This window comes from Dermacentor albipictus, chromosome 8, assembly GCF_038994185.2.
Source record: "Dermacentor albipictus isolate Rhodes 1998 colony chromosome 8, USDA_Dalb.pri_finalv2, whole genome shotgun sequence".
NCBI classification, from domain to species: Eukaryota; Metazoa; Arthropoda; class Arachnida; order Ixodida; family Ixodidae; genus Dermacentor; species Dermacentor albipictus.
Genome location: NC_091828.1, coordinates 96,031,679 through 96,276,240, shown reverse-complemented (window position 1 = coordinate 96,276,240; position 244,562 = coordinate 96,031,679). Strand labels below are relative to the sequence as shown.

General features: G+C 46.6%; 12 protein-coding genes, 1 non-coding gene and 1 pseudogene across 20 annotated transcripts; 4 read left to right on the top strand and 10 right to left on the bottom strand.

Moving 5' to 3' along the window:
• Positions 1-10,156: 10,156 nt before the first annotated feature.
• Positions 10,157-19,035, top strand: LOC135912900 (uncharacterized). 2 transcript variants are annotated; one of them, XM_065445495.1, is made up of 3 exons: positions 10,157-10,484; positions 13,167-13,497; positions 17,286-19,035. In XM_065445495.1, the coding sequence occupies exons 1-3, from the start codon at positions 10,271-10,273 to the stop codon at positions 18,268-18,270; spliced, it is 1,530 nt and encodes a 509-aa protein (XP_065301567.1). In that variant the 5' UTR covers positions 10,157-10,270; the 3' UTR covers positions 18,271-19,035. The 2 variants fall into 2 exon arrangements, with proteins under 2 accessions (XP_065301567.1, XP_065301568.1); XM_065445496.1 differs by having other exon boundaries at positions 10,159-10,484; positions 13,182-13,497.
• An 8,246-nt stretch (positions 19,036-27,281) lies between these two features.
• On the bottom strand, positions 27,282-29,978 carry LOC135912899 (uncharacterized). Its single transcript, XM_065445494.1, has one exon. The coding sequence runs from the start codon at positions 29,515-29,517 to the stop codon at positions 28,057-28,059; it is 1,461 nt and encodes a 486-aa protein (XP_065301566.1). The 5' UTR covers positions 29,518-29,978; the 3' UTR covers positions 27,282-28,056.
• Positions 29,979-30,037: 59 nt separating this feature from the next.
• LOC135912959 (U6 spliceosomal RNA) lies at positions 30,038-30,140 on the bottom strand. Its single transcript, XR_010567837.1, has one exon. It is a non-coding gene; the product is annotated as a U6 spliceosomal RNA (small nuclear RNA).
• A 3,451-nt stretch (positions 30,141-33,591) lies between these two features.
• On the top strand, positions 33,592-68,921 carry Rpp21 (ribonuclease P protein subunit Rpp21). Of its 2 annotated transcripts, XM_065445488.2 has the most exons (6): positions 33,592-33,759; positions 33,872-33,972; positions 34,501-34,583; positions 36,349-36,560; positions 65,992-66,194; positions 67,099-68,921. In XM_065445488.2, exons 5-6 carry the CDS (start codon positions 66,056-66,058, stop codon positions 67,821-67,823), a joined length of 864 nt encoding a protein of 287 aa, XP_065301560.2. In that variant the 5' UTR covers positions 33,592-33,759; positions 33,872-33,972; positions 34,501-34,583; positions 36,349-36,560; positions 65,992-66,055; the 3' UTR covers positions 67,824-68,921. The 2 variants fall into 2 exon arrangements, with proteins under 2 accessions (XP_065301560.2, XP_065301561.1); XM_065445489.1 differs by lacking the exons at positions 65,992-66,194; positions 67,099-68,921 and adding an exon at positions 48,591-48,798 and having other exon boundaries at positions 33,601-33,759.
• Positions 40,521-58,794, bottom strand: LOC135912898 (methionine-R-sulfoxide reductase B1-A-like; annotated as a pseudogene).
• Positions 68,922-69,482: 561 nt separating the features above from the next.
• On the bottom strand, positions 69,483-93,451 carry LOC135912897 (methionine-R-sulfoxide reductase B1-like). 2 transcript variants are annotated; one of them, XM_065445491.1, is made up of 4 exons: positions 93,260-93,451; positions 83,695-83,843; positions 77,400-77,460; positions 69,483-74,194 (listed from the first exon to the last, which is right to left on the bottom strand). In XM_065445491.1, exons 1-4 carry the CDS (start codon positions 93,312-93,314, stop codon positions 74,094-74,096), a joined length of 366 nt encoding a protein of 121 aa, XP_065301563.1. In that variant the 5' UTR covers positions 93,315-93,451; the 3' UTR covers positions 69,483-74,093. The 2 variants fall into 2 exon arrangements, with proteins under 2 accessions (XP_065301563.1, XP_065301562.1); XM_065445490.1 differs by having other exon boundaries at positions 77,343-77,460; positions 93,260-93,448.
• A 153-nt stretch (positions 93,452-93,604) lies between these two features.
• Positions 93,605-114,747, top strand: LOC135912895 (ubiquitin domain-containing protein UBFD1-like). Of its 3 annotated transcripts, none has more exons than XM_065445484.1 (10): positions 93,605-93,671; positions 98,601-98,759; positions 100,436-100,627; positions 103,869-103,904; positions 105,302-105,448; positions 106,662-106,690; positions 108,178-108,243; positions 112,023-112,128; positions 112,838-112,920; positions 114,346-114,747. In XM_065445484.1, exons 1-10 carry the CDS (start codon positions 93,638-93,640, stop codon positions 114,442-114,444), a joined length of 951 nt encoding a protein of 316 aa, XP_065301556.1. In that variant the 5' UTR covers positions 93,605-93,637; the 3' UTR covers positions 114,445-114,747. The 3 variants fall into 3 exon arrangements, with proteins under 3 accessions (XP_065301556.1, XP_065301555.1, XP_065301557.1); XM_065445483.1 differs by having other exon boundaries at positions 100,430-100,627; XM_065445485.1 differs by having other exon boundaries at positions 93,627-93,766; positions 100,430-100,627.
• Positions 114,748-122,345: 7,598 nt separating this feature from the next.
• Positions 122,346-201,228, top strand: LOC135912892 (high mobility group nucleosome-binding domain-containing protein 5-like). 3 transcript variants are annotated; one of them, XM_065445479.1, is made up of 12 exons: positions 122,346-122,456; positions 124,460-124,632; positions 127,004-127,141; positions 128,842-129,072; positions 131,847-132,491; positions 133,735-133,770; positions 137,277-137,423; positions 141,910-141,938; positions 142,467-142,532; positions 144,593-144,698; positions 146,402-146,484; positions 201,046-201,228. In XM_065445479.1, the coding sequence occupies exons 2-12, from the start codon at positions 124,470-124,472 to the stop codon at positions 201,211-201,213; spliced, it is 1,812 nt and encodes a 603-aa protein (XP_065301551.1). In that variant the 5' UTR covers positions 122,346-122,456; positions 124,460-124,469; the 3' UTR covers positions 201,214-201,228. The 3 variants fall into 3 exon arrangements, with proteins under 3 accessions (XP_065301551.1, XP_065301550.1, XP_065301552.1); XM_065445478.2 differs by lacking the exon at positions 201,046-201,228 and adding an exon at positions 169,275-169,641; XM_065445480.1 differs by lacking the exon at positions 201,046-201,228 and adding an exon at positions 147,883-149,177.
• On the bottom strand, positions 150,195-153,986 carry LOC135912871 (uncharacterized). The gene is made up of 3 exons (XM_065445444.1): positions 153,721-153,986; positions 151,733-151,977; positions 150,195-150,425 (listed from the first exon to the last, which is right to left on the bottom strand). Exons 1-3 carry the CDS (start codon positions 153,730-153,732, stop codon positions 150,308-150,310), a joined length of 375 nt encoding a protein of 124 aa, XP_065301516.1. The 5' UTR covers positions 153,733-153,986; the 3' UTR covers positions 150,195-150,307.
• LOC135912894 (uncharacterized) lies at positions 158,868-161,315 on the bottom strand. Its single transcript, XM_065445481.1, has 3 exons — positions 161,244-161,315; positions 160,135-160,511; positions 158,868-159,079 (listed from the first exon to the last, which is right to left on the bottom strand). The coding sequence occupies exons 1-3, from the start codon at positions 161,253-161,255 to the stop codon at positions 158,962-158,964; spliced, it is 507 nt and encodes a 168-aa protein (XP_065301553.1). The 5' UTR covers positions 161,256-161,315; the 3' UTR covers positions 158,868-158,961.
• LOC135912870 (uncharacterized) lies at positions 185,831-189,429 on the bottom strand. Its single transcript, XM_065445443.1, has 3 exons — positions 189,372-189,429; positions 187,206-187,450; positions 185,831-186,087 (listed from the first exon to the last, which is right to left on the bottom strand). Exons 1-3 carry the CDS (start codon positions 189,381-189,383, stop codon positions 185,970-185,972), a joined length of 375 nt encoding a protein of 124 aa, XP_065301515.1. The 5' UTR covers positions 189,384-189,429; the 3' UTR covers positions 185,831-185,969.
• Positions 201,229-216,805: 15,577 nt separating the features above from the next.
• Positions 216,806-219,127, bottom strand: LOC139049289 (uncharacterized). Its single transcript, XM_070524667.1, has 3 exons — positions 219,075-219,127; positions 218,275-218,531; positions 216,806-216,923 (listed from the first exon to the last, which is right to left on the bottom strand). Exons 1-3 carry the CDS (start codon positions 219,084-219,086, stop codon positions 216,806-216,808), a joined length of 387 nt encoding a protein of 128 aa, XP_070380768.1. The 5' UTR covers positions 219,087-219,127.
• A 2,404-nt stretch (positions 219,128-221,531) lies between these two features.
• On the bottom strand, positions 221,532-227,430 carry LOC135912869 (uncharacterized). Its single transcript, XM_065445442.1, has 3 exons — positions 227,301-227,430; positions 224,119-224,378; positions 221,532-221,829 (listed from the first exon to the last, which is right to left on the bottom strand). The coding sequence occupies exons 1-3, from the start codon at positions 227,310-227,312 to the stop codon at positions 221,712-221,714; spliced, it is 390 nt and encodes a 129-aa protein (XP_065301514.1). The 5' UTR covers positions 227,313-227,430; the 3' UTR covers positions 221,532-221,711.
• A 7,708-nt stretch (positions 227,431-235,138) lies between these two features.
• LOC135912868 (uncharacterized) lies at positions 235,139-240,920 on the bottom strand. The gene is made up of 3 exons (XM_065445441.1): positions 240,507-240,920; positions 238,619-239,055; positions 235,139-236,324 (listed from the first exon to the last, which is right to left on the bottom strand). Exons 1-3 carry the CDS (start codon positions 240,660-240,662, stop codon positions 236,207-236,209), a joined length of 711 nt encoding a protein of 236 aa, XP_065301513.1. The 5' UTR covers positions 240,663-240,920; the 3' UTR covers positions 235,139-236,206.
• Between the last annotated feature and the right edge of the window lie 3,642 nt (positions 240,921-244,562).

Genomic DNA, 244,562 nt, shown 5'->3' with positions numbered 1-244,562 from the left:
TCGTTTGCGAAAATGCATTCAAGGTGATTATTTCCTAGATGACAATATATTTCTCGAAGTGCCACTCGAGGGAGCTCAGACCAGCTCATTATGGGTTTTTCACGGGCGGATCTACACTTTCCAGTCGTATCTCACGTGAATAATAACAGCAGAGACGCAAAAACACAGCACATAAGAAACTAGTTGAGAGAATTCCATGCCCACTATAGTGCATTATGCGTGTCACAAATAACCGCCGACTATGTGACTTCTACATCTATTTTAACCCGCTAACATGTTTCCTCACGTCGAATACTTCGTGGTATAATATCGAATTTTTCTTTTTCTTCACAGAAACCCTCGCACTTACCTACCACTGCAGTTTAGATTCGGCCAGCACCACTTGCGTTTTTAAGTGCTTCTCAAAACTAGGCCGTTGTTCACAGGTTAAATTTAAGTGGCGGTAACTTGAAGCAAAGCTGATTGAGGTTTACAGCTGTTTGCAGCACACAGAAAGAAATGTACCTATATTTATTCCCTTTCCGTGCTACGCGTTCAACTCGAGCAATTTACGGGTGCTTCTTGCTTAAGAAACAGACATGATGAATATTTTTGGAGAGCTAAAACAGGCTAGCTGCTGCGGTCAAATATTTGAGTGCAATATGCCTTTTGGACCGGTTCACTGCAGCCAGCAAGAAGCCTAAGGCCCATTCATTAGTAGTGTTGCACATATTGAAGATATCATTGTTCCCCAGTGGAGGTCAAGTGTTCATGTGAGACTTAAGTCTCACGTGGCACAATTGTGTCTTTAAGAGGCGGGTACGCGAGGTTTTCATTTATGCCTTGAAGCAAATAGTTTTCGGTCTGTGTAATTAACGCAGGATCGAGACATGTTGAGGCAGGATGTGTTCGCATTTTCCATTTCAACGCAGCCTAAGTTGTGGCGTAGTGCCTCGAGTATGCTATAGGCATTGTAATTAGAGCTGTAGAGAGCTACTTCAGGGTTTCAATTCGAAGTTGTAGTGAAGTGCTGGGTTTCGCGAACGAAGCGCGAACGAAGACCACCCCAGGTGGTCAAAATTTCCGGAGTCCCCCACTACGGCGTGCCTCATAATAAGAAAGTGGTTTTGGCACGTAAAACCCCATAATTTAATTTTTTTTATATATATATATACTGTAATCTCATTTTCGGCCACCGCGCACAGCCGCGATTAAAAAGATAAAGAACGAGCGAGAGAAGGAGGTTCTTGATGATGGGAAGGAAAGGTTGGGGTAAAGTGCAGCGCAGTAACCGTCTCTCAGCAGAGGACACCTCAACCGCGCTGCACACCGGGAACAGCAGCACGCCGCGGAAATGGGATGGAGCTAAAGGCGGTCGGCGAGCGAACATTTATCAGCGTAGTTTCGTGGGAAAGGGCGAGACGGACCGCACGCCCTCGATCGTTCTCTCCCGCGCTTTCAAGTGGACGCGGAGTGGGCTCGTGCGGCACGGCGTTGTCGGGCGCTGCGCCTGTGCAGCACCATGCAAGTTCATCGCGCTTCATTTTCAGTCACCGCACACGGCGAAGATAAAAAAAAGTGACAACCATTCCACTTTGTGAAGATGGAATGGCATCGAACGCTGACGGCAGCCAAAGCTCTGAAGCGAAAAGCAAAGTGTTTTCGCTGCCATTCCATCTTCACAGAGTGGAATGGTTGTCATGTTTTTTTTTTTGCGTTGCGAGTCTGGCGTCGTTGCTCGTTCGGAGGTGCCCGGGCTCGCGATTGTCGTTTTCGTTCAGCATTGCGGGAACGTTCTTCGTCGGTGGTCGTTTAATTCGCGCCGGCGCCGTTTACATTCTCGATCGTTGCTGTTCCCTCCGGCGCTCCTCGTACGCATGTTCTTTGGGTGTACGAAGTATACGTGTCCGCCCCCATGATAACGCAGCTGTTTGTGAGCGCCTGCACCTCTCCTACATACATAATGCGATAGCCTTGACGTCACGCTATTGTTCACGGCGAGCGTTCTAACATCTGTTCCGCGTTCGACATCTGCGCCGCCGCACTGCACCCGCACAGGTTTGTTTGCCGTTTCTGTTACCGGACGCCGAAAGAAATTACGGAGAGTTAGCCAAATAGAGCTTTCGCTGTAAAAATAGAACGAGCGAGCGACCGTTTCCCTGCGCAGTTGTTTCGTGGAGGAAGGGCGGCAGACCGCACGCCCTCGAGACCTCTCTCTCTCTCTCTCGTTTGCAAGCGCGATGTCAGGTGCTGCGCCTGCGCAGGAGGCGTGCACACTCGCCAACATGCACCGTCTAGCTATCGCGAAACCGCCGCGCACAGCGAAGATAAAAGGAGAGAGAGAGAGAAAGTGAGAACGAGCGAGCGAACGGTTTCTCATGCATTGGCCCTGAGCCGTGCTCTCGCAAGGGTTGCAGAAAATAGTCCTTTCCTCCTTTCCTCCGCAAAAACTGCTACTCTCTCTCATGAGTAACTGTTTCATGGCGGGAAGGCGGCGACAGAAGAGGAGGGCCAACTTTGCGTCCCCTCCATCCACGCGCCACCGCCGCTTTCTGGTCGGCGGAAACGTGTATGGAGGGGCCGAGCGCGAACTAATATGTGCTCGAACTTCACTGACGCCACCATGGCGCCACGGTTACGCCACAAAGTTCGTGCGCGACAGCAGCCAGTTTCCCCTCCTCCGACCACGCAAACGCCACCACTACAGTGTACTAGAAATAGTTCACTGTACCACCACCGCTTTTGCTGGTCGGCGGAAACGTGTATGGAGGCGGCGCTTTTTGGGTTGCTAGGGGCAATTTAGCCAGGAGGCCTTATCCATGCGTACGCCTAGCTCTGTCCCTCGGCGAGTTCTCGGCGCCTTTGCATTGCAAGTCCGACCTCAAACCACCGACCGCCGCCACGGGCGAAAGAGGCAAAGGAAGCAATTAAAAATTTGGTCACGCATAACTCGAAACTTCTCGTGGGGAAGGGAGGCGGTAGGGAAAGTACACACAAGTGTATCACTTCTACCCAATGGGCATTCAAACTCCTCTGGACGTCTACTGGACTACCTCTTCTGGATATCTTGGTCATCCATAGGACGTCCGCAGATCGCCTAAGGGCGTACGGCGGACATCCACAGGACTAGCAGGCGCATACTAATTGGCAGTCCGAGGGGTGTCCCGTGGATGTCTAGAACGGATATACGGATGTTCCTCGGACGCAAGAATTTGTTTAGGTTTTCATTGCTAAACGTCCGTCAGACATCCGTACGACGAACTATGGACCATTAAGGGATGTCTGCAGGATGTTCATTTTTATTTAAATGGGCTGAATAGCACAGTTAGCGTAAACATTGGCTTTGTGTAGAATCTGTGCTGCAAAGATGATGCAGTATACTGACATGCACCAATGAAAATACAACTTGCACCCATGGAACAAAGATTCCAAAGCAAGCTAAGTTTACATAAAATGGACAATCACTTTCACAGAAATTTTTATTCATTTCCATTACAAAAACTCGATTTAATACATGGAGAGCCGGTATAGTGATGCAAGTGTTACAGGTACTCAAACACAGAACTGGTCACGAGACAACTGATGTACTGCAAACCTGTAACATTCAGAGAAAGAATATGTGACAGTCCTGCATTATAATAAAAGCCAACAACTTATTAGCACAAACTAAGACAAAGTCTGCAGGTGACAGCTTTTACAGCAGTACATTAAAATTTCCAGCCCCCAAGGGCTACAAGAGTGAGATGTGATCACATAATATAAGAGTGTTTACTAAGCACCACTATCGGTAGTATATCTTTAGAAACATCAAGGTGGGCAGGGCCAGGTGTAGCACTCAGGGTACTTGAAAAGCATGGTACACTTCTTTCACTATAGTACGATTATTCTTCACCTTGACATCAGGGAGCATGAGAAAAAAGCTCAGAATGCCACATGGTATACGAGACAGCAACAGAGCGCAGGCATTCACTGTTTCATTAGTGTGAATGAGTCTTGAGGTGAGGCTCCTATCCCCGAAAAAAAAGTTGGCGATCAGTACGCTATCGCGTTTCACTACATTCAGTAATGAGTATACAAGGAACATAAAGGTACTAGCAATCCTCACACCTAAAATATCACACAGCTGAGACATAAATTATCTGGACTGCGCCTTTTTTTTTCATATTCTAGCAATACCTTGGAAACGGCAAATGATCCCTCCTTGGTTTACTCATGCATATGAACAAAACTATGCAAACAGTAGCTGAAATGTGACAAACTTGCAATGCACTACAAATAAAATACTGTTTCTTCTCGAAAAAGTAAGTCACAGTAAAACAAAATGCAAATAAGAACTGAAACAGTGATTCCCGCTATGTACTAGATAAAAACTCTGGGCTGACAGCAAGAAAACAAATACAACGCTACGCATAAAAGTAAAACGACTAGAAGAGAGCAGACTTTTTGCCGCCAGCAAAGACCAGCATAAATGATAAATACTTCACAGTGAAATAACTATCAAGGAAATTATTGTTTGTAACAAATAAACATAAATCTGGAAGTGACACAGAATGGTTAAATGTGAAATATGTGTAGCATTGACTTGCTACATGCTAGTAGCCCTGCCACCTCTTCCTGAGGAAAAGAAGCAAATAGCAATGAACGGAACGGTTGATATCAGTGGCGTAGCCAGAAATTTTGTTCGGGGGGGGGGGGCTACGCCACTGGCCCAATATATATATATATATATATATATATATATATATATATATATATATATATATATATATATATATATATATATATGAGGAGGTTTGTTGCATTTAAAAGAAGAAGTTTAATTCTAGTGACTACTGGTTTCGAATTTTTCATTTAGGTGGTCAATTGTTTATTAAAAATTGGCCAAAATAAAATTTTCAGAAAACGAGACTATCAAGTTTAAAACTCCGTGACTCAACAATGAAAAATGATATCACAATTCTGTGAATTGCATCTAATAGTACATATACAGCGGACAAAATAGATATGCTACACATGAATCTCAAAAAAAATTAGTATTGTGGAAATACGGCTTTTGCATAACCCTTGTACACAACGTAACCAATTCACGTAAGATACAAATTGACACAGCAAACTTGTCCGCTTTGACTGTTATAATAAATGCCGTTTACAGAACCACAATATCTGTTGTTCATGCATAGTTGTAAACGTCGTGCTTCTATTTTTTCAAACTTTCGAATTTTTCAAAATATTTTATGCAAAATTCAGGCCCTAAATCAAAGTTCTGTTTCCAACAGACACTATGATTTAACTTTCTCCAATGCAACCAATTTCAATAAAAGCGATTAGCAGGATTATCTCAGAAAAGCGTTTCTGCGTTTTACAAGTATTTGAATAGGCCGCGTCGGATTCGGCCCGAGCTAAAGCTTCCTCTTAAACAATTTATCGAGGGATAAAATACATGAATAAAAACTGCATTGTCATTGCCAAAGATGCTGCAAACTAATTCTTGAAAGCTACGCACTGCAAATACAAGTAAAATATGTATTTTTTCATAAAATATTATACTCGTATGTGCCAAAAATTGTTCCCAACATAACTGACGGCAATGCTTCCATGTTTTTTGTCTATTTATTAAGTAAAGAAAATATCACACGGACTTTAGAACTATATCAGTTTGAAACCAGGAAAGCAGTGCATGCCGCTGATATGAAAAATTAAAAGGCAATGAACTGAACAAGTTGAGGACAAATATGTTAATGAAACTTTGTCATTCAAGAACCGTGCTTACATTCTTGTATATGGTTTTGGCCCGGTCTTGGAATGTCTTTGCAACGTCCTTTGAACCGTTTGCTCCAATGCTTCACAGTGGTCAATGAAATGAAGTGTTCAACGTACACGGCAGTCATATGGTGATTAATTTCTGTTTCGGAAACACCTTCAGCTGTCAAAAACTTCGCGACACCGAGCTGTTCAACTTTAGAAGTGTCCATTATGTGACGCAACCATATTCAACCCAGTGTATGAGAGCATTAAAGAACATTTATCTTCACACCTGCGTGTCACTTTTGTAAATGAGACATGCCGTTCTCCTACGCGCATGCCTCGCAGATAATGAACCGAGCCATTATTGCGCGGTTAGGGTAGGCTCACTTTCATTTGACTCGCCCTCGTACTTTAGAAATGCAAAGATACAATGGGATATACAAATGCGAAAATACGGCTTGATAAAGGACAAGAAAGTGTCACTGGAAACAAAGTTCACTGCATGTATACACAAAACCTCGCAACAAGATATTTAAGTATACGTATAAGTCTCCAATGAGTCTATGTATGTAAGAAGAAGTAACTGTATATAATGCGTCAAACAAGGCAAATAAACATGTTGCACAATCATAGATTCACAGAATCCTAGATTCCGCCCCCATTCCATCCACTCCCCCCGATGTATTGCGCGCGACGGAAGGCGGCGCGCTTGCTCCCCGCTTTTCTCCTTTGCGCACACAAAACTGAGCCACCATCGTCGGCTCACCCTTTCCACCTCCCCTCCTACACTTTCACTCGCACATACAGCATGCAGTGCGTGGTGACGATGTTATCACCCTTGGACTTTATACGAAACATGAGGGCGACGGCAGGAATGCTCCAGGAGTGTCCATATAATTGCTTTCGCAATAATATAATAAACGTATCCGGCAACTGAAGCGTCCCGTCGCCCATTACTTTCCGCAAAAGAAGTATCAAAATCGAACTTTCACCATGCGACAATTCGCTGCACCGCAACAATGTATTTTTTTTCTGTGAGGCGGAGGCACCGAAATGAAAAAAAAAACGCATAGGAAAGTATGTTGGCCAGAATCGAATGCCTACTTCGGGCACCTAATGGGGCTACGGAAGGAATACCGAAGAAAACGTGAGACACTTGGTCCACTGAGAACCATACGCATACTGCTCAGTATCCTACAGCGGCGAAACAAGACTTTCCGGAAAGGTTCCGCTCAAGGAATGCGGTGCAATCCTTCGAGTCCCCACAGTGATGGCGGCGAGCGACCATTGTTTTTTTTTTCTCGTCTGCTAGCCAGAAAGCGTCCAAAACTCTGTCAGGTGAAAATCCACTCGGCCAGAGCAAACCGAACGCGCACCGAAGTGCACCTCATGGTGGTCGGGGCCATACGAAAAAAAACGTACGCGCTCTGGCTGGCTCTGGCAGCCCGCAGGTAGGGTAGCGAGAACAAAAAAAAAATGGAAGAGGCTCAGTGTGTTTTCGCGAATAAAAGCCAAAGTAGAAAAAATAAATAAGAACGTAGTTACTTTGGCTGGCTTTAGTGTCTAGACATGGATGTTCTGGCGAAGGTTAAAAAAAATGTTGATATTTTTTTGTGACATGACGGCACAAATGAACCATCCCAACGCTTCGTCTCATTGGACCTCGCTGCCTGCTTTGTCAACTCGTCTGCTAGTGTGTTGATTTGGCTTGTCTCGTTGTATGTCCCGATGTAAGACTTTAGAAAAGTCAATAGACCTTTGGCGTCAAATGTTTATAACAACATTAAACCCACAAAGTTCCTCAATTGAAAATCTAAAGCACAACTTTGGAAATGTCAATGCACCTTTCACATCAAGAGCTTATGAGATTTACACCCATAAAGTTTCGCAAATTATGTCCATGTGCTCCATAGATTCCGCGGCCTCAGTGAGATGCCGCGGCGAGCCCGCTCACCGTCAAAGCGCCCTTGAAACTTTGTGCTCGGATGGGACTGCTTGGCGTTATGGGACTCCTGGTGTATGGGCGTTGCCACGAAATCACGCCCAAGTTTGCAATCTTCGCGGTTAAATGTCTTTTCGAGCGTCAAAAAGACATTCTAGACAAAATCCAGAGTGATTTCCGGCGCCGGGGGTCGCTTTGGTCAGCGGTGCATGGACAGCACGAAAAAATTTCGGGGGGGGCTGAAGCCCCATAAGCCCCCCCCCCCCCTGGCTACGCCCCTGGTTGATATATACTGAAACTGGAGTCCTCATGCAGTACTGCTCAATATAGTGCAGCCTTTCCGACTCACGGCCACATCGTAACACAAAAGAGGCATAATAAAATGTAATCAAACTGTTTCGTAGCCTCACCTTGCAACACACTAGAACTTAGCCATCACTTGAATTGAGATAGTAGTAAGCTTACTTTAGCATGGTTCCTACAATACCGCGTAACATGACAATGGACAACAGGAAGTACACACAAGTGGTACTGTGCATTTATGCATGTTGTGCTGTATGCAAAACTGTGAACATTTACCAGCTAGTTCAGCTTTCTTTAGTGGTAACACAAACTGCAACGGAAGTAGCCGCATAAGACTGACAAAAATACTGCAATGGAATCGATTACAAAATAATAGAAATATAGTGAGAGGACTACAAGAAAGGAGACATGTCAACAGCAAATCTATTAATTAGTACATGGGCGCGTTCATCAGTCCGCGCCGCGGGAATGCAAGCTAAACACAGAGCATCATGTTGCACTCGAACCGGGCGTCTTCGCGCAACGTATTTCGCACAAAGTATTTTGTACGAAACTATATATGTACAGCTAGGTCGCAGTTAGAACCAAATAATTAAGCGCTGACGTAATACCGCGGTGTCACACGGTCCTCTTTCGATCGCGATCGAAAGTGGCGCGTGTGACAACGGTATACTATTTATTGCAAGCAGCGCGCTGGCAGGGGAGCACGGTTTTTCATTTTTCTTTTGCACAGCCTCGCCGGGACATTAACGGCCGGGTTTCCTGTTTGTGCAAATAATAATTATTATTGCTATTACGCGCGATCGACTGTTTCACTGCAGGCGTAGGACGGTCTATCTCGCGAAACCCCTCGTATAAACACTTTTCATTAATTTTTTTTTTATAACTCTTCGCGCATTTTTACCTAGCTAGAAGTCGCACTTAGCTCTCGAACATCCAATGCGCTAAATAAAGAACGGATTGCGAAGTAACTGTTTTCGAGCATGTGCGAAGTGCCACGTAAGCAAACAAACGCTAACAGCGATGACGACAATGATGAAGGTTTGTGATTGCTTCCCTCATGGAGGAAGGAAAAATTAGGAGAGGGCATTACGTCACGGAGCTACTTTTGGCAAGCGAACGCTCCGTGATGCCAGTCATATTGCTCAGTACCGGCACAACACGTGACCTCTTCCGTCGATATGACTGAGCAAGAATCGAGAACGCTGAGGCGTCTGGTTCCCAGTTTTTATCCGGTGCGCGCTTGTTCGGCTGCCCTGCCGTGGCTCCACGGAGGAAGGAAAAAGATAGGAGGGAACACATCGCAACGCGATTGAAGCCAAACCTGTCGGCCCAAAACCTGAGCGCACGTCCACGTAGCGCGGTTGGTTTTATTGATCCCGCCCTGCAGGCAGAGTCACGGCAGGGCAGCCAAACACAAGCACGCATCGAATAAAAACTACTGGCGTAGCTACTGGCACTACTGGGAACCAAACGTCTCAGTGGCAAATCTCGATTCTTGTGCTCCGTGATCTCGACGCAAGAGGTCACGTGTTGGGCCACCACTGTGGCTTCACGGAGCGTTCGCTTGCTTGCCACATTTTTGTAGGAAACTGTATGGCTTGCCAAGGTTGGTTGCGTGACGTAATCCCTCCTTAATTTTTCTTCCTCCATGCATACGTGACTTTGCCTGCAAAGCGGGCACACTAAAACCAACCGCACACGTTGGGGTGTGATCACCGGTTGGGCCGACAGTTTGGCTTCAGTCGCGTTACGCGATGCTCCCTCCTAACTTTTTACTGCCTCCATGATTTCTTTTAAAACGGAGCATAGAGTTTCCTACTCTATGAAACGGAGAGAGGTGTTGTGTGAGACAGGCGTCTATTTTTTTTTGAAAACTTTATTGTTCCACCGAGCTGGGGTGCCCGCCTCCTAATAGGTAGGAGAGGATAACCCAAATCCGACGTCTATGACGTGTTTCCGGCTTTCAAATCGATTCCGTCGCGTGCAACTAGCAAACGCACAGCCTTCGAGATCTGCACTTGTTAATTAGAGGGCGTCGCCACTGAGACGCGTATTTGGAACAGCCGAACCTGAAAAAAAGAACAAAAATAATCTTTGTAGGAAACACCGAATTCAACGATAAGATTTGCGGCGCCCGTTGACGATCTCGGAGGCGGAACTTGGTGATTGAGATTGAGGGCGCTCGTCGTGCCGAATTTCGTGTAGGCTGGCGCACCGGCGCTAGCCACCGCACCCTCGCACCGGCGTGTTGCCAAAACGTTGACCAAAACGACCAAGTTGTACGGGTTGTATCGTTGTATGCTCGGTCTGCGTCTAAGTCACGCTGGTCAAAACTTTTCAAGCTTGTTGACGTCACAGAGTTGCGTTCAAATTCAGATACGTTTGTACGTCTGTGTGCTTTCGTCTAGTGCGCGCTTTTCGTGTGCGGGTTGTGCAGGTGCTCTTTTAGTGCGTTTTGCCATGGATACCATGGAGGAAGGAAATGCGTCCTCAAGGCCACACCGGAAATGCGGTAAGACGCTTGAACGTGTTATAAGTGGTTCGCAAGCCTTTAAGGCGATGCGAGGAGCGCTTCTAAAGGCACGTTCGGTAACAATGACGGCGGCACTTGAATTCTTGGAAGCGGAATGCTTTCGAGACGGTGGGACGCAGGAGGTCGCCATGTTTGGAAGGCCTTTGCTGGCCACTGCGGTTTAATATTTGACGGACTGTGGGCCTTCTGCTACGATCGATATGATTTGACTGGTCTCGCCAGCCGATTGTTGTGTCAGACGGGGTGTGCGAAGGCAGACTGCACGTTTCGGTGGCTTTAGTCGACGATTTTCACACGACGCTTTTCACTTTGCAATGGAAAGCTGCCGTGACGTAATGGGGGTGAACGCTTGCCACGAACGCGGAAGAACGCGGGATTGTGGTAACGCCGCCGACTTTGCTGCATTTGGGCTCCGCGTGCGACACGTACGAGTCCATATTTTCTACTTGACCAGTTGTGAGGATAACAATGTTTGACTGGGTTGGGTGGAGCGGCGCACGGGAAAAAAAAGAAAAAAAAAAACGACGGACGCTGTATTTGCAGAGTGGGCACCGGCACCGTTTTGCAGTTCGTTGAAAACATTTAGAAGTGTGGACGCGACAAAATGTGGACACAGGTGAAGTACAGACGGGACGAGCGTTGACTTATATAAACGAAATGTATTACACACAGGGCTAGGAAAATGAAAACAGTAATGAACAGCACGCATGCGCGGACGGTGGGATTCATGGGAGCACGACACCGGATTTTTTTTCTTCAGATTAGCCTCGCACTTGGGCAAAGTTGGCGACGGTTGGCCAACGCATGTGTCGCCATTTCTCGTCTGCATGTAATAAATTCCAGAAGTCAGCACTTGTTCTGTCTTCACCATTTTCTACGTCTTTTTTGCGCTGTGCAGCTACAGCATGACGTCGTTTGATAGATATTTATAAATAAAAAAAAATGTGTTTGGGGATTGCCTGTGAAGAGTGGCAGAAACGCTCAAAGTTCTTGACTCCACATATGTGATCAGTACATGGCTTCGTAAATTCAACAAAACATTGCAGAACAATGAATACAATTTTCTCAGATTTGCACTGACAAATAATATTTGTAGTGGATTCCAAAGGCACATTTTGAAAACACCTTGGTCTCCTAAGCCAGTAAATAAAAGGGAACTCGCTGTGAAATATTGCCTTCATCATATTGATGGAGTTAACTATGCACTTACTGACTTGCATTGCATAAAAAAAGTTGCATATGTAGTGACAATGTGTGTTTGAAAAGGTGGCAGCACAAAAAAGACACGGAGGGAGACAAGATGACGCTTATCTTCCAACAACATTATTGTGAATGGTTCACGAATATATACATGCTGTCCGAACCAGGGTTTATCATCTGCGCATGCATAAATATGCCAGCTCTGTGTGAAAACGTGATGGAGGCCATCCTGACACGTCCCTCCCCAAGTCTAGAGCGTGAACTTTTACTCGCTGGCTTTGTTTGGTCATGGTCTTAGTTATGAGGTGATGTCGATTCAGAAAATTGCATACCCTGTGAAATTTTTGCATATTGTAATTGGTGCATCTTTTTTTTTCTATAAAGGCTTCTTAATTCATTGGCATATATTTCCTAACAGTATGCCTGCAAGAATGCATCTGCATCTAGGTTTATTTCATCATATCTGAGTAAAACAAAATTTTGGATGTGGACAGTTATAAAAGCATGCCACAGCATGTGTTCAACCTGGTGCACTTTCCATAATATGTAAAATTCTGTTTTGTAGACTTTGCCTGTAGACTGTGAATATTATCTTTGTCCTTATCTTTGTCACAAGATGTCACTATCAGTGTTGTTGCTGCCATGCACCTGTCTGGTAACCCAGTACAATGCAAACAGTACAGCTAAAAGCTTTCATTCTATATGTGCTCTAATATCAAATGCACTTTGAATTTCTTCATAGACACATTATATATGTTATCCGCCGTGGTTGCTCAGTGGCTATGGTGTTGGGCTGCTGAGCACGACGTCGCGGGAACGAATCCCGGCCATGGCGGCTGCATTTTGATGGGGGCGAAATGCGAAAACACCCGTGTACTTAGATTTAGGTGCACGTTAAAGAACCGCAGGTGGTCGAAATTTCCGGAGTCCTCCACTACGGCGTGCCTCATAATCAGAAAGTGGTTTTGGCACATAAAACCCCATAATTTTAATTTTTGTTACATTATATATGTTATTGTATGGTGTTATGTACTCGCTATAAAGCTTTGTTATTCTCTGTATCAGATGCAACTAGATTGTTGACGAGCAGGATGTGCGATCATACACGTTTCAGTGTCAATGAGACTAGTGCAGCAAACATTAATTGAAAAAAAAAAAAAGGCGAGTGAGCTTTATGCAAAAAGTTATTCACCGTAAAAAGGCAGTGAAGGTTCATCTAAAAAAATTTATTAAACAAGAAAAATTATATTAATTTTGGGTGGAAATAAAAACAGAAAAGCATGCCGAATTCCATAGCTATGAGAACAAATGATACTGAGCCCTGCTCATATGACATGAAATTATGAGCTTGTTCAGGTGTGCTGTTGCATGCTTCATGCTTTATTAAGCATAGGCTGTGGTGTATCAGTCCTTGAACATATGTACAATTAAGGCAGTACTTTGTGATCACAGTTTATGAAGCCGATCTTGTTTCAGTGCGGCGGCTTTCCCAAGAGGCCATCAGTGGCATGTTGGATGACCTTTCCGACAGCATGGATGACCCTGATGACCCTGACTTCATGTTGGAGCCTGAGAATCACCACAAGCCACAGATTAAGACACCGACTAAAAGATTACGTCGGCCTTCTTCAGGCAGCTCAAGCACATCTAATGATTCCGACTTATCAGCCAAACCACCAAAGAAGGCTGCTGTCCCACTCAAACAAGTTGGAAAACCATGTTCGGGGACCATAATCACGGTGGTGAAGCCGGGCTTCAGTTTGATGGAAGATGCAAACATCACACAGCACACGTAAGTGAAGACTTGAATTAATCTAAATTGACCTGGTGAGTTTATCATGTGCATAGATAAGCTCTCAATAAAGTATTGAAATCTTTTAGGACGAGGCTACTGCAGAAACCGTGGCCACTGAGTGTCATGGGAGCACTCAAAGTGGAGTGATAAGTGTGTTGGCAAGTGTATGGCATTGAAATGTGTATTACGTAGGAAGAAGAGCACATTTCGAGAGCATGTACCAGAAGGCAGGAAAATAGTTTGTGCCTAAGAGATGTGACACATCGTTACCGCCCATAGTGCCACTGTGGGGTGGCACAGCACCTAAGTCTTCAGACACTAGAAATCTCTCACACGACAGCGAATGCTTCTGAAACAAACCTGTTTGAGTACGAGAACTGCCGAAAGAACCGCAGGAAGCTGTTTGCTTTGCAACAGTAGAACCATCGAAAGGAGTGTCGTTTATTTAAGGAATGATGTACTTGAAGGTGTGTAGTATTCGTTGCAATTAGGATGTTTACATAGCATTTGTTGTTTTGTTGCATAATTTTGTAAAATATATAGCCGGCAAGTAGCACAACTGCTGCAGTAGTATATTTGGTTACACGTATACACACGCTTAATGCAGGTGCTGTCCTCTGTTGAGCCATGTTGGGTGATGAAATGCAGGTTATCTCTTTGCCTTCCACCATAAGTCTGGGTCTGCAATATTTTGTCTTTTGGAATGAAACAATTCAGAATGCACTTGCAGAAGTCCAGCACTCTTGCAGCTTCCATTGGCTTTCAGTCGTGAGAAAATTCTTCAAAATCTGCAGACAGAGCTGCCATCAGCATGGAAGACAAATGTTATTCCCCTGAATGCAGTTGGGAGCACACTATCTTTCATAAAAGATCCTTTCTCTCCCACAAGAAAGCCATATATGACAGCTTGATGCTATATCTGTCGAGGAGCGAGACACTCAAGACATCCCACCGGACGCACTGAAGATATGGCTATTTAAGATGTGGCTGTTTAATTTTTTTAAATAAATGTTTTCTCCCTTTCTCCTGGTGCTACCAAGGTTTCCCTGTCATGCCCAGTCCATGATGTCACATTGACCTGCACCAGCTATTGTTCATGGTCATGAGTTGCTCATGGGCAGGCACATTCCTCTAGTCTTCTAGCTGTTTGCTCTGTCACCACTCCTTCATTGCTCTCTGACATCTTTATCAAGTACAACCTTGAAGGTTTGTCATAAGTGCCTTGTGAAAAGAAACAAAACTAATAAAGGAGCAAATAGGCACGGCACTATCATGGGCCGCAGGTTGGAGAAACATTATCGGGAGGAATTGGCAATCTCAACATTGCATTCCTTATATGTCCATCCTTAGTAGGTTCCTTTTCAGAAATTTCTGTGAGGGTATATTCACTGAAAGGCGTTGCAGGGCCCATTGAATGTTTATGTAATCCTGTGAATAATCAAGGGTGTTGTTCAATGCAGGACATTCTCTAGTGCACTAAAGGTCTTACTAGAATACAGTATACGCAGATGCAGTGTACCTGAAAGAAAATTTAGTTACATATCGTCTTATTCCACTTTCTTTGCTAAACTTTGTCACCCTTGATATCAGTCATGATGCGATGGGAGCCGTGTAAAGCAAAATTACTTTACCTGATAATTTTTCATTCACCGCCGAGGTGGTTTATCGGCCACGAAACTCAGATGTGGTGCCATTGCAGGCATTAAGCGAAACTATTTCGGAAGCTTCAGATCAAGTTATGCTACTCGCTGGTGACTTCAATTTACCAGACCTTCACTGGAGTGATAATATTTGTGTAGAGAAAACATGTAGTGACGCTAACATGAAAATGAAGAACATTGGTCCTTATGGTCTAGAACAGTACATCAACGAGCCCACCCGTGAAAGTACCGTATAGTGTGGAATATAGGTCGAGGATTTTTCCAAAAATACCACTAAAAGGTCACCCCTTGACTTATATACCGGCCCTTGGCACAACCTGAATAGTCGTTTGGCAACATGTGGAAGCACAGACCTTTCCGCATCCGCATCGTTATTGCCTCCATGGTGACTGACGCGGCCCAACGTTGACGTGGCCTATGCAGTTGGGCCGACGCCATCTTCCCTTTTTGTGCAGCAATCATTCCTGGTATTGCTAACTTCCCAACAAGCTACAAAATGAGTTCTAGTACTCGACGTCAATTCACTGCGGCGTTTAAAAAGAAGGTGATCGAATGTGCTGAAATGCATGGGAACATGTCTGCCCAGTGTCCCTTACGTGTCTCGGAAAAGAAGCGTCCGGTAGTGGTGAACGCAGAAGGTCAAGCTGTCTGCCTCCAACACATGGAAGACGTCCTTTTGCGGGTGCCGCGCGGTGCACCTGGAGCTCGAAAACAAGGTGGCGGATTTCGTCCGCGAGCATCGTGCCAGATCCTTGCCAGTGACAGTGGAACTCATCCGCATCAAGGCTATTGAGATCGCCTGAGAATACAGACTGTCCAAGGAACAATTCAAGGGTTCCATTTACTGGATTTGTCGCTTCATGTGACACAAGGAATTCGCACTTCGACGGCGCACATCAATCTGCCAGAAGCTGCCAGAGGCATACGCGGACAAGCTGATCGAATTCCAGCACTATGTTATCCGTCTTTTTTTTCTTCCCACATGTTTGCCAATAAAAAAAGAGAAATTTCTTTTCCAATATGGTACAGTAAAACCTTCTAAATACGTACCGCTTAATAAGTAATTCCAGTTTAAATATAGTCGCGATGAATCCCCCGCCCTGTCACCATTGAACCTAATGTGTTGGCTGACTGCTTAAACCGTAGTCGCTTGATGCATGCTAAGCATTTAGTGCACAGTATTTATTTCATTTTTCAGCGTGTACAAGCATGGAATTGGCAAAACATCTTGCACACAGATCATTGAAAGTGAAAGTGAGGTGTGTGGACCTTTCCTCTACTGCAGTTGCCACCGATAGGCACGTCAGAACATGGTAGCCATGACGTGGAAGCGCTAGGTGCTATGGGATGATAGCCCTTCCGTTTCCAATGCAGCTAGTCTGTTGACTGTCATGAGGGTGTTCGCATAGAAGTGGGGCCTGATGGAGAAATTGGCTTGCGGCCTTGCTGAGTTTGAAGATGCCATCGTCTTTGTAAGGCCGCCATGGCGCATGTAAAAATCACAGATTTTGTTGTTGTATGCTCGCAAATAAATCTTGTCTCTGTGTGTGTGTTTGAGTAAGAATTATTATGTTTTTTTTTGGCCGGTAAGTCTATAGCTGCTCATCTGCCCTTGTTGCTTAAACAATACATCGCTTAGTGTGTACGATGTGCATTCCCCAAGAACCGCGTATTAATGAAGTTTAACTGTACAATGTCTGCTGTGATTGCAGGATGACATGCTGTTTTAATCCTGGCCTGCAATTTTCCAGTTCCCCTCTTGTCCTTGCTTCATATCTCACTCAGCATCATTGCTATGTATGAGCTCAGCCCAACAGTTTGTTTCACCAACAATGTAACTTGTTTCACTGAATGTTTTCTTTTACATTGTGAGCGAGTGACTTTGAAGACTTTGCTTCTGCCATTCTCATGTGCCTACAATATAATGTGTACGAGATGTATAAAGGTGCCTTTGCTGCACCTTTTATTAACATTTGGCATGCTTCGTGACATTTATTATTTTGTGAGCATGTTCGAGGCACTTCGCTCTTACTACAAGGTCCTTCAGTCTCTCAAAGACTAGCCTGTTAGCCGCTGTGCTCCTGTGTTGCACTTGCAATATCTGCCTGTCATACTGTTCTGCAGGCCCACCACTCACGGGTCCAGGTACATCTGCTGTGTACGGAACTGTGCGTCGCGGGGCCTGAGCAACCTGGACGGCCTGTGGTTGTTTCCACTTCCCCAGGACGACGAAACTCGTCGGCTGTGGACCGAGGAGGTCCCCATTGACCTCGAAGGAAACCGTCCTGCCAGCCCTCGTGTGTGTTTTCGGCACTTTGACAGCTCAAAGTTTGTGCGACGTCAACAGCGCTTGCTGGGTCTCCAGAAGGGTGCGGTACCGTCTGCTACAGCTGGTGCCGCGCTTCCAAGTGCGTCTAGCAACAGCAATAAATATGCCAGAAAGACCATGCCGGGGGATGCCTCAAAAACCCCGCAATCTGTTACACCCACAAGTGTTGCTGTGAAACAGTCTTCGGCTTTGAAGCCATTGAGCACGATATTACCCAAAGTGACAACTGAGATTAACACTAAAGGTCCACCGATTCCAGTGTCCCCACCAATTGTGGGAAGCACTGCGGCAAGTTCAGCTTCATCAATCGCTCAACCTAGCAAGGTAAAAAGTGAAATATTCATTGATCTCACATCGGACGACATGACGACTGACGTGGAGGCTGACGTCGGGAAGTCCCAATTAGCTGCGATGTTGCGTGGAACTCTGAAAGAGGAAGATACCAACCTCTCTCGTGCTGGGCAGTCATCACTGTTGACAAACGGGACAGGACCTACGGGAAGCGTGGATGAAGAGTGCTATGAGCTCACGCTCGAGGACATTGAAGAAGAACTGCCATGGGTAGTGCCCGACATGCACTGGGATTCTGACCTGAAGGACGGCAGGCTACACCTGGTCTGGTGCAATTCCCCTGACCAGGAAAGCAGCAAGAAAGTCATTCTCGACAAGGACCTCCGAGTGAGTGTGTACATCGGCAAAAGACAAGTGGTGTTGGGTGTGCAAAAGATCACAAGCATCGCAAGTCTCAAGCAGCTTTTTATAGAACTTGGCAAGATGTAGCTGGTCGGCTGTCTCGAGTGTCAGTTTGAGTGAAAGCTTTCCTTGTACGTGCTTTTTTTTCTTTTCTTACCCTCCCTGTTAGAAAATATTTCTCGATGGGGCACAGCTTCAGAAAGTTTATGCTGGTGAGAGACTTCCCGAAACTTTTCATGTGGCAGTGTCTGTTCTTGCTGCTGGCATTTCGCCTTCATGTTGTATATTCTTGTAAGTGTTCATATTCCTTAGGGGGCATGAACCAAGGAATTGGAGGCACGAGCATGTGCTTGGGAAAGTTCTTGAGACGACATGATGTGCTCCTTCATTCCATGTTAATAGCATAACGGTTGCTTTGTACATTTCTTGTTGTTGCCTTTCAGATGCAATAGTTATTGAGGGGGTGCTTGAATCTATTAAAACTTCGATAGAACAATTACTGCAAAGTTAAATCGACAAACTTGCTTTGTGCAAGTATAGATGATTAATCCTCAGTTCAGTACAGATGAGTATGTATTGCCAAAGCTGGCTCAGTTCATGTTGCGTTATTTTTTAACCACAAGTGTGTTTTCTCTTAAATATTGCGTCTGTATGCTTTGTGATGTGCCATTTCTGTTAACTTTATTGAGGACCAGGTGTCTTAGTCACCACCTTCCAGTTTAACTGTACATATCTCATCATGTTGTTGCCATCAAGGCCTTTGTATTTATTGATATTCAAGACTTTTCATTTCACATATATGTGATTTGCAAGCAGCAGTTCATGAAGCCAATAAAAAGGTTTCTTACATTCCTCCATGTATATGCATGTATTTTGCGTGTGCATAAGCTGTCTATTGCAACGGGAAATTGGGTACAGGCCAAGATTAAGGCTTGTGTTGGGTTGTGTGGCAAGAAATTGGCACAGCTTGTCTTCACATCTTGACGAACATCGAGTTGTTTTGCTCCATTCTGAATAATTATGAAAACTAAGATGAGAGCTGAAACTTAGTGAGCACACGTGCTATTGCAAGTGCCTACAGCGTAAGCAGACAAAGACACAGGGCGGAGCACTGACTAACAACTTTAACAACTGATGTTCTTCATCACTTGTTAGGGCTTATTGACAGAAGTTGTATTACCGGCTGTGGCTGGTGACCAAGGAGCAGCTCACGGCGATTGATGTTCTCATCAGCAAGCACGACCTGGGCCGCGATTTTATAGCGATGCCTTTTTCGGATGCCGATACCATTCGGTGCTTTTCGCATTTGCAAGTGGCTGCGTTCGACATTCCTCCCGAGGCAGAGTGTCTCTTGACCACTCACGAAAGCGAAAAGCGCCGAAAGGCATGAGCATCGGGAAAAGGCATTCCTACGAAATTGCGGCCCTACCCGTCGTCACACTGAAATTTGTTGTGATTGATGCCACTCACGTCTGCTCGTACTGCAATCGCCACATACAATAATTGTCAGTGTGTGCAATCAGGGGCACAGGAATGAATCTGTTCACTCAGAAGCTTTTCTACTGCTGTTGTGGGATTGAAAAAGAGTGTTGAGGGACTTACCCAAAGCAGTCTCCTTTTGACCATTTGCGACCAACTTGGTCACGCAACCTGTGCGTTTTGTCAGTGGGAATGAGCTCCGAGTGAGTACTCCATCCTGTCTCATTCCATCCTGTATCTTTGTCTGCTTGCACTGTACATACAGCGCGTTTGGAACAAATTTGACACAAAGACGGAAAGAGGCTGCAGCTTCAGAGAGAGCGTAAACTTTTATTTCAAATCAACTAGATTTGAGTCCGGCGTCGTTTTAGTGGGTCTGGGCACCCGCCGCGGACGCGGTTCCGAGACCTTGTCTCGAAGTGGCTTCCTCGGCTCGCTGGACGGCCCAGAGTTGTGCTGTCAGGTCAGAGCTGAGCAGTGCGGTCATCCAGCGTGACCGGAGGCTGGCGGTGGAAGAGACGGAGGGGTCGGCACTGCCCGACTTGTTTGTTAGGTCCCGACACTCCCATAACATGTGATTTAGTGTGGCAACCTCGCCACACGACGTGCATCTGTTTGTAGTGTACATGTCTGGATACATGGCGTGCATGAGTCTGGGGTTTCTGTAAGAGTCTGTTTGTAATTGTCTGAAGTGTACTGCTTGCGTCCTGTCTAACCTAGCGTGAGGGAATGGGTATACGCGTCTTTGTAATTGGTAGTGTGCTGTGATGTCGTGAAAACTGGTCATACGATCCTCCCATGCCCAGACGTTTGCAGTACCCCGCGGGGACTCTTCCTCCGATGCTGCTCGGTGAGTCGGGCCTCGAGCAACGCCGTGAGCCACTTCGTTGGGGGTGCTCATTCCACTGTGTGCCGGGATCCATAGCAAATGCCTTCGGTTATCAACGTCGGTTTCTCCCTGGTGTATGGGATGTCGCTGGAGTATCTGATACGCATCTTGCGAGATGCGCCCATTTGCAAAATTGCGAATTGCCGTTTGCGAGTCGCAGATCACGTATGTCGCTTTGGTTTGTGTGAGGGCCAGTGCTATGGCCGCTTCCTCTGCCGCTTCGGCATGTGCCGTGTTCACGGTGACGCTCGTGAGGTGGTTGCCTCGGTGGCTAGTGACTGCTGCCACGAAGCTCTTCCTGTAGCGATAGCAGGCTGCGTCGGTGAAGACCGCCTCCTTGTCGTTAGAGTAACTTTTGGTCATGTGTTTTGCCCTGGCTTTACGCCTCCCTGTGTGGTGTTGGGGGTGCATGTTGCGAGGCAATGGGGGTACGTATAGTTGCTCGCGTATGGGTCTTGGAATGTCTACTTTGACGCCGTGTTGCTAGTGGTACGTGATGCCAAGATTTTCAAGTACGTGTCTGCCCGGGCAGGTCTTGGATAGGCGTTCAAGTTGGGACACTTGTTGCGCCTCCACCAATTCTTCGAGCGTATTGTGTAGGCCTAGTTCCAAGAGCTTGGTGGTGCTAACTCCAGGCGCAAGTCCCAACGCACATTTGTACGCCTTGCATACGAGCGCGTTGAGCTTGTTTTTTCCCGCAACCGTCCAGTTGTGAAACGTTGCTGTGTACCTTATCTGAGAAATGACGAAGGCTTGTATGAGTCGGATGACGCTGCCTTCGCGCATGCCCGCGTGTTTGTTGGTGATGCATCGAATGAGCTGCATCGTGCTGGTGGCCTTTGCCGTTATCTTGGGAAGTGCTTCGCCATTGCCACCCTTATGCTCTATCATCATTCCTAGTACCCGGATTTTCTCTACTATCGGGATGGGTAGGCCGTTTGATGCCATTAATTGGATCTTTTGCTTTTCCAAGGGGGGTGTAGCATTTAGATGGGCGCCCCTTTCTGACTGGTCTATATAGGAGCAGTTCAGATTTTTCGGCCGAGCAGGCGAGTCCCGTGCCCACGAAATAGCTTCAGAAGAACGAAATTTATTGGACACATGAAAAAGGGACATAAAGCTGAAAAGATGGCAAAGTGAAATCAGTCAAACAAGTCGCCCTTACCATCCACAACTGCCTTGAGATAACTCCCCAATCTGCCACACGCAACCTTCACGGTGGCCTGATGGAAAGCTGCGAAAGCCACCCGAATCTTGTCAATCAGCTGGGTCTTGGTGTTAGCGGCATTGCGGTTGGTTACCTACTCAACCACGCTCCACACATTAATAATTCATAGGACTGCTATCGGGGTAGTTAAGGGGCCAGACATTGGGACCGGTGAAATTGTCGAAATTCTCAGACAACCACTTCCAAGTTTTTCCAGCCGTGTGGCAGAGAGCTGAGCCTTGTTTCCACATGTAGGGTTGTCTGGTGGCCACCCTCTCTACCCACGGTTTTACAACAGTGTACAACAGCACCACATACCCATTCCAATTGAGCCTAAGTCCCTGTGGAAAGACTTGTGGGGGTATCTCGCCACCCTCACCATACAAACGCCAGCACATGTTGGGTAAATTTTGTGTTCATGACATATACTCAACATCAAACACATCATCAGCCACGGCTTCATAGTCTACTGCACCTCTGCATTTCATGTTGTATTGCTTTTACTGTGTTCAAGGTGCGTTGAGCAGATGTCTTGATTGCAGATCCTGGCTGCCTGGCACGAATAATCGCGATACAGGAAAAATTTAATAATTTTTTGTTGGCTTCCTCACGTACATTGCAGTTCTGTTTGGTGGATTTATTGAAATGAAAAAATTAAGATTATATGTAAATTAAAGCAGTATAGCTGAGAATACATATTTCTAAGTATAGCAACTGTAAAATTTACCCCAAACACCCGGTACTTGCGCTGTTGCACCAACAAACCTAGAGAAACGTGCCAACGAACATGCGAGAGATACAGAAAGTAGAACGCATCACGAGTTTTATCTAGCAGTGGCAAAACTCCCTCGCATGATCATGAGGACCCAACGTATCAGTGCAAGGAAAATTGTTGCCTGCCTCGCTGTGCAGCAACAAAGCACATCACATGTTAATAGCTTCGTTCCTTTGTAGTATTTCAGATGTGGTAGACGTGTGCACGCCCACAGAGCAAGGAGCAGTAGAGAAGTTGTTCTTGGCACAAGAAAGGACCGACAACTTGGTGTAACGTTGAATTAAGAAGGTGCCGTGTATTGCAAGCTTCCTCGGCTGTGGTCGCTACACGGTAGTCGGCCACCAGATGATGCGTGTGTGCAGTGGGCGCTGGATGGACCAAGGCATTCATCACATGACCTAGCCTTAATATTTACTGGAGGCTATTCTCCGGAATCCTTGCCCGACCCCTTTCTCGATAGGTACTTTTCTGCGTTTCTTGTGGAGAATCAAGGTAGCTGTGGAATCTTCGCAGATATTTCCCCAAGATATTCACATCAGTGATTAACTCCTGGTGGTGAGGTAGCACAGCATTTAATTTCTTCTGTCTGCTGTGCTAATGAACTGATATGAAAAAAAGAAGTATGCAGAAATTCCACTGGAGTTGTCTAAGTATGCATAAGCATACCTTCAAATTTCAGTTGGCCCACTCCTAAATTTCAAGCTTTCTGGACTGATGAGTTGTCAGGCCAGGCTCCCAAGTCTTTTGCTTCTCTGAAAGGCTGATCGACTGGGGAGCCTGGCATAGTTTGTCTAAGCGTGAGCCGTAACTCGGGATAGACTCAATGGTCTCTTCCCATATACACTTTGCACACATGGTTGAGTCATCCACTCCAATGGCTGTATGTGTTAGTGAAGGCTACTCCGACCCACAGTTGACACAGCAGTGTTGCATTTGGCATTGTAGGCAGCTAGCACTCCGATACAGCTAAGGAAAATCTTTCTCTGCCGTGTCCCTTTGATTCATTCAGGTGCTAATTCTGTCTAATGAACCGAGTTTCACCAGATTCCTTGCATAGTTAGCATCACGGAAAGCATACAGCTGCGTAATGAATCAAGAATTTTGAATTCTTCAATGAGTTTCGTCAAGCATACAGAATGCTATAACTCCATGCTAGAACTCTACAGGCATGTAAGATATGAGAATGTCAACTATTTTTTGTATAGCATACTTGGAAAGTAGCCACTTGTTAATCAGATGCAAATAATTGTGAAAAAACAGTGAAGGAAGTGAACCCGCTTGTATGTGACAACACCCTGGCACTGAGAGCAAACATCCAGCCGTCTACCTTCCAACTTGTTTTACTAAAACACTTTACGCATATTTTCCCAACTAGCAGCGCTGGTCCAATCGGAAGTGTTTCAAGATGCACGTGATGCATTTTAATTATCCCTTTCATTGCTGCTTTTGCTTTTGATGCGCTATCTTGGGGCGCACGATTGCACACGCAGTGCCTGAAAGAGTTAGAAGGACATGAAAAATATTCACTTTACACTGGTGAAGCATTCTTTCAAGATTCTATTTTCATTGCAGTGGCAGAAAGATGTTTACTGTTACCTGAGGAAATTGAGGCTTTGTTTTCAAACTTTGTGCCAGAACCTCGGTGCATATGAAATCTTGGATTTTAAGGTACCTTCTCCCGACTGGGACATTTCTAGCGCAGAAAAAGTTATCAAAACTTCCTAGCTTGAGCCTTTGGTTTATTTAGAGTGCAATGAATCTATTTTCTTGTCAATAAACTGTTAAATGCACAAAAGCGCTTGTACAAAGTTAAAAGATTGTGCAAGGTTAAAGTTGCGGCTTGTGTAGTGCATAAACATTCTATGAGTTTATACATTGCTTAAAATGACAATAAGGACAAGTATAACATCCAATTTTTTTCAAAAGCTGGAATGAAAAAAAAAATTAAATTATGGGGTTTTACGTGCCAAAACCACTTTCTGATTATGAGGCACGCCATAGTGGAGGACTCCGGAAATTTCGACCACCTGGGGTTCTTTAATGTGCACCTAAATCTAAGTACACGGGTGTTTTCGCATTTCGCCCCCATCGAAATGCGGCCGCCGTGGCCGGGATTAGATCCCGCGACCTCGTGCTCAGCAGCCGAACACCATAGCCACTGAGCAACCACGGCGGGTAAGCTGGAATGAAGGTGGAGGCATCACTGCACACAGGCTGGTTTCAGTGGACGTTTTGGCATTTATTTTTTACATGTTTCAGCACAACGTGCTGCGCCACAAATTCGCTCTTACTCAAGGAAGCCCAGCTGTCTCAATTACCATGTTTTCTTTTCTTTTCAACACTACCAGAAGCGTTCACTTGTCGCACGGAGGATGCCCTTATGAAATAGACAGTTGGCGACATAATAAGAAAGAAAGAAAGACCTTGTTCATTATACTCCAGTCTTCAACAGGCACCATACATTATCTCCTCTTGTTTACAACAACCATAGAGCACAAAGCGAGCTCAAGTTGTCTTGAGTGCTGCATGAGAAGTAAACCAGTGCTGGATAGTTGAGATCACCACTCGTCTTTTTTGCAAATGTGCATAACGAGCTCAGCTCATCTTCTGACTGGAAAGTGTTAATAAACAATGCTTCACAATGTGCAATGTAATGATAGAAACTTGCTAACTTTATGACTACTAGGATGTGAACATCGTTTTATACCAATTGTGAAAATGGCTGCACATTATTCAAAAACTATCTTAAGAGTATTCAATTCAATTCACTTCCTTCTGGTGCTATTCAATTTGGTCTCAAAGGTTATTACTCGCATACCCCTACACTAATTACTTTTGCACACATGTTGCAATATATCAACTGAAGACGGTGATTTCACAATGCACAGCCATCTCAGAATCAATTTTGAAACTATAGCACCTGTTTAGAGAGAAGCACTGTCAAATTTGCAGTAAAAATGCACTGTTGTTCCATTTACTTCTTTAACAAAATGTGTTTTTATGCATCAAAGGCAAGAAAGTATTAGAACATGAATGCATTTTGTAACTATCTCGAAACTGGTGTCGTGCGCAGAATTCGTTCCAAGTAGTAGATACAACTTTTGAGGTCACCCGCTGCAACTCGTAAATCGCAATATGTGCTGTAGCGTAATTAGTCTTAAAGTTAGAAACAGGTCTTTGTTAATTAGCTGACTGTTGATATGCATTTCTCGTGCAAATTTTGTCTGCCTCTGAGAGTAATCCAGCTGAAGTTGTAGAAATGTGCTACAATGCCACAGGCAATATTTAAAAATTCTGTTAATGGTCTGAAAAAAAAAAAAGGACGCCCCATATAATGTAAACTTGGGCCTCACTCAAGCTTCAGCTAGGTTTGCTTGGGGCCAAACATCCCAGAAATCAGAGACTCGGGTACACGCATGCCCTCAGGCTTGCGAAACAGCCAACTTATTTAGGCTCACAGCATCATAGGCTCAACCCTGCTGGTGCATACAAAAAATTTCACTTGGCCGATGTTATGTGGCCTTGCATGAAGTCTCGCGACTCAAAAACAATAAGTTACTTGCACAAGCTCTCACTAACTGGGTCTCACTGTGACTCGATCAGACTCACACCCACCTTACGCTCGCTTTAGACCCACTTTGACTCACTGGGTCTATTTCAGGCTCAGTCGTATGGGTGGCTCTGAATCAGTGAGTTGACCCATGAGTGAGTTCGCTGATGTATGGGCTCAGTGAAATGGCAGCAGACTGCTCTCGCTACCCTTCGGAAGGCTGTCTACAGAGTGCAAGAATGTAAACATGCATAGGATAACCAATAGTTGCTATGGCAGTTCTGGTGCCTTACTAAAATGTGCCGATATTGTCTGGTAGGGAGGCCATGAAAATGATATAATATTTTGTATAATGACAGACGCATGCCCATCAACACTTGTTAATGCCCGACATGACCAGCCAAGCTTCGTCCATAGGAATGCATGTTCTGAGGAGCGCGTGTACTCCTACATTCTAACACACCAGTTCCCAGTCAGATAAGACGCTGGACATGAGTCTCAAGATGAGTAACGGAATTGCTGATGCAAAATTGCACTATGTCCTGCTAAAAGCTGTTTCCTCTGCCTGCTATACACATGCAAAGCTTCACTGCTAGTTGTGCATAGAATTAGCACTTTTTCTTAGTTACTTTCAGTTCTGCGTGATGCAACATCCAGCATGGTACATTGCTTCAGTGAAGGGTGTTCTGCTAACATCACAGTACTGATGGTATTAATTTGCAAGAGCCAACACACTGTAAAAAATAATGATGCATGCTTGCCCAAACATTTCTTTCATCACAAACACATACCATCAGTCATCTGGTAAACATTGTTGACTTTTGTTATCTGACCCACATACAGAATTGGTTTGAACCATACAATGGCTGCTTTTTAAAACTTTTGAATACTCACATGAAAAGATAAGTTGAGTTAGTTCATGTCAAATGAATGAAAGTCTGTGTTATATTGTTCTTTGAACTTCTCGTGCGTGGTAACTTGTACTTGTGCTGCCTTCTGCTAGTTCTTATTTAACCCTCTTGGTAGAACAACTGTTCCCATCAAGTAGTGAACCCAGGTTTGATTCCTGGCCCAATCAAATTTTCCTTTAACTTTAATGTTTGCATTTTTGAGGGTCTTGTGTAGGTTCCTTCTGCAGCATTCTGGTGCAGTCAGATGGACAGCAAATCACTTCACAAGAACAAAAAAAAAGACAATGTTTGCAACGGAAACATGTTTATTACAAGTAAAATGAGTAAAAGCCAGTCATTTGATTAACATGCCTTTGTTTGGCAAAGGAATTGGCTTTGCAGCATGGTTATCATTTAACTGCTACGTTTATATAATGACCAACCTTAACCTAACTGTTCAAGCAATGGCGAGGAACTTCTTGTCATGCTCTTGTCGGAAGCATTGAACAGACACAGTGCCTTGGCATAGGAACTGAAACACAGAGCTAATGCAATTTAGAATTCACCATTACAAGGAAAAACTACAAGAAACATTATTGCACACTTTATCAAATAGAGCTGTAACAAAACAGTTCTCGAAGATAGCCTATCACTTCATCTTGTTGGCACGCAGATACAACTTCAGTTCATCATTCTTGAGCCCCGCTTCAGCTTTAATACCCACTTCTTTTGATTGTAAGTATTGCAAAGAAAATATAAAAACTTTGAGGCACAGTGATGATGGACAATTATGTAATCACACTTGTGACATATCACATTTAGCCATTTCTTGCTTCGCGCACAGTATGACAAACATTTATTGCTTGAAATGATGTGCTTAATTGTGACCCTGCATTATAAAGCCCAAGCACATGTTAGGAAATCTAACTGCTAGTGATGTGCCCAAATGTGTAACCATAAACAACAGTACTCAACAGCTCTCCATGCCAACCCAAACACTGCAATACATTCAGCAGTGGACGTAGTAGTATGTCCACTGTACCACCGTATGAAATTGCTGGGAAGTTGATGATCAAGCAGTGTCTATCCCCACGGGTCAAACACTGGTGCCTTCAATTGCAGGCTGTGTGCTCTGCGAGGTTTGTTCCTACGTGGACTCAACCCAACAATGTTTTTTGATGCTCCTGCATAGTCAGTGGAACGCCTGCCGGGCTTGCTTTGGCTTTCATTATCGTTGCTGCTACGCCTGAATAGAAGAGATTCCACGAGAGACGGTCGTCTCTTGACCTTCACTTTTGCATTCTTCGACACAGACTGCTGCGATGCGTTCGCCTCGTTTTCCTTGCCACCGCTGAGTAATCGCTCAAAGGCACGTTTGAGCGACGACCTTCGCCGCAGCCTCTTCGGCGACGTCTGTGTGCCTTGTGACACCACTGACGGCGAAAGTGGCATGATCAATCCAAGCTGTTGATGGCAGGGTGTCACAGTTGGGGTAATTACCCCGCCTTGCCCATTATGACAAAGTGCCGGAGATAGAGCCCATGTCGCGTGTGGGGCTGTAGGGGTTCCCGCACTAGGTGTAGCCGAGGTGCCAGGAAAGCTTACGCAATGGCCCGGTGCGGGCGACGCCGTAGACGCGTGTGGAGTTATCGCTCTTCGAGTAACGTACTGCTGCGGCTGCGAAGATAAGACGCTTCGCGGCGTCGACGAAGACGTCGCCGGAGTTATCGCGGGCGGCGTCGGTATCGGGAACGGCTTTCCGTGTTGCACTCTGCATGGCCGCTTCGACAGCACCGGTCGCGCGTTCGTGGCTGCTGCTACCTCCGCGGTCGTATCTAGCGCGTCCATCTTCAGCCGCTTGTGGGGCGCCTGCGCCTCTTGCTGCTCCTCGGACGGCGCATCGCCAGCGATCGCCTCGCGGTAGGACCAGCTGCGGCGCAGCCTTTTCTTGATCGCCGCCGCGCTGACGACAGCGAAGTTTCTCGGCGATCCCAACTTGCGAGGAGACCACGTGGCGCCGCATCGCGTCGCGTTGAGGGGACTCGAGTTCGCGGCCGCCAGCTGAGGTCGTGCCGCAGGCTGAGCTGGCTTCTCGGCTGACGCTGGCGATCGCCGCGGTGCTCGGACGCGGCACTCAAGTCGACTTCTCGCTTGCGTCGCGTCGGCACGATTAGAAGCGTCGCAGTAGCCCCATCGCCTGAAGCTCCTCGGAGTGGGCTGCGGGGGTTTGGGCGCCGCCGAAAGCGCCAAGTCGCCGGGCTGCTGCTGTAGCGCCGTCTGGCACTTCGACTCGCGGGCGAGGTTCGTCTCGAGCACCCGCCGTCGCAAGTCGTAGCGCGGCGTCAGCGCGTTCCTCGCGCGCCCACTGACGCACTGGCGAAGGAGCAAGGCCTTGCGGGCGGCTTCTAACCTGAGCCGTTCTCCGCGGGCGTCGTGAGCAGCGATCGACGACGCGGTCGGCTGGCGATCCGGTGGCGTGCGACCGTTCGAAAGACGACGGCCGGTGGACGCGGACGGAGACGCGATGTTTTCTCTCCTTTGCATATCGTGGTTCGCACAGGAAGGTTCAGGCCGTGGTTCCGACGGGCCAACTGCCAATGCGCGCGGGTCACGGCCGTTTCGAAGTTTGCGAACTTCGCGCTGTGCAAGGCGATCGACCAATGGCGCAGCACCATTCAGCCGCGCAACAAATGAATCTCAAAGAAAAATGAGAAGAGGCTCTGGTATGCGCGTTCCGCCCCTGACCGGTTTTCTAGTGCGGCGCGCTGTCCTCGGCGTCTGCATATGCGTTCTCTCTCTCGTTTGGCACTAGCAAGTGCCCGAGGATGCCCTAGGCGTAGTCACAAAACATAATTTATGAATGCCGAATTCAAGTACAAAAATTAAAAAAAACAAATAAAAATAAATAAATAACGTAAGTCTATGGCAAGTAAACGACGCCCAAGATCGTTTGCTGCTTCGTAAGTTTACGTTTTCTGGAAGGTTTACACGGCTAACAGGGCAAACCCAGACATCATAGAAAAAAAATTAATTCATTAGAAAAAATAATACCGAACAGAAAAAAAAAAATGTGGAACGCTTCACGATTTTGCGTGTCATCCTTGCGCAGGGGCCATGCTAATCTTCTCTGTATCGTTCCAATTTTAGTATATGTACTTTGAAAGTACAGCACCAACCTCTTCGACTCACAATATATAGCCACAACTTCTATTCTTGTAAATGGTGCCGGTTTAAAGCTGCTTAACAATTGCATTTATGAAAACATATTGCAGGTTGGAACGTTTTCATGCAGTTGAAGAACTTTTAACGCTTCATTCGCATAGTTCCTTTAGTTTAAGGTTGAACTACAATATGAATTACTTTTCGTGAGCGAAGAAACTGAAAAGAAATTTTGTTAGTAATCACTTTATGATTGTGCTGACCAGCGCACGCCATCGTAAATCTGTTCTTAAAGTTTTTTTCATACAGCCGCTACGTTGCAGCACCATATTAATGGCTGCATTCAACGATTGTTTTGTCTTCGGAGGCTCTTTATTTTTAACAATTACAGGCCTTCCATAAAAAGCGTTATATAACCACATTATAGAACGTTATGAAATAAAGAAAAGTTGCATTTGGTCTGCTTGCCAAGCAGGTCGAGCCCTCCCACTTTCATTCGTCAACACGACACGTGCTGCCGCCCATTGTTGGAACAATGTTACCTGTAAAATTTATCATCTTTGTTGCCTGACTATGTACTTTCATTTATTAGCCTATACCTATTTATTAGCCTATACTTTCATTTATTCCATGGCCTGGGAGCGCGTGACTATTCCGTCAGATGGCGCTTTCCTTGTCAATATGCGACGTTGTTGTAAAAGAACATCGCCGATTCCATATTTTTTTAGCTGAGATAAGAAAGATTTTGCATAACAGGTACATGTGAAATAGCGATTATTAAATAACGTGTTGCGTAGAACTAAATAATAATTTTCATGTTTCTTATATGCTTGAGAAAACTGACGAACGTCACCGGCCCGAATGGGTGGAAGGCTTTCGCGACTATAAATAAGTTATGCCAGTTGGCAAGGGTATGTTTCGTGGTGTCCAATGAAGATTACAGCTGGAATTACCGTATGATCAGCATGATTATAATTTGTTTGCTGAGGATGCCGAGACATTTTATGTGGAATGGTCTTAGCATTTTACGTACTCTGCCACTCTACTCCTATTTACCATGGCGTTGTGTGCAACGAAGAAAGTAAAGCTGGAGAGCATTCTTACTTTTAAATTGACATACATATGCGCTGCCGCCATGAAATGAACGTTCACTGATTCGTCCACTTTTATATTCTGATCCAAATTTGCGTTCACTGATCATCTAGACACCACGCATTAAGAGATAAAGCAAGCGAGACCACACACACCAGTGTCTTTTTATTCCTTCGTCTTGTGGCGCTGTTTCATGGCTAGCCTAACGAGCTAATTATTGCTAACACATCGCCAAAACCGGAACGTCCGTGTGCAGTCCATCACGCAACGTAGCGAGCCACTTTCAAGAAATGACCGATTCTTCGTTTTGCCAGCTAAATGAACGGTAACAATGGCAGCACCTCAGAAACCGAAGGAAGGCCAAAACCGAAACCAACTCGTCTACTGAATCCGCTTATAGCCTAGCCGATCCAATGTTTGTAATCTCTCGTGGTAGGTAATCCGGTAGGTAGTGACTAAAGATCTGTACTACAGTGACGGGGCCCGGTACTTTAACATAATCGTGCACTACAGTGACGGGGCCCGGCACTTTAACATCTGTACTACAGTGACGGGGCCCGGCACTTTAACATACACACTACAGTGACGGGGCCCGTCTCCTTAACCACAGACGGGACCGGCACTTTACGTCAACACTGTAGCGACGTCAATGGCCGCACTTCTTTCAAACATTCTATGCAAACAACTTCGAGCACTTCACGGCAGGCAGTGAACTTTATTAAGGTCCTGAGGAGCGACTCCGAAACCCCCTTATGAGGGAGGGGGCCGCCGCGAGCCGTTCCGACGTTGGGACGGGTAGGCCGTGCCTGACCGCCTCCTCCCACTCTTCTTCCGTGGTGAGATGACCGTGGTCCCGTAACGAGGGACACCGCCAGAGCATGTGTTCTAAAGTGCAGAATGGATCTCCGCAATCCGGACACGTGCCCCGCACGGACGCGGCATTAGGTTGCCCCTGTGATCCACCACGGCCGCCGCGAACCGGTCGGACGAGCCGTATTGGGCGACGTCGACGAACGCGACCGATCGTGGTTCGTCGGTGACGGATCCGAGAAGTGCGGCCCGGGCCCGGCGTGTGCCTACATTGCGTTGCGGGTGCACGTTGCGCGGGAACGGCGAGACCGTGACGGCCTCCCGCGACCACGCGTCGAGCACGCACCGCCTTGCCCTGACGGGTTAAAGTCCAGCGGACTAACTTCTGTGACCCAACTTCATCGAAAGTGTTGTGGACCCCCAGCTGCATGAGCTTCTCGGTGCTGGCGCCTATGGGGATGCCAAGCACTTTACGGACCGCGGTATTTTATTCCAGTACTGTCCACAACACCACGTGAATTTCACGATGTCAGCAACTTCCGTGCAGTAATCGAATACATTGATTGCACACATACGGATCGAACGACCGCAATGGGTACTTGTCCACGAATGTACAATCTTTTGCGTATGCACTGTAACACGTATGATGATTATAATAAAGAAAGTTCACTCTAATGGAAGGGGAACGGTAAAAACACATTTAAAAAGTCACGGCCCATGTTCCTGCTTGTGAGCACCTGACAATCAATATTCTAGTGAATTAAGAAAAAGAAGCAGCGGGTAATTGCTCGCTTAGAAGACCGATAAACATGCAGTTCGATGAAATTTGAGAAATAATTATATTGAAGCTTCGAAGACTTTAGAAGAAAAGAAAAAGAAAATTAAGACTGAATCATCGCGACGGAACATCACAAGTCGCTGTAGGCGTCGAAGACCCTAGCTATAACGAAATTATTTTTGAACAGCTCCGATAGTGTCCGTGCAACAATGGTAGCTTGCGTACTGTCAAATGCTCATATGCTGCGGCATAAAGCTCACGGCACGGTGCGAAAACGTGCTCGGAGCGAAAGCGAAACATTGCGCGAGGACATACATGCAGACGCGAAGTCTGTCACCGCGAACCCGTGCGATCGCTGCATTGCAGCTTCATTCTGTTATGCTACATTTATTTACACAGACAGCCATCCCACTATAAGAACATATTTCACATAGTTTTCTCAGCGATTGCTTACGTTTCACGCAAACCGGTTCGGTGGAATCGATTGCGGCGACCGCTCGCAGTCCCAGCTTACTGTACGTAGTAGGCAAAGAGATAGCGTTTGTAAACCATTATGTGCTTTCTGTTTGTCCAACATGATTATTTTAAAGGTAAAATACTGCCATTTCGAGAGTACTTGCAAAATTGTTCAGGAGGGCTGCCGCGTAGTATGTTTATTTAACCTTTATTTAACGCCGACGCATATGAGGCGCTTCCGACAGATGGCGACTCCGTAAGTCGACCTCGCCCCCAATACCGACATAGTGACGGCCCCGTCGGTGTAGTATTGTTGTTAAAGCGACGGGCCCCGTCACCGTAGTGTGGATGTTAAAGTACCGGGCCCCGTCACTGTAGTGCAGATGTTAAAGTGCCGGGCCCCGTCACTGTAGTCACTACCAATCCGGTAATCTGTGATGTCGCTGGTGAAAGGCGGGGACGCGTTCCAGCGCATGAACTTTCTGTATCAGGTGCTGTGTTTGTCTTCATCTTCGAGCCGCTAAAACGTGAAGCGACCTACTCCTCGCCGCTTCTAGATATTCTCACGCCCCTTACTTGGCTTTGATTGTAATTTACTCGCAGGTTGCGAGCAAAGTTTTGGAGCAGGATCCGTCGGCCGGCAAGCTTGCGTCGTTCTACGGTCATGTGCTGCACATGATATCTCGACGCGTTCAGGCCAAACTGTGAGTACTCGGAGTCGTTTTACACGAGTGCTAACGATGGTGCTGTGCTTGGTCTCGAAGTCGTTTCCTCTCCTTGCCCGCTGTTCGCCGTTAGTGTTCAAGGCGTAGCGAGTTCCAGCTAGTTGGTGACAGACAAGTTGACGAGCGTGTTTTGTTTAAAGTGCAGTTGTATGGAAAGGTCTTCCGAAGAACAAACTAGAGACTTGAGGTGCTGCTTTTCAGTCGTCATGGAGAATGTCTGTGGAGTGAAATTATGAGGTTAAAAAGAAAAGCCCATTTCGATTTTTCTAAGGAATGTCGGCCGGTGGAGAAACAAAACTTGATTTGTGAGCGAAATTATATGGTTCAGATAAAACGCATTCCCTTTTTTTTCTATACTTTCCCTTAAGAAACAAGAACACACGCACTCTCTTTCACTTTACAGAGGCTAACTAGAAGCGCCCCAGTTTTATAACATGATGTTCATTATGCGAACTGGACACTTGCAAATTTTGTTTAAATTGTTGAGAAATTTGCATCATTCTGCAGTGACCCCAGCATAAAACGCAGTCTGTGCAAGAAATGTAGCGTCCTCCTCTGTCCTGGAGTCACCTGCACAGAACGCCTGAGAGGTGAGTGGTTGTAGACGTTGCAGTTTAAACATCAAGAAATCAAGCATTTCTTCACAAAACACATTACAGGGAAAAGCTGCTTTGGCCAGTCGTTGCTGTAGATGTGGGGAATGAACTTAGGTCAGAGACACCCATAACCAGGTGACGTTTCTTCAAAAAAAAAATGAAACCTTATTTTGCAGACGAATGTATAACTTCTGTCTGACTTGGTAGTCCTGATTTCTTGAGTTTGTAAACAATGCGTTGGGTTATTTCATGGAAATGAAAAGCACAAATAAATGGAACTACAAGTCATTCACTTCCGAGCTGTTTTCTTCAGCTTTCTTTGTTTACTCACCAGGCGCATTGGTGTTTCTTTAACTTTTTATTAAACTTCAGAGAAAAAAATAGTTCGAGCTTTATTAATATATTACCCTTCTACAATACTGAACAAACTGCTCTTAATGTGAAGGGAGGCTTGGTAAGTTGGAAAAGACTGGAAAATAAAAGGCTGGTGGTGACGTTGCTGTGAGCTTTCCACACAAGCTTGTCGTGACGTTACGGATTTTGACGGCGTCTCTTTGGGCCTAGTTAATCTTTTATGGGCTAAGATGAACTGCGTTGCATTTTAAGAGAGCTAGGAGCTGTGCTTGTCAAGTTTCAAATACTTTTGCTGAGTCGCAACGGGCCAAATATGAGAATGTAAGCTGAATTTCATTACATTGCACTGATGTAACAGGACGTCGACGCTGAATTAAAAAAATGAAAAGTTGACTTTCATTTTGTCTTCTAATAATCATAATCTCACAGCCCAAGGGGTGAAACAATATTTTAAGCTGATTTAGTATATCTCTTTAGTGGTCCCTTTAAAGGTTAGAAGATCTTATCGAGGTTCAACCCTTTGGCCATAATTTGTTGCAGCACATGTCTTGTCATTGCAATGTATTTCTAGTATTTCCATCCCGCACCCTGTGCTCGCTATCCCTCGTACCGAACTGCACTGGCTCCCTGAGGCAGTTATTATGCTAGGCAGTGCTAGAAGCACCCTAACGCTAGATAACCAGTTTCTAGCTAAACAGTGAAGCTAGAAAGTGATAGAACTGTGCTAGGCACTCGTCTTGCTAGAGAGGCACCTGTTACGGTAGCCCAGCGACTATAGTTCTGCACTGCCGAGCTTGAATTTGTAGACTCAATTCTGGCCGCAGCGGCTGCATTTCAATGGAGGCAAAACAGAGAGAGAGAGAAAAAACATTTATTTGGACCATCGAGGTGGTTGCTCTTGAGGTCGAGTGGGTGGTGTCCTCATTCCAGGACACCACTGGCCATGGCTGCTCGACGTACTTGCTGGACGAGAACTTCTTGTCCCGCCAGGGTATCGCCGGTCAGCTGTACCTCCCACCGCTCCAATGACATGCTAGGTGTCTTTAAGTGTTGAGGTTTGCCCCCGCACCCCCACGAGATGTGGAAGAGTGTAGGGCGTGTGTCGCCGCACCAGGGGCAGATGCCGTGATATGTGTGTGGGAACATTTTACTATATCTGTGTAGGTTTGGAAAAGGCAAAAACCCTCGTGGTACTTGGGTTTATGTGCACACATACAATGAACCATAATAAGAAGTTACGTTGTTTATTAATGAACCCCAGGTGGTCCAAATAAATTGCCCCATAAAATAAAGTACAGATTGCCCCACTGCAATCAGATCGTGGTTTTGGTGCATTAGACATGAGAATTTAATTTAACTGTTTTGCTGTAGAGGCCTGTTGCTGAATGCAGATTTGCTGTTGCAGCCTCAGCTCAACGAGGTCAGCGCCTCGTTGTCACCTGCCTTCGGTGCGGCACCATCAAGCGGTTTCCTACCAAGCGGGGCTACCAGTTGTGGTACGACAAGGCGGAAGCCCTCGGCAACCAAGCCATTGCTGCCGCTAAAGATAGTGCTGCTTCGACTGCCAACACCGGTTCAACGGACAGGGCAACACCGACAGCCAGTGCAACAAACTAGGTAAGTCTGCTGTCTGCTGCTTGCGAACATGCTGAATGTATTTGCAGTGATGTTAACTGAAAGCCTGCCTCATTCTTTTTGTTACATCTGCTTCTGCCGGTCTTGACTGACCTGCATGCACCAGAAACTGTATAGCTGAAAACAGGAGTTCCCTATTGAAATTGCTCCACGGAGAACTGGAACTGCAGGTCGTTCAATCACTGTGGGAATAATTAGTAATGCATGGTCCTGTATATGGCTTGTGGTGGTGCCTTGTTGAGATAGCAGATTGTAGCTTCTCGTGTTGTTCATTGTGGTTCAGCTGTTTGCAAGATCTGGATAGTTTTTGGGCACTAGCACTCGCAGTGTGGGGGACTGTATCAGATATTTTGTTTCAGGACTGTTTGAGTTGTCTTTATTTGTCATGTTCCAAAAACAGTACGATATTAGAAATTGGAGTGTAGATGAGAGCAAATCATTGCCATACAGCAAACATGTGAGGACAATATTAGGTGGAAACAAGCAAACAGATGGTTATCTGGAGCCAAAAGCACTGAGTTCAGACAAGCCCATGTTCTACCAATCATTCCCATGTTGAGTGGATTGCTGCTTTGGCGGTGCATGTAGACATTAGTGCCACAGTTCCCTATGCTATGCTAGCTATGCTCAAATTTTGCATTAGTTAGTATCGTAATCGTCAGAAATTTTTTTTAGAGGCGGCTGTTCCTGCAGCGAGCGTCGGTGTAGCTGAGCTAACAAGCACAACAGCGAAGAATGAAAGAGCAATGCAGAGCACTGTGGGGAATGAAAGGTGGCGATAGAGAAAAGAGCGTGAGGAGGAAAGTGTGAGAAGAAAAGTGTAGTACTGTGCAGGATGTGTTCTGCGACAATCATTACGAGATGGCACCAGGGTACCGTGCTTCATCTTTTGACTTTATCTTTCTTTGGTCACTGCTTTTCACTGGCTAACAAATGTTAAACATTATCCCTTGACGCACGTGCATGTATTAGACGTTCCTGGAATGCCATTGATAGTTCTGTCTATTGGCTGTTGTCATCAAAGCTTTTTGTAATCTGATTATATGCGTGACGCGAATCGTGTAGTACCTTCTGGAAGCCACGTGGGCACCAGCAACTGGAACCTTTAACGAGTCATGTACAAAAGCCAACGCGTTTGACCCGCAGATCAGAATTTTGACGATCGCTGATTCTGCTCACCGCTGTCGTTGTGCTTGAGTGTTACTTGTTTTGGTAGACAGAATTTCGCTCAATAAAAAGTTAAATTTGTAACTCACAATTTGTACACAGCGCCATTCTTCACTGTCACTGCCATGTTGCAATATAAATCATAATACAAAGCCAGTTCTTACTGAAAAATGAGCGACGCAACCGGTGTTAGTACTTTGTCAGCCACAGTGGCTCAGCGCCGCCGCCAAAAGGACCCTGTCTTTCAGAATCAAATTCTTAGCCACAATATATCGCAAATACAAAACACCTAATCAACTGTGCTCAAAATTCGCATTAGGGAGTATGGTTATCGTACTATGAAACTCTATGGCTGAAGAGAGATACGGAAGAAAGGGAGGGAGGTAAACCGGAAAGGAAAATCCACTTTGATGCCCTGTGCTGGGGCACAGGGTAGGGGGGAGGTAGAAAGATAGGAAAGAAGAGAGCATGCACGCAACCTCAGCCGGTCACGATCACTGCAGTATGCAATTACCACACGGGATCATGTGCAGCGCAGTGAACACAACTGAAGGCAAAAGTTGTTCGAGTAGGTTTGTTGTCTGGAAAAATTGAACCAATGCCTTTGACACCCTCAGCTGCGATGGCTTATGTGGTCAACGTTCAAAAATGGTCTATTCTGATAACGGTCTGTGGTCACTGCGAGTGATCGTCTCCGGACATTGTAATGAAGACAGTGACACAGAGCCCGTTCAAGGTTGTATGGCTGAAGTCGATCAAATAAGAACCGGGCAAAGAATGAAGGAAATCCTTTGGTAGGCCAACTATGATGACGACAATGCTGCAACCATAATATTGATGTGTTTCTATATAGTTGTGCTACACACTTTATTTGCATTTCTTTTGTCTGCTGTGCCCAGCAGTGTTTGTGTAAATGAGAACACGGTTCCTGTTTGTGCCGATTCATTGTGTAAATGTGGAATGCCATTTGGAAGTACTGGTGGTGTGCAAAAAAACGGTGGTGACAATGTTGCCGCTCCTTTAAACTGCTCACATTACGGCAAAAGAATGGCTCCCGAAATTGGTTTCCATTACTCTGAAGTAGGCCTCCGAGTCCTCCTTGGAGGCGTAGAGTTTCCTAAAGAAAAAGTTACTAGCAGCAACTTTAGCACTGTGATTACTTATATATCATGGGAAGGAGGGGTAGTACAAACATTTGTCTGATCTTTCTGCTTGTGGCTTCAGATGTTCTTGTTGCATTGTTTGTCACTGTATATATTTCTAAATTTCCAAGCCATGACAATAGTTTTCCAAACACAGCAAGACAATGTCTCTGTAAATGCATAATTATTGCAAATTGTTGCACACATAACACAGTGTTTTGTTTCATACTTGTCAGTTTGCAAAGTGACAAAGCCGTTTCAAGCCAGAAGGATGAAGTTTGTGCGAACCTGTGTATCGCCCATCGTAGCTGTACTGCCATACTTGTAGCCCCCATAAGCACTAGTGCCGTTATTTCTCTCGTAATTTTTGTAGGAAACTATGGCTGGAGCCATGTAGATCCCATTTATTGATGGCTTACAGTGATTGACAGCAGGATGTCTTGGCTATTGCTTAGCAATGTAAAGTAGTACGCTAGTTGGTTATCCATGACTTGAAGACCACAGTGCACAAGCAGATGAGGATGGAGAAGGTTGAAAGAGACAAGTGATTTTGTCTGTTTAAGCCGACTTTGGCTGTGTGTGGTTGTGCACTGTAGTCTTCAGTATTGCCATTGCGACGTGGTTGATGCGATTTCAGTCGTTTCCATTCCCTACCTGGAGGATGCTGCAGCTTGTGTGATGTCTTCTTTTGGAAAGACTATAGTCTCACCTTTGTCAGGGCCCTGGCATGTATTTTTGAAGAATTGGTTTCTGGTAACACTTTGGTAACACTTGGTGTACAGGTTGTTTCCTTGCTGAGTCTCAAGAAAAATTCTGCACATCTTGGCCTTATTACGCAGCAGTATGTTGCTATCGATCGCCTCATGCAAGTGCTACTATATTCGTGTAGACAAAAAAAAAAAAAAGAATCTGTGGACATCTGAAAAGCAGTGGTTGGTGCTCCTATTAGCTAATTAGCTAGTCACGTGACTGTAACGTACTTCTTTACAAAATGCTATTTCTACATTAAAGCTTGGTGCAAGTTGTGTGAAACATGTTGCATGTCAGAGAAAACTCGTTAGTTCCTTGTCTTTGCTTCCTGTGATATAGATGCTCTTGACAACATTTGACAAGGCATTTTTTTAAAGACGGCATGCAGCAAGTGCACCATTAGACATGTTCATTACAGGGTCATGCCATAAACTTTCAAATTAATTTTTTTTATTGAGTGTGAATAAATTTAAGAAGAGAGTTGGTGTAAACACTTTACTGCAAAGTTTAAATGTGCATTCTGCACTTCTAAGGTGCATTTTATAAAAATTTTATTCGCAGTTTGTGCTAATACAGTAAACCGTTGTAACGAAGTAACCTGAACAGTAAATTGACTTTCTTATAAGCAGTATTTCTTTAAAAGCAAATGAGCTAAGATCGTCATAGTAACGTAAGGACATGAAAAAACTTCAAATAAAGCGATATTTTGAATTAAGTAATTTCAGTATAATGAGGGTTTACCATGCATTTGAAAACATTCAAAATAATTTTGTACTAAATCATCACTTACAATCAACATCACACTTAGAGGTTTGATATGTGTTAAATGACATCGAATAGGCCTCGGATAACCTCAATATACGCATAGAATATACAGCACACATAGCAGCAGTTTGAATACTTTATAAGCAGAACCGTGGCTTCCCACTCTTCCACCTGTTCGTGACCAGGTCAGGCTTTTTCAAACAGGCTTCATGCGCTGAGAAGTGAACGGGCCATCGGAGCGGCTCAACCCCTGATCGGAGAGTAGTAGCAAATTCCGTCTGTCCACCTATTTGCCTCATGTTGCTGATTTGGACCTGCTAGGCAGCTTTGGCTTCTGACCTGATGGCCCTGAAATTGGCTCTGTTGATGCCATTTCGGCCTTTCCTTGGTCCTTGGTCTTCACTGAGCCGTCGAATTGCTTGGTTATGGATCAGGGCTTGGCCTGTGCAGCATCGTCGGATTGCTTAGCTTTGGATAAAGGCTTGGCCTGTGCAGCAGCGTTGTCGGATTGCTTTTTTGTGGCTTCTGGTGAGGCTTCAGGCTTGGCCTTGCCGCTCGCCTTAGTTTTGGACTTTAAAGAGGACTGTTCGCCGGGTCATTCCGTAGAAGACGTGGAATCCCTCTTGTCAGCTGCCTTCAGATCAGGCTTGGTACCTCCTGTCGTGCCAGTCTGACCGGATTTTACCTCTGAAATGCAAGAAGGAAATGGCTTTTGAGAAGTGACCCATTGACCATGTTTGTACCTGCCAATACTAATGTGTTTTAGGCGCTTCTTTAGAAATACAGATGGGACTTTCCTTTTCTGTCACAATGTCTCCGTATGGAACTGCGACTTACTTTTGAATGTTCTGGCTAGGAATGACAAGGAAACACTTTGAACGTAGCTCTGGGGGTAAAGAAGATGCGCTGCTAAATCCAGACAATAGAGTGCTTTTCCTTGTCCACTCTTCACAGAAATACTGGGTTATGATAAATTACGGGTGGCAGTTAATACCGTTAGCAGCATCTTGGCACAACATACGGAAAGCTTTTGTGTTACATATGTGTTCTGATCAAAGCAGAAAACAAGAAACTTTATGGGGTTGATTGGATTGCTGCCAATATTTTACACCTTCAGCTGAGTAGAATATGGTCAGTTAGTGCAGTAATAACTCTAGTGTTCTCTCTAGTCAAAATAATTGCCACTAGATGGTGCCACCAGTCTAGCTTGTCACACGTATGCCCTCTGTAAATCTTCATTCCATTAACGGTAATTTCCTGTGCAGAGAAGCTAAAACTCCTCAATGTCATAAGTCACTTTAGTACAGAGAGTAATGCAAAACAGTCATACTTTAAGGAGGCACGCTACCAGGTTTGATGAGAAATTTGGCTTGTTGCTGTGTATCATTGCTCTTAGTAAGTGTTTTTTTTTTTGTCAGAAGGACCTTTACTAAATAATTGGTGCAACGATACTTTAACCATAGGTTGACAAAATAAACGCAGCTCTCTGACTCACTCACAAAATATATTTCTTGCTTAGGGATCACTCAGACTCCGCCTCGCCAATATTCTACTTGGCTGGATTCACTTAAACTTGGACTCGCCAAGATCAGACTAAGCCAGGCTGACTCGGACTCAGACTCGCCCATATTCTGCTCAGCTGGGCTCACTCGGACTCAGACTTGAGTGTCAGACTGAGTCTGAGTGAGTTTGTTGCCCTATAATTGTAGCAAATATTTCAGTTCCTTTCATGATATAATGCATCATGTATGAGAGGTAAATTTCAGTAATCAATTAAATTTTGTAATTATGACGACTACCTTGATTTGACTTAAATGTGCGTGCTACAGACCCTAAATTTTTGCTGCAATGTTTGCACCATGTCTTCAGAAAAATACGTAAATTTGGAGGCCTTCGGAACACTCGGTCATAACGCGTGACTGAAAGGGCCAGAAACCTGTTGTAGAAACTCATGTTAGTTCAAACTCAAGGGACCACAGATATTTGTTTTAGGTATTATGAAGTTAAATATTTAACTCCAAGTTCTTTCTGGGGGAAGTGTACTAAATTTCAAAATTTTTTTGTTACTTAGCCAATCTTTAGCATGTAATGTTCTCATTACATTGCAGCTCTCGTGCTCAACAGAGGGCCCGTGATGCCACACCATATGCATACCCCTCCCTCCTTTCGATGCCTAGGCGCGCCTCCTGCCCTCTTTCCTCCTTTGCACACGTGAGATTGTGCCGCCGTTGTCGGCTCACTCTTGCCCGCTTTCACTCACACATACAGATACGGCGTGGGGTAACAATGTTATCACCATTGGACTTTATACGTAACATCACGGCGGCAATGACGGCAGAAATGCACCTGAAGTGTCCATACAATTGCTGTCGCAATAAAAGCAGATTGGAATAGTTTTAAGTTATACCGGAAAGTTAAGCAGCATTAGGTGCTTTGTAATTGTCCTGGTCAATTGTGTAGAAGTGGCTTTCAATATAAAGCACAGTAGTTTGCAACTCTGGCTTCTCCATACAATCTGTTGATGAAACGCATTTCCAGGCATTTCATCCACACTGTTAAGACATTAAATAAATATGTATTTGTAAAACACGTCTTGGGCTACTTGTCGAAATTTCGGACTCTCTATTGCAGAATGCATGTTCTTTTTTTTTGTGGTTGCTACCAATAATTAAAAATCTGCGGGACTATTACCAAAATTTGCAAGCACTAGACGGTTCCAGTATCGGGGTAATTTGCTTCCAAATTCAATGCAAGACGTTGCTTAAGACAGATGCAGTACAGCGCTCGTGTATACCCCATAATACATTATTCCACCAAATTTGAGATTAGGTGGGTTCAAACTACTTGAAAATTAAATTTTATCTGCTCCAAACTGCTCCAAAATGAAATTTAGACTCCTCTAAGCTGTTCAACCTCCCCCCCCCAGCGCGTGCTTGGTCATGTTACCACGCGTTCATCCGCTCTCCATCCGCCTTGCATAGATGTAATCGTCAGCTTTCGGTGTTTTTTTTAGTGCTCCGCAGCCTCTGCAAATTAACGCTCCAAATGGCGCAGTGGTGTTTCCTCCCTGCTGCACCCTGACGCATGCACTTTGACTGCGTTTTTGCCTCTCCAACGTTTCATGCAGAAGGGCACTTGAAATAATTTGTGGCTTAGCTGGCATTTTTATAGTGTTCTGGTAGACTTACTGTTCGTATAGGCACCAGCCATAGTTACTAGTGGCTATGGTGGTAGGCTGCTAAGCATGAGGCCGCAGGATCGAATCCCGATCGCGGCAGGCACATTTCAATGGGGTGAAACGCAAAAACACCTGTGTACTTAGATTTAGGTGCATGTTAAGGAACCCCAGGTGGTCCAGATTTCAGGAGTCCCCCACTACGGCATGCCTCATAATCAGATTGTGGTTTTTGCACGTAAAACTCCATAATTTTTTTGCTATTCATACAGGCTCTGAAGCACATGCTTGAAATGGCCGAAAAATTAATGAAATCAACACCGTGTCATGAAATTACTTCGTTAAATCGCAAAAATAAATACATGGTTTTTCATGCGGCTACGATCGAGAAATTAAAATAGTTTGTTACATTGCGAATTTCGTTAAATCGAGGTTCGTTATATCGAGGTTTGACTGTATTTGTAGTGAACAGGTCAATATTTCAAGTTGACTATGCAAGGCGTTGACTAACAAGGTATGTTGTTCACAGTAAGGAATTTCAGCACAACTTTGGATGACATGGGAGAATGCTTAAAATAGAAGCTGTCTGTGCTGCTTGTTTATCTAAGTACCACTATTGCCAACTGTGCTCTATGCCTTCTCAAGCTGTCAAGTAATGCTTTTTCTTGGCTGTTCCTTTTCTCCTTTTTTTTTGCTATTCGCAGTTTACCGAATTTGCTGCCAGGGCATCTCACTATGGAATCTGGCGATACGGCAATGCAATCGTCCAAGCAGCTGAATGAGCTAGCCGCAACAATGTTCGAGAAAACAGGGCAGTACGTTCAGAGTGAACTGTCAGCCACACTGGACGAGTATAGGTTAACTGAGGAGATGAACAAGGTCACAGTAGCGAAGTACAGCGACATGGAACAAATTGCTGGCAGCGTCGCCAAAGCCCTGAAAGACCTTAATGGCAAGTATGAGTGCCTTAAACCATACCTGGACCAGATTGACCAAGTAGAGGACAGCGTTGCCAAGCTGGAGCAAGTAGCATACAAGCTGGACGCTTACTCTAAGCGTCTCGAGATGAAGTTTAAAGCTCTCGAGAAACGTTGAAAGCCGTGACCTTGCCATTGTAAAACAGGCGTGGCTTCATTCTGAGAATCGTTCTTTGCTAATGGTGTTGAAGTGGGCCACCAAACTCAAGTGCATTGTGGTGGCCTCATGTATAAATAAATTGTGACTGTATGAAAAAAAATTATCTATTTGTTCCCTGCCCTGTGTCATCCAGGTTGTGCTGAAAATTCTCTACGATGGTTTTAATTAAGACACCCTTTTGTCAGTTATAATCTAGGGAGACTGAAAAATGTAAAAGAACACCTGCCACAATGGCTCTGTAAATATGGCACACTCCTGCTGCATTGTTCTACTGCCAGCAGCGGCTGCATTCTGATGGGGTCAGAATGGAAAAAAACATTGGTGTACTTTGGTTTATGTCCACATTAAAGGGCCCCACATAGTAAAAAGTTATGCCAGAGCCCTTTGCCATGATGTATCTCACAGCCAAAATGTCATAGCTGGCAGTCTCAAAGACTACCGCATTTGATCACATAATACTCACACTCCCCCCTCCCCTCCTTTGGCCATCAAAAGCATTTTTTTTCTCAAGTAATCATTGCTCCTATGAAAATTGCTACAGCTACTGTCGTCTGCTTGTTCTGGCTGGTAATGACAACAGTGAATGGCAGATGAGTACTATCTGTGAAGCTTCATACTGTGATGGCTGAGGTCGGGCATGAAATATATGGTAGCTGGCCCATGCCGTCGTCCAACTCATCCACACTGAGGACGTTGTTGAAGGGAAAGACTTGTTCTCATCGAGAACGAGACATGGGATTTATTTACAGAATCTACATGAGAATGTTGTAGTTCATCAGTATAACATGACTGAAAGAAAAATGCACACTCAGCAGCCACGGTGCGGCTGCTTATAAACATTCTGTCCTCCCTAGATCCCTAGGCGAGGGAAAACGGCCATTCACCGTCGACCAATTCGGAGCGTCCAAAGTCATCGTAGCCTTTGTGGGGGGAGGGTTTACACACTCACTTCCGCACAGGTTTCACTGACCACACCAAGGTGAGAGGGTTTTCGTGGACGCGATTCTTGTCCTGAGCAGGCGCCTCTTGTTCCCAGAGTTGAACCCGCAGACAGTGGCCGCCACGTCATCCATTGACTGACGACTTCTAAGAACTGTGAGACGGCGCCAAAAAACTTCTTATTCCAGGAGTTCCCCTGCTTCAATCAAACCATGAAGGCAGCGGTGACTCCACAAACAATACTTGGTGTGCCGACTGCGTCCAGATCTACCGGTGCCGCCCGCCTGGAGATGCGGCGTATTGTACTTACAATGCGAATCGCTGCAGTAGCCATCCCGGCGCCAACAGCCTATTGACTCGGCGCATTGTTGTTTTCAAAGCGAGTCGCCACAGCAGACATGGTGGCGCCATTTGGTTGGGGACTGTCTCTTCCCTTAAGATCACCAGCCTCCGCAGGTAAAACGTAACAATACATACTATTGGCAAGGTTTCCATCATTTCGTGAAGCTAGTGGATTGCAGGTGGGTAGCCAACATCGGCATTGCTTTACTTCATGTCATGTCACCGCTTTTCTCTTTAGCATCAAGAACATTCTCGGAAAATTTTCACTGCGCAATTATCGCACCCCCGAACTTCACATCAGTTTTACACAAAGAAAGTAAGAGCATTTCGTGAAGCAATGAAAGTTCAGCTAGTCTGTATGGATTCATTAAAGAAAAACAGTGCAAAGAAACCTGTACACAGTGAAAACTAAAGTTTATTGGCATGTGCACACATATATAGGCAAAATAGCACCATTATCAAACATACATATATATGTATATATATATATATATGTATGTATGTATATGTATGTATAAGCAAGTGAGAAACAAAAGGAGGCCTCTACCATGCCGTCACCAAAGGAAATGGCTTTGTTAGATACATTCTCACTTGCTTTTATATGTATATAGAATGTATCTAACAAAGCCATTTCCTTTGGTGACGGCATGGTAGAGTCCTCGCTTTGTGCCCACATCGCCCACTTGGATAATATTGTAAGCCTCAGTAATCAACCTAATAAGAGCATGCTTATTCATAACCAACTCTGCGATTTCCTGTGCAACTTTGGATAGCACTGGCACAAGCAACAGTGCATAACTAGATGGGCTAAATCACTTTCTTTATTGCTGACGCATGCTTCACCAAACGGTTGTTCAGGCACCTGCCAATCTGGCCCGTAATATTGCTTCCCTCGTGACAAATGTGTGCGATAGACAAGGCTTGTTGCACACCTGACAAAGGGTCTCGCAGGCCTTGTTGCAATGCTGTCATCGAAGGAAGTGGCTTTGTAGGATACAACACGATTGCCTATTTTTGAGCGCAGCTCTTAGGCACCTGTTCTTGCGGATAGCATTGGCATTGACCCTCGTAACCGAGCAAATGAGCACAGTGAAAGATGAATGCGAACGCAGAGAGCGGTAGGGGATGAAACGCGAGGAGGAAAGTGGAGGAGGAGGTATGGCGAGAGGGTGAGAGGAAGAGTGTAGTGCGGCGACGATGGCTACAAGATGGCGCCAGAGTAGCGCGCGTCGTCTGGGAGGTATATCGGCATGGCTGCTGTGAATCGCGCTTATGCATCACCCACGTGCTGACTCTTGCGATCTCGATTAGTCAGGCAGTGATGCCACACTTCGCTCTGTTTGCAACGTGCCACACATGGCGATTCGTCTGCGCTAGCCAATACTTAGTGAATGCAAACAGATATAGAGCTACGCTCAAATTTTGCATGAGGGAGTATCGTAATCGTTGGTGAACTTTTTTGCTCGTTGTTATCCCTGTTTTTGTCTGATAATGGTGCCATTCCCCCTGTCTGTGCACAAGCCAATAAACTTTAGTCTAAAGTCAGCCCCTCGTCTTGTTTCCCCCCCCCCCGTGTATGGTGTTTCCTCACGCTGTCTAGCAGTATGTGATCAGATATGGTATTGCTGTGCTGCTTGCAGCCAGTTAGAGGGCAGAGCAGTCGGTGAACGGGAAGCAGTGCCAATGCAGTGGCGACAAAGGAGTGTGTCAGGATCAATGCACTTACTCCGTGGGACGAAGTTCATGCTTTCAGAGAATATTCAGAAGCGGGATTTGCCACCTGGCCCATCGCCCAGAAACTCGTGGCCCAGGCCATTGTTGCACTTACTGCAGTAGACCTGCAGGACAATAGAGATAAAGACCCCAATCTTTTTTTTTTCGTTTTTCTTTTTTCTGCAAGAAGTGCTTGTGTATTCAAGGTTTGAAAGCAACTTGGTCAATACAGCATTTTATGAATAGTAGGCAATGCTCATTTGTCGCATTCGCAACGAAAAATTTGTGTTTCACTTGGGAATACATAGAGGTATGTGGCATGTAATTTGATGTAACATAAGCCATACTTTTATTTTGCAAAAGATGACGCAATTATTACATGTAAGGCATCATAGATCTAAACCTATTACCATTGAACAAGTGATGTGACATGTTCTTGCAATCACGAGCTTGTGCTCCTGACCAAAACATAGCATGTCACTTACTAGAAGCACAAGTGTGCAGAAATATGCACTTGATGCAATTATGCAATTTGATGTAACGTTACATCCAGAAGTCGCAGTTATAATGCATGAAGTAGTCATTTCGTAAAAAAAAAAAGCGTCGCAAATCCGTAAGTAAGACTTCTATATGAGGTTTCTGTAAGACGCATAGCTTTCGCAGGTCGTAGAAATGTACGAGCCAAAGCTTTTATTTTTTTTTGCTAGTTCAAATATTTCATTAAAGCACACGTCTTGCTGGCAACCATGTTATACTGGCTTCAACTTTATAACTAGGGGGAAAAAGAATCCCGGGCCATGTGTTTTGTATGTGGCATCGCGAAGTAAGGTCGCGTGAGCCAACAAACAAGGCGGCCGTCCGATTCACTGCCGTTTGCTGCAGATGTACGTACGCACCTTGAGCGCCCCGGGCGTCTGTCTGACCTTTCGCACGCTGTCGGGCCGCACTGTTCGACTGAACGAGGGCCATGGCGACTGGTGGGCAAACTTGGAGCCGCTTTCGAACAGCTCGTTGCCGCACACCGCACAGACGTACACGCCTGCGTAGGGATGGGATGCACTAATAAACGAATGTCTTGCAATTTTCCTCAGATGGAAAGGTATTGATTGTTTGAAACCTGTATTGTGATGAGTACGGCTCGTCGGCGTTCCGAGTGCTTGCGTATCTCGTTTCCTTTTCTCCCGCGGTGGCGTACCGCACGCCAGGAACGCGAGGCGGAAAGAAATTAATGCGCACCGTCCACGTGGCCCCGATCCCGTTAACCTGAAACGTTTCACCGGAGCAAGGCCACGTTTCAGAGGGAGTTTGTGGGGAACCCATTTTGCGTGGCCTGTGTTGTGTGTGGCAGAACGCACGATCGCCTTGGTCACGGTGAGGTGCGTATCTGTTCTACGTGCCGGGACTCGTTAGTAAAAAGTGTCGTGCCGCGTTTTGCATCAATACATGGGTATGTATACATCATCATCATGATGCTTCATTACGGCCCTATCATCTTCTGATGCTCAGCATCGTGGAGGAGCGACTAGTCGCGCATCGCCTTCCGTTTATGTGCATAACTATGGACACATAAACGGAAGGTTATGGGCGTTTGACGCACGGCAACGGACAGTTCGCCATTAAGGGGCCCACGTATCCAGCTTCGCTGGTCATCCATTTTCGCATAGTGGAATTGCACTGAGTTTTTTAATGAAAGAACGAAGCAAAATTGCACAATAAACCGCCCTGCGACTTCCAGAGAATCTTCCAAGTGAGCGCCTGCCGACAAGACCGCTTGTCAAGCTCGTTTAGTCTTCCAACGGGTTCCGAACTGTGGCACATCTCTCTGCGCAAACATAGTACGGGAAAGGCAGCGCTTCTTCAATGGGGCATACGCACGTGACCTGATCACGGGATCTCCACGCTTGTACGTCTTGAGCAGTTAGGGCACATTCACACCGGCGACTTGAGGAGGTCGCGCGACCAAGTTGGTCGCAAAGCGACCAGTCGCAAATGGTCGCAGATGGTCGCCTTTTGCCTGTTTCACATGATGCGATTTTCGTCGCACCGGAAGTGCGATTTCCGTCGTTTGCGATGAAAATCGCAGTCGCAGTGCCGACCCCCCGATTTTCGGCTGCGACCAACCGGTTGGTCGCACAGTCGCACCGTCGCACCGATCGCTGCGATTTTCCGTCGAAATTGCGCGGAGAGCTGCCAAAGGAGCTATTTCGCTGGTTTGTTTTGGAAAATGGCGTCTCGATCGACAAGTGCAATACGCGGAGACGTGGATCGTCGAATTCGGTACGTACGCGAAGGGAGAATAAAAAACTTGTACCGCAGATTGCATTCTCCGATTTCTATGCGTTTGTTGACACTCTGCACAGCAAATGAAGTGCATTTTCACGTTTGCTTCGTACGCCTTTGCGAGTTGTCAGTGCTAGGAGGTGTTCGATCCCCAGCAGACGACGAGGTCGCTACAATGTTTTGAGTAGCATGCAAAAATCGCGCTTACGGAGCAGCTTGAATTATTTCAACCTCGTCAAGGGCAAATGACAAGACAGCAAAGTACCCGAAGTTTCAACGTTGCGCTGAACGCGGTACCGTTCAGTTGCATTTTCTTGTCGGTTTTCAAGCACGAATTTCCCGATGCATCTTGAAAGCTTATCTTGCCTCTTATTAAATCTGACAGAGCAAAAGTGTAGGCTATCGTAATGAATTTGCTACGATAGCATTAAATCCGTGGCTTGAATAAAATATTACATGCACGTTTGGTTGCACCTCTTCGCTGGAGAATTTTTTTTTCTTGCACAGAAACCAATAAACATTGACTATGTTGCGGACTTTGTATCCTTACTGCATCTGTATGAACACTTGCTCTGCAAGGTAACTAACTGCACAGCTAGTAGATTAAGTAAATACAGTGACAACGTACCCTCCTGCACAATTATGTAGAACTCGTGCAACAATGCGAAAAGCAGGCAAACGCCCTGTTCTTGTGTGGATAAAACAGTATAAAACGACACGCTGAAGAAAAGTAAATCTAAACTGTGCAGTGAAGTCAGCCAGTACAAGCAGTTCTTGCACGTTCACAGCTGATCAAGTGTGCAGAAACATTCATGCCTTACATGTTTCTAGTAAGTTTCTAATAAGTTTGTGATCACATATATTAGTGTGTAAACCCATATAACGATATCCGCTGCGATTACTATCTTTGTAAGTAATGAAATACCATGCTACTTGCAAGAACATATATCACCTGAGGATTTTAGAACAAATTTCTGCATTTCAACTATACACAATATGTGGTTTATTCAATAAAAGAACACAAACTGGGCTTTTTTGCAATGACAAACTTATTCCAAACTTTACTTACATACAGGCAAGAAAAAAAATTATAGACAGAAATATTGTTCTTCAATTTGTTCACCTGCCACTGTGGCTATAGCATTCTGCTGCTAACACAAGGCGAGGGATTGATTTGCCAGCCATGGAAGTCGCATTTCGATGGGAATCATAGGTGCGAAAAAAAGCTCTTGCACTTAGATTTAGTTCATCACCTTTTATTGAACCCTTACACTTCAAAATGCTATTGCACGGGGGGCATGCTTATGCAAAATCTAACACCAATAGAAAGCAAAGCGCAGAATTGTAAAACAACCATCTTTCGTGATAATTCAAGTGTGTAAATATTCATTGCATCAATATGTATTGTTCAACAGCACTGCACAAGTAAGCATGATCAGGTATAGCAAGTACTCTGTCAAGAAGCTGGTTATACAGATGTATAAATGTCAAGGCATGAATGCTCATACTACGTCGCACACATAGCACAAAGAAAACCTTTTTCAAGAGTTGTCCCTTCTGGCAGATATGAGTGGGCCATAAGCAGCAGAAACTTTATTGCAGGACATTGTGTAATACCGCTTATGAAAAAATGAACAGAGTGAAGAGGCTTTTAACCCTTTATTGACGAGTGTTGCCTACAGGCAACACACCAAAAAAGAATTTTTTTCTTGTCGAGTTTAAGTATCGAGTACGAAGTTTCTAGCTAAATGTCTTCGGCCAACACTGAATGACAAGCAGCAAGCGTTGTTGGTTGTCAATTTGTTGGTTTAGAGCAGGAACACTGGACGAGGAAGAAGAAGTTTGGCACGTGACTCACTGTCTTGTGCAAGCAAGTTCAGAGGAGACAGGCCAATGCAACATATGCAGCTGCATTGGTGTCGCACATCTGATGTAAAGCAAATGAAATGGGCACCTCTGGTTCACATATGATAAGAGCTGTCTATACAAATGGAAAATAAAGCTAGGTGGCTTCAATGGGGTGAAGCCCACTTCCAGTTTCCTGCCTGGGGTTTTCCCTCTATTGCTGAAAAATTTCTGCAAAATATTTTTTCTTTTTGTTGATTATGCTTACTCTTGACGTGTTTTGCATATTTAGATAGAACAATAAACATGTTTTCTCGGTATTTATATGTCTCGTCATTAAAGGGTTAACAGCAGTACCTCATGCTGCTCTAATAAGAGGAACGATGTGCAAAAACATTTCTGGTAGAACACTTAAACTAACTTTCTGAAAGACAGAAAATTCCAGGTGAGAGTTGGAGGTACGTTTAGCCCACACACACCAACAACACGGGCATACTACAAGAAACACTACAGCCTATGGTGTATTACAGTCTGTGGGAAAGCTATCTTATACAGAAATCAAAAATGATGCAACAAGCCCTCGACAACACTGCAGACTTTCTTGGCTAGTCTGGCCTCTCGCTTTCTGATAAGTCAGCTCATATCGACGTCAGAAAAAAAGAAAGACTAGAATCAAGAACTACCCCAGATTGCACATAGTGATCCACATAGCTGGACAAATATGCCCGCAAGTCAACATCCACAAATCCTCAGCTAGTGTAAGCCCATGACGGCAGAGCCAGCATGTGGGTGAAACAATTATGCAATGCCTGGACGCAACTTCCACACCTGGTGAAAAGAATAATCTCGAAATAACGGGGGTGGGCGAGCGGATACTATAGAAAATCGCAGATGCTGTGCTTGTGTCCAAGGTATGGTACGGTATGAATTACCAACAGCACACAAAAAAGACAACTCATCGAATACAGGCATCGGGTAGTAATAACAGGTCTTTCCAACTGTACCATGCTTGAAGACCTCTATGAGAAAGAGCTAACGAACAAGCACCTAGACAGAGTAGAGTTGCAGCCTGCAGCACAAATTCTTTGTCTCAAGAGCTCAGAACCTCGTCCCAAGATACTATGCCAGTTAGCATATGAGATGCAAACACCCCTCCCTTCAGAAAGGCAACCTCGGGAGTACGTGAAGTTGAAACACAACAGGCCCATACCGTGAAATATGGGGACAAACAATTAGGCCAGGAGATTATATGCAGCTGCCAAACAAACACAGGAGGTTGCTAATCACGAAGATGCAAGCAAACATAAGGCACATATAGTACACTGATCTGGCAATAGCAGTGTAACAGTAGTATGACACTACATAAAACTAAACCCCATATAAGTGAGTACCATTTTAGGTCATCCTACACCTAGAAAAGCTGAACGGAAAGCAATCAAAGCAGCACTTGTAATGCAGATTACACCCTGCACAACACCCTGCATGGATTCACCAGAAACTGTCTGGGCCTGCACATCACACAAGATTGTCAGGAAAATCAAGAGATTAACACGCGACTTGCCAGCACATGGCCAGAAATTAAATTACAGGATACATAGCCATGCAGTTATTCCAGGACACAAGCGGGCTTATAAGCCTGACATAATAACTGAAAACTAGATGAGTTTGTGTGTATTCATTATTAACTAAAGTGCAACAGATAGACAACACACAAGAACGAAGCGCTCTGTGTGTTCACTTCGTTCCTGTCCATTGCATTTCTGTTGCAGTATAGTTAATGAATTCATAAGGCTGCACAGGAGAAGAATGATACCTCTGCCCAAGGGCCCGATCTCGCATCCAAATCCACACGTGTGCACACGTACACACACAAATGTTGCAAGAGTGCATAGCATGGAGCAGTATCAACAGGATGACACTAGATATGGATGAGGACTAACTTTCAACTGAGGTTCATTTGTAAAAATGTGGCGAGTTGTAAAAGGGCGATGAGCAAAACGAGAACAAGGTGAAAGCAGGAGCCAACGTTTCGACAAGTGGACTTGTCTTCTTCAAAGTCCACGTGTGGAAACGTTGGCTCCTACTTTCAGCTTGTTATCATGTTGCTCATCGTCTTGAATTTCCATCTCCTGCCTTCCCCGAATTTTCCCCAGAAAAAGAAAGACATCATTGAAGGATAGATAAAAATTGGTGCTTGATGCAGCCAAACATAAATAAATATGCTACAGAAAGAAAATAGAGAAAAATTCCAAGTGCAGGAAAAAATAATTACAATTGCCAATCCTGCATGCCAGCACCTTTCAAGAAACACTGTTGTTATTCCAATAGACAGACTGACAGTTTGCTTATGCAATGCAAGCACATTCTTCCAGTTCCATGCCATTGGGGAAAAAATGAGTTTCCTGGAAGGTAGCCACTTGCACACTTGGTCATCACTGTTTTTTTTTCCCTGGACTTGTATATCTATACGTATTTTCCCCCTTTCCTGCTTTTATGTTTGGTTTCATCAAGCACTAGTCTTTATCAGGTTTTATTGCTGCACTACTTTGTGGTAACCTTTATAGATCACTGCACTTTCACAATAAACCTTTTAATTAGAAGTTAGCATACCCTGTTCTTACTGCTTCACACTGTAAATTCTTGCTACATTGGCCAAATAAAAGATTTTATAAGGTATCATGAGAGCTATTAAAGTGACTTGCTGCAGTCTAAAAAAAAAAACGAATAGCCTGGCTGCAAATGGCACCAAAGAACACATAGGACAAACAAGAATAGCGTGATGATCTAACAATCAAAAGTTTAATGTACACACCGAGTAAATGCTCGCTGACAAGCAATAGACTGAACATACACAAAAAGGAGAAGCAAAAATTCATGTGCATTTCCTGACGGGAAATGCATCCATTTTTAGCGGGGGCCGTGATGTCAAGATTAACCCAGCATTTTTAGATCTACAGCTTCCGTAATTTCTCTAGGCAGCCGATCTGCACAGAATGCTAGCTTCTTCCTCTACGATGCACGCTCAGATGTGGAGAGTGCATTGTAGAGGAAGAAGCTAGCATTCTGTGGAGATCGGCTGCCTAGAGAAATTATGGATGCTGTAGATGCAAATACACTGGGAGAATCTTGTGTCAGCATGGCCGCTGTTACACTTTCAGAGATGGATGCGTTTCCATTTGGGATCTGTATGGACACGCATCAGATCTTGCTTCTGCTTTTTGTGTAAATTCGATTTATTGCTTGTCGACCAGCATTTACTCGGCATGGTCAATAAACTTTCATTTGTTAGAACACCTCATGAGATTATCTTGGTATCTAGCAGAAAGGTGTTCATTCTTTTTAGAGTGAAGCTGTATATGCCTAGGCGAAACACTCATGGTCCGGTCACAAGAACCCTAGCGTAGGGGTATGAGCCATTGTTTCGGGGGTTGTGAGCCATTGTTCGTCTTACATGAGGGACGGAGACATTTCTTGTTGGGTAGACATAGAAATTGCTTATGCATTTAACACATAAACATTTATCTACGCATTATTCCAAGGAAGGGACACAGAGTGGGACGGGGTTAAGACAAGATCATGATGTCATAATTATCTTGCAGCAAAGGTGTGGCGGGCCAATGGCTACACCGATAGTGACGTCATTTCTCTCTAGCAGCAGAGCGCGCGTGCAGAAGTCTCTCTCAGACTTCCCTATAGGTTCAAAAATGTGTCCCTGTATTTAATTAAATGAAATGTGCAGCCCCGGTGGGTCACTTGGTAACTACAGTGCATAACTGAGTCATAAACATTATGATTAACGCATTACAAAACACAAATGCGTAACATAATTCAGAAAGACTTCGACGGACCACCTGGATTAACACAATGAACCGCTGCTCATTGCACTTTCGAAGATGGTGATCTTGCAAAGTGCAATGTGCGGCATTCCAAATAAACAATGTGATAAACCCAAGCCAAACATGTGCATAACCTCATTAAGAAACACAGACATAACCAATAACATAGAAAGACTTTAATAAGCCATTGGAATTAACCCAGTGATAAAAACCGGGGCTGCACATTTCAGCTTCGCTGGTTTACCGTCTGTACAGGGTGCATGGGCAGTAACTTTTTCTGTTATTGTTTGTTAAGTATTGTATAATATGCCAGTAAAACACGTTGGGCTAGTTGGTGCAATGTAGTGGTACTGCTTTTTTTTGCTGTTTTTTTTTCTTAATGTTGTGCCCTTCTTCCTTTTGTAACAACTTTTTTATTCCCCCTTGCATAATACTCCAACCTTGCAGCCTGCGAGGTATATAAATAAATAAGTACATAAGCACGTCATTCATTCATCTGCATACACCTCGCACCATTCCTTGCTCAACAAATGTCACTGTGTTGATGTCTCGCAGCGTGCATCTACATTAACTGCCGTTTGCGTTTCGGTATGGTTTGTGAACAGTGTAATGCATAAAGATTACATGGCATTAAGGTTGTGACCTATGCGGTGCATAAGCAAACCTTGCAAAAGATGACAAGTTGGATTGTTGAAAATAAGACAAATGGTATATATCGCAGTTACTTTAACAGCATTTAATTGACCACTTGACAAAAACTTCACTTCGCATAGATTCCAACACGTACACTGAATCTGCAGTTTTCTTTTTTGCTTATTAATGCAGTCGTTACTGCATGGCCACATTGTAGATTTGAAAACAAAGTGAAATAAATTTGTTTCTTGCAATATAACAATATGTGTAGATCACTGCGATTGTAACCCCAGAACTTAATACAAACATACACACTATAGGACGCAGACAAATGTTCAGGACAAATTTCAGAATGTTTGCATTCTGATACATATGAAAGTGAACGGTTTCATTCCATGGCTGTCAATGAGAGGGAGAGAGAAAACTCAATAGTGTTCGTGGAACAAAAACGCACTGATAAGCTTAGACATATAGTCATTGCTTAACACTTTCGAAATGAATAATTATAGCTTGCTATCGACATTGAAGCAGCCATTCGACAGCAAGAAAAGGAATCAGTTTTTCCAGCTCTGAACATTGAATTGCAGGAAATGCAAGCAGGCATAAAATTCTGACAATATAATGTATAGGAATACCAAATTGGAATAAACATTGAGGCTTGCATTTGTACTTTCTCTGGCTGAGCAATCTAGTTTGAAATGACTCCCATAAGCATGTCGTAACAATGTTGATCTAATATAGGTTAAATGCATGACTAGCTTAAGAAATCTGGACGATTGCTATAAATTACAGTGAAGAAACTATAATATCTAATAACATTAATAATATAATAATATTTGTTTCCACAAAACAGGCTAACCGTGAGAGGCGTGCGAGGCTGAGGAGAAAGCTGAAAAATTCTACGGCAAGTGCGCCTGCCGTGGGCCTACGATCCTGCATTATGAATAGCGCGTATTGATATGGTCTTCTTGTTAGAAGTTCCGAGTATACTACCAGCGCGAGACACGGGACAACAAAGTGGACGAGAAGCGTGTCTTTTAGAATGCTATGTTACAACGTACAGGTTTCTACAAAAGTGACGGTAACTGCTCGAAACATTTGATGCGTCGTCTTTTGCGCCTTTAGAAATATTGAGAGGGGGCTCCCATATATATATTCGCAGCGCAAGCACGGCGATGGACGAACCAGGCTAGCGCTAAGGTTGAATTTCACAACACAATTTTCATTCCACGTCGTAATCACACAGATCGTTTGAGGCTTCGTTCAGGGGCACACGCGGGCGTTCGGGTTGGTGCTTCTTGTTGCGTTTGGCGTAAGAATATGGCTAGGAGCAGGCACCACATATGCGCAATGACAGGCAATATACACGCATCATTTCTCTAGACGCTGACGCCGAGCACGGGTAGCGCGAGGATCTTGTTGGGCTGACACGACAACTTCGTGGCAGCCGAATTCCGAATACTGCATATACGGTGAGGGTAGCTACATGAACTTGTCGATAGGTCATCTTGCAGATTGTTGTAGCACAGGCAGAACAAAACGGTCATAGAAGGTAGATAAGGCAACACACACCGCTGAACCACCTACGAACAGCTGTTTACGTGCGCGATGTCGCACTGAACTACAGAAACCGACGTCGCGCACCCCAAGACAAATCTTAACTAACGTTTTTAAATGAGTAAACGTACATATTATTTGCTTATAATCAAAAGAAGTCAATAATATTATAGTGTAAATGTTTTATTCACTACAATAAATGAATTATGCAGCGTGTGCCACGAAACCTGGCACTAAGCAACCCTGGGCGTCGCACCAGTCGCATTGTTAGAATCGCAATCATGTGAAATGAGCCCTCTAAAAATCGCATTGCGACGCGTGCGACAGCACCGATTTTCGTCGTTGCAGTCGCATCATGTGAAACAGGCTTTTCTCGAAAAGCGACCATTTTGGGCGAGTCGCTCTCTGCGCGATTTTTCAGTCGCGCGACCGTGGTCGCAAAACTGATAAACCAATCAGCGGCGCACCGGAAGTGATCTTTCGTGTGTCTACATCCGGCCTCCTCCGGCGTCGCGTTCAAATTCCGCGTAGATTCTGAGAGTTCTCGCTGAGAACGATAATCTCCGGGATTGCGACTTGCGGGTCGCGCTCAGCCGGGCTTGCCACTGTGAACATCAGTCGCCTTCGGTCGCTTTTTGATTGCGAGTCGCAAATGGTCGCGCGACCTCCTCAAGTCGCCGGTGTGAATGAGCCCTTAGGTGTTACATGCGCGAATGGCGACAGCGCGCGATATATCCTGAACTGCATGTCGCAATCGCGGCGCGAGCTGGAAGTATGCGGGCCTTCGTGCTCTCACCGGCCTTGAAGTGGTCCCGATACTCCTCCGAGGCCGTCCATCCGGAAAACATGGCTCCGCCGCCTTCGACGCGGCCTCAGCCGCGGCCGGCGAGTTTCAGTTGGTTGGCTGGTTTTCCTCAGCGAGTGACCCGTACCCACTGTCATAAGCCAACAAAGACATCGAGGACAGCGCAGGGGAAATTACTTGTACATATTAATCGAATTAAAGGAATGCTGAATTAATGGAAATTAAAGTGGATGAAAAAAACTGGCCGCATATGTGGGGCACGAACCTACGTCTTCGTGGGTTTGATTGCGGCTCCCCTGGATCTCAGTTCCTCGGGACTCGAATCAATTTCTTGTCACGCCACGTCCCCGGTTTCCTTCCTACCCACTATGGAGGATTGGCCAAGAATTGGGTGAGTTAGCAACACCTTTTAATCGAGTCTAAAAGGAAACACTAATGAGAAATGTTGAATATACGTAGAAAGAAAGGATGAGGACAGATAAAGATTATAGAATTTAGCAAGCAAATCGTCCTGATTCAATTATAGACTGCACAAGAGCTGCGCCAAGATCCCCATGGTAGCTAGATTCACTCCAACGTCTTGAAACTGTCCTAGCTTCCAAAGTAGAATGAAAAACGGCACCATGACAAGGGCTGTATCGCCTCATCCTCGCCACAATATAAGCACAAGGAGCCAAACCATAATCGATGCAGATGAAAGTTTAATGTAGGTATTCGACATCGGAATTTGGTAAACAGGACAAACAGGACTTCAACTTTTCTAGTACCAGCAGAAGTCTCTTTATACTCCAGGGAAATGAGAGCTGTCGGTAATCAGTTGAATTTGTTGATGATAGGTTTTAAGGGTCTTGCGTGACTGCCCGTCTCCTTAACTTAGCAGCAGTTATGAAAGCTTATACAGGAAGGATCGAGAATTGGACCACTAAAGGCCGCTCTCGCCAAACTGTCTGCTAATTCATTACCTAATCCTTTGTGACGAGGCGCCCATACCAATATGATTAGCGTTAAGTGAGAGGGTATACACTGAAATGTGTGAAATTTGTTAGCCACTATATTTGCAGTAAGAGCTGAACATAAAAGAATTCGTTACTATGGTCGGATAAACTTAAAGTGACACTAAAGAGAAAAATTATTTCTTCTGAATAAGTAAATTACCGTTCTATGACTCCAAAAACACCACTCTTACCACGACAAGACTCTTGGTAAACCAGAAAAAGCGCAAGAACGAAAGACGGGTGGCGACGCCTCCTTGAAGTTCCCGCACCTGGTCACTGTGACGTCATGGATTTTGATGGCATCTTCTAGGCCCTACTTAATTATATATAGCTGTACAGATTGACTACATTGTTTTCTAAAGGAACCAAATATTCAACATGGCAAGTTTCGGGAACCTTTACTCAGCCAACGCGGCCCAAATGCGAAAACATACTTTGGAATCCCTGACGTCACACTGACGTACCGGCGTCGGGGTTTCGGCGCGAAATTCAAATGCTGATACTTGAACCTTCATTTTCTCATTTAATAATAAAAATATTATTTTGAAATGACTGCCTGCAGGGTTCTCAAACAATGCTTTATGACTCTCAACTGATTTATTGTTTCGCTTTAGCGTCCCTTTAAGTATGCAGTGAAGCCCCGCCCACGCCCTCACTTTGCCAGCCACTGTTCCTCCACGAGGCTGCAAATAGTCCGTTCTTCAAGCTTTCCCTTTTGCCTAAAGAAGGCGGTATACACAGTAATAAAATTATTAGCGCGTAATTTTATTCGTTTTCACTCGTATATTATAGTGGAACGGTGAAAGCCTAATTCTTTATTGAACTGGAAGAAAACGCTTGCTTCGCTGCAACTATTTATTGCCAAGTTTCACTACAGTTGGCTGTGAAGTTTTCATGAGTAAAACGGGCTTAGCAATGAAATGGACTGTGACGCGGACTTTTGAAATGCTCAGACTCCATACACTTAATTTGTGCCGGTCTGTTGCACACTTCATATCGCTTCCGCCGATGAAAAAACTTTTCAAGAACAGCAGACGCTCTGGAGGTATCAGTACGACGCCATTTTGAAAATTTCGCATGGCGACGATTTTGTTTGCTTCTGTGATTGGCTGGCGGACTAACACAACCACGTGCGGTTTGCGTGCCTTGGTTGCCAACTGCTGTTTTTTAAAGCTGCATGCTACCACTATAACAACTTTCAAGATTGATGCGTTCACTTCTCGTAGGGCCAATATAACTGCCAGAAACTCTTAAAAATGCTGGCATGTAGTCGAGAAGTGTAACTCCGGCGCTTATTTAACCATATATATTCTCATTTTCAAATGACATTGCTATTCCTGCCACCGGTAGGATGGTTCAGTTTGTTTAGAAATTCAATAATGTTGAATAACCACTAAACGAGGTATCGAAACGGGTAACTGCTTCATGTGACGTCTGTCATGAGTAGATTACGTCAGAGGCTGCATCCGTGTTGTAAACACGCAGTACGCATGCTAACGCAAAAAAAAAAATTAATGCAGCAACTAACGCTCACTCCAGGTGGTTAAAATTAACCTGTAGTCCCTTACTACGACGTGCCTCAGATTGTTGATTTGTCACGTAAACCCACAAAATTTATATCGATTGAGTCTTTTACTATCCCCAACTTAAAGGGCCCCTCACCAGACGCCATCGTCAATTTTGGTTATCCACTGAAAGTTGTAAAGCGTCGTCTAGGGAGCGTTTTACCGCAGGAATTTTTCAAATAGGTTCATTGTTATATAGAGAAATCGGAACGTCGCGTTGCCTTCCTGCCAGGAGGCGAGCTTTACTGCCAGCATAGAGGCTCCATTTTTTTATTATTGCGATAGCAATTATATGGACACTCCAAGCGCATTTCTGCCGTCGCCGCGCGCCGTATGCTGTATGTGCGAGTTGAGGGTGAGCCCTCTATAGACGAGGCAACCTAAAGTTTGCCCGCGCGGCACCAGCGCCGAATGCTCCCCTAGCGGACCGATGGAAGTTTGGAGGGTCGTCGCTGCGCTAGCGCGCGCCTGTGTTCTGTACGGCGGGAGCGCTCGTGCGCGTGGTTTTTGCGACGCCGAGTGCGACCTCATCAGCCAGGAAAGGTGGCACGCAATACTGATGTGTTGTTGATTGCCACATCAGCCTCGAAAACACGAAAGGTCCTACGCCGCCCGTGAAGTTCTACAGATTTCCTGGGAAGTGGTACGAGAAGGACAGACGACAAGCATAGATAACTGCAGTGCGCCGAGTCAAGTAAGTCTCATACTTTCGCATTCGCGTGTAATATCTTGAAAGCGGAATAGTCATATGCCTGTTTTTAGTGCACGGCCGTTTGTTTAGTCGTATCGCGTTGTTGAATTGTGGTGGCATCCGCCGTTTGTTAGCGGTAAATGCAGGCGTGTTGCGCCGCTAAGCTCTACGACGCGTGCTCGATTCCCAGCCACGGCGGCCGCATTTCGATAGGGGCAAAATGCAAGAACACCCTTGTTACCGTGTGCTTTGATTTTTGTGCACGTTAAAGAACCCCCAGAGCTTAAAATTATTCCTGAGACTCCCCATTACAGCGGGCTTCATATTGATTTCGTGGTTTTGGCACTTGGAACCTCCGAATTTATTTGATTGCACTGTGCCTTCCCTCGCGATTGGCATGGACGAGCTTAAGAGAATTATTTCCTTTTTCCAAACGCTGCAACTTAAATTACTAGTTGTGCAGGTAACGAAAGGGGCCGCGCGCTACTTGTGTGTGGTATCAGACCGTATTTAATGCAAGCCGCGGTCGTCGCGTGCGTCGGGAAGCGGCAGAACGGAAAGCAGCCGCTCGAGACGTGCGCGTTATGTTTGTTGTTTTCCCATGCTTTCTAAGTATCTAAGTGTGCAAGTATCGTAACTTGTAGTGGTAGCACTCTTGTAGAATAATATATGCACACAATCACAGGAACGTTACGTTTGCAAACATATTATTGGGAGTAATTTAATCCCCACAACAAATAGGCACACATACTGTTTCATTCATATGCGATGCAGATGGAAGCGGCGCCAAACAGACCAATGGCAATCACAACAGTCTTCTCAGCAGTCAGCACCACCGGGACATGTGCTTTCCTACTGCAGCGACGCAGCTCTTGAGCAGCGGCAAGACACGTGTGAAACAGACTCCAGAACAAACCTTTGTGAAGTGACGGAACCGTCAAGAAGCAGCCCAATGGATCTGCAGTCATTGAGTAGTATGACAACAGAAGTTCCTGCTGCCAGTGTGACTTATGTTGTAATTGAAATAAATGTGGCTAAATTTCTGAACACCTCTAACTCCTACCTCTAACTCGACGTCGTCTACGATTTTGTCGGACACCTGTGACACGCACTTGGCTTTCACTATCACATCACCGTCCACAATTAGTTCAACACCGTACACGTTCGGAAGCAGACGCTCCCCTATCGTGAGGTTGCCGCCACGAAAAAAAGCTGTCGGCGTCGGCAGCCTTCTTGAAACCGCACGGCAATCTCTGCATGGCTGTTGCGCAAGCAGGCGATCTGCCGCCGTCGAAAACGGAGCGCCGTGAGCACGAGCAGCGAAGAAAAGCGCGGACAACACAATGTAAACAAAGCGGAGACTGCGCCACGGCGCGACCGCCCGGCTTGACGCTTCCACATTGGGGGCGCTGTCAAGAGGCGCAGTAGCGCCGCCTGGCCATGGTTTTCTTGTCTATGGTGAGCCGGCGAACGCGGCTCAATCCTGCTCAATCTCGCGTGTGCGAGAGAGCAAGGCGTAAAGTAGCGACACTCTCCTCCTCCGCCTTCATTCCTCCTCGTTTCTCCTCTCTTTCACGCCCCCTCCTCGACCGTGGCGCCGCCTACACCGCTCGAGCGCGGCATACGAAACAACACAGAATACCAACGGCGCCAACATGCGCCCCTCGCCACTCCGTAGACGCTTCTCAAGCGAAAATGGCGCTGAAGCACGACTGTCAACAAACCATGAAACAAACAAAGCCGGCGCGAAGGTCCACGTGATGCTATTAGGCCAATAGCGACGTGGCGCTAGGAGGAGGAGGCTGCATTCTTCGAAGCGTGGCGCTACTTTACGAAGTTTAAAGGGCCGGAAGCGCGCCCTTTCCTGTCGCGCGTGAGCCACGCGGGTGAGGTGAGGGAGGGGCTGGGGGTGGGGGTCTTTTCCGGCTGCTGCTGCTATAGGACGTAAAAAAAAAAAGACACAGAGACAGCACTGTCTCTGTGTGCCTGTTTCTTTCTACCGACTCGTTCAGTCGTGCTTACACATTACACCACTGTTAATTAAGTTAGTAAGCGAATGTTTACAAGTTTATATGGCCGATAAAACTACTAGTGTTACATCATATAACTATCTACTAGTTTGCTATCGCACTTGGTGCTTTGTCTTTCGGGCGAAACTGCGACTTTTTTCAACTAAGCGTCCACAAGCGAAATTCCTGTGCCTTCTTGCGAAAGGCGAAGTGCCATGGTGATGGCATAGTGGATAATTACACGGGAGTGTATAAATTGCAGTAAACATTTGCTCACAAGGATGCATGGCGTCACCCACGCTCAAGCATGAACAGGTCTCTTTTGATGACCCCGAGCACTTGCTGTCGCAAAGCCAGTGTAATGGGCAGTGTTGGCAGCGGGGAGTGAATGCTGTTTGCTTTCCTAAAGTTGTATTACGCTACCTCCAACACTAGGCGCGCGGGAAGATATATGAAGGCACCAGGCATTTTGGCATGCCCTTAGTGCTGGCACTCGCTGCAGTTTCCAAGACAAGGCTCATGGGCCTGCAGGCCATGTATGCGCTCAGCGCAGCCATGGTAGGGCTGGAAGATGATGCGCACTCTCCTTTCCTAGTGCATGCTCAGTCACGTGAACTCTAATATTTGGTGCGAGGCAAAGCTGCTGGAATAGCAAGACAGTGCGTGAAGCCACCATCCTTTTCGGCTACTCCTCGCACACTTGCCCTCCTGCCCGCAGCATAGAGCACATGGGTGGCTCATTCTTATTGGACAATGACTTTATTACGGAACATCATGGTGACGGAGAAAAATAGACGATTGCCCATATAATTAACGTAATAAAATGAAATGTGAGAACGAATTTGCCCTCTGCTACAGCACCCTCAAATTATCTTCTAATTTCTGTGTTGCTGCATCCACAAATTTTCTTCTGACCCTAATTTCTCACTGTTCCAGCTTGCTCAAATTCCCTTATCACAGTTTCCATGAATTCTATTAAATACTCTAATTATCCTCTGTCAGCATCCTCAAATTCCCTTCTCACCCTAATTCCTTTTTGCCACGGCGTCCACCAATTTCATCCTTACCCTATTTCGACTTTGTTATACAACACCCTCAAATTGTCGTCTTGTCGGGATTACCTTCTGCTGCAGTGTCCTCAAAATTTATTCTAACCCTAATTCCGCTCTGTTATAACACCCTCAAATTTCATTCTTATGTTAATTTATATCTGCTGCAGTGCCCTCGGAATCCCTCCTTACCCTGGTCCCTCTGTTACACCATCCACAAATTTCTTTCTTTACCTTAATTCCTCTCTGTTAAAGCACCCTCAAATTTACCTCTAACCATAATTTTCCTCTCACAGTGTCAAAAATTTCCCCCTCGCGATTACCCTAATTCTCTCCTACAGCACCCTGAAATTCCCTTCTGGCCCAAATTTCCCTTTCACAGTGACCACAAATTCATTTAATTACCTTAAATCGCCTCTCTTACAGCACACTCAAATACCTTTCTGAACCCATTTTCTTTCTCTGACACCAACCACAAATCCTCCTTACCCTAATTCACCTCTGTTACAATGCCCCGAAATTCTCTTACCCTTATCCCCTCTACCAGTGTCCTCAAATTGCATTGTAACCCTAATTGCCACCTACCAGAAAGCCCCAATATCCTGTTTGCCCCAATTCCCATTAGTTACAGTGCCCTCAAGTTTTCTTCTAACCCTAATTTGCCTCTGTTGCAGCACTCTTGAATTTTCTTACTCTAGTTCCACTCTGTTTAACAGCACCCGCGAATTTCCTTCTGACCACTATTCCCCTGTTACATCATCCTCAGATTCCCTTCTCACCCCAATTTCCCTCTTAATTACAGCGGCCACAAATTCCCGTCTTACCTTAATTCCTCTGCTACAGCATCCTCAAGTTTTCTTCTAACCCTAATTCATCTCTGTTGCAGCACCTTGGAATTCCCTTCTGACCTTATTCCCCTCTTTAGAGTGCCCTAAAATTTTTCTCTTCAGTCATTCCTTCGCTTCCCATTTGCCGCCTACCCCCTCACACGCCCTTCTGCACTTTGCATTGTCTGCAGGTTGTAGCGCATGCGGCAGTATTCAGTGCGGGGCGGCATATAGTACCAGCTGACGGTGTCGGCCATGAAGTACTGCGTGGTTCCCGGCTGCTGCTCCCGGGAGGGCACCACCAGGGGTGTGGTGTTCCACGAGTTTCCCTCCAACATGGAGCGCCGAGAGTCGTGGACACTGGCTGTGCGTGCACTCAAACCACCCATTCAAGGCGAGTGACCTGAGTCCAAGCAGCCACATCAGTCAGTTGCTGTGCATCATTGTTTTTAATGCGTTAGCATTGGAAGTGTCAAATTGGAGAAAAGTGTATGTGTGTGAAGTGTGGGAAGCCGGTCACGGGGTGTGTGTATGTATATAGGGCAGCTGACAGTGGTCTGCTCTGGACCACCGTAAACAGACAGGACATGCCAAGTGAGCTCCTGAATAATACTTTGCAGTGTAGTGAACATGGTGCAAATCATGGATCCGGGAACTCGGAGGTGATGCTCACGCATTTCTCTTACACTTACCACTTAATCGCCACTGAATTTTGTACCTCTTGATGGTGTTCTGACTGTATTATGGCTGTTATCAAGTTGTCACTCAGTGCAAAAGACATCTACAGTATCCAATTTAAAAAAGAAATGTTGCCAATTATATAGCAAATGAGGCATATGTGATCGATTGTCCATATGCTGTGAATAATGTTGTATGTATATATACATTCTCGAGTGCACGCAAGCACCAGCGATTACTCTAGTTGTACATTTGACCTGGAAAACGGCGTCGCGGTAGCTCAATTGGCGAGAGTAACGCACATGTAATGCGAAGACATGGGATCGTTCCCCACCTGCGGCAAGTTGTTTTTTTCATCCGTTTTCATTTCCATTAATGTGTAATTTCTTTAATTCAATTAATAAGTACAAGTAACTTCCCCCATGTTGTCCTCGGTGTTTTTGTTTGTTGGCTCCTTATGATACAGTATATATGCTTGCAATGGACATTTTAAAGTATAGCCCGAGCAGATATCAATCGAACGTTGGAACGTGTTCACCTACCTCACGACTCGTGCATAGCCGCCTAGCTGTGCTCTCGGTGTGGGGCCTTAATTGGCAGTAACATTGTCCATATCGCAGATTCCGATGATCCGTGGGTGCCGTCTGAGTACGCGAAGATATGCAGCAAGCACTTCAAGCCAGATGACTACATACAGGGCCCCAAGAAGCGCTACCTGGCACCCCACGCCACGCCTTCCCAGTTCCAGCAGACGTGTGATGTTCAAACACGCGGTCGCCGAGGCCGGCCCAGGAAGCCACGGCTGGCCGATGACGGCTCTTTGGCCGCCATTGTGAGCGAGCCCCTAAGCATGGGCGAGTCCAGCAAAAGGCCTCAAGCTGGCATCACAACGACGCCCGTGGTCATACGTCATCTGTCGGGGTACAGTTCTCGTTTGAGGTGCGACCACCAGGGCACGGTCGGCACCGTCTTGACGCAGATTACAAGTGCAGTGCCAAGTGAAAGAGCCGACGCTAGGCTTAACGCCGGAACTATGGAGACGAGCGAGAATGCTGACCCCGGCGTTACACATAGCGCTAGAACTTTGACGGGAAGCTGTAGCCAACAAACACCCGTCATCGTTGTCCCGCTGCGAGGCAGCCACTCCACGGTGCTATCTGTCGGTTGCCAGACACAGGTGACGGGTCTGACGATAGCGGCGTACGAGGAGCAGATACAGTCGCTGAGGGATGAGTGCAAGCGACTGCGGGACGATCTGTATGAGCTGCGTCGTGTTGGGGTGGACACAATCTGCAATGGCGGCGTGACTAGTGAGCTCTCGGCAAACTCGAATGCTTATATTTAAAAGCTTCAAATGCTTCTTCTCCACTTAAAAACTGCACTTCGACTTCCGAAAGTATCAGCAAGTGTAGAGTGGTGACACCTGTTGACTAAAGTATGGTCGCTGCAGTTTGTTATTGCACTTCAGTGAACCTTTAGGGTTTCCTTGAGAAATAACTGTCCTTCCTACAAGGGGCCAGTAAATAGGTTTAATTTAGGAATCAAGTTAGAAGTGCTAATGAACTGCAGCAGTCGGGTTTGGTGGGCGGTGCTGCCATGTAGTCGAGGTGCAGTGCCAGATTGGAGGAACGTTTAGGGAGTGGCTGCAAGCATGTCATTGCTTGAGTGCGAATGTGCGGGAGTGGCAGATGCGTGCATACCCTGTTGCAGCAGCAGGAAGCTGACATACTAAGAAAGAGCTATAGTCCCAGAAAAATAGATTAACAACTTGCCACTGTGCCCCCCCACTCCACCCCAAAGAAAAAGAAAATCATCCACATTTCACTGGGGGCAGAGTGCAAGGAATTGATACCTAGCCTGCCCTCGACTACAGTTGTTTTCATAATATTACGACTATGTGGCACTGACCGATAATCTGGGTTGATGGGCGCCCATTAACTTCATAACATGCCCATAATGACATGGCCAGACGCCCGCAAAGCGTAATAGTACTTCTGTGCCCGTGATAGCACACTCTTATGCCAGTGATCACTAGGGAAGCCAGCAACTGCTACTTGCTGTCCCTCAGTTGCACATATCTAAGATTGAGTTGCGAGCCTCGGATTTTCTTCCCTGTCCTTCTTTGTGGCGCATACAAAACATTTTAAACACATCACAGTTTCCCAGTGGCTCTAGCCTTGTGCTACCGAGTGCAAGGTTTCTGCTTCAATCCTAGCTATGGCGGCTGCATCCCGATGGGGGTGGAGTGCAGAAACGCCCTTGTACAGTGTCTTGGATGCACATTAAAAAACCTCAGGTGGCCAAAATTTTGAAACCTCCACTACAGCGTCCCTCATAAACCACTGTGCAATTTTGGGACATTAAGCCATTACAATGTATGTTTCCTTTACTTGAAGGCAACCTCGACCAAGGTAGTTGCACAATAAATTATTTTTATTTCGTACTCATGTTTGTTTATAGCACTAGTTCTTTGCCTTTCTATTTGAAAAGGCACTGCCATGTGCATCAGCAACTCATTTGCATAGTAAGAGTAGTGACAACCAAACCTCTAAGACCAGTTTTCCCCTTTTCAGAAAAAGAACTTTTGAATACCACATTTATTCTGAAGATGCCAGAAAAAAAAGATTTTTCTTAAATTGGTAAGGTGATTTTTACCATGAAGGGTTGGATCACAGAGGTGCCTAAATGTTCAGGAACTGTTGGCACTACAGACTGCACAGAATTATACAAAGACCAATACAAATGAGGGTTACATTACTCAGAACCATGTGCTGCCTCAACCCTTGCTCTTGTCCCCTTGTGCTTTCTGTGCAGTTAGACCTAGTCAAACATGTTCCAGTTGCTGAGGTGCATCTACCATTAGAAAGAAGCCTTGCTTGGATTGAGGCTTGTTGGACAATATGTTTCCTCTTTTCATAAGCCTTCGCCTCTAGTTATGCTATTTGTCATTCCAGAAGGAATTCACTCATGCAAGTTTCTTACGTCAAATGAAGCAAAAAAAAAGTATAAATGCAATCTGTTCAAACAGCAACTTTATTTGTTTCGCCAACACCAAAAGGCGAGGTTGGCTGACATAGTGCACTACATAACGAAAGCATATCCAAAACTTGCACATGCCAGCATTCACAAAGATTTCTTGCACTGGACATCCAACAGCTCCCGAGTAAAAGGCGTCAGCGGCCCCGCGCCCGTCATTTTGAAGGCTTTACCGGTGCCACGTCATTTGTGCTGTAGTTGGTACACAACGCAAGAATCTAGCGAAAGTGGCGATCGTGTAACACAGAAGCACTGGGAAAGACAAAACGGGAACATACATGTGTAAATACAAGGCTTTTAAGGGGGGACGTGGCAATAAAAAAAAAGTTTTTTATTTATGGCAATAAATTGACGAAATTTGGCATGTAGGTATGATTTGTTATGCTGATATCATAACTGAAATCAGTTTTGAGCTATCTACTATAGTTCCTGAGTTAGAACACTTGACATCCTCTAATGGTCATGCCCCAAATTAATTAATTAATTACACATAAGTTTGTCAAGATTTTCATACCAGCATGTTCAAAAAAGCCCATTATGTGCAGTAAAGCTATTGGTTTATTTTTTAAATGCCGAAATAAGCACGAAATCTTCTTTTGAACTTTTCTCTGCATGTTGTCTTACTAATGACCATTGCAAAAAACTTATTATAAATTTTTTAATGAGGTGCAGATGAAATTAGACAGCTTTATTGCACTCGTCAATGTTTCACGATCTAAGTGCAAAAAACAAAATGATTCTGTCTTTATTCGTTGTGAAATTGCACTGGGATTACTGAAAGCAACTGCACAAAAAGTGAAATCTGAGAAAACGGGGCCCAAAGTTTTATTTGCTGAAAACATAAAAATATTTACTTTGGGCACCTAAAACCCGCCTGGAATGTAGTCCTTTGACAGTGAGGACACATTTCCTTTACATTTTGAGATAATTTTTCGCTTCTTTACAGCAGTTTCATGTGCCTTCGTTGCCTTTTTGATACGTCGTGCATCCTTTTTAGCAGCCCGCCGCAAATGATGACTCGGGAACCACGTTGTCGGCACACTCTCATTCTTTCAAAAGCTGAAATTTCCTCTTTGTTGCAGAGGTAGATGACAGCGCATTCAAAACATCCGCTCTTGTCACCGCTCGTTTCGCAATCTCTTCATTCGTGAGAACTGGAGCTGAAATCCGCAGCTGAATATTTGACCCGACGTCTGCTCTCGCCGATGTCACATTGCCGTCACGACCACGCGGGGGTGCGCGTTCACCATCGCACGCGGGCGCGTCGTCACCACAGCCCACGGTCGCGTTATCGCCACCGCACCCGCTCGCGTCGTCAACACAGCCCACGGTCACGGCACGCGGTCGCGTCGTCAGCACTGCACGCAGACGCGCTTTCCCGATCACCCGCGTGCGCCGGTCGCACCTAGTCGACGCGGGCAGCGGCATCCGCTTCTGCGGGTAGTTTTCGCCTTCTGTTCCACGCCTTTCGTCGTTTTCCGTACGCGTGGGCCGTTCGGAACTTCGCTCCTTTGGGGCTCATCACGGAACACGCACGTTAGGGTAGTTTGGCTGCCACGATGGGCAAACACAATGAACGGAACGCGCAAGGCGCTACTGCGCCAATGCGCGCGAGTGTGTTTCGCGGGCAATTCAAATGAACAACAGCCAATAGGAGCGCTCCATGTTCCCCACGTGACTACTGCGCCCAATCACGATGCCGCTTTTACCTCTTTTTCGCTCGCGTTTGCTGGCGTTATTTTTCAGGGGAGAAATACGGCGCTGCGGCTATCTTGAGCTCCGATCTCTCCTCTTTACGATGATGCCAAGATGGCGGCGCTGCGTCATCAGATAGCCGAGCTATCCGCGGTGCGACGGCACCTTCCGAGGCCCGATTTTTTCGCAATTTTCGATGACGGCGCTCTAGGAAAATGCGGTTTTCTCGATTTCTACCGCGTATATTGTTATAATATTTCACCACGACGTAAAAGAAGGTCCGAGGATTGCGAAAAAAAATAAATCGGAAAATCGAAAATTTTGACAATTTTGACCACTTCAATTGCCGCGTCCCCCCTTAAATATACACTCGTCCAAAACGAAGGGATTTCCTAAAGCATCTTTGAGGAGATCATCTTGTTCAACTCTCAAGCAAGAACGATTAATGGTAATTGGCCTACAGCTACGTCCAGCATTTTTCTTTAATGAAAAACAAGCAGGCGTTAGTTACTTGAATGCTACTGCAACTTCCACCAAGACCTGGAAAACAGTCTACAGGCACATTTAGTTTCTCTGACTTCTTTTTTTTTCAGGCAGGCTCCACGTCACTTTACATCACGTTTCACAATATACACTTGCGAGGTTGCAGTTGAAACTACATAATTACAAATTTCACAGTCTTCAAAATCGAGAAATCTCAAAAAGTTGCACTCCACTGCTCTTGTAAACTGAATTTTGAATTTCTCAGTAGGCCACTAGAGGTAAACTTTAGGTCGAGCTAAAGTTATCAATTCAGCGTTCCAAAATGCGATGTCCAAATGTTAAATGGCTAATTTGATCAACAAAGCGTTCTAAGGTGTCAGGGCATCAAGTCAAGCCAAAGTGATCAATCAATAAGTGTTCCAAGGTGTTCAGGGTGTCAGCTTAACCAGAACAAAGCCTTTGTCAGCAAGAAACATGCGACAGAATTTGTGTCAGTGTAAAGAGACTGTTTGTTGCGGGCTATTTGAATTGTAGAAAGATTGTGGCGGCCCCTTCAGTTGCACTATTGTCTGCAACAATATAGCAAGCACCGTGAGGTTTTTAAATGGGTAATGCAACACTCTAGATTGACCCAATGTTTGCTTTCAACATCCCTTTGTATGGTTCCTTGTTTGAAACAGACAGGTTTCTTTTCCTCTGAAACTGACATCACTCTGTTCTAGTAAGCACCAAATAGCTCCGGCACAGTTCTTCTTGCAAAGCCAAAGATTGTTTCAGATAGGGTTGGGAATGGGTTGAAGGTTGGGCATATGTGCACACTGCGTGGTGGCACCAGGAGGCGTATTCATCACAGTGCAGACATCCAATGCCTTCCGGATCACACAAGGCCGGTGCACTTAGATCTGTGACATCATGCTACCTTGTTGGACTGCCATAGAATCTAATGGGGATGCTCCCAAGTAGGCCGCGGTGGTTTTGATGTCACCGCTTTTGTCATGCTGGGCTTGGCAATGGAAATTTCAGTCTAAGTAGCATGACGTCATAAAACAGAATGCACAGGCCCGCTATCTAGGGGCATTGGGACATGTGTACGGGGGCAGAGTGGAATGGATGGCATCTTATAGGCCAAGAACAGACAGGTAATGTTAGCAGAAAAAAACATGCATACGCTCCTCTCAATCCCCCAAGTTGTGAGGCCATATTCTGACTCCCATCCCTATGCAGGCAATCACTGACTAGTAGTGTATTATCGGCCCATGTAGCAGAGGCCGACGAGCCAAATCAGTAGCAGATATGTCAAAGCACTGGCTATCAGGGACACTGTGGTCTGCAAGATCACTGGCAAACCTCTGACAAGTATTGCATGATTCGCTGAAGCAGCAGAAGCCAATGAGACAAAGCATGGCAAAATTCCAAAGCACTGGCCATCAGTGGTTGCAACACGTTCTACAACATCAAACAACAGACTGCAGTCTCCGAAGCCACACTTCTGCCAAAACTCCTGCAACATCAGTGTCACAACTCGCTGTAGTTACAATGCTGCCCATAGCACTGACCCTTTAATTATTCTGCTTGAATTATTCAGCTCATATGAAAGTAATATATGCATTCTGAAAACTATTTCTACTCTGTTGTTTTGTTATTAACATTGTTTTCCGGGTGATGGGGCCAGTGAAGCTGTTAAATGCAGCTTTTTTCCCATCGCACCTAACCACGTCCATGTGCATGTTTATGTACCTGCCATGTGGTTGAATGAATTCAAACTCAAGCTCAAAAAGTTACAAAGTGTGCGAGATAGCCACAAATGTGCTAATATGAAATGACCACTTAGGCAGATTTCAGCAGAAGGAAATTTACACAGACAGACAGCAACGGTAAGCACTGAAAATGCCAGAACCATTTGTGTGCTTGTATTTCTTCAGTAATGTAAACAGGTCCCACTGCTTCTGCTGCATCAACTAATCACAGTACGAGGATGGAAATAATGATACAACCCTTTCTCCCTCCCCTGCTTGCAGTGTTGCGGCTATGCATCACATACTGAAAAGCCTGGCTAAACACCCTGATTCTGCCTTCTTCTTTCATTTTTTCTGCAAATAAAAGACGTAAGTTCAGCAAGCAGGCCAGTAAAATGTAAGGATTCCTTTTTGATTCCAATCCTTTTCCGTCAACCACCATTTGCGGCCAGCTGATCCTGGTGGTAACATTGTCAGAGTGCCACCGAAACCATCGGCGAAAAGGAATAACATTGGCATAGAATTGGTATATTATCCCAGCTCAAAACAGCCCTCCCCCCCACAGCACGCCAGGCCCATTGTGGATTACTTTCACGGACAGCCGACCGCCAGCCGAACTGCAGGCGGCGATCACGAGTTGCTAGACACGCTGGCTCGGGTAACGTTTAGGACAGGTTGCAGCGATACAGATGGCCCAGTCGCTTCGGCGTCTGGTCCAGGTTGCTGTCCGGGGTGCCCCCGGCATTCATCGCGCTGGAACCTGGCACTGAAGCGAAAGCAATGGCTCGACGAACGTCCACACGTAGCAGCAAAAGGGAAGGGAGACATAGCACACGCTGACAAGCAGCGTAGAGCTGAAAATGGTTAGTACTTAGCTCGATGGAAAGCACAACAGCCCGTATAGGTTTCCCAGCTATTGTTACTGGGCCATCTAAAGAGAGGCACTACAATCTGGTTCATACTTTGCAGGCGATGCTACGAGAGCTAGGCAAGTAAAATGGTCATACAAATCTCACTCCATGCATTTCAAAGTGCAGCTGCATTTGATCTGCGACGCTTTCTATGGAATAACTACTTCATGCTTTACAACTTGTGGATGCAAGGTTATGCGTCAAATCTTGTGCATTAATTTGTGCACCTTTGTGCTTCCAGTATGTGATTTACTATGTTTTGGTCACGAGCGCAAGTGACACGCTGTGACCGCTGGTCACCGAAACATGTCACTCCGCTCGTTCGACAGTAAACACGTTCAGGTCTCCAACACCTTCCATGTAATCACTACATCACATTTTGCATTGCAACATTGCATCGAATCACGCGATGCATACCTATGCGTTTCTTTCATATTAGAAGTGCTATTTTTTGGTTGCAAATGAGAGCAATGAGATAAGTCTCTCTGGTCTTCATAGCAGTGCCAGCTATGCATGAAATGAAGTATACTGTCTGTCTCACTTCGTGCAGTGCACTGAAGGCTAGGGCTAGCATCAGCCAATCAGCAACAAGAACTGGCTGCATGCTTCAGAGAAAGGAGCGCAGGTCACCCATTGTGTGCAATTTATCTTAACGTGAAGCTTCCATTCAGCTGGGGTTGCACAAAGGGCGATAAAAGGCACACAGTGAAGGAGACCTCTCTTGTATTTTTTGAAAATTCTGATTGGCTCATAGCTTTCACTGCACTATACGGAGTGTAAGTTGCCTTGCATGCAAAAGTCAATTGGCAGCTGTTACCGAAAAAGGTGCGATAAATCATTGAGAATGTGTCAGGACAGAATGCAAACTAAACAAATAATATTGCTAAGCAAGCATCTCTTCCCCCTTTATAGATAAGAACATTGAAATAGTCAACTGTTTATAGAAATGAGCTAAAGGCAAACAAGCTTCACCTTAGGTGCCCTCGTTTTTATCACAGATGTTGAACACGCTGAAATCACCACCTAAAAAGACAAGTGACTGTACTTGTGAAACCACAATGAGACCTCTGAACTTTTCAGTTTGCAAATATGTAGCATACTCTTGAGTACCTTGGCTTCAAAATGAAACAAATTTATGCAGTTTACCTAAGAAGGGCAAGAAAATGCACTGTGTTCATATACAGCCACTGATATCCACCTAGAACACTTGTCAGCAGTGCTCTGAGAACCACGTACGTTCTGCAGCAGGACAATCTTGTCCAGAAATTGTGTCCTACAGAAAGGCAATCTTGCCTTTCTGTAGCCTTGAATTGCATGCACTAGATCAACAGTAAACATAGTACACAATAGTATTATTCCATGTGCAGAGAGCTGTGCCAACGCCTAATAAGAAACACCACCACTTCTCGGAGCACATTATTTAGGTAAATGACTATGTGAAAAAGCAAATCTCTTATCACACTTTAAAAATAAAAAATAAATATATAAATATACTCTCCCATCACTTTCTACACGTAGTAGAAGACGCAAAGTTAAAATAAGTACAGGATTTGGCAACAAGTGCATTTCGGAGATTGTCTTCAAATATTGCACCCTAGATCAAATATAGACAATCAGCAGTATAGACTGGCAAGTTGCGATCCGCAAATATCAAATGCTTGGCAGAAATTGCTTTACCACTGAGCCAATTTCAAAGAAACTTGTTTCATTTAAAAGACGAAGTCAACTTCTACTCACTGTTCAGAGCAGATACCCGATTCATGCTTTCAAAATGTTGCTGAACAAATTGCTGAAAATTGACACGTTTCACGAAACCTGAGCTTTAAACTTGCAACCCTGTAACTTCTCTTGAAAACAGACATCAGACTTTTGTAAACTCTTAACCAGGCAGCATGCAGTTTTCAACAATATTTACTATATAGAGGGAATGCTGGCACTGCTATCACTCGGAGACCACAAGAATGACCGGTTGTACGACCTGGATTTGTCTAATTTTTGAGCTTGTCACTTCAGATGTTCTTGTGGTGTTATTCATTACGCTTGATAAATTTCCAAGAAATTACAATTTTTCTAAACGCATGAAGGCAATTTCCGCGCGCGAGCATCACAACTGCCAACTGTTCTAATTTGCAATGTGATAGGTAGTGTCCACATTGAACACATAGTGGCAGCTGCCTTGAGTAACACAATGCAAATCTCAAAAGCCATGCTTTTATGTACTAAGGGAGCACCGGTAGCTTTCTCAAGAGCTGAAAGCATCTCAAAGGCCATGCTTTTGTGCATCGAAAGCTTTCTCAAGAGCTGAAAACACGACAAATGCAATATTTCAAACATCACCCATATTTTGATGAAAATTATCAATTCACGATGTTGCAAGGCTGTTTGAAACCAGAAGGATGTCGTTTAGGCAAATCCAGGTGCCCATCATTCCCATGTTATCTGAACTGCCATACTAACAGCCTCACCAGCACCAGAGTTCTGAATAATTTTTGTACGAAACGATTCCCTTTAGGAGTTATAGCTAAAACATTCTTTAGGAGTCATACCAACAGTTCCTATAAAAGGAATAATTTCACGCGCATTAGGAGCTGCAAGAGCACATCTCGAGAGCTGTTTCTAAATCTAATAAGCCGATCTCACGTGAGCTTGACTATGCTACTGCAAAAGTTGTGGGAAGTTCTTAGCAGGCTACATGGTAACCATGGTTAAAAGCACTTTGTTTTCCATGCAACAAGTACAACAGCACCTTGTCCTTTGCAGGTTTGCTGGCGAAATCAGATCTATTCTTTGTGTGCTTGTGCCTGTGTCGCACAACTCATTCTCGGGAACGGGGACAGACGGCTTGGGAACACAGAAGCCATCTCTCCGATGACAAGTTCACGGCAGATCTGAAGACTAGAAAACTGCTCCTACGGCAGTGGTGGAAAAAGTTTGAAAGGCAAAGGCACATGCTTGATCGAACACCACCTGGGGCCCCTTAGGCCGCCCCATTGCTGCAGTCACCTTGGTCGCCGGGGACAAGCCGCAGCGACTCCGAGAAGATTCAGAAGCGCGACTTGCCGTTGGGCCCATCTCCTAGGAATTCGTGCCCGAGGCCTTGCTTGCATTTTCCACAGTACACCTGCAAAGCGTACAAAGCAGGAACAGACATTTGCCAAAGTGCAAATGAGAAGGAACGACAAAAATGGGTGTGTAGTACTTTATCAAAGGGACTTTATCAAAAATGTAAACAACCATAGCAATGAGAGGGACGGAGATTGGTAATGTATTACAGCAGTAGCTGTTAAGGGGGCTGAACACAATTTTTGTGGCATCTGTTGTTTATCATCGTATTGTTTATTGCTTCTGTTCCTAGGTGGAAGCGCTCATCTGACAACTTAATTTGTTCCCACCTCCAGAATTTGATATTGGGCTCACGACATGCGAGTTTGCCAGTTGTCATCAGTACTTTAGCTGCTGTTGTTGTTGCTGACATCATGAGCAACACCATTGTTGCTGTGCCATCATTGTTTTCATGTAGAAGAAGAATGACATTGTTTCGGTTTACAGGCTATAAACCAAGGAAGGGAGGCACCACCCGACTAAGGTGGCCGTAAAGGTCGTCATTGTTATCATAATTGTCCTCAGTTGTCAGACCAGCTATCGTCATTTTTACCAGTACATAAGGAGACCTCTCCGAGCGACCTACTACAATTCTTCAAGGGATAGAGATAGGTTACCCTAAGGGTACATTCACACCGGCGACTTGAGGAGGTCGCGCGACCAAGTTGGTCGCTTTGCGACCAGTCGCAAATGGTCGCAAACGGTCGCCTTTCTCAAAAAGCGACCATTTTGGGCGAGTCGCTCTCTGCGCGATTTTTCAGTCGCGCGACCCTGGTCGCAAAACTGATAAACCAATCAGCGGCGCACCGGAAGTGATCTTTCGTGTGTCTACATCCGGCCTCCTCCGGCGTCGCATTCAAATTCCGCGTAGATTCCGAGAGTTCTCGCTGAGAACGATAATCTCCGGGATTGCGACTTGCGGGTCGCGCTCAGCCGGGTTTTCCGGTGTGAACATCAGTCGCCTTCGGTCGCTTTTTGATTGCGAGTCGCAAATGGTCGCGCGACCTCCTCAAGTCGCCGGTGTGAATGTGCCCTAAGGCAAACTCCTCTAGCCTGCTACTCCGCTGTGCTACTCTTGGTGATGCAGGACAGAGACCTAAACTATGGCTTGAATAAACACAGGCACATACGGGCAGCTGTGTATCACAGCTGGGAAGGCTTGGGAATTCCGGGACAACTTGGGAATGCTGCTCGGGAATTCTGGTCACTCGTAGATCATCTTGCAACTTGATCTAGAGTATGGCCAGGGTGCCAGTGGGATGTCCCTACTTGGGAAGCTACCACGGACCCAGTGCACCTGCCAACTTTCTATACGAAAATTTGTTCATTCCAGTCAATAACTGCAGAAGCCAAATACAAACAGAAGTTCAAGGAAGGTATCACGCTTGGATTGAAATGCCTCACTTGTATTGAAAAGCAATTTTCGGATTCTGGAAAGCTTTAGGACTTTGGCTTGCTGGTAATACATTAAGGACATATATATGTTCGACACGTACGGTGGCGGATTAAGGGAATAGCTTAACACATCACCCATAAAATGGATATGCCTTGTGAACTCGTTAGCTACAGTTCATAGATCAAAATATGTGCCATAAATTAATTAATTTATTTGTTAATCACCATAATTATGTTAACTATTCGTTTAAGCATTTTGATTTCCTATAGACTTAATGGCTGCCTCATTTAGTAATTTAGATTATGGGTTAGAATTGCGCTGTCTGAAACAGGCAACTTTTTTTAAACATTTGGTGCAGCTAAAAAAATAACACTCTATATATTGACCAAATTCGCAAATTGCCAGGTCTGCTATTAAGAACATGCACAGTAAGGCCCTCTGGTTTGTTTTGTTTTTGCTACTTACCTTGAGCAGGGAAAAGAGTACACATCCTTCAAGGCCAGCTGTCAAATGCCAATGAGCCTTTACGTTTTTGCGATAGGCTGTATGTATGCAAGTGGCATGCAGCATTGCAAGGGCAATGTTGGGGAAAATGTTGCCAGCGGGTAATACCATCAACAGGAAAAGCAGAAATGTACTGGACTTGAGGATGTGCAGAAATTAGTTCAACGTATCTAGTGATTCAGTATGTTCAAATGTTCTACTTTCTTTATACTTTGCACCTTTTTATTCGGTTGCTTGCAGAGGTTAATTCAAACAAAGATGCTAAATAAGCTACAGAAAGAGAGTTGGTCACACTATTCCAAGGGTGTGCAAACATTGAAAGAATAGATGTGACACATGAACTTCAAAGTCCGAGTTAGACTACACCACATTTCTAAATGTGAGAGGCAGTGTAAATACATACAGGGTGTTTCAGCTAACACTTGAAAATTTTTTATAGATTGCCTGTGGCAGAATTCTAGTCCTCGAGCTGGTCTACTCAAAGAGGTGGACATTACTTGCAAGAAAAATTTAAATGCATAATCAACGAATTAACAAACATTCACTAATTGTGTTTTTAACTACTCACCATATGGCACATTATGCAATTTACAAATTCTAGCAGGTGAGACTGCAAGGCATATCCACTTGAAAGGCATTCTTTGGAAGACACCATTTACGAGATGTGCACTGTCAAACATGCTGTAATATGCACTGTCATTCCACTTACTCTCCCAACGAAACGTTGTTGCAAGCAATGAAGCTCAAAAGTAACTGGAACGCCATTGCATTTCTCCGCAAAGTTCGGGAATTAATGTCTCGAAACTGATGTCATCCTGAGAATTCGTTCCAAGTCGATCAGGCTAGAATTTGCAAATTGCAGTACGTGCCATAAGTTAATCAGTTAAAAACTTAATTAGTTAATTTATGTTCATTAGTCAATTATGCATTTCAATTTTTTGTGTAAGTAACATCTGCCTCTTCGAGTAGACCAACTCATGGACTGGAATTGTGCTATTTGTCACAGGGAACTTTAGAAAATTTGTGAAAGAATTTGCTGAAACACCCGCTGTACAAATTAAGTAAACATCTTAAGGAAAGCTAATTCATCTGTTGTCGGGATTTTCGTTTCCATGAGAGCTGGGCTAATCCCATGCCTTTACACAGAAGTGAAAAAAAAAAGCAATTTATTGTTTTTTTTTTTTGTAGCTAGGAGACAAATTTTATAACCATGTCATTACAATCGTCCTTTAGAAGCGAGTCGACGAATGTGCGAAGCCTTGCCCGGTTGGGAAGAACCATGTTGAAAAGACAAAATGCTGGCCACAAGTAAAATGCGCTTTGAGAACAATGAACATCTTAGTCCTCATATGGTAGCTTGCACAGTGCCCCACATGGCTCGTCTGAGGAGACCTATATGTCAAGCATTATGAACTATCTATCTATCGTTACTATCTCTTTTACTTTTATCCGTTGTTGCTCACTCCTTTATTTCATTATTTAGAAATTTCGCGACATAATCATAAATAAGGGTATGCATTGTGCATAAGCTGTACTGCACAACGTAGCAATAATTCTCGGGTTGCCATGACAACGCATCGTTCTGTGTGATACGCAAACGTGTGCAAAACTTTGACCTCTTGCCCAACTGCCGGTTGCCTTGGACAGTGATAAGAACATAACCAGCTCTATCTGGTTCCCACCAATGACACTTCACGAACGAGAGCTGATAACATGCTGCACTCTGAGTGTGGCTGACACAGATCGTCACATATCTGCCACCCCATCTCCCAATACGTACCAATGCCAAGATGCACTTGTCAACAAGTTTGTTTACCACTTGATGCTGTGGCGCTTCATTGCTGGGCTGCTTCGCTCTATTTTGGAGCACACGTGTTGTTTCTAAACTTGTGGTGAATATTCGTAAACAGCCATTTCGTGGCAGCTGTGTTAAGAGAAGATGCTCCTCGAAAAACCTTTTCTTTTTTAGATATTTGTACGAGTGAATTGAAAATGCAGCCAATTATAGATTTTTTCAATCATATTTCAAATATCTTATTAGTTTCTCTCTAGCTGAAATAGTTCTTGAGTTACATCCCACACAATGGCAAAATATAGTGAGCTTTGCGGGCACGTCTTCTTGCACTAAATTTTCGCAAAAAGCATAGTGTTCTAGTTTTTTAGCTTTTTGTAGATCACGAAGTGCCAATATTTAGCAAAACAGCAAGTCTAATTACTAGAACTATGAAAAGAATATTAGGACCACTTCAACTAACCTTTCTCACAATCCCACGAAGCATAACCTTGTAATTTATAATTTTTCAACACCTACAGTAACGAAATTTGGCATACACACTCTTGAAGATATGTAAAATGCTGATATCTACTTGAAATGAAAATATCTCGCAGCAGCAGTTGTGAGAGTACAAGGTTATATTTTAGGAAATTTTGGGAAAAAATTAGTTGAAGTGTCCTAACTTTTTTAGCATAGTTCCAGTAATTTGTACCTTGTTTGGCTAGATATTGGCACTTCGCAGTCTACAAAGAGCTAAATAAGCTACAGCACGATGCTTTTTGTGAAAACTCGGAACTTGAAAAAGAAGTGCCCACACAGATGACTATCTTTTGCCATTGTGTACGAGGTAAATCGGGAAATACGGAAGCTACACAAAAAGCCAATGGCAAATTTGAAATCTGCATAAAATAACTCTATAATTGGATGAATTTCAAAACTTCTTGTACAAATAACAATTATGAGACGTTGTTTCGAGAAGTGTCCCCTCTTAAAACGAATTGCACCTAATGTGGGTTTTCTTCTCTGGGCCCTGAGGGCAGTCTCTGAAACATGAAATGATGATGTCACCATGCACTCGTGCGCCTGTATGGAAGGTCAGCAATGCTTTCTCAGGCATGCTTTCATTGAATGACACTCTTTTAATGGCTGCTCATTTTGAAATGGAGTATTATACCTACTGCTACAGCTTAGCGACTAAGGTGTTACGCTGCTCAGCTTGAAGTCACGGGTACAATCCCAGCCAGAGCGGCGGCATTTTGGTGGAGGTGAAATGCAAAAATACTCAAAAGGTTTTGGGTGCACGGTAGAGAAGCCTAGTGTGTCGAAATGAATCCGGAGCCCGCCCCCATTATGGCGTGCCTCATAATCAGATCGTGGTTTTGGCATGTAAAACCCAGAATATGTTTTTTTTTTATTGTTAACAAATGGCCATTCGGTGCAGTTGTAATGACTTGTATCTCACGCCATCTTCTTTTTTCGGCCTCTGAAATATGAAATGATGATGCCGCTATGTACTTGTGCCAAGGTCAGCAATGCCATCTCACGCATGCTTTCGATGGATGACATTCTTCTGATAGCAGTGGGTTCATAGAGTACTGAAACATATTTTCGGACGTTACTTTCCATGGATGACATTTTTCTGATAGCAGTTCTTTCATAGATTACTGAAACGTATTTTCGGACGTTCTGTTATGGCACTTCTTGCAGATAAAAGAATTAAAACTTGGCAAGTACAAAGGTTGAGAAATGCTTATCAGATAATTTTTAATTGAAATCTCGAACTTGGCATTACCGACATTAACGCGATGTAACGACGCAGATTAAAATGTGTTGATATGTAGAAATCAGGCGACGTACAATTATGTTGCTCATGAAAAAAGAAAATTACGACTGTGTACATGTGTGACAGCTGTAGCAATCGCGCAATGGAGTGAGCTGGCATGTTATCATGTCCACTTCCTGAGTACTTAAACTGAAATTGGCTCCCAAAAACTAGTGACAGTGAATTATTTAGGGCGCTCTGATGGTTGCTGGAATTTCAATTCAATTGCAGTGCATTGAACTTCATTCAATGCACTGCATTGGCAAGTAGAAGGTGTCACGTCAGTACAAGAACTAATGACTTTGCAGGAATAGCCTGGCATTTAGCAAAGTAAATGTTTGCCTAGTACTGCAGAGTACTACACTTGGCTCCATTTAGTGTTCATTCTAGCCGAAGATAAATTTTGCGGTTGTGCAACTTGCAAAGAGGACAAAGACAGGACAAGCACAACAGAATTTGCCCAGGCAGAGGAATGTTTCTTTATGGTTCATGCTACTGTGAATGGCCTGCATGAATATTTTGAAGAAGCCAGGCACTGACGTGAATGAAGGCAGGCATTTTTCAGATGCGGCAGTACACATGTTCCTGTTCAATAGGTTTAATATTTAGTTGGATACAGGGCACCGTTCACTGTAATAAGCTTTTGGCTCTAAATAAATATATATTTGACAGAATGTAAAAAATAGTTAGTGAATACGTTGAAACTTTTTTAGTCTGTGAAAATAAATTTATAGCTATACGGCTTGAATGTGCCAACCTTGAGTGCAGTAGGTCGGCCAATCTCGGGTCGCTTGGTGACGCTGTCCTCGTGTATCGTCTCAGTGAATGCGGGCCACGGGGAGTTGTGGGAGAACTTGGTTCGGCTCGAGAACAGTTCATAGCCACACTGGGAGCAGACATAAGTGCCTGCAAATAGCACAAGTTGTTGTGATATGCAGAGTGCCTGTCTCAAATGTTTATGATAAGACAGGCGTCAATTGGCATCGTTGGCTTTCAAGCTCAATCCATTCAGGGTGCGCTGAATCAGACAGCCCGCTTAGTGGATGCCTTCCATGTAATGATTGCATCATATTTCGGGGCACAAATGTACGAGTCTGAAGTTACTTGGAATTACATGATGCATACTTATGTATTACCTTCGCATGTGCTGCATTCATATTTTGGTTGCCAATGAAAACAGTGAGAAAAGTCTCCTTAGTCTGCGAAGCCTTGCCTTCTATGCATGAAATGGAGTCACAGGTGTCTTGGTCGAAGTGTACAACGTACTTAAACAATTCAATTGAATTTGGCACATGGATAGAAATATGCGAAACAAGACTTGAAACGCAGGAAAATAAGAAAAGAAGTACAAGGGTCTTTGCCATGCCTGTGGTTTAAATGAACATGAGATTTCAGAAAGGGTGATCTTGGGCATTGCATCACATCTACAGATGCACCTCAACACTGCGAACTTAGGCTTCAACGAGTACGATAGTTTAAGAGACACAACAGAGAAGAACTAGTTAAGGTGTTTTAGTTAAGCTGCCGTGGAGTTTCTGAATCAGCTTGCCATAACATTACGGATTTTGGTGACATCTAGCTAATTGCTTTTTGATTAAAATGGACTCCATTGTATTCTAAAAGAGCAAGAAACGAGCTTGACAAGATTTTGATGACAGTTACTGTGTTTTAAATATAAGAAAATGCTTTGAAATCTGCAACGTCACATTTTAGTGCCGGTGCTAAGGTTCTGGATGGCAAATTTCAAAAGTTTGACCTCCGTTTTTCTCCTTTAGTAAGCAACCTCTTTCCATAAAATTATTGAGAATTGAGTTTTGTAAGAATACCTTCTCTGTCTTAATCTGATTTAGCGTCCCTTTTAAGGGAGATGAAAGACAAAAAATTCCTTTACTTGGTACGAACTAAACGTGATGAGCAGCAGTGCGAGAACAAAGGGAGACAAACACGAGCACCGCTTCTCGGACCCAATTTCCTCACAGTACTGCGCATTATTTATTTATTGATATACTACAATCCCCACAGGGTATTTTAGCTGGTGGGTTACCAAACAAACCAATTACAAAATTTGCAAGAATGAAACAGACACAAATAGCACCACATAAAAACAGACACTTCCGACAGGGCAGACGAAAACCTTCACAGCAACAGTTTCAAAACAAAAGATTTAACACTTGGCTGAAAAACTTGATTATTAGCTAGATTACTCCACACAACAACTCGTTGAAAGGAGTGCTTGAAACAATTAACTTGTGTGGGAAAGGCAGTTGCCATTGAATCATAGTCTTTGTTCTGGTGGCATATTCAGACGAGAAAGGAATCTTATTTGTTATATCAGTCTTGTAGTGCCCTTTGATTAGCTGATGGAAAAATGTCAGACGGAAGCAGTGATTCCTTTGGGACAAGGTAGGTAAACTGGCCTACCTTGCCATCGATATGTGTCCAAAGCTGCCATATATAAAGCGAACAACCTTCTTTCGGTACTTTCACAATTTGATCAATATCACTTTTAGTGAAATGGTCTCGTATAATTATAGAAATGCAGAGTATCATAACGGTAAGATTACAGATTTGTAGACCAGCGACCAAAAAGCAGGGGTTGACAATTTTAAATTTCTTTGGAGAAAGAACAGTTTCTGGTTCGCATCAGCTGTAATGCTTTCAATGTGCTTTGACCAATGACGGAACACACGGTATGACGGTTCGTATGTCGAGCGCGATACATTTTGCATATGCCGTGGCCAAGCGAATGCCCTGGGAAAGCGCCAATCACAAAGCATATGCCTCAGTTAAATTTCTTATTTTCTGCACTTTTCAAAATGGGTGTTGAATGGCGGCATAGTGGATGCTTCCACAGCTGGGTCCCCTCGCAAGCAGCAGATGTCTCCCGCTGGGACCCTTTAACAAATTCGTTGGGTCCCAAAAGTGTGTACTTTGCGATTGTATACGTTAATTATGTTAAATAAACTGTCAAATAGCTGGCGACTATTGTGACGTGGCCGTCCCACGATGGCTGGCTTCATGTACAGTCAACTGCAAAAGTTTACGGGACGCAGGATCTGCCAAGAGGCTGAATTCTCGCAAAGCATGGCCACACAGCCTCGAATTAAATGTTCCAGCATGTAGTAGCCTTCGCCACCCACACAGTGATTTATTAAGTACGAAGTGTCATGCCTTAACAGTACAGGAATTCACATCTGAAGGGGTAACCACATCCCGTAAACTTTTGCTGTTGACTGTACATACATCAGCTGCTGTGGCAGCATGTTTAAAAGTGTTTGCTTATGCTCACATTTGCTTCTGCTCTATGTTGCACTAACAAAGGAGAACGCTGTATGTATGATCTGATCAAGGGGAATTATCGTCATATTTTCAGAAACCTACAAGTTATAGACCTTTACACAATAGACCACCATTCATTTCACCATCATGTGAAAGTGAAAAATCCAGACAAGAGTTCAAGGAAAGTGGTATCAAACAAAGCATGTCTGAACAGTGGACTGCAAGGGAAATTAATATTGCTACGGGGTATGCTCCCACTGACGAAGAGCTGAGCAGGAAGAAGACGAAGACGACGATTTAGAAGCTAGCGCGGGCTGTTGCCTCTTGGCCAAGCGCAGCGTATTTTCCTTGTAAATATATTTGTACATAGCTTGTCGTCTGCGTCTTTCTACGTAACATATTTGGTGGAGGTGGACGTTCCCTGTACCTCGTCACGGAGCTTCGCAGTGGCCGGTACGTCGAGCCTACCTTCATGGCTCCCGGCGACGCCAACCCGACTCCACCGGCTCCGACACCTGCTGCCACTTCGACGACCTACATCACCCTCTCCGCTCCCCGTGATCCTGGCGTATTCTCGGAAAAAGATGGGGAAGACGTCGAGGACTGGCTCAGCCTTTACGAACACGTCAGCCGCAATAACCGGTGGGACCCCACTATCATGCTCGCCAACGTAGTCTTTTACCTCGGTGGCACACCTCGAGTTTGGTTTCGGACGCACGAAGAGGAGCTCACCAGTTGGGATTCGTTCAAGCAAAAGCTCCGAGACTTGTTCGGCAACCCCTACGGTCACAAACTTGCCGCGCAGAAGGCGCTTTCCGGCCGTGTGCAGACGTCAACAGAGCCCTATGTCATGTACATTCAGGACGTCCTGGCTCTGTGCCGCAAAGTTGATGCACACATGCCTGAGTCGGACAAGGTATCCCACATCCTCAAAGGCATTGCCGATGACGCCTTCAACTTGCTCGTATTCAACAACGTCGCGACGGTGGATGCTGTTCTCAAAGAGTGCCGCCGCCTGGAACTCGCTAAAAGCAGACGTATCGATCAGCAGTTTGCCCGTCTGCCCAACACCCCAGCGACTTCTTCCTGTGCCGACGCTCCTCGTCCCAACACCACCGGCGATATTACCAAGATCGTTCGGTGTGAGATTGAGGCAGCCTATCCGGCTGCCTTCGACTCCAGCCCCACCAACGCACCGGCAGTCACGGTTTCCCTGATCCAGGCAGTTGTCCGCCAGGAGTTCGAAAACATGGGCCTTCACACCATCTGCTCGGCCCATCACCCTGATACCCATCCGGCTTCTTCGATTCCGCCCCGTCCCGCATCGTCTTACCCACCACGTTTCCGCAACCCAGCTGAATGGCGCACTGCTGACGACAAGCCCATTTGTTTTCACTGCCGTCGCATCGGGCACATTTCTCGGCACTGTCAAGTCGCTGGACTTCCCCGACCCGGTCTGCTTATACTGCCTATTCCCGCACCTCGGGTGGCCCTTCTCGTCCTTATTCCGCACGCTCCGATAATGCCGCCACTGACTCTCCTGCGCCGAACCGCCCCTATTCTCGTTCACCTTCGCCCCAAGGACGACAATCTCGCTCTCCCCAGCCCCGTCGCTCCTTTTCGCCGACTCCCTTCAGACGCCGCTCCCAGCCGGAAAACTGAATGATGCAGCGCCTCGAGGTGACGCTGCATTGCTCCCTACGCCGCCAAATCCTCCACTGACGTTGCCCACTCATCTGAACCTTCTTGACGTGCAAGTCGACGGTGTTCCTGTATCTGCTCTTATAGACACTGGGGCGCATTTGTCGGTAATGAGCGCGGACTTTCGTACCCGCCTGAAAAAAATAATCACGCCCGCCACGACGCTTGTTGTCCGTGTCGCCGATGGCGGAACAGCCCCCGTAATTGGTATGTGTGCCGCCCGCATCTCCTTCGCCGATCGCTCAACAGTCGTGCTATTCACAGTCATCGCCCACTGTCCCCACGACATCATCCTCGGCTTAGACTTCCTCTCCGCACATTCTGCTCTCATTGATTGTTCCGCCAGTACTCTCCGCCTTGACCTGCCTGTTCTGGATCCCGCTGAACCACACCCCAGTCGCCTCAGTTCCGTCGACTTTGTTCGCTTGCCACCTACGGCACTGACTTACGTTGACCTAGTGTCATCCCCACCAGTGCCCGACGGTCACTATATCGCGGCTCCTCTACAAGACGTCCTCCTTACACACGGGATCACGGTACCTCATACCGTTTTATCTATTACGGCTAATTGCGTCTGCCTGCCAGTGGTCAATTTTGGCTTGACGACACAAGTGCTGCCACGCGGGATGTCTCTGGCCCAACTTTGCTCATTCGAAGATCACTCAATAGCATCTATTGAGGTAGACAGCAATTCAGCCGATCCTCCTCTACCATCTCAGTCGACAACTTGCACCATCGCCGACTTACAGAAAATGATTGCGCCCGACATGCCGTCCGAGCACGCTCGTGAGCTCTACCGCGTTCTGCTTTCCTACAACGATATTTTTGACTTTAACGATCGTCCTTTGGCCCAAACTACAACTGTTAAACATCGCATTAATACCGGCGATGCCCCTCCTATTCATCGCCGCCCGTATCGAGTGTCACCGGTTAAGCGTCAAGTTATTCACGCTGAAGTTCGCAAAATGCTTGCCAATAACATCATAGAACCGTCATGTAGTCCATGGGCGTCACCGGTTGTACTGGTAAAAAAGAAGGATGGTTCATGGCGCTTTTGCGTGGATTATCGGCACCTTAACAGGGTTACCAAAAAGGACGTGTATCCCCTACCTCGGATCGATGGCGCCCTTGACTGCCTCCATGGTGCTCGCTACTTCTCTTCTATTGACCTCCGCTCCGGCTACTGGCAGATTGCTGTGGACGATCTCGACCGCGAGAAGACTGCTTTTGTAACTCCGGACGGTCTTTATCAATTCAAAGTAATGCCGTTTGGTCTATGTAACGCTCCTGCCACTTTTGAACGCATGATGGACTCCCTTCTTCACGGTTTCAAATGGTCCACATGCCTGTGCTACTTGGACGACATCATAGTATTCTCCCCAACGTTCGCTACGCACCTCGAGCGCCTCTCGGCAGTCCTGGACGTTTTTCGTCGCGCCGGTCTGCAACTGAACGCATCGAAGTGCCAATTCGGCCGTCGCCAGATTACCGTCCTTGGGCATCTCGTTGACGCGAACGGAGTGCAACCGGACCCAGGCAAGATCCATGCTGTTACGCACTTTCCTGTTCCGAAGTGTGTCAAGGATGTGCGCAGCTTCATCGGCCTTTGTTCCTACTTCCGCCGTTTCGTGAAAAATTTCGCGGCCATAGCACGACCACTAACCGAGCTTTTGAAAAAAGACGCCCCTTTCCAGTGGGGCGTTAATGAGGCCTCTGCATTCTCGCATCTAATCGACGTTCTCACAACGCCTCCCGTTCTGGCCCATTTCGATCCGTCTGCGCCTACCGAAGTTCGTACTGATGCCAGCGGTCACGGAATTGGCGCAGTACTGGCACAACGCCAGCGCGGCAACGACCGTGTTATCGCTTACGCCAGCAGGCTCCTCTCACCCGCGGAGCGCAACTATTCCATCACTGAGCGTGAGTGTCTGGCCCTAGTTTGGGCGGTTGCGAAGTTCCGCCCATACTTATATGGCCGACCCTTTTCCGTTATCACAGACCATCACGCGCTTTGTTGGTTATGCTCATTGAAAGACCCTTCAGGAAGACTTGGTCGCTGGGCCCTACGCCTCCAAGAATATTCGTTCTCTGTCACCTACAAATCTGGCCGACTACACAAGGACGCTGACTGCCTGTCTCGCTACCCGGTAGACGAGCCTGACGACGCCGACAGTAGTACTGCCGCCGGCATTTTCTCTGTGTCTGCCTTCGTTAACATCGCCGATGAGCAGTGCCGAGACCTATCGCTGCGAGTACTCATCGAGCGTCTGCGCTCTACACCTACCGACGCATCCGTTCGCCGATATGTCCTCCAGGGCGGCATTCTGTACCGAAGGAACTTCCTCCCTGACGGATCTGATCTTCTTCTTGTCATGCCAAAACATCTACGACAGACTGTGCTCTTTGAGATGCATGACGCACCTACTGCAGGACATCTTGGCGTAACCCGCACGTACGACCGCGTCCGCCGCCGCTTCTATTGGCCTGGTCTCGCTCGCTCTGTCCGACACTATGTTGCTGCCTGTGATACCTGCCAGCGTCGGAAAACACCTCAGGTGCTACCTGCCGGTCATCTCCAGCCGATCACTGTCCCTGTGGAACCGTTCTTTCGTGTTGGATTAGACCTCCTCGGTCCCTTTCCCACGTCATCCTCTGGGAACAAATGGGTAGCCGTCGCAACTGACTACGCCACCCGATACGCTATCACGCGGGCTCTCCCTACCAGTTGCGCCACTGACGTCGCGGACTTTCTCTTGCGGTACATTATCTTACTTCATGGCGCCCCGCGACAGCTGCTCACTGACCGTGGTCGAAACTTCCTCTCGAAAGTTATCGCCGACATTGTACGTTCCTGCTTCACTCAACATAAGCTGACTACCTCATACCATCCTCAAACCAATGGCCTGACAGAGCGGTTAAACCGTACTCTTACCGATATGCTGTCAAAGTATGTTTCCAAGGACCACCGCGACTGGGACATTGCGCTTCCTTACGTCACATTCGCTTATAATTCTTCCCGGCACGACACCGCCGGATTTTCTCCCTTTTATCTGCTCTACGGTCGCGAACCGACCTTGCCCCTTGACACGGCACTTCCTCCTGCTTCGATCTCAACAAGCGAGTATGCGCGCGACGCCATCGCTCTCGCCGACCATGCACGCCAGCTTGCCCGTGCTCGACTGACGGACTCGCAAACCACTCAGCAGCGTCAGTACAACGCCCGCCACCGTGACGTGCAGTTTTCGCCTGGTGCGCTCGTGCTCTTGTGGTCGCCCTCTCGTCACGTCGGACTTTCACAAAAGCTCCTTTCGCGATACACAGGACCCTACCGCGTGCTGCGCCAGGTGACGCCTGTGACTTATGAAATTGCTCCTGTGAGCTCAACCTCGTCATCTACTCTGGCGTCTAGTGATGTCGTGCACGTCAGTAGGCTCAAGAGCTACTACACTGCTTCAGAGTCCAGCCTTTAGTCGCTCCGGGACGGCGCTTTTGCCGCCGGGGGTAGTGCTACGGGGTATGCTCCCACTGACGAAGAGCTGAGCAGGAAGAAGACGAAGACGACGATTTAGAAGCTAGCGCGGGCTGTTGCCTCTTGGCCAAGCGCAGCGTATTTTCCTTGTAAATATATTTGTACATAGCTTGTCGTCTGCGTCTTTCTACGTAACAATATGATCCAGCGAACGCAGTTCTTCAATGGCGGCTCTGGGGCAGAATGGCACTCAATGTGTGTATGGTGACGGGATATGCCAATAAGAGCTTGTTTGAATGAGTATGGTATGAAGAACTTTATTTAGGTCCTGAGGGATCAGTCTGGGACTGATGCGGGCTGCTCCGAGAGAGGCCGAGTACCGACCATATATGTATATGCTACACTGATGTCTTCACTCATATGCCTAATTTGCTTAGGCAACACTTAAACAGATGGGTTGTCATGCTGCATGGTTAGTAAATGAGAGAGCACAGAATCGACATTTGTGCGCTTTTTCTTTCTATGAGTGAGCAGCGCCTCACAAGGATGCAGACGTGGAAAGCAGATGGTAACAGCCATGAAAGCGGAAAGTGTTCTGTAGATTAAGAGCGCAGGAATACTTTTGCGCAATACTAGACCTTCAAAAGCAGCTGGTCTACCTGTACAGTCTGCGACAATATGAAAGAGAACACTCAACATATGCCTGGGGATGATAGTTGATGAGATACGCCCATGTGTTACATTGAAGCTGAACAACCAAGCAAGACATTACGAGTAATTTAGTAGGAGTCGGCGGATGCTGTTTGAATCAGCATGTACTTACGCTTCAATCGACCGAAATGGGGTTTAAGTGTTTACGCTTTAATTCTTGTTGACCTAGAAGTAAGCCGACAGGATCACCCGCTTAATTCGCGCTTCGTTCGGACCTTGCTTTTCCAGCAGTGGATGACGTCGGGAGGCCTGTCCGGATCACTCAGGCGTGCACGCCAGCCTTAATGGACAGCTCGCGTCTGAGTTGTTCTACCGCGCGATTCCGCCGCGATATTTCTCGGGAGTTTTCGCGCGAAAGAGGCACTCTGCGGCTCGACGTTTGAGAACTTGCATCAGACCTGCCGACTATCGCTAGTTATCCCGCTGTATAGAGACTTGGATAGAGCTAGGTGTATGCCGGCCGCCACATTTGTGCGCAATTATTTTTTATATTGGCGAAGTATTTAATGAAATAAGTTTTAATCCTGATGATGGAACGGTGCATCCTGATTTCCCAGCTGTAGAGAGACTTGGATACAGCTAGATATATGTCGACCACATTTGTGCGCAATTATTTTTTATATCGGCTAAGTATTCAATGAAATAAGTTTTAATCTCTAGAAACAAACACTGTGTTATATGGCTGCTAATGCGTCGTTTTAGATCATTTTTATTTTTGTCGATCTATTCGGTTTTTTTTTTTCAGAGGCGCTGAAATCGCTATGCGCGGAGAGTTCATACACGCACGCGCGCTCGGCGAGAACGTCAACAAGAAGAACGGCGATCAGTAGAGGAAATCCGCGCCCGCGGCTTTTCCGCCTAGATTTGTCACGCGATTGGCCGCAAGAACTGCAGGAAACGACATCGCTTTTGCGCACTTCGTTCCGCGTGCAAAACCCCGCGGTATGCCAAGAAGTTACCGGTACGGCAGCACGCCGACTCGACCCACCCGACCTTTCGTAATTTCTTCATGTCGCCAACTCGTCAGTCTGACGGGGGCCAGGCGGGCCACGTTTGACCTCAGGGCGGAAAATCTGGCAGCGTCGCGATGGCAACGGCCGCGGTTCCAAGGCTGCGGCGCCGCTCGTGGAGAGGAGCTTTTGAAAAAACCGAAATCGCTTACCTGACACGAACGTGTTTCGGTACTTTTCGGCGCCGTTCCACATGCAGTAGGCCATCGCGAACGGTTGATGCCGCACGAACCTACGGATGATTCCGACCTACGCGAGCAGCTAACTGAAACTGCCGCGCAGCGCAGGTACACGTCCGGACAGGCAAAGCGAGCGTTGCGCAAACATCAGCTGCCTGCCAGCCTTCGAAGCGGTGAGCAGACAATCTACACAGGACCGCAGAAAATATTAAACAAAAAAAGGTTATCGTATTTAAAAGAAGTAATATTAAATAATGAACAAATAATTATTAGAATTTACACTGTATGTTATCACGCTTTCTTTATGGTAAAATTTTGCGTCACACGACAGTCTCGCAGTTGTGCTCAAATATGGCTTCCGAAAACAACACATCTGACGGCGAAAGTGAGTTGCTGGGGCTATTTCGACGATTGCTGGTGCTCTGGTAGCCAAGACCTTAGCGGAGACGAGCTTTGAGAAGCCTCGCGGTTCGCCGAGTCGTAAGTTCTGCGCCAGCTGTCGGCCACGAAGCGGGGAATGGGCGCCGTCCAGGCGTCAGCTTGCGTGAACCGAGTCGTACCGCTCAGCTGTTTTGGGATCCCAATGTGTCGACTCGTGCGATATGCTATGCCGTGCAGTACAACTTCGCGCCTTTCTCATAACGCCGTCCTCACCCCGCCGTCCGCGTTGGTTCGCTTTGATAATTATCTACTCGACGGAGAAAGCGTTTGCGGAGTTTTTTTTTTTACCCGTTTTAGCTGACCACGCTATGCTTTTGTTTGGGAGAGGCGCGAAAAAAAAAAAAATCGCGTAGTCATAGGGCGCCTTGTGTTTACACATCGCTAAACGCGGCGTTTCCTTTGCTCGTTTTTCGCCTCGGATTATTAGCCGCATTCCAGCGATTGAGGCAACTTGAGCAGACGATCTGAACGCGTCGGTGTTTTCGACTAAGTTGCTAGGTTAAAAAAAAAAAAAATGCGCAAGTCATTTTGCGAGTCCTTGGCGTTTCTCTCATTGCGCAAAGGCTCCTTTCGGTGAGCACACAGTATGTTGACAGAATCAGCGGCATTAGAAGAAAAAAAAAAAGAGCCCCCTTTCCACGTCTAAAAGCGTTGTACTGCGTGTAAATATCAGGCGCGGCGACAAAAGCAGGGTCGTTTATTGTCAGCGTTTGTGAAATGTCATTTTGCGCGGTGTGCACGGTACTTTCCCTACGCGGCGTTTTCTCCGAGGTCAAATTAGCCATTGTAGTTGTCGATTTAGCGTTGCTGGCGCGATTATTATTGCTATAATAATAGTAACAATAATAATAATATCGTTTTTTTCTGGAACTTGTCTGGGTTTCGTACGGGCCGCTCTCTCATCGGGCCTGGGTGAATGGTCGGGACTCCTTTCATTTCAGTCGTCGGTGTTCGAAATGAACAAACTTAGCATGCTGTTTATGATCCGTAGAGATTCGTTTTTTTTTGGGGTGGGGGGTGGGGACTATCCGGGGCCGATCACGTAGCCACGAGTCGGTGTCCATTTCGCTACTAACCCAACAGTTGCGTGCAGTCGCCGCTGTCGCATCGGTTGTTCTGCCCCAGGCGCACCAACAGGTTTGCGTGAATGCTTATGGTTTGATCGGTGTTGACGTGCACTGTACGGTACTAGGTGACGTAGGTCTAAAGGGCGACAAGAAGAAAAAAAAAGAAAAGCACGTGGACGACACGTGTTCGAGTGTCGTGCACGTGCTTGTCTTTGTCACATGTCGCGTCTCCTAAGCAACGCGCGTCTGTTACATCCCGGTGACAGGCTCACGCGATATTTTTTTTCTTTTCCATAGCTAACCAATGCTTATTTTGGATGCGCTTTACCGAGGTTAACGAAAACGCACGTGGGTGGAATAACGATTCGAGAAGGACAAAGTGGTGGATTGTAGGGCAATTGGTGACTCCTGGTAACGGATTATAACAGCATTACCAATAGACAAGTACAAAAAAGAAAAGAACGACAGGACGATTGTTCATTTCCGACAAATTTTTTTAAATTTCTGGGATGATATTTTATTTATTTACTGAGTACCTGCATCACCTTAGAAGGCATTACAACAGGGGCGTACATACATATCTACATCAATTGACACTCATTTCAACTCATATGTATAGTTAAGAAAGAAAGCACAACAATCCAGGTACAGGAATTGCAGGTAAACATACAAGCAGAACTAGAAAAGAAACAAGATCTGTTGTTTTATTTTTCCTTGCCTTCTTTCTCACACTGTTAATCTGTTACCAGTATTGAGGTTTGTTTAAGACATCGACATTACTTGACCAATGAGTCACGTTATTTAATGTGGCAGTGAGCTAATTTTCAGCTATGAATGCCCAAAATAATTCCATAGTAGGGCATGCAATTATGCTTGGGACATGTTATGCAGTAGAATTTCGGCTAACGAAAAATAGTTAATGGGACAACAGCCTCTATGTTGGTTGACTTTGTATTTCGATAATGCAAAAGAACTGTCACGAATTGAAAGAAACAATTTCTGAACTCTCAGTGAACGGAACAACAGAAGCAAACTTCAAAGTACTTTCTTTTTTCAGAAAAAGCTAAAATCTCCGATTTTTATTTTGCTGCACCTGATGTCTACGCAGAGAGCCATCCTTTAAAAGCAGTGGCAAAGATTCAAGCAGGCAAAAATTTGATACATAATTAATTCACAGAATGTGAAGTCCAGGCACCTTGGCAGCATCGTGCACCACGTGCCCTATAGACAGCCTGAATAAGACTGACCAAAATTTCGGACACCTTACAGCACGCTGTTTGTTAATTTGGACTCCACCAGCACGTGCTCGTGCTAAATCAGCCACCGAGTTGAGCAGTAACGGTGACATTACTATATTGATACGTTGTTGGTGCCTCCTTTATATCAAAACTGGCAAAGCCTAGTCAATCCAGAAGTTGCACACCATGTGAAAAGCTACCTGCTACATTCACTTGTTTGCTTTTAACCCTTTTAGGCGCCAATTATTTATTTAGAATTAAATCTTACTTTCACTGCATTTCTTGCATCGTCACAATCATTAAAAGCATACAGCAGCAGTATAGACTAAGGATTTTCAATTCCTTAGTGATTTTATCAAGCTTACGAAATGTGGACTCAATGCAAAGTCTCGCTGCAGTAACACGGATATGAGTTTGTCGACTATTTCATGTCTAGCTGACTTCAAGCGCACCTATCTAGTCACTTGAAAATTATGCCTAATGTAACACATGGTCGAAAACAATGAAAGAAGTAAACCCCTTGCATATGACTCATATCAAACAAAAGCACCCAGCCTTCCCACCCTACCTGCCCACTCATTTTACTAAAACATCTTATGCACATTATTCAAACTTGGAGCACAGTTCCAAACAGAAGTGTTTCGAGAGGTATGTGACAATTTTAAACATTGTTACTTTCATCAATGCTTTTGCTCTTGATGCACTAACCTTGTCGTACACAGTTATGTACTCAGCACCTTAAAGGATTAACATGTCTAACACCTCTCCACATCTCTCTAACTAAATGGACCTCCTGTTAATCTCAACATATTTCTCTGGTGCCTTGAGGTTCTGACTGTAGTAGCCAAATGCAAACTCTAAGCAGTTACTTCAAGCACCGAGACAAGTGCCAGTTTCGAGATGTCTGTCCTTAGAATATGGCATGAAATTCATTGGTGTTCCATGTAGCTTTTTTTTTCCCCTATGCTACACGAATAAGGCTTGTCAGGGCAATAATGCCAGGAATGCTATCAGCTTGAATATCTTAAGTTATTTGCAAACACCCTATGTAAGGCTTGCTTGAAGAATAGTACTCTGGTTATGCACATCTATAAGAAAGTGTAGTTCGTCAATGCATTTAGGTGCGTGTAAACTGAAGGCATGGTTGATTGCACTGCATATTGCAAGCCGAATTGTTAGGCAGGGCACCTCGCATGACAGAAGAGATTAATATTGCAGAGCAGGTAACACTCGTGTAGTAATGTGGCAGGTGCTGTATTAGTGGTTCGTCCTCCGTGCACAGCTTTCATGCCTTTAGGGCTCGTTCACACCAGTGACTTGAGGAGGTCGCACGACTGGTGACCACAAGGTGACTGGTGTTCACACTGGCATGTGTGACTGGCCCTTCACCACACCGAAATGTCTCGCGATTGATACAGATGTATACAAACATCCTGTTCCTGCACACCTGAGTGGTTCAGGTGCGTGACGACTGTGGTTGTGTGACTGAAAAATCAAGCAGTGAGCCACTGACCCAACACAATGACTGTTTCGAGAAAAGCGACCATTTGCAACTGGGCGCTTCGTGACCAACTTGGCCTCAAGTTGAGTTGGCGACCTCCTCAAGTGATTGGTGTGAGTGATCCCTTAGAATGGCCTGCACTGTGGTGTGAACTCTTCACCCAGTCAAATTGTGTTTTAGTGAGTCAACATTTTTGTAATTGGTCTGTCAGATCCGTGACCTGTCTGCATATGCATTTAACCTTGACCTTGCCAATCAGTTTTTTTAACTAAGCAGCCCTGCAGCTTTCCGTTTGAGTGATCAAAGCCAACAAACTCCCAGAGGTCAGGCTCAGTTGTCGCGCTAGCCCTCATTGTTTGGGGTTCTGCATCATTTCTGGTGAGCGGTAATAGTGGCGTCAATTGTTTAATTTTATTCTTTTGAATTGGAAGTCTCTGTTTCTGAGATCTTTTCGCAACACATACATTTCCATTCCAAACATAAAGTTTTGTGCAAAGGCTGCACTCTGTCTATGCGATTTGGAACTGGGCTTTTTGTATGTGGTCCAAACTTTCACTGCAGTTAGCGTTTAAAGAATGCTTTTCTGTTTCTCCTATCATGAAATTGATGAACTGAATTGACATTCTTGCTGATAAAGGAACAGTTGGGTTTAACGTAATAAAAAGTAAAATGAGTTAAATTCTGGGTTTTTTCGGACCAGATCCATGATATGATCGACTAGGTGTGCCATAGTGGTATGTTCCGGTTCAATTTTGACCACCTGCAGTTCCTTAATGCACACCCAAATCTAAGCACACAAGCTGCATTCTTCTATTTCGCCTCTGAAATGGGGTAAATGGAAGAATGAAATGGAGACGAATGGCATTTCGGCATAGTGGTTGATTAAGGTGCCATAGTGGAAGGCCCCAAATTAATTTTGACCACATGGGTTTCTGGGTGCACAAGCAAAGCATCTTTGTATTTTGCCTTCATCACAATGAGGCCACCGCTCTTCGGAGTTGAACCCGCGACCTTATTGCCACTGAGGTGGGTGAATGTTTAGTAGAACTGTGTGCTTGCTCACGCAGCTGCCATGGCTGGTCAGCGCAACAACAGCAGCAGCAATGGAAGCACTAACCAGCAGCAGCAGCAACAGACAGTCGACAGGGAAAGCGGGGAGACTGAAGCGAAAATTCCTAAGACAAGCTGCGAGGAGAACAGTCAGAATGGTGCACCCACACCCCAGGGTGAGTGAGCATTCTCTATAGTCTAAGGGGAAAAATAAATTGTCCATTCAAGAGTAGAAGCAGCCATAGTTAGTAGTAGTAGTAGTAGTAGTAGTAGTAGTAGTAGTAGTAGTAGTAGTAGTAGTAGTAGCAGTACCATCATCAGCTTATGCCTGTCCACTGCAGGACCAAGGCGTCTCCCAGCCATGTCCAAATACCCCTGTTCTTGAGCTAGCTGATTCGAAGCTATGCTTGTAAATTTTCAGATTTCATCATACCACCTAATTCTCTGCTGTCCTCCCCCCCTATGCTTGCCTTTCTTTGGCAGCCGTTCTGTAACCCTAATAGACCACCAGTTATCTGCCCTACGCATTGCATTGCCTGCCCAGTTCCTTTCTTCCTCTTCATGTCAACTTGAACATCAGCTTCTCTCATTTGCTCTCTAATCCACATCACTGTCTCATAAACAACGTTCTGGTGCAATGGTGGAAAAGCTACGAATGCCGAGCTTCCGCCCACATGTTACGGTGGCAAGTATGATTCTGCAAAGTTTGACAGCGCTTTACGCCCTGTTTTCTAGGAGCAGGTACTGAATTGGCACAGCTTTGCTACCTGTGACAAGTCTCGCATTTGGCAAAGTTCGGAAGAGCAAAGTGAAAGAAATCAAAATTATATAGCCCATTAGTGACACTTTGAGCAAGTACACTTGGCGTTGATGAGTGTCGCTTTGGCGGCGAGGTGCTAGATGACGAAATGAAGAGTCATTCAGGAAACGGTTTCTCAATTATTTTGGAAAAAAAAATGCTTTTTTACATGAACCTTCGCAATAAAAAAATTGAAATAGTAAAATAGTATGATCTTGTTAACATGTCAATTCATTTTGAGCAAGTACGATGAAGAAACACATCCAAAATCCTGGCAGTCAAATGGCCGAATCTATGGATGGTTTCACGGATGCCAGAAACGAATGTTTCAAGCCTGCTTTGGCTTGCGTTACGAAAATGCTCGTAACATTTTAAGCCGCACACGCAAAAAAAGTGGCCTTAGAATTAGTGATGACTCCGCATTGAGTAGTCGTTGACTTATCCTTGAATCTCTCCAATCCTGGCTACACACTTCTGTGCAGCGAAGTGAGTTCATCTAACACACTCGCTGGCAAGTACACTCCACACCAAGTGTCACTAAACCTTTCTGTGCGACAGGCCTGCGAATTGCACTAAATTTGCCCATCTGGCTGGAGTAGTATTAGATTTAACACTTAGTCGGTGCATTTTGTCTATGTGAATGTAAGTCGGCACGACTGTTTCTCAAGAGCACTGTCAAGTGTGCACTTTGCCTTCCTAGCTTCCCCTTTGTTTCCTCTGAAAATTGTTCACAAGAATTCCAGGAATGTGTGTCGCCCGTAAGTGTGGTGCGCAAAACTTGGATGCCTCTGATGCTTTTAAATCTTAATAAGTCTTTAATGAACAGTGAACATACTGATAGCCAAATAAATTTTTGTTATTTGTTGACCAATTTTAGTAGTATCTTCTGGCTTCTGTTGTCGAGCATGTAGAATTCTAGGGTTGGCAGGTCTGCTATCGTTATGGCAATCATTTTAAAACGATGCAAAGTTTAGCTGCATTTGGCCCTTGAATGTGGCACTCGTTGCATGCTGGGTAGGTTTGCTAAGAGAGAGTGTGTTGTTGCAGTTGCAGAGGATGGTGACGCCGAGAGCTTGGTGGCCAGCAAGCAGCAGTCGTTACAAGAGGAAGATGGCAAGGAGGAGGGCGGGGAGGAGGAGAGTGCCGTGCCGCTGGTCGTGATGTACAACAAGCGGCGGTACGACGTCAAGGTGGCGCTCTCGGCCAAGATGGCCAAGCTCAAGGAGGAAATACAAAAGCTCACCGGTGAGATCGTGCTGCCTGCCTTGAAGGGTGGCGATAACAAGAGGGTGCACAGGTCTTTGTGTTGTTGGTACAAATGAAGAATGATGACAACGTTGGGATTGTGTGACGAGCTGTGAGAAGTATGTGACGGCTGTGTGACAGTGCATGAATGGCGCCAAACTTTTTTTTTCCACAATTTTTACGAGGTGCAGCCCTTACGCAGGACTGAACCTTTTGGTTGAAATGGTGCTGGTGCAGCCGGTGAATTGTGCATACCCGGAGAGCCGGGTTGTGTACAGCAACCAAGACACATGTCTGATGTTTCTTTCTTCTCCTCTGTCATTCCTTGCCTGGTTATGTTGAGCCAGTGTGAGGCCCATTTTCATCAACGGTTGAAACCCACGATAACGAAACTCCATGACAGTGAAATGGTTTTCTATATCTGGCGAATGCCCATAAGATTCAATGCATTTTCTACTTCTCGGTAACGAAATGTCGCTGTACTACAATCCTGCATCATCAACGAAATTTCCTGGAACCTAACCCCTCACGTTACCTACTTATGCAAGGCTAGCAGGCGCCAAAATATGCTCAAATGCTTTAGCTTTACACTAAAATTGCATAAAATACCACATTACACATGCGCGGGTGCCGCCGTTTTTGTTTACAAGAACACCCAAGCGCTGAAAGCGATCGCGTGTGCTGGAAACACGTCATGGCCACCACCTTATTTGTTCACCGCCCGTTTGAAGCAGCATGCATGTTGCTACCGACATGTGGCGATGGTTCTTGCACATGTAGTGCAGTGTGTAATGCGAACCTCGGTGAGAAAAATGTTGCAAAAACAAGGAAATCCACGTCCCACTGATGTGGAATTGTCTAAGGCGCTTCAGGTGTCGGTTGTACCATGGAGTGTCACACATCGGGCTGTGATTTAGCTATCGTCCTGAAGTACGCATCCCTTGCTTCAAGAATGCTGGTTTTATAGCCACTTGACAGGCATTGCTTGTGGATTCGGCGCCAAACGTAGATTTGCGCCAAGGGGCCATAATATTGTTCGATTGCCTTCGGGTATATGAGATACAATTTTGTACTCGGCATCGGACGTGTCGGCGCCTATGGGCGACAGCGTGCACTGGAGAAATGCTGTTGTGTGCGTGGAGCGCTGTTGCTCTGCGTCCGGTTCCGAGTTACGCATAATCTCGCAAAAGTGATCGCGTCTCCGAAAGCAATTGACCGAGAGTACAGCTCCACGGCAGTGCTGCCACTGCTGATCGACGCATGCGGCGCACTTTGTACTGTTGGCAATGGGGTTATATATCCTTGAGCAAAACTTGCCAAAGTAAGCTAACGGAACTTTGACAGTAAAGTATCCTTTTGCGACTCATTACCTATTTGTGCTGTCTAATTTCGCAACAACGAAATTCTTGCAAAAGCAAATTTTTTCACGTTCCCCACTGATTTCATTATTGCGAAGTTCAACTGTATTGTCACGTGGTGGTGACGTTGAATAACACAGTAGCAATACTGTGAACAAGAAAACTAACTTTTATTGGGCGAACCTGTGCCCACAAAACAGGCTACACTTATAGCACAACGATAGCGGCGAACACGCTCGGCGATCGTCGAAAATCTGATTAGTGGGTCAAGCGCGTCGGCTTTTATACAGTAGTCATCGAATTTTCCAGACTAATCGTCGGGACCCGCATGCCTTCTACAAAGTTCTACACCATTCGCGTCAGGCGAATAAATCGGTTAACACAAGGTTCGGCGACAACAGACTGCGGATAGAAGCCTCGATAACTTTCCAGAAACTTCGGATACATGCAAGCGCGTCCCGTGCTGTGCGATAAGATTTGTTAGGCGGCGAAACGTGGTCGCCCAATAAATATAAGTACACGTGTCAGTATTTATTTGTGTCGTCATAAGTCTTTCAGTTGCGAGTAGTGATGTTGTCTGTCGCCTTCTCGTGTGTGTTTTGTTTAGCATTCATTACACTACGATAGCCTATCACTCACACCACATTCATTGCTAGTCATTACCCGAAAAATTTAACTTGAATTCTGCATTTCACAATTGCCTGTTTTGTTGCATTTCATATTCACTAGGTCACTTTTGTACCTGCTTTCATTGTAATAAAAGCAGAGAGCTTGCCAAGTGCTATCAATTTTAGGTGAGGGGATGCTTTAGTTTCACAGAAGTTCACATAAAATTTACAATTAGCTTGTAGCCATGTTTTTCTCTTGGGGGTTGCATTTGCACACTGCCGTTCACGAGCGACTTCTGTAGTTACCATATTTACGGGACTAGAGCTTACACTACCTTACAAAGAAATAAAAAGGATGCCTGAAATTGACATGAGTGTGGTACCATGGTTTCACTAGCCACACCCTGTTTCTTTTTAGTATAGTGGTGCATTGTACCATGCATGCCGCATTGTGGTGCCATCGCTGCTATTTCTGGCTTATAAACAGGGCACAGACATAATTGGGAGCTGGCGCCGTATGTTTACAACAGTGACACCAATCCTGCCCCATGTTTACATTATTATGCTTTCTTGTGGGCTTGACTAGCTTTGGAATGATGGACGCAACATGTAGGAGTGTAAACAAATGCAAAGGAAGTGTTTATTGGTCTTGTGGCTCAGTAAAGCCAGCTAGGTGACTTAAAAAGCCTAGTTCCTCAATACTGTGCAAGTATTCGAGGAAGTTTGTCAAATCACTGTTGTCCAAGCGACTGTGTTTGTCCTTGCCATGTCACGCCTAGGTGCCGGGAAGCTTTCAGCAAGATAGTCCTGAAGAGAGCACATGGTCAGTCTGTGTGTCGACATTAGCCAAGGAGGAGGAAGCAACATGCTCTTGCCTCTAGTATGCAAGTGCTTGTGCGTGCCACCTCTTGTATCTATGCAACTACAAAGTGGCTTCACCACCAGAGCTTGTGTGCCATGGGGGAAAGGTGAATGTCAGGGTATGTGAGGAGAGAGTCCCCATTGTGGCTCTAGCATAGGAAGACTCCTGCCTTCTCTTGTTATAGCTGTGCTCCTACGACCCTGACTACTGCCTTTGCGTGCTTGTTGTGTGGGGAAGATGAACATTAGGGCAAAACTTGCAAAAGTTTGTTCTCTATAAAATTGGCATTTTAGACTTTCTGGAGCACCAATCTATCACTCCGGGATGTGTTCACACTTGCATTTAGTGTGCCTGTGAGAGCACAGTTTGGTCAGTCATATTTGTACAATTAATTTGTTTCTTTTGTCTTGCAGGAGTTCCGCCTGCGATGCAAAAGCTGATCTACAAAGGTGGGTGCTGCTATCTAATGCTCGGCTGTCATTTGTCCCATTGGGTCTCGCAAGATTTCGAGACAGCCTTGCCATTTAGGGTGCTGTCAAATTGTTTAAGAAGTCCTAGCTTACCGACATCCTGGTAAAGAAAAGCGTTTAAACTGATACATTATGCAAGTAGTTGAAGCTGTGGCCGAAATTGAGATAAAGTCTACTAACTTAAAAGCAGATAGTGGAGCGATAATGAACTATATTATGTAAGTACATGATATTCTAGGTGAGATAAATTTCTAAAGCCAATTACTGGCGGATTGTTAAAGGTTGCAGGATGGTGCAAAGGGTAGAGAAATAATGCCGAAATTGTGAAAAGGTTAGATAGAGTAATAAGGTTAGAATGCTTACAGAAGTAGGGTACAATAGGCTTGTCTCCTAGTGTGATAACTGGTCATTACTACCTAAAGTGATCTTTGTCCTGCAGTCGGCTTAGGCATTCTAATTATGAGGAACTAGGATGATAACTCTACACACAGTAAAACTTCACACTTAGTAAACATAAGTTGCAGTTTCACCTTATTTTCTTTTTCTGAATTAATGAAAAGTTGCCTCTTATGTTACAATATACAGTGTGTGAAATTTCACTAGTCCACTTCTTCAGGCATCGTCTTAGAAGAAGCCCACTTGCGACCAGGATGGTAGATCAGGTCAGAATTGTAAAGGAGACATCGGGGCACGAGCTGGTGCCACCTATTGTTCCTTGCACTGTTGAAGCTTTTGGAAAATACCTTTTGCTTGGCCGTCATTGTTGCTGCTAGCAGGAGCTTCTCCTTGATTGGAACACACTTGATGTGCACGAAAGCTTGCTTACAATGTTTTACATATAATCTATTGTTAATTAAGGGAAAATGAGACATCGACCCGTTCGTAGCAATTGCTAGAAAGGAAACCCATACGGGTTCCTTGAAAGAAAAAGCCTCGCAGTTGAAGAAAAATTCGTCCTGGTCTGGGACCCAAACCTGGGACCACCGCCTTTCCGGGGTTGCCACTCTACCATCCGAGACTTCCACCCATCCGATTGTTGTAATTGACAATGGTCTTCATGTATCTATACCACTTTGCTTCTGGTATATATGTATTTATTAGCACAGCATACTAGCTGTTGTTGTGTACAGAGATAATCCCGAAGCAGCGAATTTAATGCAGTTTTATTGTGAAACATGCGGAATCATTGTATACACGAGCATACAGTATAAAGTCATTGCACAAGGACGAGTACCTTAGTTACCGGAAGTTCGAATTAACGTGATTCCACTGTACTCGCCACACACTGGATGCTAAGTCGTGCATGCACTCTACGTTTTTTCACTCTTGAGTTGTGGTGTTCAAGCATGTTGCCTTCCGTGTGTGTGCATCTGCAGGGGCTCCCAAACCAGACGACAACAAGAGTCTGGTGGAGTTGAATCTGTCTGCCAACGCCAAGCTCATGCTGGTCGGCTCCACCCTCGACGATGTGCTCAACCTAGAAGTCCCCACGCCCGAGCAGCTCAAGGACGACACGCCACAGGGTGCGTTTTCGGCACGAGTGTCGTGCATGCAAGCACTAGCGTTCCAGCTTTGCAGATATGTGTGAATACCATACTGTGGTGCATGCAGTGGTAGTCTGAGCAAGCAGTAAATTTGAAGCTGCGAACGCCGACGGCTTTCCGTCGAATGGCAACTCGTGCACCACCCATGCCCATTGCCTCCCTGATGGTTGCTGGGGCGGTGTTACTACTGTGCAGCTGTAGTTACTTTGGGCGCTTTGTCGTGCCAGCGTGTCACCGTGTGTATTGTTGGAACAGTGGGCAACAAACTCGGGTGTAATGTTCAGTATCGCTATCAATGTCATTGCTTTGTTCTAGTGAAACTTCCCAATTTAAGATTTGTTTTGTATGTGAATGCGTGTTTGTTTTAACAGGTTGCCGCTGAAGTAATGCATTTGGTGATTGATTGCAACTAGTCGTATCTTTGTTGGTATCAGCAGTTCTCAAAGCAGCGCATTTGGCCAATCTTGTGACCATGTCTGTTTCTTTCCTGACCATTTGTTGTTTCGCTCTGTTTCTGCTCAAAACTGGGAATAGTTGGACGTCGATGTAGTTCGATGACACAAAATGTTTGTACCTGTGAAATAATCTCATTGTGATAAAGCATGGAGGTTAACTTGGGTTGGAGGTTATGTGGCAAAATTATTTAACGCGACAGCGTTAAGGAGCTCGTGTCGCATAAAAGCCGGTGTCGTCGTCGGCGGCGGCGTTGGCCGTGAGCGATAAATCCCAGCAGGCACTTCATGAATAAAAAACAACTTGCAAGATGGGCTGGGTGGGAATCGAACCAGGGTCTCCGGAGTGTGAGACGGAGACGCTACCACTGAGCCATGAGTTCGATGCTTCAAAGCGGTACAAAAGCGCCTCTAGTGAATGCGGTGTTGCCTTAGAAACGAGCTGTTTCTAAGGCTCAGGCGTGCGTCGCTTGCTCAGGCGCACATTTCGCTGCCGCACCGAACGCTGCGTTGCTCGACGCTCACCGCGTCCAATGCGGGGCGCGTAGTCGCTGCGCCGTAGCCCATTGTCTTACACCCCTTGGCGGGTCGATGGGAACGCTCTCGCATTCCACTCTTAAAGGCGAAGCTTAAGCGTCCTCCAATTTTTTTCTGTTCATGTTTCTTTTTAACACATAAGCACCAACTTGTCAAGCTTCTGCTGTTTGCTAACTTTTTATGTATTTACGTTTTTCTTTCAGCCGCTAAAGAGCCAATCAGTAAACAAAAAGTGAGTATCTCCCGTTCCTGAAGCCATTGCTTCTTACCCGTTTAACTTCTTGGAGTAAGGATGTTTAACAAGGGCACTGTATATCCGTTCACTCGACGATTGTTATGCTTTTAAGTTGCTTCAGTTATTCAGTTGTTTTTCGTAAGCACCGCTGCCTCTCAGGCAGTAACAAGAAATACCGTTTTTAAAGAGACAGTACAGAGGAATATTCGGTTAAGGTAAATCAGTAAATTATGGTTCTGCAGTAGCAAGATCAGAACGAAAAATGAGGCAAGTGAGAAGAGATGAGAAAACAGACAGGTGCTAAAGGCCACCCTGAAATTACCACGACGACGCTCCGTGACATCATGAGTTTTGAAAACACTTACTAGGGTTTCGTTAATTGTGTATCACTAGAGAAGGACTATGCGACTTTCTAAAGGAACAAAAGACTCTGCCTAGGAAGTCTTAATAACGTTATATTTTTTTGTGCCAGTGCAGCTTGAAGATAACAATATATTTTATTATCTGGACTATAGTATTTGGACTGTCTAAAAGTTCAAACTTTGAGGGGTGCAAACTATACGTGATATTATTTTTTAACATTGGAAACACGTTTGAAGGAAACAAAGCCAGTCTGCGCTTGCAAATGTTTTGCTGCACTAAATCGCATAGCGAAGTGAGCTCTGCAATGCTCGTCACTGTGCGATGGTTTCACAAAAGCTGGACTAAAACTGCTTCGACAGAGATGCTGAATTCTGAAAACATTGAAGACATTGAGGAGCCATTCGTTGAATCCAACTTGCCCGACTCGTTTTGTTCTGAAAGCCTTACTAGAGTGATTTTGTTGGGTTTTAGAATTGACTCCTATATGCAAGCCTAATAAGAAGCTAGGTTTTTTTTTTTTGCCTGCCCAATTTATGCTGGTTGCAGAAAAGCTAAAGAAACTTATTTTTAGTTGCAGTTCAACATTGCTGACTGTACGGTGGGTGCAAACTACCTAAAAAAAATGTTTGTTTGAAGACCAAACTGGCCCCTGCAGAAATTACACTGGGTGCAGACTATAGTCTGGAAACTGCACTACTTTGAAGTATATGACATCACACTTGCCTAGTAGCACTGAGGTTTCTGCATGAAGTCCAGAAAGTCTGGCATTTATTTTCCGCACTTGTGGTTGACCCTATTACACATAATTAGTGAGGCACAGTTGTGAAACAATACTTTACCGTTCTAAACTGAATTAATGTTTGCAATCAATATCCCTTGAAATATCTGCATTGTTGCTGTGGGCCGGTTTAATGTAATGATCCTGTTCCATTGCTATTCCTTTTTGTGTTTCGTTGGTGGTCTGATTGGTGGTGTGTTCATGTTATCACTGATGTTATCCATGCACGAATGGGGAATGATAAAAGAAGAGAAAGCATTGAATGAAGGGAATCCTGGCCTCTTTCTGTTTTTTCTTTTTTTGTTAAACAACTGTCTGTTTTTGTTACATTCTTCCCTTGCAGTTGCACCAGAAAGTAGTTGATAAAGGGGTTCCAGAAGACGCCATCCCAGGAATCCGCAATGTCAAAGTGAGCCTAGTGAAGTCATTTTTTTGCCCGTGGCATGCTAAAGTCGCGTGTTTGAGATCACTTCAACACCACGCTGTCTCGACTTGCCGTAAGTCTAGGCCTGCAGTGGATGAAAAGCAGTGCTGTCATAATTTCTGAAGCATCTTGCTAAAGTGAGATGAACAAGTCACTAAACTTTTGATAAACCTTTCAGCAATGTCGCTAAAATTGTTGCTAAAGTGTATGAGTAAGTTTTAGGCCACATAGGCATTTTGGAGTGCTGTAAAGTACGCTAACATGGCGTAAATAATTTTCTGAAACACCACCTTTGTCTATGACCCATGTAAGAGGAATAAACAGTGAATTTACTAGCAGTTTGTGTGGGGAGCTTTTACTTTACTATTTTACTAGCATGACAGGCGAAATTCGGTGCTTACCCTCGTATTGTGAAGTTCCAAACACTCACTATTGGAAAGAACACAGGCAACCTAATTTTTCAGCACGCAGAAGTGCGCAGTCAACATCATTCCTTAAAGTTTCAAGTTCGCCGCACTCTTGAAAGGACAACAAAGCTCTGCAAGACTCACAAAGTTACATATGTTAACACAGTCATGACCATTCCGTGACCTTTATGCAGGTCAGATACTCTGCTTCAGCCCCTTTTCTATCTGAGGGCTCTCTGTAGTACTGGGGTGCTTTGTGGATATTGTAAAATTGTGCCGTGTTGTCGAATTCTTGTGATTATGGCATTTTGAGCCAATCAGAGCTGACATGATGTAAAATTTGACATGGCGGAGTTTGTCATTGTCCACGATAGCACCCCCGATTTCTATATGACGGGGAAGCAGTGTGTTCAGGCTCGCGGAAACAACATACACCTTTCTACATTCAGTCTATATTATTATTCACCTGCTGCATTATGAATTTCGCTATAAAGTTTGCATATTTCCACGACTCGAACATATTTAGCACCAGTGGTAACCTGAACCTTTGAGACCCATTCAAACCAGCTTCATAGGAAAAAAAAAAAGAGAGAGAGAGAAGAAAACACATATTTTGCGAACATACTGTGAACCCTGTGAAGGCAACCATTGCTTCATGGTTGTCACTGAACTTATGCATCATACAGCCAATTTTGGCCACTCACATATAGCTTTTCAATTATGAAGTGTATTCTAGAAGTCTATTTCTGAATAAACTTTCCTACCTTCGAAGTCACTAAAAGGTCGGCAAAATTGGTCCGTCACATCGATAAAAAAGTTGACCGTTGCTAAATGGAAAAGCTTAATGCTATACAGACAAGAAAGCCACTAAATCTAGTGTCAAAATTGCTACAATGGCAACACTGATGAAACGAATTGTCCACAGGCAAGACCGGAGCTTGTAACATGCATTTCCCCATTTTCGTTTTATTGGTGGGGTTACATTTGAGAAGAATTGTCACTGCACTGATCACATGTAATGACAAACGTGGTGATCCATTTTACAAATATACAGCTGTGCTTATCTTGAACCTTTGAGACTGGGCTATATGCCACAAACTGAGCATGTGGAAGTGAATGGAACGTCAAGCTCTGGAATGTACATTTGTGTAGGCACCATGGCTATGTGAAATCACTACAATTTATTGTTAATTATTAGTCTTATAATTTTTTGCTTGTAAGTGGCTGTCGCTAGGAGGACTTGTTCTAGTTTGATAGTCACTTCATGCGAAGGAGTAATAAAATGATAGCACACATTCTAGTATTTTAGTCTAATATGAGGCGGTCATGATATATGTGCTGTGAGGGTGCAAGTTGGGGCACCCGAAAAAAAAAGAAAGAACTGAAGTATACGCACTAATATAGGGTGATATAGAGTGGCTGAAAAATTATTCATACTTGGCAGGGATTCTCGAAAAAATTGAATAATCGAAAGCTCCCAGAAAAATTGGTGCGAGTCATATGTGAATTTCACCTTGTGGTGTGACTTCACGGCAGTGCAAATTTCACTTTAAGCTGCGGCTTTATGGCAAGGTGAGCTGTGCTGCCGTGAAGTCAAACCGTAAGGCAAAATTTGCACTGCTGTGAAGTCGTACCTCAAGGCAAAGTTTGCACATAACTCAAACCGCGCCTTTGCTGTTCAATTTTTAAAATTCTCAGTGTGTGTTATATGGGCGGAAATATAGTGCTGCCTCACCTGCCAAGGATTGCTGGTTTCTACAATTTGTGCTGTGGTTAAAATCTGGATCTCTGGAAATGTGACGCTCCTGCTGCAGTGGTGGAACAGCCGCCCCAATTGCGCCAAACTGCGCCAAGAGCGGGCCGTTGTGCCATGCTGTGCCAAAACGCCATTTTATCGGAAAGTTGCTTCAAGCCTATGCTGAAGCATTCATAAGAGTGAATCCCTCCTTCCCTATATGCTTCGCAGCTAGCAAAACTGAAATCAAAACCAACAGCATGCTATCATCGTCATCATCATAGAAGGAAGCAGAGGCCCATCCATAGTGTCTCACTATCTAGTGAGAAACTATATGCAAGGTACCAGGGAGTTTTCTGAAGTCGATGTCACATTCCAGGATTAAAGTTAAACTTTTTGGTTGTGTACGGGTGATAGCGGGGCTTAGCAAAAGGGCCGCTGCGACCAGACTCGCACGTGGTGCATAATTAAAAACGGTATTAGCCAATTAGATTGAATGTGGTACGTGGTGAGAGCTGCCACTGTGATGAGTAACGGCACGTTTGTTGATGCAAAAGTTTTGTGTTGAGCTTGGCTTGCTGGATTACTACGGTGAAATAGCTGTCGACACAAACGCAAAATCCTGTTTGGGTCTAGCGCAAGCGCAGTGGCGCTGCCGCTATTTTTTTACTTGCAGCTGCAAAACCTTTGTGGCCTCTATCCGAAAACTTCCTAATGTGCATGGCATGACATGAGTATATTTTATGTCATGTCATGTTCAGTGGAGGCGCACGTATTGATCGGTCTTTCGGTGAGCCTTTGCGAACAAGCCGTGACTGTTGCAATGTGCTGCATCCTGGGTTAATAAACACGCGCTTGTCGATGATGTGTCTGCGGTGCCTTCTCTGCGTGGTATCGACGTGCTCCCTTTGTGTATTGCGGTGTCTAGGAGCGTCGCATCCTTTCTTGACCACGCTTGCAGGGTAAGCCTTGCGCAAACCTGTCTCCACAACATATCGACTAGATAAGTTAAAATTTGCATGGTATGTGATAAGCACACGTACGATAGACCCTACACCAAAAGTGCTTGCTGCTGTACCAAATTGGCCTTTTGCCTGTGCCGAAAGGCACAATGGCTGTTCCACCACTGCTGCTGTCATACTGAAACAGTAGCTGCATCTTCATGAAAGGCGATTGCGTCGCTCAGCTAAAGGTTGCAGGTTCGATTCTGGCCATGGCTGCCGCATTCTAATGGAGCTGCAATGCAAAGGTGCTCATGTACTGTGCATTGGGTGCACATTAAAGAACCGCAGCTGGTTAAAATTAATCTGTAGCCTCCCACTACGGCATGCCTTATAATCAAATCATGGTATTGGCACGTAACATCTTGGCATGTGATTTCTATGAAAAGTGATAATGAAGCAGCATACGTGCAAACCTTTCGACAGGACTAACTGCTGCTATATATAGCACGATGTGTATGTAGTGCTGCACATCACACAAAGCATTACTTAAAATTTTTTATGATTAGAATTCAGGTCATCACGCATGATTACGTTAAAGCTGGTGTGGCAGCGGTTGTTGCTGTATTTTTCTCGTGCCTTGGTGGAGCGTTCATTTAACCCGTTGTTCCTTGACTCTAGGACTCACTGCCAGCTGCCCCGCTTTCGGGAATGTTAAATAAATCTGGAGGGAAGGTGCGCCTCACGTTCAAGCTTGAGCTAGACCAGGTTTGGATCGGCACGAAAGGTGAGTGAGACATTTGCGCTGGTGGCCACTGCTAGAACATCAAGATTAGTGAAATATTGTTGAACCCTGTCAGTACAACAGAACCTTGAAAAAAGTGGATCGCCTTGCCTGCTCCCATGATGGCAGTTTGCCGTGCGGCACCCCAAAACAACCATTAGGTGCTTTCTAGGCAGACTTTTTGCTGCTGTGAAGCCGCACCTCAAAGCAAGATTCAGATATAACCTGCATCCAGACTTTCTGTTAAATGTTTCATATTCCTGGTGCGGCTTATACGAGTGAAAACATGGTAGTTGTGTTTACTCACGTACCAGTGAACAAACCTGTCAATTTGCCCTCGTCGTAAAAATAAATTTGCACCTGTGTAAAATGGCAAGAATCGGATTGCACAGGCGATACAATACAATATACAATACTTATCTATTTTTCACAGCAATACTGAATTTGCAAAAAAGCTTAAGTGTTTGCCACTGCTATCGAGGTTTAGTAAAACCTTGTTAATTCGGATTCCACAGGACCAAAAAACTTGTCCAAATTAACTGAATGCTGAATTACCGAATGTATAGAGAAAACAGTGCGCAAAACCTTGCTACATCAACACGCCTTTGTTTACTGAAGACATGCACAGCCGCCATTTCTGTTTGACACAAAATCGGCACAGCGGCTGCAAATGCCTCAGTGTCGTTGCTTACGTTGTCACCTTTTCTTTCAGAGAGGACAGAAAAAATAAACATGAGCTCTATTAAACAAGTGATCAGCGAGGCTATTGAAGGTCACGAGGAGTACCACATAATGGTGAGCGTTTGGTTTTATCGTTTCATTTTACACAAACATTGTGGATGGCACGCCAAGCATGCATGCGCATTGCTTGTTTCTTTGCTTAGATATAGCCAAAATGTTTGGAATATTGGGAAGTAAGACAGTGACTATAGATTCTTACTTGCCTTCGTATTGTGGTCAGGTTTGTTGAGAGCTGTGCACGAATGCAGACCCGACGCTGCTTTTGGCCAATAGCCAGCAGTGCCAATGAGTTGAATAACGGAAGTCTACTTCCATTATTCTGTATACTGTATACCCATTTTGGATGATATATCAAAAACAGGCATATACACAGTGGCTCCAGTTCTCTACATGGCAAGACAGCTTCATCCAGCACTTACAAAGTGGGAAAAGAAAGCACAAAGAAAGCATCGCTTTAAAACTAAGTGTTAGTCTCGGTCTGCATCCATATTGTGAAGGACATGACTTGCAGCACCCGAGTCAGTTAGCTTAATCTGTGGTGTGGGCTGGCGCTGATGACACGGCACTCTGTTGCCAATAGCAACACCCGTGCTTTGAGCAAGTTTACACAGCCAAGTTTTTCAAGCAGGCGAAATAGGCAACAGCATGTCTCAGTGCAGTTGTGATTTTTGCCGGTTCGCTGAAGTCTGTTTCGCCTCAGTAGAGCCGTCTTATGCAGTGAAGCATGTAAAATTTGTAACTGGGATATTATCACAGAACATGTTACTTGTCCCTTAATTATACATGCGCCGTCTTTGGTTGCAGTGTCAACTGTACTGGCAATCAGCTGTTTCTGACCTTGCTGTGGCAATTTACGGTGTTTCTCAATGTTACTTTTTTTATGCAGATCAAAAATGGTTCTATGGGAGTTACCATCAAATGAGACAATACCGTTACTCATGCGCTTGTGCCTGAAATATGTAGGACAGAAAACAAACAGAAAAAAGAGTGCAGAGCCTTTGCTAGAACTTCTAGAGTTCGTAATCTCTATGTTGAGTTGTCTCTAGCATGAATGACCCAATGTTCACTATGTGGTAAATCTAAACCTGTCGTGGTTGCTTAGTGGCTATGGTGTTGGGCTGCTAAGCACAAGGTTGCAAATCGAATCCCGGCCATGGTGGCCACATTTCGATGGGGGCGAAATGCGAAAACACCTGTGTACTTAGTTTTAGGCACGCATTAAAGAACCCCAGGTGGTCCAAATTTTCGGAGTCCCCCACTAAGGTGTGCCTCATAATCAGAACTTGGTTTTGGCATGTAAAAGCCCATAATTTACATTGGTAAATTTTAAATAGCAAGCCTTTTCCTATGTGCAAGCACCTGCCATGACTTTCGAACACAGTTATATTAGCCAATGACGGGTGGACTAATGTATTCTGCAGGCAGTGGGTTGTTATGCAATAAATTGCTCATGCGAACCATGTGCGACACTTATTGCAGGCTCTTCAGCTTGGGACAACAGAAGCCTCCCGATACTGGATCTACTGGGTTCCCGCGCAGTATGTGGATGCCATCAAGGAAACCATCCTAGGAAAATAGGCACAGTACCTCACAAATTGACTGGAATCCAGATGCGGGAGAAAGGGGAGAAGAAACAACTGAAAAACAGCCATAACGGAAGTAGAAGCGAAAGGTTCCTGTGCTCTCTCCTCTTGTTCTTATGTTCAGTGTGGATGACGTCCGAGAGTGAAAGAAACACTTTGACGAGCATGGTATTTTTGCAATTTTACACTCGGGGCGTCACTTCCCTTTCTGTCCCCCCGCTGTGTGAGTGACGCTGAAGCACGGGCGTTCCCACGGTTGCGTGCTGTGAGAAAATAAAAAAAGAATTGTGACAGTGGAGATGGGCGTTTCGTGTCCAGTTTTGTTCTTATATAGGTACATTTTCCAAGTCGTAGGTGCTCTCGCTTCTCGCATGTAAAGAGACGACACTCAGTATGGAGGTTGGGAACAGTGTTTGCTTCGATTCAGTGAAAATGGTTCACATTGGTTTATGTTCATCTGCATAACCTAATGGCATACCCGAGAAGTAATATGTAATGTCTATTGCAACAACTTCAGGTTACGTAGCGATGCGATTAAAATTGGCGCATACTCATGAGCAATTATGGGCCAATTGGGCGTCTAAATTGACAGTGGGCTTCTAAAATGACAGTGAGCTTTCATGTGTTTACAGATACAGTAGCATGGGTAAGTCGCAGGTAGAAGCGAATTATGGAAAAAAAGCTCCAGCGAAGGTGGCCAACCTGAACCGAAGAATGCGTTTTTTCCTTTCTGATTGTATTCCAAAGAGAGAAATCAGTGTTCTGGTTTCTCTGATTGTGAAGTACTAAGATATTCTAATCTCATCCTAAAGTTGGTCTCTGTGCCTGGTGTTGTCTACATTATCATGACACCGTGCAAACTTTGTTGAAGAAAGTACCGATAAGCCTAGGTTGGATGACATCGACCATAAAAAAATAGAGAGTAGAATGTGAGGGCCTGAGCAATTGCAGAAGCTAAGTGAGCTGTATTGTGACACCATGGTGCATCCTTTTCCTGGCTATTGTAACAGAAACTGGTTAATAGAAACAATATTATGCTAAGTTATTCATGGAACTCTGACACTTGGCAATATTTATTTCTAGGGTTCTGAGCTTGGACCATCACTTAATGCAAAAAAAAATTGTTGTGTAGTACTTGCGAGCATATTGAATGGTTAAACATTGGAATTAACGTGTTCCCAGTGATGCAAGGTTACAGCGAAAGCTATTAAAAGTGCTGTACTACACCCATACTTCACGGCATCTGTCGTCTGTATCAGTATGTACCTTAGACGAAAGGTATTGGAAGAAAAAAAAATCTTCCCCTTCGAAACTTGATACCAGTGCCTGAACACCAGAACCAGAACATGTGACCTGTCATGAGGCTGGTGTCATCCAAATTAAAGTCGCGGCTGTTGTTGTGTTGCCCCTGGGAAATGGTGGGCATGATGATGTGCAAGAAAATTCACCATGCACGGTGTTGTGCTGGGAGCGCAAGCCTAGCAGAAGTCCTGCTTTTATTGCTGCCTCACCTGCACCACCTGCACATTAAAAATCAGCGATCTGCGTACACGTAACGTCACCTGACCATGCCGATGTGAAACTGCCACCTGCACCTGTTAATGACTTGGCTCCAAGGTGCATTTATAATGGCAGTAGTCAGTGCAGTTTGCGTTACAAAAACTCACTGCTGTATTCCCTGGATGTTGCCCACACTGGCTTCGCCAATAAAAACAGAAAAGTTACCTCCAGTTGAAGACGATGGTGTCTTCCTGAGCGAGTTGGGGGCGTGATAGCGGCGGAGTCCCTGCGCACGGCACTGTGTCGCGTCGGTCTCTGAACATTTTGACACTCTCTCTTCGGGATCGGCACACATAATTAGACTGCACTATGTTCGGCATCAACTTGCATACTTAGACCACTTTCTTCAGGATCGGCCCATATTTTAACGTTAATTTTTAAAGGTCTGTGGTTTTACAGCCCAAAACTACGATCTGATCATGAGGCATGCCGTCGTGGGAGGAAAAGTGTCTGTGGCATAATGGCTACAGTACCAGACATCTGCACTAGAGTTCCTCTGCAAATATGTCCATGAAACAATTATTGATTTACTTAAGAAACTGATGGTTTCTCCGAAGGGCGAACCCTTGACTGCTATAACAAGGTCCAGCGTTGTGCTTGGACTCCTAGGACAGTGTTGAAAGCTACGCACTTGTGACATCTTGGCACAATGCAGCACTTAAAGCGACTCCTGCTGGATGCGTTGCACGAACCGTTGGCGTTCAAAAACTGCGCCAATTGCATCTCCACATGCTGGCTTGCATGTGGGGAATTCTTGAGCATGTTCTACTCCACCTCTTGAGGTATGCCCGTGTGGCATACTGGTCAGAGTAGCGGGCCTCTGTGATGGTGATGCCGTGACTGAATCTCAACAGTGGACATTTCTATTGATTTGTTTGAGAAAACATTTTATACACACACACACACACACATATCCAGAACATCACAGTGACCACTACTCCCAGGGCACATACGCAGTAGCACTCATTGGCCCATATTTTTTAGGCCGCACAAGCTCCGGATTGGGCTCACAAAAGAGGCTAGAAACGTAGCCGATATGGAAAAGTGGTGGTAACTCGCTAAGGAAGGCTCCATCTTCTTTTTTAAAAAAAGTCATAGTTTCGCTCAAAAGGCAAACCATCGATTGTGATAGCAAATAAGTAGACAGCTATATGAAGTAAGGATAGTAGTTTTATTGGCCGTGTAAAGTTCGAAACATTCGCTTACTAACTGAATTAACAAGCATGGTGTAAGCGCGCAGAAGCTAACATGAGCACATTGCACTAGATGAGCGTGGACACCCGCTGTCAAAGCACTGGTGTGAGCAAGTGGCAGCAGCAGCGAGCGAAGTGACCTTCATGCGGTCTATCGCTGCAACGCAAGAGCGGCGAGAACCCAGCGCACAAAGGTATGAGCTGTCTGTAAACCCTTTTCCAAGATACTGTGCTCGCAACCGCGCGCGGCTGTGTAAAGTACGCACTTGTTGGTAGAGTCGAAGCCGACCCTCCCCCCCAGCTCCCACGCTGCATACCCTCTTTCCTCCATATATGGCGGGCGAGATTTGAGCTGCGATCGTCAGTTTCCCTTGCGCCCGGTCGCGAAATGCGCAGTTCCTGCCGGAGCACAACGCTGCCCCCGCCCTCGAGCCCTGCCTCCCATCCCCCCACGGCCTTTCGCGCGCGCCAGATGGAGCCGCGATCGCCTGCTTCCCTCGCGTGCTTTCACTCGCACTTCAGCATACGACGCGTGGCGACCGTGTTATCGCCCTTGGACTTTATGCGGAACATCACGGCGACGGCAGAAATGTGCTTGGAGTGTCCATGTGATTGCTATTGCAATAAAAAAAGTTCTGGTAGAACCCATCTCAAGATGAATGTGAACGTTAGTGCGATTATCAGTGTATTGCAACCGCCGAAACGAGTCGCGTATGAGGCGTGCACCGCAACCAGGCTCCTCTGTCGCGCTTCCTTCTCAAAACCCCTTAAACTTCATAAAGTAGCGACACTCTCCTCCTCGGCCTTCACTCCTCCTCGTTTATCCTCTCTTTGACGCTCAATCCTCGACCGTGGCGCCGCCTACACTGCGCGAGCGTAGCGATGGCGCCAACATGCGCTCCTCGCCACTCCGTAGACGCTCCTCGAGCAAAAATGGCGCTGATGCACGGCGCGAGGGCCCACGTGATACTATTAGGCCAATATAGCGACGCGGCGTCGGCCTCGGTCAGAGCGCGCGAGGAGGAGGCGGCATTCTTCAAAGCGTGGCGCTACTTTACGAAGTTGAAGGGGTTTTATTCCCTCTGGACACGCTGCGCCATCTCGCGCCGCCGCCGCGTAGTCCGCTCGTGGCTTACGAGATGCGAGGCGCGCCGGTGCGTGCGAACACTGAGAATTGTTCCCTCGCCGCCCTGGCACATTCGGGGTGCAGCGTGCTAAACAGCGGGCTGCTTTGCTTGGGGAACCCGTGTGCCGCGTGGTCGATTGTTCCCTTCACCGGATAAATTTTTTAGAGTCTGGTTCATAACCTTTCTGTGAATCCACCAAAAAATGGGCCCACACCCAGTCGTCTAAGCTTGTCTATTTGGGTACAGACCAGTGGCCCAAGTCGTAAGATAAAAGATGAACTCTGATAAAAAATATGCAGATCCCACGCACTGTGGGAATCGATGTAAGCGAAGCTTTCTGTGCTGGTTGCTTTGAGGATAATTAGAGGTGATGGTGACGGCGAAAGCTTATCTTCTTCAACGTTTAGTATAACACGAGAGTGGTGAGTTGATGTTAAACACTACCGTGCGTGCGCCACTGCTGTTTGGTGGTACACAGAACACACAGGCAGAGGTGTTTGCTTGAGCCATACTTCATAACCTTTGAGAGAGCTGCACATTTTCACTGCCTCGCATAGCACGTATCATCGTGGCAGAACTATTAAAGTTGGATTATAGGGCTGTACGTGCCGAAACCACAATCGGATTATGAGGCACGCCGTAGTGGCGGACTCCGGATTAATTTTGACACCATGATGTTCTTTAACGTATCCCAAAATCTAAGTGCACGTGCGTTTTCTATTTCGCCCCCGTCGATATGCGGTTGCCGCGGTCCCGATCAAATACACGACAGCTAGCAATGCCATAGCCGCAAAGCTACCGCGGCGGGCACAGAAGTGTTGATTTGATGGTCGACCGCTTCCGTAGTGTCGCCTAGACCCTGCGGTGCGCTTTAGTTAATGCGGCTTTGCTTCTGCACGCCTTGCGTAATTTGTCCGCTTGACATATTCGCGTGGCGTTTATTTTTCAGAAATAGGAACGTAGTGTACCGTACCTTGAACTCAAGCTTATACAGTTTCCCAGCAAACTGTGTCGCATAGCGGTAGGATTTCCTTGCCTTCTCACGCCACCTTCCCCTCCCCCCTCCTTGTACGTGAACTGCCTGTTCTCTTCCCTCCTCTCTACCGTTATATCTACGCCCCCTCTGGACTCGCACGTTAGTAGAAAGGGAAGCGCTGCAGTTTCAGCAAACGAATAATTACAGCTGTCAAGAGGCTAATGTGGCGACGACCAGGGAGCTCCAGATGGCATTGTGCACATTCTATGCGGTGGGGTCCAAATGAGTTTCTCGCGTCGCCTTTCCTCTCTGACTCGCTCCTGTCATGTATACACACGTTCTGACCCCCCCCCCCCCCTCGACGTGGCGTGCCGGACAGCAGCGGCAGTGGGAAAGTGGAAGGAAGAGGCAAAGAAAGCTTCGCTCTAAAAGGCACTCTGTATTCGTGTTGTCCTTGAGCTGCTCGGGCGTGGGTACTTCTAGGAGCCGACCAGCATGAGCTTGGCGTTGACAGACAGATTCAACTCCATCAGACTTGGTTATCGTCTGGTTTGGGAGCCCCTGCACGTGCGCACACACGGAAAACAACATGCGCTGACCCCACAAGAGTGAAAGATGTACAGTGCGCGCACAACATAGCATCCAGTGCGTGGCTCTGCTTTTAAATAAGTCCAGTGGAATTTCGTTAATTCGAACCCGCTTAATTCGAACTTCCGGTATATTTGAACTGACGCCGCGCTCCTGTCAAATTTGTGGGTATTCAATGTGCGAATGAAAAAAAAAGAACATCTGGTAATTCGAGCGCGTGTGCGTGTGAGACGGCTAATCCTAACGTACCACACCGCCGACCGTGCTGTCAGCAGCGCGCAAACTCGCGAGGTGGCGCTTCCGACCTGGCAGCGCAAGAGCAAAGTTCGCAATAGAGGGGAGACGTACAAAAACAAAGTTCGCAATAGGAGTAAAAAAAGTTGGTTGTTCATAGTGTTTTTTTTTCTTGGGTAGGACATTAGGCACTATAATCGGCGATCTTCAACTACCCGATGTTTCATTAATTACTTCTAATATGCTGATTGTATTTTCACGCTGTTCTTAACCTCGTTGCTAATCCTATATTACATATTTTGTACATGTTGTAACGGGAGGTCCCCCTGACAATTTTTACTTTGAGACCTCCTTCTGTATTACATTTTTCTTTGTAATTGTAATGTCTAATAATAAAACAAACAATTAAACTAAAAAAATAGCAAGAGCTTTCTGGTGCAACACTCCGCCCCGTTCCAAAGGGGACGCTCGTAAGATCCATCTATCCATCCATCCGCCACGCGCCGGCTGCTGCTCCCGTACCGTTATTCGGCGTGCATAACCCGCAGCGAAAAGTTAAAAATTTGACGTTAATGTCGGGGTACGAGATGTATGCGAACTTTGCTTTGAGGCGTGGCGTCACCGGCAGCACGCGCCACGCTGCCGTGAAGCCACACTTCCGGAACTCGTCCATTGTGTATTAGTGCACAATACGCCGCCCACTGTAGCGCTGCGCGCATGTCCTCCACTCAATGAGCTTCCTTTATTTCAATCAAGTTTTCTCGTTCCTGCGAGTTCGAATAATAGAAATTCTACTGTACTAAAACATAAAATTAAAAAGCAATTTATTTTTTTAACCCACTTCACGAATGTACTACAAGAAAGTGTCATGACGATTATCGCGGTGGGACAAAAATAAACCTCAAAGAGCGTAAACTGCTATTAGAGTGCATAGAAAAATTAAAGATAACACGTCAAGTTCTTTGTCCCTTTCAGTATCGGCTTTTTTCGTCATTTGTGGAGCGCCCCCAGCGTCGTTTTTTTTACACAATGGCTTATTTTGACCTGCCAAGAAATGAAAAAAAAAATGTCAGATCACGGTAAATGCTCTCTCGGTGTGGTCCTCACACTCCTATATCTGAGAAAAGGAATGTCAAATAAACATGGCGGGTCAGAAACGCGGAACGTATCGGTACGTCAGTTATGATGAAAGGGCTATTAATGAACACTTTGCTCTTGTACATGCGTCAACTGTGCCTCGTTACTTTCACGACCATAATTATTCGCCATAACATATAAAATATATTAACCAATTAGGCACCCCAGTCACAGGAAAGGTTGCTAATCGCATCAGTGTCGTCAATCATCTCCGAGGCAGGTTGAGCCCGCAAATTTTATACGCCTGAAAGTGTAAAAAGCAAGGCGCAATAGACCAGAGAGAGAGACAACTTCATGTAGTCGCCTGCAGAACGACACCATGACTAAATGGCGCCGTGACGCGGGCCCTGACGTCTTCTCAGCAGGTGGTCTCTACTCAACTCCAGCGCGTGTTACTCCTGCGGTTGGTCGCCCTGTGGGGCAACGTTCCGTCGGTTTCGCTCGGCCTTTGTCTTTCAAGAGCCGCCGAGACCTGCTGGACGGCCCAGGTTTGGCTTTCGTGGTCGTAGCATTCCGCCGCAGCCGCGAGTCGCGGAGGAATCGTTGTACTTGTCGAAGCCAATAGACCAGAAGAACACAAACGACAGGACACAAACGGCATGAACCAACTAGCCCAAGCACAAGTTTCACTTTATACGCCTGCTTGCATTAGGACTTCGTTTACCAAGTCTCGCAGCCACCGCGGTCTCGACTCTTCACATCACGTGGTCGACGCTCATGATGTCCATACAGCGACCGAAGGAAGAGAACGCAAACAGAATTTCTGCCAACAAACTTGAATGCTTGATTTTCTGCTGCCGAGCGTACAGATGCATGCTTGGCAGCTCGAGAGGGGGCCGAATTTTACATGCCACGGAGGAGGAACACGTCGCCGCAACACGCTCGGCACGTAAGCAACAGCTATGCCTAGCGTCGTCATTGTCACCACCACCACCATCATCATTATCACCACCACCACCATCATCATTACCACCACCATCATCATCATTATCACCACCACCACCATGATCACCATTACCATCATCATTATCACCACCCCACCATCATCATCATTATCACCACCACCACCACGACCACCATCATCATCATCTGCCTAATCAATTGTGGGCCAGCCGGCCACCGTTTCGGCTGCATCCAGGCGACCCGGGACCTCCAGGGCTGCTGGAAGGCGCCGGACGCGCTGTACCACGAGGCATGTATTGCGTGCTCGCGTTCAGTCTAAGCACAGTGCGATCGCCCGCCTGCTCCGAGAGCACCACTGTTTTTTGCTGCCCGCAGCAGCTGGCTGTGGTGCGACGATCGCGAGATCCTACATTCTTACACCCTTTGGGGTGTATATTTGCCACACAACGATAATCGTCATCGGTCTTCCTTGCGTTTCCTTCCTTGAAAACGCTGCGCTCGCTACTTTCCTGTCGAGAATGCTCTGTCATGCTGATAACGGGCATGCTGTTCGTGACTTGGAAGCACCGGGCTCGTCGCGTTAAAGCAAATGCGGACGAGACAGATGACGATTATTGTCGTGTGGCAAAAGTGTGTAATTCTGCTTAAAGGGTAGACGCTCAGCTGGTACATGGGACCAATGCTGCTCCGACATTGAGTTCGGGTTTCAGCGCCTGTATAGGACGGGTAGGTTGCGGTGAAAATTTTGGGCTATTGTGTGAAGGCAACTTGATGAGGCATGTTAGCTACGCTGATGATGATTTAATGGCATCCCCCTTGATACGGGGCGGTGAAAAATTGTCGCCTATAGCCTGCTTCACACCCGCCGTGGTTGCTTAGTGGTGTTGGGCTGCTAAGCACGAGATCGCGGGGTCGAATCCCGGCCACGGCGGCCGCATTTCGATGGGGGCGAAATGCGAAAACACCCGTGGTACTTCGATTTAGGTGCACGTTAAAGAACTCCTAGGTGGCGAAATTTCCGGAGTCCCCCACTACGGTGTGCCTCATAATCAGAAAGTGGTTTTGGCACGTAAAAGCCCACAATTTTTTTTAGCCTGCTTCATTTAATCATGTATGCTATACATGTTTTTTTATCTAGCATTTTTGTGTACATTTTCCTAATCTTTTTTTCACTTCACAATCTACCTTGTACCGCTATACCGTGACTAAGAGATCCGGTCGTATCAATCTCTACCCTGAGAGAGAGTCTCGCTATGCACTGGAGCTCACCTTGTGAAATCATGGGTTCGCGGCACTGAAATATTTCTATCTCGGCTATTAATGAGCCGATTTGAAAAAATGTTTTGCGGCAGAACACCCCCTATAGAGGACACGTAACAACTTCGAGCGTATAACCGAAATTTGCTATGGGGCCTTGTGAGGGACCCTTTAAGATATGGCATATCCATAGCTGTGACAACTTTCATTCCGCCTCTGTCGGCATTCGAGCGGCACATATGTCCGATAGAGGGACGCTTATATCCTGCCTGTTTTTAATTTCTGAAATATAGTTGGCAATCTGCGCCCGCCCTGTTTACGTATCTCTTCTACGTCAGTATTTTCCGAACTACCCTGCATGTACTTAAATAATTCACTAACTAGCCCTAAACGTTCTTCTTTTGTTACGCGGCACATCTTGTGTTACATGAAGGTCCTCGTCAACTTGTTATACGTCAATGATTGTCGCTGCTGACGCATTTATTTCCGCAATGCCACGGAAACCCTCAACAGAGAGGAAGTTCAATAAATTGGGAAAAGCATCATCTATACCAAAGAGAAGCACGAAACTACAAGAGAGCCTACGTACTGTTCCCTCAGAAATAAATATTCGCAGTTACATTTAAAATTCGGACCAACGTTTTTCAATCCCCCATGAGCGTGAACGCCGAGTTACAAACTGGTTTGCGATTTAAACCCTGTAGACACGCACACCCATCTCCCGATCCGGGTTTCAAACCTAGGACCAACACGCCTCTCCAGGGGGAATTGGTATGCCGTCTTAGTTTAACCACGAGACTATACAGCATTTTGCGAAGCGATGCCAATTCACTTTACGAATCGAGGCGCAGGGACAGCAACACATATAGCGGATCAGTGTAGGCGGAAATCCCCGAGGCTTTCGGATGCGAGTTGTCGAAGCCGAAACTGATAACCCGCTACGAGTTAGTTGACCTAAGCCGGTCGGCAGAGGACAGACCTTTGCGAACAAAAAGTTTTGAGAATCCCTTGACTTTCTTTTGTCCCGGTACACAGCGGCTGGGGCATGGCCGACGAGCGGGAAAACAGCGATGATAGCCACCGGGAACAGCGGAAGCGACCGGCAGAGGACGGCACAAGCGGTCAGAGCGAAGCCAAGGTGCCCAGGCTTCTCAGCAAGGACGAGAAGGGCGAGGACAACTTGGGGACGCCTCCGGAACAAGAGCGAGGTGAGCGACCGCGACCCTTTATCAAGTATACACGCGAAGAAACGGCAAAGGGAAACCACGCTATCCTTAGAGGAGTGTCGACGTGGCATTACATTACATTTTACATTTTACATTACATTTTTGTCGACGATGTCATTACATTTTTGCGTAAAAGGCAAATCCGAACCCACTAAACCCGACAAAAAGAAAGAAAGAAAACTGGCAATTGTCAGAGTGACTTAAATGATTTGTTATAGCCGATAATACTTGTTTGTACCATGACCTGCGATCTTGCGGCGCATGGTTTTCCGAGGCACTTGGTATAACAAAGTCTATAGTTAAGTGTTCGTCGATGAAGAATGGCTGCGTTTCGCGCGAGGGAATGCAAAGACTATAAACGTCGCAACTTTTGCGACAGATCTTCCTCAGAAACTGTCGAAATTTCAAAAAAAAAAATTGCAACGAAAGCGGCGCCGTTGCACTGACGTCAGCGAGAAGTATACGCGAGAGCTCGGAGCGTCTCGTAGTTGTGCGAGTGTCGGCCATTGTAGCCACAGCGGGGATACTGAGTCACGACGCAAAAAATTTTCAGACGTGTGTAAATGGGTTTCAGACGTATATAAATGAGACTGACAAAGAAGCTTGAGAACAAGTTAAGGACTGCGTAAAGACATAACTTTAAGAGACAGAAAGAGAGCGGTTTGGATCAGAGAGCAAACGGGTATAGACGACATTCTAATTGACATGAAGAGAAAAGAAAAATGGCGCTGTGCAGGTCATGTAATGTGTAGAGTAGGTAACCGTTGGACCATTAGGGTGACAGAATGGGTACCAAGAGAAGTGAAGCGCAGTAGAGGACGACAGAAGACTAGGTGGTGTGAGTTGGAATCGGATGGCGCAGGACAGGGGTAATTGGAGATCGCAGGGAGAGGCCTTCGTCCTGCAGTGGACATAAAATAGGCTGACGATGATAATGATGATGATATAAATGGGCTTGACCTTTACGGTGAACGGCGATTGATAAACGTTACAAAAGAGACAACGATCGATTCATGCGCAATACGAGGTGCTCGGGGACCGGTTTCGTATAAGGTCGCTGTGGCTCGGTGGCCGTGACGTTCTACTGCCAAGCACGAGATCACGGGTTCGACTCCCGACCGCTGCATTCCGATAGGGGACGAAAAGCAAAAGCGCTCGTGAATCGTGCTTTCGGTGCGCAATCCATAGCTCCTTCCACTACGGTACGTCTCTTATTGCCCATACCTAATTTTGGGGCCTCGAACACATTAGTCAACAACTAAATTAGTGAGGCAGTTAGTCAGCTATATGACCAGTCAACGAGTTAGTCAAACTGCCCTGTAAACCGTTTTACACCCTCAAAGGTGTAGATAGGTCTAGCTCGCACCTTCACACCCGTAAGGGGCCCAAGGGTGTGAGTCATGGACAGAAATCACCCTTGAGAGTATAAATCGGTTTACGGTGTGCCAGTCGTTCAGTAAGTCAATGAATTTGTCGGTTAGTCAGTGAGCCAGTCAATTGATCCGTTAAAAAAAAACACCAGTTGGATCAGGTTGGACCGGGCGTATATCGGGTCGATCGGTCGGTCTCGGGGAGCTATTCTTGACACTCAAATCCTGCCATGTCGTCGAATTCCGCCTCGTTGGAGTTTTGAGCCAATACGTGGCAGTCCCGTGAGCCAGTCAGAGCTGGCAAGATGGCGAATTTATTCCTGAAGTTAAAATTTTTTTACGAATAGATTATCTTTACGAATATCAACGTGTACGTTCTTTCAAATGTGAAATGATTAAGGTTACGACTCATATCCGAAACATAGCAAACTTGCGACGGAATCCAGCTTTTCGCCCAATTCGATACAATGAACACTGACAGGGCATTTCTGCGCAGACGCACTGATTACGGCCTTGAAGCACTCTCCAGTTGTCGTCCCTCAACACTTCTCAAATTCAAACTAAGTGATGAAAACATGTGTCATCATGTATCTAAAAACACATCACTGCCAATACTTTTGTGAATGTTAACTTTTTTCTTGTGTCTCTTGAAAAGTATTTCTTTGTCCGTTTCGTAGTTGGGACATTTCTGCTCTTTCAGAACGTATTTTTTTTATCTTAGCACACGCATGTAAAATGAATATGTCAGTGTGTAGTCAAGCTGCCGTCATGCAGCTTCCATTCTGTCATCCCCACCGCTTATGTACATCAATACGGTTATAAGCTTCTATTCTAAGTGCCCGGCTTCTATTCTATTCCATTCCATTTTATACGGCGGAATTGGACAGTGTTCGGAATAGCAGCCTCGGTCGGGAGGGTCACTCAGTCGGGTTCGCGTTCACGTGACTGACCGCTGCTGGTGGCGCATCAATTCCGCCTTGCAGCCGGCGCAGCCACCAAGCGGAGCAACGACACCGACAGCGGCGACAAACAGGCAGGCAAAGCGGACGCATTGGACGGCGAGAGGGATCCCAAGGTGCGAAGGGTCGCCGGCGAGGGCGAGGAGGACAAGGACGCCAAGAGTAAGCAACAAAGCACGTGCTCGTCTGTCGTGACGCCACGCTGTAAGGACGGAGCGAGTCAGTGAGGAACCAGTTCCACCCCGCCGCCTCAGTGTCATTTAAAATATTTATCGTAGAAAACGATAAAGAAGTTACCGAGCGAGACAAACGTGGAGTCAATCATTGATTCAGAAATGCACACTGGCAATCGACCAATCGACGAATCCACTGGTTATAGTTGCTTATTCCTTAGTGAAACGATTGATGGATCCGCTAGTCAATCATTTGGTCGACCAATCAATCAGCCAATGACTGACTGACTGACTGAATGAATAAATGAATAAATAAATAAACAAAAATACGAAAAAATGGCAGGCGACCCTGATCTTGAACTTGGGTGTCTCTTAGTGACACTCGCACCTCGGTGTTGATGTTCTTTAGGCTAAGCGAGCGAACATATATTTACCTTTGCACGATATGCGGGCGATGAGCGAGGGAGGGCGAGGAGGAAGCGCAGTGCGCGCCATCTGACTGGGCGTATTCCTCTAGCGGGCGACGCGCGAAGAGCACCTTAAAGGGACACTAAAGGGAAACAATAAATCAGTTTAGACTAATAAAGCATTGTTTGAGAAACCTGCAGGCAGTCATTTGAAGAAAATAGTTTGAATATTAGACGAGAAAATGAAGGTCCAAGTATCAGTATTTGAATTTCGCGCCGAAACGCCAGCGCCGGTACGTCAGCGTGACGTCAGGGATTCCAAAGTTTGTTTTCGCATTTGGGCCGCGTTGGCTGAATAAAGGTTCCCGAAACTTGGCATGTTTAATATTTGGTTCCTTTAGAACACAATGTAGTCAATCTGTACCGCTATATATAATTAGTAGTCCCTAAAAGATGCCATCAAAATCCAAGACGCCACAGCCCCCAGGTGCGGGAACTCAAGTAGGCGTCGCCACCCGCATTTCGTTCTTGCGCTTTTTCTGGCTTACCAAACGTCTTATCGTTGTAAGAGTGGTGTTTTTAGTGTTGTAGAACGGTGATTTACTGATGCAGAAGAAATCACTTTTCACTTTAGTGTCCCTTTAAGCGCACCTCTTCGGTGCTGACGTCAGAGCATGTAACGAGCGCGCGCGCGCAGCTATTTCGAGCAAGCGAATGAGCGAGCGAGCGAGCGAGCAAGCAGGTGCGTGCCGGGAGAGGAGAAGCGAGAGAGGAGGGTCTGACGTTACATCCACTCTGCTGCGCAGATGTTTAGTCTACGCCAGGCAACTGTTTTCATTAATTAGCCGGTTAAATATTGTGCCACCTTTTTGTGTGTGACGTCATTAGTGACGTAATTACTCCCGCTTTCTACTTCCGGAATTCCAGGAATTTCGCCAAAACTTGGCGGGTCTCTAAAGTCTATGATACTGTGCTTTGGTGTGCGGTAATCAGTGATTTGTAATTAATTCTAATTATTCCAGACCCTTCAGCAACTCACCTTGTAACGAAGCTTATGCTCTGATATCATATCTATAATGAAACCCATGAATTTTGCACTGCATATCTTGTCCCGTTTTTTTCTGATTTATTTTGAATATCGTCTCCGGTCGTCTCAGGAGGTGAACGAAACCGGAAGTGCTTCGCAAGAAACAAAAGTGTTACTTGATGCTCGCGCCACTAATAAATAAATGGGACGTTTGCTTTCACTCCACTGGCGTTGTTCGCCTATTCCGTCTCGCAGACAGCGAGGCAGCCAAGGAGGGCGACGAAACCGATAGTGAGGACACTGACAGAAAGGACACTGAGAACAAGAACACTGACGAAAAGAATGACAGCAAGGACACCGACAGAAAGGACACGGAGAGCAAGGACGCCGACAGCAACGGCGAACAGTCTACAGACGACACGGACGGAGAGAGTGAGCCCAAGAAGCGCAAGGTGGCCGACGAGAACGAAGTTGACCAAGGGGAGGGTAAGCGCAACACTGTTTGTACGTAAAACCCCTTAAACTTCGTAAAGTAGTGCCACGCTTTGAAGAATGCCGCCTCCTCCTTGCGCGCTCTGGCCGAGGCCGACGCCGCGTTGCTATTGGCCTAATAGCATCACGTGAGCCCTCGCGCCGTGCATCAGCGCCATTTTTGCTCGAGAAGCGTCTACGGAGTGGCGAGGAGCGCATGTTGGCGCCGTTGCTACGCTCGAGCAGTGTAGGCGGCGCCATGGTCGAGGAGGAGAGTGTCGCTACATTACGAAGTTTAAGGGACTTTATTTGTACGCGGAAAGGGAAGGGAAGCGTAGCAGGGGGCGGCACGAAGTTAGGTGGGCGGATGAGATTAAGAGGTTTGCAGGGACAACATGGCCACAATTAGTGCATGACTGGGGTAGTTGGAGAAGTATAGGTGAGGCCTTTGCCCTGCAGTGGGCGTAACCAGCCTGATGATGATGATGATGATGATGATGATTTGTACGCGGGCCATGCCGAGTGGCCGAGAGCCGTGAAAATGTCCTTGCCGTCCTAGCTTCAATCAATCAATCAATCAATCAATCAATCAATCAATCAATCAATCAATCAATCAATCAATCAATCAATCAATCAAAGCAAACAAACATTTATGACGCTGCAGTGCTGCGAGCCGTTTGTTTTGTCATGCCGTTCCTCTGGTATTGAGCTATGGAACAGCACTTAACATTTTTTATGAGTCCACTAAAATCCTGGTAAGAAGAATTTAGCTGACGTCTAAAATCACACGCATTGAACAAGCATTTCTCAAGTATACTGTATAAACCACGAATATAGATCATTTTGGGATCGATCGTGGAGTCATTGTAAACAGGCAAAACTGAAAGACATGCAAATATATCTCTCGCTTTAACGGGCGTATTTCATTTTTTGTTCAGGCCGTACAGAGTTTTTTTGAATGCGATTACTTGGTGAGGCGGGCATTACACGAGAAGTGAGAATGCGTAATGGACTAATTAATAGTATTGCACTAATTAAGCTTCTAACTGATTAGCTTGCGGTACATATTGCAATTGACTAACTGTAGGCGGCGAGTTAGCAGGGCGCATTCACATGGAACGAATTCTCCGAATGAAATCAGTTCCGGGATGTTCATCTCCAAAGTGTGCGACGGTATACATTGGCGTTCTAGTAACTTTTTCTTTGCATCAATGCATAAACGGCGTTTTTCTTAAGACGTAAGTGGGATGACAACGCATTTTTACCGCAAATTGAGGCCGCAGCTGACGAGCAGAACACGGGGCACTCCAAAACAACGAACTCGGTTATGTTTATGACCCACGCTTCCAGTGTATAGTATGCGTAGTAGGGGCCAAATATACGCTATTTATTTTGACCTAAGTAAAACATTTGGTGTAGTTCGCTATGGGCTCCTCCTTACAAACTGACGCGAATAAACATACCTTATTCCATCACCAACCTGTTGTACTGGGTGTTTCACGTAACTTGAACCAAGAATTAAAAAGAAAGAGTGGTTAACCACAGCTGAATGAAACCAAGGAGGTGTGGTTTGCCGCCATGTGGCGCTCCTTACCGCATGCAAAACACTAGACTCGAAGAAAGGGACAACACGAAGTGGTTGAGTATATTTCTTTATATTCCGCTTAATTAATACCTTAACTAAGATCAATTAATCAGAATTTCTAACATTCACTTTAGGACCCAGAGTGTTTCGTTACGTTGTAGAGGGGTTTCAGAAACGACCGATCCATTTTTTTTGTGGCAACGTATACATAGTATGCACGTGACGTCACATCCGCTGCTGTCGTCTGCTTCAGCTACCTTTCGCCATCTTGGGGTACCTTATCAACAGGCGTGCGCATAGGCCTATAGGTTCTCCAACATGGCGCCGCCGTAAACCGGAAGTCGCAGAGTATCCTTGAATGACGTACGTGCATACGCGGGGATATGTTTCTTTCGGTGTTTAAAGAAAGCCCGCGAGATATGAAATAAAACCACGTGACTGCGCTCGTGCGCTATCGTAGTGCAGCGGCTCTCAACCGTGCTCCGTGCTTATTGCTTAGCAGGTACGACGACGCTTTTTCCTTTCCACGTACCACCGTCGAAGACGCTGACGCACTGTGAAGCCGATGCCCATAACCGCGGCCGCTCAATTCACCACGGTCCGCACGCACTGTTCTTTCGCTCGAAGCACGGTCGAGAGCACCGCAATACGAGCGCAGTCACGCGGTTTTATGCGAAGCATATTACGAGAGCTCAACCCAGCTCCTCAGGCGCGGCAGTGTCGCCTTCAATACCACGTGACACCGTGACGTCACGACAGAGGAGAAACGGGGCTCCAAATCGCGCCGTCGCTCGCGGCGTCGCCTTCAAGGCTGACCACGTGACACCGTGACGTCACGACAGAGGAGAAACGGGGCTCCAACTCGCGGCGTCGCTCGCGGCGTCGCGGCGGTATATAAGCAGCTGCGCTTGCCTCTGCTAGACACTCACGAGGTGAGATTCCTCCTGGAGACAGAGCTGCTCGTTGGAATGAGAAGCGAAGGTTGCGGCGTGCTACATAGAGTCTGATGAAGAGCGGGAAGAACGTCTGGCCAAGCAACGTGCTCAGTATGCGGCTCGGCGACAAGTTACTTACCAAGTTTAGCCACCAATATGCTTCGCATCTGACTAGGCTTAACCAAGCTAAGCCTCAGCCATTTTTATTTGATGTTATTTGATTTGAGGGGGGCGTGGTGCGCGGTGTTCAACGTGTCGTTCGTTTACAGATGCCGACAGCGCCGAGAAAGCTGCAAAAACGGAGCGCGGCGAGGAGGAAGACGCCGAGAAGCAGGAGGGAGGCGAGGAGGAGAACAACGGCGCCGCGGGGAAGGAGAGCGAGGAAGGAGACGACGAGGACGACTACAACCCTTTCAGGAACGTCGTTCTCGTCATGGAGAAAGACGAAAACGGCGAGTGGCGCTTGGCCGACGTGTTGATCGACGGCGACGAGGAGGAAGAGGAGACCGAAGAAGACGAGGCTGAAGACGACACCGAGGACGATACGGAGGAAGACGAGCTGGTAGCTGCGTTTGCGGCGTTGTTCGACGACGAACAGGAGGCGAAAGCGCAAGCGGACCAAACTGCGTCGCAAGAAGATGGCCGGCAGAGCTTGAGAGAGGGAGCGGAGGGCGAGAACAAGAAAGAGGGCGGCTTGAAGACGAAGGACGAGACGCGCGAAGACGAAAACAACGAGGCGGCCGAGGAGCGGGTGAACAGCGGGAGAGACGTTGAGGAACACGCCAACGTTGAGGAGGACGACGGGGAAGATCCCGTCACCCTACACGTGATTTTCAACAAGCAGAGCTACGACATCAAGCTGCCCCTGACGGCCAAGATGTCCCGGCTCAAGGTAGCGGTGATGGAGAAAACCGGTGAGTAGCAGCGTCGAAACAAACAACCGAGCTCAATAACAGCGACATAAAGAGCGCCTGTAGTTTGTCTTCAGCGTGAGAGAAGACTGAGCGATGGCATACTTCACCGTTTATTTCTCGCTGTCACGATGGAGAGCAAGTATCAAGAGTGAATGGGGATCGAAGCGGGCAGCCAGGGCACTGCCATGTTTTTTTGCGCTAACACGGTATACAGCGGAGCGTTCCGGTAAAGTTATACAACCCGCTGAACACGCGCCTGCAGTCGCGGCAGTGAACATACGGTCACGCTCGCGGTATACCGCAACGCTTTATTTTAGAGTTTTAGCGTCTCCGGTATTCCGGCAAATGCACGCGGTTCGGGCGGATTACCGGGCGAGCGCATGCCTAAAGGAGCGCGGATGGAGTGGTGACGCCACCTGATGCTGCAAATCGCAACCAGCCAAACATAGAGCTAATATTCAGGTAACAAGCGTAAAACGTTACAAACATTTAAAAGGGCTACGTGCTCACGATTACGCCGATGCCGAAAATTTAAACTAGCAGCGAAGTGGAATACACTTGGTTACCACAATACTGGCTCTGTCGAATGGTTGCAGCTTTAAAACGCACAGTACACACAGAGGCAGAGACAGAGACACACGGTAAACTCTGTCCCTGTGTTCTTTAGCGCTGCTTTCCCAACCGTTTTCCATGAACCAACTCGGCCAAACCAAAGTTCTGCATCAGCTCTGTGTTTGTCTTATTGAGCTTTGCGCCACCAGACGCGCCACCAGACGCGCCACCAGGGGGTGCCACCACTACAGCCGCTCTTGGTTGCAAAGAATGGAACGAAAAATACTGTGGGGAGTTAGAAGAATGAGAAGAAAGAAATTAGAAGGGATAATGTGTACGATAGCACAATGGGCAGTGCCTTTCTTGCTAGCAAATTTGAGGCTGGAGCTTGTTGCCTAAGGGCAATAACATCCGTCGCCTGTATCTAAACCCAGCACTACCACATTTCCGGTTAGTTGTATCGAGCGAGAAGGTGAGTTCACTTCGTTACTTCGAGGTTTTAACTGCTTTATTAATGTCTCAGGGAATAAAAAACACTTCGTTAAATTCAAAATTTTGTACAAACGAGTTTCGTTATATTAAGGCTTGAAATTGTTCGATAAAGTAAGGTGAGAGCTAAACTTGTCGAACGAGAGGTTTTGGTGTGGCCCGTGGTGCCGTGATTTCACACTAACCCTTGCTTCTATCGCAGGAATCGAGCCGTCAATGCAGAAGCTTTGCTTTAAAGGTACGTGGCTCCCGTGCATAGCGGACACACGAACGGAAATGTGCTTTATTTCATTAAATTCATCGCTCCCCAGATGACGCAGTGAGCTTTACGAGACCATGCAGGCAGCCTACATGCAAGCGCTGCTATGACTTGCATGTAAGCTCCCCACATACGAGAGGCATTCGAGCGGGTACGTAGAAGGGGATCAAGGAATAGACCTCTTGCATAATACTGGCAACCCTGCGCTCACTTTGGGTTCTCGCCACCACCATGACGGATAGATGTGAAGGTAAGCGTAGGGCACGTGTACAGGTTGTTTGGGCACCTCGCGGGCTCTGCTGCCAGCGTCACTTAGTTTGGTGCGGTGATCTGACATACACTTAGCGTGTACGCTGCACAACATGGCCACGTGATCACAAGCTTGGTTCCCCACAAAATGATGGGTAGAATATAAAAGAAGCCACATTCCCGTGCAATAGCGCCGCGTAGGCGTCTTTGACTGTATAATACATTGTGAAAGTGGCAACGGGAAAATGCCTCGATTGCGAGATCTGTGACTTTCGTCTAGTCTGACACTATTCCTGATTCCAGCGGAGCAAATTCTGCCAGAGCTTTCCACCATTTCACGCGCGAGGTCGCGCCGTGGTCGTCGGCACCCCTCCCGCGCTTTCACTCGCCCCTACAGCATTCGCCGCGCGGCGACGGTATCGCCGTTGGACATTAGAGACTTTTAGCGTGTCCGGTATTCGGGCAAGCGCGGGCGTTTTTCCGGTTTAGCGGGGGCGTCAAGGTGAGCGGCCAGATTGGTGGCGCCAGCTGGTGGCGCAAAGCTCAACCACACAGAGCTAATTACTATATTCTGCTTAGCTGCTGGCGTAAATTTTCGGCAGCGGCGTAATCGTGTTCACAATTACGCCACTGCCAAAAATTTGCACGAGTGGCAAAGCAGGATACGGTGCGTTACTGCAGTTTTAGCTATGCGTTTGTCTGGTTGAGCTCTACAACACCAGGCGGCTTCACCGCTCCGGCCGCTCACGTTTACGCCCCGACCATCCGGTAATCCGCCCAAACCGCTCCCGTTTACCGGAATATCGTACAAGCTAAAGGTCTCTACTATACGGAACATCACGGCAACGGCGACGGCAAAATGGGCCTGGAATGTCCATGTAAATGCTATCGCAATAATCACAGTCATATCTATGTCTACCACAGTACGGAGGCCCCCCTCACATAGTTCTTCCATTACCCAGGACAGAGCGGTCCTGCGCCAGCAAAATATACCCTGCACCCGTTAATCCTGTACCCTGTACCTGTAATCTACTCTGCACCCTGTACCCGTTAACTAGAAATTAATGTAAGAATCACGCAAGCGTCAGTACAAAAGAAGAGGCTGATGCGCTAGTCACTACTGCATTAGGGGATGTGTTGATCGACTAGTGCACGCAAATATTGTCATCTTGCGTGTGATGTTAGCGCTACATTTCACGTAATCTGAAACCGCAGATAGTGACGTCACGAAGGTGCGGTGACAGTACCGTCACATTCGGCGCGTGCGTCAAAATGTTTGTTTTTTTTTCATTGCGATAGCGATTACATGGACACTCTAAACGCATTCCAGCCGTCAGCATCGGCGTCGCCTTGAAGTTCGGTATAAAGTCCAAGCGCGATAAAATCGTCGCCGCGCACCGTACGTGCGCAGTATATGCGAGTGAAAGCGGGCGAGGGTGCGCCAGTGATCGCGGCTCAATCCAACACCACCTAGACAGCACAAGGCCTTTTCGCTCCGATCCATGACGTCACGCTACCTGGCCCGAAATTTCTATTGACAAGGCTGGCGTGATGAAAGCGGTGACGTCAAAACCACTGTTGCCTACTCAGGAGCATCCCCATTAGATTCTACGGCAGTCGGGCCAGGTAGCATGACGTCATGGATCGGAGTGAAAATGCCTTGTGCTATCTAGGTGGTGTTGCTCAATCTCGCACACGAAAGGGAGGAAAGCGGGGAGGAAGCAGGCTGTCTTTCGTCGCGCGCAAGGCTCCGGGGGGAGGCTAGGGAGAGGCGGCACGTTCTACTCCGGGCGGCCGCTGTATCTTGAATGCCATCTGCGCCGGGGACAAGGTCCACCGTGGGTAGAGTAGGGGGAGGGGGGAGGTGGGGGTGCGTTCTCCTGCACGCGGCACGGACAGCTGCGCGCCCGGGCCACTGCATCTTGAAGGCCATCTGCGACGGGAACGCAGTCCGCCGCGCTCTGTGTTATCGCGGCTTATGTTCGCGTCGATGCGAGACGCAGCACGAAGGTCACTTCGCTCGCTACTGCTGCCACGCTTCCTCACTCCAGCGTTTTGACAGCGAGTTTCCACGGACATCGAGTGAGATTTGTTCGTATTTTCTCACGATCTCTACTGGCGTAACATGTTCGGCAGAAAAGTTTAACAGACGTAGACAAGCTTTGGAAAGTTCTTTAGCAGTTATTATTGTCCGGGACGGTGAATAGCGAAGTAGAGAAGTGTCAATGTGTTCGTCTGATACTTTTTGCCTGTATTATGGCGTTTGTTCAGAGACCTGCAATTTATTCACACATCGCATTGCACATTAGGTAACTGCGCGAGTTGATGTTGATGCATACTTGCTAATGGCGCAAGCAAACATTACACTCGCAAAACGCACTTTCGATGTGCGCTTGGGTGCAGGCTTCGGTTGGTGCCACGCCTGGAGGTTCTTACATAAAATACTAGGGGAAACTGTGGCGGTAGTTGTCAACATAAGCTCCCGCAGTTCAGCCAGCAGGGGGATGATGGTTATAATACAAATGGTTTTGCCAAAACCTCGTCCTTCTGGCTTCAAACGACTTTTAGAGCTTGCAAATTGGTGATAATTAGCAAAACGTGATGGTATAAGTACGACAATTCGCAATGATAATGGTTGTTCACCCAGTCTTATTGGCTTCATGCGTGTATAAAAAAAAACGCAATCGCTTGAAAAGTTTAGGCCAGTGAAAAAAGATAAAGCGTAATCATATAAAGCAACAGAAATGTCCGAAGGAATAACTACGAAAACCAGACAAACACATGTATTACCCGTTATTTCCATGATATCACTAAAATATTTTACAGACTCGAAGGCGACCAAGGTCTTAAATTGGTTCATAACTCAAGGCCTTACACCCAGAGTGGGTGTAAGGGTGGAAATTATAGACCCATTTGCACCCTTGATAATATTAACAGTGCGAGTGGGATGAAAGGGTGTAAATTATAGGCTGATTTACACCGTAATAATCTCAAGGGTGTAACTTAATTTGCAATGTAGTTGATCAATCGCAGCGACCGATCTTCCCCGGCAAACGTATAGCAGAAGACGTTATGGTGCCATCGATACATATCGAGCGCCACGCTACGCGCGAAACGAGCCAAGGCATCCGAGATTTGGCGGTGACGTCGACGGACGGTCACGTCACCAAGTCTCGGAGGCCATGGAAGAGCAGCTGTTCAGCTTCGGCTCTCCGACGGGGCGCGACGCATTGCAGGCGCGAGCCAAGCGGACGACAACAAGAGCCTCCGGCACTCTGGACTCTCGGAGAACTCGAAGATATTGCTGGTGGGCTCGACCGTGAGGGATCTTGACGCCGTGCTGCCTCCCAAGCCCCAGAAGAGTTCGCAAACCAGCCCATTACGTGAGTGCCAGCTCGTCATACAGGAAAAGTTTAAGCTGCAGGGTTAAAGATATTCTGCCTCAATGGCTGTAGTGTTGCGCTGCCGAGCACGAGCGAGCTCTTAACTAGGTGGTGGCGTATGCTGCCTATACGGCTCGTCACTTTATTTATATCGGCTTTTTGAGCCCCCTGTTCGTGTTAACAAATCACTGATCCTGAAAGAAATACATTGCCCTAGTTTGCTTTTTCACTACAGTGTTGCGTGTCCCTTGTATGTCCTCGTAGAGGACATGTAAAAAAAAACATGCAAGAAAATGTGCCATATGGTTCCTGTGTTATCTCCACACGCTACGGAAGTATTGTCGTCATCGGGAAAATTTTTCCTCTAATACCTTGTTTTCGGACATTTAGAAGGGTGACGCTATAATGATGGATGGATGGATGCTATGAACGTCCGCTTTGAAGCGGGCTGGTAGGTCTTATTTTGCATAATGTCCTACTTATCTCCTATCTTCTGACACACACACACGCACGCACGCATGCACGTAGAATTCCCAGCAACGAACTTTCTGAACCACTGCTGGAAACTTTGTTCTTGTACGCCTTCGTTGTTTGTGGTTGGGCCACCAAACCTCCAATCGCCTTTTCCTAACCTCTACTGTGGTCATGTTTACTTTCTCCCTGCTGTCGCTGAACCCAAAGGCTTCAAGGAAACCAGTAGAGCCTAAGCTGACAACTGGGAATATATCTTCACATTCTAATAAAACATGTTCCTTGTTTCTCTAGCTTTACCGCAGCAAGCACATGCTTCTTCTTTCGTGTACCTCGCTTTATAAATTCGCGTCCTAAGGCATCCTTATATCTCTTCGAAAAGTAAGGCGCTTCCCTTTTAGTTATCATAAATAGTTTCTTTCCTGATTGAGTTTTTTTCCTCTTATGTAGTTATCAAAGCAAGGCCCAAAGTGTTGTGGCGCCCTCGTACGGAATGCCAGTGAAGCTCACAGATTCACAGGCGTAAGGAAAATAGAAAGTTTTGGCGTGTCCGGTATTGCGCAGAATGCCGGCTGACTGGGCGTTTTGCGGTATGGGTGGAGGCGCACACCTGAGTGGCCTGCATGGTGCAGCCGCCTGCAGGGCGCAGAAATCAAGCAGATGAACATAGAGCTAATATTGCAGTAAAGAAGTGCGTTCTACTTAGCTCCAACTGGTGTAAGTTTTTCGGCAGTAATCGTGTACACAGTTACGCCGATGCCGCAAGTTTACACCATCAGAGAAGCAGAATACACCTGGTAACTACAGTAATAGCTCTTTGTTTATCTGGTTGAGCTCTGCGCCACCCCATGGCTGCACCGGACGAGCCATTTACGTTTGCGCCGTATACACTCACCCGGTATTCCGCTGATCTACCCGCATTTAGCGCAATATCGGACTTGCGGATAAGACTCTCTGATCAGCAAGTCCTTCAAGAGTGGAACGCGATAGCGTTATCGCACCCTGTTCGCACCGCCCACTCATTCGCTCGGTATGCTCTTGACGAGACGAAGGGGAGAAGCGGACGAGTGGCGCGCCACCTGTCGGGGCAGCGCCGTACATTTCGAGGAGGGGGTCTTCTGTGCTTGCCGCAAGATGGCTCTGCGTGTGCGCCAAGTGCAGAAGAAATGTAGCGGAAACGTACTTCGCTACTAGTTTAACTGCGAGTTCTGTAATTTACATGCTCATAATTACCGATATACACCGCAGTATAACTTTCTACGGCACATTTCTGAGGCAACACCGCATTCACTAGAGGCGCTTTTGTCCCGCATTGAACCATCGAACTCATGCCTTAGTGGTAGCGTCTCCGTCTCACACTCCGGAGACCCTGGTTCGATTCCCACCCAGGCCATCTCGCAAGTTGTTTTCATTTATGAATTGCCTTCCGAGATTTTTCGCTCACGGCCAGAGTCGCCGACGCCGACGAAACCGGCTTTTCTGCGACACGAGCTCCTTAATGCTGTCGCGTTAATAGACATGGATGTCTACACGAGCACAGCGAGGCCGACAGTGCGCCATCGAGCAACTAAAGGAGCCGGATGTCCTTTCCTAACGCGCCGTGCCCACACTGTCATTACTGATCATTACAGGAGCAGCAGCGCAGCACATGCGAGGACGAAGAACGGTTGTGACGTGTTTCCGGCATTTGCGATTGCTTCCGGTGCCTCCATTCTTCAAAAGCATTGCTTTCGAGATCTGTTTACATTACTCCAAGGAAACGGTCGCTGGGAGGTATATTTTGTCGGTAGCTATTGCGATGCTACCCTTGTAACGAATCAGTACCAATGAACCTCGGCCACCAGTTCTTTCTGTGATAGTTTGCTTCCCACAGCTGCGGTCGATGCTCTCATACAGCAAAGCCATTTGTGACTGGGGAACGGTCGCAGGGTACACAGCTACTGAGCTTTAGATAAAATTTGTGTTAACGCTCTGCCGTGCACTTCCGATTGCAATGTTATCTACATATTTGCTTCTCTGTATAAATACGCATTTAGGCGTAACTCGTCCGCATGTAGTAATTAGTGCTTCGTTTTCTACCTCTCTGTACCAGTAATGACCTGCTAGAGAGGCTTGCAACTTTATCAAATGCACCGCCCTCCTATCTGCAGTTGTGTCTAAATAAATGCACAGCACAGTGGCAGCGGTAGCCAAGACGCCTTCTCTGAGCCCCACGTTTTCACGTACATGTAATTAGCTTGCGATGACCTCGAGATGACCTCATAATGACCTTTTGACAGAATCGCGACTATTATGCGTCAATGAGCTGCCAACGTGATATTAACTTCTTGCGTTAAATGATAGCCCTGGTACCTTTAAACACTATAGAAATGACAAACCCCAGAGCGCATGTTAATAACTTCGCGTTCTAGCTGTTCTACAGCTAGTTTCAATTTTGTTTTCAAGAGGATACTGTGTAGTGACGTCACGACACAGTACGTGGGAGCAGCACGTTGTGACGTTCTGACCCTCGCACCGGCTCGCCCGGGTGCCTCGTATGCTGGTACTCATTGTGAGGGCCGATGTAGCAGCGTAGCGGACGATCAAGCGAGCCGGAGCAAGCGGCAATACGTCGCAACGTCCTGCTGAAAAATTGACTCGCCATCCCGGTCCTGTGAAAGGGGATGTCCAGCGAAGCTGCCGCAAAACCACTAAACCTGCTGGTGCGAATATGAAATATTTTATGTCTTTAGAGTAATGGTAGTGATAACCGCTTGGTGACTACTGTGGTAGAGCGGGAAGGATTCCGCGACAATTTTCGTGGCATTCTTGGCTAAGACCAAATCTAAGCACGATCTGTACCGCGTGGTTGTTTAAGTTGGGTCGTCGTAGCATGCGAGTCCTAAGTTAAACGACAGGAATCAGTCCTTCTTGTCGGGTTTCGCAATGTCAACGTTAAAGTCGCCGGCGATAGCCACTGGTGTGCGTCGCTCTTGTTTCACCCATGCAACGGTCTTTCGCCACGGACGCATGAATCGAGAAGCGACATACAACGCCCTTATGGATTTGTCGCGGGCTAGTCCTTAAATATGTGTTTCGGATGCTAGTTTTGTGCTTGTTCTTTATTGAAACGAATGATGTCCTGTAGGTTGTACGGGTGGCTCGAGAGAATGTATGCACTTTTCTCTTCACTCTGCCGAGTGCTTGAAGTCTACTTCACCTCCGCCGCGGGTCGGCCCGGTATTGCACTACCTTCGGGATCGGCCCACATTTTTGCCGACGGACGCGGACACGAAAAAGGCCGACCAACGGGAGGCTAACACCTTCACTGTAATATAACAGATATCGTAACGGATAACGAAACTCTTAGTGACAGCTATGATTAATCACGGTTAGTGAAAGCTACCCGTAATTACTCCAATCGGACGACGCCTTCAGTGGCAGCTCGAAGCTAGGAAACTTCCCAACGTCAGTTGACAACTAATGGCGCTCATCAATACTGGGATTTCTAGAAGTTCTAGAAGTATGTGCACCCACAGTTTATTCGTTCTAATATTAGTATACGTCGTACTCATGCTCCAGTGATTTCCACAGTTTGGTATAGTCTGGTGCACGTTCTTTCAGTTAACACTTCTGTCAGGTTTTGTATTTATATTGTGTGTTGCTTAAATAGCAGGATGTGTATTTCCTCAAATTTCGCTTTCCGCTGATCATGTATACAAATAATTATTGACGCTGTTGAAGGTGCCCCTCCTGCGAGTTCTGGTGGCATTGATAATGAATGTCGAACAGATCTTGAGGTGCACCGGCGCACAGAAAATAGGTTGCAGAAAAGCCGACAGGACACCTTGTGGTCTGTGTGCCGGGGCGCTTCAAGATCTGTTCAAGATGAACATTAACCAACTATGGCCTGTCTCGCCATCCTGTTGCATCGATAGTATTTATGAATAAGCATAATCATAAAAGTTACGTGTGTACTCTTTTATTGACCGGATATTATCTTATCGTCATTTCTTCTTCCTCGCTTCTGTTTCAGTCAAGAGAGAGCCGTTCTGCAAACAGGCAGTGAGTGCACATTTTGGCCATCGGTCCGGGTGAGAAATACGCCTTTCGAGCTTCTTGGTCGTTAGAAAACGACGTGAAGGTATGAGTGTTACAATGTCGGCAAATGTATTGCCCTCTGCGGACTGGTAAACGCTGCTAGCGACTTCTTGTGTCGCAGAATTGAACCAGAGAGCACACAAATCTACAGTGACCTATCATGTTGGGCTTAAATAAAATGCCGGTATCGACATGATCGTGAGCGGGCGTTCCATTTATGACATTATTTTTGGCGGAACACTGAGAGACGACGACGACAACAACAACAACGAAAAAGAATAGTATCAAATGTGTTGTATAGTACAAAGCGTCACAAGATGTTGTTACTGGCGTTCCTACTGCCGTACAGAGCTCAGTAGGCCGGTTAAACCGTAAGCGAAAATAGGTTCGTGGATAAAGTAAAACCCTGCCCTTCTGTGTGAGCCGTTCCTGTTTCTGTCACTCACATGCCGAATACATTGGTCTGTAGGCGTCTCTTACGGTTTCTCGCAGAGACACAAGGCGATAATCGACGACGGAGTTCCGGATGACGCCTATCCCGGTATCGCCAATGTTCACGTGAGTCACGGGTATATCTGTCTGTCCGTCCGTATGCTCATGTTCGGTGCCATCCATGGCATTTGAGATTACGCATTAGCAAAATCTTGGGCCGCGCCGGAAGCCTAGTTCCCGATAGCGTTGATACAGTTCAGCCTCCGCGCAAAATGTTATGCTTGAAGTATCAGTGGATGCATTACAAAAGGCTAGCAAAAGTAAACGTGACCTCCGAGATCGGGCAGGCACCGCCCGCGGCTTGCCGAACAATCTCGGAGGCGACGTGCTAAGATTTTAGCCTTGCTTGACAGGAAAGTAGCCAGCGCACTGCGTTGGAGTAGTCGGAGAGATGAAACGTACGTGCACAGCACCGATGGAAATCATTGTCGTGTGGCAATATTACGTCCTAAAGGGTTTACGAAGCTGTGGATAGTAAGAGGTGTCTTTGTCAGGGTTATTAAAAGCCTGTCTACCCTTCTACAGTGGAGCTGTTATAAGCTCGCTCGGTTTCTCTTGACGTTCGCAGCTCGCTAGCTGGGGGAGGGAGAATGGGAGAGAGTGAAAGCAGAGTATAAAAATAGCATCGCGCAGCGTAGCCACGCGGCGAGGGTGGTTGGAGCCCAGCGGGGGAGAAGGAGCGGCATGGCGGGGTCACAGGCGGTGTGACGTCATTGCTCTCCGATGAAAGCCTCCGTCGAAGCTGGCAGGCATCAGAGCTTAGGCGCGTCGGTGCAGCGTCTGGCACACGACACCGACACATATGGCGTCTCAACAAACCGCTTCTGTTGCTGCGGGCGCCTCAAATGGCGCGCCGTTCCAACCGAAACCCCCCACAGAGGAAGACGGCATAGATTTTTCTGAAACCTTAACTTCCCCCAGCTCCACTGGTCTCTGGTGTTTGCGGTAGTAGAGCCACGCATAATTTTTTCAAGCACCTTTATAGTTTGTAGCGCAACAGAATGCCTACCATTCTAAGTGTCTAAACTCGCCGTGGTTTCTCTGGAAAGCGAATAGAAATATTTAAATATTTTTTATATCTGTGTGAAAGCGAATAGAAATATTTAAATTTTTTTTATATCTGCGTTTCTCTCTTTTAAAAGTGCGTGCTGACGCCGAGAACGCTGGTTACACGACGCGATGGCAATCTCGGAGGCCTTACATCATCGCACCACACCGTTCGATATCGCACAAGGTGGCGCCACTTTTCAACTCGCGCTAGCAGGAAACGAAAGAAATTACTCTTTCACACAAAAAAAAAGAAAGCAGAAAAGCATGAAATACAATATCAGGCAATAAAATATTGTATAAAAGCAATATGATGCTCCCTGCGCGGATTTTTGGTTACTTGAATATACAGGGGTTTGGTTGCGCTGTTTCGTCGTCGAGCGACCCCACACTCAATTCTTTCGCCACTTTCAGAGCCAAACTAAACAATTAGCAGTGGCTTAGCTCGGCTATGCCAGGATATACGTAGCGAAAGCTAAGGCATAGCATGGTTAGCCTTGGTTAATCTTGATTGCGAGCCCAGGTTAGTCTGGTTGTCTAGCTATGTTGCGGCGTTTAGCCGGTCGTTCGGCGCGCTCTTCGTCTGTTTCCTGGGCGATTCGTTTCCTCTTCATCTCGTTCCGATGTCCATTCCAGGCCTCCTCCTGGTTATCAGAATCGTTGTCGTGCATACTGCCGCCTCAACTGTGGTTGCGGCGCACGCGAGCTCTCCTTTTCCATTCTCCGACATGTTAACAGGCATGCGACGCAGCTGGCGAAGCGAGCGGAGGCGAGCGCAACGACGAGGAACATGGCGTGACGAGGAACACGGTGTGACTTCATGTGCCTCCTCGGAGCACGGCCACGGCGAAATCGCAAGTTCGCGGCCAGTAAAGCTTTCGCTTCAAAATACATTTTCTTGCTTGTGCGTGGGATACAAGCATGGTCGCTTCCGTCAATATGACCCACAATATTATTCCCACCACAGTCCGCAGTTGTGTTCCTAGTGGTGGATGGTCCTTTCAGAGGTTGTCCGAACCCAAATAACATCCCTTTCTGGCCCCAGTGACCGCCGTCTTTCGTAAACATTTTTTACGCAGGATAACCTTCCAGACGGGCCGATCACTGGAATGCTGAACAGTCAAAAGCAAAAGGTCCGGCTCACGTTGAGGCTCGCAGAGGATCAGTTCTGGATCAGCACAAAAGGTGAAAAAGAAAGATAAAAAATATAAAGAAAAGATAGCAGGAGCATGCACCCTCAACGAGAGCTTTTCTGTTAATCTTATCGGCTGCTTCTTCTGACAACGAATGCGCTTGTGTGCTTCGATTTACGTGCACGTTACCGAGCCCCTAGATAACGTTCTAGCGTCTTACCAGTACTCACCTACGGGGCAGAAACCTGGAGGCTCACGAAAAGGGTTCTACTCAAATTGAGGACGACGCAACGAGCTATGGAAAGAAGAATGATAGGTGTAACGTTAAGGGATAAGAAAAGAGCAGATTGGGTGAGGGAACAAACGCGAGTTAATGACATCTTAGTTGAAATCAAGAAAAAGAAATGGGCATGGGCAGGGCATGTAATGAGGAGGGAGGATAACCGATGGTCATTAAGGGTTACGGACTGGATCCCAAGGGAAGGGAAGCGTAGCAGGGGGCGGCAGAAAGTTAGGTGGGCGGATGAGATTAAGAAGTTTGCAGGGACGGCATGGCCATCATTAGTACATGACCGGGGTTGTTGGAGAAGTATGGGAGAGGCCTTTGCCCTGCAGTGGGCGTAACCAGGCTGATGATGATGATGATACCGAGCCCCAGGTGGTAAAAATTAATCCGCAGTCTCCCGATAAGGCGTGCCTCACAATCATATCGCGGTTTTGGCACGTAACACCTCAGAGTTCAATTAAATTAAGCACCTGCGCCGCGGAGATGACAAGGGGCTCGCTCATCACGTGACATAAACGAGGAGGAAAGGCGCGGAGCGGCGAGGCGGAAGGGTCTTCCGCGATGTTTTTTATGCGAAGCATACTAGCCGCACAACCACGCTCTTCCTTGCTGCACCGCGCGCGGCCGCGTAGCTACCATATGACATAATGACAGCTGCAAAAGCGGAGGCTCAACTCGTGCGCTCGCTTGCGGCCGCGTAGCTACATAGCCGGGTCTCAGCTCGTGCGCTCGCCTGCGGTCGCACAGATGGTACTGCGGCCTAACTCCCGCTAGGGCACTGACGTCACAACAGCTGCAAGCCGGGCTCAACTCTTGCAAGATGGGCTGGGTGGGAATCGAACCAGGGTGTTCGGAGTGTGAGACGGAGACGCTACCACTGTTTTAAGCGTAATGTGACGACGTCAACTGACTCTTTTTGATTGGTTAGTAGTTCAGAGAACACTCTTTTCTGCCATTTATTGGTGGAACGCAACTGCTCTTGCTAGTGCCGAAAGACACCGCGTTGACAATTTCCGCGCGTCTAAATCACTTGCTGTCACGCGCATACGTTTATAGTTCGCGTGAGTGCACAAAGAACGCACATTGCGCAATAACTTTAGTCAAACTACACAGTCGACAGCGGCTGATTAGATAAATAGGAGATCCAAGAATGCGGAAACGGTGCAGGATGTATGTTTCGAATTAGTCGCCGTATGAGCTGATAGAACACTACATTATTTTGCGGCGCCAAGTTCGAGATTTGTGGGTGCGCGGCCATATGACGTCAGTGTGCGCCTGCGCATTCGATAGCGATTAGAAACGGGTCACCAATGCTGGAGGAAGGTGGCCAAAAAAAAAATCAAGAAAGGAGCAATGCACTATTAGACGTTGCTTTTAACCCGGGAAATCGCGTAGCTTTTCTTCGTGTTTGTCTTTACGCTTTATGGATTTCACTTAAGCTCACTTGCAACATAACGACAACGTTACAGAGACGACAGAGAAGTATTCCATGAGTAAAGCCTTGGCCGTGGTCAGCCAACCCATCGAGGGTCACGAAGAATATCACATAATGGTGAGTTTCCTTTTGTCTTCTTTGCTGGTTTTTGCCGGGCCACGATAGTGCTGTACAGTTCGTAATGCCCCCCACTGCATACCTACAGTTAAGGTGTTTTCAACAGCACAGTGTGTAAACTGTGTTTTCGACAGAAACGCAGCGTGATGCTCCTATTGTTGGAGTACGTCATGCGTGTCGTCATGTGTACGTCATGCGTACGTCATGTGTACGTCATGCATACGTTGGCGCAGAGCGCCAGCGGCTTCGTCTGCACAAAGCCGACTATGCCGGTGGCGTGTCGGGTTGAAAATGGGGTCGTCGAGTTCGTGGAATTACACGCTAGCGAGTCGTGCCGAGGGGACCTTGAGCTGAGCGTTTTGATTTAAAGCAGCACCGACGCACATTCTCGAAGTTGTAGAAACTCCACCACGCTATTCTCGCGCGCAATGGAATGACGCTCGCAAATATCAAGCTGGGCCAAACGTAGGATATCGTCACTCGATACCTAAGTTGGTCTCGAAAGGTTAAGCCTGTGGTGTCGTAGACATTACGGTGACGTCACTTCACAGATCATAATATGCCGACGTCGTGTAACATGGCTAAGTATGTATGGTGACGTTGCTCACGCAAAAGACAAACTATAGCGCTACTCGCCTGTCTTCTGGCCATTGATGGCGCCAGGACTGTCCGGGTTTGGGGGGAGGGGTTCAGAGCATGATTCCCCATTTTCATCGGAGGGTTGGGGGGATGGAGGGGTTGGCGAAATATAAATAAACGAAAATGAATCGATGAAAAACCTTCGTGCGTTCTTGTTGTGAAGACCAACTTTACGTTGTAGAGCGGTTATAGATGTATAGCAAAGCAACCTTTTCCCGAGAAATATAAAGTGGTTGCCATGCAGTACGGCGCTTGTTTCGTCCAGTACTTTCTTTGCTCGTGTTTTGCTCGGCTTTACAGCTTCGGGCTTCTCAAGATCTTCTGTCACCAATTATATGAACTGTCGATATGATACTTCATTAACGACGCGGTTTAGGTTTAGACACAGCGCTCACGCAGTAGCTGCAAAGTTAGAACAGGCGAGAGTGACAAGCAAAGCATTGTCTTTGATATCACAGTGAGTATTTCTGCGACTTTGCTGTTGCAGGCTTGGCCTGCTTCAGGAACTTGTCTGTATCAACTAGCTCGAAGTCAAACACCACTTTTGCACCCTTCATCAATAGAAAAGCTTCCAGCGGGAGGGACGTTTGAAGGTCGGCGCGCAACTTTTTTTCGCGGACAGCACTTGTTTCGTAATCCCTGACGCAACATTCGTAAAATCGTAAAACGGCCCAAAAAGTTTGTAGAACTTAGGAAAAAAAAATCGTTAGAGTTGGCGCTTAATACATGCACCGGCACAACTCGGTGTGATCTGCGCAGTGCATTATGACCGGGATGTTCTCGGAAGTGGTGTGGTTATACTGGGTGCCGGCCCAGTTCGTGCGAGCCATCAAGAGAGCCATACTGGGAGGCGGCTAGCTGCCGCGTCCTTCTCCACGCTCGCCAGAGCTTCCCGAATACTGGAGGAGCGAAACTGGAGGAGCGAAGCTGGAGGAGAGCAACTGTAGGGGCGCAACTGTACGAGCAAAGGTGGATGAGCGAAGCTGGAGGAGAGCAACTGTAGGAGCGCAACTGTAGGAGCAAAGCTGGAAGAGCGAAGCTGGAGGAGGGAAGCTGGAGCGAGCTGCGTAAGGAAGCAGCCACCTAGACCCGCCCAACGACCTCCTCCGAATGACCCTCCTTGTGCTCTTTCGGCGCGCGCACGGAGATGAATGCGACAACGGAGAGCCGTGGAGGCTGTTGATGAAAATGGGGCCGACGTAGAAGAAATGTGGAATGACATGTTCGTGATTTATTTTATTTTTATTTATTCCGTACCCGCAGCACTAAGAGCATTAAACAGTGCGGCGGAGATGGGGGTGGGAGGGGGGAAACGGGGAGCTAAAGGGCACCTTTCGGATACTGGATGACTGCGAACATGACTCTGGCATTTCAGAAGGCAGCGCGACAGCTTTGCGCGTACAAAAAAAAAAGCTTAACAACCGAACTGTTATATACGTATTCGTACAAGAAATTTATAGGGTAGCTTCAAATCATGAAGAATTAGTTACAGAGCAAGTAGAAAAGGAAAGGGCACATAGAATATCTTCAGTAAATTAACGAAAGCAGAGAAATCATCGTTAGAAGACATCACCAAGCAATCAACGTACAGTTATTATACGCACATAGTTAGCAGCAAATTCAATGTTTACCTTCAACGACTCAGTTGTTTATCGCCCAGTTCGTACAGCCGAGGTGCTCTACATAACGGAATGGTTTATTGGTAACCAAATGGAGCAAGACACGCGAACGTTATACAGTTGGGATCCTGAAGCTTGATATGATTGCGGATGTGGTCCTTATGTCTTATTACAATCTCATGTATATAATCGCTTTGGACAAAATCCGGCAAATGAGTATATAAACAGTACAATGTACAATGAAAGTATACATTGGTACAATGGAAACAGCAATCGCTTGCGTAGATCATACTAGAAAAAAAAAAAAAACGTGTAGCCGGACTATTTCGTACGTAGTAAACCAGACTAGCATAATTAGAACAATTGCATCAGCATCATATTTTGTTTGAATATCTTTGTTCGCGCAATAATATTGTGCATATGTCTTTTCTTTCACTTTCGCCTGTCGGGTCTTGTATCAAATCTGCCGGAACTACTGGCTTAGCGGGTGGTTAGAAAATCGTTGAAACTAAATGATTGTCTGGGCATTTCAGCAGGAGGAGCATTCCGCATTTTGGCTGCAGTGCATTTGTAGACGAAAATGCTGCACGAGTTGTACGCATGCACGCGAGGAACATTTGGCAGCGCGCGTGACATATGCAGCCAGCCGTATAGTGAAATAAAGAGACTTTGTGTAACCGTGTCCTGAACGGGGAAGTTGCAAGTGTCGTTCTCTGAGACGTGGTCTTGCTGCGTCACATTACTCAAACATTGTAGGTATATTACAGGTCGCGAGGTATACCTTTATGCCGTCATTCTCTGCTACAAATGAACCTTGTTCCTGCGTTTTTAGAGGAACCCTAAAGAGAAATGAGTCTAGCCGTATGAACATGAAACGTTGTATGCGATATCCAAGCAACCGCTCTTGCTGAGACGGGAAGCTTGGCTAAGCAGAAGGCACGCGTAAACGAGCTATCGACGCCATCTTGAAGACCCGGCTCGAGCTTGTAGATAACGTCATGGTTGAATTTCGAAAAATCGAGTGCCCGGGACGGTCTGTTGTATTGTTCATCGCCATCGAAGGCATACACGTTCTTAAGGCAACCGAACACTCAATCCGGGGCAAATTTCGAGAACGTGTCGTGTCCCCAAAAGGCCTAAGCCACGGGACGGACACCGTCTCACAGAGGCGGGCACTGTGTCTGAACACGGATGGGGGGAGGGGGGGGGGGGCTTGTGTCCGTCTTTGGTGCTTGTGCTTTGTCTGTTTCTGCGTTGCAATCGCTTTCGCTTCTCGCACTGAAATAAACTTTTAGTTCCAGTTCGGCACTCGTTTATGCATGCATCCACATGCTAGTCCGTGTCGGTCAAAGTTTGTCACTGTGTACCCAAATACACTGCCTTTTTACTACAGCACAGTGTGTAGAGCTCGTGCACGTAAACACGGGCGGGCGAGAATTGACCAGAAGCAGCTTTTCGAAAACAAACATCGCCATTTATTCACACGTGAGAGGCGGTGAGAAACGGGGAGCGGGTAGGCGTGACAGTCGGTCGGCAAGTCGCTGCGGGATCTGATCGCGGCATCTTCAGATGACGTAGGTATTGGTTCGCTCGGCGATGTAGCCTGGACGGCTGTGGTGCACCGAGCTCCGGGAACCAGTGACGACTGGGACGTGGTGGTAGTCGGTCTGCTGGTACGGCAGGCTGCTCGGCGATAGAAAAACGAGACAGCTATTTAACGCATTATTTCAGCCCTGAAAGCACAGTTGTTATAAACTAGCATGTGTGAGTAATCACTATACGAAAGCGCGCAATTTCCTCCAAGGAAGTGTCCCGCTATACCGATTACTCGTGCTTCCGAAAACTTGGAGACAATGCCCGCTGCGATGAAAAGTACACAGCGTTGGTCTGCGCTATCTGTGTTTACGTCTTGAAAGAGCTTGGAGCACATCTTTCTTATTGTCGTTTACCGTCTAGATTTCTCATATTCTTTTTCGTGTTTCACCCTCATGATCAGAATAAGCCCGCCAGGCACCCGGCTGGACTAATATTTCCAGTTATGTTATTATCACCAAGTTTAGCTTGCTGGGACTCCCTGTATAAACTCTACAGCTGCAGCCTACTTCTCACGATTATGTACAGGACGGAGAGGAGGCAAGACACGGCACATGGCTGTCCTCTTCTGTACTAATGGATGAGCAATGGCGTGTCGTGTTCTTTTCGTACTGTCCGTAACCGCATGCATTAGGGTATGCAGTAATCACGTACCGGCTATCTTGGAGGAGGCCGTTGTTGACGTACAGGCAGAGTCAAAAGTCTACAGGACCAGGGTTCCGCGAAAAAGTAGAGTATATTCCCGCAGTTATAGCCCGCAGTCATAAAAGAGAACATCACTATGTATGTTGTCTCGTAGCTGTGCGCGTAGCACATCTAAAATCCAGGGTTCATGCTAGATAATATAAAATTAATATTCTGCTTTCTCTCAGACCCCGGATCCCGTGAACATTTGACCGGGCCTGTTCCTACAGCCAGAGAGAGAGAGAGAGAGAGAGAGAGAGAGAGAGAGAGAGAGAGAGAGAGAGAGATAGATAGATAGATAGATAGATAGATAGATAGATAGATAGATAGATAGATAGAGAAATCAATGGCAGTTTGCTTAACCAGGACACTCATGTTGGCTGCGCTACGATGGGGAAAGGGGAAGACAAGATTAAGAGAAGGAGAGAAAATGCAGCGCCGATTTCACCGATATCGATATTTATCAGCGCTGTGGCACAGACCGGTTGCTGCCAGAAATCGCAGTGAGGCTTTTGTGGCCTCCTGCAGCCATAAAGCATGCATGAGCCGTACGACGTTCGAATCCGGCACTGTTACCTGGAAGAAATCTTTCGTTGGCTTTTACATTAGGGAAATGGTCTTCGCGAGACGCCACATGCGAAAAGGGCGCGGCGATCCTCGGCAAAACCGAGGAGCATCAGCTGTTCGAACTCTGAACTTTTAGCGCTTCTCACCCGGTCAGCGGGTCGTGGTGGACGACGGTGGACTTTGGCTGGACGAGCTTGCTCTGCTCGACGGTGTAACCGTACTCGTGGTGCGGAACGTGAACCAGCTCCTTGTGGTGGGCCACCACGGGAGTCCTGACCGCGGTCTGGTACACCACAGGCTGGTGGACCACGGGCACGACAGCCGGGACGCCGTAGGTGAAAATGGAGCCGCAGTGGGCTCCGGCCACCAGGAGGCAGGCGACGACCAGGGTCTGCGGTGGAAACGGGAATAGGTGATTGTTGTTTGACTTTCGCAGCGCGTTGAGTTTCCGAGAGAAGCCAAGAAGGAACAGGACATACCGCTTATGCTTAGAAGTTGGACCAAGTAGACGCCATTAAGTGTAGACATTTATCGTTTATTCGTCTACTGAGCCAGCCACGTAGAGCATAAGAAAGACATATCAGCAAGGTACCCTCACTCCTACAACCAAACTCCCGGGAAGAGTGTATCACTCCTATGGACGGGGCACCTAGCGAAAACTCTGGAAATTCTTAGCCGTCTTCATCAGGAAAATTCTCCCTTGCTAAGGCAACAAGTCACAAGTCAAGCCAAGCCACAAGTCAAGGTGGTAATACTGGGGCCCTAAGCAAATGCTCATTGTTATGCCGCTCGTGCTGAGTCATCGCGTGTTCAGTACAAGTATTGAGCATGAATCGCACACATTGTCCACCTATACTATATTGTTGCATTTGAGATGTGAAGCTGGGCAAAAAAGGCGAGCAGTGCCGGTGGCGGGAAAGATGTTCGTTGAAACTGCTTAGTAACAGCCCGATGCGAACGTGCTAATGGTCGACTTGAACAAATTTTTTTTGCAAGATTAGTGCCGGTAGTGTGGAAAGACGTCATGCGCGACCTTCCCACAAGAAGAAAAAATGACTAGTGTTAAGGGTGGAAACGAAATTGGTGAGCGCAGCTGAAGAGACCTTAAAACTTAAAGGCGAGGTTGTACGTCATATTTGCGAGAACAGCTCGATAATGGGACACTGAGATGAACAATGGCGTCCTTGGGAGAAACCTGAGGCGGAAGAGACGCTCAAGCGTTGTCTTGGTGGTAAATTAAGCAGGGAGCATGATACCAACGCACTGCATATACCACCGTAATCCGATATTCTCGTCGTATATGTAGTTTACGTGCTTGTACGAGTAATTGCACTACAGTGCAGTGACGGTGCTAGTTTTTTGAAACAGAAAAAGCTTTCCTAGGGCGTCGTCGTGCGTTGATTGCTCAGTCGCCCAAGAAAGGAAACCGGCTCGGCCAAGGGATTTTCATTGTTGGCGGACTTTCGGGAAATACCTTCACTGGACGCTCTGTCATTGTGCAGAGGACTTCATCAGTTTAGTTAAAACGAAATTTTGCTTCACTGAAATACTTTGGGCGAATAAAATCGGGGTAATCGAGGAGCTCGAACTCATGCCAGTTACAAGCATAAAACGCCAGGAAGAAAATGAAGCTAGGGACGCATAGGGAAAACAATTGTTTGGTGTTTAATGACGAGTTTACAAGAAAAAGAAAAATGAAAGTGGAGGAAAAACTAAATTGCTAACTCCCTTGTTTTTATGCACCTAATTTAATCACCCGATTCATGGCCAATCCCCCACTGTGGGTATGTGCCGCAGCCACTCAGGACAACAAGAGCGACTAACCTGCTGCCGGTGAGGGCCGAACCCACAACCTCCGCATGACACCACCTTGAGTATCCGTGTGCGGGTAATTAACCGCACTAACCACGTAAATGGCTATTAAACAAGATGGCGAGACGTACGGGTTAACTGGTTAATGTTGAGCATATCTTGAAGCGCACCGGTACACAGACGAAATATCTGTTCAGCGTTGACAATTCACTCGCGTTATTCATAACGTCCGTACGGGACCAGTACGTGTTGCTAGTCAAATTTGCTAGTCATGAGCACTGCTTTAGGACAATATCGAGCACCGGGACATGCATATACTTACGAAGGTGTTCATGATGGCTGGCAGTACGAAGTAGACCAAAAAGGCAAAGGTGTTAGAACCGTCGACTGCGGAGACGAAAGTGTTCTTCTGCCAGCGAGGCGGGCTGCTTTTTATACCCGTTACCCTTGCTTTTTTTAGGCAAATCAGGTATCAGTGAGAGTGCCGATAGCCTGCTTCGTAAACAACCCATCGTTTCACCTGTTCACAACGAACATGAGGAACGTGACAGAACGTCCGCATGCCCTTTCCGAAGAAAAGTGGCTTTCGGTTCAACTCTCTTAGTCGCCTCTTTTGATTTTCCTGCCACACGAAGCTTTCGGCGCCTTGTGCTCACTCTAGTTTGTTCTTTTCTTTCCTTTCTTTAGATCCGGTGACTTTGAGATATGGCGGTACGATCTCGGCAGCTGAATCTCGTAATGCTCGAAAGAGAAAGAAAGTTTGACGAAGAGCGGTTTAGGCGCACGAGGTTACTGAGCTGCGGTGTTTCTCTGGTTGGTGCCCATTCTGGTTTGCGAAAAAAGAAAAGACAAAAAAAGAAAAGAAAGAAGCGCGCGTGCATTTATCTATTTCACGTTTATGTGCCGTGGACGTTTGCGCATGCGCTTGTCTAGTATGTCTTAGGGCTTGCGCTTGCGTGCACCCAAGAACATAGCTGGTTAGCGGTGCGAATGCGCGGAGAAGGGACACTATGTTTTGTTTCTAACGCAACCGTATCGCCAGCGGTACTGTAAAACTCGCTTTATTAGGCAAGGTGACATGTCAGAGGTGTTGATGTAGCCGAAGGGAAGGTTCTATAATTCCTGTCGTTATTATTGAACTGCAGATAAATGAACCGATTTTTCTCAGCGTGCGAGGAAAGCATGGAGCGTTGCGTCTTCTATGTAAATTTTTTTGTCGACGCTATAGATCCTTTCGGTGTTACTAAAAAATATTGAACGTGAGCGCTGGGCCTGTAGTTTTCGATGGCCTCGTCTTTCTGTCGCGCTGTTATTTTGTTATACCGTTCGCTGTACACTAGCACAAGCGTATACTGGAACCGTTTACTGGAACATTTAAGGGAACCTAGCACTACAGCTAGTCCTTGAGTTATATTTCTTTTAATGCACGACGTACTTCTCTGGCCGTTTTCACCATAGGAGAGGACGCGGCTTTTTACGCCTGCAGAACGGCCCAGCTTTGCCAACGTTCGTTGACTCTAATGCGGCCGCTGTTTATGCCTATAGGTATGCGGATTGTTTCGTAACCGACGCAGATGTAACATCATACTGACCTTGGAGCAGCGCTGGTAGTGTCGAAGGCGATCCTAGTCCTGTTCCGGGACACACGCCTCGACAAAACAGTGTAGTCAGCTTGTTAAAGCGCGTACTTACGCATGCGCGTGCACTGTGGATGAATGGGCAATTTCATAAATCACCCTTGTCGTCTGGATTAGCGAGCTAATCGTACGGCCAAGCAAACAGGACCGAAGAAAAAAAAGATGTCTTTCTATATCCGGAACCCCGATGGGCTTATGCATTTCGTTACGACCGATTTTGTTTGTTATGTCTCGCTTCGATTCACCGGAGAAGAGGTCTCGATTGCATCGGGAGACTGTGCGCAGCTTCGCCGCTTAATGACCGTGCACCGTCTACTCGTATAGTTCGACGATGCCTTGACGTATGCCGTTCGAACGGTGGCGGATGCTCCGATGGTGTCGACATCGTCTCGGTGATTTATTTCGCGTTTCTTGGCGTCGCGATGGTCTCGAGGCATCGCAACAGAAACTAGCTGGTTCCGTAATCTCTGCCGATCGTTCTTTTCTTTTTTTTTTTCGTCGACGCAGAACGTTTTCTTACTTTCGGCTTCTCGAGTCCGCTTCTGGAGCAGTTCTGTAGTAAACGTCCCCAACAGTCGCACGTGGCGCGTTGGTTGCTTCTCGGAGAGTATCTGGAGCAAACGCTTCGGAATCTACGGTTTGTGGGCGCCGTAGCAATTCTCAAGAATGTTCTAAGGGTGCCTTCAGGAAGTGCACTTCATAATCTAAGAAGTGCTCTAAGCTTCGTGTCGGCAGACTCACTGCATCCACATATTCTCCTCCACCATTGAGGGTTAGCGAGAGGGAGCTGCATAAACGCTGCCAAGAAAATTTGAAGTGCCCTTGACGCAGGCTGCTAGCGAAATCCCTTTTCCAATCACTGTTGATTTCATGGCGTGTGCAACAAATGTTGGTATAGCCGCTCAGTATAGGCTTCTTAGAAAATCGGCAGGTTGTAGGGAAAAAAAATGGCTGTGGCTTAGGTAAGGTTAAGCCCAGGATGCGAAGCATACTAGCCTTTATTTTAGTTGTTGAACCACTGTTTAGCCTGGTGAACTGCTGTTGCTTGGCTATATTTGGTTCGGCTAGACGAAGAAACAACTCATGCATTACTTCTTCGCCTTCAAGAGTGGAACGCGACAGCGTTCCCGTCGACCCGCCAAGGGGTGTAAGACAATGGGCTACAGGGCAGCGACTACGCGCCCCGCATTGGACGCGGTGAGCGTCGAGCAAAGCAGCGTTCGGCGCGGCAACGAAATGTGCGCCTGAGCAAGAGACGCACGCCTTAGAAACAGCGCGTTTCTAAGGCAACACCGCATTCACTAGAGGCGCTTTTGTACCGCTTTGAAGCGTTGTACTCGTGGCTCAGTGGTAGCGTCTCCGTCCCACACTCCGGAGACCCTGGTTCGATTCCCACCCAGCCCGTCTTGCAAGAGTTGAGCCAAAGCCACTTCTCCTCTGTCGTGACGTCACGGTGTCACGTGATTTCATGGTCACCGCCGCGCCTGAGGAGCTGGGTTGAGCCCTCGTAATATGCTTCGCATAAAATGTATGAAAGGGAGTGCTGGCGCGAAGCTCATGTTCTATAAGTAGCGCGAAGCTTACGTGACTCTGGTTGGTGCACATACTTTTTTTGATTTGGCGAATCTTCTCAATCTTACTGATTTCCGCAAAGCTCATTTGGTTAAAATACTGTGGTCCCGCTCTTCGAGTTGTCTAATGAGTTTTCAACCTCCCCATCTGACAACGTTCTGGCCAGATCACTTGACAGAGCGAAGATGTCGAGAATGATCCGAGAGAAAGACAGGGAGCTTAACCAGTGCAAAACTTCTTGAAATAGGATCATTTCGCGGCCTATTACTTATAACAGGTACGAGTCCAACCTTTGCCGATTATCATAATCATCATAATCAGGAACATCCATCATCATCATCAACGACAGCGTCATCATGAACATAGTAACTGTCATCATCAGCCTCAACATCACCAATATCAACAACTTGTGCTGGTGCTACCCTGTGCTTCGTAAGACGGTAAGGAAAATTAATAATAGGTAAGGGACACGAGATAAAATAAAGATGAAAGAAGAGAAAGAGAGACTGTGCTAAGAATCCGCATGAAGCTGCAACACTAACAACGATCCCGCCGCGGCTCGAGGCCGCAACGAGATGCTATGACCAAGATGTTCAAACCCAGGCCGTCCAGCAGATCTCGGCGGCCCTCGAAAGGCAACGACCGAGCGAAACCGGAGGGAGGCTGCCACCCCAAAGGAGGGGCAGGCGCGGTCGACCAAAGGGAATAGTGCGGCCGCGGCCGAAGTAGAGGCGCCACACGCCGCGAAGACGTCATGGCCGCGTCACGGTAACGCCTCCCTAACAGGGGAAGGCTAACCGTTCTGCAGGCGTTCAGAACAAAGTTTCGTCACTCACTCACTCACTCACTGGAATGAACCCCGGTTGCCATCCGAGAATGCGTTCGGCATGCTCTGTGTGGTGGTTGCTAGAGGCACTATGTTGCCCCACGTGTTACGGGTGGCGCTCCCCTTACCAACCGTGCCTTACCCTTACGCGGGGCCTACAGGGACTTCCAGCGCCACTTAGCCAATTGTACCAGTGCGGAACCCCGTGCAGCGTCTCAAACGAAGGCGTCTCAAAACGCAAGCTGTCAGGAGGGAAGAGAATGCGAGTACGCTCCCCTCTCCGCACGGTACCTCCGGTACAACCGCTCGGTGGTACCGCACTGCCACGTGCTACTTACCGCTGTATTAGACTGCAGTATCTTCGGGTTTGGCCTGCGAAAACGGTTTGACACTCACAAAAATCGCAGTTAGTTTCCAAAGAAAGCTAAACGCTTTTGAAACTGCGACAAAACGCGGGGCTTCGCTTCTTGAGGGCATGCGGACAGAGCGACTGCATCGCAGAGGTGGCGGGGCTGCATTCAACACCTGGAACATGGCGGATTTATCGTCAATTACGATGTTTCTCTTTCTGAGGAATTCTTGGGGCTTTTCTTCGTAAGAATTTGCTAATTACACGAGACGCCGATGACTCCGTTACCCGCCGTGGTTGCTCAGTGGCTATGGTGTTGGGCTGCTGAGCACGAGGTCGCGGGATCGAATCCCGGCCACGGCGGCCGCATTCCGATGGGGGCGAAATGCGAAAACACCCGTGTGCTTAGATTTTGGTGCACGTTAAAGAACCCCAGCTGGTCAAAATTTCCGGAGTCCTCCACTACGGCGTGCCTCGTAATCAGAAAGTGGTTTTGGCACGTAAAACCCCAATTATTATTATTATTATTATGACTCCGTTCACCCGCCGGAGTGGCTCAGTGGCTATGGCGTTCTGCTACTGAGCACGAGGTCGTGGGTTCGATTCGTGACCATGTTGATCGCTGGTGTGCTAAGAACTTACGTTCACGTTTAAGAACCCCTGGCGGTCGAAATTACACCGCGGTATAATTTCGACCGCCAGGGGCTCTTAAACGTGAACATAAGTAGCCCTTCAGAACGGCGTCTGTCATAGCCCCAGTGTTAAGTTCGGTAGTTAAAATAAATAAATAAATAAATAAATAAATAAATAAATAAATAAATAAATAAATAAATCAATCAATCAATCAATCAATCAATCAATCAATCAATCAATCAATCAATCAATCAATCAATCAATCAATCAATCAATCAATCAATCAATCAATCAATCAATCAATCTCCTTCAGGGTCCCTTTCTCGATGCTTCACCAACCAAGCTTTTACCAAGTCAGACAGTCCATCGAGTGAACCACTCATTTGCCTTGTACCGGTGTAGCTGAATCCTAGAGCGAAGCAGACGCTGCACGACAAAGTTGTGGAGGAAGAAACATCCCATTTATTCCCTAGTGAAAAATAGCAGCCGAAGAGTGATGAATGGATGATACGCCGGTCAGGATGGCGACCGTGGGTGGCGAAATGTTCAGAGGACGTAGGTCTTCGTACGCTCGGCGATGTAGCCTGGCCGGCTGTGGTACACCGAGCTGCGGGATCCGGTCACCACTGGGGCGTGGTGGTAGTCGGTCTGCTGGTACGGCAGGCTGCTCGGGAAGGGAAAGCAAGACACAGTAAAGCCGCCTCAAGTCTCGAACGTAGTCGAAGAAGAAGGAAGAAAAAAGTGGATTTAAAGTGGAAGCGGCAATAAGGACAACACGGGACTGGACCACGAAGAACACACTGACTATGACACTCGTCGCATTCATAATTGTATGTGGCGCAAGAAAACAAGGGGCAGCGAAAAATGACCAGGCCCACAAATACGCATTCGACGAACGCGAAGGTGCCATATTTTTTACAAGCCGTAGTCACGTGATTGCGCTGTATGCAAACAGTGCAAAAACAACCTCCACAAGAAAGTGCTATTACAATTGAACACGACCAGTCGAAAGAGTGAAGGTTAACGTATTCTTCTAGCCTCAGTATTTTCAAACTGAAGTTTGGTCTGGTCGATTGATACGGGCATAGCTCTGATATACATACCCGACCATAGTCTACGGACGGAGCAAGGATGTAATGCATATCTTACCAGGGCCTCGGAGAAAAAGCGGCGCGTGCTCTCTGATCTTGAAGGCCATGATCTGACGCGCACTGTGTGACAGCGATGTTTTTTTGCGTCAAATTACAATAATGAATCGACGCCAAATCGACCCATTCTCTATGTTAGCATACTTAACATTACTGCAGCTAATTACTCGGCTACCATATCTTGGCGGCATGTCAGTCCTACGGTGTGTGCTCCGGCACTCCTTAAATACTAGGTTTTCTCAACCACTCGCCACGTCGCGCACCTGTCTCGCATCATCATCATCATCATCATCATCATCATCATCATCATCATCATCATCATCGTATCCTTGTGTTCACGGCAAGACGAAGGCCTTTCCCAGTGATCTCCAATTACCCACGTATAATATTCCTATGTAATACCCCTGTGTATTACACAGAGGTATTACCCCTGTAACCCGTATTTACCGCAAGCGACTGCTCTCGATACAGTATTGCGAATCAGCTTTCTCGCTACCTACGTAGAAAGCGCTGTCTCAAGCCAAACAATAAAAAGAAAAATTAAATAAAAATAACTGTGCAACTGTTTTACCCGGTCAGAGGGTGGTGGTGGATGACGGTGGACTTTGGCTGGACAAGCCTGCTGTGCTCGATGGTGTAGCCGTGCTCGTGGTGAGGCACGTGCACGAGTTCCTTGTGCTGCGCCACCACGGGAGCTCTGACCGCGGTCTGGTACACCACTGGCTGGTGAACCACCTGCTGGTGCAGCACGGGCTGGTGGACCACTTGCTGGTGGACTACGCTCCGAACCACCGAGGGCTGCTGGACCACGTGATGAACCAGGTGCTGCTGAACCAGAGGCCTGGCCACAGGCTGGTGGTGAACGACGGACACGGTGCCCGGAACGCCGTAGGTGAAGACTGCGCCGCAGTGGGCGCCGGCCACCAGAAGGCAGGCGATGGCTAAAGTCTAGGGTGGAGACGGTAGCATCGCTTAGGTTATTCGGAGAATAGGTAACTGAGAAGCACGATTAGTCATGTAATGTAACATCAATTAGCTGAAGAATACGCTGCGGCAAGTTGAATGACCACGGGACGTATTCTCGGACGATCACTTTCGGCGATATACATTATTGCCTACGCGTGGCGTATAGTTCTCAACTAGCCAATCAGCTCATCCGGCTTTGCCCAAGGAGCCAATCAGCGCGCGTCTGATGGCCGAAGTGATAGCATAGCCGAAAGTGATCGTCCCAGAAATACGTCCACAGGCAAGCGTTAGCAGCGACGGGATCCGTGCTTTCTGCAGTTTGTTAAACTTGGCAGCTGTGCAGGCGGCAACAACGAAAACGAATGCACTTGTTCTCGCGGGCGACAATGCAAAGTGTGACCGGGCGTCAAGAGTTACAAGTAATGCGTCACGAGATTTCGTACCCTCGGTATAACATGCGTTGTCAGGTACGATCTGCAGCTTTTGAATATCGGTCTCTTGGCCTTCTCTGACAGTGTCTTCTAGATAGAGTGCAGACTTCTCTTCTAAGTTGCCAGCACTGATGGCTATCCGAGGACTTCAATAGATGACACAAGAAGACTTTTCACATTTGGTATTTAGAAGCTGACGTCGCGATGTCTCAAATGTAAAAAAAAAGCAGCCAAACGGTGCATTGCGCTAGGCGACCCACATCATAGCGATGTGTATACTCACGAAGGCGTTCATGATGCTTGACAATTTGAACGGAGCTGTTACTGGTAGCTTCGCCGACGTGTGAGGGATCTGCTGGCTGGGTCGGTGCTTTTATACCTCGAAATGGCACATGCCTTATTATGTGACTGGCTGCTTTTGTGAGCAGTAAAGCACTCTATAAGAGGGGAAGGGGACCTTGGACATGCGTTCAGTAAGCAAGAGGGCATTTGTCACCATTATTGCGCGATTCCAAAACGATCCGAAACGTCGCCCGCATTACGCTTCTTCGAGTAAACATAGATTTAGACATTTCTTTTCCCGTAAATTCTTCGCACGTTCTGTTGCTTTTCCTGCTACGTGAGCTTTCGGGGCTTACCTCCTTGCATTTTCCCATTACTTTATCCGCCAGATACTGTGGAATGATCTGGGCAGTGAAAGCTCTTCAATTGAAACGGAGCGCAAGCAAGGTTGCCGAAAGAACGCTTGCTGTAGCGATGCCACGCTCCACAGCAACACGTGTTTTCTCCGCTCGTTGGTCATTCTAGTCGCGAGCGTCGAGAAAAAGACACGTGTTTCTTGCCTACCTCCCGTTGCTGTTTGATTGTCGCGAAACCGAGTGCATTCGGCGACGGGGTGTCTCCGGGGCGTTGGCGCCGGGCAAGTGAATTATCTTGAATTACTTCCAGGGGCGTTCACGGGGACACGCGACGCCGAGGCGTCTCTTGCGTTGCAAGTCCCGCGTTAGAAACGGGCCCCTTAAAGGCCAACTGCGTTAAAGGCCAACCAGGTGAACGTGTCAGCCGCTTAGGGGCCATTTTAACGCTGCTGCTAAGAAAATTATGTGGTTATAATAAAATCATACAGTTGTATCGAATTATACAATATTTCACTTCGGCTGAATCGTTTATGATACCCATATATTATAAGTCATATCATAAGAAGCCAACAAACACTGACACCAAGTACAAGATAGGGGAAATTACTTCTGCTCAATAAACGAAACAAGGAAACGATAAATTAATGGAAATTAAAGTGGAGGAAAAACCAACTTGCCGCAAGTGGGAACCGAACCCACAACCTTCGCATTTCGTGGTTCGGTTTCCACCTGCGGCAAGTTTTTTCATCCACTTTAATTTCCATTAATTTATCGTTTCCTTGTTTCATTTATTAAGCAGAAGTAATTTCCCCAATCTTGTCCTTGGTGTCAGTGTTTGTTGGCTTCTTATGATATGACTAATAAAAATCGGGCCCCTCGGTTAACCCCCTTTCTTCTCGTCCATATATTATAAGCAATTTAGCCGAAGTGTTATTTTATATAATTTGATACAAATGTATAATTTTTGATGTAATTGTGTAATTTTCTTAGTATAAGAGCTTTTAAATGGCACCGAAGCAGCCAACGTGTTCACCTAGATGCTAGGGGATATGATGTAAACCTCAATGCATCGTAGCGGAGATTTTCAGCTCGCTGATGGCGCCACCTAACCTTGGCAGTCATGTCGAGTAGTTTCTATGGTGCTCTCCATTCTTGGTCCTGCGGTATTCTTGGTCCTGCGGTATTTTCGGCGAGCGGTAGCAGCCGCGTTTTTTCTAGCTTCGGTATCGAAAATGTGTATTTTTTGCGAGTTTCTGGCGATCGACTGAACCGTGTTTCACACGCAAAGTTTTCTTGCCGTATTTCAAACGAAGGTTTCTTTATTTACCTACGCTATCTGAAACAAGGCTGTTTACACGGTCCATCCTTTTCCCTTTTTTGCACTTGGCCTTTAATCTCCAGCAGCGTGCGTATATCAGCTGTGAGCGTAATAGTCCTGGCTGTTTTGATGTTCATTCACCTCAGTTGGGATCGCACTTTTCGAATGCGCTTTCTAATTGAAGCCATAGGTGCGAACTAATTGTACCGGCTGCTTAAAACTGCTTTGTAGCCACAGCCGTAGACGAAGAGCAGCCACATGCAATGCCACATATGGCGATGATATGAACAAATGATAAGCAGCCACATGTTCTGTATGTTGCATGCGTGATTCCAGAGAATGTACGCACTTTTCACTTCACTTTGTCGAGAGCTTGGAGCCTGCTTCACTTCCGCAACGGGTCGGCCCGGTGTCGCACAACCTCCGGGATCGGCCCACATTTTTGCCCACGGACATGGACACGAAAAATGCAGACCAACCATGGGCTGACTGCTTCGCTGTAACAAATAAGCTGCTGCTGATAAAGTTCCGGGGGAGTCGTTCGGGGTTATCACATGCATGAGCGGATTGAATGAGAATAAAACGTTTATGGTGCGATTCGAGGCCACTTAAGGGAAGCGGAAAAAGGAAATGGGGACCTGAGTTGGAATGCTGGACCAAAGAATCTTTGGTGCGAGACACCGCAGAGGGTTAAGTGTGCATTACCCTAATGGGGCCTTTGCCCGGCCCCGGATATAAGTATTCGTACACTATTACATATTCATTCATTTTGATCGAGGTCAGAAGAATATCGTTTTTTTAAATGCCAGAAAGGCGTGTATTAGAGCAATGCTAAACAATTGCTTTTACGCACTACGTGGCTTTCTCAAATAAGTATTTTTCGTCATAGCAAGCCCATACTTAAACTAACTTGCTCTCGAGGAAGCATTTCTGCAACATCTGCTGATGTTAAAGCGGTGCGTTAATTTTTAGCTTCCGGCCGACTTCGATTTTCCTGTTTAAATACATGTGAACCGCGGGAGGGATCTGTAAGAAATTTGTTGAATGAAAGCCAATTTCTACGCCGGTCTATTTTATGCAGTTGATCACTACGAAATGTAATTATTCCTGATAGTTGGAAGCTGAATTGTGATTTACAGTGTGACATATTTTAGAAAAGCTTCAGAAAATTATTAAACTAAAAAGAAAGAAATTGAAGCACCGAGTTACTTCGGTAACTTGAATATTTCAAGAGCCCCGTTGAAACTGCGGGGAAGTAACTTCGCGGTTTCGTATCCCCTGTCTGGTTCTTCTCGATTTTTTCTAAACGATGTCAATGAGCCATTTCTAGAACATGGCGGCCGTGACGCCTTTTGGGGCTCCAGTAACGGCTTCCTGCGCCCGCTGTAGGCAAAAGCATGTCTTCCGAGATAGCCTTACACTAAGTACTCGGGAACAGCCGTCGCAGGGGGACGGATTTGGCTACCACCTATTGCCCGCTACAGGGAATCGGTAAAGAAACCATTTATGATAACTCAAAGGGAAGCTCATTACTTTTCGAAGCGAGATCGGGATGCCTTAGAACACGTACCTATAAAGCGAGATATAAGAAGGAAGAAGCATGTGTCTGCTGCGGTAAAGCTAGGGAAACGACGGAGCATGTTTTATTAGAATGTGAAGACGTCTACCCAGTGGTTGATTTAGGCACCACTGGCCTCCTTGAAGCCCTTGGGTTCAGCGGGAGCAGTGGTAAAGCAAACATGTCCGCAATAGACATTAGTAAGAGGCGATTGGAGGATTGGTGGAAGAAAAGTAGGGAAACGACAAAAGACGGAGACGTACAAAAGCACAGTTCGCAATAGGGGATCAAAAAATTTGGGCGTGGTAGTTCATAGTGTTTTTTTTTCTTTTTTCATTGTTTAACCTAGGCAGGACATTAGGCAGTATAATAGCAAGAGCTTGGTGGCGCAACCCACCGCCCCGTTCCAAAGGGGATGCTCATAACATCCATCCATCCATCGAGACGGTCGAAAATACAAAATGGCTGCCGCGACTGCCGCGGATCTGTTGATCCGCTCGGGAGACACTTTGCATATTTGACACAGTGGCTGACGAAAACAAAACGAGGTCAGGGTAAAAGCTCGGCAGAAAAGCGCAGCTCTGATGTCGAATTATTTGATCTTTTTTTTTTTTTTGACGAGTACACATGGAGCGACAAGCGCCTTCGACTCGGCTCCTGCGCAGCCTCGAAGCTTCGCGCGCCAATGAACTCGTGTCCAGAAGTAACGCGAAAAAGCGCCATCTTTGGTGTCGGTTGTTACCGTAATAACCGCTGGGGACGCAGCAGCAGCTCTTGCTGTGATTTTATTTCGCGAAATACAGAGGTTTATGTAGGCACGGTGGGTTGCTTATCGACAAACGTGCTATAGCCTTAAAGAAACAAAGAAAGACATGTGCAGTGGACGAGAATGCATGCAGAGCGAAGCTTTCGTAAAGCTTTTAAATAAAACGCTTTACACCTAACGGCGGTGCGTACAATTTTGTGCACTTTCAGCCTATGCAACAAATAATCAGGCGCACCTCTATTGGCACATACTGAATGGCTAAATCAAAGTATAGTAATTCAAAGAATTCGTGAAGCATAATTGACCATTATGTCAGCACAACGCTCTGGTTTACAGGTATCGCTGAGGCGACAATATAGTTTTGTGTTTTATGCAGGAATACAACGTACGTGAGCGGAGCAGGGGGACAGAAAACGTTCTCCTATAGAAATGTCGTGCGCAGCTGCAGTGCCTGTAGCCGCATCTAGAACGTCCCTTGTCTTCCCCTGATCACTATGATGGCACTCACTGTGTACGTCTTGTCTCAGGATTCTCAGTGGCTATGGTGTTCGGCTGCTGAGCACGAGGTCGCGGGATCGAATCCCGGCCACGGCGGCCGCATTTCGATGGGGGCGAACTGCGAAAACACCCGTGTGCTTAGATTTAGGTGCACGTTAAAGAACCCCAGGTGGTCAAAATTTCCGGAGTCCTCCACTACGGCGTGCCTCATAATCAGAAAGTGGTTTTGGCACGTAAAACCCCAAAATATTATTATTATTGTCTCAGGATTGCTCCCTCACCGTTCCTCCCCCCAAAAAACTTGCTTAGGTATTTCAGAGCAGCGAGTAACGCATCAACGTTTGTACGCTTCGGTCATTCCAACCAGTGCAGTTCATAGTATAGGGATATTGATTTTTCACGCCTTCGCAGACTGTGTGACAGTGCCCACAGAGACGGTGCTCTATTTTTTCTTGTCTTCTTTTCTCTCACCTGTTGCACTACTTTCTCCCTTCCCCAGTACAGGGTAGCCAACCGGAGATATCGCTTGGTTAACCTTTCTATCTTTGCTTTCATCTCTCTCTCTCTCTCGGTGAAGTTTCACATGTGTGCGTTTGATGAGGTATGTCATGAAAATTTCAAGTTTTCGGGCAACATTTGTACAATAATTAAAGGCCCCAATGATGTTGTTACCCACAATAATCTAAAGAACTTGACTTTTGTTACTGTAAACTAAAAAAAAACCTAACGAAAATGGTTCAGAGGATGCCGAGCATAAAGCAGTTTGTCAGTTTTCAAGGTGCTTAGGAAATTCGCAGGCAGTAGACCGTTCAATTCGTAAACATTCTGTTTTGACCTCAGGCGCATTCTTCTGTCAGGTTTTGCTGTGGTCGAAAGACATGCGGGGGATGCGTAACGTTACCAGTGCTTCAGTTTACTCGTTCAATGGCGCAGCATGGGGGGCGCTTCAAGGTGTGCATAAAGAACTCCATTTCACCCGAAAGGCTTCGTGGCTTACGCAGAGCGCTGGTCGCTACGTTATTTTGCGGATCGCGGGCTCTATTTGGTCCGAAACTGACGAATTGCAACAATGTGGTCTTGGAACTACGCTTGATTACTCTGAGTTATTAAACTTGCAAGCAAGGCTGGCCACGTACCCGTTCAAGTCGGGAACATAAGAACGCTTGTACATCGGAGAGAGAGAGAGCTCGTACATAAGGAATTCAATAGCGCGATAGCGACGCGAACATTTAACACGTACAAGAGCTTGGCTGTTATGATGCTCCAAGGATGTGGGTGGGTGGGGGGGAGGGGGACTCCTGCGTTCTTTGTCCGCGTCTGCTTTGCGCCGTTTAATTCCTGAGTGATGAGCCACCAAGTGGCCCAAACCAAATGCTCCAAACGAGGATAGGCTCTTTCGATATGGCATATATCCTCCGCCTATGCACGAAACCAGGCAAGCACCGGCCCATTGTCCCTCTCCACATCCCTCGTCCCAAGCTGTTCTTGGCATTTATTTATTTATTTCCTCAAAGGTATCTTGTTGAGACATTACACGAGGGAGTGGGTGGTTAATGGCAAACAATGATACTACAAGTTACAGTGGGATATTTTCGATGAGCCGCTTGGATGCACGTGGGTCGATTACAGTGGCAACTTCGGTGGGCAGGCCATTCCAGTCCCGTGTTGTGCGCAGATAAAATGATTGCTGAAAAGTCACGGTATGAGCTTGTGGGGGATGTACTGTGTTAGAGTGACTGGTGCGGGCAATGCGATGTGCTCTTTTTATGTACGGGTTTTCAAAAGGCAAAGATTATAGGCAAAATATTATATAGGCACAAAATGCAAAAACTACTTTTTTTCAACAGTTGACACATTAGGAGAAGAAAATTGATCTTATTTGAGCACGAAAGCGGAACCGGAAGTGCAGAGAGTAAATCGCTTAACTGTAACGAGATACATCTTACAGCGCCCTCATACAATGTGTAGGACACTGCCGCCTCGTGTGACAAAGTTCACAAACACCTAGCATGCTTTAATCTAGATTTCGTTCTGGTCGTGCCAACGGCATATACTTTATCGAAGGGCTCAGTCGCACTTCGGATGCTTTTCTCATGTAGACAATACAAAGCCTGGCGTGAAATAAGTTCATCTGCAGCAAGGCGTCGCTGGGAGCAACCACTTTATTCACCCACAAAAGACATTTCGTAGGAGTGGGATTGTAGGATGGTCGATGGGTGATACGCCGATCAGGAGGGTGACCGTGGGTGGCGATATGTTCAGAGGACGTAGGTCTTCGTACGCTCGGCGATGTAGCCTGGCCGGCTGTGGTAGACCGAGCTGCGGGATCCGGTCACCACTGGGGCGTGGTGGTAGTCGGTCTGCTGGTACGGCAGGCTGCTCGGGGAGGCAGAAGAAAGAAATCGAAAAGATAACGTCACCACCTTTGCTAGCTTTCATGCATGGCGCAGTCTAGCTATCGCGCTCTCAAGTGTTAACTTTGCGGAAGCCATGGTCACCATTGTCACGGACATTTGTCGTCACTGCAACTGTTGTCCTTGTCTAATCATCTATCGAGTAATAAATGGCCAATATCTTTCATCTCTTGGTAAATTAATTTAAGGCTGGGGTTTTACGTGCCAGAACCATGATCTGCTTATGGGCCACACCGTGGGGAGGGGGGGGGGGGAGGACACACTTCGATTTAATTTTGGCCACTTGGCGTTCTTTAACGTGCATACAATGCGCGGTACTCGGGCGTTCTTTGCATTTCGGCCCCATTGAAAGGCGTCCGCCGTGGCCGGGATTTGATCCCGTGACTACGTCCTTAGCCGCGTAATGCCGTAGCCACTAATCCACCGTGGCGGTCAACTTGTGTACTGCAGTGAATGTTCTGTTAGGATAATGACTTTAACTAAATCGGCACCTGTTGAGTGGGCTGAGACCTTTCTTAACTCACATGTCTGTTGATATCATTTTTATGTTGACTTGAGTATAAATTTAAATTGGTGTAACCTACTGCACACACACATACAAAATGGATACTTAAAAAGGACGCCTGAATTTGCGTCGTAATCTCACTGCTTTTTCTCATTGCACCTGTCAATTGGGAATCGCCGGTATGAAAAACTGGAGTGACAATGATTTCTTGCAGAAAACTTGTTTCTCTGAATTTAGGACGTTATGTTGAGCGAAAAAAAATGTTCAGTGCGCGCACGTTGAAAGACAGCGTTAGGCCAGAACTCATACCTTCCTATCGCATCGGCTCACCCAGAATCTTCATTTGCGGAAATTCAAGTTCGACATAACGAAACGCGGCAAGTACGTGCTCTGTGTCCTTGGCCCCGAAGTGCTGCTACTCTTGTACAACAAGTGCACCTCACCAGCTTTTCGAGTAGGATTAGGTAACCCTTGGATGGCTTAGCGCCCATGCCAAGCGTAGTTTCGTAAAATTTAAGTCACAGCGACTACTGCTCACGGTTGAGGAACGCCTCCTTGACACGCGACGGAGTGATTACTGCCAGAGAGTGGTGTTCATAGTCTCCTCACCCGGTCAGTGCGTCGTGGTGTACAACGGTGGACTTCGGCTGGACTACCCTGCTTTGCTCGATGGTGTAGCCGTGCTCGTGGTGTGGAACGTGGACCAGTTCCCTGTGCTGGGACACCACTGGAGTCCTCACTACGGTCTGGTGCACCAGGGGGCTCCTCACCACGGTCTCGTGTACCACTGGCTGAACCACTTGCTGGTGCACTATGGGGTTCCTCACCACGGTCTCGTGCACCACGGGCTGAACCACCTGCTGGTGCACCACGCGTTGGACCACGGGCTGGACTGCGGGCCGATGAACAACTGACACGCTGCCGGGGTAACTGTAGGTGAAAATAGCGCCGCAGTGGGCTCCGGTGACCAACAGGCAGGCGACGACGAACGCCTAGATAGGAGAAATAGTTTGGGTCAGAATGCATATTCGCAACAGACATAAAGAAAAAAATAATCTGGTAGGACGTTATTGTGTGATGTCATTCTGCGGTATAATTCTGGTGAAAGACACTGTGTTTGTTGCGTCGCTTTACGACTCGTGAGGTAGCCGGAGAAAAGTGCGTCGGGCAGACATGCGACTGATATTGAGGAAAGTGCCTGAGGAATGAATGACTGTAACAGTATTACTAATACTTGTGAAAGATAGGAGATTTTCTATACACATTCGCAGTGGCTTATCGGACCAGGATTTATGTATGTAATGTGTAAAGCATGTCTGTAGGGCTTATAATGACCCAGAATGAGGTAAAGCTGTGCAGTAGCGAGCTACAGCAGTGTCACCCATGGTCTCATGGAACTCTTTCGGGGGATTTGAAGCAGCAGTTGCAAGCCGCGCATTCCAAGCGATCCTTGTGGGATTCGATAGTCATTGCGGAGCGGATGTGCTAAGCTTAGGGAAACGGCGGTATGGTGCCGAATTTGTTTTCTATGAGAATTTTCAAATGGAAAATCACTATTTTAGGCTGTTGGATTGTGGAGCGTTGCAGAGTTCTTTTGCTGAATGTCCATAAGAGAGGGCAATCACGGCGCACGGACTAAGACGTCACTGCCAGAGCGTAAACATCTCGTACGGCAAATAATTCTTTGTAAAATTGTAATTGTACTTTGCCACAAATTGAAAAGAAAGTTGAGGTTATGGTGTAACTGTAACGTACGAGGATGCTCGTCATCAAAGACAACGGCCTAGCTGTAACTCTATGAGAAACGCTGTGGAATACTGCTGACAGAACTTGCAGCGGAAGGCCTAAATCGTAACTCGTCGAAAAAAGACGCATGAAGCGTTATGCAAGAAAGACTCCGCAGCTTTGCCGCAGGATTCAGAGCATGCCTTGCTTGAGCCTACGTTAAGTTAAGCTATGCAGAATAACTCCCAGTCTGATAATAGGAACGTTGCCTGTTTTGCAGTCACGTCTTTGTTGAATCTAAAGTCTTGGGGCTTGAAGAGTTAGGAGGTCTTGAAGTGGTCTAAAAATGTTTACGCATCATACGTAAATGTGCCCCTAAATGCCCGTAACAGGGACAACTCAAAAAGCTGACTGGCGTTAAAACGATGTGCACTTACGAATGTCTTCATGATGCTTAACAAGTTGATATAACCCAATATGATGTGCTGTTGATGGCTTTGAAGAAGTGCACGTTTTCTTCCAGTGAGGCTGGCGGCTTTTATACCCGAACGTGGCACACTCTCCTCTTCGACTGCATCCATTTCGCGCACAAAGAAACCAAGTGCCTGCGAGAGCCGACACCTGCTTTCGTAAACAACCGAGGTTATTTTTTGCCCCATTTGACCACCTAAAATGACCCGAAATGCTCGCGTGGCCTTGCCAATAGGGCATACATGTTTGAACATGCATGTTTGAACGTTTTTTTGTTGCTTGCCATATTCTGCGCACACTTTTCTGCTTTTCCCGCTACACGAGCTTTCTTGCCCCCCTTGGTCTAGTTTATCTTTTTAACCTTACCCATTAGAGTAGATACTGCGAGATGGTTTCGACATTGGAATCTCGTAAAGTTCAAAAGGAAGGGAATAAACAAAGATAAACGAAAGAAGAAAAAAAAACGGTTGGTGGTGATGGAAACACAGCGAGACGTGTTATGTGGGGTCATTGGTTATTCAGGTGGCGATCGACGAGTACAGGGCGTGCTCGGCAGAGCGCCTACCTTTTCAAGTGCCCGCGTTGTTCGTTCAGCGACTGGAGGACCACGAGCGTGGGTGCTTCTCGCGTGTCTCGAAGCCGTTTAACTCTGTCGATTCCTTGCTCCGCTATGTGCGCCCAACGCCACGTTTCCTTTAATCTACCGTCGCTACGATATGAATTTTTCGCCTTCTTGTAGCCTCTCGAGTCTGAAAAACACTCTGGCAACACGTCGCCACAACGAAAGCTTAAAGTTCCTGCACACTCCAGTTGTAAGTCTTCACGCTGTACCCGCTTAGATAACTACATTAGGGTTTCGGAACCTTCTCGCATTCGTAGCTTTCGCAGCCTAAATATTTTACCATTGCAACTCAGAACCGACTTGTACGTCGTTTTTTTCCCTAAACAACTGAACGTTGGAATGCCTTACCTGGATATGTTCGTTCTTTGCCGCTGACCAATTTTAACGCGATTGGGTTAAGGAGACCGTGTCCCAGTAATCCGGCGTCCCGCGTCGGACGTCGTTTCGGCAAAACGATTTTCGAACCACGTATATACCTAGGCCTTACATGTGGCGCAAGGAATTGACTGAACTAATTGAATTTCTCAAGCTAATATACGTGTAAAAATTGTACACTACGGCTTACACACAACCTACAGACGTTATAGTTCTCGGATAGTAATTTGAATATACGAGAAAACATAGCTATGTTACGCGAAAACTCAAACAAGCCTTTTCCCAGCGTTTCTACAATGCATAGACCGGGGACGGCGCCCGCCATTTGCACACGCCGGTGCGTAAATCTCGAAGTCCACGGAGCGGTGCGCCCGCTTTAATTGAAACATTTTCAGATAGTGCTCGCCTCCACCGCATCACGGCCCATGCAAGAGGCCGTGTTTCTACCAGAAAGCCCGCCTTCGTGCATAGCGTTCGCCGCGATCGTTTCCCGGTAAACATTACGGTCACATACGCTGCAGTTGCCGGGAAGCGTGAGATGCAATCAGAGATCTTTGAATGCTATGGCGACCCATTCATAAATGCGAAGCTTAAGTGTGAATAAAGGGAAAATCAGACATCCACCCGTTCGTAGCAATTGCTACAAAGGAAACCCCAACGCGTTCCTCGAAAGAAAAGCCTTATAGTTGAAGAAAAATTCGTCCTAGTCCGGGACACGAACCCGGGACCACCGCCTTTCCGGGGCAGCCGCTCTACCATCTGAGCTAACCAGGCGGCTAGCAGATGGCAGGGCGAAGTCGAATTTGTCGACAACACGAAGCAAAGGCAACATTTTGACGTATTAATTCTGCGGAAACCCGTAGCAATTGCTACGAACGGGTGGATGTCTGATTTTCCCTTTATTCATTACTTCTCCCCACCTTGCGGGTATCCGCAGAACTACTACGTCGAAGCTTAAGTGTTCTCCAAATTGTTTGTGTGCAATTGACATATGATGTTGTCACTACTCCTGCTGTAGCGTAAGAGGGACTGGAGTATGTGAAAGTGAATAAATAAATAAATAACTAAATAAATAACTCACTAAATAAATAAATAAATACATAAATAAATATGCGGTAATCTGTGTATCTGGGCTCTGAGGCCAACTGACGAAAAGGAACAGCAGACTTCAGCGATTAAGTCGGCTCTGCAGCCGTTTGCTGCGGCAGCAGCATTTGCACACCGTGAAGCATTTCACTTGATGATGATGGTTAGCATTGATGGCGCGTATGGTCAGAAGCCGGGCTGACAGAGTTCGGCGTGACCACGTTTGCATGCACTCGCTGCTGACTGGTCTGTTTGTTAGTGTACTTGCCCTCTGCGTATACCCGCTATGGGGGATGACCAAGATTCGCATGGAATTGGAAGGCGATTAGTATTTAAAGAAAACTGGTACTATAGAAATAATTGGGTGAAGAATAAAAAGGAGTCTAAAATAAGATAAATGATTGCAAAGATTACGCGCAGGATCTCCTTTGAGACTTTTCTACATGATGCGTAAGCATTTACTGCAAATCACCTGCTGTGTCGTCGTCGTATGCTGCTGTTTGGTATAAATGCGAGAAACACCGCGAATGAATCGTAAAACGGACAAGTGCGGTTGCAACACCGAAATGTTAACGCAGATGATGATGACCTTGAGTTTGGCGCATACCCACTCACGCGGATCGGCCAAGAGTCGGGCAGACTTCACTTATGTGTTCAGGTAATGAATTTAGAAGTCTATAATTTTGTTGCCTAAATTGAGACCAACCACCATGATACGGTGAAGAAGAGGTGAATAGTAGCAATGTTCATTAATGTTTTAGACAAACCCCAGAGGATGTGGACGAGGGGTGAAATGACGAGAGAGATTGAGTAAATGAAGCGAATATATACAACATTTCTTTTGTACAATGTCTCTTGTTTCGTTCTTATTGTTGCGTTTGTTCTTTATCTTCAAATTGAATGATGGTGCGTATGGCTGCTGCCGCTGCTTCGTGGAAGCTGAGCACTGGCCGATGCGTGACGTAGCACGTGACGTAATCGAAAAGTGTCACGTTTCGTAGACCCCACTCGTTGACGTGGTCGATGACGCTGCCTCCTCTCCATGCGAACCATTATCAACCGTGATCAATCGTATTCCGGTGGCGGCTGCGTATGAGGAACTGTGCGGGCTCTACCTTGAAAGCGATCTGCGATGGGGTCACAGGGCGCTGAGGGCTGATAGCTTCGTGTGCGCCGTATTCTCGCCGCCTAGTTTGCGTCGAAGCGAGAAGCAGCCCAAAGGTCAATTAGCTCACTGCTATGGGTCCTATCTTAAAAGTGATCGCCTTACGTAACGTACGAACCTGCGGACGAGTTTCTTCGTTGGGCAGGCGTAGAAATGTTTACGCATTTAAAATTTAATGTTTGGTTGCCGGCTTCTTCCTCAACTGTTTGCGTTCACCCAATACGGGGAACTGGACAAGAACCAGCTGTTATAGGGCGGTTTGTTAGGGGGGAAGGGTGCGGTCACACAGAGAGCTACACTTTAAAGTAAGAAGTTAGAACATATTTTATTAACCGAAAGGTAATTAAATTGTGTGCTCGTATAAAAAAGCAATGTTGAATAAAATAAAAAGCTTTCTTCTTCTGACCTTCTGACGTTTCTTCCTTTATGCATTTATGTTGTGAAATTCGGACTACGCACATGGCCAGTCTATAACACTCTTAGAATCCGCCTGTCTATGTAGGGTATATTTTTTACCTAATTAATATGCCTAGCTTTATAGAACCTTTTATTCGCAGCTGTTTGGTCAAAGGTTTATGCTGATTTTTAAATTTTTGTTCGCGGCGGTTCAACGTTTTATTATATAAATATATTTCGTTTAGGTGGTTTTGGTCCTGGTTCGTTATTCCTATTTTTCTTTGTTTTGTGTAAAACAGTCAACTTTCTTTGTCTTCGTGGTTCAGTGGGACAACGTCCGCGCACTCAGCGTTCCGACGTGACTGCAGCGTGGAATTCGAGAAGTCCTTCAAATACGAAGTCTCCTCACACCATTCATAAATTCAGATTTTGTGTAAATCGATATTCCGGCCGCAGATGAGGGAGCAATAGCTGTGTTGAACGGTTCATGCACTTAAGGATCGACGGCTAGTTTCGACGATCTCGTGTGGGATCTTCAGATAGACTACTTCTGCTGCTGCTGCTGCTACTACTACTACTAGTACTACAACTACTACTACTACACAGTTGATGGCACGACCGAAGTGACGTAGTGATGCTTACGATATTTGATCAGTTTACTTTGTGTTCACATTTGCCGCGCTACCTTTTAGAGTACTTGGCGCGTGGGAACAGGGTGAGCTACTGTACAAACCACGTGGCGTGTTCGCTGCGTCGTCGCTGTTGGCACCGACGATGCCGATAATTTCGATGTTTCTTTCCCACCAACTACCTCATTCTCGGCGCACCCTCTATTGTGGGTGTTTCGCCCGGTTTGAGGCGTATCATTGCCACGTACGACTGCTTTGTGCCGCGGACGTTTTTACGAGAATTGCAGGGAATAATTGCACGCAGACGCAAAACCATCTCGATAAGAGCAATTTCTAAGCGAAGCACACAATGCGCGATCTCTGTCCACTGCAGTATTGCGCATTCGGGTCCACGAATACGCGTACAGAGGCACGTTGGCCACTTGCTAGGCTGTGCGGATGCGCAAATCCTTTGCAGCAATCGTACAGCAGCGTTGGGGCGGAATAGCCTTCATGGTTTGCGTGCTCGACTCCCAAATGCACTTTGCTTCACGGAACAAACTGCTCCAGTTGCGGAGAAGTTTTTATTTTTCTTCGTGACTGTGGAAATGATGAAGCTGACTATAGGCGGCCCGGCGACGAAAGAAAATTACCGGTTGTGGGTCATCGATGACGACATCCGTCCCCGTCCGCGCAACAGAATAGAGAGCGTTAGTTTAGGGGACGCAAGCGGCTTGCGTACGCAAGAACCAGGGGCGACGGTACTGCGCAAGCGCAGAACCGCCTGCACATGCGCAGTGCCGTCGCCTTAGTTTTTGGGTACGCAAGCCGCTTGCGTCCCCTAAACGAAAACTCTCTAATAAACGGACCGGCGGGACAGGCGGACGAGCAAGGCCAGCCAAACTTCAAGCACTTAACTGCTGTCACAAAAAAAAAAAAAAAAATATCCAGTTAACAAGCAGGATGTACTGACAGCGCCAAACAGATTGCACCTGTTGGTGCCTTGAGCAGAACCAGTGTGCTTTAACGGGGCACTTGGGTTCATACTGGCTGGCACACCTGTTCTAATGTTTAGTACAAGCAATTTAGACAGACAGATGGAATGCGAAACACACGTAAGCACTAACTTTCAGCAGTGATTTGTTGGAGGCTGGATCACGGTTGTGTGTGGCCCCAAAACCATCACAGAAAGCAATCGCCAACTAAGAAGCAGCAAAAATAGAAACTACAGTTCATTACTTAATAAAACAAAACGAAGGAGTGCCATCACATTTTAAGCAAAGCTTGTCGACTCGTGCTGCTTCAATTGTAAATCTGTTAATTTCATCTTTGTACCTCAATCCAGAATCGATTAATTGACTTCAGGAGGACCACGGCCTGATTGTGAGACACGACTTAATGGGAGGAACTACGGAATAATTTTGACCACATGGGTTCATTAACGCGCACCTAAACTGTACGCGACTGTTTTAGCATTTCTCCCCCGTTGAAAACAATGCAGACTGCCGCGTCCGGATTCGAACCCGTGACCTCGAGCTCAGCAGCGCAACGAGGTAGCCGTTGGGCTACCGTGGTTTGGTGTATTTTTGTAACTGTACCCCCCCCCCCCCAAAAAAAAAAAACGAATCGCGTGTTCAACAAACGATGCCTCAGTTTGATCAGTGTTTTGTATTCTGTCAGCCCCTGTCGCAATTAAGGTTTTATGTTAAGCGCTAGCAACAGTGGACGTTGCCGCCGCACGTTTTGTGAGCTTCTCGAGATGCGGTCCTGCCAAAAAAAAAGTGCTGTAATTCTCACGCACAATTCAAGGACTTGCGCAGTGAATTGGACAAGTGTTATCGAGAGAGAGAAAGAATATTGGAGCAGAAGAGAAAAGAAAAAGGATAAGAGTTTTCTTGCTGGCTTCCTATCTTAGGAGGAATGCACACGTTGCGTAGTAACACATCTGTAGTGAGATGGTCGGGTTTTTAGCCCGTGAGCGTCTTTCATTTTCATTTGGAGCTCTCGTTTGACTTCGGCGCGTGCTCTTAAAGTACTGACTGCAAGTTTAGTGAAATCCTAGTGGCGGCTTTCCGTTCATTTGCCTTGTCCAGGTCAGTTTGAAACGTCAAGCGATGACTGTACATTAATAAAGGCATCGCGGCGCATGGGAAATGCTGGTTTGTCTTTCTCCGCTGTGTTTTTTTTATTCGAGTTCGCTCTTTTGGTCGCAGGTGATCAGAACCCGCAAACCTTGAGTACAAACCTGAGACAACGAATGTGGTGATCTAGTGTAGCTCGTCAGTCCTAGAAGACGTCCCTGCGTTCAAGCACAGTCGCATTGACACGCAGGCCACGTCGCGGGCCCGAGAAGCACATATTGAGCCAGCGAAATTTCACTTTGCTCTTTCTGCCGCAGCCTGCTAGGAACGTTCTATGCTAGACTGACACGCTTCGTGCTCCAACTCTGCTGCAGTGTTTTTATCGTTATCAGAGGCCGACGACGGCCGCTCTTATCGCAAACTGCGTTCTGAAGGGAGGTTTAAAATACTCCCGGGAAAGGAGATTTTGCTGCCGCGATCAGATGCGTAGATTTTGGTGTACACTCAAAGGCTTGGAACTCTATGCGTAGCAGTAAATGAATCTTTGACGGGTCAAAACGCTAGCCCCAAAACGACGAATGAGCCACCGCGTTGAGCACTAACATATAAGCATAAAATTATTTTTATCAGAGTACTTTATCAGAGTGTTTGTTTACTAGAGCTAAAAACTGAGCCTTGAATAACTATTCGCAGACGGTGGTCACATCACGAAAAAAAACTGTAAATTCTGTTCACGACGCAAGAAGATAACGCTGTGCTATGCACCTGCGAAAAAAAACTACAAACAAAGACTGCAACTTGATTGGAGGCATACATGTAGCCTCCTATAGTGTTTGAATAGGTTCCACGCTTACAATGAATGATGACGTAATGGCTAGTTCGTTCTTTATCATGAAAGTTAAGTTGCACTGCGTACTTCCCACAGCTCATATCACATGCTTCAGAACCAAGATGCATAAAAGAGAACAACACGCACATTCATGTGCGTATAACACTGTGTGGGGTCGTCTGGCTTAGTTCTGTAACTTGTTAAACAATGCAGCACAACTTCACCGAATTCGCTTTGTTGCGTAAAAGTAGGCATTCTTCAAAGTCTCGAATCTTAGTCATTTTTTCATTGCTTCTTCGTCTGTTACTTCAGTGAATATGAATGTAACCAGTGGCCTGTTAACTTGTGCATGCTAAGAGAGCTGAAGCTGTTTTATACGATATTGCATGTATAGTTCATAAAGTTTGTTTGCTTTAAATGTACCATTAGATGCAATTGACATAATTGTGACATCATTTATTATGGCTGAGCTACAAATTTGTATCCTTGATAGCGTCGTTTTCTGAAAATTTGCGAATTTTTATAACATCTATAAAAATATATTGATGGCATAAATGAAAAATACTCTTCGAACAATCACTAGACATTAGCTTGTTATTTCAAATGCAACAAATCTAATCAAATTTCGTGCTATGGTTGCCGAGGAAAAACGATTTATTCTTTCCCGTTCATTTGGATGGCAGCCCCCGAACTAAAGCCTCCTCTTTACAGCTGTCACAGAAAAAAAAAACAGAAAAAAAGAAAAAAAGAAAGAAAGGAACGCAGATTTGCCCAACCTTTTCTTTGCAGAATCTCAGCCTAAGTTCCGCAGCGCTATTTTTCGAGCAGCCACATCAACCAATTCAGTTGCCTATAATTTAACCGCGTGCTTTCAAACCTCTCCTGCACATAACGCTTTAGAAGACTTGGATGAGGAATATTTAGCAAAAACTGCACTTCACGCAGGCACGCCTGTCTTCGCGTGCATACCGGCCATAATGTTCAGTGTCATAGCCAGGGAGAGGGCACACCCGGCACTTACGCACCCCACCCGCCCCAACCCCCCGCCGAATTAGTAGGTGGCATGCCCCGCCCCGTTCCCTCCCGCAGTCACCTTCCCCGTACCCAGTAAAGTGGGTGCGCCCAGTGACAAAAAAATCTGGCTGTGTCCGCTCATAACGTTTCCACCATTTTCTCCACATTTGACCTCGGGGGCTATCGTATTTTGTATAGGATAGCGAGCTAATACGTCGCTCGTAAAACGGAGTTGTAACGTTCTGGACAGCCTACAGAAGTAATTTACTGAAAACAACAACAACAACCCCATAATTAACCCACAAACTTTGGTCTTTGCCTACACATGACCCATAAAGCGCCAGCCCAATTTCAAATAAACGTAATTTATATAAAAAAAGTTGCCTCGTTTAGTTCATCGAGGAGAATGAGAGCGCCTCGCATAACGCATGAAAATAGGGAGAAGACGGGGTTTCAGTAAATCATAGTTAAGTCAGAAACTTTCAACTTTCTCTTCACGTCACCCCTACCATGGCATGCATTTCTATTTAATTAATGTCAGGTACAGTTCTACAGTGTTTCTCAGTGCACTGAGAAACAATGCGGATAATGGTCGTATAATGGTTTCGAGCATTTGCCTAATGAATCTTTAACAAGGCATCGTAATTAACCGACGGTCTCGGAGCGTTGCTCTTACACCACCCATAAGATGCTCCCTATTCACTCCGTATGTCAACTTGGGACACATTGAGTTCTTTCAGACACTTGGTAAAACTTCCTACACAGCAAAATAACTTACGCTCCTAAAGGTGACTAAGGTTGTAAATCTGCCTATAACTCACATTCTTACATCCACAAGGAGTGTAAGAATGTGAGTTATAGGCCGATTTACTCCGTCATTCCCTTTTGACACTTTTAATTAGGTTACAGTGTACGCAGTTCGTAAAATGAGCTTCTGACGCTCTTGAAGCCTCGCATAACCTTCGACAAAGATTGTAATTAAAGAAGGCAGCTTAAACTTTGATCGTACATCACCCACAACATCCTCCCTGTTACAACAAGATATTAACAACGCTCCTTATTTCGTTAGCCGAGGTGACTGGGAAAGTTAACCGTGCGACTAGCATAACGCATCAAAATGGGGAGAGAGACATTGGTTCGTCCAGGGCCGCGGGAAAACTTTGTACGCGTCTTGTTTCTACGCCTGTCGACGGGCAGAAACGAAAGTTCAGCTATTTTCATTTAGCCTGTCATTCACCCACAAACTTCGATATTTGCCTCCACATTCGCTTCTGAAATGCTCCACATGTCCTTTAAGTATGTCGTTGATGATGAAAGGCGCAGTAAGCTTCGGTTTTGTTGCTGGGAGCCGCAACTCAAGACATAGTCTGGAAATGTCTTGAGTTGCCTAACTTGAAAAAAGTGCATGATGGTTTTTCTTATTTTCCCACTTATTTGCTCTCTTGTTTATGAGCTCATTATTTCGCATATTATTCTTGCATTTTTTTAGTATTGTTTAGTATTTGTTCTGGAGTGGCTACATTTCTTTTTCTCATTGTTTATTGAAAGAACTGTATCATTTGTCTTTTTTCTGATATGTACATTACCGACCCTGTTATTTTCGCACAATGCTTTTAATTCTTGTATAAGATGTCTATACATTTTTCCACTGTCTATAAATGATATATGTCTATTATGTTTTGTTATATGCCCTATATACTCTTTTTAATCCTTCTGTAAGGCCCCCCTTACCCAATTCCTCATACGAGGTCTGTAAGGACATCTTAAATAAATAAATAAATGGTCACTCAGCGCGCATTCTCACGGTTACCCCTTGTTATCGTTTTATCGTGTGTCATAGCGATAAGTTGTTTATAGCAGTGCTTTGTGTCTAATAATCTTTTTCATCTTCTCATTCATCATTGAATTGTGGTTCTACGTTCTTTTTAATATTTTGGTGTTTCCTGTGACAGATGTATGCATGTGTGTGTGTGTGTGTGTGCGTGCGTGTGTGTGCGTTCGAGCGTATTAAAATTAAATTATGGGATTTTACGTGCCAAAACCACTTTCTCATTATGAGGCACGCCGTAGTGGAGGACTCCGGAAATTTCGACCACCTGGGGTTCTTTAACGTGCACCTAAATATAAGTACACGGGTGTTTTCGCATTTCGCCCCCATAGAAATGAAGCCGCCGTGGCCGGGATTCGATCCCGTGACCTTGTGCTCATCAGCCTAACACAATAGCCAGTGAGCAACCATGGCGTGCGTGCGTGCGTGCGCTTGTATGTATGTATGTATGTATGTATGTATGTATGTATGTATGTATGTATGTATGTATGTATGTATGTATGTATGTATGTATGTATGTATGTATGTATGTATGTATGTATGTATGTATGTATGTATGTATGTATGTATGTATGTATGTATGTATGTATGTATGTATGTATGTATGTATGTATGTATGTATGTATGTATGTATGTATGTATGTATGTATGTATGTATGTATGTATGTATGTATGTATGTATGTATGTATGTATGTATGTATGTATGTATGTATGTATGTATGTATGTATGTATGTATGTATGTATGTATGTATGTATGTATGTATGTATGTATGTATGTATGTATGTATGTATGTATGTATGTATGTATGTATGTATGTATGTATGTATGTATGTATGTATGTATGTATGTATGTATGCATGCGCGCGTGTGTGTGTGCACGTGTTTGTCGATATGTATATGCATTGGTGTTGCTTTCTATATATAATTTTCACGTGCCCAGGTTTCGCTTATTTATGCAAACGTTATAGGTTAACCTTCTTTATTTGCGTGACTTATCGTAAGCCCGCTTTACTCAATGCCTCACAAAGGGACACTGTAACGTATTTAACTAAACGAATATCTTCACTGGCCTTATGCCGCTCGTAGGAGGTCAGTTCGCGGCTCCTTAACTGAGGTGTGGTAGGAACATAGCCGGGACTTCTGCTTCGGCATCAACTGTGAATCGCCGCAAAAAAACTGGAACCCAATAGTGCCAGTTCAGAACAATTGAGCAAAGTTGTTTCTGACTGGTTCGTAAGAAACAATGTTTGGAATACAGCGTAATTTGCTTTATGCGGTGGCTTCAGCGGCGAGAGCGCGGTACATCCAAGAGCGATCAGCTTGGAAACACAGTTCCCGCGCCGCTATCTTACTGACACAAGCGCTGCCGCGGCAGAGTTATGGGAGTCATTAAACGGTGATCTTGCCGATCGTCTGAGCTCTTTATTGGTTCACTGAACGTGTCACTCCTGCCGTCTTTATCGACGGGATGTCTACGTGCGTGAACTTTCATCGGCACGAGATCGAAATGCCCCAAGACAAAATAAATCAGGTCACGTACACAAGGAGCGATTTACGACTGCAAGCGCCTTGTGTGTGAGAGAGTGTGTGCTCCTTCTCCACGTCCTTGTGAGGTGCCGCTCTTGCAGTCTGGCGACAACTCGTCGTCACCGAAATAGTATTCTAACGTTGGTTATTTTCTCTTCCTTCTTGATAGACGGTGACTCCGCCAGAAGCGTCATGCGCGTAATGTGACCGAGGTAAAAAAAATAGTTGTGGACTTGGTGACGTACAAGACGACTTCAGTTCCGATCCGTCCGCTAAAATGAATTTACCTTTCAGTCTTACGTCATCCGCTCTTCCTTGTCGTTTGGCTTGCCTGTCTGGCCCAGTCGACTGATTCCACCTCGTGCAGCGCGTTTTGCACTAAGCGTGTGGTGGCAACATCGTGTAGACGAGAATGCGAGGACTCATGATAGGCTGAAGCTGATGGCGTTTTCAAACAAGAAAAGCGTGCTGAAGCTGATGGCGTTTTCAAACAAGAAAAGCGTGCAAACGTGGCTTTCGGTGCCGAAGCAGTGTGCACGTGTCTTCTAGAGATGTACGAGGCGAGGAGAAGGGATAATCCACGTGGAAAATAGCGAAGGCTAGAGTGGAACCGCTCGTTCTCCTTCTAGCTCAAAGTGGTTGTTAAGGGTCCCTTTGACGGTTTGGAAATTAGTGTGGACCTCTGGCCCACGTTTTAGTCCAAAGCTCCACGCCAAAAGATTACTTGGAGAGGGTCCTGTGGGAGGAGAGTACCACATTCACTCGTTGGCACGACATACAGTGGGCGAGGGGAAAAGGGAGGGGAACGTAAAGAAAAGGGCGGGAAGTAGGCGCATCGTCACTCGGTGGATGACGTGATCTTTAGAAATGGTGTGTTTAGTAGTAGAAAGTCTTGGTACGTTAGGTGACGCAGCCCGGGTGACTAGTGCACGGAGCTTCGCGATCCGATCACCACTGGGGCGTGCTGGTAGTCGGTCTTGTGGTATGAAAGACAGCTTGGACAAAAAATAAAAAGGCACGAGAAAATAAAGGCTGAGTGCTATGCCGAACCACGCAACAAGGCGTGACACGTAGCTTACTTTTTGTCTCCTCTCCCTTCCCTCCTTTTATTGTGAGGGTTCAATTAATCGAACTCACACACGTGGTTCATGTGTCACGTTAGAAGTCCTGTTAACATCACGTATTCTTTTGTGACGTAAAACCAGTAGAGTAACTTGTATTGTTGTCGTAACTTCATGAACTATAAAGGAAACGGCTCAGGTCATGTCGCTTTGATCTTGCGACGGATTCCACTGAAATGAGGCGAACTGCTAACTCGATGTTTACTTTAGTCGCAGCCACTTTAGGTCCTATTTTCTGGCTAGTTCGCTCGCTATAGACAGGTGGCGCTTGCGCCGCGCCTAGACATTCAATGCCTCAGGACCTGTCGCGTTGCCTCCGCGGCGTTTCGATTCAACGTCCAGGCGGCCACGTTTTGATAAGGGTGGAAAGCGAAAAAAGCTTTTTTTTTTACTTAGGTGTACGTTAAAGAACACCAGATGGTCGAACTTGTTCTGGAGTGCCAGCGCTACCGGGTCTCTCATAAACAACGGTGCGGCTTGAGGACGCTTAACGTATTTAAAAAATATTCGGCTAAATACGCTGTACGCGTACGCATTTGACTGAAGTTGCTTCCGAGTTTGTGGACTGGCAAATCTGGCCTTCTGACATGGATCTTGGTGCTAAAAACTGACCGGCTCGTTGTGTTTGGGTTCACAATAAAGAAGGAGCTAGAAAATGAATAAATAAAATGTATGCCACTCGTTAATAACGTTCTGTTAATTATCCTTTGCTGTAGCTTAAGGCCTTTCACATTTTCTTGTGCTTATTTCTTCACGCAGCAAGCCCGAAAGAAAATGTTGAACCGTCATCTAACTGAAATCAAGGTTTCTCGTTGGCAAAATAAATTTGCGATTTCTTTTATCAATGTCGCAGTGCCCCCCCCCCTCCCTCACCGCAAAAAAAAAAGAAGCATGTGATGGCCACATAGCACCGGATAATTTTTCGTAGGCACTGACTCGCGCTTCTGATTGTTATTTATTTCCGGTCCCCATCAATGTCTTGCCCCAGTCGCTGAAACTCACCGAGAGACTCAAAGTCACGTATTATAATGAGTGCACTCGTTAGAGAGTATTCCGACCAATGAGTGGCTTATATAAATGGTGCTGCCAAATTTAGGAAAATTTCCCCAGATGTAGTGATGTTAAAGCCTTGTTTAGGGAAGAATGGGGAAAATGCATTCAGAAAATCTCGCGCTGAGATATCGAAACAGTTAAACGACGGACGTGACAGTGAAATTTCATTTCAGTCACCACAAATTGCCTTGGAATTAGCATGCGAGGTATAGCTGTTGATCGCACTGCAGTGGTCTGATGCAGTGAAGTGCGACCCTTCGTCTCACCCAGTGACCCAAGGGTTCCTTGAAGAGGGGCACCCCAAGTTGGTTCAAGGGTCCGTTTTGAACACCATTCCTTCAGCACAGCACCCCGACGCTCTGCGCATTTGACTATGGACTACCCGGTCACCCAAATCGGCGGGAACAAAGGTTAGGCGTGGACATGAACATATATACGTGGGCGAAACAGAAAGTAGGCGTGGACATGAACATATATACGTGGGCGAAACAGAAAGTCTTTGTCTCTATTTTTTATAAGTGAAAATAAGGTACATAATACAGACAATTACAAATACACATACTATTCTACGTACGTTACACTATTTTTCTGCATAGTTCCTACACCGGTTCAGGCAGGTTTCCTATCGCAACTCTAAATTTGAGATGCCCCTGTGGTAGAATTTGGCCCGCTGACTTTGGAACCACCGTCGGACTGCTGTGCTGGCTTCATTGGCCTTTTGCGCAACTACAGCACCACCACCTCACATTTATCAAAGCGAGACAGCTTTCCCCCATACGTGGGCTGCAATTTCCAGTGGATTTAGGTGGTCGTTCGTCCCTTGCTCCATAGAAGACGAATCAGACTTCATTGCTCGTACGCCGTGGACGTGTGAAGCACAACCGCCATCTTCAACAACTTACAGGCAGTGCCGTGCCATGGAGCTGCCGGCATCTATGGTCGGGCTGGTCCAAGAAAGGTCCACCGCTGGGAATGTATATGTGGACTTCGCATTTACAGCCGCAATCTGGCTAGAAAGATGGGGGCAAATACTTTCTCATTCACCCTCGTACTAACTTACGTCGATACAGGCACACCGCAAACTGAGAGAAGTTCCCAAAGAGTGCTAATAGCATCAATAAGTGCAGTAAACTTTTGTCGATAACAAAACATTTGTATTTATTAACAGCGACGCCAACAAAGCGATACGGATCCGGGATGGTTGGTCAACCAACTGACCATACGTAGTTAGGATACGTTATCATGGGGCTTAGGAAGGAAGGAAGGAAATCAACTTTATTCAGGTCCTGCAGGCCACGAGAGCTTTGGGCTCTCATGGAGTGGGCGTCTCCCACGACGGAACCGGGAGGTTGAGTTCCCTGGCGGCGTCGTGGACCTGCTGGACTGCCCAGAGTTGGGGAGAGCATGCTCAGATGACGTAGGTCTTAGTGCGCTCGGCGACGTAACCCGGGCGGCTGTGGTGCACGTAGGTGCGGGATCCGGTCAGCACTGGGGCGTGGTGGTAGTCGGTCTGCTGGTAGGGCAGGCTGCTCGGGTGGAAAAGGAGGACACGGTTATGTACCACACAGCGTCAGCACGAAAGTGATTTGAGGCTCGCTAAGCTCCCTTGATACATTCCTTCTGTAAATGTCGCATTGTTATCGCATCGACAATATCGATCTCACAAGTTTATAAGTTTCGGAATCCTCGCAGTCGTTGTCGTCAGTGACATCGTAATAAAGGGATTACCAAAATTAAGAAAAGTGTAATCCTATGACTAAAAAAAGTTTCTCCCTTTGTTTAAACAACATGTATTACACATGACTACAGCTCCACATTATGTGATCGCATATAATGTTATGGCACCACACATTCCACTTTCAACATGCTGATGTGGGTTAATTTGACGTCCATGCAATGCGTTTACCTTAACAACGTGCCCGTTGTCTCGGTGGCCTGTATATGCATGATCGCTCAGCGAAGTCTGCTTGACCAAGCTTCTATTAGAAAATGACATACATTACTTAAATTAAATTAAATTCTGGGCAATTTCGTGCCATAACCACGATCCGATCGCGGTGCGCAACGTAGCGGGGGGGGGGGGGGGCTAATTCTGGACACCGGTGGTTCATTAACCCGCACCCAATGCACAACACACGACTGTTTTTGCATTCCAGCCCCTATAGTAATGTGGCCGCCGTTGCCGCTATGGCGTTCAGCTCACAAGCTCAACGTTATAGCCAAGTGGGCTACGGCGGCGGGTGGCATATATTGCGCTCACTGGTAATATCTCTGATACAAATTTGAAGGAAGTGCTTTATATCGTGCTCGAACAAATAATCATATGTTTTATGTTACTGCAGCGAAGGAAAAAAAGTAAGCGAACATTTTTGTTACAATCAGTTTGTGTACTTCAAAGTGCCAGGTTCTTTTGCCAAACTTTCAAATTTTGTTCCACTAGTAATGTTTAGGTCTGAGAAAAGACCTTCAATTCACCAAAGCCATGTGTGCTCACTCAACCTCTTGCATCGAGTTGGGACAACCTTGGGCTTCCACGGAACGTCATTTTCTCCAAAATTTCTCATATCGCATACCTTCGATGATACGTGATGAAAAAAAAAAGGTTCTCGACAGAAAGTGAGGGGAACGTATTCAACGTGCTCACCCGGTCAGTGGGTCGTGGTGGACCACGGTGGACTTTGGCTGGACTACCTTGTCCTGCTCGACGGCGTATCCGTACTCGTGGTGTGGTACGTGCACCAACTCCTTGTGGTGGGCCACCGCGGGAGCTCTGACCGCGGTCTGGTACACCACGGGCTGGTGGATCACGGGCACGGCAGCCGGGACACCGTAGGTGAAGATGGCTGTGCAGTTGGCTCCGACAACCAAAAGGCAGGCGACGACCATGCTCTGGGATGCGAAGAGTAATAGATGCACGGTGTGGGGCAACTCTCTTTTCAATAATAATAATAATAATAATAATAATAATAATAATAATAATAATAATAATAATAATAATAATAATAATAATAATAATAATAATAATAATAATAATAATAATAATAATAATAATAATAATCAGTAACATCATCATCACCGTCATCAGCAGCAGCATTGTAATCACCAGCATCATAGTAAACATCATCCCACTGCATGTGCATTGCAGGACGAAGGTTTCGCCGAGAAGCGATCTTCGATTACTTCTGTCTTGGTCAGCTGATTGGACCACATTGTGCCTGCTAAATTTCTATGCAGTAGCTTCTCCGCCATCATAGACTCGTTTACCTTTCTCTCTGCAGCCATTGTGTTATAACCCCTAACAGATCACGGGTCATGTGCCTCGACGCATTACATGACCTTCTCAACTACACATTGATAATAGCTAGAATGTCAGGTACCGCCCATTTCTCTATAATACATGCCGTCGGCTTCCCCCCAAGTTTTAGTTTAGTTCTGGTAGAAGGCACTTATTTTATACCCTTATTTTCGAGGATATCGGTAAGCCCCCGGTTGCGCGACCTGTGAATGCGTCCATGCGTGCTCCACCACATCGTACGCGTCCGCCGACTTCCTCTTTGTTACCCAGGTCGTCTACTGTCACTGCCTGACCTTGAAGCTGTACTCTCGCACAGCTTCAAGAAGGATTACTACTTTGCGTGTACCTGCGCTAGACTGGAGCAAAATTGTGCGAGAGCTTGAATTTCGCGCTGTGTTTGCCATCTATGAGCTGCATTCGGAGAAATGTAAGCTTGACGCCATACAGCTGAATGAAAAAGGTCAGTGGCCATTTAGCGGTGAATGCCAGAAAAAATGCGTTACCATATGTCGCACTCTTGGTCAAGAATGGCACCAGTTTTTACAAAATTACACCAATTTAGAGATAGCAAATCCCAAAGCGCGGGGAGGGGAGTATGAAAAACATGGGCCTTCCAGTTGCTTTTGTGCTGCAATGAATAAAAGAGCTTTGTGCTAAAAAGTAAGTGGAATAAACGTGGCTTTATACATCGAGTTTCTTGGCGCATATCTCAAAACTGGTGTCGTCCTGGAAATTCATTCCAAGTAGACACGGCCTGCAATCGTGCTGGCCAGAACTCGTAATTTGCAATATGGGCCGTAATGTAATTAAGGAAGGCGCTAATTAGTTAAGTTCTGTTAATTAGTTGAATATGTGTTTCGATTTCTCGTCGAGTAGTGTTCACCTTTTTGAATAATTGAGCTCAAGGACGAGAATTGTGCTTTTCTGCCACAGGCTATTTATTTTTTAAAATTCTGTAAAACCTAAAAACATGATCACCCCGTATATAGGATAGACCATTGCGTTCGCTCTGCAAGCACGCACTAAACAGAATGTTTTCTAGATTTGATAGACCGAGAATACACTATGATAACGCTGAAGGAGTTGGGACGAAGAGGCAAAAAAAAAACGAGCAAGGTAATACCTTCAACGTTCAGATAGATTGGCAGTGCGAAGCTAAAAAAAAAGCAAAGGACACTGCAAGAAACGAATCTTCCGGCAGAAGCATTGCTCGAGCCAACGATTCCGTCCTGAACGCCGAGAGACCGCTTCAAGATATCGTGTACCTCGAGCTTTAGATTTCTTGCTGCGTGTTGTGGTCCTTCCGTAAGACCGCGTTTGATGTTACGTGCATGTTTCGAAGCAAGTTTAACACGCTTGCTTAAGCTCTATAACGAGGAGTGGACCTAAATAGGGCAAGTGTAAGAGAGCTTCATTTTGGCCATTTTAAAAAACGCGGAAGAGAACGCTTCATAACGAGACACGAATAAGCGTCTTACGAACTTAAGAAAAAGGATCGCATTGATGTGCACTTACCAAGGTGTTCATGGTGTATCACTAGTGAATTAGCCCCAAGGAAACTGATGGCTCTGATGGATTTGAAGGGGAGTGTGTCTCGTGCCGGTGAGACGCGCTGCTTTTATATCCAAAGACGGTCCCCTGGCATCTTCTTTTTGTATTGGATAGGTTCGATTGGTGCAGAGTCAAATAAGTCGCGTGAAAGGACCGATAAGTCCGCTCGTAAACAGTATGGTATTTCACCTGCACTTTGCACCCGAACGGGATTCTAACGCGAGATAAAATTTGCGTACATGCCCTGTTCGTCTGCGCTTCGTTTCCAACAATTTGGTTATTTTTAACAGATTCTTTTAGTTTTCCTGGTGAGGCAAGTCTTCTTTTTTTCGCCTCTTATCGCTGAGAACTTTCCTCGTGCCGTTTTCTGCGAGAATGAAAGATTCGGCGATGCGATTTCGACAGTGAAAGCTGGCCGTACGCGAGGCAAGAGAAAAGTTTAACGACGAACGGTTCGCTGCAGAAACATTGAGCGAGGCGTGTAGACTTTGGGTCTCATTAGCCATTCTGGTTTCGAGTTACGGGAGGTAGCACCCGTGTGTCAACCTCGCGCTGCATGTAGACATAATCAACAAACATCTTGAAGGGGCAGCGCAAAAAGACGATGACAGAAGGCAGGAACACACAGGACAGTGTGTTCACTGTTCAGTGACAGAAAGCAGGAACACACAGGACAGTGTGTTCACTGTCCAGTGACAGTGAACACGCTGTCCTGTGTGTTCCTGCCTTCTGTCATCGTCTTTTTGCGCTGCCCCTTCAAGATGTTCAACCAGTACCAACTCGCCCAAATGTCGATCCTTCTATTAGCCCCGAGAAAGAGGAATGGCGCCCTCTCGCGAGTGACGTCACGGCCAGGACGCCGCTCGCTCCGGCTCGCTCGGCTGCCGCGCGCGCTCGTTCCCTTCGTGTATGCTTGGGGTATAGGTGGCTCGAGCCGTACGTATTGAAGAATAAGTCGGCTTCTTTCAGCTGCAATACCTTAACCACAGTTTCTTCTTGAAAAGCGTGTGAGTCGAGAAACTTTGCGACTTGGATATCGCAAGCTAAGTAGCGTTAAAGGGGTCTACAAGTTTTTGCAATGCATATATGCGCCGTGTCTATCGGTAAATTTTGACTAAAAAAAGAATATCTGCAAATTCAACCCGCGAAGTTGTGTATGATGCTTCGCTAAACACTTAACATTCCTTTAGTATTTAGCTATGAGAGGTATTGCATTTTACGTGGAAGAAAAATTTGGTAATTGGCGTCAACATGTTGTCCGATGTTAGAAAGACACTGCCCAGCGAAGCTGTCATCATGATTCCTATTACTCTGGTGTGTTGTTCTATTCAAATATGGCCATTCATTAATGCGTAAAAAATAGTTAGGCGCGCATTTCTTATGAAAATGTTTGCTGCTACTTTCATCCCCCTCTGAAACAGGCCTCCAAAAAACGAATTGCTCATGGCTGCTAACACGACGGCGTGTCATGTAGAGTATTTACATAGTTAATTCACAAACACCATAGTAGCAATCACCTGAGAGAAAAGTTTCGTTGTTTAGATCGACAGCCACTCAATTGAAAGTGATGAAATGTATCATAGTGGCCCTCAGTAGCCTTTATCCACAATATGGCACACCCCTGATCACGTAACGGTAGCAATCGACTGTCCGTATGGCGAGGCACGCTATGTTCGCGAAACCCATCAGTTCACTTCAACTTCGAATTAAAACCATAAAGCATTTTTTTACAGTGCCAACTGGAATGGCTAAAGTATTCTCGAGCTACTACTACGCAGCTTAGATTGCCTACAAAAGGAAAATTCAAGCACCTTTTGTCTCACCATGTCTCGATCCAGCGTTATTTAATTATACAAACGGATAACTATTCGCTTCGTCGGTACTTAAAAGAGAACCTTGCAGGCTAATTTAAGTTTGCTCCAATCCAATCGCAAACATTCATAAAGAAAGCACCACAAGCCTTGCATATACTTTCACTCGATTTCTGACCCTCCACAGGGGGAATTTCGATATCTTCAATATGTCCCATACTACTAGTCATTGACGCTTCGACTGCTTTCTGGCTGCAGCTATGTGGTCCAGCAGGCATACTTCACTAAAAAAATTGGGCCGAGCAGCCTGTGTCAGTGTGCCAAACAGATTCGTCATGTATATTCCTCAAGCAACAAGCACCAGTAAATTTCTCAAGTGAGTTTGATTTGATTTGATTTATTAATTTCCATTTACACACACACATGTACAGAGGAGTGGTAAATGGAGGTGGATGAGGGAAAAAAGCCGCACAGACGCGGCTTGAGGTAATCTCACCCTCTTAGGTACAATATGGCTGCATGGGGTAACACATCAAGCGCCATATAAATTACATCTATATAGTGGCCATAAAACATTGCAGTTATACAATATATGAAAGCACAGTGAAATATTTCCACGATAACAATGCAAAACACACTGCGGCATTGAAATAAATAAATGATATACACTTGGTAACATAGACAAAAGAAGAGGAACATAACATGCATTATTAATCATTAACAAACGCGCTCTAAAGAGGTGAGTTGAACGTGTAGCACGGAAAAGGGAATATATATTGGTACATTCCTATTTGTACTCTGTAAATAGCTGTAAGCCTTCATTAACTTTACTTCAAATTTCCACCGCTTAAAAAAAATAAACACGTGAAGAACCGCCTAATGTTGACAAGCAGTTAAAGAAGCAAGTGAGGCGTGTAGAATCTAAGCTCCAGTATTAGTTAAGCCCCCGTGCTACTGCCGAGCGTTTCTGTGAGGAAATGCAAAAATTCGATATTATACCATGAACTACTCGTCGTGAGCAAACCTGTTTTAGCGGAATAAAATCAACGTAACTGCTGTAGAAGTCATATATAGCCAGCTTTGTGACATACTTGTTGCACCGCGGCAGGTATGGTATCATAACTTGATTCCTATAGGCTATGCTTTTGCGATTGTCTATCCGCGTATGAAAAACCCGCAATGGGCTGGTCTGCGTCGCTTCGGCTGGCACTGTAGCGTTGCCTTCGAGAGCTGCATTGTTGTCTAAGAAATTAGCTCTTTGAATAAATGTTCGCAAAGGAAGACGTCATAAAAATATATTTGAGACGGCCACCATAAGTATACAAGCAGAGAGAACGAGGGCGAACAAACGAAAACACCGCAGAAAGCGCCCGTACAACGCACGAACTGTAGCAGACGACAGGCGCGAGTCCGTGCCCTGACGTCAGGCGAGCGGCGCTCGCAGCGCCGCTCGTGTTCGTTCTCGGGGCTAATAATCAACAAACTTGGCATGTGGGTGATGTGGCGCGTGCTTGTGTGTGAGCGGGTTTTCATGTGTGCCTCTGTGAGACGGTGGATTGGTGTGTGCGTCAGTGTGTGTGTGCGTGTGCAAATGTTAGTAAGTGAGTGTTTGTGTGCATATGGGATAGGGGGAGACCATGGTGTAATTGGGGCTCAATGGAACACACAATATAATTAAGGGAGGGACAATGACGAAAGACCGTACCAATGAAAAGTGTGAGTGTACCTGCGTTTGTGAATGTCGACTTTATTGAGGAGATTCCAGTCTAGAACTGTCAGATTGTATTCTGCGTGCTGTATTTATGCGCTATGCCAGCTTACTGAGGCAGGCTTTCAGGCCTGGAATTTGACTCTACTTAAATGATGAACAAACACTTTTCTGCTTTGGCAGCATTATTGTGGTCCAGTGATAGCAGATCAAAGTTCATCTACCGAAGAATAAGAAGAACAACTTTATTAAAAGGTCTGGCGAGTTATTCGGGGAATGGGCGAATATTCTCGCCTGGGCGTCGGCCACGAGGTTCAGCTCTAGCGGCTTCCTCGGCCCCCCAGACGGGCCAGAGTTGGTTGCGAGGGCGGAGGTGAGCAGCGTATTCTCACAGCACGTTCGGTTCGAGACTGTGTTCGAGACCCATATAACCCTTCATCACTCCTGATCATCCTTATCAACTCACTGATTGCTTATCTGTCTGTCTTGCGCGACTTTCAGCACGCAAGCCCTGAGTTTAAATAGCCTGCCCCGAAATCTTACCAAACGGGCGCGCTTTTTGGTGTTCCGCCTGCCGTGTAACGTAGGTGCCTGAGTGATCTGAAATGAAACCGCGGCCCTTATATTCATGAGCATGACACTGTAGCCATTGAATGATCCTGATTTGTCTGTTTCATTCGTAGGTGTTAAGCAACCGATGATCGCACACCATGGTTTCACACCAGTTCCACGTCGAATTTGCTCGAGAGCAGTTTGGTCATGCGACGCCGCCTCGCTCGCTAGTTCTTTATTCATTACTTTATTAATGCGAAAACCTTTCTAGGCTCATGGTGAAGTTTGTGTCAGCAGACCTGACCGCCAGTGTCCGCAGAAGCGTCGTCACGCCGTATGACGACAGAATAAAGACAGATGAAGAAGGGAAAAATGATTGATAGTGACAGTGAATGATAACGTTATAATAGAGATTGGTAGAGGTTAATAATGACTAGTAATGACTACTAACGACTCGGAAATGACCAATATGTCTAACGACGGCTTGTAATAACCACAATTGATTAGAAATGACTAGAAATGTCTAGTAATGAGTAGTAATGATTAAAATGACTATTAATGACTTGTAATGGCTACTAATGACTATGAAACGACCAATATGCCTAACGACGACTTGTAACGGTTACATTTCATTAGAAATGACTCAAATGCTTAGTAATGACCAGTAATGACTAATAATTACTGAAATGACTTGTAATGAGTACTGACTATGATATGACCAAAATGTGTAACGACGGCTTGTAATGACCACAATTAATCATAGATGACTAAAGATGCTTAGTAGCGATCAGCAATGACTAAAAGAAAGAAGAGAAAAAGAAGAGGTCAAGAGAAAGAGGCGAACGATAAGAGGAGAAAGAGTAGGCATTTGCCGTTCACCTCTTACGAGAGATCTTAAGAGACCCTTGTAAGCGTTGGGTTCGGGCGTGAAATAAATGGTAGCTGGCCCATGCCGTCGTCCAACTCATACACGCTGAGGACATTGTTGAAGGGAGAGACTTGTTCTCATCGTGAACGGGGAATGTCGGATTTATTTATGAAGCGGTATGAGCCTTCGAATAGAAGATGAAGAAGCGCGGGAACCGGGGGGACAGAAGAAGAGAAGAGGGAAGTGAGAAATAAATGTAGACGAGATGGACGCCAGTTCCACAGCAATGCTTTAAGTCTACTGTGTCCTTTAACTAGGAACGCTACAATATTTTGGCGCAGCCGACAACTGACTCCAACATGTGGGTGACATTTTTCCTCGAGGAGACCTCCGCAGAGAAGATCATCTTTTCGAGATACCAAGCTCAAGACGAACCAGCGGTGGAACTACCTCGCGAACTCAACTCGGCAGACCTCGTGAACCTGGTTTTAGAGAAGGCTTCCATAGACATTGCTGAACTACGTCGGAAGGGTGCGGTGAAAGTGAACTTGCGTCTGGCGATCTTCGACGAATTAGTTCTTGAACCCATGCGTCGAAAGGACACTGCATCACGGTCTTCGACAGAAGAGGTGAGCCTCGTTTTGAAAGCTCTTCAGCTACAACAAGAACAGATGGCGCAACAAAACCAACTGGTGACGTCACTTATAAGCTCTCTAAACGCTGAGAAGCCGGCGACTAAATTTGTCGAACCCGATACTTTCGACGGCAAGTCTTCAAGCCCAGAAAGTTGGCTTGAATTCTATGAATATGCCGCTGGGAAGAACAAATGGCACTCTAATGAGGACAAAATTACCAACATGCGTAGTTATTTAAGAGGTGTTGCACGTAAGTGGTACGATCTGCACATTATTGAAGATGTTGGCAACTCTTGGCACCAGTGGAAGGAAAAATTCTTGAAGACATTCCGAAGCAACCCAGTGCAAAGATGGGACGCCGCGCTCAATTTCAAATTCACGCAGGGCTCCCCCGTCGAGTATTTCTTTGAAAAACGCCGCCTTTTAAAGCTGGCCGAGCCTATGCTTCCTCCTTCTGCCATAGTAGCTCTAATAATGCACGGATTGCCCGCGGAAGTCCTGAAGATAGCGCAAGCACGATCACCTAAAACTATAGACGGGCTCTTGGAGTGCCTTCACGACATACCATCTACTTCAGACGAAAATATAACCGCTGGCTCAAGCAGTCGCTTCAGACGGACCGGCGCGGATTGGTCAAGCCGTAATCCGCGAGAACCGAGCCGCCTTGCAGGCAGTACAGAGAGCTTGGGTTGGCGTGCTCCCAGAGGTCGAGTGAATAACGTCGACAACGACCCTGTCCCCATACTTTCAGACGCTCAAGAGTCTCCGACAACAAAAAACTAATAAACAAGGGTGATCAGTCCGACCCGATGACCACAACTGAGACTGTTTATTTAACTTGCTCTAGCTTACTTCACATTCCTGTCAAAGTGGGAAATAGACATATGATGGCTTTGGTTGACAGCGGTGCTTCTGTGTCTATAATAAATGCCAAGCTGGTAGATTCAAGTCACCTACATAGTGGAAGAGTACTACGGGTGCAAGGGTACGATGGAAAAGTGACAATGCATAATCAGTGGGCCTCAGTAAACATCGAGTTCCAAGGTCATGAAATAGAGAGTGACGTACTGGTGATAACGGGGGTGACGTACGACTTTCTGCTATCCAGACCAGACATAAAGAAACTAAAAATCAACGTATATTGGGACGATGCAGTTTTAGTGGAAGGACTATCAAGGGAAGAGACACAGCAAGATAGAAAAGATAACCTGCGAATTGTCAAGTGCGCGGAAGATATTGCAACGACCTACCCTGAACTGGTATGCGTAGGAAGCTATCCACAAGAGATGAAGTCGCACAAGGTGCCTTTCGAACTAACTGACAAGACCGTCATCCGAAAATCACCTTATAACATGTCACGAGAACGTAAGATATGGTTGAAGAAAGAATTGCAGGAGATGCTAGACGCCGATATAATCCGCCCTTCGGTGTCACCCTTCGCTTCTCCCATAACTATTGCGCCGAAGGAAGATGGAACTTTCCGACTGTGCACAGATTACAGGGTTCTCAATCGCCAAACAGACCTTATACCATTTCCCATGCCGAAGATAGACACGATTATAGATGAGACAGGTGGTTGCCGGATTTTTTCACGCATTGACTTGTGCAAAGGTTTCTGGCAGATCCCGCTAACCGAAGAAACAAAAATGTACACTGCTTTTATCACGCCCTTTGATCTGTACGAGTATAACCGGCTTCCTTTCGGCTGGAAAAACTCGCCAGCATGGTTCCAGAAGATTATGAACGAAGTCCTGAAGCCTTTTCTGGGTGTCTTTTGTAACGTGTACATAGACGATATTATCGTCTTCTCCAAAACAGAGGCTGAACATCAGGAACACCTTTCTCAGGTATTAAATGCCTTGAGCTTGGCACAACTCAAGGTTAATTTTAAGAAAAGTGCATTCTTTCAAAGAAAAGTTGTGTTTCTTGGAAGAGTATTTGATGGGACTACCAAAAGCACGAAACAAGAGTCCGTCGAGAGAATATCCCAACTGGTTAAACCGTATGACGTCCACTCATTGCGTGTATTTTTGGGATTAGCAGGACATTTCAGACCTTTCATAAAAGACTTTGCTATAAAAACAAGATGCCTCACGCGCCTAACGCAGAAAGAAGTTCCATTTGAGTGGGATGAGGAATGTGAGAGAGTCTACCGTGATCTGGTGCACAGAATCTCTGCTGACCCTATTCTACGCATACCAGATTTCACTTTACCCTTTGAACTGAATACCGACGCCTCACATTATGGAACAGGTGCAGTCTTGTACCAGAAATGTCCAGAAGCATCCGGCCGAGAAAAGCGACATGTAGTAGGCTACTACAGCTACACCCTCAAGCCACCTGAAGTCAACTACACCACTACTGAAAAGGAAGCTCTTGCTGTCCTTAAAGCAATTCAGTACTTCCGTACGTACCTAGAAGGTGCGAAGTTTACTTTGTTCACGGATCACCAGGCACTCACTCATCTCTTGAATATGACCCAACCTAAGAGACGTATCGCCAGATGGGTGAACTACTTGCAGCAGTTTGATTTCACCATATCCCACAGACCTGGACCCCTTTTGACTGATGCAGATGCATTGTCTCGACTGATGATACAGGCCAATAAAGAACAATCGGAAGAAATCAATGAAGTAAAATTGTGGGAAGGCACTGAACAATTAATTTTTATGGCAGGTTGCTATCAAGTCCCGCCAACGCTGGTTCCCAAGGTGCTTTATTTGTACCACGATAGCCCAGAATCTGGAGGACACGACGGATTTTGGCGCACATACAACAAGCTAGTCAAGAGATTTACGTGGCCTCACATGAAAGAAGACGTCAATCAATACGTTCGTTCATGCCACATTTGTCAAGTCAACAAAGTGAAATACAAGCAGCCTACAGACGCCATGATAATACCTTGCCACTCGAACGTGCCTTTTGAAGTTATACACCTGGATTTTGCTGAGCTAAATAAGAAACGAGAAGGAGTCCGAAAAACGCAAGCTTTTCTTCTGGCCATAGATGAGTGCACCAGGATGGTCGCGGCACGGGCAGGACAAGAAGATGCGAATAGTGTCATCGCCCTCCTCAAACGGGATATGTTTAGGACAACCAGAAAGATCGTATGTGACAACGGACCAGCGTTCAAGAGTGAAAAATTAGCAAGATGGGCTCGAGACCACAATATATCAATCAAATTCTGTGCACCATACCATCCAGCAGCGAATGGGCTTGCAGAGCGTGCTATACGAGATGTGAAGCAATACATCAGGATGTACGATAGTTTCCCTGGTGGATGGAAATGCTCTTTAGAAGCAGCTGTAAGACATCACAATCGCTCCTACACCAGTGGCTTGGGATGCAGCCCGCAGTTCGCTTCTTCAGGAGAGACCCATATTCTTCAAGCGGACCTTGAACTGGGGCTGTTAGACAATCTCAAGATCGTCGAGGAAAGGAAACAAAAATCACAGGAGGAGAGGTACCGTAAACGAATGAAAAAAAATTTTGACAAGAGACATTGCTCAGCTATCCCAGACATTCAAGTCACCGACCTCATCCTAGTTAGGAAAGGAGTAAGAGAATGCAGTGCCAAATTTTATGGTCCTTACTCTGTGACAAAGACAGCCACTCAGAAAGGAATATTGAAGACTGTGTGGTACATTGGTGAACGGGGCTCAGTTGAATGTGCTTCGATTGGAAACGTTTTCAAGTATTACCCCAGGAGGGGTTAGCAAAAGAAACCTGGAAGGGTGAAGCGGTATGAGCCTTCGAATAGAAGATGAAGAAGCGCGGGAACCGGGGGGACAGAAGAAGAGAAGAGGGAAGTGAGAAATAAATGTAGACGAGATGGACGCCAGTTCCACAGCAATGCTTTAAGTCTACTGTGTCCTTTAACTAGGAACGCTACAATTTACAGTATCTACATGAGAACGTTACAGTTCATCAGTCTAGCATGACTGAAAAAGAATGCACACTCAGCCGCCGCGCAACAGCTGCTTATAAACACTGTCCTCTCTAGATCCCTCGGTGAGGGATAACGGCCGTTCAACCTTCGACCAATTCGGAGCATCCAAAGTCATTGTGGCCGATCCACCTTTGAAGGGGAGGGTTTACACACTCACTTCCGCACATGTTTCACTGACCACACCAAGGTGGGAGGGTTTTTGGCAGACACGGGTCTCGCCCTGAGCAGGTGCCTCTTGATCCCCGAGTTGACCCTGCAGACAGTGGCCGCCGCGTCTGTCCATTGACTGACGACTTGTAAGGCCCGTGAGACGGTGCCGCAAAACATCTGCTTCCAGGAGTTGCCCCGCTTCAAACAAACCGTGACGGTGACGGCAATCCACTAACAATACTTGGTCCGCCGACTGCGTCTAGACATCCCGGCGTCGTTCGGCTGGGAACGCGGCGCATTGTCGTCCTCACACAGCGAGTCGCCGCAGTGGGCAGGGCAGGTTTCGACGGTCGCTTCCCCGAAGATCGCCAGCCCTCGCAGGTCGAACGTAACACCCTGTAATTTTTAGTTTCCCTCTAAAGCAAGGGATACCTGATGTTGACGCTTGTTCGTTGACACATTTGTCTGAAACTTCCTGCCTGTCATATGTGCTTCCGAGATGCGCATTCACGGAAAGGTTTACTCGCGACAGCGAGTTATAGTCACTGCTTCCATTCATTTACGTCATCTTGTCTGAGGCCTCTAATATGTCCTGTACATATTAACGCAGCAAACACGCAGTTATATTCAGTGGCTGCATTATTTCGCGAAGCCCCTTGTCTGAAGTATCCTCTGTACACACATGCTTCCGGAATACAGAGCCAGAAAAATTTTACTAGCGATAGCAAGTTATACGTAGGGTTTACACGGGTTTAGGCTACCTTGCCTGAAGCCCCTCTTGTGTTTTATGCGTAGCAGACAACCAAAAGTATAAGAGAGAATTAAGGCGATAAAAGACGCTGTGGTGTGTACAAAACGCTCAGGGGCAAAAGCCGTCGTTCGCCTAGGTGCACCTTTCATGCACCAGAATGGCGACGTTGCTGAAAAGACGGAATCTCCACCAAGGCACGAAGCAACTGCGGCCTGCTGGTGCAGGTTTGTCGACGCGTACCCAAAGGGGCTATTGAGGAGCAAGAACACGTACGTCAGCTATACGTCATGTGCGAGAGGCAACTAAACTCGCTATTACAACTCCTTTCAGTCGCAGTTGTGGGCGAAGAGCTCTTATTATAGTTGACATATTTCCATAACTCATATCTTCATTACCCATACAAAAAGAAGTTCGATCGAGAGGGATGAAGCTTCGAACTTCACCGGGTGATTCCCCCAGTTAACGCTATACCTACCCAAGTCAGCGACGCAGCTTCTGATGTTCCTTCTCGGCCGTCGTTGCTGGTGCTTGGTCTAATGCCTCATTTCCACAGAAGCGAGCTGTTCTGCAATCTGAGTCAATAATTTTTCGGAAGATCGCAAGCTCTCGGCTCCATTGAACTTGTTTCCCGAGCCAGACGTGTCGATCGCACGCAGGAATGGCCGTGTTTTTCCTGTGGTGTGAGCCGTGTATCTCTCAGAATTTTGAAAAGATGCGACTCCAATACGTGAGCTTGTGGAGCGCGAAAAGAAGGACGACCGGCACGTGAGCTGCAGAGCTGATCACTGCAGCCTACGCCCCACTACCTCTTTATTTCCTTCGTTGTTCTTCTGTGCGCCCCCTGGCATCGTAAGAGGTGCGATTGCTACAGGCTCTTTGACATGCAGGAAATGTTGCTATCCGCCGTGTTTATCTCGACGTTCAACAACCCCGAGATTTGAAGTAATTTTCGTCTTTAAGAACATAAAACAACAGAAATCTTTCCTCTTGGTGGCGTTCAGTTATTCAATCGCCATCTGACTCGATTTGATATTTATTCTTGCGTTGATGAGACCTGGAAATTCCAGTCGTTTTGTTTTTGGATGGGTGCTACTGGAACACTCATTCAGGACTCAGCGATGAACGCTTGTGTGTGTGTGTGTGTGACAGTGCAAACGGTCAACTTGTTTTTTCTTTCTTCTGTTTCAATCACCTTTCCGTCTTGCCCATTGCAGGATAGCCTACCGTACTCAGCCTGGGACAGGGACAAAGACAGGGAAGTCCCTGTCTTTCCCTTACGTCTTCTCTCTCTCGGATCGATGTTTCTGGCCGAAGGTGATGCAAGTGAACTGAAAAGTGTCATTCCCGCTGCTTATCAAAACGTAACTTTTAGTCAACGCTAGCAGCCAATGTTGCTTCATGCTTTCTTAAGGTGAGTAGCGTTCCTAGAGTACTTCACGCACTTTTCGGGAGCTAACTGTCTATCTATGTCTCGAACCACTTTTCCGCCAACCTGTGTAGCTCGGTAGTCTATGATCGAATGCATAGCGCATCGGACTACTGTGCTGTGGGAAGAGGGTCCGAAACCAACTGACGAACCAACTTGGGTCACTGAGTTTGCAGCACTGGGTACGTGCGGCTCTTTAATGAACCGCTTTCGTACCCACCTATGTCACTGGGTGTCTGGCACTAAGTATGTGCTGCTGTTTAATGAAAATATTTTATGCTAACTTGGAGCACTAGGTATGTGTCACTTGGTCTGCGCCGCTCTTCAGTTAACCTCTTTGACGCCAACTTGTGTTAATGGGCGCGTGATACTGCGTATTTGCCGCTCTGCAATGACCGAAAGTGAGAGAGATTGAAAGGGGAGGGGGGCGCTTAGACCTTGCCCCGCTAATTCAATGACAATAAACACCGGTTTATATATTCCGGTGCTCGGTCCAATGGAACCCATCCAACGCGCGAAATTCGCGGCGGCAGAGCTAGATGGCGCCACCGCGAAAGAGAGTCCCGGCTGCGAGCAAGTTTCAGCGCTTACAGTCCACTGTCTAGCTACATTGCTTCAGTGGTATCTGCACTAAGGTCGATAATCATCGTGGGATGGGTTCTGACGAAATCTTTAAAGGTACATTCAGGCATCTGCGAAAATTACTTTCTCTTCTTCATCAAATGTGGCGTGAAGTATTACGAGCGCAGAGTTTCAGCCTTATCGATGAGACATACGGTGGAAGTTCCAAGCGCAATGAAGCAGATAGAAAGGCAAGTGGACATGCACAGAGGCTCGATGAGTGTTCACTTGCTTTATCTGTGTGTTCTAGGTTGCCCTTGAACAGTGGAATTATTTTTTTACCTACAAGAAAGAATATCTTCAAAATTTCTTTGGCATGAAAGTTCTGCCCACTTATGATTATGTTCGAGTACGTTGAATGTAGTCATAAGTCACATATGTTCATATAGTCATAGCATTATGTTCAGTTGGGGCTGCTTGCTTTCAGAAAACTGCCCATTCTTTGGTCAAAAAGAGTGTGGTCACTCCGGCCTAACCAGCACGTGTTTTACGTTCTTGTGCTACAATCACGAGTGCACAATTTAAAGGAAACTCTTGGATATTGGTGATCGAGTTAGTCATTCGGTGCTTGTCTATGTATTGTATGACGGCATGCGTCATTTGACAAACTTTCATCTTCGGTACTTCACTAACCAAACATGGCACCAAAACGCAGACCATTTGATTGTGGTTTCGTTTGCCAGTTGTATGAGCAAGTAATCACTCTCCGCTCAAAATAATAGGACTTGGGCAGCTTTTCTCAAACAGAAATATTTATGTATATTAACAGCAATAACAATATATGGATCAATACAATATATCAAAACATATATATGTGGATAACAATATATGGATCCAGGATGGTTGATCAATCAATTGGCCGTATGCAATTCATGTGGTGGATCACGCGGTGTGGCATGTTCAGAGGACGTAGGTCTTGGTGCGCTCGGCCACGTAACCCGGGCGGCTGTGGTGCACGTAGGTGCGGGATCCGGTCAGCACTGGGGCATGGTGGTAGTCGGTCTGCTGGTAGGGCAGGCTGCTCGGGTGGAAAAGGACGACATGGTTATGTACCAAACATCGTGAGACCCCACCGGAAGAAGCACGAAAGTGATTTGAGACTCGCTACAAGCTCAGTTGAGGCGTGCGTTTGGTGGATGTCGCACTGTGATGGCATCGACAGCAGCGATAAGTTTGTAAGTTTTGTTATTCCCGCCGTCGCTGTGGTCAGGCATATCGCGATGAAGCAGTTACCAAAGGAAAAAAAATAGACACACGACGCATGACTAGCTCCACATCCTGTGATCCCACATCGGATCACACATTCAATATGATGAAATTAGTTTTTGTTTGATGTGCATCTAATGCGTTTTTAGAGAGAGAGAGAGAGAGAGAGAGGCAGGGAGGTTAACCACAGTTACCGTCTCTGGTTTGCTACCCTGCACTAGGGGAAGGGAAGGGGGAAGTAAAGACGGAAAGAAGGAAGGGGACAAAATGAAAGAAGAAAAAGAAGGAATCATTACATTTTTTCTAATAGGCCACTTCCAGGTAAAAAGGTCAACAAAGCCTTGACCGACTTTCGGTGCGATGACAGTTCACATTTCCACCGTATCAATGGCCTGGATGTGCACAGGAACTCGGCGAATCCTGCTTAACTAAACACCGGTTATATAATGTTATAAATTATTTTGACCAGTAACTTGTCTGACAACCCTTTGAAGGCGCTGCTTTTTATTTACCCCGAACAAATATTAGTAGGCTGCATGTTAGTTTAGCTAAGGAAGAAGCATGCGAACCGCTTTGTTACAACCAGCATAGGTACTTCACCATGTAAAGTTGCTAAAAAAATGGCTGTGGCTTAGCTAAGGTTAAGCCCAGGATGCGAAGCATACTAGCCTTTATTTTAGTTGTTGAACCACTGTTTAGCCTGGTGAACTGCTGTTGCTTGGCTATATTTGGTTCGGCTAGACGAAGAAACAACTCATGCGTTACTTTGCTTCGCCTTCAAGAGTGGAACGCGACAGCGTTCCCGTCGACCCGCCAAGGGCTGCAAGACAATGGGCTACGGCGCAGCGACTACGCGCCCCGCATTGGACGCGGTGAGCGCCGAGCAACGCAGCGTTCGGCGCGGCAACGAAATGTGCGCCTGAGCAAGCGACGCACGCCTGAGCCTTAGAAACAGCTCGTTTCTAAGGCAACACCCGCATTCACTAGAGGCGCTTTTGTACCGCTTTGAAGCATCGTACTCGTGGCTCAGTGGTAGCGTCTCCGTCTCACACTCCGGAGACCCTGGTTCGATTCCCACCCAGCCCATCTTGCAAGAGTTGAGCCAAAGCCACCTAGAAAATCAGTCTCTGTAGCACGCCGCAACCTTCGCTTCTCATTCCAACGAGCAGCTCTGTCTCCAGGAGGCATCTCACCTCGTGAGTGTCTAGCAGAGGCCAGCGCAGCTGCTTATATACCGCCGCGACACCGCGAGCGACGGCGCGAGTTCGAGCCCCGTTTCTCCTCTGTCGTGACGTCACGGTGTCACGTGGTATTGAAGGCGACACCGCCGCGCCTGAGGAGCTGGGTTGAGCTCTCGTAATATGCTTCGCATAAAAATTAAATCTGGTCCACTAGCAATGTTTCGCGCTGAGAACTGGGAACAATTCACAAAAGCCACCAATGCTTAGTCTGGCATCGAGTTAGGGCAAGAGAGGAGTCCTAGGAAGTGTAATTTTCCCCACACCATTCTCGATATCGCCAACTGTTGGTAATACGTGGTGCAGCAATGCACACAAAAAGTAAAGGTTATATATATATATATATATATATATATATATATATATATATATATATATATATATATATATATATATATATATATATATATAGTTTACTCACCCAGTAAGTGGGTCGTGGTGGACCACAGTGGACTTTGGCTGAAGCACCTTGCTCTGCTCTACGGCGTATCCGTACTCATGGTCGGGCACGTGAACCAACTCCTTGTGCTGCGCCACCACGGGAGCTCTGACCGCGGTCTGGTACACCACGGGCTGGTGGACCACTGGCACGGCAGCCGGGACACCGTAGGTGAAGACGGCGGCGCAGTTCGCTCCGGCCACCAAGAGGCAAGCGACGATTAGGGTCTGGGATTTCAAGAGGAATAGATGCAAGGTGCAGGGAGCTAAAACTAAAAACTAAAATACTAAAACTAAGAAAAAAAAACTAAAAAACGAAACTAAAAACGTGCGCTCAAGCTTATGAGAGGCTGCTGGGACCGAAGGCCTCCCAGCCTGCATCTGAGGCGGCGGCACCTACACCCTGACCTGCGTGTCGGGGGGTGGGTAGATCACCTTATCCGTTGGACAATAAAGCTTATTCTACCTATCCGTCACACCTGCGTAAACTCTAAGCAGTAAAAAAATTTTGCGCCTTTAAAGGTGCTAGCCTACCGCGTGCTTAACGCCCCATAATCTTAAGGCTATCGGAAGTTTACGCGATAGCGAGCTCGAACTGAACCTTTGATGGGAAAAGCCGGGTTCGAACACTGCAGTAATTCTGAACAGGCAGTGAACACCTGAATATCTTACACGATAGCTGGGCAGAATTAGCTATTGAACTTCATTTCATGCAGCTTTCGTGTAGTCTGTCGCAGCTATCGTCATGCTTAATTTACAGGAAATGTCGCCAGAAAAAAAGAAAACGTAATTTGTAGCAATCAGCGATTCTCATTGAGCAAATATGTACGTTGTTGATTTGTATGTCTCTTTTTCTCTATTGAGCCAGCTACTAGCCACATAGGCTATTGGTCTAACTATATTTTTGGGCATTCTTTGAAATGTTTAAATAAAGCTCACTTTGGATTGATTGATTGATAATTCACCTGTACGGTGAGGGTGTTAGCCGTTAGGGGCGACAAACCATCATTGGTAAAGGTGCGAAATGTTCTACTGTTGTGTAACAACTACTGGAATCGGAAGTCATCAGGGCGTCAAAACGTACTGCTTCGATGTAGAGCAGTAATGTGAGAGACCTTGATTTTCTATTTAAATGAGCGTAGCAGAGAACGCGTACGCACAAAACACGTATAGGCGAGTTATGAAATATAAGAAAATGGGCACATCGATGTGCACTCGTACTTACGAAGGTGTTCATGATGTATCACTAGGGAGTCAGCCCCAAAGGAACAGCTGGTTATGGCGGTTTGAAAGACGATTGTGTCCGGTGGTGGTGAGACGGGCTGCTTTTATACCCGAAGATGGTCCGCCGCTAGCCTCTATTTTTCTTTCTTCTTCAATAGGCTCACGTCGTGCAGCAGGAAATGTTGCGCTAGAAACGACTGGTGAACATTCTAGTAAACAGCTTAGCATTTCACCTGCACCATACATCTAAAAAAAGGATTTGAAACGCGAGATAAACTACGCAAGCACGACCTTCCTGCCCGTGCTTCGTTTCGAACGATCCGAAGATTTTAACAGCCTTTTTTGATTTTCATTAGCATGGCGGGTTCTCTTCTCGCTGCTAAACGCTTTCTTTATGCCGTTTTCGGCGAGGACCCAGATTGGAGGATATGATTCCGACAGTGAAAGGCTTGCAACACTCGAGACAAGAGAAAATTTAACGATGGGTGCGGTTTGCTGCAGTTACATCGAGCGAGGCTTGTTGACTCTGGGTGTTTAGCCATTCTGGTATTCGTTTTTACGAGGTGACATGTATTTCTCAATCACGCGCTGCACGTATAAAGTATTAGTCACCAAACAGGTGTGCGTGTCTGCTTGCGTGTTTGAGTGTGTGCGTGTGTTTTCTTTACGTGTGTGAAAGTGAGTGTGCAAGCGTGCGTGTTTGTGTACGTGTTTGTGAGTGTAAATCTGAGAGAGGCCATGTACATGAGAGAGAGAGAGAGAGAGAGAGAGCGTCCCTGTTTGCGTGAATGCCGACTCTATCTAGGTGATTCGGCCGCCTACATCTACAATTGTCAGACTGTACTGCATTGCGTTATGCAACGGGCAAGCTTACTTTGGAGGACTTGCGGACCTGGGAACGTTGGTTCTTATCATATATACGGATTCCCGAAGCGCAATCATGCCGTTACCGTTGGCGCCGTCGTGCTGTCCTGCTATCGACGGCGCGCGAAGGCCACGCGTTAGAAGGCCTGCGCAGACGCGCGGTGTGTTTGGGTGCAAAACCGATGAATCCCAGTGGGCTGACTCACTGTTACGCTCCAATCAGTCGGTTCTGCCGGAGCCGGGACAGCGAGCTGGATTCTCCTGCCTGGTACCGCCACTGCGTGCTCTCACGTCGCTGCTGGGTAGCCGTGCGTGTGCGCTACAGCGTGCCGAAGTCGAGTTTGACGGTAATCCTTATGTCCGGCAGGGTCTTTTGTAAAAAGTCAAAATTGTACTAATTGTATTAAAGTCAATCGTACAATCGCTGTACGACAGCGATTGTACGATTGTGAACAAGGCTCCCGTGCGGGAGGTCGAGCCTCTCTCCTATATAATTTTTTTTCGAGGTAGGCGTCCACTTTCAATTACTGCCCACTAATAGCGCGGTGCACACAATGGTCTGAGTTTAACGGAGAGCAAACGACGAGATAAATGTATGCGATCACTTTTTTCTTACAAACGTCGGCGGACGCTTTTTGTCATGTAAGCTCGCGCACCTACGAGGCCCTACGCTCCTCATTACGCTAGCATTCTCAGACGCCTTTCTTCCCTTTCCTGCCAGTTATTCCTTACCTCTGCATCAGGGGGCTGTGTATGTATGTATGTATGTATGTATGTATGTATGTATGTATGTATGTATGTATGTATGTATGTATGTATGTATGTATGTATGTATGTATGTATGTATGTATGTATGTATGTATGTATGTATGTATGTATGTATGTATGTATGTATGTATGTATGTGTGTGTGTGTGTGTGTGTGTGTGTGTGTGTATGTATGTATGTATGTATGTATGTATGTATGTATGTATGTATGTATGTATGTATGTATGTATGTATGTATGTATGTATGTATGTATGTATGTATGTATGTGTGTGTGTGTATGTGTGTGTGTGTGTATGTGTGTGTGTGTGTATGTATGTATGTATGTATGTATGTATGTATGTATGTATGTATGTATGTATGTATGTATGTATGTATGTATGTATGTATGTAACCGCTTTCCCGCCTACCTGTGTAACTGGGTAGTCCGCGGTCGATGGGTAGCGCATCGGGCTACAGAACTTGGTCACTGTGTGGCAATGAGAAGATACTTGACTCTGTTTAACGAATATCTTCCACGCGGACATGGGCCATTGTAGATGCGGGACCTGGGGGGTTACTGCTTTTCAAAGAAACTCCATAGAGAAACAAATTCAACAAGAATAGACACTCCCATAGAGCTCAGCGGCCGAACCGACTGTAGCCCACCCAAGCGGCTGATGTGAACAAGACTTCCGGTTTCGGGTGCGCGCAGTTCGGACGCCGGTTAATGCGTGTCACGACGGCTGTGCTGATCGGCGCGGTATTTGTTTTAATGCGAAAGCATTATATGGCCCATTGCACGAAAGCCCGTCGGCGTCGGTGTGACCCAATGATGGTACCAAAATGGCAGACGGCGCAAGAGTACTCAAGCCTACGCGGGCACCGGCGTACCACGCTTCTCATCTCGGAGTTCCACGCGTGCACTTCTCGGCAGCGCCACCAGGTGTCGCAGCGCGTCCAGAAAGAAACGCGAGAGAGGAGCCCGGTAGTCGCATGACGCGTTTGTCAGCGTTCGCACGCACCGGGCGCACCACGCATTTCGGAGGCCACGCGCAGGCTTTGCGGCGGCGGCACTAGATGGCAGCACCTGTTCTTAGGGAAGCCCACTGCATTTAGCGCCTCATACATAACTCAATTCGGCGGTGTCGATACGTTGTCGCTAGATTGATTCAGTGCTAACGCAGCACTGTTGGCGGCCGATGCCGTCGCCCGCGCGCTCACTTTCCGGGCATCACCTTCGTCCCCCACCGATCCAGACCCCGAACCCAATCCCGCCTGTACTTTCAAACAGATCGTTCAGCTCTAGCAATCTGGCCATGCCATCTATCCCAAGCCCTGTAAGGGCCTCACAAAGGCGGAGGAGCGCATTCTCCTTCGCCTTTATACCAAAACGTTACTGTGCCCGGCAGCCTTAAAATGCTTAGACCCCGCTTGCACGGGGAAGTGGCCGCACTGGGGGGAAATGTCTTCAGACATTTTCCACATGGTGTGGGCATGTCAAAGAACCCCAAATCTAACCCCCCTACCCAACCCTTCCCGGGAGGACTGGGAGGTAGCCCTGCTCGGCTGCTCTGACCTGACGGCCCAACGGGCCCTGGTCGAGCGGGCCCGGGCGGCGGCCGAAGCCAATGGGCTCCCGTAAGGGGGAGCCCACCTAGGGTTGGTGCAAAACTTATGTAAATAAATGTTTTTCAGACAGACAGACTTGCAGTCATCGTGAGAACGGTTCTGCCCCAATTTTTTAAGTCAGTCGAATCTACCTTAGGAAAAATTGAGAAAAACATGAAACTTTGTTATCGGAACAAACTGCCCCGCTATCGAGCCTGTTATATGATATGATTTACATGTCAGCTAGGGTAACATTGCAACAGTAAGTAGTTAAGGTTTATGCAGAAAATTTTACCAATATTGGAATGTTAACTTAGGATTTGGGTCATTTTCAATCGAAACACTGCATTTGGTGGGCTTTTGGTCCGACAACCTTTGTTGAAAATAACGTTGATAAACGATCACATGTCATTTCGGTTAAATTTCATTAGAACATTGGCACTTAGCGGCACTAGTGCTGTGCTTTGTAAACACTCGAAAGTGTATTCTGGAAAGTGTAAGCAGGCTTATTTGTATTCTATCAAAAGGTTCTTTTCTTGAGCACGTCTGAAGGCAGTGACAAGATAAGGAATACAACTTGCAATGAGACTGTCATACTGACTCAGTCACATTGTTTCGATAGTTCTCTCCTATTGGCTGGGTGGATTTGGCTCATTTTGACGCGTACACCGACAGGATCTGGCTAATTTTCAGATCGATATACTATCCGAGCCCACGTTTCATTTTCGTCATTTGACTCATTTCGTGGTGACACTTTTTCTAGAGGAAAGTTGCCCAGTTTTTCTTGTCACTAAAGCTGTCTGGCATGGTTCTGATTTGGGAATTGGGTTTATTAAAAAAGAAGCACCAGATCCAACGAGGAAGAACGTACAGATAGATTGCACGTGAGGCCATGGGTGCAGCTTTTCACCGTGCTGGACAACAAACATGGCGCCCAGGGTGACGTCAATCCAAGCCAATATATATAGATAGCTTGCCGGGGATTTCACGGTACGGGGCTTTTCGCCGTGCTGGGTCACAAACATGGCGTCTAGGATGACGTCAGGGCAAGTCATCTATGCACAGCGAAGCTTTGTGTGCGTGCACAAAGAGTGGAAACACGAGCTTGTGTACATTTAACGTTCACACAAAGTGACGCCGAAGGCTTTATTCAGGCATTGTAGAAAGGCTAATGCAATGGCGCTGCCGCTGCAGCTGCAGCGCCATTGCCTGCGTGCGGCTCCCTGGTGGAGCCACCATATGCATGCTGCTCCCTGGTGAAAGTTCGTCAACGTCCACTTCAAATGGCCATTGATGAGCAAGAGCACCTACGTCAGGAACACCATCTGCGCGAGGGACCTGAATGCAAGTCCTTTCGTTCAGAGTTTTGCGCGAAGGGCCCTCATTTTAGTCGAAATCATTTTCACCGATCACGGGACGTATTCTTCCACGATAATTTTCGGCGACAGCCTCGGCGATCCTATCGCCGTCAGGCGCGCGCTGATTGGCTGGTTGAGCAAAATAGGATAGCGCAGTACTCAATCGGGAATTGAAAAGCGAGAGATAAAACCATGCGGGCGTGGTGCCTCCCGCCGATGTTTTGCTTCAAACGATTTGAAGATCTTTAAAAGCTTCTCTTGCCTTTGATCGCACGAGAACCCCTTCTTTTTGTCGCCTCTTGCTCAACACCATTTTTCCTCGTGCCATCCTCAGTGAGATTCAAGATCCGGGGATTTGATGGCGACAGCGAAAGCTAGTGATTCTCGAGAGGGGAGAAAGTTTAACGACGAACGGTTTGCTGCAGTAACGTTGAGCGAGGAGTGTTGATTCTGCGTGTTTAGCTATTCCGGTTTCGTTTCCCGGGGTTGGCACGCGTCTGTCATCCTCGAGCTGCATGTATATCACCGAACAGATGTGTTCGTGTGTGCTCCTACGCGAAAGCGTGTCTACGTTTGTGAAAGCGAGTGTGTATGTTTTTCTTTTGTGCGGGTGTGCACGGACGAGCTTGTGCGTGCGTATGTGCGTGCGTATGTGCGTGAATGAGTGTTTGTGCGCATGTAGGAAAGAGAGACTATGTATTGAAAGAGTGTGTCTGGGTGTGCGGGAAGGCCGGAATTTATTCAGATGATTCGCCCGTTCACGTCTGCAACTGCCCGATTGCAGTGTTTAATGAACTAACCAGTTTACTTGGGAGGGCTCTCAGGCCTAGTATTTGCCTGTTTCTTTTTTTCAATATCCTTCTCTCTCTCACCTATTGCATCCCCTTGACCCTCCCGCAGTACAGGGTAGCCAACCGGAGGTAACCCCTGGTTAACCTTCCTGTCTTTCCTTTGCCTTTCTCTCTCTCTCTCTTTTTAATAGCAATTATACGAGCTGTCCCAAGAAATTTGTCCGAAAATATAAAACAATGTGTAAGTGCCACGTAGCTGGACAGAACCAAGTTAATGTTGCATACTATATTGACCGCTAATAAAGACGAGGACAGGGGAAGTGAACGCAAAACAACGACACTTTCAATTGATTTATTCACGCAACACGTAGCAATATATAGGCAAATATAACATGCGCAGAACACAGCAACAAGACCACTCATCAGCCTATAGCGGAGATTTATGCTTAATGCTAACAGCTTACTGGAAGTATCGATAACCTAACATTAGTTTTTCTTTGTGATATGATATTACTCCATCCGTTCGCGTGCAGTCTGGTCCTGGCTTCTCCACAGAATCTTAATCTATTTGAAATCCAAAATCAACCAAGGGGCTGACAGATGGAATAGCACACTGTGGTATAAAGGTTATAAACAGGGATAAGGTGCCCCAGAAAGGCTAGTGGTTCACGGGGTCAGGAATTGCAGTGCGTCCCAGGCGAGTGCGCCAATTCACCTATCGTTAACTTTTGTTCATGTTCCCTGGCTCGATCATGTAAGACTTGCCACACGCCAGGGGAATTTCATACACAGCTTCTACATTGAATTTGTCATACGGCTTGGCTTCTTGCCATAACCTTGCCTTCTTTAGGATCACCGGAGGCGCCAATTGATGGAGGCATATCATATTAGAAAGAAAGACCAGGACTGAGTTAGGGATACCTCCATTAGGCTGTTTTCAATCGGATATAGATTGTTTTGATAAGTGGTTGACCCGCTAGCCTGATGAGCGGCGTTGTTGCAGCATTCTGCGAATGTCATATTTGTCTGTATATTGCCAGGTGTTGCCCTGAATAAATCAGTTGAAAGTTACCACCCGTGTTATCGTTTTGTTTTCTGTTCCCCTGTCCCCGTCTTTATTAGCGGTAAATATGATATGCCGTAAACACCAACTAGGCCAAACTCAAGTTCTTCTCAAGGTAATGTTGTTTGCCGTCGTTTGGAGCAAGTCAGAATACCTTTTGCTTGTATATCGCGTAATTATATATATAGGTAATATTATTTGATTAACTGCTCAAGTAGTATGTTCAGAGCAAAAACGTAATTGAAAAAATTGTAGACCACCTTTGCTCAATATGTACTTGTCTTCTTTACATGTGTTGTGGCGTAGTTGCGCCTGTCTAATGTTTCGCGTGGCGTTTGTTTTGTTGCCGATAGGCACTGCTCCCGTGTTCTCGAGCAGATGCTCCATGAGGGTCGTGATAGTGATCTACAGGAGGAAATGGCGCTTAATTCTTCAACAAGTGTAATCGCGAGAAGTCTGAATAAACGGTTCAACGAAATCTTCCGTCTCCGTTTCTTGAGACGTAAAGAATGCAGCAATCCTGAAAAGTTCTCGACCCAGCTTCCGGTTGCTCGATACGTGCTACATAAATGCTCTTTTTTTTTGCAGGCATGAAAGAAAATCCGTGGAATACAAACGATTGCCGCTCGGCTATCCCAACTGTAGAGTGTGCGAAGGCGTTGAGAGACTCGCGCCTTCGAACGGAAGAACAGCACGCGTACGTTTCCAGATATCTTTGTTTAGCTTTCATTTAAACATTCTACAATTGCATAAATTCAAATGAACAGGATGAAACCGGCTGAACCGTTATTTTTCTTTTGAAGCCGGAACCGAACCGGAACAAAGAATGTTTTGGCTCAACGCTTTGGTTTGTCTACCTAGGTTTTTTTAGCAGATCGAGCATGTTCAGTAATTGTGGTTGAGAAATCATACCCCTTTGCCAGCTCCGCTCAGATCTGTAACAATAATAATAAATGACTGGATATTGTGTAGCGAATTGGGCATTTGGGATATGGGAAGCCCTACTGTGGAGTACTTCGCACCGAAGGGGGATTGAATTGCGGCTCGTGATATATTAACTGGCCACGTAATCTCAGTGAACGGGCGCGGTTTCGTAGTCCATCTCCAATTCTGCCTCAGGCTCGTCGCCTGAGGGACTTGGAATCTAACCGCCGACCTCGTATTCTACAGCCTAACGTAGTGGTAAGTGATCGCGAGCTGTACCAGCGACCGTACCAGTCGTACCAGCGATTCGCAAGTGTCCAGCGTGCGATTTCAACGCACCATCGTTTTACTACAGTTCCACGTCGCATTTTTTTCGATGGCAGTTCGATCATGTGGTATTGCGTCCTTAATTATTTTTTCCTTGTTCCTTCTCTACTCGTGTATTGTAGACACTGGCTTGTGAGGTATTTTGTCCTAAGCGTCTTGTGCGTCGTACCCCTAAGCAGACGAAAAACATGCGATTGTACTTTTATGTTTGGACTCGTACGTGAAGATAATTTTCTGAAACGTCTTCTGTGTCATGTGTACCAACGAGATGCGTAATCACTTAAAATTTGACTAGCGATGGCGCGTTACACCAAGTGTTTGCAGCGATTCGCTTCAAATTGTCCGAAGCCTCTTGTGTGTCATTTGTCTGATCACGCGAGAAAGCAGATTAGGACGATAAAAGACGCCAAGGGGCAGCGCAAAAATCTCGAAGTGAACAGCCGCTGTTCGCCTATAGACTACGCTGCACGGCGTCGCAATGCCGTACCGCAGCAAACACTCAGGCTTCGGTAAGGCACGTAGCGGCTGCGGCACGCTGGCGCAAGTTCACGCGCCTGAAGTGGCGAATGAGGAGCAAGAGCACGTGGTACGTCGGCCGCGCCTTGTGCAATACATACCCGATTTAAATTATCTTTATTTCAATGGCAATTATATGGAAACTCCAGGCGCATTTCCGCCGTCGTTGTGGGCTTCGCCGCCGGCGTCGTTGTTGTGTTCCGTATAAGCCCAAGTGCGATAACATCGTCGTTACGCGCCATATGCTGCGGGCGCGAGTGCAAGCGTGAGAGCGGGATCCGAGGATGGTGGCTCGATCTCGAGTGCACAAGGAAAGGAGGAAGGCGGGGAGGAAGCGCGCCGTCTTCCGTCGCGCGCAAGACACCGGTGGCGTGGGTTGAGGGGGGGGGGTGCGTTGTACTCCGGCGGCGACTGCGTATGGTGCGGCTGAGCGCGGCCGCGGGGGCCTTATCTCGAAAGCGATCTGGGATGAGTACACAGTCTAGGCGCGCCGAGGGCTGATAGCTTCGTGGGCGCAGTGTTGTCGCCGCCTAGCTTGCGTTCAGGCGAGAGGCAAGCACGAAGGGCGATTCGCTCGATTCTGCTGCCGCTCTTCCTCAGGCCAGCATTTTGACAGTGTCCGCGGTCATCGAGTGGGATGTGTTCGCGTTTGACTTGCCGCAGGTGACACAGTGCTTGTTAATTTTGTTAGTAAGCGAATGTTTACACGTTTATGCGGCCGATAAAATAAAACAACTACCCTTACTTGTATAGCTGTCTAATAATTCGCTATCACAATCGATGCTTCGCCTTTCGAATGAAAGTGGGACTTTTATTTAAGCATAGCACTGCGTGCCCTTATAAGCAGAAATGACATCGAGTGGGCTCAAGAACAATTAGAGAGGGAGAGAGAATGATAGGAAGGAAAGAAGAAAGGCATGGTGAGAGTTTGCGCATGCGTGCGGATGGCGCCACTAAGTCAAAGGCGTTCACATAGGCCAGTCGCGCTCAAGAAACACAAAAGTGCCTTCAGAAAGCTCGCATAATTGGTGAACCACTGGCATAAAGAAAAAAGAATAAGCTGTAAATATCAGGTGGGTAGCGCTTCTGGCGCGATTCGTCGCCATGTTTGGGAATCGTAGCGAAAGAAAGGCTGATTTTTGTCAATGAACATCTGGAAAACGGATGGTGTGTTTACAATCGCGTAAACTCTTTTTGCCTCCCGTGACCCCCTCCACCAACACGTGCATCGCGGTATGCGCATATGGCCAAACTCAATATGGCCAAACTCAAGTCAATGATGATGGCTAAATTCATATGCAAAAAAACATTTTCTTGCAACGATACCTAACAAATAGCTAATACGAGTGAAATATGTGAGGTCGTTTGGATGAAATTTCTTCTTGATTTGGTGGCGGTCTTCCAGCAAGCCTTTCGGTTATATTTTGTTCCGTTTGCTTTGAGAGAGCTATTCATCTTTGGGGAGAACCTATCTGGTGACTTTGGGGCAACAAGACACTCGCTCACAAGACGTGATCAACATCTTTGACTTCTAGCCGCAAGTGCCATTAAGAAAATTCCGTGGCATCGGTAACGCGGTCAGCCCGACGATGTTCCACTCTATCGTGCCACAGCATGCGCTACGTCAATGGATTTTACTTTAGCGAGAGAGCATCGACAGGCAAGTCGTCTTGCGACAATGTCGTTGCTCAGTTGCATGTTGCTGCGCGCAAAATATTGAGTACTGGGCAGATTAAGGATAAATCATCTGTATTTATTAACAGCAACAACACAACAGTACGAATACAGGGTGGTTGGTCAACTATCTGGCTGCACGCTGTCAGGATTGGGGGCTCAATCCCATCGTCCGTGGTCCTTTGCCAAGATTGGAGTACGGCATGAATTCGAAGGTAGCTGGCCCATGCCGTCGTCCAACTTATTTACGCTGAGATCGTTGATGAAGTGAAGAACTGTTTCTCATCGAGAACGAGGAAAAGGGTTTATTTACAGAAACTAAATCAGTCTAACATGACTGCTTGAGAAAAAGAGAATTAGTCCAACAGGACTGCATGAGAGAAGTGACTCAGTCTAACATGACTGCTCAAGAGAAGTGTCTCAGCATTCGCACAACCACAGTTTTTATACACTCGATCCGCCGGTCCTACGACGCGGCGACTGTTCGTTTACTCATCACCAACTCGCCGCTGCACTGCAGATCAGTTTACGTACACAAAGGCAACCGCGCTCTGTACACAGAGGCAACCGCGCGGGGTGCCGTTCCGGGAACTATCGGAGCCGATCGAGGGTCGCTCGTTGTTCTGCGCCACTCCGAAGCGTGAGAAGCACAAAAATACGTAGTTCCCGCGGCAGCTTGTCCATGCGTGTCAAATCAGCTCCGCGTTGGGGAACTCCGGAATCATTGTTCACGCACCGAACTAGTTCCGTCACAATGTCGAAGGGGCTGGAGGAAGGCGGCGGATTCCAGCGCAAAGGCAGCTTCCTCGAACGCCTCCCAGCTGCAGCGACGGAGAGGGAGAGGTGCGCGTCGTGTCGCCCTGTCGTAACTGTGTGGCAATCTTGTTTCACAGCTCGCCATTCTTGACAACGCAGTTTGGGTGCGGAATCACAGGGCATAGGGGCTTGTTCAGATGACGTAGGTCTTGGTGCGCTCGGAGACGTAACCCGGGCGGCTGTGGTGCACGTAACTGCGGGATCCGGTCAGCACTGGGGTGTGGTGGTAGTCGGTCTGCTGGTAGGGCAGGCTCCACGGGAGGAAGAAGACGAGATGGTAATGTGCCGTGCAGCATAGAAATCTCGCCAGCGCAACCATAAAATGACGTGATCGTCGCTAAGCTTATCTCGCACTTGCGTTCCGTGCGCGCTTGCACTGTCATCGCATCAACATTACCGACACCACAAGCTTGTAACCGTCGTTATTTTATCAATTGCTTATCTCGGTCGTACTATGACGAAGCAGTTTCCAAATGAAAGACAAAAACAAGAAACTTCCATGTGTCTCCATGTTCAGGAGTCCCACATGATCTCATGACATGATACATTTCATACGGCCGTGTGGGTTTATTTTATGTGGATTCTATTGGGCCTTTGAGCCACCTCAATGCGAATGACTAATTCTCGTCCTCTTCACACTGTGTTTGACAATGACATACATTACTTTACAAATAACGAAAAGGCTTAAAAAAGCACCGCTTCTTTTCGTCTTGGAACAAACGCTGGTATTCTGTATGTTTCGGAAGACAAGGAAGAAGCATGACTTTTTCTTCCATATCAGTACGAACGCACTACTTGGTTGGATGGTTGCCAAATTTTGAAATCTTGTCTACTAGGCATGTCTTACGTGGAGACGGGGTGTTATGTCATAAAGATCAAACGCACGGCACAGCTCACGTCAAGTGAGAACTGCTTATTGCTGCTACAAGCTGAGCATAATGGCAGGGGTTCATATTACGAAATGTTACGCGTACAACGCATGGACAGAAGCGCAAGCACAAGGACCACGCAAACACAATGAATACAATGCCATGCGCAGAATGCTTTTTTCTTCCTTCCTACGGTTTTGCCACTGGGCTAACTTTCAATTCCGCGTTTGTGCTGTGGTCGCTGCGCTCGTGTCTGTTGTTTGTACAGTCCTGCGTGTGTGTATTCTGTACTTGTCCGTTGTCGTCTCTACGCCTTTCACATCACATCACGCTCAACCAATACGCACAGATATCCATCCTAAAGTCGTCCAGAGTTTTGTCTCAAGCGCAGGAGTTCATGGCTGCTGGACAAGGAAAGAGTAATAAAACAGCAGCTGCTAGGTTCAATGAACCGGGATGAAATCTGTGTTGCCCGTTGGTGTAGTTGTGGCTTGCGCAGGTCAGGAGAGCTTTGTATTTCAAACCGACCAGCAGTGTACAGACGTCAAATTTCTTAACCTCCGAGAGCGCCCGCATTCAGTGATCTCTAAACAGAACTCTGGACGCCTGTAAGCCTACGTTTTCAAACCACGTATTTTTTTGGCAACTGTGCGTACATTTGAGACTGTTGGTTAATGGGCGGTGCAGAAATCTCTGCGGAATGCCATTGGAGATAAGCGTTTAGCCTGCTCACCCGGTGAGGGGGTCGTGGTGGAGGACGGTGGACTTTGGATGGACCACCTTGCTCTGCTCGATCGCGTAGCCGTACTCGTGGTGGGGCACGTGCACCAACTCCTTGTGGTGCGCCACCACGGGGGCCCTGACCGCGGCCTGGTACACCACGGGCTGGACCAAGGGCTGGTGGACAACTGAATAGGCGGCTGGAACGCCGTAGCTGTAGATGGCGCCGCAGTTGGCCCCGGCCACCAAGAGGCAGGCGACGATCAGCGTCTGCGATGGGATGGGAGTTGTTGCGCGATGCTCAATTTACTCGATTAGTGCTATAAAACTCGAAAAGCGGGAATTATGACTACTTTAACAGCCGGTTCTCAAGGTGTGTCCAAAGTCGTGAAAGAGAGCGAAAGCTTCCAAGAGTTAACCCCCCCCCCTCCCTCCGCCCCAAACCCCCTTCGATTGAGCTATCGAGAACAAAGCACTAGAATTTGCAAACACGAGCCCATAGTAGCCTAATATTAACGCCAAACTGAATTGTGTTTAACGAATGAGATCCTTAGCGCACATTCGTACATGCGGTTTGTATGCACGTGTAATAAGTAATTGTTGCTTGAAAATGAAGTGGCTGTTGTATTTCATATTTACCGTGGGTGTACCTGTATAAAAGTTTCGAATTTGTTGATCTTCACAGCTTATTGCTTAATTATTGCCTGCTGAGGACTACGTTATGAAAAGGTGGTGTCTAGAACGGCAGTCCATTTTTTTTCATGCTGAACTGACTTAAGGAACATGAAACTTAGCAGAGTGGTTTCTACTTACGAAAGTTTTCATGATGCTTGGCAAGTGAAGTGGCCTGAAGGAATTTGCTGTTACTGCTGCTGGCTTATTAGCAGAGAAGTGCGTGTTCTGCGATGAAACGGGCTGCTTTTATACGCCACGAAGAATCCGCCTCCTCGATTCGCTGATCCGTTTTGAGCCTAAGCAAATAGGCTATCAGCGGGAGGGTCAGCACCCCGTTCGTAAACAACGGAGCATTTCACTTCGCCTCCCCTAGGAGGGCTCGCGTACTTTTTCCACGGAGACTTTGTCTTGGATTAACATTCTTCGCGCATTCTTTCTGCTTTTTCTTTCCTGCTTTGGAAAGCGTCGTTGCCTCCTTTACAACTTTTTTTAAAAATTCTCATTCCCTACCGGGACCAGGGCGAGATAGGTATAGCGCAGTGTGTTAAACACGGAAAGCTCGCTTAGTGCGGCTAGTACGAAAAAATAAAAAAAAAGATGCTTAACGTCGTACGATTGGAAGAGCAAGCGTACACAGCAGGGCGTGGTGTGTTTGGTTATTGGTCATTCAGGGGGGGGGGGGGGAGAGGGGGCAAGATATGTCTGAAGAACGCATTGCGACTGTATCCGTCCATCTTTTCACGTGTGTACTTCGTGTTGAAATCGTCGGTTATGGGAGGTAGGTGCTAGGTCTTGGCGTTCGCGGAGGAGACTTATCGACTTGCAGGGATCATCTTGCGGTGTTTTGCGTCTGAAATTGCGTCAAAGGCGCGCGTATTTCGATAGTCGTGGGATTGTGAAAGAAACAGGATGCAAAGAAATTGTTTTGAATGGAAGCTTTTGTTTTTGCACGACGGTTTCCTTTTATATTTTGTTATTAGCACATTTGTAACAGCGTTTCATGCAAGATCTATAGTCGGGCACTACCCGAGGAACGTTTATGTTGCTAATCGTATGAACAAGAATAAATTGCACCTGAAGTGAGGAGGATGGTGACGGCGTTCTCAGATAATGGCACAAACCCACGGTAGATGATAAACCAAGAAATGATTGCTAGCATAAGAAATGTATAAATGAAAAAATAGATAGAAAGAAATTCGATGTTACTAGATAACATATTAGGAAGCATAGAACGTTGACTCGCATTATTGAAAAGCGCGCCCTAACAAGGCATTAGGGTCAACACTGCATATCCGGGCGGAGCAAACTGGTATACGGCTTTAAAAATTAAATTATAGGGTTTTACGCGCCAAAACCACCATCTGGTTATGAGGCACGCCGTAGTGGGGGGACTTCTGAAATTTGGACTACCTGAGGTTCTTTAACGTGCAACTTAATCTAAATACACGGGTGTTTTCACATTTAGCCCCATGGAAATGCGGCCGCCATGGCCGGGATATGATTCCGCGACCTTGTGCTTAGCAGCCCAACACCATAGCCACTAACCAACCACGGCGGTTGGTATGTGGCCTTACGGTGGACCGAAGACAGTGTTTTCAAGATGCGGGCAAGCACGTGTTATTAAGCGGCACTTTGCTTCTTCGGCACCCAACATTTGGCGGGCCGTACTGGCTGCTCACCCTGAGGAATTGTGTCAGAAGGAATTGTCTCAGAAGGAAAACGAAGGAATTGGGCACGCAGCCTTTTGGCACATGCAGTGACAGGCCGCATGTTGGCCCTGTGGGCGAAGTTCGGCTCGATGTTACGTCGTTCTCCCAACGCTTGTCCGGTCCCTGTCATGGCCTCCAACTCCCTGTACTAGTTTCGGTAGACATGGTTTCTGAGGCAGGGCACCGCAAAGTGCATCCTGAACCACGAAAGGCGGAGAGCGCCAGGAAAATTTCGACCCCCTACGGGGCTTTCTATAGCGTGCGTCGAAAGCACTCTAGACGAGCCTTCTTTTTTTTTTGCAGTCCGCGTTTCCGACAGAATGAGGTCAACCGTGGCTGATAAACGAACCCGCAACCTTGTGTTCAGCTGTAAAACGTCGTAGCCAGTAAATCACCACGGTGACCGAGTCGCCACGTTGAGGTGATGTAAGCGCCGCCACGAGGTATATTCGTTGGTAACCGTACATGAAGCAGTTTTGCAGAAATCGTTTTATTTGAACATTGTATGGACAGACGCAGCTGAATAATGGCCTCAAAGCCTACGATAGGTATTAAGGATATCTCAGGGTCCACTGCACCTCAGACCAGAAGGATGACGTACATAATGAAATTCTCGTAAATTTCACGCTTATTGAACTCTTCTGAAAGGCGGCGCTCAGAATGGATCACTGCCAGAAAATCTTATAAGGCTATGGATCCGTCTGCAGCAAGCAACAACAACACCCTCCTCCTCTTCATCCTACCTTTAAGACCGGCGAAGTTGATCAATTGATGGACGTCTTTCATGCGGGCAGGATTTTTGTTTTCAGCATTGCGGATTCTGGACTTGAGCTGTATTCTTGTAATGGAGAGTGCTTCGCACGAGCGCATTGATAAAGGGCAGTCATGTTGGGTGCAAACATCAACATTTATTCATTCGCAAGACGCGGCCCACGGGACCGAGGTATAAAATGTTATCGGCGAGCCACAAAGTAAATAATACCACATGTATTACCACAATATTGTATACCACAATATATGACCAAATATTACCACAAAGTGGTAATAGTTTGGTCTTGGTGCATGTTCAGAGTAGGTAGGTCTTGGTGTGCTCGGCGACGTAGCCCGGCCGGCTCTGGTGCACGTAGCTGCGGGAGCCGGTCACCACCGGGGCGTGGTGGAAGTCGGTCTGCTGGTACGGCAGGCTACGTAAATACAAAGAAACGATGACGGTGAACCATGCTACAGCAAAAACCAAACTTCAGTTCATTTTCTGTTTCAGACATATCAGATTTACGTTCGCTTGCAGGTCGATTGAGTGACGTCCTGTAGCACAGTCAGCACCTGTGCTTTCATTGTCATCGATTTCATGGCTACGTTGTAATGACCTTTAATGATCCCTGCCAACTAAAAAACGGACGAGAGAAAGCTTTTGACTCGGATCGTTAAAACATCAGAATATTGGTTTAGCAGTGCTGATAAAACCTTGGCTGTTCGAGTAAGTAGACATCAATTGAGGCATGCAAAATTTTGTTACATAACAATCATGACTGCAACATCGTGGAAGCTTTTCTGTTTAAGTAACACTGTCGCGGTTTAGGTAATCAGAAATCGAATGACCACGCGTAAGGCGTCAACGTCATGTTATTTTGCCGGATCGAACAGATGGCAATGAATATAGTACCGCATTCAAAAAGATGTCAAAGAAAAATTGCCGGGACGAAGATACGTGCACCTCCTAAAACATCATACCGCGATTCTGAACCGGTGGTTTTGACGTTGCCTCCCTGCCTAATATCGATTGCCTAGTGTTTCATCTGGATGGTTGACAAACCAGGGTACTTGTGTTTCAATGGCAGATTTTACACAGCAGGCGCTGTTCGAATCTTCCCTCCCATCCATTTCACCTGCACAACGTGGACAGCGTTTGCATAGCGCTGACAGCGTCATGAGCACAACGATTGGCAACATCGGTATTATGTATAGAATCTATTTAACTTGCATCAAGCTTTTAATCAACCAAAGTTCGCTCTACCCAAATGCAACCAACTCAGTATTGTTAGTTGTTCTCGAGCAACTCGACGCATTTTTCTTACGTTGAGCTCGTCCTCAACTAACAAAGATGATTTAAACAAAATTATAAGAATTGATTTAAGAGCAAAACCTTAAATTGGGAAGTTAAGAATCAGTGTTTAAAAAAACAGGAGCCAAGACCGTTCAGGACAACGGGACCGTTTGGTCAATTCTTTCAAAAATAGAGTAGTCTGCTACCGATGGCAGTAATGGCTAGAGAAAGATTCGTCGTATTCATCTTTTGGGACGAAATTCAACACCATGTTGGAAAATATCCAAATGATTTCCTTCAATGGAGATATATATGTTCTGGCTTTCGTTCGTCCAGGGTATAATAGAAAACACGCGTACGATCGGTACCACGTCACTATGCGATTGCTCGCAGCTACGATAGGCCCGACCCTCGAAGATGCTTCGAGGGAAGGATCGACGCTGCAGAAAAGATGTACGAATAGTCCGTGAAGGGGCTCGATTCACACGACGGGACCAAATTACGTGCACCAGCATGACGTCACTCACGGCCGTCCAATCACGCCGCACACATGTACAAAGGCAGATGAGCTGCTGGTGGCACAATTCGTTCAGGTTCAGCCACATCATGCTGGTCTGATCAATTTGGTCTGTTGCGTGAATCCAGCTCGAGCAGCGGAGCTAGACCGGACAGTGGCCTTGACTTTCAGTGTGGCCGAGATGTCTTTTCTACTGAAGCCATTGAGCAAACCAGGTCATGGGATACAACAATTCTTGAAGTTCAGTCAGCGTTCCTTGCTGTTCATATATCGCGTATAGGATGAAGAGGTCTTGGCGGCGGATGGCGACGCATCTCAAAGGACGTTTTTGGCAGTCGCCTCGTGACCGAAATTTTCGCTTGCGGTCTATTCATACGTTCGGTATGCGTGCAACACAAATAAAGATTAACTCGTTACCTGCAAGATACCTAGTCACGTGGAACGTACGTTTATAGGTTTCGCGCGATTTCGGCTGAGCCTCAGAAAGGGAGGACCGCAGCAGCTATCCTCGTGGAAACAAATCAATTAATCACGTCTCGAGAGGCCCTGAAACTTCTTTGTCTTTGTTGGATGTTTTGCGCTTAAATCACTACTTTAAAGGTGAGATATTTTTTTTCTAAATAACGGCCTAAGCTCACGGTTAAGCTCAGTGTACTTAAGCTTGAGTTGCTCAAAAAGACAGTGAACTATACTTGGTTGGCTGTATTCTTGCGGTACGCACTTGCTTTCCCTAAAGCTTGCCGCCGGTTAGCTGAAGGAATCTGTATATCAGTAGGATAATACACGGCAAAAGCAAAGCCGCATTGTAAAATAGTTCTGCTAGTGGCCACCTAGCAAGTGGGATACGAGGCTAGTTGACATTCGAGGCTGTGGAAGCGAACGTCTATCGATGCGGAAATTTGCCAGGCTTACCCTGTTAGAGGGTCGTGGTGGATGACGGTGGACTTCGGATGGACCACACTGTTGTGTTCGACAGAGTATCCGTGCTCGTGGTGCGGCACGTACACAAGCTCTTTGTGCTGGGCCACCAGGGGAGCCCTGACGACGGCCTGGTGCACCAGCGGGTGGTGAACCAAGGGCTGGTGTACCAGGGACACGGCGGGCGGGACGACATAGGGGACGACTGCGGCGCTGTGAGCACCGGCCGCTAGGAGGCAGGCGATGAGCAGGGTCTGGGGCACAAAGAAAAATTAGTTGCGATTGCTAAAATTAGTTAGGATATAAAAAAACAGCAGCAGTACTCTCGTGCAAGACTCATGACGAGTGTTTTCTTATGCCACAAATAATAAAGAAAGGTTGTCTCAAGCAGGTATCAGCATTTTAATGCGTCAACTCAAGGGGGGGGGGAGGGGTTATTCTGTAAGTGTCCTGCTAGCGTACCCGTCAATTTCGTCTGCTGCTCAACTTCTGATTCGCTGTGCTGGGGTACACGTCAGAGGGAGACGGGCACTTCCAGCCAAACTGCACTTCATCATCAGCAGCAGACAAAATGGACATGTCCACAAGGTGGGCACTTACAGAATAACCCCCCCCCCCCCCCTTCCTGGACAGCATGAAAAGGCGGGCATCACATGAACCGAAATTTATAATTGAAAAGCCAACAAACGTACACCAATTAACGTCTAAATTTGTTACGGCACATATAGCAGTTAGTTTAAATGTGGCCGGCGAGTTCGGAAGTAATTCTGAGGACAGCGCCTGCTTCGAAATATGCGCAGTCAAACTTGGCGTAAAATATGCGTAGTAATTGTACCAACTTTTTTCTTAAGAGAAATGCGCAGTGGGGCTGATGTGACTCCGAGGAGGATTCGCAGGTCTAAAGCGAGTGTAGTATGCTTGTCGAATATTGCGTGAAACTGTGCCAAGGGAAACGTTCGCTCCTTGAAGTGGGCGAAGCGTATAAAGGAGCAACAAGTAATGGCATCGGAAGGGAGGGAGCTTTCTTATGAAAAAAATAATTGAAAAAGAGAATTCTCTCCGTCGTGACATCTCTTGCAGTACATTACGGCTCTAGCGAGTCTCTCTTTCATTTTTTTATTGTAATCCGCCTGGGTTGCCACGTGGCATTATGAACTGTGCGCTCAATTTCACTGCGGCTCGCATGGCCTAGTCACTTCACAATAGTCCTCGCCGTGCTTTCTAAACCAAAAGTTTTGTTCGCAAACTCTCCCGACTGTCTTGCTGACCATGCTGTCAATGTCTTACTGAATAGCCACGTGGGCCACATCACGTAACACAAATGCTAGAGCGCGCCACTTTTCACTGCGTCATGGACGCAGGAATCAAACGGGCGAATAATGGCTAGCCTTCCCTCAGCCTTTTAGTCTCGCACGTGCTTACGTCCACACACTTCCCCGCAACAATTTTTTTTTCTAGAAACAAGCATCAAACATCAATTTCGTCCTCGTGGGGCCACTGCGTAGACGTCTCACCTCAGTACGTTCGCCTCGCTTGGGGCTTGCATATCAGCGTAACTGGCGAGCGGGGTAGTGCGTAAATGTTAAACATTGCATGGTATTACCCATTGCATATGGGTGACGATTAAGGAAATCGTACGCGTCGCATTTAGTCTTGCAGCGTTTAATTAACCGCATGACGAAACCTTCGCTTCACATAGATTCACGTATGCACGTTGGGTCGGGCTACTTTCCTTCTTTCGAAGATAACAGACAACACTATCTAAACCAGACAAGCAGGCTTACAAGCTTTGCTACCCTGCGCAAGAGCAAAATATACCAAGCGTTGCGAGACTGTAGACCCCATTCACCGGCTGGTTCACTAACATAACCAAAGGGTGCTTCCGTAACGCCTAGCAATTTGTTGCCTCAAAACTAGCCAATCCCTCCGCGGCGGTTCGACTGCCGGTCACGGTCAACACCGCCCAGAGAGCACAAGGCCTGTTCGGTCCGGTCCATGACGTCATGCTACCTGGACCGACTGCCGTAGAATCTAACGGGATTGCTCCCGAGTAAGCCGCGGTGATTTTGACGTCACCGCTTTCGTCATTCCAGCCTCTGCAACGGAAATTTCGGGCCCCGTAGCATGACGTCATGGACCGGAGTGAACAGACCTTGTGCTGTCTAGGGGGTGTTGTCACGGCGGGCGCGTTCCGTGAGGGAGGTGCAATGAAGCAACACTCCTATAATGAGATTCAGGTGCGCGCCGAAGAGAACAGGATGGTCGAAATGCATCCGGAGCCCTAGCAGCACCGTATCCCTCATTACCCAGCGTGCAGTTTGAGGACGCTAAACTACACATGAAAAAAAAAAGCCCTGCGAAATATGTCCCGTATGTTAGTACTGATAGAATGCAATGATTGCACACTTTTCTTTTCAACGAAAGTGGTAAGCTCCCCATTATGATTTCGCAGTGCCTGTCGTATGCACTCCAACCCATTTTTATTCTTCTGTAAGTTTCCTTCTCATGGACTAGGGTCTCCTTTCCACACGTACCACAACGTAAACGAGTGACGAACGGTTTGACGCCCTTTCTGTAAGCTACTATGAAACTTAGAAATAGGAATGTTTAAAGCTTGAGGGTGGCATAAAAATATAGCGCAATGCACGCGTTCGCAAGGCATTACGTAGAAAAAAAAAGGTAATGACACCGCACCAAAAAACTCCACCGAACCAAAACAAGGCAACCGGAAGTTTCCAACCCATTGACTATGTACAAGGAGAAAAAAGAAAAAAGATGGGCGGGTGAGGGTAATCCTGATTTAACACAGCTGATGAAAGTACGTACCACTGTGTCTTGGAAAACAATTTCTAGTTCGGCTTTGTAGTGCAAGCACCGTACTGGCAGTGTTCGCATCATCCCGACAGGGCCGTAATGAGCCCTGAAGGATGTATATGCGACATTGAGATGTTTTGTGAAGGGTTGGCCAAAGTTTCATGACGTTCGTCGAGTGAAGGTCTGCTGCAAAACGCCGAAACAGCGGCTTGCTGCGTCGCACCGTTATCGTGCGCCGCCGTTGTAAAACAGAGGCAGCGGAGGCCGGCTAAACGATGGACGCGTCACCACGTGACCCAACATGGCGGCGCCCATAGGAGCGGGGTGAAAAGGGACTCTAGGCGACCAGAATAGGAACTTACGAATGTGTTCATGGTGTTCGGAAAGCAGGTAGACCAGAGTGGTATAGTCAGCGCCGATGGGGCCGCAGACGATTGTGTGCGCCGCCTGTTTATTCAGAGCTTCCTTTATACTCGAAGGTGCCGCCCGTCTTCTTCCATTCCATGCGCAAGGAAGCGAGTTGCATCAGACACGATAAAAGCTTCCTGAAACATCGTACATTGTACTTCCCTCGCGTACTTTAGGCGAAGGGAAACGTGCGAGTACCTTCGTGTCCCATTTTCGTAGGGGCTGTATTTCGGTTCGATGCGGTGACCTTAGTAGAATGTCTCGCATTTTATTGCTGCGTGAGATTTCACTGCTTTCTTCTAATCTTTTTGTATTTTTTCTTTATTCCGTCCGACGCAGAGGACAGGATTCTCGGATTTAATGGTATGGTCTCGACAGCGGAAGCCGATAAAGTCTCCGAGGAACCGCCACCACAAGTTTAACGATCGGGAACCGGTGTAGTAAAGCGCAGTGAGTCCCGTTGTCTTTCTATCTAAGCAGTAATCACGCCCGCTACCGGTGACAGGCGCGATTCCTTTATCGGCTGCTCTCTTTCGTGCGAGCACGTCGTAGAACTCTGCCTACCGCAGGGGGTATGCGGACATTCGCATTTATGGAGCGGACGTACTCGCCTGCGGACTCCAATGTCCCTCAGAATGCATGGTTTGCAGATCAGCCAGACGCTCAGTCAAACTCACCAACTAACATGTGTTTTTTTTTCGCGCTAGCCTCAAGTTCGCTCGTGCTCGTTCGCACTGGTATGCCTACTCAATCTCCGACATTAACTCACGTCCAGTACTCGCACTCGATCTTACCGTCGCTGACTTGTCGTTGATACGTCAAACGGCCCTCACTGCATGGTCATGTCCACTTTGAGGTGAACACGAATGTTCAGTTAGCTTCCATGAGTGTCCAGTGTTCTTTAATTAAGCTTTTCGTCGCCGCTGTATACATGCTCTGCAATATTTCTGCAATCACTGAAAGGCGACTTTAGTCATCTTTTTTGTAACCGCCTGTATTCTGTAACTATTTAAAACCCAACTGTTTTCAGTTACTTCGAGACATTGAAAAAACTTTCTCACACTGATTTTTGCATAAGGGACCAACTAATAGTGTATGGGCTGAAAGGATAGAGGCCTACTTCAAGTAGTTCCTCCTCCTACCCTTTAGCCCATTGCCCCTTCCCTTTGAAGAGGGATAAATAAAGGTTGTCATTCATTCATTCATTCATTCATTCATTCATTCATTCATTCATTCATTCATTCATTCATTCATTCATTCATTCATTCATTCCGTGTTCAGGTTAACATTGAGGCTGTAAGAAACACGAGCGAAACATCGATACCACCGCGCTGCAGTTTATATTTGAATGTTGCCGAACGATATTGAATGACACAGTTTAGCAGTTGTGTTTGCGCGATAAAAGTTCACTCTTCGAGCAGCTCGGTCGTCATGATATCCGCGCATTGTCTTTCCATGAGGACAGCAACGACTACGCTCCCAACAAGAGAAGGCGGGTGTCCGAATGGCGTCGACGTCGAATGTTCTAAGGTGATCCCGCAAACGCTCACAGCTCGCGAGATAAACGCCGTACCACTGCATAAGCAAACATTTCGCTGCGCTATTGACCGTTTGCGCGTTCGACCTTCGAGACGGCTTGGCTGGATTACCGTCGCGTGCGCTGGACCCATCAGCGGCTGTCGTAGCCAAACTATGCAAATTCGAGTATATACGCACCGTTAGCAAGTAGGCGGGAGCGGCAGCGGCTGGCTTGAATTCTTTTATATACAAAAAGTTTGAGTGTTCGCGGCGGGCAAAGTGTGCCAAGACCGCGTCTAACTTACGCGGCGCGTGTTTTCAGCGCCTGCATCGCGCGTCATGCTCCGTTCCAGGATTAAGCGACGCGCTTTGAGGTACGCCGTTAAAGGCACATGTAAACGAACCTTCTAGAGCTCCTAATACCGTTATATAGGTAAGCAGCAACGTGGGCGTGAGTGGTGAACGTGTTGGAAGGCACCTCTGCGAAGGGTACTCCGAACTTTCTTGGAAGCATCTCTCTTGTGAAACAGCACTTCCCTCTAGTATGTTCAACATGGATGTTTGTGTAGCTGCCAGTGCAAGACTGGATGAGGTTTGGGCAGCAGTGCCTGTGGTGATATCGTGAAGTGCTCGCGGTTAATATGGGAGGGGTGTGGTCGCAAAAACCATATGGAGTTGCATTTATTTTAATCGGGTCAGATCAGATCAAACAAGCATGGCATGGCATGGCAAGAACATTATTTTGGTCCAGAGAAACTAGGGCCCGAGGGCGAAAACCCCCAGGCTAAGTCGGTGGCTCCGCCCACGTAGGCACCGGTAGGCCAGAGGCTTTCCCGATGTCGTGAGCTCTCCGGGCGGCCAGGAGTTGGTCTTGGAGGACTTCGCTGGATATGCGCCGACTCCAGTCCTCCTCACTGTTGAGATCCCAAGCCCTTTCGTTGGGGCACAGACGGAACATATGACCTAAGAGACACGGAGTGTGTCCACAACTTTTACATTCCGCGGAAAAATTCTGGTCAATATTGTTAAGCACACAAGGTGTGGGATAAAATTTAGTTTGAATCATTCTTAATGTGACTGCCTGTGCTCGGTTGGGCTTCTTATGGGGGGGGGGGCGAGGGAGGAAAAAAACTTCTGTCGTCCCTATAGTGTGAGGTGATCTCGTGAAAAGTACTAAGTGGGTCTTTGTAGCAGCCGCAGTCACCCTGGAGCAGTTCCTGATCTGATGCGCGGCATGTGATATCTCGCACAGCAGAGTGAGCTTGCTTGTTAGGACTGCAGTCATTGGGGCTGACCGAGTGGCCCTGATGAGCCGGAAACCAGACTAGGTGTCAGCTATGCAGTTGCTCGTAATTATGAGTATTAAAACTGTGTATAAGTAACTTGTGTGCTTCCATTGAGACGAAGCCGGCTGAGTAGTTTCTAATAGCTGTACGGCAATCGGAGAAAATCGTGGAGCTTCTCCTCATTGTACTTGAAAGTGCTATGATTGCTTCTTCGGCGGCATGAATTTAGCTCGTTCTTAGTGATGCCGCGCTTATTAATTTACAGTTATCAACGACCACGGCAATAGCGTAGTGGTTGCCCGATCCATAACTAGTTGCAGTGACAAAAAGAGCTGAGCTTTGTTGTTGGTGCAGTTTACCCAGAATGCATTTGGCCCTGGCGTCCCTTCTGCCCTTGTTGTGGACATGATGAATAATGCTAGATATGGGGTCCACAAGTAATTGTGTTTCCACCTCCTTGGGTATGTTGAACTTAGAGAAGTCACCTCTTCGAGGCAGTATTCCGTCTTCATCTAGAATTTTGCACCCTGGCTTAGTGTTGGAGAGTCTTGCAATTTGTGACATCGAAAGCGCCTCAATGAGCTCATCTATAGTGTTATGAAGTCCTAACTTGTTGAGGAGTTCGGTACTCGTTCCGTGCGGGAGTCCCAGAGCCCTTTTGAGTCCGCAGCGTGTAAGTGTGTTTAGCTTAGCCTTCTCTCCTTTTTCCCAGTTCAGGTATGATGCAATGTACGTGAAATGACTGATGAAGAATGCCTGATATGCTCTGATGAGATTGTTCTCCTTGAGACCTGCATTTCGATTTGAGACCCTGCCCAGGAGCCTTAAAGTACTGGTGGCCTGCCCTGTGAGACGGTTTAGGGCCGTAGCATTACAGCTCCTTGCGTCAAAGAGAAGACCCAGAATTTTAATTGTGTTTGCTCTGGGTATGACCCAGCCTGTGTTGTCTGTGATTTTAATTGGCAGAGTTTCTAAAGGCGCGATTTTCCTAACACTCTGTCTCCCCTGTCTAAAGAGCAGCAGCTCAGATTTACTTGGCGATAGCCTGAGTCCTCTGCCCTTAAGGAAGGATTCTGTGGTGTCTACGGCTGCCTGTAGTGTCTGCTATAGTGCTTCGAGTGACCCCCTAGGGGCCCACACTGTGATATCTTCAGCGTATATGACGTCCCCCAAGCTCGGGATTTTGGACAGTTCCTCCGAGAGCCTCTGCCTGGTTATGTTAAAGATGAGTGAGGACAATACCGAACCTTGTAGTGTGCCGCTGTTGCCTAAATTGTATGGGCCACCTGTGACTATGCTGAGTTTGACCCAGGTTATTCGATTAGCTAGAAAGGACCTCACACAATTGTAAAACTTGCTTCCCAGGTTCAAGGTTGAGATTTCATGTAGGATATGTTTATGTGCTACCGTATCAAATGCTTTGATAAGATCCAGACCCAGGAGGCCCTTTACGTCCCTGCTAGGGTCGTCAATAATAGCACGTTTGATCATGAGCATGGCGTCCTGTGTAGATAGATAATGCCTTCTGAAAACCTATGAGATTGTGCCTGAAAAGCTCCTGGTTCTCTATGTGTTCTACCATGCTCTTATGAATAGCATGTTCGGCTACGTTGCCAATACATGATGCAAGTGATATGGGCCTGTGGTTCTCCTTTGTTAGTGGTTTGCCGGGTTTCGGTATAAACGGCACCTTGGCCTCCCTCCATTCCGGTGGGACCGTGCCGGTTCTCCAGTGAATGTTAATTTTGACCGAGATTATGTCTATGGCATCAGCGTCAAGGTTTCGCAAAAGCTTATTTGTGATGCCATCCGGACCCGGGACAGATCTGCCATTTAAGTTAAAGAGTACGTGCCTTATCCCAGCTGCAGTGAAGTCACTGTCCAAGTCTGGTGGCGATATCCCGGAGTAAGGTTCGCTTATTTCTTATTCATTCTCATATTCATCTTTAAGTCGCAGGTACATGTGTGCGAGGTCACTGGCAACCTCTCTTACTGTCCACCCTATAGTTACCTGCTCAGTGACGAGTCTATGGTGAAGTTTGTAGTACCTCTGGAGAGCTTGTCATTAAAGTGACATCTTGCTGCAAAATTTCAGCATGAACAGAACAGCAGTAGGCGCAAATTTGTACGATCTGAAGGAAAAAAAAACGCAGGTCTCCGTAAAATAAACAGGGTTCACCGATGTCTCGTCCGTCGACGTCCTTGGCGAAGCAGCAGATAACGCTGCTCGGTGTGTTTGCCGGGGATGCTCGAGATACGCGGTTTGGCGCCGCTGGTGACATATGCGGTACCATAAACGTCGGGGCCCCGCAGCGCGAAGCTAATTAATAGACGCGACGGGGATCGTTCGCCCCATCTCGCGTCGCCGCCGTGTCTCGGCGTGCGCGATCGAGGTAGCCAATATTTACCGCTCGTGTGTCCACAGTGCGCGCCACCCGGTCGCACGACCGGGCCTTATCTTTCTCGGTACTGTGACTGACGCTCTCAACGCCAGCGCTGCCAAGGCCAATTTTTCTTGAACGCGGGCCGCGGGACAGGTCTGGAAGACGAGCAGATCTTGGACTGGAAACGACGACCGTTAGATTACAGATACAACTCTGTTTTTTTTTTCAAGACGCATGGAAAGGCGAGTTGTACGACTCTACTAGAATATTGCTGTATCTTTTTCTTGTGCGGAGGAGGACCGTTAGGTGACAGTTCAAAAGTTCTTCGCTTGAGAGAGCCCGCCGGTCAATACCTCGCTCGTTGACGTCTTTGGCATTGGGATGGTACTGTCGGGACCTGCTACAGGGTCTTCTGGAACACAGACGGCATTGTTTTCTTTTTGTCCGGGAAGAACGATCGTCAGACCGCAATTGAAAAGTTCAACTTTGCAGAGCTAGGTGGTGACAGCTGAACAGCGTGGTTGGTCAGAGAGGTGTTCACTGGTGGAACTTAATACCATAGCTGAGGTATACGAGCTTCTAGAGTACTGCAAGAGTTCTACGCTAATACTAGGGACACTGTGCTAATGAACATGCTGCAGGGGCACTGCATAGCATCGTTGCTAACCATCTCACCAATGAGGCTGGCAGGAGCACCCACACTGGGGCAACGACACTCATCGCGCCATCGGAACATAGCTTAGGCAAAATCACGCGCATAATTTCACACTTGCCTCATTCGAATACTCCTCATAACTCCAACCGCCGCTTCTACAGCCCCCATACAGCCTCGATACTCAGTGGCTGACTCACTCGTGCGCGCTCAGTACAGATATCGAGAAATTAAAAAGAGAAACAGAGTGGAAGGGGCAGATAGAAAGAAAGGGAGACAAGCACGAACAAAGCGCGTACACTACATAGCGGTAGGGGGCGGCATTCTTAGAGTCTGTCGTGAAGCCCCGTAGACCGCAAGAACCTTAATAGCGCGAGTAAGGCCTTCAACGCGGATGTTCTTTGGGAGCATTGGCCTAAAGCTTTTAGTTCTGAAAGTGGGCGATTGTCTAACTGGTCCAGTACTCTGCACATCACTTGTCTCTCAGCACTGTATCGCGGGCAGACACAGATATTGTGCGCGAGCGTCTCGTCGATGTTACATGTGTCGCACGTGGGGCTCTTGGCCATTCCTATGAGGAAAGCATATGAGTTTGTAAAGGCAACGCCTAGCCACAGACGGTAGAGCATGGTTTGTTCACGTCGTGGTAATCCAGGTGGGAGGTGCATCCGTATGTCCGGAGACAACGAACGCAACCGACACATGGTGAAAACATTTGAGTCCCACAGGGGTAAAGTACACTCATGGGACTTATAGTATGGCACACTCATAGTATGGTTGTGCACAAGCAGGAATTATAATTATGAACAGTAGGATTCAAATGTTTATTACAGCGAACACAAAAATATTAGTCTGTCTTGGGGATGTTTGCTTACGGCAAGTTTATGTTACATAATTGAGAATTATACATATCAGTGCAGTTGAAATTAAGGCTATAAACAGGAAAAAATACGCACGGTGAGATACTATCAAATATTACGCGAAGATCATCGCAATAAAGAACAGGCGCACAAACGCGACAATTGCCATTTCAATTGCTGAATCGCTGCAATGCAAAGTGCAAAAAGAAAGAAAGGGGCAAAGAAAATAAGACAAGGCAACAAGAATGAAGCTCTGCGACCTACAACATGCTACAAGTTAAGATAAAATGAACTGTGTGTGAACCCACACATGATTTGCGTAGAAAATAAAATTCCTAGGCATAGCATAGGTACAACGAAATCAATGGATAAGAAAGCTATGGGAAAGTACTGGAAAAAAATAAACGCACTAGTGAACTGGATAACTGAGACGGCAAAATGTTCGAGGTGGAGCTGGAAAATTGTCTGGGATATGTCCTTTGAATATCTTCCACAACGCGTGAGAACAGGCACAATACGCAAGTTGAAATCTGGCGCGGTCTGCCTTCTGCGACCGCTTCTGCGTGTGCCGCATGGGTGGATGGATGGATGGATGTATTGAGCGTCCACTTTGGAACGGGGTGGTGGGTTGCAGCACCAAGCACTTGTTATTTGATTGCCAAATGTCCTACATATGTTAAAAAAGAAAACGGAGAAATCCCACGATGAATTCCCATTTCCAATGTTTCTGAACCCCTATTGTGAACTTTGTTTTCGTGCGCCTGCGTTGTTTGTCGTTTGCCTACTTCCGCCAACATTCCGATTGCCTCTTACTAATGTCTATTGCGGACACGTTTACTTTGGTCCTGCTCTTGCTGAACCCAAGGGCTTCGAGGAAGCCAGTGGTGCCTAATGCATCGGTGCAGGTATATTCACATTCTAATGAGCCCTCGGCTAACAGCGCCATCCAGGGGCGGCCAGGTGCAGGCACCTCATTACACTCTTTTTTCTTTGCTGGATAGCGTGCCGAATAGGAAGGCCGGAGCAAAACCTGCCAGCGCGCACCGTCTGGGAGGTTACGGTTACAACCGCACGGAGAGAGCAGACAATGAGGCCAGGCAAAGCGTAGGAAATATTAACTTTAATTGAAATGTAGAAGTAACAAGGAAAAATGTACACGAAAGTGTCTGTAAAAATTACTAGCCGTAGGTTGGAGCCGCATCAGCACCTTCTGCATCAATACCTTCTGCACCTTCTGCTTTACCGTTGAGTTACCGCGGCGTTCGTCCTCTCATCCGCCCGTTCTTGGGTGTTTGTGTATATGTGTACTATATAGAGCCTTGGAAGCGTCGGCTAGAGGTACTCGCGCCCATGCCGCCTCCGTGACCGTGTGTGGCGTTGGCTAACATACCCAAGGCTGATCTAGCAAACATTCTTGCTGGCAAGGTAGTGTCATGGGTTATTAGACCTATGGCTAGGAAATCGTTCAGCCCTTAGTTTAGCAGTATGAGGATTATGAAGCCGTTTTAGGAATCGTTTTAGGAGCACGAAAGAAACTGAGAGACAAATAACGCTAAAGATGCTGCAAAGCTCCGAATTTTATTGCGCCGTAAAAAAAGGTCGAATAAGGTCCACTGACTCAGGTAAAGGAGAACACGACACAGCGCCCATGTCGTGTTCTTTGCTCAACTCCTTGTCCGTTTAGCGCTGTTGCTTTCTAAAACATGAATTACTACCAACTTGCCTCAGTTTCCCTTCTAATGAGGTCTACTTTTCGCGAAAGGAAAATCCGACAGGCGCCCTTTGAGTTTGCTCTCGCCCCATCCAAAAAATTAACAACAAAAAAACTAGAGAACGCAGAACCCTATCTATAACGTATAGGTCTAAAACTAACCTGTCAGTGGCCTCCCTGCCAGATATGTTTTGGAACGTGCTTCTGCAACACTAACTAGGTTCTCCACATGCGTACATTTATGCTCACAAATTTACTTTGTCTTTTTCACACAGTGTCTGCACAGCACGGCACACGCCAGAAAAAAAAAAAATTGGCCCGAGCAATTACAGAGTCGATGAACGTTTCTCGAAAGAAATGTTTGAGACAGCGGGGAAGGACAGCACCACGTAGGACTGTACTTTGAGCGATGGCAGAGATGAAGCAAGCCAAGACGGTCGCGGTGATGGTTAGACGAGGAAGGTCCTCGTTCGCTGCACAAGGGTGGCGGGCCTGCTGTGGTGAACGGAGCTCCGGGAACCGCTCACCACGGGGGCGTGGTGGTAGTCGGTCTGGCGGTAAGGAAATCTGCGGAGACACGTACCGCGCGAGTAGATGAACGTATGAAACAACAGTTGATAAAATACACGTTGCCGTACTTTCTACTGTTAGTATAAATTCAAACGTCAGCAAGCTGAAAGCGAGAAAGCTTCGTTATTGTGTTTCCAGGTCCGCATGAATTCGTAACTGGCTAAATTGAAGCTTCCACACTGTGTATTTTCGGTGCGCGGTACGCTTAAAGACCGGCCACGAAACGATTGCGCGTAGCACACTCCCTTGTAGTGACAACAAACATATGTGTTGTGTTTCATTCGCGTTTCAGTTTACACTTATAGTACGTATCGTATGGCCAACGGTCTGCTAAGAGCGAACCTTTAAAGGCCCCCGAGGAGACTGCCAAATTTAATACAAGGATCTTTGAATCTTCGTCAATGACTAGATTCCTAGCGAGTTATGGAACTTGAAATAGGACTTATTAGGGGATGCGTTCTAGGACATTATGCAGACCACGGTCCATCGTCAATAGAGAGGAACCGTCTCAGCTGAAAATTTCCATGAACTTTGGTAATTACAATATTGTACGAGGCAATGGCTTAGGTGCCTCGATATTGCCGACACAGGGTCTACACAGATATCAGTGACGCCTCATTTCCGTACCGGTACTTTCCAACAGCCCACGGTGGCACCGGAGGCTGGAGATCACTGAAGGGTACGGCAGCCCAGGCACTGGGTTACCGTACAGATACTGGGCCACCGAACTGCATACAGCAGTTTCATACTGCCGCTCGCTTCCGCCATTTCACCTGTTCCACGCCTCCTGTAACTCAGATTGCGCGTGCTCCAACACTATAGGGTTGACGGAAGACGGGGACTGAAGGTGCGACGTTGACGGCGTCGTCTCTTGACTGGAGGCTGGATATCGCACGCTAACTTTAGCTATCTATGTCTGAGATTTAGATTGCTCGGTTACGCATTACACCCTTTTAGTAGTACCGTGTTACCGTAGATGGTGACAGCAGCAGCAACGCCGGTCCAACAACAACTTGTTAGAAACATTTTTGTGATATCTGGTTGTTCATCACAGGAAAAATACGAGACTGCTTGTCAACGATTGTGTGACCGCCGACGCTTTTATATATCGGCAACTAAGTGGAAAACAGTCCTACGTTCGCTCCAAAGGGCGCAACACTGATTGAGAGGGTTGGACAACAACGCGAAGTAAACGTCGCCGTGCGGCCGCATAAATTTCAGCAAACATTCCCTTACTAATTAAACAATGGCATGGCAGTATGGTAAATTAAACTAAACACATTGTGATAGAATGACAGGGTATCATCCCATCGAGGACCGCGTGCAACGTCTGCCTTCCAGAACCACTCCAGCTCAAGCTTGGTGGGAGCATCACTTGCGAGTGGGCTAGATAAGCAAGAGACGTTTAAGGTAAATTGGTGGAAAAAATTGGCAGCAGTTTAGCTCGGCTAAGCCAGGATATACGTAGCGAAAGCTAAGGCATAGCATGGTTAGCCTTGGTTAACCTTGATTGCAAGTCCAGGTTAGTCTGGTTGTCTAGCTATGTTGCGGCGTTTAGCCAGTGGTTTGGCGCGCCGTTCATCTGTTTTCTGGGCGATTCGTTTCCTCTTCATCTCGTTCCGATGACGATTCCAGGCCTCCTCCTCCTTATCAGAATCGTCGCCGTCCATACTGCCGCCTCAACTGTGGTTGCGGCGCACGCGAGCTCTCCTTTTCAATCCTCAGACATGTTATCGGGCATGCGACGCAGCTGGCGAAGCGAGCGGAGACGAACGCAACGACGAGGAACGCGGTGTGACGAGCATGCGACGCAGCTGGCGAAGCGAGCGGAGACGAACGCAACGACGAGGAACGCGATGTGACGAGGAGCGCAGTGTGACGAGCATGCGACGCAGCTGGCGAAGCGAGTGGAGGCGAACGCAACGACGAGGAACGCGCTGTGACGTCATGTGCCTCCTCGGAGCACGGCCATGGCGAAATCGCAAGTTCGCGGCCAGTAATGCTTTCGCTTTAAAATGCGGGAAAGAGATGGCGCCAGAGTTGTCACACGCGTAGGTAAGTTTACAGTGTAGGGATAGAGATTTTAGTTTACAGAGAGAATACAACGTAGAGATAGGCAAAACTCTACACTGCAATGGATTCTGTAAGATAACAGTTACTACAACAATAAAAATATCGGTGAAAATTAGTTTCACGTCTCCAACTTTAGGGGATCCTGCATTCAGCAAATGGCGTTGCGCTACAAGAGTTCCTAAAGCTTCCAATCGACCAGCTCACGCTACAGAACCTACCCGGTGAGCGGGTGGTGCTCGACCACGCTGGACTTGGGCCGGGTCACCTTCGTCTGCGCGACGCTGTAGCCGTGCTCGTGGTGGGGCGTGTACACCAGCTCCTGGTGCTGGGCCACCACGGCCGGCCGCAACACGGCGTGCAGCACGGGTTCGGCGTGGTGGACGATGGCGTTCTGCTCGACCGGCACCGCGTGGTGGACCACCTCGTGGGACACGGGCTGGTGGTGCACCACGGAGCTCTCCACGACTCCCGGATGGTGGTGCACGACCGCGTTTCCCGGGTGGTGCTCGACGACGGTGCTGTGGTGCTCGGCGGCGTGGTAGGCCGCGGGCTGGATGACGGTGTGTTGCAGCGCCGATTGCACCACGGGCGCGCTGAGGGTGTAGATGGGTACGGCCCGGACGCCGGCCGCGAGCAGGCAGCAGGCGATGAGAGCCTGCGCACGTGACGCATTCGTTTAGGCACGTATCTTATATAGAAAACTTGCCACGTTCGTTTAGTTAAGTATACTATATGGAAGACTTACCACGTTCGTTTAGTTAAGTATAGTATATGGAAGACTTGCCACTGCATAGCTCGCTGGCTGTGGCGCTTTGCCGCGTAACGTGAGGTTGGAGGATTGGCTTCCAAGAGAGTTTGCTGTCGGGCTAAGTCGCTATACATGATTGCTACGAACAAAAAGAAAGGGACGCAAGAAGCGGTACAAGAAAAAGAGACAAACGCGAAAGCCGCTGTGGCGGAATTTCAGTGCTGACGAAAGGCAAGAACGCTTGTGTCTCACGCTTTGTGGGAATGTTAAAGAACCTCAGGAAGTCATCATTCATTCATTCATTCATTCATTCATTCATTCATTCATTCATTCATTCATTCATTCGTTCGTTCGTTCGTTCGTTCGTTCGTTCGTTCGTTCGTTCGTTCGTTCGTTCGTTCGTTCGTTCGTTCGTTCGTTCGTTCGTTCGTTCGTTATTTCCAGCTCGCAGAGAGAACTCGTTTTTCTCTTAAGGAACCAGAACGCCTCTGTATACAAGCAGATGTGCTGCGCGTGTTCTGCACCTGCATGTTCCTGGGCGGCCATTTTTTTTTGCTCTCTCCTCGCTTTCAGAAATGCGCTGAAGGAGAGAGACACACTTGAACTTCGATCAGTTCCTTCTTTTAAACACAGGGCAGGACGGAGACAAGAGAAAGCTTTTTCACAGTAGTTTCTTTCACCTATATAGCTGACTCATACTGAACTGCGAAGTGTTTTGAAGAATGCAGATGCGTGCGATAAATTCAAAGGAAAACTGTCGGGTTCTACGTGCCAAAACCGCGATCAGATATGAGACATGCATGCCGTAGTAGTGGGAGGGCGAGTAAAATTTCACCACCTGGGGTTCTTCAACTTGGACGTAAATCTAAGTACGCTATCGTTTTTGCGTTCGGTCCACATGGAAATACGGTGGTCGTGGCCGGGGCCGAACCTGCGGCTTCGAACTCAGCAGCCCAACGCAATAGCCTGTGTCGGCTGCAAACGCTAGTCTGAGTAGTCCCCTTATGCTCCATCTCTTCTTCGTATCTGGAACAACCTCTTTCACATTTCTTTTCTGACGTACCGTAATATTTTTTCTTGCGTTTGCACATGATTAATTTAGGCCCGAGAACGAAGCATTATGCTTCCCTCGATGGGCAATGAAAACACGTGTCCCACACGACTAATGTCACGCAGGACAAAACCTGCACATGGAACGAGCAAAAGTCCGTTCTGCCGGGCACAGCTGTAAACATATATACATACATTTGTGGCGTTTAGTCCGCGCTCAACCAGATCCGTTTACGCCCCTTCAACAGGGTCTGAATATTTATCTTGGTTCCGGTCGAAAATTGTTGAGAGTGGACAGGCAAACTTACGAAAGTTCGCATGGTTCCTTCTTCACGGCTTCCTCGGACGGGGGCAGGAGACGGAATGTCGCGCAGTCCTTGGCCTGAGATCGACGATGCGAACGCGTGTGTCCGTTGCCAAAAGATGACACCGTTTCTTTTATACCCGGGCCGCCGCCGTACCATGCGGCAAACGAGCGCGTACGCCTTGTAACGAGTGGAGACAAATATTCCGCCTCCCTCCTAGCCCTTTCCGATTTCATTTAGGGTTGTTTTTTTTTTCGTCTCAGATTCTTTCTCGCGTGTAACGTATATGCCGTTTACCAGTGTGAGTGGACGGGAGTGTGTGAACACGCTTGAGTGCCGTTGCGAGCGAGTGGACGCGGTACATCGCTGTTTTGTCGATACGATCTCCAGGAAGGAACTGGCTCGCTCCCGCTGTTCGCGACCTTACCCCGTCGCCGCTACCTTTCGCTTGCGCGTCGCTTATCTGACCGTTGATTAACAGCCTCCGATTCCCATTCACGCCACCCGACACCCCTTTCGATAGGAACAGGTTCGCACTGGCATGTGTAGTACGTTGCGGTGGTGTCCCTTCACGCTCTAAGAAAGATTTGCATACTTTTCGGGGGCCGAGGAGGAGGAGGGAGGGGAGGGAGTTGTACCCTTGTCCCACGACGATAATCTTCGTATAACTCGTGCACGTTTCGCTGTTTCAGCGTTGTGATCCCGGCACCGTTGCGTCACGAACGCGCTGCGTGTATCGGCATGACTTTGCGTTCCTGACGGCAATATTAAGAGCGCACAGTGTTTAAGGAGAGGACGCGCGAAATAGATGGCGATTATTGTGAGGGCGCAGGGTCGGACACTAAAGGGCGCGAAATGTTTTATGAGTGCAGAGCTGTGGCGTCATGAAGAAGCGGCGCTCCCGCCGCCGTCAGCAGCTCATTCAGGCAGCGTTGACGAGCGAACGAACGAACGAACGAACGAACGAACGAACGAACGAACGAACGAACGAACGAACGAACGAACGAACGAACGAACGGACGGACGGACGGACGGACGGACGGACGGACGGACGGACGGACGAACGAACGAACGAACGAACGAACGAACGAACGAACGAACGAACGAACGAACGAACGGACGGACGGACGGACGGACGGACGAACGGACGGACGGACGGACGGACGAACGAACGAACGAACGAACGGACCGACGGACGGACGGACGGACGGACGAACGAACGAACGAACGAACGAACGAACGAACGAACGAACGAACGAACGAACGAACGAACGAACGAACGAACGAACGAACGGACGGACGAACGAACGAACGAACGAACGAACGAACGGACGGACGGACGGACGGACGGACGGACGGACGGACGAACGAACGAACGAACGAACGAACGAACGAACGAACGAACGAACGAACGGACGGACGGACGGACGGACGGACGGACGGACGAACGAACGAACGAACGAACGGACGAACGGACGAACGAACGAACGAACGAACGAACGAACGAACGAACGAACGGACGAACGAACGAACGAACGAACCAACGGATGGACGGACGGACGAACGAACGAACGAACGAACGAACCAACGAACGAACGAACGAACGAACGAACCAACGAACGAACGGACGAACGAACGAACGAACGAACGAACGAACGAACGAACGAACGAACGAACGAACGAACGAACGAACGAACGAACGAACGGACAGACGGACGGATGGACGGACGAACGAACAAAACGAACGAACGAACGAACGAACGAACGAACGAACGAACGAACGAACGAACGAACGAACGAACGAACGAACGAACGAACGAACGAACGAACGAACGAACGAACGAACGAACGGACGGACGGACGGACGGACGGACGGACGAACGAACGAACGAACGAACGAACGAACGAACGGACGAACGAACGAACGAACGAACGAACGAACGAACGAACGAACGAACGAACGAACGAACGAACGAACGGACGGACGGACGGACGGACGGACGGACGAACGAACGAACGGACGGACGGACGGACGGACGGACGAACGAACGAACGAACGAACGAACGAACGAACGGACGGACGGACGGACGAACGAACGAACGAACGAGCCAACGGACGGACGGACGGACGGACGGACGGACGGACGGACGAACGAACGAACGAACGAACGAACGAACGAACGGACGGACGGACGGACGGATGGACGGACGGACGAACGAACGAACGAACGAACGAACGAACGGACGGACCGATGGACGGACGAACGAACGAACGAACGAACGAACGAACGAACGAACGAACGAACGAACGAACGAACGAACGAACGAACGAACGAACGGACGGACGGACGGACGAACGAATGGACGGACGGACGAACGAACGAACGAACGAACGAACGAACGAACGAACGAACGAACGAACGAACGAACGAACGAATGGACGGGCGGACGGACGGACGGACGTTTTACTATAGCGAAGCTGTTAGCCTCTAGTTGGTCGGGATTTTTCACGGTGCGTCCTCAGGGGAAAAAATAGCTTCAGCGAAAAAAAATTGCAGTGATTGAAGCGAACAGTGCATACATTCTTTATCACGCGTACGACGCACAACACAACATTCGTTTCAATAAACACCAAGCACAAAAGAGGCGCCCAAACCATATCATTGGTGGCAAGGTGCTGCTAATAAAGACGCGAAGCACGTGACGTTCCCCGCAAGCTGCTTCGGCGACGGCAGCTTGCGACAGGGAGAGTGACCGCGCTGGCCTTTCGTATATACTTATTTCATTGGTGTTGCGGCACCGCTATGGGTAGGCAATGCACAATTAAGGCCCTCGAGGAGCAGCGTGAATGCGAGGAGCGGCCAATTAAGAGAAAAGAAACGACCGCACGACCAGTGGCGGTGTGTTGCGAAAGTTACAATTACTCCCATTACTGCAATTACTCCAAAGCAATAAAGATTTGCGTACCCTCCTCAGCAGTTGGGCTTTTTGAAAGACGTGTGTTCAGATCCCAACGGCGGCCAGTTGATGTCCATTCCTTTTCGACATAACACATATCAGCGAAGGAGATTGTCCGCAGAAATGAGAAATCAAGGGAGGTTAGTTATACGAAAAATATATAAAATATAATGAACTCAAGATACTTAAAAAATAAGATGATAAACCTATTTAATGGAACATGTAGTTGATGCATACACATTTATTACGGCGTTGCAACGTTATTTGCGCTAGCATTGAGAATAAGCAGACATTGCAGTCGTGGCCGGTTCTTGATCAGTCGCGCAAAGCTAATAGACATGAATGCTGCTGGACGATATGTCGCTAGCGAAATGTCGCAAGCGAAGGGGTTTGCGTTAAGCACCGTCCGGTTAGCGCACAAAATTGCTTGCGCGTTTGTGTTTTTTACGTGAAAACAGCCCGACGGCCCAACGTTCTTCAGCGCGCGCGACAATTCCTTCAGCTAAAACAAACTTCAGTCCTACGGCCGTCTGATGTTGCTGCACTGGCCGAGCTGAATTTTTTTTTCGGTTGCTTAAAGCTCGAGTTAGAGCGCGTGACATGGCAGTCTTTTTTTTACGTATTACGTAAGACACCGCTTTACCACCGTTGCCTTCAGCTTGCGTTCTTAAGCAAGGTTGCCCCCCCCCTCTCCACCTCCTCTTTCTCGATCCGGGTCCGATAATAAACTGCCTCATTACTCCCCGAGTAAATCCCGCCAGCTCCAATTGAAGCAATTTGTCTCCGAATCGTATAAAAACGCCGTAATTCTCCCCGTAGGAGCTCGAAGGAATCCCAAGCTTTATGGCAGCGCCAGCAGCCGTGTAACCGGCCCGAACGCCTGTCATGAACCTGCGCATTCAAGCCAATTTGCAATCGCCGCTGGGAGCGTTCCGAGAAGCACCCCGCATGTAAATCGCCAGGGAATCTCGCGAACCTTCGGTAAACAATATTTATTGCCGCTCGCTTCGTACCGTTACAGGCTATCGGTTCTTCCACGTAAAGAAAAGCTGAACAGAACATGTCTCGTACTTTTGTTGAAGCTTGCAAGGACGAAGATTT

Excerpts from the sequence above, each read along its gene's own strand:
- LOC135912900 (XM_065445495.1), top strand. The coding sequence starts at position 10,271 with ATGCTCGGTCTGCGTCTAAGTCACGCTGGTCAAAACTTTTCAAGCTTG. Across the intron at positions 10,485-13,166 it reads AAGGCCACACCGGAAATGCG|CCGATCTTGTTTCAGTGCGG; the intron begins GTAAGACGCTTG and ends CAGTTTATGAAG. Across the intron at positions 13,498-17,285 it reads GCAAACATCACACAGCACAC|GCCCACCACTCACGGGTCCA; the intron begins GTAAGTGAAGAC and ends ACTGTTCTGCAG.
- LOC135912869 (XM_065445442.1), bottom strand. Across the intron at positions 221,830-224,118 it reads CACCACGACCCTCTAACAGG|CCTGCCGTACCAGCAGACCG; the intron begins GTAAGCCTGGCA and ends GTATTTACGTAG.
- LOC135912894 (XM_065445481.1), bottom strand. Across the intron at positions 159,080-160,134 it reads CACCACCACCCTCTGACCGG|CCTGCCGTACCAGCAGACCG; the intron begins GTAAAACAGTTG and ends CTTCCCGAGCAG.
- LOC135912895 (XM_065445483.1), top strand. The coding sequence starts at position 93,638 with ATGGCTTCCGAAAACAACACATCTGACGGCGAAA. Across the intron at positions 98,760-100,429 it reads TGGTGCACCCACACCCCAGG|TTGCAGAGGATGGTGACGCC; the intron begins GTGAGTGAGCAT and ends GTGTTGTTGCAG. Across the intron at positions 103,905-105,301 it reads GCAAAAGCTGATCTACAAAG|GGGCTCCCAAACCAGACGAC; the intron begins GTGGGTGCTGCT and ends GTGCATCTGCAG.
- LOC135912870 (XM_065445443.1), bottom strand. Across the intron at positions 186,088-187,205 it reads CACCACGACCCACTGACCGG|CCTGCCCTACCAGCAGACCG; the intron begins GTGAGCACGTTG and ends CCACCCGAGCAG.
- LOC135912868 (XM_065445441.1), bottom strand. The coding sequence starts at position 240,662 with ATGGTACGGCGGCGGCCCGGGTATAAAAGAAACGGTGTCATCTTTTGG. Across the intron at positions 239,056-240,506 it reads AAGGAACCATGCGAACTTTC|GCTCTCATCGCCTGCTGCCT; the intron begins GTAAGTTTGCCT and ends TCACGTGCGCAG. Across the intron at positions 236,325-238,618 it reads GAGCACCACCCGCTCACCGG|ATTTCCTTACCGCCAGACCG; the intron begins GTAGGTTCTGTA and ends GTGTCTCCGCAG.
- LOC135912897 (XM_065445491.1), bottom strand. The coding sequence starts at position 93,314 with ATGGCCTACTGCATGTGGAACGGCGCCGAAAAGTACCGAAACACGTTC. Across the intron at positions 77,461-83,694 it reads GCCGACCTACTGCACTCAAG|GTGTACTGTGGAAAATGCAA; the intron begins GTTGGCACATTC and ends TACGCTTTGCAG. Across the intron at positions 74,195-77,399 it reads CCTAGGAGATGGGCCCAACG|TGCCAGGTTCCAGCGCGATG; the intron begins GCAAGTCGCGCT and ends CTTTCGCTTCAG.
- LOC139049289 (XM_070524667.1), bottom strand. Across the intron at positions 216,924-218,274 it reads CACCACGACCCCCTCACCGG|CCTGCCCTACCAGCAGACCG; the intron begins GTGAGCAGGCTA and ends CCTCCCGTGGAG.
- LOC135912871 (XM_065445444.1), bottom strand. Across the intron at positions 150,426-151,732 it reads CACCACGACCCGCTGACCGG|CCTGCCGTACCAGCAGACCG; the intron begins GTGAGAAGCGCT and ends ATCGCCGAGCAG.
- LOC135912899 (XM_065445494.1), bottom strand. The coding sequence starts at position 29,517 with ATGCAAAGGAGAGAAAACATCGCGTCTCCGTCCGCGTCCACCGGCCGT.
- Rpp21 (XM_065445488.2), top strand. The coding sequence starts at position 66,056 with ATGAAGTACTGCGTGGTTCCCGGCTGCTGCTCCCGGGAGGGCACCACC. Across the intron at positions 66,195-67,098 it reads ACTCAAACCACCCATTCAAG|ATTCCGATGATCCGTGGGTG; the intron begins GCGAGTGACCTG and ends TCCATATCGCAG.
- LOC135912892 (XM_065445478.2), top strand. The coding sequence starts at position 124,470 with ATGGCCGACGAGCGGGAAAACAGCGATGATAGCCACCGGGAACAGCGG. Across the intron at positions 144,699-146,401 it reads GTTCTGGATCAGCACAAAAG|AGACGACAGAGAAGTATTCC; the intron begins GTGAAAAAGAAA and ends ACAACGTTACAG. Across the intron at positions 146,485-169,274 it reads ACGAAGAATATCACATAATG|TGCGTCGTGGTGTACAACGG; the intron begins GTGAGTTTCCTT and ends TCACCCGGTCAG.